Source organism: Corvus cornix, chromosome 1 (assembly GCF_000738735.6).
Source record: "Corvus cornix cornix isolate S_Up_H32 chromosome 1, ASM73873v5, whole genome shotgun sequence".
NCBI lineage: Eukaryota > Metazoa > Chordata > Aves > Passeriformes > Corvidae > Corvus > Corvus cornix.
In genome coordinates this window covers 25,725,567-25,980,186 of record NC_046332.1, presented here as the reverse complement: position 1 = coordinate 25,980,186, position 254,620 = coordinate 25,725,567, and the positions used below count along the sequence as shown (strand labels likewise).

The following is a 254,620-nucleotide window of genomic DNA, read 5'->3' as shown; positions in this document are numbered from 1 at the left end:
AGACAAAGAGTTGGAATATGGAGAGTGCGACGATATCTGGCACCCAGTCTCTGTGGTCATTCTATCTGCTCCAACAGAGCACAGTCAGGCAGTGAAGGTCCTGATAGTCCTGCAGTTCAGCTGGGTGATGAACTATTTCAGTGAGTGTGACAGGTGGGTTTGACACGGCCCTGGCTCAGACACCATTCTGATAGAGTTTGCATATAACCAAAAATGTATTTACTTAACCCATTCTGCACTGTCCTGTCAAGACTTTTACTCTGATGTTCATAAAAGCTGGTCCCCAGGATGAGGCGATGCCCTTTTCTTGGCAGTAGGTCTGCACTGTTGTAATTAGTTCTGATCCATGGTGTACTTCTCTCCCACTCCCTTGTTCTTGCAAGCAGTTACAAAGACCACTATTGCTACAAATTGCCTACTTCTCGATTTCACTTCTCTGTGAGGCTGGCCCAGAGCAGCTCTTGCTCATGGCCACAAGAAGCATAACTGAGAGCCCCTGAAACACAATTTTGCTCTTTGGTCTTTACTTGCTTGAGCAACGAAGTTTCTGGGCCCGCTCTCAACTTTCAGACATATTTGCCTTTGCATCACACAGCTCACTGAGCCTTATGCCAACCCACATGGCAGGCCATGTTTGTATGAGCACTCTTGTATTTTGTTGGTGTGCCAGACACCACACTAGATACCAGCAGTAGCCATGCTCACCGAGAAGCAGGGAAGTGCCCACATAGCTATTACTGTGTTAAGCTTTTCTAATCACATCAAATTTTGACAGTTTGCCAACTATGTCCACAGGATAATGTATCCTTTCCTTTTCTTTGTGCTTCATTCTATGTTATTTTATTGCACTGAGACTTCAACAACTTTATTAGGGCAGCGTGCTCCCTGCGTCTCTTCTCAGCTTCGGTACATTTACAACCACTGCTCATCATGAGAAGAGATTGCATGTCTGTGGAAGAGTAGCCTTGCGAGTTCATAACCTTGGTGTCATTTTTTTGGTTTATATGCAGAAATGAAGAGAAAATACTTGCCAGTAAATGGAAAGATAGACATGGAAAGAACAAAAAAGTATAGCAGAACTCTAAAATATCTCTAGAAGCAAAGTTGTATGTTTGGGTTATTCATCATAAGGTGAGGCATGACAGGCATAAGGGAATAATTAATGTTGTAGTTCATGACTGCCTTCAAGGGAATATGACAAGATTAAGAGAAATTTCTGCTCATTACTTAAATGCCTTTTATTTCCACACAAGGCAATGTAAAATGTCAGCACTCACTGGTTTAGGAGCTCACGATTTAAGCTAACTGGAAATGCCTGTGGATAAGTCTTGCACTATGGGACTGAGCAGCTTCTGTAGCCATACCCAGTGACTCGTTCTGGTGAAGCATGAAAAATGGAAGAGTTTGTTTTCAGCAGACATCAAATACTTGACTCTGGCCAGGACATAAAGGTCAGAAGTTGCTATTCTGCTAAGCATGGGCAGCAACACTACACCATCCTCATGTTGCAATGGGCACACAGCATAGTTCAGGTTGGAAAACACCTCTGAAGGTTTCTGGATCAATCTCTTGTTCAAATCAGAGTTGGCTGAAGATCTGACCAGATTTCTCACAGCTTTATCCAGTCTTGAGTATCTCCAACAATAGAGAATGTACAGCCTGTCATTTTTCCACCTGCAAACAGAAAGCGTAAGTTACACAACCCTAATGTAATATCTTTGTGACCAGAGGAACTTGGTAACAGAATCAAAGCTGCTGTTACTCTGCTACTTGAGCACTCCTTGCTCTGTAGCTCTCTTTATCACTATAACCTTCAAAGCATGATATTGAAAATGGTATATTTTTCACTTTAGGAGGCACGTCCTGTCTCTGTGACATTAGAATGCTTAGCAACATGGATGCAGATGCATGCCACACATGCAGTGAAAACCAGACTGTTTCCCAGCCTATATTAGACACATTTGCCAGCTCTTACCTCGTTATTTTTATGACAAATCCAAAACCTAGCAATTAAAAAGAATGCACCAGTGTTCTTTTACATCAGCAGAAGGTTAGACCAATTGCCTCTGAAATTATCAGTGTCCCTATCCCCGTAGTGCTGCAGCTCTCCAGATGGCAACCTTGCACCCAGTGAAAGAACTGTGCTAATTGCCTGAAACCCTTTTTATATCATCCTTCCAACAATATTATTGTGTATTTAAACCTAAGCTTCAGAATATCAACAGTTCAGCGGGAGTTGCTGGTTTAGTAAATCCTGGAATCCTGGGTTAATAAATCTTGACACACTGGGTTTAGTCATAGCTCGAGATATCTCTGTCACTCTACTGTTCTTAATCCTTAAACAAATTACTTAGTCTCTTCATATTCCTGTTTGGCATTCTGCTCATTTTTGGTATTTCTGGCCTGATGCTGTAAACTCAATTGTTAAGTTACTGTCTCATTATGGGTTTGACAATTGATGTCTTGCAACCCCAAGCAAATACCCATGTTCTCCAGCTATTAACTATTGTTGCTTGCTTCTTGCTCTCTTTCCACAGGTGAACTCACAGTCTTGTGCTATTGTGGAAGAAGATGGGGAAAAATCTAGCAACTATTCAGCAGAAAACAAAAAACGTTTCTTAGCCAGTGGTTATAATAACTGCTATGGACCCGTCTCTCTTGATATGTTATTTCCTGACACTAAATGAATTTGACATTTATATCTGCTTTTATTTCTTCCAAGAGCCTTGTGTCATTTTTTTCCTCATTTAAAGTGCTGTTGTACTCTGAAAATTGTTTTTAATAGTGGTGCTATGGGGGCTCTCTATTTATTCTGTCAAGTTTACTCAGAGCAAAAACATGTGGTTTGACAGCAAGAAACTCTGGCTTTTGTGGTCTTTGGATTGTGGTGGAAAAGGCCTTTGCTAACTCATAACACTGCAAACCTAGATGTCAGAATCTTCCTGAACTGTGCAGAAGTGATGGAGAGTGATGAAGGAGAGCGTGACGCACAGTGCTGAGAATAGACTGTGCAGGAAAAGCAGAGACAGCAGGCTTCTCTCCCGTGTCCCTCTCTTGCTGCTACAGAGGATTTATGACGTTGTAACAGGCTTTGCCGTGAGTTGAATATGAAAAGAATTTTTCCCAGACTCTAGTACCATCAGCATTTTTTGCTGCATTGGCTTCATTGCTTCTCTTCAGTACTCCAGTGAGCTGACTGGCAAAATCCCAAGCTGCATGCTAAGATCCCTGCAGCGCTGCAGGCAAAAGAGTGCCCAAGCTGCAGAAATAATGAAATAATGTACCTCATAAGTGCCCTTCACTTAGACAGAAGAATCCCTGAGGAACAGCAAAATCCTGGAAAGGATGTTGCCAAAATTCCTTCTTTGCTGTCATCCACTGCAGAGATAATAATTTGCATATAGTTACTGCTCAATGAATTCCCTGATACAGTCTCTGCCCTCCACACCAGAGAACTGCTGGCTGCTTTCATACACAACAGACAGATCCAGATGCCTATAAAACACGAGGCCTGGATGATGGGATCACTTATCTTTCCACCAAGATGAAACCCAATTAGAAAAGGCAATTTCATTGCTGTATATACATCTCTTACCAGCTTACTCTATCCTTCACTGTCTTTTTGCTTACAGTCTAAATATGAGGCTCTTGAGTAAGGATTATTAGGTGTTCACAGTGCTGAACACAATGAGATCCAGATCCTCCTTCATCAATCACTATCACAATCACATCAGCATTTATTTGGTTACAGTTTCTGTTCTTTCAGCAGGAAGGTCTGCTGGGACCTCAGTGGTAATAAGAAGAGAGTGCTGCTTTTCTCAGCCATGCCTCTTTCTAAGAATATAAATGGCATAGCTCTTTATGGCACCCAAAATGACATTTTTCCACAGATACCAGTGATTATTTTCTGAGTTGGCTTTTTCCTTTTATGCCTAATTGATACTTTTTTGCACTGTATATTTTATAGCTTTCCAGCACTTTCTGTTTAAAAATCTTGAGGTAGAGAAATGTTGTATCTATTTTACATACATGGAGAACTGAGGAAAAGCATGATAAAGTTTACCTGCCATCAAAGTCATGCACTGAGTTTATAGCTAAACTGGTATTTAAAAACCCCAACAGTTCACCGCCATTTCTTTCCCTGTTTTTAGCCATTCCCATTCTTTGTGCCTTCTGTCCCTCCTGTCTTCCTTTCCTGCTACTATTTTGCCAATGTCTTATCCTCTCTTTCAGCAGGTCTTATCCTTGAAAGTGGGGTTTTTTTTCCATATTTCTGAATCTGGATCTGATACCCAAACACTTCAAATGCTATGCAGACTTATACACTGCCAGTCCTATTTCTTTCACATGCTAACAGCTAGGAAATTCCATAGCAAACTCCCAGCTTCTTTCAGGGACCTTGGGCACTGCCAGTAATTCTCATTTCTCCTGCTTTTTTTTTTTCTGTGTCCCATTACAGTGCTGGCTTTCAACTTTGTTATAAGCCATTAGCATTTTGCTTTATAAACAGGTCATTCTGAAATGTTGTGGAGGCTGCAGTGTGTGTAGACTCCAGAATAGTTTTCCATTGGATTTTCTGGACTCAGAGTCTTTTGTATGGCTATGTGCAGTGGTGCATGGGGATGGATCCCATCTTTTCTCAGTCCGTACTTCAGAAAAGTTTCCTTATACAAATTATCTTTCAGTATTCTCACATTGAAAAAATCCCCAGATTCTTCCTGGATGAAATCTTCATGATTTGCCCTGCAGTGTACCCCAAAAAAGGGACAATCATCTGTGTATACAACAGCTGGTTAAAGGGAAGTGTTTAGGGTTTGAGTGAGTTTTCTGGTTGGTATTTTTTCCTCTTTACCTTTCAAAGAAAGCCCCCATAAATTCTGCACATGGTTATTTTAAAAATTCTGGGCAATGTACTCTGTGAAGTAAGAATAGTCAATTCAAAATTCTGATTTCTATTGATGTGGGCACTCTTTGTATTTTAGTCACCCTGTAAATGTCTTTTCTGCATAGATTTGTTATCTTGTTTTTAATACATTGAAACAAGGGGCAGCTGCTAAGGAGGAGGGGAGGCTCTTTGCCAATGTGAGGACACCAGGGGAGCTGTCTGCCAATTTCAATAAGAGAAGAACAATTTTTTTTGCTTTCCACTCTTCTCCTCTTTCCTAGTGCTCCTACACCCTCACATTCACTCCTGGATAGAGGTAGGAGTTCTGTCTCCAAACTGAATCAATTCTTGCTCCCTTCACTGAGGCTGTCAGCAGAACAGGGTTAAATGTCATGACAGTGTTTTTGTGTTGTGAATAGCTCTTCTCTCTGCTCTTGCTTGATATAAGCAGGCTTGTAGCCCCTTCCCCCTTTATCTTGCTTAATGCAACACATACTCTGCAGATCGCTAAAGCTGGGATTGCTTGGCTTTACAAAGCTTCCCTGAAATGAGTTGTCTCTCCCTCTCTTCTAAAAGCACCACAAGATCTCTGAAACCGTGTCTTTTGTCTGAGTGTGCTCAGAGGAAAAAATATCTTGATTTTTGAAGACCTGTTTTTCTTCTCACTTGTTTTACATCAGCCACCAGTTGTCTGTATGGACAAGGCACGGCAAAACAGCAATACCGATAAGATGGCTACTAGATAATTTGCCTTTACAGCATGTCCCAATTAGCTCTACCCAAGAAAACCATCAGTGACTGGAGTAACAACATGGCTGGGAGAGTCTCAAGGGATTTAGCCAATTCCAAGTGGATCAGCAGCCTCATATAAAATGGTCTAGTACTGGTGGAAATGATAGTTTCCAGGTAGGACAAGAAATGAGCTCCCTGCTGGGCTATTTTCCACAAGAGTAGAGACTGTCACAGTGTCTGTGCCACTTCTTGCTAGATGCTAGTAACATTCTATCTTACTCAGAATTTTCCAAGCACTCTTCATTTGTAGAAGCAATCCTCTCTACTTTCTGCCCTGGACTCCTGCTAGGTAAGTAGTAGTTACTCTACTGGGGGGAAATTTACCCCGTGTGTGGAGCAGAGAGTATACTGGAAATAGCAAGTGTTAGCCATGATGTTTGATGGAATGATGAAACTTGCTCCTGTTACTTAAATGGCATCATTTATATGTATGAAACTATTGCCTAATGGTGGAGTATTAATCTGATGAGAGGAACTTCTCATCAGCTTGGAAATCCATGTGTGGTTGACAAAACAACATCTAAAGCTGGCCTCTTGTTCCCCCTTAAAGTTTTAAGTGCACTTCAGCTTTTGAAGCCAGCCCTTTCTGCTGGAGGACTGCCCAGTCTTGCTTTGGCTTGCCTCTTTCTCTGGATTCCTGCCACATAAGAGATGTTAGCTACTTTGGTTGTGTTTTAGAAACATGGAAAATGTGGCTCATGTAAGCTTATGATAATGGATTGCTGGACTTTTCAGGCTGATGTTGTGTTTTGTATTTTGCATTTCATGCTCAAGAATTTCCCTTGTGTAAACCTCACCCCTGTAGTTTGTTTGCAAAGAGAAGTCTTTTGGAGAGGGGACAGGATTTGCCAAGAGTAGGAAGGGAAAGGGGTTCACCATGGAAGATATGACATACTCTGTACCTCACTGGAACTTTGCAGCAGGTTCATGTTTTGCTGCTCTCTGATACCCTCTTTTGCTGTACTTTTGACTGATGTTTGTTAATGCTTAAACACCAGTCTGCACTGCTTGAACCATCTCCTGGCTTGTTGAGATTCACTGACCATCACCTTGCACCCACAGCAGCCTTGATTCTGTAACGTTGGAGAGAAAAGAAAGCTGTCTGACAGAAACACTTCTTACTGGAGCTTCCAAACAGAGAGCCACCACAACTCTTATCTCATTGTAGGTAAAGATATGCTCATGAGGTAACAGGTGTGGAAAAAGTTGTTTATTTAGTAAAATACCGTATGTATTTATGTATCCCTCTCTCTATTTAGATTTATATTTATGTATCCCTTCAAAATTAGAGACTGTCAGGGATTATGGGCAGTGCAGATATTAAAGTACATGATTTTGATGTGAGGCCCTTGGGCATAAGGCAAGTTTCTCTCCACATCTCAAGCACAGGCTCCCCACCTGCCTAAGGCTTACCGGTGTAAGTGTGGTTGTGCTAAGGTATGTGTGGCTTCACAGTTTCACTTTTCCTTTCTTCAGGTGTGACTTCCCGCCAAATGTATGGCAGTATCTTGCCATCAGACTGGCTGCAGGGAAAGAGGGTTGGCATAAGAGCTGCAGAGCTGACTTGTGAGACAGTTCATTTTTTGTTTGGCCTTTGCTTCATTCAAATGCTACGGCCATTTTTTTGTTAGTTGAGCAATGTAAAACTTCTCAAGTGGATATTAAGACATGAACACAGGGAAGACTGGTGAAGTGCACAGCTCCTATCCCACACTGGGGCCCTAATTGCTCTAAAGAATTACACACTTTGTCAAGTCCTGTTTGTAAGTCCTCTCTTGATTCAGCCTATTTTCCACCAGAGGGAAATGAAGGTGAACTGTTTAATTTGCATGGCACTTGGAGGCAAAAATTTTCAGAAAAATTAGGGCTTTGACATGGTGATTCTTATATGCATGTGGATGTCTTGTCAGCCCATGGTTGTCCTACAGAGATAGCATTTCCTTGAATGGCGAGGTTATGCCCATGTGTACAGAGTGTATGAAGTGGTTTGGGCTCTAATAAGATGACATGTCCTTGAAATAAACCCTGGCCCTGCAGAAATCAAGAGCAAAGCTCCCAGTGACATCTGAGGGGGCAAAGTATTACAAAACTTAACCTTCTAGAAATGACTGAAGTCTGGACAGGCCAGATTTTTCTAAGGTGCTGGTAATCTGCTATACAGAAGAATCTAATTTCTTAGCTTTGTGTGCTGTGAAAATACCTTTTGTTTTAGAAACAGGCTTCCCATGATGATCAAAAATTGAAAATAACGTTTGGTAAGAGAATCTACAGCTCTATGGGATGAGGCCATAATGCTCTTCTTTGGGTAGTGTAGGGTCTCATGGAACAATCCTGAAACATCTGTCTGAAAAGATTAGGGAGAAGCCCAGTTTCAGATCTGGGATTCAGCTACTCTGCTGTTTTCTCGTGGTTCAAATTCCAAGTCTAATCTGAGATTCAAATAGAGGGTTATGGTCATTCTGCCCCTACAGAAGACCTGAAACTGCAGGTCTTCGTTTCCCTGACTTCTGAGTTGTTCTTACTGCTGTGTTTTGTGACATCAGCCCAACTCACCAGCAGCATTAGGTCAAAGGATACCCGGAGGCCTCCTGTCAATGACAAAGGAGCTGAGCTTTACTCCCGGATATATCATTCCTGCACACAGCCAAAGTCTGAAATCAAGCTGGCCTAGGAGAATTGCTCAGACATGCAGGTCACAGGCAGGCCAGAGCATGTGCTTGGAGTGAGTCAGCCTCAGAACTTCTGTGAGACTGACATTTGAAGATGAAGACAGAGGAAGACAGGCCATGAGTGCATCAGTAACACTTGTGCGTGCACACATCTTAGCCAGTTTGTGGGTGAAATTCTTGCTGCTGGGTAAGAATTTTGCTGCCGTGCTTGGTAGACAATGGGGGTAGCTGGACTGGCCCTGAGGGTGGGAGGAAAGAGTAAAGGCACCTTCCCACCTGAAAAGTGCCATCACAGGGACTGGACTAGATTTCATGCCCTTCCATTGATTTCTGTGCCAGGCAGCCATAGTGACTGTAGCCATACTTTACCCAAGGTTTTCCTCTTCCTCCAGGAGAAAAAAGAGGCCAGAAAAGAACCACATACATGAGCTAGCTTTGGAGCTGTGCTATGGCTGCTGCTCAGCTAAGGGCCTCTGAATTGAGTTTCTCACTGCAGTGTGACTGGCAGGTTCTTGATACCTGCTGCACAGGGCTGCATGGGATTTGCTTGTATGAATGAGGGGAAAGGATTCACTGTGCCAGGCAGGATAGAACCAACAGGAATTAGAGGAAAACTTGTGCATAAGAAGGAGACAGGACCAAACAGTTCTGGCCGAAAGATAAGAAAGTGTATTTCTTAGGAAATAGGTTAATAGCAGTTAACAGGATCAAGAGGAGTCATATGGACAAAAGGCAGTAATGGGACTGTTCGTACTACAAATTTCCCTGTAGCTGCTTCACAGTTCAAGAGACCTTCAGGATTCATCCCTGGGAACAATAATGTGGAGTCCTGCTTCTCCTTTTGATTGTAGCAGTGTGAATCAGGAGCAAGTCTTTGGAAGTCAGTGCAGTTTTCCTGACATAGTAAAACAGAGGATGAAGGCATATAAATCCATGAGCTAGGAAAGGGAAGACTTGAACATAAGATGAAATGACTGACACAAGAGGCAGTAAGAGTGCAATTCCTTCCCACACTGCTATTCAGCTGACCTTAAACTTGAGGGTGAATTACCATGTGAGGACTGCTCTGCCCTGTATCCGTTTTGGCTCCTGGCTGCTCTGCACCATCAGCCAGCAGGAGGGCTGCTGTGAAGTGCCTGGAATCAGGGTACCCAGCAAGGCACCCTGCTCTTGTCCCAGCACATACCAAAGGAACAGTCAGCGTCAAGGACTGGTGAAGCCCTTTCCTTGCTAACCCTGAGGACAGGAGAGGGCTTGCAGGGATTTGTACTGTTTAGTCTCAATTGTGAGTTCCCATTTCTCTCAGTTCTGGATAACTGGCTGCTGAAGCAGAGGTTATTTCTACCCTCTTGGGAAAAAATTGACTTCCACTTTCTACCTGGTCATACTGTTTTTTTCTTTTTCCACTGTTGTGCATGACAAGGATGGCTGGACTCTGCAGCCCAGAGCAGAGCTAAGTGTTCACAGAGCACCCAGGAGTGAGCCCAAGACAGCAAACCCAGCTGGTTCTGCTTCCACGTGCAACATATGCCTATTGCAAAGAGAGGGTTCGGGATGCTTGTAAGCTCTTTTTGATACACACAAAAAAGGTGATATCTTCTTTTCCACCAAATAGATGCTGTCCTAGCCTGTAGCTTTGCCTAATTTCCTATCAACAGCTTCAAGGAGACTTGGATGAAAGGTGTCTTTTTTAAATCCTCTGCCTGTAGGAGGAGTTGGTGCTTGGAGGACAGGCAAAAATACAAAACCCCTTGTTCTCCATTTCCAGTCTCCACTTCCTCCTCTTACCAGATCAGATGTTTATATTTCATCTCCACTTCTAATGGAGAATGTCTGCTAGTATTTTCTCATCGACTGCATTCATTTTAGAGTGTGAACTTGTAATTTTGTCATTCATTGTGGCCTTCTGTTCCCTCTAGTGGTGGCTGGGCTCTGTGTAAACCATAACATATAGGGAGTTTGGTTTAGGTTTGAACCTATATTCAAGTTCTGATTTACCCTCAGTCTGTATTGTTCATCACAGATATTCACTAAGAGAACTAGGAGACGTTTAATCCAAGCTCTGGAGTTTGGATATGTTCCTTGTGCAGGCCTGAACTTCTCAGGACCTTGTGTGTCAAGCACCAGTCCACCAGCAGGTGTCCCAGAAGCCCATTGGTTCTCATCACAGTAGGCACGGGATCTCTCATACCTGGTCCTGGATCTTCTGAAGGGCCATACAGATGCTCTGCCACAAGCAGGATACGGCTAAATAAAAAAGCACAACGTACAAATGAAGTGTGTGGATTGCAGGACTGGTGTGCTGGAGCCAGGATCTTCACCTCACCATGTGGGTGCGCTCCTTGCGGGGGCTGAGGAGCCTGCAGTTGCCTTGGTGACTGGAGCCAGCTCTATTAGCACAGCCAGGAGAGTTTAATCCAGTCTAGTCCAGAGGATTAAGAACGAGTTTCTGCAGCACGGCGTGAGAAGGGGTGATTTCAGGGATGACGTCAGGCGGATATCACATTTTGTATCATGTTTAGCCAACACAGGAGTACTGGGTTGAGACGGCTTCTTATCATTCCCCTGTGCTGCAAAGAGAGCATTACCTTTCTCATATTCCAGAAGCCCTTCATCTTTGACAGGGACAAGAACTCCACTGGGGACTACCAGTTCTCTGTTGGCAATACCATCAACAGTGAGTAGTTTCTCCAGCTCTTGCAATGGAAATGAAACCTCTATCTGAAGGAGAAGCAGTAATAATGTTGTACTAGTTCATGACAAAAGCACAGGAGTATGTGCTAGCACCATCTAGCCAACATCCCCATCATTGCAGCACCAGCTACCTTTCTCCTCTTTTTTCCATCTTTGAGCTCGATGCAAATAGTTGTCCTCTGTTTTCAACTACAACTCTTACTTACTGTCTTGTATGCTTTGTCTTCTGGCATTATTGCACATCGTCCCCCACTTCTCATCATCTTTCAGGGAGAGGCTGAAAACTTGCAGGCAAAGCCATTGATTATGCCTCAGTATGTGGGAGAGAAGATGAGATGTTCTGGTGGTATCCCAAACCTAAGACCCTCTGACAAGGGTGAAGCCAGAGTATTCCTGCATTCTGCTTCTAACATGGGCCTGAAATCATGTGAAAATGGCTACAGGGCATGCACTGAAGCAGCTGCTGGGGAAGCTCTACCTCCACCCAAGGCACAGCCCTAAAAGCAGGGAGCTGTGAAGTCACCTTTGCTGCCTGCTGTATCCTGTTGTGGTAGCCCCAGGTACAGGTCAGCTGGACCCAGCTGTCTCATTTCAAGACCATGTGTCCAAAGCAGCAGGGGAGGGGCCAGATGAGCAACAATTAATTACCTGAGGCAAGTAATCCCCGAGGACTAGGCAGTGCTGTGGGGCCAGATATCCTTGCGCACCATGTAGAGCAGTACCCTCTTTCGTGCCATGGAGCCTGTCTTGGCAGCCTTCTCTGTCTTGGAACTCATCTCCTGGTCTGCTTTTCCAGGGTGTGCTCTGCCTGGGTGGTGACGTGGAGGTAATACAGCAGTGTGTGAGCGAGGGCAGGATATCCCTACAAGCCCTCAGTCCTCGTCCCCAGAGTGTGAAGGTCGCTGGCTCCTGGGTAAATTTCCATCGGATGCGGCACTCTCCCCTTGCGACTCAGCATTTCTGACAGCCGACTGCAGCTCCTCGTTCTCATTTGATCATTTTCTTGGTAAGGGGAACTAGCAGCCGTTACTAGAGTGATTTGGCCACCATCCAACAGTGTGTGTATTACTCACACATTTCCCTGCTAGCAAAAGGGAGTTTTTTTTCTACTGTCTGGTTGCAGCCTCTTCCTATCTTCATCATTAGATAGCTCAGAAGGTCAGTGCTAAAAGAGAAATCTCGGAGGCTTTTTTTACAACCCAGAGTAAGGGAGGGCCAGTGCAGGGGGAGAGGGAAGGGGTGAGAAGGAATGGAGGGTATGCCCAACAGAATTAATTCTTCACTAGGATTGTCTCTGGTACAGCTGAAAACACGATCCTGGAAAATGTAATATTTTTAGAAACTGTACTGACCTGGTTGGGTAAATCTCAAGGTCATCTGATGATCACTGCAAAAGGACTGACCAGATACTGCTGCTGCTGCCCTGGCATCATGGGACCTTCAGACCTTCAATTCAGCACTGAAATCTGCATTCAAAATGAGATCCTACTTCCTCTCCCTAACAACCATCTCTCCTGAAACTTCTTTAAGAAGGAAATGCACAGCCCAGCAGCGAGAAGGTTCAAAATGCCTGCATGGCTTTTTTTTTTTTTTTCCTTTTCTTTGAGAACATTAAGCTATTAACTCCAATTCCCCCAGAGGCAGAGGTCTGCAGTTCATTTCACATATAGGGCATTTCAGGAGTTTGCCTGGAGGACCAAGTGTTGGCCTGAAGCCAGTTCTTTAATTTCTGAGACCTTTCCATTCCTTGAGGAAATTCTGCATGGACATGCTGGATGCCAAAGTCCCCAGAGAGAAAAGAGGATCAGAGGATTTGTGTTTTCACTACATCTGCTATATTCCTGCATAAAGACAAGTCCTGACCTCATTGTGAGATGGACACAATCCTCCCACTGCCCCCAAAAGTAGTAACTGTCAAAGAAATTGGTGGTAATTGGGAAAGGTGAGAGCAAGGTCATGACTGCAGCTATTTTGCTCTGGTCTAAACAACTGTTCAGGTCTAAAGAGTGAGGGTCTCCACTGGAGAAAGTGGAGTCAAGGAGGCACTGTCCTGAGGCAGGTACTCACTTCTGAAAGTTTAAAAGATTCTTGCTTTCCAAAACACTGAAAGCAAAGTAAATGTGACCTCTATACAACCTTCCTGAATTGTCTTTCCTGAGCACCGAGCAACATCTTCCCTAGTATTTTGTTTCTGACATATTTTCTCCAGTGGGGGTGCTTGCAAGAGTCTTTAAATTTTGTGTGCGGGATTAATGGAGTAAATTAGGGTAATTATTCATGTCTTCAAGTATTTATTCAGCTGTTAACCGAAATACTTGATTGCCGTAGAAGTGTTTTAACCAACGCAGCAATGCGAAGAAGAAATTAAAATAAAAAGTCAGACTGTGCCACAGTGGTCTGCAATAAGAATAATCGTGTTGCAACTGAAACAAGGGGGCTGCAAAGCATACAGGAAAGGTGAACTCTCAGAAGAGTAAAAGGCATGAGAGGTACATTTTTGCTATTCATGACCTTGGGTCAGATTCAGCTAGGACACACAAATAAATGTGTGCCCAGCTGCACTGGAGTGTGTCCTTCGGTGCTCACTCAGGCAAGGCTGGAGGGCTTCTGTGAGCACCTCCCCAGTCCTCAGCCCTGCAGCACCCCGGGGATCCATTCTCTTCTGGGTAACTGGAACCCGGTCTCCTTATCTGCATAGAAATACTGCAAATGTTGTCTGTCCATCAGACTGCACCAAGGTGGATTTAAGTTGTCTTACTGTGTACTGTCTTGGTGAGGGGTCATTTCTGATGTAGAATTCGTGAGTAGGTAGCTGGCCAAGAATATGCAGCCCAAGGGAAGTTATGGGAAAGCACAGGAAGACTAACAGTTTTGAATACAGTGGCTAACAACCTGAACCTTAGCCAAGTTCAATGGCTCGTTAAACTCAGGTGACAGGATTTTCTGGGTCAAGGGGAAATGGATGAGGAAAAATGCTGTGGAAAAGCTGAACTTAATGATGCAGGTGAAGACTGCATGTGAACAAGCAGTGTTGTACATAAACATGTTCAAATATGAAAGGGAGATATAGGGCAAGACAGTTTAAAGCATTTGACCTCCAAATTCCCAGGTAGAACCTCCCTGCTCTAGGAAGGAAAAATTCTACATAGGTTTAAAGGTGGATGCTATGGGGAAAGCAGTGGTTGCTTGTCTCTGGAGATTAAACGCTGTGAAGGGTATGAATTCCTAGCCTAGGATGGTCTGTCTTGCTAGGACTTGTGGGAAATTGAATCCCCTCCGGAGAATTCATACCAGAAAGGCTGCAGCTAATACACATGACATTCTCAAGGATTAGAAAGATGATTTTTCATGGGCCAGATTACTTTAGAGACACTGGTGCTGTCATATCAAGGTGAATCCTATTATCCATCTGGGGTATGCAGGACAATATGAAAACACCACCGGGGTATGGAATGTAGAGGCAGCTTACTTTCATGGGAAGAGATGGTTGAATGCAGTAGGGGGAGAGAGGCCTGTATGTATACTGTCTTGATGAACCTTAAAATTTAGGGCAGAGAACACAGACTGAGCACAGTCTCCTCCTTGTGTTCACTGTCATCTTAACCATATTTTGGAGAATGTAAGATTGGCTTTTAATTAGTGAGGCCCAGCTCAAAGAGGCAAAGTATTCATGATGCATCTGAAATAAGCCTCCGTTAGCAACTCTACAGTGTTTCTCAACAGATGTTTTAACTTTCCTTTGAATGCTTTCAAAAGGGAAATACATTGCCCTGATCTGCCAGCTACCTTGATGATTAATGCAATGCTGCGGCATCAGGTGTCTTCAGATGGCCTCACAGAGGTGTCTGGTGAAGAAGGAAGACAAAGCTGTAGCTCAAACATTGTGGAAGCCTTTGTCTGCTTTTTTTTCCTCTTATTTTTTTAACACTTCTTGCTGAAGAGCAACTGCAGTGTAATCATTATTATGCTTATGACCCAACACATGTAATGGAGGCATGAGAAAAATTCTCTTCTTAGGTATTGTCCTTTAGCTGGAGCACCAACTCCACAGTCATTTTCTCCTGCTGGATGTAGGAGCAATAATAAGTACATACATTTTTAACTCTGGGATAACCGTGCCCAACAGTGCCAAAGAGGCCCTACAGAGAGTGCGCAGGTTAGGGGCGTGTCAGGTAAGAGGAGCATGATCTATTCATTCACTCCCTCTAACACTGTTTTGTGTCTTTTAAATTATGAAAAAGTCACAAGAATCTCCGCCTCCTTGCACATTTTTGAAAGAACTCCAAGCAGGATGACCTCCTTCTCTGTTCCCTTGGTGAGAGGACACCCTTCTGCCTGCAGTGAAAGGAAGAAAATACTAGCATCTGCTAGTCCAGGGGATGTATTTCAGCAGTGGAAGCTTACAGGTTTTGCCTGGTATTTTTCCTCTTCCTAAAGCACGTGTTAATGATTTTGACCTTTCTAGTAATTTGATTCCAAAAACAGTGTTACAGCAGCTGAGCCCTAAGATGCCATTTGGAGGATTATTATCACTCTGAAATCAAAGCAAACAGTTGCTTGTTCAAGCCTGTGTGGAGATCCCCTCACTCATGGAGATCCTCCTCTCTCATCTCTGTGTCCTCAGCCCTGGGCCTGCTGTCAAGAAGTTCCAGTCTGGCTGGCCAATGTAAGGATAAATATGCTGCCAATTCTTTGCATTTGTGTAGTATAAGAAAGCTCTAGGAGAGCCAGGCTGGTTGAATATGGGGTGATACCAAAGGCATCCGTGTACATGGGTACCGGAGATAGAGGGACAGGGTGTGTAAAATCATGTGTTCATGGTGTGCAGTCAGTTGAAAGGACATTTAGGCTATTTGCAGATAGATCAGAAAGCGCTCTCTGCTTGCCTTAAGCAGAAGCTGGCTCATGCAAAAGTTCTCCTCCAGATCTGTGTTTCCTTGGCTCCTCCCACAGTGTGAATAATCCCCAACATTTCCGTGACTCAGTGGATTCGCTATGGAAATCATGGCAATATTTTCAGAGTCATAGTCTAATACCTGAGCCCCGACAGGATTCGTGCCCCCACATCCCTGGCATTATGCATAGTTATGTAATACCTCTTACTCATGGCACTGAAATCAGGAGTATGTCCAAGTAGTGAGGAACTAGTGAAATCTGGAGTAAAACCCAAATCTCCCTTTTGCTCACTTTTGAAAACCTTATAATTCATGTTTGAGTGTGCAACATTTTTTAAAATGTCATTTTCTCTGGTGGTGAGAACAACAGGGTCCCAGCTTTATTTTCAATTTCTTCCTTTTGCAAGTTAGTCTGTAGAAAGAAAATCTGATTAGCTACTTCACAAAACTAACATTAGCATCTGCCTCCAGCTTTGCTGTTTCATCCCCTCTTCTCCTGGTCCCCTTCCTCCTATTCCCTAAATGCTTAATAAGAACAGTAGCTGGGAGGGCAGGTATGTAAAAAAAGAAAAAGAAGTAATCTCATCCATACCACTCCCTAAGCCCACAGCTGTGTTTCTTGTATCAACTGAATATGAAGCTGCTGTCCTCAGAAAACTGCTAATAAAAATCATTTGGGAGGCTCACTGCTCTGTGCAGAACAGTATCTGTCCTGAATGCAGTTTCTGGTTGCTCCTTTATGCAAAGTCTCCTTTCTGCTCTGTGTGACAGAGGTGGTTCTCCCAGGTTAGATAGAGCATTTGCAGTGCATGCAGAGGCCACAGAACCTCGTCAGGGGGTGGCTACACTGGGGAATGGTCACAAAGGAACTATTCAGATATTTTGTGTGATATTCAGAAAGGGTATTTTACCTGGCTAACTGAAAGGTAGGAGTAAATCACCTTGCAGTGAGTTCACATTCATGAATACAAATAGGATTTCAAAGTGGTAGGCGTGCATGTGTTCCATGTCTGCACCAGCTGCCTTCTCTGGGCCATAATCACATTTTCAGAGAAGCTGTATCAGCCACTACTGCTGTCTGTAATAATAACAGTAGCACTGACTGCTCTGCTCATATATTCATACAGCCACGGTCTCTTACAGCAAAAGCTGCCTCCCTTAAGGCTCCAGAAAGCAGACCCACCTGCAGACTGCAGTGCCAGCAGCTGTAGAGCAGGTGGATAAGCCAGAGCCAGAAAAGCAGTCATGCATTACAAAGCCACTATCAGGTTCTGTTTCACAGGTGAAGAAACTGAGACAGATGGAGGGCAAGTGATTTTCTCAAAGTGATATGAGTAATATCACTGGCAGTGCCGGCTCTTGAAACTAAACCCAGCTTAGGCCAGGTTCTGTGAAATGTACAACAAACTGTGCAGCAACATCCCTGGGCTTCTGCTTGTGCCCCAGAGAGACTCACTGCAGATGTCTGGCACATCTGGCACTCTGGGTGCACCACTGTCTTGACTCTGAGCCAACAGTACTGCTGGGGGACCTTCTGCTTCCTTTCTCCTGAGGGTGTCTGTGGTGAGCAAGTAGTTGATTATTTACACAGTAGGTGCTCTTTCTTAAATTAAAATAATCTCTTCTGCGTTTTGATCCTGTTCAGCTCAGTCTTCCCTTTTTGGGCACATGATGTAGTTGGGTGACAGAATTATTTATAGGTAGCACCTGGTGGGGGCAAAGACACTGACATTTAACGAATCAGTAGGGATGAAACAAAGGATTTGTTTACTGATGCTCCAAGAATAGGCTGCACTGAGAGCAAACACACCTTGTATTTCCCCTCAGCTTCTTGTCCCTTTGGTACCCTTTCCCAGCACACTCCAGACTGTAATTTGCACTTCCTTTTCCCCCTCCTTCACTCCCTACAATTGGCTGCCCCAGGAGAATGTTAAGCTCAGATGCTCCACACGCTGGTTGCACCAAAGTTTCAGTAGACCATGGGCAAAAGTTGAAACTATCACCTTTTTTTGCAGTCAGATGTATTGCAGTGTGAAGGATCACGACTCTCACCAACCTCTCTCACTGTGAGCCTGGGGTGCACCAATTTGCCCCTTTCCTGAATCTCCGAAAAACTCTTTTCTGCCATTCTGCCAAAAGTTCCATCTTTTTATTTGCCATGTTCTAAACATCTGCTAGACCCTTGTCTCTGACTAAAGAGCTTGCTTACCCATGAGCCCTGTTTTGGACTTTGACCTTCCTCCTGGTCCTCCAGCTTGGCCAGACCCTGGGCTTGAGGAGATAGTCAGGTAGGCGGTCCAGTCTGCAGGGAGAGTGAGGGCTGTAAAGGAGAGACTTGATGGAAATCTTCCCAAACAATGCTTTTTGCAGCAGTTTATTTTCCTGTGATGTGATGCGTATCCATCCTGGGCCACATCTAATCTTGTCTTCTTGTCTTTCTTGTGTTGTTATTCTTGTCTTTCAGGAAAAATGGTGGGGTTGGAAAACAGCCAAACAGACCTGCTTGTCTTGGGGCTAGGTGTTCTATGACTTGTATGGCTCTTTTATGGTTCCCATGGATTCCAAGCTAACCCAGGATTCATAGCCTTCTCTAGCTATTCGGACTTTCCCCAGCTGTCCATCATCCTAGGAACCAGCTGGTTTCCCGAAAACTAAACACTGCCATTTCAACCCAGCACCTCTGGCAATCTTAGGACACTTCTCATACTGTTTGGTATGCTTGGATCTGGCCTAGATAAACCAGACAACTTTCCCATTGTGCTTGGAACATTATAACCCTCTTTCCACTGATTAGTTGTTAGGCCAAAGCATCTGAATGCTCTAGGTGATGTGCTTTGCTTTTAAAAAGAGAAAGAGAATAGCACAAATACATGCAAATATACAAAATATGAAGAACAAGTGGTTTCTAAAGTTCTCTTTTCAGATGGATGGTTTGCAATCTGGTGTTAATTGTCTATTGGTCCTGTCTCCTGAAAAGATATTTAGAAGGGAGAAGGAGTAGCACATTTCCAGAGCTAGGTATTGGAAAGGATCAGTAGCTCCATCTCGTAGTAACACTCGTCAGTCAGGCGTGTGCTGTGTGTCACTCAGTGGAGGAGTGCCTGCTCCACTGTGCAGCGTCTCTGCTGTCACTGACAGCTTCAGTCCTGTATTCCTCACTTAGCTTCCCACTGTGACTCTCCTCTGCGCCTTCCATCCTTCAGCATCAGGCTGCTCTTTCTTGACTGCTGTTTCTTGACTTTCTTGACTGGATCATGGCCTTTCTTGACTGTACCATGGGTTTTGTACCTTTATGCCTTTTGCAGTCGCACATGCTGTCCTCTTCTCACACTTTTAATCTCTTTTATTTCTTCTCTTGCCCCTTCCCCTCCTGGTGTTTTCAGCATTATAATAGTATTTGGCACGTCTTTGAAAAACATTTTTAAGCCAGAATCATATTTTCTTTAGGTTTTTATAGTTTTAGCCATCTCACAATGCCAGAGGGGAAAGTGAAACTAAGCACACTTAGTGATCAGCCTAGAAAATATTCAAGTCAGAAGCAGTCTCAGTGTGTGGTTCTGGCTCTCTTGCAGAGCATGAGAGCTGCACTTTGCTCAACACCACTTACAGTGTGGGAGCTCCTGCCATCACAGATCAGCCAGTGGGATGGGCTGTGCCCACCCCTTCAGAATCTACGCTGGTGCAAAGTCAGCCAGAAAGCCAGGCTGCTGAGCTTTGTACAGGTAGGTGAGAGTCACTCGCAGGATCCCATCACCAGCTCAGTTTTGGGCATATCAGCAAGCAGCTGGAATACTGTAGTGTAGGAATATTCTAAATCTTTTCCAGATGCTTGAAATATACCTGAAAGTCATGGATTCAGCAAGGTGGAAGGACGTGATAAAGTAGATAGATCTTTTCTTTGTCCCTTCTGACCTGTAGGATACTATCATTATCTGATGCTGTGCTTTCAGAGCAGGAACAGCCCATGTGCCAGCCTCAACACAGGGCTCAGTGTAACTCCTCTACCTGGAAATACATATATGCTTTAATTTATTGTGGGGAGTGTAACAGAAGGAAATAAACTAAAACATTTCCCCGTTTATGGGGGTAGTCTGTGTGTCTGCTGTGCATTGCTCCTCTTTGGACAGAGCTGCTGGATGGCTGTCAGCACACTGAAGGCTTTTACATGTAAGAGAAGGCCAACGTAAACTTCCCTCATCTGGTCTGGATAATCTGACTGATCTCACCATTTCTACTGAACAATGGAAAATTGCCTGAATATTTGAACATGTATTGTTCTTAGGGAAACAAAATGTTCAGCTAGTTTGGTTGCCTTAGCAACATCCACTTCTAAAAATACAAAAGAGACAATCTACAAAATGAGTGAACGTGTGGAACAGGCAAGGAGAGAAAAATGCTTCTTTCTCCCTGACCCAGAGAAATGGGGTCATGGGCAGAAATGCTTTCATTTAAATCTCGGTGAAGGACTTAGAGTGTATCTTCACACACTTGTTGAACACATTTAATTTTTAATAGTTTAGATCATGACTGATATTAAACCCAGGATAGTCCCTGTGACATCTCTTTTATATTGGTTCCAAACTGATACTGTCAGTGGTTGTTTAGCTCAGAAAGCACAGGTTGCACCAGAAGTAAGCAGCAGGTCACTGCAAGAGTTGCTGTGTGTTGGGGGGCACCAGAAGTAAGCAGCAGGTCAGTGCAAGAGTTGCTGTGTGTTGGGGGGCAAGAGGCCTAGAACAGTAAAAGTTAATTAAGAATGATTAAAGGCCAACCTGAGATACATCTTGCGAAGGCAAGTAAAAGAAACGACAAATTATTCCTTTGTGACGTGATGTGGAAAGGACCTGTGCATGCTTGGGGAAAGTGATGAGGGGATCATAGGTGTGACCCAAGGACAACATGAATTAAATGAGTAACACTCCAATTTTCAGTAATTCTGACAAAGGAGAATATGGGGCAAACACTGTGTATACAGAAAAGGAAATGACTGCATTTGAGATGAAACAGGAACGTAAGCATCTTGATCAGCTCCAGTCACAGGGACCAGAATATCTCAGAATATTGAGATAGCTGGCATATGAAATGGCAAATCTTACAGGGCGGATTTTTAATTAATCTGTCAAGTTGGTGGTGGCACTGTCTGACTGCAGAATAACAGATGCAGTGCTTCTGTTATCTCTAAGAAAAGGAAAAGGGTGTAATCTAGGGAAATGCAGACCCATTCTTCTGACCGCCACAGTGCCTACAGCTTTGGAGCCAATCTGTAGGAGGGAATCATTAAAAAAACCACAGAGGCAAATGAACAGTGAGGAACAATGCAATATTAGTTAGTCAAAGGCAGAGCATGCCAAAACAACTCAGTATTTCTCTTTGATAAAACAACTATTTTGGATTGAGGAAATGATAGAGATCTTATCGGTCCAGACTATAGTAAAGTACTTGACATAGTGCCATAAGTGAAACTAATAGCTAAAATAGAAGTTACGAAGAAGTTAGAAGGTAGATAAAGAGCTGGCTGATGGGGAGACAAAGGCAGGTTGTACAGAAAGGGAAGGTGTCTGTTTGGAAGAGTGGAATTCAGTAGCTGGCTTTCCTAGTGCCTGAGCTTTAATATACAGGAAGATATCAGCTTCACTGATGCAGCTCAACAGCTGGAAATGCCAGAGAATAACAAAAACTTGCACTTAATAATACACTACACTCTCATTGCACAGTGATTGTGAGCCCAAGATGTTGCAAGTGTGTAAAGACAAATAATACCCTACAACGTATCCAGAAAGAGAAGGAACAGTAATTAGTGGTATGCAGGACTCAGGAGAGATCTCATCTGAAAAATGGAGTGCAATTCTTGCTGCTCACTTCCTAGAAATACGAATTTCAATGGGAACAGGTGAAGAAAAGAGTGAGTGCATGATACCAGGGCCAGGGAGACTCCTAGCCTATGTAGAGAGACTAAGAGAGACTGGCTTTAGCAGCCAGGAAAGTGAAGGATTAGAGTGGCTAGATTTCCTCTCTATAAATCTACTGGAGTCTAAAAATCAGAAGATTATTGCAGCTGAAGGACGTCCCAAGAACAACTGGGTCTAAACTGACCATAAAGGAATTTACCCGAGAAATTAAAAGAAAGCTTCCAATCATCAGAGCAATCAGGTTTGGAAACAGTCTCTAATGGGAGAGGCAAGGAAAGAGGCCAGATTCTTTAAAAATATTTCACTCAAATGAAAGACATTTTGTTCTGTGACTTCCTGTGATAGCACTCAGTGACTGAGAGGCTTCCAGGGCTATATTTACCTAATCACAAATCACTTTGGCAGCATCCATATCCAAGAGGTCTTCTCCACTTTACCTAGATTAAAATCTATGCTTTCAGCCACACCAGTAGAACTCGGTGCAAAACAATGATTCACAGAAAACACCTGGTGGGAGGAGAATGACAGCAGGGAAAGGAAAACACTGTTTCAGCAGAAAGCCCGGGTCCTTCCCTGATGCTGAGGGACATGAGATAACACCACGTTTGCCAGCTGGGGATAAGCCCTGCAATGCTGATGCCAACAAAGGAGCTAAAAGAACTTCCTAAAAGTATAGTAACTGCATATATTTTGTACAGATCCATCATGGAGACAAGCAGAAATAGATTCAACTCCCTCACAGTCTGTTTCTGTTTGCTTTCCTCCTTGAACTGTGACTTTGTTGAGACTGTTCAGATAATAGCTTTTCTTTTTTCTGGATGTTGTTCAGCCTGTTTTTTATCACATAGAAGGTGGTTGCCCTTCTGTTCTATACTCCCCCTGGCCCAAGACATTTTGTGACAGTTCCTCTCTCAGAAACTTTTTACAGGAGAGAAACTGATGTTCAGACTGGTGGGATGACTTGGCTGGAGTTGTTTGGGAAGTCTGTAGTATAATGAATTGTCTAACAAATCCCTACTTCCTGCCTCACCGTAAAGCCAGTGTCTCTGCTACCTTTCTTCTGTGTTTCATTTCCTCCTTCCTTTTTAGTCTGCTTCAGTCAAGCTCATTCATGTGCTCTTCACTCCCTTCTTCTCCTTACCAGCTGAAGCACATGGCTCATGTGCCCTGCTCCTATCCTCTACCCTCTGATTTCCCATGGTTTTTCCATGTGCTTCATCCATCACTCTCATGGCTGTCACAGTTGTAGATCACCACAGCAACAGCGCAGTGGTGTTAGGATGAACACAGAAGAAATTAGTTATTATGACTCCAGCTGAGGCAACATACATGTACAAATGGGAAGAGAGTTTTGGGAGAGCCCTGGATGGATTTTTTGGTTTATACAGTGGATAGAAGCTGATATGACAGACTTGCAAGATCTTGCTCATCATGGGCAAAGCTCACAAAATTAATTCCCACCTTGTGGTCCCCTCAGCAGGCAGCTTTTGCTCTGTGTATTTTCTGCAACACTGCATTTGCTGTCTCCTCTTTGCCACCCCTCCCATGCCAGGCACAGCTGGTGAGTGTAATCTGTGATCCACTGAAGACCATCTGGGAGACAGTGGTGCCACAGAGCAAGACACAAACTTCTGCTGCTGTCACGTGAGCCCATGAGCCGCATGCAGCTCCCATCAGCACAGTGCATGGAAGAGAAAAACAGTTGTCAGAGAAGAAAGCAGTCTTCAGAATCAAAATTTATGTGCAGTGTGGAAGGGGTCTGTCAATGCTGCTGCAGCCCTTTGGGTGAGAGGGCTTGTGGAAGCCTGGTGTTTTTTCTCTGAAGTATCAGAGCTTTTATGTGTTTCAGTTGTGATGAGAATGGAGACCTTTCTCATAATACATGTGTCTTTCCAAGTAGGGAGTCTCAAAACCAACAGTGACATGGTGAAAATGATACCTGACTGTACAGCCAGTTACAGATTCTTGCCTTCCACAGTCTTTGTGTTACTGTCCCATTTATATGGATGTAACTTGATGCACTTGCAGCAATTGCATATAAGGAAGATGACTTAGTTACATATAAATGTGGTCAGTGCCCTTAAGTATTTTGATAAATTATTAATCTTAATGAACCAATTCTTCAGACGAATCAAGTATTTGTCTCAGAAAAGTGTGAGGACAAGGTGCCATGAGCTAACATTTTACCCAGCTAACTCTCGACCTGCAAAAAGATTAAAATGGATCCAAGGATAATGTTATCAAAAGGAATTTAGGGTTTGTGCTACCTGTGCCACAGATATATGTCCCTTGGACACTGCTATAGTGGCCAGAGATTTAGATGTGCTCTCCCCTACCTGCTTCTAAATAGCAAGAAACATAGAGCTGGGTGTTTCACGTCAGTGCTTATGAACTTGCTCTCAAAGATGACAGGTGCTTGGTAAGACATTAAAGATTTTCTACAAAATACAGTGAAAATACACACCAGAAGAAAAGACACCTACATTCCTGCTTGCAAGCAACAAGAAAAAGGAGAGGGAGAAAGAAAATGCTATTTATTTATATAAACATGGGGAAAAAATAAAGGCACATACAAATTTTTTGTCTTTTTTAGTTGATTATAGAGGAAAAGCAGTGAGCTGCATCTGGTTTGTTTTTTTTTTTAAAGACTGAATTGCTAAGAAACACTGCTACACTGCCTCAGTGCAATCCTTTTGGACAGCTTTCTGCCTGCTTTGCACCACAGGCTCTGTGACAAAGCTGGGACCAAAGATCTGTCCCACTCTTTCCCTTATCTCTCCATCCTCTCCTCCAGCTAAGAAATTCACGTGCTATAGTGAGGGCTCCTATCTCACTATCTCCACTACCACACTTCAGTCTTACCCTCTGGAGAGTTATCGCTTTCATTATTGGCAGGGTAATTCAAGGGAAGCCCAGCTCGTATATCAGCTGCTCCTTTGCAAGGCTTTTTGCTCTGTTCAGGGAGATTCTTCTTCCGCAGTAGCTCAATGACTGATGTGGGTTCACCCCTTCTTCTCTGAGGCATGACATCGTGGTAACAGTAAGAGATTCTAACCCTGGGGTTCAGTGGTCAAAAGCAATGTTCCTGTCGTGTGATCCTCTCCTCCCTGTAAGTGTATTCCGGCTTGGCCTCTGTCACCAGGCTGCCTAATTGTCACATCCCCTTCTCCATCAATCATTTCCGGTTGCTGGTTTCCTGCTACCCTTTCTTTGGCCTGTGATTAAAGTATCTGTGGGAATTCACTGGCTGTGGGACTGTCATCACAGGCTTTAATGAGTATGTGGTGATGTGGCAATGCATCACCTTGTAGTATGGGGATACAGCATAAGAAACAGCAAGGGAAAGTGGTGAACTGAACTCCAGCAAAGGTTGTGTCAGCTCAAGGCAGCCACAACATCTGTACACATTTGTCCATAGTCATGCTTGGCTCCTCTGCTGTGCTCTCCTGCACTGCTCCCCACCAGGCGGGAGAACCTGCAAGGGTGAAAGAGAATCTCAGTGAGGAGACCCCACAGAGATTTTGCTATGTCGATTACAAAACCTACCCAGCTGTCACCAGCTTTTTGCTTGTAGTTTTGATTGCAATTACTGATTTGTTCCTAAAACTGGGGGCAGATGTGAGTAAGACAGTAATAATATCTTTTCTCCTCTTCCCTCTGTAAGAAGGAAAAATGGTCACGAACTTGGAGCTCCAACTTGACAAGGCCAGAAGCTGTGTGGGACTCCTTGTTGAAGAAAGACTGTCTTGCTCTGTGGCTGCTTCTGCTCTCCCACTGTCAGAAAATGTCCTGAGCTCAGGAACATCTCTGCAGTAGAAGTGTAGATCATGAAACTTGGTCTTGAATGGACCAAGTTTCATGCAGAAAAACAATTTTGTTTCAAGATAATAATAAACCTTTCACAGGACCACACAGAGGGATAGGGAAAGTTTGCATGTTCAGCTTTGCTGCCCAAAGCCAAGAACTCCCCCAAGGTTTCAAAGGTTTTGAAGATAGGTTGTATGATATAACTAGAAGTTTGTACTTTCTGACCAGCAGTTTTCCTCATAAACTGGCCTAGATGGCATTCAAGTACATGGCAGTACCACACATGCACCGTGCCGTGACTATGAGCAAAAACAATGCCATCAGGCTTGCAAGCACAGCAAATCTCCCCAGCCAAATCCGGACTCCCCTGAAGTCTTTTTCTGTCTTGGATTTCAACAGAGCCAGAATTTTTCCCCTGCATCTACTTTCATTAGATAACCTTTTTCAATCCTCCTAACTGTTTCTTAGCCAGCCGGCATCCCAAACCATCTGTCTGACCAGCACCCTCTTCCCATTTAGATCCCTGTCCATCTTCTGCAAGAAATCACTTATTATGAGTTACTGCTTTTGCATTATGTAATTGTTTTCAGTATTTGTAGGGCCTTTCCTAATCTGTCTGGCTATGCTATGTCAGCCTAAACCATGTCTCTGTGTTTGTTGCAATTCCTCTCTCAGATTGTGTCCCAATAACTCCCTTTCCCCTCCATTCCCCCTGCAGTGAGATTTCAGGTTTGTGAGGAGAACCAGCAGGACTGGGCCCACCAGAAAGCTCCAGCTCACATCTGCTTCTCATGGGTGAGTGCCCCCATCCCTTGATGTCTATGGAGATGAGCATGCATGCCCACAGAAGCATCCCATGGAGCTGTTCCACTTAACCCTTTGCCTTCCTTCCAGAAAATCTGTCTGGATCACAACCCTGCAGTGGGCACCAAGAAAAACTGTCCCGAAGGTTGCCTTTAAAGCCGTGAACTGATGATGTTGTCAGCACATAGTGTTCATTCCCAAGTCATGAAGTTTATTCTGGGACCACTTGAGAGCTGCAAAGCTCTTCCCTTGCCAGGAAAATATCTTTGCTGTTGAGCTCTCCTTCAGATTCTCTCCACATGCCACAAAGGAAATGTTCAGAAACCTAATCTGAGGGGGATTGAGCTGCAAGTTCTCCTTGTCTCCATCAGCTTCATGGGGCCTGAAATCTGAGGGTGCTATAGGAATCAGGCAGCCTTTCTAATGCACACCATCTGTGTTACATGCCTCCAGCAGTGAGGCAAGCGCTCATGTGTCTCTATTGCTTCAGTCTCCCCCCTTGCTGGTACCCTGCTTGCTTAGAAGGACCCTATTGCCTGTAGCTAGGACTGCTGCTAGGCAAGCAAATAGGAATGACATGCTCTTCCCTTGGGGTAAGAGTGAGAGGTGAAGGATGGTCTTGTGACTGAGACACTGAGCTGTGACTCAGAGAAATAAAAATTTCTGTTCTAATCTCTATTGCTCAATTCTTGCGTGAGCTTGACAAGTCACAGTTACTGTCTCAATTCCTGGTTTTGATCTGGGGAAGATAATGGCTTCTCGTTCCTTTGTATATCTGTGTCAGTGTTCAACTTTTTTGTGCCACAGACTTCCCTCAGCAGTACGTTTGTGTGCCATGAAGCACAGCTGGCCCTTAACTCTGGGCGAGCCTTTAGGAGTTGTTATGATATCCCTAAGCAGAAACAGGAGTGGAGCCTTTGAAGTGGAGCATGCGTGGGCAATGCACTAATCCTGACAGCTTCTTGCTGGTCCTCTTCTGTTGGTTCTGTTGGTCAAAGACTCATCAAAGGCTGGCACAGTCTCTTGAGTGTGAACCCCCTGGTCTGAGCTGCAAATAACTACCACAGCCTCAAGTGGATGAACACCAGGTGCTAAACATTCACTGTCAGATGCTGCATTGTAAGTGAAGGCAGAGAGTTAACCTGCTTTGTGTACCTCATCCAGAATGTCGAGATGTGCTCTCAGTTCTGCTGACACAGACCTGAGGAGAAAAGCTAAATCAAGCTATATAACCCTCATGACAGAGGGCTTATGTGCCATCATTTGGAAGGCCATAGAAGTGCCAAATGCCTGACAACATTTGGAAAGGAGATGATGGAGCAAAGCAATGTCTGTTTTGGAAATGATATATAAAATTCCTATAATTATATAGGGGGGTGTCTAAAGAAAGGAAGTCACTTCTGCAAGACAGACAGCACACAGAAATCAGGTGGGAGGTGAAGGGAGAATATGTGTCCATGAAAAAGAGATGTTTCCTCAGTAGGACTCACCTGTTGGTAGGGTCTCCTTGGGCCATATGATCCCAAACTAAATCATCTATTGAGAAGGACTTGATGTCACCCAGATAGCAACAGGAGGGTAAAGCCCTGTATAAATGGGTACAAGAAAAAAGTAGTTTAAGGGTGTGACCCTGTAAGATCCTGCTTCAGAATCTAAACCTGGGTCAATTCTTCTATACCCTGAGCAGAACAAGGCCTGTGCAATGGGACAAGGTGAATTGTGAGGGCCAAACTGGAGGGAGGACAGCAGAGATCTTGTAAAAAAAATGAATGGAAAAAAGGAGTAGGGATGAGAAGGTTTGAGAGAATGGGGTGAAGGAATGAAGTTAGTTAGGAAAAGGAAAAGACAAAAAAATTCAGAGGAGGTGAAAAGACAGATTTTTAGTGGCCAGTGGAGATGCAATTGTTGAGCCAGGTGTACCTAGAAGCGTACCTTGAAAGATGTATCTGTGGCCCACCTGGTAGGCCTTGGAGAGGAATATCTTATATATTCCTCTTACCTTTTGATCTGGATTGGGAAAAGAATATTACTAAGGTTCAGCTCTCTTCTTTGGCATCCCTGAATACCAGAGCAAAATAAAACCAAACTGTTTTCCCAAACATGCTTCTAAAGGGTAACATTTTCTCAATGTTTTGAATTCCTTAAACTCCTTTCTCTGATTTGAATAATCCCTACAAAGCCATGTAATTTCAGGTATATCTTGCTGACAGCAAAGGCAGATTTAGGCAATGAGACAGCTTTACAGAGATATCCTAAGCCCTGAAGGACAAGGTCTTTCATCAGGAAATAGTTTCGCAGGCTCTTCCTGTTGTTTTTTTATAGGCCATTTTGAAACTCGCTTAGATCTAGTATGAAGCTTGAGTCTTTGCTTCAGTCTTTCACCCAAGCCAGCCACTCACTGATTCTTCCTACTCAGAATATTTTGTGTGTGTGTGTGTGTGTGTGTGTGAGGTTCCTCAAGAGCTACAGCAATTACCATCAGATTTCCTTATTTTATATATATAAGTTTCTCAGTAGTCAGAGGTTCTATGTTAGAGTTATGGGCTTAACGAAAGTTCAGCTTTCTTTTTACTTAGTGTAACTTTCCCTGATGGTTGCTGAGAAGAGCTTTAAAACATGGAAGTTATAAGTTTAAAAGCCAGAAAAAAATTTAAATAATTTTGAAAAAATGGTTTTACATGAATGCCATCATTACTAGTTGCCTAATTTGTGATTTTTAAACAGATTGTGTTTTTCAGAGATTCTGAAAAAGGAAAATGTGATGGTAGCCAGTGTATTTGTGTAATAAATTTTCTGCAGCATTTTAAGATAGCTTAGGCAAATGTGTGATACAAACTGTCAGGTTACTTTCTTTCTGTGTATTTTCTTCCCAAAAGCTGTTCACTTTGAAATAGAGTGGCCAAGACAAGCAAAAAACCTCACAGCTCACTAATGGAAGTGAAGCGGAGAGCTTTTTAGCATTAGGGAATCTCCATAGAAAAAACTATTCCATTGTCTGAATGGATCACACTGGGATTGCACATGTGCTCTGGCACTTCCGTCAGCACACCTCCCACTTTTAAAAAGCCTTAAAATGTTGTGGTGTGCTATGACAACATGTCAGAAATTGTGCTACCCAGGCTCAGGAGTTGCTTTTGGCTCTGACTCCTGCAGAGTGCCCTGGTAATGCACAATGACATGGCTCCACACATCCAGGTGTTTTACTCGACTTTCCAGACAAGCAACAATGTCCAACCCCAATTAATCTTTGACTGTAGTAGCAAAACCAATCAGACCCTAAAATATTTCCTGACTAAATCAGCAACCTATACTTTTGCTTTTACCATAACATAATTCATTAATAACACTTTATAGCTTTCACTATGAAAGCATCCCACTGGCTGTTACAGGCCACACCACACCTTGTGGAAATACAATTGCAGAACAACCACCATGCATGTGGCTTGGTTCTCAAATGTTCCCCTTCCACTTTCATCTGGTTCCGGATAGAAAAAAACAGCTCTCAACATGAGGTTGATGAAACTCGTTGCTTTCTCCTTCCTTGCAACATGAAGTGTGTGGTAATATAATCAATAGGAGGGACTGTCCAGAATAGCAGGGGTGCAAAAATAGTAAGTCCTCTGTGACTCCCTCCTGTTCCACAGTATAGTTGAGGCAGGGGCTCTCTTGCTTCACTGCTTGTGCAGAAGTCACTGTAGATGGTCAGGCACCATGTCAAATACTCCACATCTACCAGGAACCCAGATCCTAGCTCCTGTGCAGTCTGCAAAACTAGAAATCAAATCCACTGAGCAACAACAATAGATGTAGTTGCTCAGCTAGAAGGCTAGACTCATAATCAAGAAAGAAATGAAAAATGATTGAAATTAAAAGCATTTATCTTAAAAGCCCATTGGACACTATTACCCAGGCTATCTGGCACCACAGTCAGTCTCCATCATGACAGCATCCACACAAGCTGTAATCAGGAGCAAGTGGTCACACTGGTGGCTTCGTTCCACACCTCCCAGGCTACAGCACAGTAATAACAGCATCTCTTGCATTTTTTATTGTCTGCAGCCTTAGAAACACCAGCAGAAAACAAAATGGTATTAAAAAGGCTCTACCAGTGAGACAAAGCTGATTTGTGACCTAAAGGGGATATGAGTACAGATATAGATGGTCATTTTGGTGTGTGCTTGACTCAAGTCCCACAGCCATCCACACTCTTTCCACGTTGGTGCCTATCTGGGCCCATTTTCTGGCATTTCTGGTGTTTTTCTGGCCCACCTTGGTGCACTTGAGAGTTGGCACCACAGAGAGCATAGGGGTGGCCTGAAAAAGAGGGAGGAGTGCAGTTATCCAAGCCTGGAGAGGACACAGAAACAACGCTTGGCAGGAATACAGAAGTCTCAGTAGAGAGAGAGAAGGCGTGATGAAATCAGCAGATGGTGGAGGGCCAAAGCTCTTGGAACCCAGGATTTATGATGTCCCACCACTTACGAGAAGGGCGGACTTTTTTTCCTTTTTTCCTAAATAGATGGTATATTATGACAAGACTCCCTTGGCAGTGGATTTGCATGAATAATGTGGCTGTACTGTACCCAAGTAAATCATTTTTTTGTTCTCAAACATTCCCAAATGGTGTTTGTGCAATTCTGGAGTCTTAAAATGCTACCTGCCTGGCAAAAGCTTGACAGCAGTAATCAAAAGGAAGTGATGCATCCTGTAGGACAGGAAACCCCCTCCAGGGCTGCAAGAATGTGGAGATTCCAGGGCTGCCCAGAAGAAACTTCACCCACTGTGGATCTGAAGCTACTTCTTGGTTGACAGCAGCTGTTGGGTACTGTGTGACACCATGACAGACCAAATTGCTTCAGGAAATAGAAAACTGTCAAGCAGATGCTGCTAGGACATTCGTGGTGGGAGGAAGTACTAGGGATTTTTATTTAGGTACACCATTTTCAATAGTGACACTCTGTAAAAGGCGTTTTTAAAGAGCTGCTCTGTCGTCGCTTTTACAGAGCATCAGAAGGCAGCTTCAGGCATGTAAAGCTGCAAGATACCATGTGAGAGCATTGGATCAACACCTGAGCAGGGTTCCCTTTGAGGCGTCCTGTCCAAATACTGATAAATGGAACTCAAAAAGAATGAACAAGCAGGACCACAGGAAAGTGGAATAAATAAGCAAAGTATTATTTCAAGTCAGTGAGAGAATAACTAAAAGAAACATGCTGAGCTATTTATTTCTAAAATCTCAGTCAGAGAAACCAGTTACCAGGCAGCAAACACCTCATAAGCTGAGTATCTCTAGAAAGCAAAATGCTGTGTAAAACTGGTTTGTAATGAATTAAACTGGAAATTTTTATTTTTTATTTTCAGTTTAAGGTTCTATCATTGTTAACAGGAAAAACAGAGCAGATGCTGTGGTAACTTGAAGCTTCTGGTGTGACTAAGGTACTTAAAGTGGCCCATATGGATTCCAGACCACCCACCTATCCACCCCAGCCCTCAGTCAAGTCAAAACAAAGCATTACATTTTTGAAGAGTTGCAGCTATGGCAAAAAATATAGGCCTCTAAAAAAGCTCGTTATTAGACACTGCCAAGATAGATTTTCGATGATCGTTTCTGTTAATTTGGCAACATAAATAAAATACCAGTATTTTTTATTATGGTGCGTGATGTGAGGTGGAGGCTCTTTGGCAGGTATTTCTCTTCAGTGCTCGTCTCTCAGGCGTAGGAGATGCAGGGGCAGGGCATGGTGGCATCTTCTCCTAGCTGCAAGTTCTCACACATGCATCTCAGTGAGCCAGATTCTCCTCTCTACAATGTGGTAAAATGGGAATAGTCTCCTAGAAATTACTGGTACAGAGCCAGCATGAGGTCATCACTGAAATGTGACGTCATGGGCAGCTGCTCCTTACAGAGTAGCAAGAGACACCCTGCTCCCAGACAGTTGAGCTCCTACAGGAGAACAAAAAAGCCTGTGGTGTGTGACCAGGACTACTGCTCCTGCACGTTCCAGATGGTCCACCGTGAGATTTTCTAACCCAAATCATCTAAGAGCTTAATTGCCATTTACATGTAAAATTAGACTCCTAAGCAATTTTTGCTATGCCTGCAATTAGTTCTACAGCTGTTAGGTTTCTTGTTTTGAAAGCAGTGCCTTTATTATATCCCCAAAGATGATGCTTTTCCCAAATGTGGCTTGTTGGCTGAAGTTAAAGTGCCCGGTGCAGGGTCAGTCAGTGCTGTCCTCAGAGCCTGATACAGTGCCCTGTGAGACATCTTTGTGGAGCATTTCTGGAGGCTGTCGTGGCACTCAATAAACTCTTGTATCAAATTCTCAAGGCTCTATTTTCAACAGGTGTTGTTTCATTATAGAGGGCAGAACCTGTGATTTTCTGACTCTGAAGGCCTTGAGGTCCCAGTGCACCTCTGTGCTCAGGCTTCTATTGGGGCACATCATACTCTTACTTTCTGCTCTTATGGGATTCCTCTTTCTTTAGCCCAAAACTTTTGAATAGGATGAGCTCTACAACACATTCTACATCATGTTAGGCTTGTTTGGATTTTTTCAGGTCCGGGTCTGACAAAACCAGATGAAGAGGTTGAGCATTTCAAGGAGACACTGATAAGAGTGATTAGTTTTACACAGAAAAAAAAAAAAAGAAAAGAAGAGAAACAATAGGAATGTTAGTTTTATACCAGGAATCAAGAAAAGTTTGGGTTTTTTTATCTATAGATCTTTTCTGTAATCACCTGAGGCGATGCACAGAGGTGTTTTCCTGTCTTTGGAGCTGTTCAGCTGACACTATCCTTGTCCTTGCTGTCACCTTGTGGCAATAAAATAGGGAAGATTCATAAGGTAAGTCCCAGCTGAAAAGTGAAGGAATGTGGCACAAACTGTTGCTCCTCTGGCTGCTGTGGGATGAGGTGGCTGTGGGTCACACATCATCCCCATGGCTTCAAAGAGCTGGCAGGAGCAGATGCTTCTGGGCTCATCCCAAGTCATTGACTACCCACCTGCCTTCAGCTTTTGTCCCAGCCAAGCTCCTCCTTGAGGCTGTGGAAAGGATTCCTCAGTAGATGGAGGGAGTAGAAGTGACATTTGTAGGGCCAGGGCTAAAGGATCAGAGCTTGTGGGAGCAATTTTGAGCTATTGGAACTAGACTCACCATCTGTTCCAAAATAATGGATAGCACTGCAGAGTAGTGTATTTCCCTGATGAGAGGATATTTTAGCATCCTCCACAAGCAGTCAGATCTTTGAAACCTGATGCAATGAATTCCAGCTGCTCATGACAGAGAAGACACAAGCCTGTAAGAGGGTCATGGAAGGGCAGAGTTTGGATCTTTTTTGCTAAGAAGAGTTATTAAGAGTGGAGCTTTTTATTTCTGTCATTTTACTTGCACATGAGACACTCAGAGATGTATCTTAAGACATGGATAGTGACTCAGGAACATCAGACAGGCCAGAACAAACTCTTCAGCGAAAGAAGAGAGGGTGAGAATAGCTGGAGCAAGTACAGCTCAAGGTCAGCTATGTGGAAGAGAAGCAAAAGGGCTGTAGGCTTTGAAGGCCAGTGGCTCCTGGGTGTAACTTCTGCCTGCTTTTCTGAAGTGGGACTGTAGGAAAGGATCCTGCATGTTGTGACAATATTTCATGTCAGCGAGTTTTGGGAAGCTCTCCAAAACTCTGACAAGCCAAATAGCAAGAACTCTGATAGAGGAATCTCCAAGTGTTGGAAATTATGTGGTTTGTCTACATAGAGAAATTGCAGTGGCTTTAAATATCCTGGAGTTAAAGCTCTGTGATCTCTACTGTGAATGAAGATTATATTTGTATAAAGGTGTATGATGCCAATACAACCATTTCAGTATGTGGAGGGGGAAAAAAGAGAGAGAACACACTTCCATCTGAAATAGTTATGCCTGTAGAAGAAACAAATGGCTTGGAACTACTTAAGCAGAATATGTTTATCATACCAACTAGCTCCAAAAGGCTGCATTATAGTCATTGGGAGATGAAATTTATATCCTAGACAAAGACTAGATTTGAGATTGTAATAAACTGGGTATGTCCTTTCTACTGGTTTCTGCCATACGTGCTAGCTCTAAGGGGCTGGAGGAAACTGGCCTGAAAGAGGGATCATTTTCTTTTTTTTCTAGTTCCTCAACAGACATGGCTGTGGAATTCTTTATTGGCAACAGTACATATGATAGCTTCAGATTAAATTTATTCAGATACACTTAACATTTTTGCTCAAGTCCGACAGCTTCCCAAGCAGATATGAATGATTCTGGAGTTTCTCAGATCTTCTGAGCTGAAACAACTTTTATGGGGCTAGATGGGCTGACTATATGGAGGTGTATAGTACCTTTCTGTACATTCATGTCTGGAGTTGGGCTTGAGCTCCACTTCAGTGGAGTGTAAAGTGATAGTGGGCTACCAGCATATTCCTAGATTAGCCTGAATTGATTTCATTTGCCTATTTCTGAATAGAATTCAGAAAACATTTTTCTAGGCAGCAGTGAAAGCAAGGGACTTCCTCATCTGCACCTGCACCCTCCTCTAGGACATCTTCTGCAAATAGATGTCACAGAGATGGCTGCCCTGGTAAAAAATAGTGTCCCAATATAGTATCTCCCAAGGACCTAGCAGAGGAGGGGGAAAAAGTCAGGTGAGGGGATGGGGTAGAGGTCTCCAAATAGATAATTCAGCTGATGCAGTGGCTGGTGTTCTGAAAGGGAAACTTTGACTGCCTGACTGCCAGTTTCCCTCTCTGGTTAAGAGCTGAACAAAGAGTTTCGATGTTGCTTCTTCGTGATGTTGATGTTTCTCCACCTTTCATAAACCTACAATTACATGAACTCACTAAATAGTCACTAAATTTTGTCTCCCTTAAAGCTATAATACTTTAGCAAAGTTGTAACCAGTTTAGAGTAATGCTACTGAATTTATCGAAATCTCTCTTCTAGCTCATGTGACTTAAAACAATGTTACAGATTAGTCTGGGTGCAGATAAATGCACATTATTCTGGTTTTATATAGAACAACAAAGACCTGGGTAGCTCAGTAACCTACATGCAGGAAAAGGAATATAGCTTAACTCTCCCACAGCAAATTGCTGTGCTTGACTGTGGCAACCCCACCTCACTTTCTTCCCTGTAATGAGACCAGACCTGCTCCAGTCCAGGGCTTACATATTTCTGAATGACAGACAAAAGCTAAAGGTTGAGAGCAGCTTTCTTGCTTGCACTAGGAAAATTGAAGTCCACAAAGTAAGCAGCTTATCATCTGAAATATTTATGTATTCATCCCTATAAAAGCACCTATCTTCTCTGCAAAACTACAGTGAAGCAAAATGCACTTCCTACTGCCTAGAATGGCTATCAAGGGCATCCTAATTGATTATTGTGAATTTCAAAATATTTTCTTTTTTAGTTCTCTTTACTGCATCTTTTGTCGTTAGAGAGCAGGTCAGCCTTCCTGGAGGGCACACAAAACCTCACTGAATGCAATGCATACAAACAAGGTCCATGGCAGAAAATGAGTTCCAGTGTCAAAGACTTTGCATCGAAATTTTCTACCCAGTGGACCCTTTTTACTCAAGTTTATTTTGATATTTGATAAGTTTAGGACAATGAAAAAAAGCAGAAGTACACAGATCAAAATCCTAATGCATTTCTTGGGCTAGTCTGTGTCACAGTGGACGCTTAACAACTGGAATGACGGATGGAAAGGGAAGGAAGATACAATAATTTAAGCATTAGTCCAGGTTTCAAAGACCTGTATTCTTAGCTGTCAAGTGATCTAAGTTTCTCCATTCCCCACCTATAAAACACTTTTAACAGCTGTAGCCTTTTTCTGTAAGAAGTCTTATGAAAGTGAATACACCAGCAGCAAGAAAATGTCTGGGTATCATACAGCTGGGTAAGCCAGTAATGCAAGCAATGTATTGAACAGTGTATTGAACAAAGCATTTTTCCATTTGCCTTATTGAACTATGGGTCACAGAAATGGTGAAGTAGTGTGATTTTCCTCTTCCAATCAATGTTGAATTGATTACCAGCATTTTTGCATTTTTTGTAGCCTTCTGTAGTCCTTTCTAGTTCCTTTCCAAGCCAGAAGATAACTTAGTTGTGCCTTCTGTACTTTGCACACCAGGTACACAACATCAGGACATGTTGAAGAGGTGGTGAGAAAATGTTGTGCAGAGCCATGAGGGAACAGGAAATTTCCCCTGATGTCTCTGTCTGCTTGGTCTGCTGGAGAAAACCCAGAGCACTGAAGTATCTATAACTCCAATGTTTCTCGCTTGAGCTGTTAGGAACTTGATGAAATTGCAAATACTCTCATCCACTCTTCCCTAAAGCATCTCTCTAGCCTTGGCTAAAATTGCAGCAAACGCTTTCTTCGCTTGGAGGGAAAATAAGAAGTGAAGGCAAAAAGTGGGAAAAGAAAATTGTCTTTAAAATGTAGTTGGAGCTGATGCAGTAAATTCGGCTACTCGGTTGCTGCTTTGCAATTGTTTGTTGTTTCTGCCATCACCCGCTAATGCAGTTGAAAGGCTACTGAAGTCACTGAATGCCTTTTGATTTATTCTTTCCTCTGTTTTATATCCAGTAGATATTTTCATAAGTTGGGCTGTCATTACAGTGAAGGTGAAATTTCTGTCCTTTTTCTAGAGACTAATTGTGTAAGAAAATAAAACCCCAAAATATTTATAGTATCAATTGCAGTGTATCTGAGTATACCCAGAGCCTAAAAATACCGATTTTAATTAGCGACCTCTTCGGGGTGAGGCGAGAGCTCCATTTTTAGCTACAAGATATTGGTGGAGGTGGAACTCCAGGACAGTTTCAGGGCAATAAGTAGCACGGATTTCAGTAACACGTTTCCTGGCCCAGCAGAGGAGTGGGGAGGGCTCGTGACTATGCTGTTCCACCGCGCAGTGTGCTTGCACTGTAACTACAATGTGACTGAGACATTTTTAAAATCACTGTGTTCTATATTAAAGACCCCAGTGATGGCTAAGTGATTAAAACACAGAGGAGTAAGAACTGCTAGACTGCTAGAACTGTAAGACTGCTGGAACTGCAAGACTGCTAGAACTGCCTACTGTTATGGGGAAGCAATTATGTACTAAATACCTAAAGGCAGATATATTTGATGGAAAGTACTGGAACAGAGCTTGTAAAGACTAACTATCAGTTAATTAGTGATATAAATCAAGTTTTTCAAACAGTTGTAATAAAGAATTCTCCTTTCAGTTCTGCTTTTGTGTTCCCATTGGCACATGTATGTGTATTCCTAAAGCGAAAGGCAAAATGACACTACTCTGTCAAATTATTTGCCAAAATTACAGTCTGCCACATTCCGCTGTCTGACTAGCCTTGCTGGGCAGGGTTGATATTGCTCTGAAAACTAAATTTAAGGTTATCTGATTCACGAAATCTCAATCTTAAATATTATATTAGGGAAGTGGGGGAGCTTTTATCTTGATATAAAATAAATTGCTATAAAAATGCTATAAAATAGTAATTGTAATTGAGCAGCAGTTGTGTCTTGTTAGTTCTGTTGTTCTGAAATAGTAATGATAGAAGACTGTTTCCTTGCTTGTATCTAGACACATGCAGATGTTACTGCAGGGTAGCTTGGGAAGGAGCTAACATTTGCTACCAGGAGTATCAGCCTGTGTGCATGCTCTGACCTTACAATTAGTTTCAGTCATCTTGCTCCCTTTTCACTAAACAAAGGCCCCATCAAGCTTTTATTTACTGCTGCATAAGAACATGTAAGTGAGAAAATGGATAATATTAACTCATTCCCATACCTGTGCAATCATAGCACTGCACTGACTTCAGAGGAGCAATATCTGGTTCCGAGAGCAAAGGGGATCAGACAGGGATCCACAGGCTATGGAGTTTTCAACAGGGCCCAAAGGAGTGGGGTCAGTACCCACTAGTCCATGGAGCTCCCTTACAGCCTTGTGAAAGCACCGTGTGCTGTGCTTATCTCTGCATTCCTAGTTACTAGCTCCGAATAGTTTAGGAACAGTCAAGTTATTGCTCCATGCTATGTTCGGTATGATATCCTGTTCATGTGCTATCATCTGGGACATCTGGGTCATTTAGGGACACAAATAGCTATCAGCAGCAGGTTAGGATAGATGAAGGGCTTGAGCAAACTCTGCTGAAGCCAGTGGGAGTTTTTCCCATGACTCTGATTTGAAGTTAGATAGAGACATATTTTGGCATGAAATTAATGCATACTTCTAAGTCAGTCGCCCTGTAGGAAGGCATGGAAATGAAACGTTGAAGGAGGGCTTAAGAGAAACTTGTTCAGCTGTGATCGGTGCTCTCAGACTTACAAGCTGGTCTGTTCCAACTCTACCAACTCCATTTACAGTGTGTTTGCCTGTTACAGTAAGGGACATGGAATGTTTGGTGGTTTGTCCTTTTAGACCCTCTTTGCCCTCCAGCTGTTGTGAAATACAATTAATTGTTACACAACTGCTGCATTTTTGCTGTTGTATGACTGCATTCATAAGGATGAAAAGCCCAGTGGGTCTGAAATGATCCTTGCTTCTCAATGGCAGGAGCAGTGGCAGCAGGTGTTTGCTAAGAATACCTCTGGAAGGGAGAGGAAGAGCAAGTACGCCTGTACATATCATTTTGCACGCTGACACTCTTCCCAAGGCAACTGAGGAAATAAGCCAGTTAAGGTTGAAAATGGCAGCTATTAGACAATCCTTTTGTCTCATTCTGTGAAGGTTTAACCAGTCCTGTGAGCTTGTCACTATATTCACTTTAAGAAACAACTGTTTAAAGAAATCCTCTTATTTTTCTGCTGTCAGCCAGAGTCTCAGTTTGCTCCCCCAGTGGTAAACATTCACCTCCACACTGTGTCTGTGTTTTCAGCCAGTGGGAATTCACACCAAGTAGTCAGCACGTCTTTATTACTGGGAAGTTGCACTATCTGTGTGCAGGAGTTGCTGCTGTTAACTTGAAAATCTGTCTATGTAGTGCCAGAAACATTTACAAATCTGGGATTCTCTTCCTGGGTCTGCTGCTGAAGTCTGATCATTTGACTGTAGTTAGTGGAGACCTCACAAAAGATACACCAGCAAGGCTGGTACAAATAGTACTCTCAAAAGAAGTAGTTACTCAGGTGACCAGGAGGAGCAGCTCAGGTGCATTTATTGTATGTTAGAAAGTAAAATCTTCTAAGTAGTCACAAAATAGGTGCAGCAGTGGTAACAATTTCTAACAATGTTTTCAAGCTCTGACCATAATTAGACTCTGTGTCATGGTGTCTGTCCTTGAATTCATACTTACAGGTTGTAATGATGTGGTTTTATGTGAATAATGCTCCACCAGGAACCAGAGAAGGATGTTCATTTGCTCTGCACAATCATCTAATTAAATTGTTGAAATTAAAATTAGTTGTGGCCACAGTACCTTGGGCTGATTTTTAGTTACATGAGAGCATGGTAGATCCCATTTGTATATATTAGAAGAGCTGGGAAGAGGGATGGGTATGACATGGTAATTTTTGCAGGTAATTAGCTTGTTTAGGCTAGATAAATCCGGAAAGAGTGAGAATCTTCACAGGGATATAGCATATCTGGGGATGGGCAGCAGGCTGTGCAAGTGTCTGTGTGTATTAGTGAGCATTGGGGAGCTAGAGGCATGTGGGATCTATTAATACATCTCATGTGAGTTAAATGCAACCGCAGAGCCAAGGCACTTACTACCACTGACTGTCTAATGGTGCTTCATTAGCACCATGCTTTTAAAATGAGTTCTATCTATTATGGATTACAGGACAAATGTACATATTTTCTCTTATTTTGCCCAGATATTGGCCTCTCATAGAGAAAATATTGTGGACTGGATGACCTTGAGTGAACTCATCTGCCACAAAAGGTTTTAAAAGATAAAAACCTTTATAGTCCATTGCCATTCTTCTGAATCTTTCACATTATTAACTTCATCCCCTTATAATACCTCTTTTCAACAGGAAGCTATCAAGTGGATTCCAAGAATGTGGTCAATCTGACCCAGCTCCTTCAGATTCATTTGTCTCGTGATAAAAAGTATAGACAGAATACACCAGGTGTACAGAAGAAGATAAAGAGTTCAGATGTCTATGTGGAACCACTGTAAGTAGATCTTTTCTCTCCAGTAATGTAATTTTATCTTGCTGTATCTAATTGCAGGTGGTTGCTGAATCATAACAATGTCCCTAAAGCCTGAAGCAATGAGAGAAAAATCAAGATTATTTTCAGTTGTCTGAAGTGATTCATTCCACTGTTGCACAGAAGGATATTTTTCTTAGGAATTCATAGATTTCAGTAGTTTGAAAAGTCTTCTCTTATGAAAAAGTTCTAAAACGTCCTCTAAGGTGAGAAGATTCATGAATTGGTTCAGTAGTCAACCACCAACATCTTGCTTGGTGGTGAGACAGAGACTGAACTAGCCAAGTATTGTCTTAGATGCATTACCCCCAAAAGACATTTCTGACACTTCTAAATTTAAAATGATAATGTGATTCTTCTGAATTGGTGCTACTTTACTGATTTACCTGTGATTTGCATGAGAACTTCTGTTTGCAAAGAAAGGCACAACTGGTTGTTCTGCACTGTTTGAGCACATTGGTGGCCTCATATTCATGGTCAATGTGCCACTTGGAATACAACTTGGGAGTCTCCTTGCCAGCCATAGACCTCTGATACTTGAGCAAGACCTTGCTCACCATTCAGCCACAGGTGTCAGTTCCATTCATAGCTATCCCCATCTTTTAAATTATTCAGTGAGTTTGATCCCTGCACTAGAGGGCAGTCCTAGTCAGCTGCACCAGGCAGTAGGTATGTCACACCAGCCCCAGGAAAGGTGGGACAAGTCTCAGGACCTGCCTTTTAGTCCTTCAGCCTCTTAGTATTAGCCTTTTGCCAGGGCCAGGAATGAGCAGCACAGGCACTGCCACTTCTCTTCATGAGCAAGAAACTGAAGTGCGGTGGCTGAGTGACAAGTACTCAGACAAGGACAGGACTTGGACAGCTGGCACTGCTTTCAGTAAACATTTAAGAGCTTGCGATTGTCCGGAAAATCAAGTGTGAATAGGTTTACGTAGTCCCTTATACCATCATTGCAGCCATCAAAACATTTCTGTTTCCTGCAAAGCTTTGTGTTATTCACAAGTCCAATTGGCCTGCTCCATACCACCTTCATAAATGACTGCATTCACTTGTTTGGAAGGTCCTGAAACATTTAAAATCCTGTTTGAATTGTAAGCAAGATAATAGGAGTATCCATTCCCTCACCTGCTTTCTCCCCAGGGCAGCTGAACGTGCCTGGCTTCTGGCTGTAGGTTGGTATGGGCTGTGCCCTGCGGCACTACAAGGGCAAGGGATTTGGTAGACCCTTTTAGAAAGAGCATGGGTTCCCATGAGACAGAATTCACCCAATATTTGGAAAGGAAAGCCATCATGTGAGTAGGGCAGTGTGTGTGAAGCACAAAGCAGAAGTAAAACTGGAATTTGATAGCAATAGGTCTGGGATGCTGAGTATTTGATTTATTTAGGGAGAAAGGAATTTTTCTCCCTCATAGCCAGCACTGAATCATTCATGGAATTCTGAATTTGCCTCTTGAGAAGTAGGCGTTGCTTGATGCCTCAGACAAGATACTAAACTTGGTGGTTGCCAGTGCGACCTGGCCTACCAGATCCTGTGCTCTGTTGAAGGGAGAACTCTGGCAACCACCTGCTTGGATATTTCTGCCCTTGTGTGCAGCCAGATTTACAGCACCACAAACATGAGGAAATTATATCCAAGAAGGAAAGTCACAGAAATACCACACTGTTAAGTGAATAGCAGCTTTTTGTAAAGAGCAGTTGACTTCACAAACTGGCCCCAAATGGATTTTGGGTAAGAGCTGTTTTTCTTCCATCAAAAAGCTGAAAAGAGGCAGAGAAACAGAAGACTGTCTTATTAGCTCTGGTTGAGGGCCATGCCACCAAGCAATCTTGGTGAATCCTCCTCCTCCTTCAGCCCTCACATGCACTGCTCAAGACTGTCTGCAGCCCACTTGCTGCCAAGCCTGGCTTTCCACCATCTGCACCAGACAACCTTTTCTTTTGGCCTGCTGCTGCTGTTCAGGGCTCCGTCAGTTCAAATGGCAAACATGGATACAAGCATTACCAAAAGCAAAGCCCCATGTGGAGGGGAGAGTGTGCATCTGGACCTGGTCCAAGATGAGTAAGTCTTCTTTCTTCCTTCACGTACTTAAGCAGGAACCAGGAAATATCTTCAAGGGATTTTTTTTTTTTCTAATTCCTGCTCATACTATTTTTAAAGGACTGGCAATTTGTAAACATCCTCAAAGCACAAGGTGTGCTCTGAGCTTTTGCTTTCTCAGGTTTCATGTCTGTTTACATTACAGTAAGTCTAAATAAATAAAGGGCAATAGTAGCATCTCTTTGCTCTGTTTTCTGGCTGATATTTCCAGTCTGGTCTGGAACAGCTGAACCCAGGAAGGGATTCCCGCTGTTGTCAAGGGCTCTAAATGAATATTCCAGTGCCAGTCCTACATTTCTTTTATTTTGCATGCCCTTAACTCCCACCAGTTTCACTGGGTGCTGACACTTTTTGCCAATGGCAGCATCAGATCCCCCAGCAGGGCTCTATCTCCTGTGTTGAGGCTATAGGAGATTTATGTCTCATTTCCCTGTGCTGTGTGTAATCCTTTTCTGCAGCATAAAGACATAGAGAGTACAAGGTCCTACCATTCTGATTTCATAGTTTGTACAACACCTTTGTACTCTTCATTTCTGCAAGGGACTGCATGCAATGCAGGACAGTAAGGAGGAGGAGAGCTAAGGCCTTGGGAAGTGCTTGTCCTGATCACTGAGACTTAGTAGCTCCTGGGCATGACCAAAATAATTTTTAAAAAAACCCGAACACAAATCTTTTTTTAAAACATCACAGTCCTTTCCTTTTTCTCCTTCCCCTTTCCTTTTCATCCTTTTTTTTTTCACTTGTCTCCGTCTCCTTTTTTAGCCTCCTCTCCTATGAGCACCAAAATTTCTTTTAACCTTCTCTCTCAGATTTTCAGACATCTCTGGCCTCAAACAGGAGCTCGTGTACCCAAACCCCACGAGAGAGGCCTATTCTTACCTTATTTCTGGCCTATTTTTGTTATGAGGAGACGTGGGTGCCCTCTGAAGCTCAGAATGGTATCCAGGGTTTCAGATGCTTCCCCTGACCCCTGTGGCACTTGTCCATCACTTGTCCATCACACGTACTCTGTGTAAGGTACCTGTCTACTTACAAGGGACAAAGAAGTCACTACAGTGGTGAACTGCTGTCAGTTTGGAGAGTAGAAGGGTAGGAAATGTCACTCTGCTTTCTCTTTTGTAGGGAAAACAGTGGGAGAGCATATCATAAAATGACCGCTTGAAAGGCAGTAAAGGACAAAAGGACTGAACTCAGTCCCATTTCAGGTCAGCTGGGTGCCAGGTTTGCTCCTGTCCAAGGTATGTTAGCTGTTTCAAGCATTTTTCTTCATGGCAGTGATAGTAGATAAGGTTTATGAATAAGAACCTGGAAGACAGAGACATAAAGAGGACATTTGCTTCACAACACAAAGGTGGGGCTGTTCCCAAGGAGAAAATGCTGGCCCATAGAGCTGGACCTAGGCCACTTTTGGATGAGGCAGCAGGCTACACAGCAGCACAATCCCATCAGCCCAGTGCTAGCTCTGGTGCTGACAAGGAGCCCTTGGGTAGTTGTGCCTTTTTGTGTAGCCTTGTTGGCCAGTTTAAAAGCAGCCTGTTTGTGTCAGTGAAGACTGAGGTAGAAGATGTGATTTGGGTTGTGAAAGAAATGGCAGACCAGAAACTCAGCAACACTCTCAGGCGCTCCATGTCTTCTTTTCCTGTATTATCCAGTACTGCATCCCTTTTGTCTGTCACCTTGCCCCAAAAGTAACATCATATCAGATTGATTCCTGGCTTACCATTTTGGGAGCATGGACATATTGGACTCTGTCAATGAAGTTTATATAAAATGAAAAGTATCCTTAAAAAAATTAGACAATTCTACAGTTCTCTAAAACCCTTTATTGACCTGCATTAAACCTTCCACATAAACCTTCTTAAAGGCTCTGCAAGTCAAATCCTGCCTCCTCAATGCTTTTTCCCATAGGAATTGGCGGGCCTCAGATAGTATGGTTAATTGGGAAGGCAAATACCATAGAGATGATGCCCAAGGACAGAAGTGCATTATATTGCATGGGGCAGAATATATCCAGGCAAGGGCAGAAGGGATGGTGAAGCAACAAGCCCTATTGTGTTTCACTGAACTGAGAAGAACCAATTCCATGGCAGCAGGTCTGTTAATTTAGTAGTAATTTTGCATAACAGTTTACCAGACTAGCACTGCAATTCCAAACAAAGTCGTAAAACCTTTAATAATAACTCCTGGGTTTAAAGGAAGACGTATTTCACCTTTTTTGTCTCTTTAGCTTTCCTTTTCCTTTGGAAAAATGCCTAACAGAAACTGCATGTGTTACTTGTACACAGTAGTACATAAAATGAGGAAGCCTTTCAGAAATCTTTCTCGTCTTGTTTTAGAAGTGGATTCAGGCCTGTAAATAGATGCATTCTTTCCTGCATTAGCAGTTTATTTCATTTTTAATCAACCACTGATGCTATCCCAATATCATTTAACCTGTAATCATCTTTTGTCCAGAAGCCCAAATATTTGTATTGCTAATAAGTACTCACTAAGGTGGCACTCAGGTGGTTTTTCTCCCCCGAATGCTGCCAAGTAGTTAAGTTATAATATATTCAGAGATTTGAAAGCTGCAGTCTAAGTACTCTCCCTAGTTATAAAATGACTATTCTGGGAACTAATCCAATTAGTTAGTTACAGTTAGTACACTTACTTATTTCCAGTAACAGCAGGTTCAGCCTGGTTCAAAGGTAAAATACCTGGTGATGTGTAATGGCACATAGGGAAGTTCCTCTCTGAGAACAACTATGATCACCTTGAGGCAAATACATTAAAAATCCATGAAGACTTGTACTATATGCGGTGTTGCTAGAAATGCTGCTTTTCTCAAATTCTAATCTTTTATTTAAGCAAAAGTTAATAGGCTTTTTTCTTCACTAAGAGATTGTGGCAATGTGTAGGGCAAAGCCAGCTGACACTGAACTCTAAAATGTTTGACTTAGCAGAGCTGAAGGGAAAGCCAGGAAGAATATGTGCTGTGCATGGTAATCTGGAAGTGTGCACATAAGCAAATGTTCTGGTGCCATGGACATTTCAGATCTGAAATATAAATGCAGCCTTTAGATCAAAGGGTTCCTAAGTGTTTTATTATGCCTGTCTATCTAATAATATTGAGCAAACTCCAAAGTACCAGTATCTGGTAAACATGCATTTACCCACCTCTGATATGGAGCAATTGCAGGAATCAATCGTGGTTACTCTCTAACAGCATGCAACAAACTAATTTCAGTTTTGTGGCAGGAGGATTGGAAGCTCTTACTCACACATGAAATGATAAGAGAAAGTCTTGCAGCTGATACCCTTGCCATAGTTTTATGTGCACGTACCTCAGTCTTTCCAAAGGAGCAGAGACCAAATGCGAGGTTGAGGTTAAGGACAAGGTCTTGAGTGCTGCTTGGGTCTGAGGATTGCCCTGGGGGTTCTTGTGAGGTGGAGAGTGGTGGGATGGAGTGGGGAGGCTGCAGAAGCACTGGCCCAGCACAAGGAGAGCAGCAGCAACTGAGATTTCCTTGAAGGTGCACAGATCTTCACTGGTAGGTGGGTGGGTTTGGGAAGGGCTGCCTGTGTTTGCCAGGCCTCTTCACCCGTGTTGTCTGGTGTTGCACAGGCGGCTGCACAGGCAACAGTGGGGACTTCAGCACCTCTGCCGGGTTTCTGTGAGTTCCAGCTACTCTGAAATGTCTGGCACTGAGTGAGCACATAGTGCCAGTTGTTGTTCAGGCTGGGCAGTGGTGTTGGTGGTATCAAGTGGAGCTGGCCCAGAAATGGCACTTCTGAGTTAACCACTATTGGCCATATTAGCACACAAGGTGGTACAGCAACTGGCTGCCGGTAATTGAGGAAGGGCAGAAGCTCACTAAAGGACAGAACAGCTTGATCTTGAGAAGACAGAGAAATGGCATGAAACTAGAGGAGGAAGAGAAGGAAATACTCATCGCATACTCCTTGAAATCTCACTGGCTCCTCATTCATAAGGCTTAATGGTATTGCCACTCTTTTCTGGCATTTGAATTGGGAAGGGTTCAAAAGTTGTTCAAATGTTGAATATTGCAAATGAGCCGCAATCACCTTTTTCCTCTGCCAGGGGGACAGAGAAGCATTACAATTTTTCATACGGGGGGGGAGGGAAAAGGTGGGGGGAAGGGAGTTAAGCTGTTGGAGCTAGGGTATAATAGCACTTTTTCTGGGTATGGCTGGGTTTTGATTGGTTGTTTTTTCCTCCATACCAGGCTTTTCCAGCCCTGAATTATTTTAGTTAGAACATGTTACTATTTTCATCTCTCATCAGTCCAAACCACTGACCTAGTACGTCTTCTGATATAGAAATGCATTATTTGATATGGGAAAATTGGTGTCAGTTTAAAAAAATGAATTGCACGCTCACCAGCCAAAGAGAGCCCTTAAGGACCAGGTCTCAGGCTCTGTATTTGCAAATGAGTGCTGACTCAGGTAATTGAGTTTTTGGCAAGATAGTCAGCACCCCAAAATGTCACATTGAGGCCCAAAATATGTTAAAACATCTCTGCTAAGATCATCTGTGTGTCCCCCAATTTGTTTACAGAACTATCCTAAATAAAAGGTCAAAACTTCACTGGAGTTTAGCTACAAGATTCTGAAAATAAAGAACATCCAGCATGATTTCCTTCTCAAATTCAGTGTATTATGTGTTAATTTAAAACTTTCCACTCCTGTGGAGAGCAAAAATTGAACCTAGCTAGAGGCAAGCGGTGAAGATAAAGTGTTTGAATTGTTCTGACCCTGCAAAGAGAAAATCCCAAGCACACAAATCAACTCTACTAACAGTAAAACAAATCAGGTCCTTAACATTTTCACAGCCATATCTGAGTCATGGCGTTTCGATAACACCACCAAGAATGCTATTGCCAATTATTTAATTATTCAAGGAAGAATATTCCCCAGCCTAGGCTTTCTACCAACTCTCTTCTCACCATTGCTGGAGGATTGCTCTGAAAAAAGATGGCCTTACGCTGGCAGAACCCTGTGGAAGTCTGTGGGAGTTTGCTTTCACTGTGAGTTGCAGGAAACAGTTGGTGAAAAGCTAAGTCTGATGGTAAGTGCTGTCAGGCAAATGGCCAAATCCAAGAAGGAATACAGGCACCTAAACATTCACTGATCTCTGTGACAGGCTGTGGCTTACATTTCTTCAGGTGGCTTGCTCCTGTATCTTCTTTTTCCTTTCAGGATTAACATATCAAAGTTCTAAAGCTTGTTTATTTTCACAGAGAATAAAAGAATGTGTGTTTTCAAGAGCTGTGGGCGAACTGGTCAGCAGTGCAGAAAGGAGAGTTCTGGGGAGGATGGTTAAAAAGCCAGGGGCAAATTTAGGTTACTTGAGGTGCAGATGGGCCATGTTGAATGCACAGTGCCTTGGCTGTGCTGTGTGGCTGGACAGAGGGTGGCAGTGAGCCTGGGCACAGGCAGTGATGCCTCACAGCCTGCTGATGACAGCTGTGCTCTGGTGCAACAGGGACATCCAAGGAATCAGTCCCAGAGGAAATGGAGCCAGTGTTCTGGTGGCCCTGAGTATCCTGTACAAGCATCTTAGCTGCCTCAGGTTTCCTAAAGAAAAGTAGGGCATGGGAGAGTTGTATTCTCCAGTTACTTTACATCTTGCAGAAGTCCTCAGAGGCCACTAAACCTTACAACCCTTGGGGCATGAAAATACAATGTGACTGAAAAAGCTTCTCATACAAAAGAGATCTAGGAATGCATCAGATCTAAGCATGGGCAGTCTACTGAAATGCAGCACATACTGCTCTGATTTAGGAGCTGACAAGCCAAGCTTTCATCAGTATCCACCACATAAGCAGATTTCCCTGAGAATTCTGTGGTTTTCCCAGCCTGTGCCTTTTCAAGGTGGCATCACTGTCCTCTTAGAGTCGCTGCAGTTTATTGCTGGGGACACCCATACTATGCAAGTAAAATCCTCACACAGCTCCTTCTTTCCAGTGCTGTTGCTTCTCTACTCTATGTGGAAGGTCTCCCAGGCTGACACAGATGTACAGAAAAATGTGCACAAGAAATGAATGCTTCCCTGGGCAGGCACACAGCAAAGAGGGTTTGTTCCACCCTGTCAGATATCTAGAAGGTTAATCTTGGTGGTGATGCAGCCTGGGACCTGCTCTTCCCTGACGCCCACCTTTCATGATCCGCAGTGGACTTTGCATTGCTTTGATGCACAGTCTCCAGGGCTGGGTTAGCAGTCAGCCCTCAGAGATCACAGGAGCACAGCCCGCACCAAAGTCAGCAGTTTTGCCTCCTGACTTGACAAAGACCTTCCCTTCACTTGCAGCTGCCCTGAACCAATTTGGCTGTAAATGTAGCTAGATTGAACACAGGTTTTGCTGAACTAAGATTAACAAATTCAAGCCCTTATTAGCATCTAACTTCCAGAAGTGGATGTGGTCTAAGGAGACACATAAATGCTTTTTTACTTTGTGAGAAGGTAAAATGTTGCTTAATTCATTGTGACAGGTCAAGATTTCTATTAGAACAAGAGGCTTGAAGAGGGAGTACATGCTTTTGTGAGGGAGGGAGACAAAAAATAAATACAAAGAACCATCACATACGTATATAGCTACTGAAAAAAAATTAAACCTTTTAAGTGCAGTACTCATCTTTGCAGTAACAAAATCCATCTCTTTTATGTCTCAGGGAAAAGTATTATAAAATTGCAGGCCTTGATCAATGGTAGATGAGTCATTTAGTGACAAACTGTAGTGATGAGTCCAAATCTTTTAATTTGAGTACATTTTAATCTCCTGTCCTGTTTAATTAGCCAATCATGGCAACTTGGATGGAGAGTGATAGACTGTGCATATCAAGTGTCTTAAATTCCTAATTTTATTTGTAAACTATCAGTGAAGAGGATGCTAAATAGGCTAGATCCTGACCTCTTCCTGAGTGCCATTGCACTTATTTAACCTAGATGAAGAGCATGCCTGGAAAGTTAAAAGGAGTTCACTAAAACTTCAGTGAAACTGGGAAGACATCACATTTTGAAAGAGGAATACTTGACAGCTTGCATTATGACCTAGAAACTCAGTCACTGCATTTTTATAACCTTTCTGCTAAAACCAGGAGCATACAACCCTGCCCTGCTCCAGAAACGATAACATCCTGTCAGTTTGTGTGGAAAATGCAAGTGTTCTCTGAACTTACTGTAGGGCTTTGTTTTGCTTTGCTTTTTATCTACCTTGTTTCTCCTAGTCTCCGGCCTTCTGTGTTTGCTAAAGTTATTCAAGAATGCAATGCCAAACAACGCCCTATTACTGCTCTGCAGCTTTCATTTGAGAAGGCAGCCTCTCAGATGTACTCATCCTAGCTATAGCTACCTTCATCCACAGTTAGGGTTGCACAATCATTTCCATTTCAAGAGTGCTTTCTTTTCCGTTGTTGTTGTTTTGTTTTCATCTCTTCCCCCTGAAGTTGCTTATAACTTCTCTAAACTGGATCATTCCGGCTGAAATTTTCCATGCTGGGTGTCTACCTCAGGCCTCTTTTGCTTAATTTAAAACAAAACAGCTTCATTATCATCCATTTCTGAGAACAAGATGATGCAAAATATGCACACTTCCCACATTAGGAATCTTACTGTAAATTGAAGCGCGCTGGTCCATTCACTCCTTTGCCTTGTTTGGAGGTCAATGCAAAGCTGCCCTGCTTCTTAGAAGTGCTTTTGTCATTACTGTGGTATTTCTGGAAATCTGAGAAAGTGCAGGACTGAAACTCTTTGGCTCTGCCTGGTTAGACGGAACCTAGAGTTTGCAAACTAAATTCTGTAAAAATGTGCCAGCCTTTCACATGGAAACCAGCATAGTCTGAAGTGTCACAGCAGTGGCAGTACCTGCCTGGCCTCAGGCAAAGATCACAGGCAGCAGAGAGAAAAGGGTCAGCCACAGGCAGAGGATTTTCCTCTCCAGGTCCATAACTAAAATCTGGTTTTGCTGTTCATGTTCAGCGCATAATTTATTCTATTTTCCTCTTAGAGAAAGGCTATGGACATGAGTTTTCCAGCAGGAGTAGTTTCTCTGTTATCTCAGGTGGGAAAGGGCTGATGAGGAGTTGATGTTCCAGCTATATCAGATAACCCTTGTGAGGACTAAGGTGAAATTTTGATGTTCTACTAAACCATTGTTTAGTTTCCTTTTAGTACTTCGGAAGCGTTTGGAATGTGCTTCACACACCACCATTAACATTGCAGCCATTCAGAAGCCAGATCTGCCATTGCAACTATCTTCAGCTCTCGTTTATGGCATGACAGAGGTGTGGAGAGTATTGAGAAACAATTCAGAAATTATGATGTCAATGTGACCAACTGGAGAGCTACATCAACCTCTGGACTCCGCTCATTAAACTGTCTCCTCTGGGACTTACGATGTTTCCTTAATAAGATTCAAAGTGTTGCTGTTTTCTTTATGTCAGGCTTCTTCCTCTCATCCCCCCTCCTTCTGGCTTATGTTAATGAAAATATTACCACACAGTGAATAAAGAGCATATATGTGGCTAAAAGTAAGTGTTACGGTAAGATATCAAACCTCCCATCAAAATAATTAGGTGTCCAAAAAAAAAGGCAAAAGTGCATTTTTGAGGTGCATATGCTGTTCTAGTTACATTTTTCCTCTTCTGACAGAAGCTGTAGGAGCAGGTCTGTGATTCTGCCACAAGCCTGGAGCAGCTGGAGACAGGTCTGCTGCAAGCACGGGCAACAGAGGGCTGCTTGAGGCAGCAGAGTGGGCTGAAAGGTGGTGATGGCAACAGGGTCTGCTTGGCCAGCACAAAAACTCAGGGTATTGCTGGAGCTCTTGCTGTTGCAGAAGGGGCCAGGGTCCTTCCCCGGCACCTGCTGTGGACCCTGGTGGAGGAGAACAGGGTCTCAGCACATCTGGCTCCCATTCTCCTGTTTCTCCCTCCCATCCTTCTGAACTGACACCTGCCTGTTCTCTCAGAGCAGAAATGGTAACTTTGCCTGTGCAGCTCAGTTAATTTGTTCAGTAAGGCAAGGTGGGATAACTGCTGAAGAAATACTGAAGAAAATAGAATAAGATTCTTGGAAAAGACTTCACTTATTTAAAAGTATTTAAGAATGTTTCCTCTAAAATGCAGAACACAGAGTTCTAGGAATGAACTAAGAATGGCTAAGAATTTGCCACTCATCAGTTATGTGGTCATATCAACCTCAAGCCATCACACACAATCACACATTCTCTTCAATTTGCTCCCTAACACTCTTATGTAAAAAGTTATGACAAGTGCAGAGACAAGTGATGTCAAGAAATAGGAAGCATATAACCTTTTCATAAGTATGTCAACAAAACCAACAAGACGGTATTTCATATTTTATATTTTCTGGTCAAGTTTGCTCTTGGGATAAATATTAAAAATTGATAACCTCAGCAGATTCAAATCTGGCTTCTGTTGTGGGCTCCATCAGGATTGATCATCAACAAAAGATCACAACTTAGATCTTCACTTGTGCACAACTTTGAAAAATTTGCAGCGGGGTCATGAAGCTGGAAATGTTTGTGCTTGAGAAAGTTGCAGTGCTAAAGTGGCTGTAATACAGAATCTCTGGTATCTTTTTGACATTGCTTAACTTTTAGTACTAATGACTTTTAAGGGGTTTAGTTATCTTAAACTGCTCTAGAGGCTTAGACTATTTTAAGCAATTTAACTTATAGCTGTGCCAGTCGTGGTTCATAGGGTTGAGGGATCCCAGTCAAAGCGGTGTATGGCCAGGACATGCCAAGACACACAGTTCAGCACTGAAGAATGTTCAACATGTTGAAGGAGTCATAATTTTCAGGCTTTTTTTTCCCTGATTTTTCTTTTAAATAGAGGACTATCACACATAAACATAGAGGCTTTGCAGCATTGAGGTTCAGGGCAAATATGAATTTCCTCAGAAATTAACTCTGGAACTAAAAGGTGATCTGAAAATCTGAAGTGATATTTCAGTGCTTTTTGGCATGTTACATATTTTTGGGGTTTTCACTGCTGTCCTAGGATTTCTCTCTAGGAGCAGATCATTGAAACAGATCCTAGCTCTCAAGTAGTGCTTCTCATCTGCTCCTTGAAGTGGCTGTTTGCACTGCCCTCTCCAGCTTGAAGAAGCGCAGTTGACAAAAGGTTCAGAGGTTTGCAAGAGCTACTTTATTTTCACTGTGACATAGTAAGAAAGCACAATTTCCTCTCCTTTCCCCTCGGGGAGGGAACTCACTGTTCCTATAAAACAAGGCTGAACCTCAAAGACCCAGCAGGCCAGCAGTCTGCCTGGAAGCATTCATGTAGGATGCAAAGGCAGATGACCATCCATTGCAGCAAGAGACTCAGGGCACAGAGAAGGGATAGGGCAGTAAAGACCTGGACTGGGCAAGGAACACAGAGAGTCCCAAAGTTGGGGACAGCGAGCACAGCTGTGGCTGTGTGTTGGAGCATGTTAGCTTTGCTAATCATTATCTGCATAGCCTAGCTTTTCCCAGCACAAATTGGTTCTTATTATATTACATTAAATTCATATCATATTCAGTTGTGCTGAAAGGCTTTCTGGAGCTCAAGCTACAGAGGAGGGTTGCAGCCCTGTGTTTCTTGTCTAGTGTTGAAGGGGTCCACATCCAGATGATTGGTTTCGTCTTCCTACCACAACTCCTCACTCCTTCCAAGAGTTTATTTATTCATTGGCAGTGATCTCCTCCAAGGAGAGATGGCTCTGCTGTTGATTCAGTTGGAAATGTAAGAATGGACCTTGCTGAGTGAATATTTATGTCTGGAAGATGCTTAAAATGTTTGGCACAGTGCAAGGAATATTTCATTTACAATAACAGTAGTATTGTCTCTCTAGTAAAGATCTTTACAAATAGAGGAGAGAGAGGATGAGAACACTACAGCAGTACATTCACCTGGGGCAGTTACAGAAAAATCCCTTTTGCTACTGCCACAAGCTCTAACTGTGAAAAGGTCTGTTTGCAGGGGTCTGTTTGCAGTTGTGCTGAAGAGGTAATGTTGATGCATTCCTAATTTTTATATAATACCACAGAAACCCTTAAGACAATAAGAAATACAGATGAACAGCAAGAAATAAGAATGTGCCAGCTGTGTTCCTGCAGCTCCTAATTTAGTTTTTAGAGTATATTGGGCACAGACACATTAGTCAAAGTCACAGATGATTTGGGCTTTGGGCTCTGCCTCACCTCTGTCATTTTAGGATGAGACTTGGACCATTCCCCTCTTCCCCTTTCACTGGTCATTCCAAGTCCTTTGGCACTATCATCACTTATCCACTTTATATTACAAATACCTTACCAACTGCCTTGTGAGGAAAGAGACTGTTACTGCACCCATGTGACTCATTAGAAAGTGCATGACAAGAGTATAAAGTAGATTATCCAAGAACACACTGAAAATTTCAGCAAGTCAGAGAGTTCAACCTGCTTTTCCTAAGTTCCAGACTTTCTGTAAGCCACTGGACTTTAGCAGAGGAGGCCTGCACTCTCCTAATAAGCTCGTGAACACACCTACTTAAAATCTCCAGAATAAAAGCATGTGCAGAAATTAGACCCTTTGCATTAGATCAGCATTCAGAAAAAATCCCCAAAACATTAACTCTTTAAGTCTCAAATGTTAATTGTTCTGTATAGCCACACTTTATTGTCAAGAGCTCTGGATTGCATATCCAGGTTTACTGCAATCAGTTCTGGAAAAAAATGCAGGACCAATCTGACAGCATCCAGCAATTTTGAAAGAAATCACAGAACAGCTTACAAAAAGGACAGAGAAGAGATAAACTGTGTATTTGTAGCCTGGCTCAAACTTTCGTAAGGAGCTAATGTGTGGGAGAGATCAGAAATTTAAACTACCCTGTTCTGCTCCTTCCTAATTGTCCCCACAATATCCCTAATTATGGGAAGTCATGTAGGAGCAAAGACACATAAAACTGGAATTGCAGAACAAAAATGAAAAGCACAGTCTCCAGAGAATCCAGAGAAATATACCTGTGCAATTAATGTGAAACATGAAAATGTGAGGCTCAGAAAAGTTTTTTCTGCTGTTATTTGAGACAATAGGGATCTAGTAAATAAAGGGTTTCCATCAAAAAGTGAATGAGTAAGACCACTGTCAAAGAAAAACATACCAGAAGCAGAATCTTCACTTGCTTTATCATGTCAGCCTGCCTTTATAAAGGCAGTGATGAGCTCAGCATAGTGCCTGGGCAACAGATAAGGCTTTTCTTACTTTCATACAAGAGCCTGGAGAAAGTGTCCAACTAAAGGTGCTGGTGCAAGGTTGGTGGTTTCGCAGACTATTTCTCTTGCCACCAAGAGAAAAGATGGGGAAAAAGAACCAATCTATGAGGCTAGAATGAAAAAGGTAAGGGAAGTCAAAACAAGGTCTGGAGGTCAGGGAAGTCCAGCAGGAGATGCTAGGATTTATCCCAATGCTGGAACAAATTCTTGTGGACATGAATATATAGTATTCATCCTTGGGATGAAAGTGTAGATGCTGTAATAATTCTCTAAGGCAAAGAAAGTGATCTCAGCATCAAAAGAGTTTTTTCATTGAAACCTGGACTAAGACAAGACAAAAGGGCAGGCTTGTTCTTAGCTTGTCCTCAGGAGGAGATTGAAAAGTTGACTGAAGATTTTTTTTAAGGGTTATTCCTGTTCTAAAAATGGAAGAGGCTTGAAGTCATTTGCTAAGTATAAATACAGAGGACTCAGAGGTCAGGAGGGTACTTTTTATCCATGTCTGCATCCAAAACTAGATGACCTCTCTGGTTAAAGTTCTGCTTCTCATTTCTAAAGACAGGATGATACCCCTCATCTCTTGAAGCTGAGGAAAAGGTGACCATTTTCCAGTAAACTGAGATATATTATGCCCTTGGAGCTATTGAACTTGCAGTCAATTTAAATCTGATGTGAAAATTGAGAAAGAGAGACCAGCTGTGATTTTAATGAAGCTGATCCCTTTCTAACAAGGATACTTAATAACTTTTAAAATAGCCTTGAATTCCTTTACTTCTCTACCTGCAGACATCAGGCGAGACTTCTCTCTGAGCCTCACAGATTGATTTTGGAGGCAGGTTTATCCTCTGTTATTTGCAGATACATGTCAGCAGGTTAATGGGGAGGTAGGGAGAGGAGAGAGGTAACTGTCTAACAGAGACCTGAGTGCCAGGGACTAGTCCCACAGAGAGCTGTGGAAGATCTACGCAAGAAATCACATCAAAAGAAGCAAAAGCTAATGTTTACCTCCCCCTCAATTTAATGCTCTCAGCTGCAGAGAAACAAAGCAGAAGAGAAATCAGGTATAAAATCCAATCATTCAGCTGCTATCAATTGGTTTTGCCTGCTCTTGGGTGCCCAGGTTGATGCAGCTGTGAGATACTACTGCATTGCCTCAGAGGGACAAGCATTGCTGGCAGAAGTTTTGTGCCAGCTAAATAGATAAGTGAAGCTATAATGGACCATAGGTTTTTTCTTCAGGAATTCCATTTTGTGGAAGATTACAAATTGCATTTATTGAACAATTTTATTGAGTAGGAAGAACTCTGAAAAAAATAATTCCTTTCATATCTTAGACTTGCCAGACAGAGAGAGCTAGAGCTTGTGATTTCTAAGAGCTGGTCCCAGTAAGTTGGCCTAGCCTTCATCATGCCATGGCGGCCTGCAGTGTGATACTGTGCTGAGAGTATTGGGGAGAAATACATACAGGAAAAATACCAGCTGTGTATTCAGTGCAGGATTCACCTTGTGTGCAGGATACAAGCTGCAGATTTTCATATGGAATGAGGACAGTAAGGATCAGCGTGTTTGTTTATTCAATCCATGACTGTATGAGATGCTAAGTCCAATTCTAGGACCAGGGTGAATGCACCATGGCTGCATGATGCTCGGTGCTGAAATGGTACATACTTACTCTGCTGTGTCAAATGCTTTTTAAAGAAGTGAAGGGACACTCTGTTCTGGCAGATTGTAGATCATGCACAGTCTGTCTGTGCTTCAGTGACTTCGTGATGAGTCAACTATGGTCTGTCCTTCCACAGCTGGTGTAAGTCCTCTATATGAATTTAATGGTTCCTAACAACATTAAATCCTGTGAGCTTTGGCTGAATAGATTATTAAAATGTGGCTGTATGCTTGCATCTGATCCAGATGAGATCTGTTCTGCTGTGACCCAGTAGGGTGCAGGCCACGTATCAATGGTTGCAGACTCAGCGTTCATGTTCATCCCTTGCCTGTGCAGAGAATGGTGTGGGCTCCTCAGACAAAAGAGTTTGTGATCCTGCAGTTGGAGATCATATCACAGCACCTTACCACCAGCAGGGCACAAAGGTTTCATAGGCAGTTTTAATCCTGGCATTTCCTATCTGTGAGTGGATGATTTTGTCCCCTTGGTGATGATCTTTTTGTGTGTCATATGATCATAAGTCTACACTTGTGAGCATTTTCCTTGCAATACTTGGATATTTTGTCTATAACTCTTCAACAGTGTGCTTTTGTGTCTTCCTTTGTAGAACTTTTGCTACTGCTCAGTTTATAATCTTTAGTGATCAATTCTGCTATGAAACAAAGCAGTCTAAGACACGATTGCTTAAGCATCTACAATAATGAGACTAAATGTTTTGGCATTGAGGAGCTGCTGTAAACAGAGCTTCTTTTGTGATGGGTTTCTACTGGAAGTTATTGAAATCTCCTATCAGTATTTTTTGTTAAGTTTTAAAACATACTGCTTCCTTTATTACCTGTATCCCCAGCAATTCTCTGTGTCATTCAACAAATTAATAACACAGCTGTGCTAGAAGCCAGGTTTGCATGTGAACTTGAGGGTGACTTTCACCAGAAAGCAATTCAGCTGCTTGCCATGCCAGGTGTTGGGGCCAACCTGGGACAAACACTGAGGTGGTTTGTTACAGAGCTCTTGGAAGTGAGGCTGCTTTTGTGCCTCTGCCAGGAAAGAATGAGCAGCCTTCCTTGCTGTGAGGCTGCTCACCATGTCTCTAATCAGGGGCTGCTGGTGGCTGTCATCCCATTAGGAGCTACACCAGATAACCTGCTTTTTAAATGGAAGCTTGTCCCTGGTAAGATCAAAAGCCTTCACACTGCAAATAGAGCACACTTTAAAATAAATGTAGCACCTCTCCAGAGCAGTGTCAGGTTTTTCAGCAGCATAGCAGGAGTGAATTTAGCTGCCCTAAGAGGAGCAGATACTGAGATAAAGTCATAGAATGGTGTGGTTGTAAGGGACCTTAAGGGTCATCAGGTTCCAACCCCCCTGCCATGGGCAGGGACACCTTCCACTAGACCAGGTTGCTTGAAGCCCCATCCAGCCTGGTCTTGAACACTTGCAGGGATGGGGCAGCCACAGCTTCTCTGGGCAGCTAATCTCAGTGTCTCACCACTCTCAAAATAAAGAATTTCTTCCTAACACGTAATCTCAACCTACTCTTTGTCAGTTTGAAGTCATTCCCTTGTTTCCTATCACTACATGCCTTTGTAAATGTCCTTCTCCAGCTCTCTTGTAGGTTGCCTTCAGCTACTGGCAGGGCTCTAAGGTTTCCCCGGAGCCTTCTCTTCTCCAGGCTGGACAAGACCAGCTCTATCAGTCTGTCTTTATAAGAGAGGTGCTCCAGCCCTCTGATCATCTTTGTAGCCTGCTCTGGACTTGCTCCAGCAGGTCCATGTCCTTCTTATCTTGGGGCTCCAGAGCTGGATGCAGCACTGCAGGTGGGGTCTCACCAAAGCAGAGCAGAGAGGGAGAATCCCCTCCCTTGCCCTGTTGGCTACTCTGCTTTGGATGCAGCCCAGGATATGTTTGGCTTTTTTGGGCTGCCAGTGTGTGTTGCTGGATCACGTCCAACTTCTCATCCACCAACACTCCTCCTTTGATCTATGATCCTGAGATCTGCTCCTGTGACAGAACATGGAAGGAAGGGATGGGGTATAGATGGAAGAGCAGTGGTGGTGACCCTGTGTAGAGATCAGAGGAGTGAGGACAGATCGTGCTGTTAGGCCTGATGTTGGAAATAGCAGATGTTCACATATTCTGTCCCTAGTCAGACAGAGATGGAGGCAGCAGAAGACAGGAGGACTCTCCAGCACCCTGGAATAGGCAGAATGGCCAGCTGGGTTATAGCTCGTGTGCTTTGGCTTCCTGCTCTGGGAAGTTCTCTGCTTCATTAATTCCCAGAGCCAGCCCTGCACCTGTTTACATATGGCCTCAATTATTTCTCTTTATGTTTGCATTGCACTACTTTTTCCCTCTCTCAGCTACATCCCTGCCCATTCTTGTTTGCATTGAGAGGGAAAGATCTAACCAGCACTCCTTTGTAACAAGGATGCTCTTTTAATTCAAATGGCAGCAGTCTGTGTGATTGTACTGAGCATCTTTGTTTCCATCTCCAGCTGCCCTCCTCTGCAGGGTGGGCTATTGCAAACGTGTCAGATCTAGCACTAACATGATGGAGTCTCACAGCAAGCATGGCTCAAGCCATGAAAAGAAAATAAACATCCCCCCAAATTGTCAGTGAGGGTAAATATTAACTTCATTACTGGGGACTTCTCTCTCTTTCATGCCAGCACATAATGTTTGCAACAGCATCTTCAGTTCTTGTCTGCAGACTCCTGAGGCCATGCTGGCTGGGAAACACCCATGTACCTACATCCATCCAGGAGAGAAAGGGGAGTATTTTTTTCTATGTTGCAGCCAAACTCACTTTCTTCCAGCACAACAAAAACCTGCTACACAAGCTTCATGTTAGAGGTGTTGAGGGGGGTGGCAAAGTAGGAAAAGATGGAAGTGTGGTCAGAAGGCTGGTGCCTCAGGTACCCTTGGGATGGAAGCTGTAGCTGTGTTTCAACAGAGACAGAAAAGCACACAAAAAGCGAGCAGCTTCCCTTTTGTCCCTAGAAGCAGACCAGCACCTACTCAAATGCAGAGAATGTGATGCAGTACAGCCACAGTTTTGTCTGGACCCTGGGGACCTGTCAGCTGTACACAGCTGGGAGCCAAGGCGATGCATCTACAGGAGTGAGGGAATGTGGGCATCAGCCAGAAGGAGATGATGAACAGAAAGGAATTGGCAGGTAGAAGTAGAAAGAGTATCCGACGTTGGGGAAGTGGTTGATGTTCAGGAACACTTTTCCGGGGAACAGTGCTAGCCTGTTCAGGGCATTGACTTGGAGATTGCAGTGTCTTCTGTGATCTAAAGGTTAGAATGAATATTAAGCTCAACAAGCACAACAATAAAGTGGGGAAGCCAAGCTAGCTCACAGAATAAAACCCAGGGGATAGTTCAACTGTATCACAGGCTTGCAGAGAATTGCTTAGTAAATTGCTAGGCCCTGCTGTTGAATATGAGTTGCAAAGCTTTAAAATGTAGCCTTCTATTCTCTTTCCATTTTCTGGTACACAAAGTATGTATGGCAGGATTGTTTGAATCCCATAAAAGGCTGGAGGGTGTTTCTGTTCCTCTGGAAGCACAGCAGGGAGAAATTTCCCAGAGTAAGTTGTGGATGGGATTGCTCCCATGCACCCTACTGTCCAAACAGCTCCCACACGGAGGGTGCCCTGTGCTTGCACGCAAGGAGAGGATGTGGAATATCTTGGGGACTGCAAATGATTCCCTCAGTCTTTATACACATAGGCTCTTATCTCAGAAAGCTGAGCATCCATTCAGACATTTTCACCAGTTCCACTGCACCAGTTTAGTGACACATCTGAGATTTCCTCAACTGAAAGAGCCCTCTGAAAATAAGAGGTGATTACCCAGCCCTTTGCACTGTTCTATAACTAATCTTTAGAAATTACTCTAACATTTCCTTTAAAGATCCATTTTAAACCTAACTAGTGTAGTTTTCTTGTGGTAGTAGAGGCAACAATAACAACCCTGTGCTGGGTTTGTTTGTTTGTTTTTCGGTTGGAAGCTACACCATCACGTTTATAAAGTAGCACACGGTTTTGAGGCTCAGCCAGCTGGGAAGTGGCTGTGGCACAAAGGAGAAGTGGGGATGAGGTAGAAGCAGCAGTCGCTGAAGACTTTGCTGCCATAACATTCTTTATACTGACACACTGTGGCCTCCATTTTAGCATTAAACATAAATGAGAGAAGGTGCTGTGAGTCATCGCTAAAGGATGTTTGCAAAGGGTTTTGAGATCCTTACAGCTACCTTGCAAAGAAATGTGCGTGAAGAACAGACATCTCAGTTGTTACCCTACAAGATTTTCCAGGCAGACAGTAATAAACAAGAATCATTGCAGGTCATGGCCAGTCATGTAAGAATCACATGTTTTGAGGAGAAGGAGGGAGGAGGGGTTGTTAGTTGGCAGATACATTTCTGTTGTCTAATTGCAGGAAGGTGGAGGGAAGACTCACAGTTATGGGTAGAGCTTTTGACCCTGTTCAGGATGCAGTTGGCTGAGCAATTTTTGTCTAGAAGGCTGCAACTGCTGAGTGCAGTAAGGCCATGATTTGCAGTAACCAGCTCAAATCTTATAATTCTGCCATTTCACCACAGCTGTTTTTTGTCATTCCCTCCCAACCCAGTTGTCCCATCTGTGGTGCTCGTACAAGCATTTATGCTGTATGTCACACAGACATTTTGAGCAGGAAGTTATTTTTCATCCTGAGCTAATTCAACAGCCAGATGGACAAACATCGGGTTCAGCTCAAGCAAGAGTGAGGTGCAGGAGCATGAGTACAGGTGAAGAAAACCAAGGCTTTTTAAGCCAAGTTAAACAGGTGTGCCACAGCTGACCATGTAGCACACTGTACATTGTACTGGGTAGATGGTTCTCACCAAGAGCTCTATTTCACGGAAACAATGAGATCATTTAATGAGGGTATTGTTGCATTAAATGTTTTGTACATGACACCAAGGTAGAGTGTCCCCATTTAAAAGGCCTCTAAAGCCTCCAAAGACAGCTCTGATGTTGTGGGAAAGGCTGTCACCTGCATAGGACCATTCAGCATCCAGCAGATAAAAATTCCTCCGCAGTGACATTGGTGCTGGGTTTTGGGGCAATTTGATACGGGAGCTCGGTGAGGAGGGAGTTGCTTTGATGACTAGAAGGAGTGAGGGGAAAAATAAGGAGAGAAGAGGGAAGAGAAGTGAGAATGAGTTGTAGAGGGAGGCTGGTCTGAGGGGATCAGAGAGAAGGATATAGGAGCAAACTGCTATTCAAGAAGAAATGCCTGATATAAAATTGCAGAAATGGATGACATTGTGAGTACAGCTTTGAGCTTGCTGATGTGATTCTATGTCTTTTCCTGCCAGCCCTCAATACAACAACCCATGCACTCAGCTCTTTGCAGTATGTGTTTTATCTTTTCATTTCTTCTCTTTTCCACACAAGCCTGTATGACTCTGGGGTAGAAGACTCCCCATGGCTCTCTAAAGGGAGTCAATCTTGTATAGTTACTGGTGGCTGTGAGGAATATTTGTTTTTAGAGGAGCTTTTGGAACTGGGGGGGACAAAAGAAGGGGGCACCCACACAACAGCAGAAGTATCTTTTTTTTTCTTGTGTGCTGCTGCTGTACATTGCTAACCTGTTACCCCAAATACGGCTGTTTCATGAGGAAGAAAAGTCCTCCTAACACCCTGGTGGGATCCCATGGGATGGGATGCAATAGGTCAATGTGAAAATTGTCCTTTAATTGTCTGCTCTGTCCTTGCTCTTGGAGTCAACATGCTCTTCAGACTGGACTCCCCATTTCCATAGAAATGCCAGCCCAGGTCTGCATCATTTTATATCGTGTTTGTTTTGTTTGGCACAGCTTTAAATGCTGCAGCCTGCCTCTCCTTTTCTTCCCCTTTATTGCTTGCTTGCTTTCATTTTGCTCTTTGTTTCTTCCACCGTATTGTTCATTTATTTGCACTCCCTTTGTGCCTTGTCTCAAGGCTGTGAGCAACGTCTCAGTGCAGGGAATTCATTGTGCTACCACGTCATAGTGAAAAGAGCTCCCATTCAGAGCCAAAGGAGCATTTTATTAAAGGGAAAACCATGTTATCCACAGCTTCATGTTTGTACAGCACAAGGTACAATCAGTGTCCTCTTTGGCACCCCTTTATCTCCTACTGTTTATGACAAGGTATGAATCAAGAAAGAGAAATTATGACAAAGGAGCAAGTTAGAGCTTGCTGAAAGGGAGAGCAAGCAAGCAGGGCAAATGTCCAAAGCCACAGGCAATGGAAAGACCTCATAGAATGCAGTTGTGATTTGGGGCAAGACATCTAACAAATGGGTGGGAGTAGAGAGAAGGGTCTACACCTCTGTGTGAGGTGTCACATTTCTGCCCCTGAGCTACTGCAGTTTACAGACAAATGCATTCCATTGGACTTGATGATCTTAAGGGTCCTTTCCAACCTAGATGATTCTGTGATCAGCTTGAGCTCGCCTCCGTTTAAGCTTGCACTCAGATGTTCAGCAGTGAAGGACAGCAGCTGAAAAGCAGGTTCATACACCCACTTCTGAATGGGGTGTGACTTCCAGACAGCCCTGCATGATCTGTCCCTGAAAATAACCTGGTGCCTGGGCTTCCCAGGTGAGGTTCAAGACAGTGAGACCATCAGAGGAGCAAGTTGCCATGATAGCAGTGAGAAGATTAAATCCAACAGATATGATAAAACAAGGGAGAAAGAAAAAGCTCACCACTGCCAGAGTGAAAAATATAAACAGGGATGCTTGGAAGAGAAAAATTAAGGATGCTTTGTCAACTCCACTCTAATACATTATATACATTGTACCTTCTTGAGCCAGGGCTGCCAGGTGGCTAATAAAAGTCCCATTAGTGCTCACTGTAATAGATGAGGCTTGCACTGGGTTTGGCTTAATAGAACTCCTGGAGAAATCGGAGATGTTAGTGAAAAACATAATGGAGAAAACTGCTGCCTGTGGGCAAGAGTGGGGAAGGGAACTGAAGGAAAAGTCCTGAAATTGGGCAGAGCCATAGTGTAAAACTTTATAAGCAAGGACTCAGATCCCACATGGCCTTCTATAGGTACTTCTGCTGATAGCAGTGTGAAGTCTCTGGCTGGGGTAGCACTCAGCAAACAGCACATGCTGCAAGACAGCAAGGGATGGTGGTTTGAGCTGCTGCTCTGTAGTGAAACTAGAAATTGCAGTTTCTTAATACAAGTAGAGTTCCATGAAGACACAGCTTCCTACCTGCGCTCCGCCTATACAAGTGCTTGGCTGGCACTGTGACTTGGTGCTGGCCCTTGGCAAGGCTGGGGCCTGAGAGCTGCTCTTGTATGAATTTCCTTGTTGACATTCAAACCTGAACACTTGGATTTGGCTTCCAGGCACTGGTGCTGAAGTCATAGAATCATGGAATTGTTTAGGTTGAAAGGAACTTTTAGATCATTCAGTGCAAATTTTAATGTGTAACACACTGAAAAAAGTTATGTGCAAATACCTATTCCTTATACCCAAATGAGCTTTTCTTGTTTATTCTTCAAGTGGCAGATATTTTTTTACATATTTTGAGATTCATCACTTCCATTCAGAGATCAGTGTGACTTCTAATAAGAAACTAAGTCCATGGCAAGCCAATTAGCTCCAATCTCTGTTCCCATTAGCTGCAACATCCTTTACCTGCCATTGAGCGCCTATTACCGCAGGCCTAGGCCCTAGGGTATATCACTGTGTCCCACAGCCATAGGGAAGAGGAGGAGAGAAGATCCAGCAGGCAGGAATTGTGCAGCAAAATTGATTTATTTAATTATTTTACAAACTCTTTTGTAGACTTTTTTCTTCATAGTCTAATTGGACAAAGGATCAGCCACCCCTTGGGGTGATTGGCTAGAATTCTAAAGCATCCATTGTCAAAATATTTTCTACTGTACTATAAACAAGACTTTTCAAGGTTGCAGGTGTTGGTTGTTTACATAACTCTGCTACCTCTTTTGCGAGAGGGAAAAGTCTCTCATGGACTTAGAAAATAGCAAGAAAATCCTTGCTAGCAGCATTTTTGTATCCACAAGCACCCAGCAGTAAACGGTGTGAAAATTCTTGTGACCTTGGAAATGCATCCAAAACCCAGAAGCAATATGCTCCAGACACATATCAGGAGCTGTGTGTTATCCTCAGTTGTGGTATTTAGTATAGTTTAGATTTTTTCATTAGCCTTCAGAAACTATGAAAGGTAACTGATGAAAAAGTAAGGATAAACAGTCCCTCTTAAGGCACTTTTGTCTTGATGTGTATCAATTTTGAAATAGGTCTGGCTTTACAGGCAAGACGAGTTTTTTTAAGGCCATATAGTGATGACAAGACACAAGCACTTAATAGGATTTTAGGTTGCTGCTAGGCAGAGCAGGCACAGACAGCCCATCAAAACCATTCAAGAGGTCTCTACAGAGCATGGGTATCTATAATAAACTAATTTTTAACTCTACTACTCAAACAACTGTGTGCCAATAGCAGCATTATCCTAATAAGAGAAAAGCTCTTCCTCTGCAGAGCTCCTTGGCTTGTATGTCCTCCTTCACATCCAGTTTTCTGCCCTGCCAGAACAAAGGGCCATGGAGAAAAGGGGCAGAGGTTATGTGTGCATGGGCAAAGCTTTCAGGTGTGGGGATTCCTACGTAAGAGGGGCGAAGTGAACACCCAGCACTATACCAAAGAGCAGCATACTTGTGAAGGGAAGTAAAAATTTGAAGTCAGAAGACCGATCCCACAAAGACTTTTAGGATAATAACCTGGAGGAAAGTAAAAAAGACATCTTATTCTGCTACATTTTTATTTTTGTATGAGGGTTTTATACAGAATGTTAATGTTTTCCATAAAGTGTAGTTTTTCAAATGTGGAGTTGGCATTCAGGTAGAGCACTCAAAGTGGCTGAGAGAGTGTTTCCTCCTTCTTGTTGCTGACCTTTTGATTTTTAGAAGGTTTGAAAATGCAAAATTCTCTTTTTTCATTCTGCTGGACAGAATGTCATTGCTGTCAGTGTATGCCCTTGCAACGACAGTGCACCTTTCCCTTGTATTTTCCAAAATACAAATGTTTGGGTCTTGGTTGTGAATGGCTCATGCACGCCCTGTAAGAAGGTTTGGTTGCATTATGGACAGCTGGAAGGGTCAGAGGAGCCTGCAATGAGCAGTTTTTTGCACATGGGAGTTTTCATGTGATTTAATATACTGTATTCTTCTAGAGCATTCTCTCCTTTAGTTACTGCCTCCTCCTAGGGGAACTGATGTGTCCACTCTGGACAAGGGGTCTGGGCAGTAGAGGGGGAGCTGACTGACAGGCAGCAGCCAGAGTGGGGTAATAAATAGCTCCTTTTCAGCTGGCAGCCTGTCACAAGTGGGGTCCCCCAGGGATCAGTGCTGGGCCCAGGGCTGTTTAATATCTCCGTAAGTGATCTGGATAATGGGATCAAGCATACCTTGATGAATTTTGCCAGTGACACCAAACTGAGTGGAAAAGTGGACACTTTGGAAAGGAGTACTTCCCTGCAGGAAGACCTGGATAGGCTGGAAGAGTGGGTTAACAAAAACCTTATGCAATTCAACAAAGACAAACGGGAAAATATAATCCTGGAGTGCAGCTCTGGCTGGGATCTACCAAGCTGGGGAGAAGCTCAGTGGAAAAGGACCTGAAGGTCCTGGTGGGGCTAGCTCAGTGCACCACAGCAGCACATGGCTCACTCACAGCAACCCAACAGGATGCTGGGCTGCACCAACAAGGGCATCACCAGCAGACATAAAGAAGTCAGTATCCCACTCTACTCAGTGCTCATCAGGCCACCCCTGGAGTACTGTGTTCAGTTTTGGTCCCTGCTATACAAAAAAGATGTGGACAAGTGGGAGAGGGCCCAGAGAGTGTCACAAAGATGATCAAAGCTCTGGGAAGCCTGTCCTATAAGAAAAGGCTGAGAGAACTGGCTTTTCTCAGTCTTGAGAAAAGAAGGCTTAGGGGACACCTTATCACCATGTTTATCCAGTATTTAAAGGGTGGCTATGAACAAGGTGGAGAGTCCCTTTTTTGCACCAAATCATGTGAGAAAGACAGGGGGTAATAGGTCCATGTTACTTCTGGCAAGACTCCAATTAGACACAAGAGGAAAATTTTTCACAAAATCAAATCAATTTCACATGAAATCAGTTAGCCACTGGAATAGTCTCTTGAGGGAAATACTGGATTCCCCAATACTGGACACTTTCAAGATTTCTCTGGACAGGGTGCTGGCCTGTCTTGTCTAGACTGTGTTTTTGGCGAGAAAGGTTAGACCAGATGATCCTTGTAGTCCCTTCTAACCAGGTATTTTAGAGTTCTATGATTCTGTGATTCTGACACTGGCTTAAAATGACCCCAAAGAAAGCTTGCCATTTATATGCAATGCCTCATCCAGGCATGGAATAAGAAATAGCTGCTACATGCTCAGTGTACCCCTAGATGTGTCACAAATGCTGCTCTCACAGAGAGGTGCTAACTAGGCACTGCAACTGTTACAACTTGGCAGAGTTCCTCAGCAGTTCCCCAAAATTTTGTGCCTGAAGGAACATACCCTATCTTGTTACACCAGACAAACGGTTTTCGGTGTTCTTCCAATTTGCCACTAAAAATTCCAGCAGAGGTATGGGCTCCTGTGGAGAGAGTAGGTTTTCTTTTCTTGGTCTTTATCCATGGGCTCCTTAAAAATAATTCATGGACCCCTGGGATCTCACATAGTGTGGGTTGAAAACCACAGTAAACAGATCCCCTGGTGAAATGAAGACATTTTTTCCTGGCTGCAAGTGGTACAGAAGTAGATGTGAAGTTAGTCCAGTTCCATTTGTTTGTTGTTAGACAATGTGTTCTTGTGGATAAAGCAGTGATCTGGCAATCAGGAAACTGGGTAGCAAGCAGGACCTACAGCTGTGCATCATGCTCTGCAAAGCAGAAAGTGTGGCTGATGTTTGTGGAGAGGTGAGATGAGCATTGAGCCCAATATCTTAGAGCCATAGAAGCAATTTTGGACAGAAAACTGGCTTCTGAAAAGGGCAAGTAATGAAACATTTTCTGGATGGGAGAAGTTCTGAAAAAGATCTCTCCTGACATACTGTGTTACTACAGAGAGACATTTTCCCGGGACGTTAACAGAAGTGGGTTTCCTAGAGTGATGACAGGAGGAGCAGCACTGGAGATTTTCTTTCCATATCCCAGTGTCACCAGAACAAACTTCCTTTTCAGTGTGTAGTAAACCTGTTTCTCCTGTATTACAGGAGGCAGTAGGAGTGTAGTACTTCATTGAGAAGTTCAGTATGTCTCCTGTTAAACTGCATGAGCTGGCTGCATTTCAGCCTACTTGTTAAGGATGCCATCAACCTTTTAACTTTGCCAACAGGCTTCAGAGGAGCATCACATTCACCTAATAAAATACAAGGACTAACTTTTTCATTCTCCTTCCAAACTTCTGTCTGAATGCAGCCTGCTGGTGGGACATCATTACCACATCTTACACCTCCTCAGTAAGCTACTGGGCTGATCAAGATATCTCTTAGAGTCATGAAAATTTTTGCAAGAGTTATGTGGAGAAGTGAATATCCAGGAGGAGGAGAAAGTCTGATCTTCCTACTAAACATGCCTTTAGCCCTGATGGATACAAATATAGGAACAAACTGGATATTGACTTTCTAAGATGGGATAGAGAAATAAGGACTGCTCTCTTGCTCATTGGATATGCATCAAAATGCTGAACAGGTTCCTGAAAACCTGCCACTAATGCTTCATATCTCACATTGCCAGAATGTTTTAAGTGGTTCTTGCTGCTTTCCTGAACAGCCAGATCCTGCAGCTGGGTGTTTGGAAAGCAGATAATTTGTTTTCAGTGATCAGTTTTAACTGTGGACTAAATGAGGATTTCTCTCAGAAGGAGAGACAGTGTATGAGGATTTTAAAACATTTCCATGATTGGAAATGAAAACTTTGGAACCTCTTCAGAAAGGAGTCTCTGAAGGAGAAAATACGAGGGGGAGAGAGGACTTCCTTCTATCATCTTTCAAGGAATCAGTCCTAATTTGTTGGCTGAAGAGAACACCATGCTTGAGATTTACTCCGTGTGAGGTACACAAGTAATGCATGAAGGAGCATCACTTCTTTTGTAGGTACAGAGAGTATTTCAAGCATAATATCTGCATTCTGGGTCTCCTGCACCAGAATGAATCTGGATTATTTCCTCTGCAGACAAAGACAGGACTTCCTGTGATTTACAGCAGAATCTTCATGTTTGGAGGCAATCAGGCACAGTTCCAGACAATCATCCCTGACCCATTGTACTTGTATGCAGTTTGTAGTCTACATCTGACCTCGTGTCACCTCCATATATCTGTTAAGCACTACAGATGTCACATTGAGTCCAAGGACTTGCAAGTGGAGAGTACTTGTCTAATAACCTTGTAACTCCTGGAAGGCTTCTCAGGAGCGGGATGTAGCGTTCAGGTCTGATACTGCCTTCAGTGTGTCCAGCCCCCACCTCTTTTTTATCACACATAATCCTACGGCATTAGAGAGCTGCCTCACAGCCACTGCACTGCTGTCATTTTGGTGTAGGTCCCTGCTCTTTGGTTTGGACTCCAAGTACAGTGACACTTGGCATTTACAAACTGTGTAGCCCATGCAAAGCATTGTCCCAACATGAAGCTGCTGACCCACATGCCAGCTGTACGAATTAGGTCACCCTGGCTCTGTTTTGTCTTCATAGTACAGATAAGGAAAATGTTTTATCCTTCTGGAAAGTGGGCTGGAAGTCAGTACAAGGTTTTTAGTCCCAGCAGACTTGTGTTGTTTTATTTACCAGCCCTAAGAGAGGATAATAAAAATGAAAGGGGGGGAGAAGTCATAAAGAGCAAGGTGCATGCTGTGCCCCAGCCAGAGGATGCCATGTGTATGAGCCAGGGCACTGCCTCTGAACAGAAGTCTGTGTTATCCTGACAATACTGAGATCCCAGCAAGAGACAAGTTTTACTGATCTGCAAGTAAACGCATAGGAATAGACCATTCTTGCCCCACAGCCATTACAGTACATTTGCTAAGAGGGAAGCAGGAAGAGGATTCAGCCCATGGAGAACTGAGAGGAGGTATGACTTTTCCCAAGTTGGAACAAAACCTGTGGCAGAGCCAAGACTTAAACCCCTTCCCCCTTTCAGTGCTTAACCATCCCTTCTCCAAATGTCCCTCTGTGGCTGTGCCTGCAAAGCTGTCATTCTGAGGAGCATTAGGATCTGCCTCCAAAGTGACTTCAGTGCAGTTTCTCTCTTCCTCACCCCCGCACCCTCTCTCATTAGCTTGAAAGCTCCTATTTATAAACCTGCTCAAGATTGCTTGTTCAGAAAGGAGGAGCCGAAACACTCCGCACACAGACGAAGAGACTCAGCAGAGATGCAGGCAAGAGCTACTTCTCACTCAAAGGGTAATAACCAGATGGAACAAGTCAGCAGGAAGAGTGCCTGAAATGTCACAGAAATGAGATCAAGCAACAGCTAGAGCTGTGTGTCTGCAGGCAGAAGGGGGAGAATCACAGGATCACAGAAAACAGTAAGAAAGAAGGGCTGAGTGGAAGCAAAATATTTAAGTGGGTAAGCACATTGGACTAAATGGCCTGATCATCTCCCTAGACCACCACAGTTCCATTATGCATTTTTGACACTCTCTCCCAGCCTCTCTGATAGTGATGAACAGGAGGCCTATAAAGCTGGCTTGCTGTGAAAATGTGCCAGGCTACTAACTGTGGAGTGACTTGTCATCTCTGTTGTTAAACAGCTCACTCGCCTCCCTGAATCTCACTGGGATGCTGTTTGTAAGCACAAAACTTGTTAAACTCAGGCTTGCCTGCAATTTCTGTAGCACCTGGTGATTTTGTGCTGGCAAGCTAGAGAACAGGCTGATGACAACTTGAACCCCTGTGAGGGGAGAAGTGAGTACCTAAATAGCTGTCCTACATTGTATGGCACTATTTACAACAGCCTAACTTCCCTTCTCTTTCCTCCTGACTGTATTTTATGGTAATGATCCAGACACGACCCAGCTATCTCTGCTCTTCTGGAGAAGCACAACACAATTATGAAAGATCAGACAAGATCATCTGCCACGAAGATAGGGGGAAAAAAGGCCAGTCCCTAAGTTTTATATAAAGAACAAACAAAACTGCAGTAACCCATAGGGAGTTACATTCATGGAGAGAAACAGAATCACATTGTTCAATAAATCAGAGGAGAACAAAGACCTTCAATGACAACCCAAGACCAAAGCCATTTCTGCTAAGGAGCCTGCATCCGCGTACTGAACACAACCTCACCTCTTCCCCTTCCGGCTTAACAAGTGATTTCATGGAGCTCTTTGTGCCAGCATGCAGGCAATTCCCTGAGCTGCCTCTCTTCCCTGGGCTTCTCACTAGAGGGCAAAGGATGTGCTGTACCGAGTGCTCTGCTCTGCTCTATTCCAGGCTGAATTCTTCCTGTTACTCTCAAAAATACCAGGTTAACTCTCCTTGACGTATATGCTCTTAGGTGCTTTGTTGTCTGATACATTATTATGTTACTTAAAACCTCCACATTATAATGCCCACAATCTTACCAAGGTGCAGTCTCAATGTATTAAGTGACAGTTTACAGATCCAGCAAAGGACAAGCATTCCCACAAAATTCCCACGAGGTGTCAAAGACAAGACAAAACCACTGAAGAAAACAGGTAGGCAGAGGCAATGAGAGAATCAAGGATTAGGGTAACAAAATTAATGTGATGTGCACAATTGTGGCATTTTCGGTCTTTAATGTTTTTAATGATGGTGTGCTGGACATACCAGAGTGCTGGGACACTTATGATGATACCAAAAAATTTCTGAGAAGAAAGTTACTGAATTTTTACTTGCTCTCTTTGCTGAAGAAAACCCGATACAGTTTGTGGTATCATCTGATGTATCTTATATATTTAAGAAGCTCTCTGCTGACATCAGAGAAAAAACCATCAGTGTATCTAGAGCATGTCTCAGTGTCAGACACAGACAGAGGTGGGTTTAGAAATGAGCACTGAAAACTGTCACAGGTCTAGAAAACCTGGAAAAGAAAAATTATTGAAGGAATTGCATTTACTGGGTTTAGGAAGAAGAAATTTGAGGAGGAACACGGGAAACTGTCTTCTAGCAGAGCTATAAAAATGACAGGGATTAATTGTTCTCTGCTTCTGTGGCAGGAGGGGCGTGCAACAAATAGTGGCCAGCTTTGTTTTCATAAACAAAGATTTTGGTTAAGTATCAGAAGGAGATTTATTCTGAAAATAGGAAGAGAGAAGCAGTGAAGCAGCCTTGAAGGCTGTGAAGTCCCTGTTTATGGAGTCCTTTAAGAACAAAGCTTTGTTAGTCAGTGATGGTGTTGGTATGTTTACTTTTTTGTAAGGAAGGGGCCTCTGAGGTCCTTCCAGGCCCATATTTCATGGTTTGTACCAGGTCTGCAGTTCTAGCCCAGCAAAGCTGCAAGATGTAATCTCATTATATAAATAAACAGAAATCTCCATTGTGTTCCAAACAACCAAACCTGGAAAGGGAAACAGACGGTGTGGTGAAAACAAATGCCCCAAGATTTATAGGTGTAATTTGACCCTGCAGTTCTATTGAGGAGTACCTGTGAGGAGTGTCCTAGGTCGAGTAGGCTAAAGAGGGGGAAAAGACCCTTACTCCTCATAAATTTTGTGGCAGGACAAACTGGCTTATCCTGTGTTTAAACAGGCGGCTTCAGGGCTGGCAGTGGGATACAGCTTTATCTCAGTGACTGTACTCAAAATGTGCAAATAAATAAACTTCTAGCAAAATTTTATTGAGGGAAATGTCCTGAGGTAGCTAAAATGGTTCATAATTTCAAAGCTGGAATGGGAGAGAGATTTGTGAAATTAAGATGTCTATATTCCTTGTCCAAAGTCAGAGGGGAAAGCTGAAGAGCACATGGGTAAAATGTATAAACTTTAAATTACATTATGAGTAACCTAATGTATAAGTACTACATATAAGACTGATGAGTATTTTAAAACAGCTTCCACTGGGTTTGAGTTGAAACATTAGATTTACTCAAGTGTAAATTCTCTCAGTTAATAAAGCTACATATGATTTGGCACTGTATACATGAAAATCTAATGTGTTTGCTTTGAGATAGCTTCATTAGGTTTCTTTCCTCATCCCAAATAATTAACTGATTGTTCATTTTCTGTGATCTCAATGGCTTGGTTTTGCCTTTATTTTTTGTTTTTGTTTAAAAAAGGGGTTTCCATGTCAAACATAAAGGCTCCTAAACAGTGATAGATCATGACCGATGATCCTTCCTCAAGCACTCAAGCACATGTGTAAGAAAAGAAACACAGTGAGCTTAACTCTGGAAGATGATAAGAACTGTGTTCCCAGTCCGGCAAACTGTGTTTGTCCTGGGAATAATCCGATTCAGCTGGGTTATTTGTGTGCTCCAATCTAAGCACCGGGAAGGAGAGCAGTTCAATCAGTACCTGTCGGGATAAAGAGAAGCAGTGCAGATCTGATCATAGCAATGGAGTGCGCTCCCTTATCTTCAATGCAGCTCCTCTCATGTATGCAAAAACTGGATCTGGATCTCTAAGGTCCTTTCTCCCTTTAGACTGCAGCTTTCAACATGATACTTTCACTTGGAATAACATCAGTTAGTTGAGGTAACAGATACATATCTGGTTTATGACAGAAGGAAGTTGCCCAGGTTCTGTAGAAATTATTTCTCTTTGTGTTACATAACCTAATAAATGTATATTCTCCAAGAAGGTTAAGCTTGGAGTATCTGAAAGTCCTGTCCAAAGTCCACAGTGGTGAAAAAAGCAGGCTCTATCATGCTACCTTTGGCATGGAAGGATGGACTGCTTAGCCAGGTTGGTGTGAATTGATGAGTCTCAATTCAACTCACAAACAGGAGCCTTGGCTCAGCCCTGCCACTAGCACCTCTGTCCCATGCTCCACTACACAGGGCAGAGAAGCACAAAACCTGATGGGAAACCCAGAGAACAAACTGTTTCAGAGTTCAGATCCATCCTAGGGTAGATGTTTGTCACCACTTCTCTGTCTATCAGAGCTTTGTTCACTGTGGCCCAGAACTGAATAATGCAAAAGCCTACTTGAATCATGTGGCCTCTGCTTGCTCTCAAGTTTCTTGGATGAACAGCAGTTTACTGCAATACTGCAGCATCTACATCCTATGTCTAGGACTGTTTTTCATCTCCTTCTTGCTTCAGAGTAGCAGGGCTTGGACCACTAGAAAGGATTAATGGAAATCAGAACAACATCAAGTCCAGAGCTCCTGGCTTAGAGAAATGGACATTTTCTGTTTCCTGCCTTTCCCCTGCAAGCTGTATAGCCTGGATCTGAAAGCTGTTAGCTCGTCTCACTGGGGGTCAGCTCTAGTCCAAAAAGACTCAATTTGGTGCAGAGCTATAGATGGTTATATAGGGCCATATACATATGGTTACTCAGTAGTGCTTATTGAATGTTGACAGGAAAAGGAAATGAAAAAAAAAGAGAAAACAGCTAGCACAAGGCTGCTACAAGCTGCAAAATAAGAAGGAAACCCTCTGTTTTCCATACACTTGCAATTCTCTGTTATCTACTTTCCTTGCTGTTCTCTGCTCCTTCCATAATGTCTCAGTGTGTAAAATCATAATGCATTGCATAACTTACAGTGCTGATATCAGTGTGGAATTTGATGCTGTTGGATTTATTTTTATTAGATACGGTGATTAGAATCTAAGCAGGGGTCATAGCTTTAAAACTTCTATGAATATGTACTTGTTTCCAATGGGATTTTCTTTGTACTTCTTAAATATCTGTCTGATTCAGAATACTTATCGAAACTTGGAGAATGAATGTGTATGGAGTAGCATCAGGAGGACAGGTTTGGATCTTAAAAGCCTAGTCAAATGTCTTAAGGGCAGCAAATTTGTACTGTAGGGCAAGGTGCTTTATTGCCCAGATTACTGACAACTGGAAAATACCTTCCAGAAGAAACATATGGTCTCAAAAGTATTGGTAAGGAGGTATGATGTGTCTTTTCATGGCACTGAACCAAATCTAGCCCAAAGCTTATGAAAGCTATTACTGTTGAACTTACTGGGAACTGTGGAAAAGGAGTTCAAATTCCGGTGCCTGGGCTCCCAAACACCAGGTCACTAGTGAAGGATCAGGAATCAGTGTCCACCTTTTCTTTACCTATATGTGATGAAGATGGGTCCCAGGAAGAGGAACAAGGAAACTGCACTCCCAAGTGAATCCATTTCTGTACAACAGATTCATTTGTTTATGGGGGGATGAACTGGAGTGTCCCACTGAGGGTAGTAGGCTGAGTCACGTGAGAAGGGAGCCTATCCTACAGTATGTGTTTCATTTGCTTAGTTTGGGGGGGCTGTATTAAATCCACACACCACAGGAACGACGGTCTTAAAACAGCTGATATGCTCACTAGGCTAAAATTAATGTTCTTCATGTTTCATTTTGGTGGTGCCTTTCCTTGACATATCTGGCTCTACCTGCAGTTGTAGTTATTCCAGAAAAGGAGTGCCTTTTTCTGGTTTAAGATAAGCCACTCCTGTACTAGGTTATAGGTGCTGCTCAGTGTTACCTTGCCTGGTCTCTTCAGTACTGTTTGCTCTCCTTTTTATGGCCATCTTGTCTCTTCAGGTCTTGTCTCTTCACGCTGACAGTTTTTCTGTCTTGAGCTATCTGCCTGTGTAGTCCTTGGAAAGCGTCTTATAACGAGAAAAGTAAAAAAAAAAATTGAACATTTTCCAGCAGGTGTTCATGGGCACAAGGAGCAGGTATGTCCTTGGGAAATATCAGCTCAGAGTCCACATTTCAGAACGTGCTCTGGAACATATTGCTCGTTCAGGAGAAGCCATACATAAGTGCTTCTGAGACATCTACACCTTGTTTATCAGTTCAATGTCATTGAACATTTTCTCTCATCCTTTCACCAGAAGGAAAAAAACCATGAGTGCATACAAAAGGGTCAGTGTTTTTGAAAGGTCAGTAATTCCAGATGAAATGCAAACCTAAGGCTTAAAAAAAAAAAATCTCCATTGAGCAATAAGGCACTTAGAGTTTGACTTTGTTACGCAAGAGAGAAACTTTCCAGCTGGCTGGCAGTGGCTCCAAAGGGTGTCCGTGTGGTTATTGATTAATTAAATCTATTGTTACTCACTTCTTTCATTAATCCAAGTGTTTTCTCTTCACTTGTGTCCCTGCATAACCCTGTTCTAAAGATTTTGAATCTGTCGGAGACAACTGCTTTGAATATCAGGTTGCTTATTTGAAATGCTAACTGTTCCTGTCTCAGAAATTTCTAGGTGTGGCATTTTATACCTCAGAAGAATGAGAAAGCTACTTAAAGTTGAAGGTGTCTCCTCTCTCATGTTCAGGCCTGGAACTCTGTAATGTGTAACAGAGAGGAAGGGCAAGAAAGGCTGGACCAGAGGGGTGGCTCCGCTACTTTCTGTAGCACCGCACTCAGTTCCAGTGCTGAAACAAAAACCTTAGCAGGTTGTGTGAGGAACAGATGCCTCTAGAGGTTTGACACTTGCTACTCAGGGTTCTAAATCTCTGGAGGACTAGTGTGGAGGACATTAGTAATATCAGCAAGACAGCAGCACAATTTTGCTTCTCCATCTACTCACCTTGGCCCCAGTGAAAATCTCTGAATAGCTTAATATTCACATAGCCCTCTACTCATGGTCCCAGCAACCAAAACCACTGAACAGTACTGCTGCCCCAGCAGTAGGAGGCTGTGTCTAAAAACCCAGAGAAAAGCCCAGCTCTCTCTAGGCCACGCAGTCCCCAGTGCCTCTGTTTGCTGTACTGAGGGTACTTTGTGTGCTGGTCCCTGGCCCAGTGCCACTGACTCGTGTCACACAGGAAGCTGAACCCCTGCCAGCTGGGAGCTGCTTCTGGTCACTATCTCCAGCCATCGGTGCTTGATTGGAGCCTGTTAACCAGGCTCCTGACCTGCCAGCCTCGAAGGTCCCAGGCATTTGCTTTCCCTTTCGAGCCCTTGAGATAGCAGAGTCTGTTCTACGGCAATGAAGGTGTTCAGGAAATGCCAAGTCTGAATTAACTACTGCTGGGTACCCGGAATTTTTAGCTTGACTGGAAACATTTGCCAAAAAGTCGGATGGACTCTGTTCATGCCCAAGAGCAGAGCAAACCTCCTTGTTAAAGCTTCCCCACAGAAGCAATTCTTTATCAGAGCAGTGACAAGTCACTCCTAGTTCCTTCCTGCTCTATACCAGCCCTATTTCCATTGAGATACAGGGGTCATTTGAAGGGTAAAGCTGCAGCCATCACTCAAGTTAAGAGAGCACCACCTCCACCTTTCTGAAGCAGGGAAAGAGAGGAGACACTTCCAGTTCAAGACTATTTGGCTGCTTTATAGTTTTGTTTGGTGAACATAAAAGAGACTTGGAAATTTTGGAGGCCTCTTTTAGGAAATCCTTTACAAGTTCCTTTAGGAGATGGGCTTTACCTCAACAATTCAACTAATTACAATTAGTCACTTGATCCTGGAAGAACAAGGAAATTGTATCATGCATGTTTCATACAGGATTTACTTAAGCATTCAGGGGTTTAGTACTTTGGCACCTGCAGTTAGTCCTTTTGCTTGTAATTTTGGTTGGCAATAATACTGATGCCTTTGTACCAGAGAAATGGGCTTCCTCTTCTGAAGAGCAACGATAATGTCAGCTGGCAGGCTCATTTCTTGCAAAAATCACATGCAAACAAACTATGCATAGGTTGGCCTTGCAGTCCAGTGGGATAACAAAGGAGACATTTGTGCCTGGGGATGACCATTTTCCCCCAGTTGCCGAGGGGGAGGGAGGGAGGTACCCGAAGATTTCCTTGTTGGTTAGTGTAGATCACCGTGGTTACAGCAGTGCTGCTAACAAACTGTGGTAAACCTTCATGCAACATAGTATCAGGAAGGACACCTACTTTCCCTAAAGCATTGTCAAATGGGACTTTTTAACCATTTCCTAGCCACAACAATGTGTTGGCCGTTTTGAGAGTCCCTCCAGAGGACCTAAAACCTCAGAGAGGGGCTGGCACAGCAGATGGGGAGGAGCAGCTGTGGGGAGGAGCAGACGTGTTTAGGTTGCATGCTGCTTAGCAGTATAAATGTGTTGAGCACAGAGGAAATTTGCAGTCAATTTGGTGCAAACAAAATATTTCAGCACAATTGCAGTAATTAAACAGGGATGCTGCTTTTAACTAAACATCTGTTACCTTTTCTGATTGAATTAAATAGTTATAAGCCTCTGAGGCTTATTATTACTCTCTCTTCCTTTCTATCTTAAATCTCTTTTCCTGCTGTCTGTTTTATCAATCAGTGATTATGCCTGAGGATTTTTCAGTGTCTCTCTTTGATCAGATTAGAAATGTTTGTGGTTTCTTGCTCTCTGAAGCCTCACACACAGAGGACAATTTTCCACAGCTACCTCAGCAGTGCCTTTGTGCCAGCAGCTGCCTGCCCTTCTCCGCTGAGGCACCACTGCTGCCGTAACCTCTGTGGAAGGGACGGATCCTGGGAATAACTTGATCCTGATCTGAAAAAGGCTGCCAGTAGAAGCAGAAAATGCTTTGCCATCATACAGTGATATCTAACACACAGGAACAAAGGCTCAGCCCTTCCCTGAATTGCAATGGGGCTTCACCTGCTTTTGGAGTTGTGTTAAAGCAGTGTAAGGTGCTATGACCAAAGCAGGTGTAGGCAAAACCATTTAACTCCGTACTATATCAAAGAATTTGATTGTTACCATCTCCCCCCTGAAGAGCCACCACAAACAGTGTTTTGGGTGCTGATGTCTACAACCTGCACTACCTGATCCCACAGCAGTAGCAGGGATGACTCTTCTAGCCTTCTGTCTCTTCAGATCTTTTGTTGCTTTCTCATCATCTTATCCTCATCCACCTTCCATGTTTTCCTTTCTGCACTCTTCAAATATTTCTGTATTGGTGTTTTAGGTCATCTTAGTGAAGCTGGAAGAAAAACTGGTTATGAAAGAGCAACAGTGATAATCAGCTCAGCAGCACAGCTCCTGTGTACTCAACTCCACTAGATTCCCTCGAATGCAAGTGCCTGGCCTCACCTGACCTGTGGCCGCAAGAAATCCTGCCTTTGTCTTGGCTTAAATTTGCTCCAAATAGGTCACCCTATCTAAGAAAGGCCATAAGAAAAGAATCCTAAACATTTTAATTTCTGAACTGGCAATAATCTTGGACAGGGCACCACAGAGCTTATAAATAGCTCTTTGAGTGCCCGTGATGTCACAAACCACAGGAGCCTCTGACTTGTGATTTATTACATCGGATCATGACTTGTTCATAGGCTCATAGTTTGCAGCTTATTTACAGTCAGTACACCCACTATTATTCCTAAGCTGTCCCAGTGTTATGCAGATACATAAATGCTGCCTGGAACTGAAACAGTAAACAACCAATTAAAAGTTTAACCTCTTCCTTTCTGACCTCTTCCTACATGATTAACTGAGGATATTGTTGCATAAATTACAGTTGTGTCAGATAATGAAAAATTGGTGTTCTTTCATTTGCCTGTGTATCACAGTTACACTAAAAAACATTTGTAGATTTTTTAATATTTTGCTCAAAAATAATTTCTCATTAAAACTGCATTTCTTTGAAGACATGTTCTTTCCTTTTCTTCACTGCAAGATTGTTGTTCTACAAGACTTCCTAGAATAAAACAGCAAAAGCTAATTTCTGGAATTTAATGACAGAAGAATTTTAATTCTTTTTATAGTTCTTGACACTGCACACATAAACACACAAATTGGTTTATCTAAACAGCAGCTTGAAAAACCAGAGTTGGGCAATGTAATTAGAAAGGGAAAAGCTTGCTATTCAGATTAATTAAGCTAAGTAACATTGAATTTTTATGTCACATCTTTTTGGCACAGGGGGTAATCTCATCTACTTTGACCATGTTTCGGAAGAGGTCACAGTTAAGATTTAAATACAGGGCAGTATAAACCTCAGGCATTAATGAATCCTGAATATAATGATTTTTAGGTTGGAAAAATTCTTTGTTCCACTCCCTGTCTATATCACTGAGTTACAGGGATTATTTGGTTTTCATAGCCCGATTGCAGAGAAAAGCACCCACCTAAAAATGTACAGAAAGAACTACGCCATTTCAACCAGTGCTTGTTCAACTGCTTGCATTTTAAAATAAAGAAAATCTCACCCTGAGAAAAATGTGTGATTATATTCAGGTATCTGAAACCTGTTATTTCCTCAGATCTAAGAGCAGACAAGGGAGTAACTGTATCATTCAGAAATGGCAAAATGGGAAATAATTTATGTGGCTCCTCTCAGTATCAGTGGACCTGGCTGGTACATCAGTGTATTCTCTCTATCAAAGGTTACTTTAGAGCACTCCTAAACATATTGTTGTGATTTACTCCCTGGCTTTTAAAAAAAATCCCTCAGGTGAATCTGAGGCTGTAGGAGAAGAAAAGCAATTACCAGTACAAATGTCCTGTACAGTATCTCAGTCTATGCATCATAGTTTCATAGTCTGTGATCTTAAAAGTAGTCCTCAGAACAGAAAATCCTTTTATATTCTCACCGGACCAAGTACCCTAACCTAGTTGGTCAAAGAACATCAAACACTACATGTCAATGTGATTTGCAAGAGACAAACAAAGGAAACTTTTCTGAAGCCAACCGGTTCTTCCTAAACATTCATCTGTATTAATTAAAAGATTTACAGTGTTAGCAGCCCTTACTGGAATTGAAATGGAGTGCAGATAAGATGGTTCAAGGTGCATGAGAAATCAGGTTTACTCAAGTCTTCTCTGTACAGATTTTGCATTAAATACCTAATGTTGTTTCTCAGTAGTGAGTTGTTTAGCTAAGGTGTACCAGTGGCCATGAAAGAGAAATCTAATGTACAGCCTGTCAGCACTATTTCTTCTAGCTGAGTTTAGGTAGGTGGCCTCAAAGCCGGGTTTTATTCATTGTGACCTGCTTTTAAATATGAGTGTTTTCAGACTCTTGCTGGGGTAGGCAGAGAGTGGAGATCATGGCAGAACCATGTGTTTGCTGTCTCTGAAAAGAAGAGGGACAAGGTGCCTTAAATTGAAGAAGAATGCTTATCTTTGTTCAAAGAAAAAAATATTTGTGTGTACTGCTACTACTGTCTTAAAACAGCTGATATGCTCACTAGGCTAAAATTAATGTTCTTCATGTTTCATTTTGGTGGTGCCTTTCCTTGAGGCTACTAATCTCAGGTGTTCAGTCATCAAGGCCTTCAAAAGGAAGAGGCCTTCAAAATTTAGAAATCAAATGATCAAATAAGTAAATAGGGAAAAAATCTTTTTTTTAATACCCCTGCATACGGGGGACATTGGTGAGGAGAGTTCTGTTTTCAAGGTTTTTTATGCAGTCCTAACAGCTCAAATCCCATTTCCCTTTGATCAAAATACCTACGCAATCCCTTGATACCAGGAATTGCAGCTCTAAGGAAAATATTGCAAAACTTTCCTGTATGAAAGCACACAGATTTTTTGGTATTGTCCAGTTCCTGGCACACTGCCACTGGCACCGGGCAGTGCTGGAGGCTCACCGGGTGCCTTCCACAAGTATCCACTGTGGATCTCCCTAGGTCTTACCATATCCCTGGACACGTGGCAGCAGCCACCATCAGAACCCGGACAATGGCTATATAAACCTTTGCTGGTGTCTTTCTTATGTCTTATTTTGGATTTGGAAGAGTTAATAAATATACAGATTTGTTTTTCCTCCTCCGTAATTAGATCCCAGATGAAAAATGTCATAAGCCTCAATTACATCCTTGATCTCCCGAACAATAGAAGCTGTATTAAAAAACCCAAAACAACTGTCTGCCTAGGAAGGGTGGATGCTTGTCAGTGATCCTCAGCTGAGTTTCTGGTATGAGCCTTGCCCAGGCTGGCTGGGGGTAGTGAGGGGGGCTGCCCGCCGCTGTGGGGGCACCTCCTGCTTCCCTGAGCTGGGCTGGGCTCCTGCCAGGCAGGTGTTTGTGGCTCAAGAACTGGCAGGGTGCTCTGCAGCAGTATGGAGAGGTGTTGGGAAAGGGGGACCCTGGGCAGGTGGGCGAGCAGCTTGCTCACTGCTGTAAGAAGTGGCTTCTTTCCAGTTGGGAGTGCTTTGGCAGAGGGATGGGGTGGACAGATGCTCTGCACTTGCCCAATTTATCTTATGGAGTGGTGTCTTCCCTCTCCTGTACTAAAAATACTTCCCTGAAACATGCCCTCCTGTGCACTCAGTCGTGCAGAGAGCCTGACCCTCAGCTCAGCTGGCAGAAAGCAGTCTTCTGGCATTTTCTGTGTACTTCAGGAAGGGCACAATCAGCTGCCCAGGACCATTATCAAAAAAATTGGGACATAGAATTGCACACATTAACCCAGCCTCTCCTCTCTTCCTCCTCCCTCTGACTCAACAGGTGGTGTAAGCTCCAAACAGCATCCTTATCCTACAAATGTGTTTAATTTCCTTAACAAATTGAGGTATTAGGAATTTTAAACCCCAGATGTTTCGCAGTTATGTAAACCAAGAGGCACCCAGATGCTCACGTAAGAGCAGAGGGAAAATCCCTTTGGGAACATGTGCCTGGCCCATGGCTGCAATGGGCTGCCAAGCAGTGTTATTCAAGATGTGACGTGCAACAGCCTGAGATAGCAAAAGCCCAGGGCAAGGAGAATGAGGTGAAGGTGTAAAGTGACATACTGTTCCTTTTCTTTTTCCCTAGGTGGGCCTTGGGAAAATTAGAATATACTAGAGTTGTGCCTTCCAAATCTAGAGCCAAATTCTCCTCTGCATGAACTCACAGACACCAGCCAACCAGAAAGAGGCCTGCATGACAACAAGTATCAAAAGAAAAAAGATGTAACAAAACAGGTAAATATTAACATTCAGTGGTTCCCAGTGTACTGTATTTCATTTTCCCCTCCTTGTTTCGCTCCCCTATGGAGACAAAGAATCATTGTCTGGAAAAGAAGAAATTTCCTCTTGTTTTGTTGCATTAGGGCATATAGGAAGTTTTGAAAATGCTTGCATTTTTGAAAATTCTTGTCTATTTTTAGAACTGTCACAGACACTGAGTCTGTTTCCTGGAGGTCTTTCGTGGTGACCTTGAGATGGTGACTATGAAGTCTTTGAACTCTTAGAGAAAGTAGCTGGGTCTTTATTTCCTTCCAACAGCTTCTTTTGTCCTTTCAATTGAAGAGATGTTAATGAACACACACTGTTAAAAACAGCTATTCCTACCTCGTACTAGAGGTCATCTACACCATAACAGCTCTGCTGAAAAGAGGAAAATGATCTCCTGGTGTGGATTCAGTCCTGTGTGAGCTTTTGCTTTCCTTTCTTCTGCAAGGCTCTGTCCCTCACCCAGAATGGGCAGCCTGCCTCTCTCTACTCTGGGATGTCCTGTGTCACAGGGATCAATGACACAACCTAGCCTTATCTTGTACTAGGAAATTATAGAGCTATCAGGAGTGCAGAAAATACCTTTTCTCTCCCTCTCCTCCCACCAGTCAACTTCAATCAGCACAAGCTTTACTGTAAATGCAGTGATAAGAGGAAAAAGCAGCAGCAGGAGGCTTTTTACTGGTGTGGCTTATTATTACTATCTGACAAAATAAACTTCAAATGCAGTACTGAGGCTTGCTAGTTGCATCATTGCCCCTGTAGCTGTATCTTGTTTAGTGGAGGCAAAAAATGAGATTTGAAACTGTGTAACCAGTGAGACGGGACTTTATTAAAAGTTGCAGCACCACGAGGAGTGAAGGAACTAAGCTGCAGGTACGTAATAAAACATTTGATAATGTTTTAAGGACATCTACATGAATATGGGGCCTTTCCAAGGGGACCGTCACAAAACTCTGTGTGTCTCTTCTCATTCCATCTCGCCTCTGTTCAGATACCGAGGAATCCATGGCTGGGATATCATCAGGCCTTTCTGGCTGAAAGCTACCGACTGTAATAGTGCCTGACTCAGTTTCAGCCTAGTGGCCTCCTGAAACTCTCAATATGTGCCAGATATAAGGAGCTCTTCATCATGCAGGTATCTCCAAAGAACCAAATTAAGGCCAGCATATCCTGGCATGTAGAGCACTAATCAGTCCTCTGAGGCTGAGTCACCATTGAATCTCACCAGACCAGGTTTTGAATCAGGTCAGAGGATCAGTTGTTTATCGTCAAAATCCTCAAGCTCTCTATCCCTACTTGCCAGTAAAGCTGTTCAGCTTCCCGCCACTGTTTCGAAGCGTTACTTGTTCAAAGTGGCCTGTGCTTGACTTCTCCTTAATGCAGCTCCCTGGAGAGGAGGAAACACAGTGTCACCCTGGGCCAGAGCTGGGTGCCCTGGGTGAGTGACCTTTGCCAAGCTAACCTGCCCTCACCTTGCCCGGCAGCATTAATTGCCTCTTAGGGCAGCTTTGTCGACAGCTCTGGGACGTTGGGACAGACAGCTCATGCTTCCTCTAGTTAGGAGCCAGTAATAGCCACTTTGGGTCCTGGGATGAGAGAAGGAGAGGCTGGTAATACCCCTGCTTCAGTGCCCCATTAGAGTGGAGGAATCCTCAAAATGTGGGTTAGTTTCAGCTGAGCCCCCTCCCTCTCCAGCCCAGGCTCTTCCTCATCTTGTTTCAGCTCTGCACCACAACCCACGTGAGGAGGGCGTGATGCTATTTATTCTTGTTTCCTCCCTCTCTGACATCCTATCAGAAACACCAGTCTGAGTCAGAGGCAGAGGCTGTGACTGAAATGAGAGAGAAAACTCGGAAATGCACAGATTTCAGCCCAGTGTGGCTACCCCAGCTCTTTGGAAAACTGGGCCTCAAAAATGTGTGAGATACTCAGCAAAACAGCAGCTAAAGAAAGATTATGTGAATTAGAAAGTGCCCAGCAAGCAGCAAGAAAAGGAGTGGCTGGCTTGTTGTAGGTAAGGAACAGGACTCAGAGGAGTGTTGTAGCATGGGTGTTACATGACCTTCTACCCTCTTGCAATATCTGCTATTTTTGGACATTTGCTGAGAAGAATCCCTCCAAGATCACTCCTCTGGTTTATTGGGTGGTGTTAGCTGGGTTTTCCAGCACAAACAGAACTGTGCTACAGCGAGAGGTTTCCAGCAGTGATATTTTTCCACATGCATTTGAATGAAAAGTCATTTAAAAGCCTAGTCTCTGCATTTGGCAAGTAGGAGCAGGGTACCCCAAACCAAACACATGTGTCCAAATATTCTAGTCCCAAACACTTAGATCTAGCTGCTTACAACATGTTTCATTACACATTAAGCAGCACAGATCTGGAAGGATCTGGAAATACTTTCCACATCCAGATCTCCCCAGCAAGAACCATGTCTTGGGCAGATTGCATTTTTATTGCCTTCATTGCCTTGCTGAGATGATATCCCAGTACTTAAGGTGAACTGTGTGAGTAATGGTACCTCAGTAGAATGGAGCCATTTACTTCTGCTCAAGTGAACTGGTGCTTAATGGTCTGTACAGTTATATGACCTCTGGTTGCAATCTGATCAGATAGCACAAACTAAATGCATTGGAGTCTTGCTGATAACAGGAGAGTGGAGGGTCAGGATCTAGGGTATTGCCCAAAGTAGGGACAGCTGGTCAGCAGGTGGCAATCTTATATCTGAAGCAGGAAAGGCCCACCACTGCTAGAAAAATTTGCTACCCGCCGTGTCTCAGTGAGACGTGTAATCTAGAGACCTGGATGCTTTGGGTACTGGTTCTAATCACACGGGTTTAATTTTTCTTTGCAGTCTGTTAACAGCACACCTTTGCCATGTCCCAGATATTATGACTTAGTTTCCCTTCCTTCCATTCTGCTGTGCCCTCTAGTTGCAGATCTGATAGGTTATATTCAGCCTCCTCCTTGGCCAGACAGCAGAACAGGGCCAGACATGCAGCCTCATTATTTGCAGCTAAAAAGCTGCTATGGAATGGGTGCACCTTGCAAATGCAAGCCCTGCATTATCATTAACCAGATCTGCTGCTCAGGTCTGTGAGAGAAGGGTGTCTTGGTCCTTGTGGGCATGAATGGCTCACTAACTTCACTGGCCTGGTTTGCCCATGCAAAGTCAGTCAGCTGCAGCAGTTTGGTCAACACCAACTTTAATACAACACTTCAGCTTAGGCATCTTTGCTCATATAGTGCTACTTCAGAAATTCTTTCCTTTGGGCTTTTTTATAATACAGAGAAAAGAGTGGCACAAACCATTTCCAGAGCATTTGACCTCATTTTCAGCCTGTCAAGTGGGAGAGAGGCCGTGAAGCATAAGGAGAGTGGTTGGGACCAGGCAGGGAGTATGCAGCAATGGCAGCATTTGTGATACATGTTGTCCTAACAACAGCAGCTTTCTCTAACCCAAGATTTCCTGTGCTAACATCTTGAGGAATCCTTGGGTATGGCCTGTTACCTGAAAGGCACTTCATGCTCCTGTGGGGAGGGAGGAGGTGAGAAAAAAACTGATGCTGCTTCTTTTGAAATGAATTTAGCATTGAGGAGAGTAACGTGTTCCCAAACCTGGAGCCTGAAGCTCTGTCTTATCTACAGGGCAGGGAAACAGGCAGAGCTGGAGCAAATGTTCCTATCCTGCACTTTCTAGGTGAACTGGGACCTTGCATCCATGCATGTGACATGCTGCAGGAAAAGCGCAAGTGTTGGTGATAGCCAGTTCTTTCTTGTGCACTTTGCTGGGCATGAACAGTGGCCAAACTTCTTACAGACCTCAGAGTACCAGCCCCCAGCAGTCTGATGTAACAGTGCTTATCCCAGTTTCATGCAAGCAAGGTAAGGGACCTAAGACTAGGTGACCTGGGCACGGTTGCATGACAGGTTTGTTGCAAGACAAGCAGTTATACCAGAGCCTCCCAAATCCTTGCCCTTTCTCTTGGGTTAGAGCAGCTTCGGTTGCCCATTCAGATCTCAGCCCCATAACCAAACAGTTAATTTGGGCCTATTGTAAGTGAGATATGAACCACTGAGGATTAAAAGCCATTTTTCTCATCCTGCCAGCAGTCACCAACTGGAATTTGACAGCTAAGCACTGCTAGTCTGTGCTTCATCTAAGCTGGCAGCCTTCTTGCTGAAGTCAAGGTCATTGGGAATAGCACAGTACAGTGAAGAGGCAATTAAAGCACACGGAAGCCACCCAGGCACTCACAGCGGGTTTGATTTCTCACCCCTTCTGCTGCCCAGTTTTCACAATGCACATCTACAGATTCAGGTTATAACCCCAGAAATGTTGCAACAAGGTAGGGCTTGGAGCACATTTTGTCTGCAATGTTTGCACGGTCTGTCTCACAAGCAGCCAGGGCTGTCCCAGGCATGCCAGCAATGCAGGCAGGAATGGCTGGATGAAGCTCCCAGGTGGAGAGCAGGGCTTTAGCTTCCATCCCACTGTAACCCAAATGGTGTCAAGCATAAGGTCCCTGAAACTGAAACCTCCCTACCTACTGCTTGCTTGGCCGCCTGCAGCCTTTACCCAGAGAGCTGGTGGTGCTGCAGCACTACAGATCAGAGGTGTGCGGGAAAGAAAGGGCAAGCATCGGAGTGGGGCTGGCTCAGACAGCTGCTCACACCCTGCCCACCCAAGCAGTGATCTGCATTCAGAACCTGACCCAATTCCAGCTCCTGTTGGCTTCACAGGAAAAACACTGTGGGGTTTCCAGGAAGCACTTGCACAACAGCCGATACCAGGTGAGCTGCAGGCCGAGACAGATGTGTTGTCAAAGCAGTGTTGCCACGTGTTGTAAGGATGAGTGAAGGATATTGGCATTTTGTGTCATTCATACCTAGGGGACCATGTTTTCTTTTCAAATGCAGTCAAAATGGAGGGGAGAAGAGGATAAGCATGGTTGTGACTTTAAGACACCAGTTATGAGTAGGAATGTGTGTCTGGCATAAAGTTCTTTCAGTAATGCTTATGTTGCTTTTATGCTTTTGTGGAAAACTCATCAGTGTATTAAAAAGGGTAGGGTCCTTTGCTTTAAGAAAAGGGCTATGACCTGGTGGTGTGAAATTACTGTGTTTTGGAAATTTTCCCTTCATATCTGACATTTGCTCTGTATCTACCCAGGCGCTCTGACCCGTCTCTCATTAAGAACAACCTCTAATCACATGTGAGCACAAGTGGAGGATAATATATTTTCTTTCACCAGAATGAAGAGGGAAAGCAGTGACAAACACAGCAACTGATGGGAAAAGTCCTCTCTTTAGTATGAACCAGATGTCTTCCAGCCTGAGGAGCTGGTGTATGGCTCACAGTGGAATGGGAGTGCTGGGTTGGACGAGAGGGCTTGGAGTCATGCACCTGGCCTGACCTGGTCATGCATGCTCCTTGTGACCATTGATGCAACACTGGTTGCTTCTCTCTGAAAGCCATTTGCTTTCCACCCACCTACTGGGTGGAAAGCCTCAGAAAAGCTTGCCTTGGAAAAAAATGCCTGGTCATCAGCCTGGTAAGTCAGGCTTCTTGTCTCCTCTCTCTCTCTCTCGACCTCTTTTCCCAGCCAGAAACACATTTGTCGCAGACCCACAGAGTCCACATCAGAAATCTCTGCTTTAGCTTCCCTGGAACTGGGAATATCTAGAGAGCCAGAAGAGGGAAATGAGAGCAGAAGATGGAGCAGGGAGCTATGAAAAGAAATGCACAGGAAAAATGAGATCCATGTGTGATCCCAGGCTACAGGATGGGTATGTAAAGGAAAGGAAAGAACAGGACTTATAGAAAAGAGTTCTGGACCCAAGGGAACTAGGTGAGAGACATGGCAAATTTTACTAGAAAGGTCTCCATGGCTGAAAGACATCAAAAGGCTGTTTTTCCTGCTAAGAGCAGGGAAACAAAGCAGTATTCATCTTGGAAAATGTGAGGCATAGGGATAGCTGCAGCCCTATGGAGAGGTTCACGTTTTTCTTTAGATGGCCTTTGCTTAGTTATGCTATGTACCAGTACTTACAGCACAGCCCTGCTGATGCCACAACTTAACCCTGCAATGCTAGCAAGTGTCCGTAATGGCTGGTCCCAAACCACGCGGGTCAAGGTGCCACGTGGCTTTCCTTCTTGGCCAGCACCCAAGAAGGAGCTGTAGCAGCTCCACAGATCCCATCCCCACCTCTATCTGCCTGGAGGCCTCCCAGAGTCCTGGCCAGCTCGGCGTGGGGGCTGGGAGGACAGCGGTGCTGGCGTAACTGGTTTGGGCAGCATACCAGACCGGAGCCGGTGCCAGACAGCGCTGCCCCGGCCTCGGGGCTGCTCCTCCGGCGCCTCCGCGGGGCACGGCAGCGGCAGGGACCAGCACCCCGCAATCCTCGGCACCCCCGCGGGGCTGGGCTGGGCTGGGTCGCACGGGCAAGGGAGCAGCTTCCACTGAGGAAGGGCCCCATGCTGGCACAAGGGCCGTGGAAAACCAGTGCGGCATCCGAGAGGGCAGAAGGGGGACGTGCCGGTGCCAGCGCCAGCTGCGGGTCAGCCCGGCTGAGCGAGGAGCGCGGCAGAGCCTCAGGTGCCTCCGCCAGGCCGGGCCAACGCGGGGATGCCGTGCAGCAGCTCCGGCCGGTGTGCACGGGGTCAGGGCGTGGCACCGCCCTGGGCACCGGCGGTGCTACGGGCTGGGCTGCAGGGAAACAGCGTCCTTGCGGAAAAACCATTCTCAAGGTCCCTCTCTTTTGCTGTCCCAAGTTGCCCTTGACGGCAGTGGAAAAAGCCAAGGTGGAAGTCCTGTTCTGCAGCATTTTCTCCTTGAACTCCAGAAGGCAAGCTGATGTTGCTGTAAATGCAGCAACACACTTCGCCACTGAGGCATTTCTGTGTGGCTGACAGGGATTTTGCCTAAATGTCATGCAGAAGGCCAGAAATATGTCATCCTAGCCTTAACAGCTCTTTCTGCTCCTCCTGCTCTGAGGACTGGCACGAAATTATGAAAAGGGCATCAGGCAAGGACAGCTAGCCCCTGTCCTCTACCAGTCAGTCTTAGCTGGAGAGGTCATTAAGCCAAGGAGGTCATTAAGCCAAGGAAGCCTCCTTGGAACAAGCAAAATACTAAATCCTAGACCTTGAGCTGAGACTTGGTCTTCATTGTTATCAGGCTAGAAAAGATGAAGCCAGGCTGGATTACTTCCTTTTCTTCTTTTAATTCCTTTTGTCTTGAGGCCCTGATGGCGCAGACAGAATTAAGAAACTTACCCTTGTGCCTATTTGGGAATTTTCACCTGCAGTTTTTATCCTGGGAGCATGCAAACTTCCCATCCTCTTGCCACATTTTGTGTGGTTTTTTAACCCCTGTTTTCCACAATGCATTCCAGTGAGAAATATGTCCTTTAAGTGTGTTGTCTCAGACCATCCTGCCCTCCACAAGCCGGGACTTGTGGAAAGCAAATCTATTCAGGCTAGGAATGTGTTAACTATTCATTGCTGACTCTCCCATTAGGGGCTGTGAGCTGTGCTGGGGATTTTGTGCCGGGGATTTTCCACCAGCTCTGCCTATTTCAGCTTTTCAGCTGGGTACATTTTCCCAAAAAGATGTAGTCTCAGAAGTGCCATCTTCACTGCTTAGTCACTCAGGTAAAGAAAATAGTTTGAGCATGGTTCTCATGCTGCCTCCTTCCTACCAGGCACTTGGCTTTATCTTGCATTATAAATGAGACTAAATCTTTTTGAAAATCTATGTGTCAGCACTGGAATATTTATAGTCGTGTCAAACATTCCTGAGTACATGGATAAAACCCAGGCTAAAGTATCCTAGTATGCCACTGATGACAAAAAAGTGTTGTGCCAGTGAGAGAGTCAACCTTGATGTGATGCAGACAAAGATGGTTTTTGCCAGTTTGGGGGCAGGTGGGGTGGGGGTGTGTGCTTATTGTAACAAAGTCAGTATGTTGTATTTTATGATTACCTTAATAATCACATCTATAATAATGTAATTTTTCCAGCAGCAATTGCAGCAGGAGATAAAAACCTAGAATTATGTTTGTGAATTTGACTGGAGGAGATTGCAGACTGTTCCCAGGCCATGTTTGCTCTCTTTGCCAAAGCAAAGTATTACTTAAATAGAAAGCTAGGGACACTATGCTGCAGCTGAAATATGACCCATTAGAAATGACTGAGAAACCGCAATTAAAAACTCAAGGAATTATAAATAATTTATCTCAAATAAAACTAGGGGAGGGGAGGTAATTTTATTGCTGCTTAAGTTATGAATCCAGATCTTGCTTTGTTGATGCTTGTTTCCTTTATATGCTATTTGTCCTTTTTAAAAGAATAACACGGGCCTTTTACATCTGTATACAAAGTATGTAATAATACATTGTTATCCTGCTTATTCTTTATTCATTTTCTATTTAAAAATCTTCCAGCACTTGGACCACTCATCCTTATATTAAAAAGCTGCTTGCCATTTTTAGCTGCCCTCTCCTGTTTCCAAAATAATTAAGATCTCCACATCTTTAAATTTTTTATTTCATTTTTGTCTGTGTTCTGACAAATGTATTGACCAGCTCACTCTCACTGCCCTCCACTAAAGGAAACTGTGATTGATAGATCCTGTCTTCAGTTAGAGAAGGTCTCTCAACACAGGCGTTTAGGAATTCTTTCTCACTGCTTTGCTGTCGAGTTCTCGGTGCACTGTTCACACGAATGGGCTGGACCATTGTCAGAGGAGTGGTTAAATCTCAGCCAGACCTGAGAGGGTTCAAGTGGGCAAGGAATGATAGCCTTTCACCTGTTTTGGTCTTCTCAGTCTTACCATAGCAATATATGCTTGCTTGGTCACTCCCTTTCAAAAAACAGTTGGTCTGCTGAAAAAATAGATCCTTTGGTTTGCTCTATATTTAGGCAAAACCAATCTTGATTCCAGAACTATAGAAATGCACACTTTTCTTTCACCCTTCAGCTAAGGAAGAGGGGAAAACAAACATTTGAGCAAATCCATCTCTAATAATGTAATATTTTACATGTCTGTTTAATAGACAACTACAGCAGTGAGGGGAAACTCTGACAAGTCACTGCTGCACTTTATGTTGTTTGTGCTCTGAAGGCTGCTCAGTTTCTTCATTGTCCTGCAGAGCTTGCAGATTGGACTGTGATTTCTTGATGGGTTTAGTTCATGGGTATAAACTTATTTTCTGATAATGCCTAGACAGGGTAGAAACTTCAAAACCATAAAGGAACCATTGACCTCCTCAGGGTCCTGAGGGCTGAGGACAGACCACTGAAGGGAAAAGTTAAATAAAAGGTGGAAAAATCTGAGTTACTGCTGTTGGCTCCTCAGCAAAGCTGTGTGACTTCTCACACTGGAGTGAATACTTGTCCCCAGGTTTGTTTTTCCTTTTCTAAGGGGTAATGGTGGTACTGATAATATGTATATGGATTATTCTGTATTAAAAATTTTTGCTGTCTTGTTGGGATACTAGTTAGGAATATACAGGAGAATACACATCCAACTCATCACAGTTCTGGCCCTAGCATAATTTAAATTATACTTGGGAAAAAAATTACAACATAGTCTATTTAACTAGCTGAGAAAATAACTTCTCTGTGGTATGAATGGCATCTCCATTACTGAAATATTTTTGTCATGGCTCTAGCAATATATACATATGCTGGAAAACTTTCAGTGTAGACACACCCTAGAGGAACCAGGTGTCCAGCTGGCTGAGGAGGTCACCTACATATCTAACTCTCTTAGACACACTCAAAATCACTATCCAAAGTTTCCCTTTTGGAATAACAGTTCAACACATTTCACCAAGTTCCCTCCCGACCCTGTGAGGTCTTGATGAACAATGAGGTATCATCTTCCCTCAATCCCAAACGCAGCCTACCTGCTGCTCACCCTGCCTTCAGTGCTGCCTTTCACACATACCCCAGACAGTAAAGCTGCCAGAGGAAGCCTGGGCTGGGCTGGACAGAAAGTGGAAGGGTAGGAGGAGGTCTGTCAACAACATGTTTTTAACTGGCAAATAAAGGGACATTTGCCTTTAGTGACAAGACCTACCCCTGTGATGTAAATTAAGTGGAATATTTGCAGTGTCATAACACTGAGTGTAGATTCCATTTGTTTTAAGATACACAAATCCTAAACCTATTTTTCTCTTTCTTTTCTGCCTCTGGAGCTAATGCATTTAACTCTCAAAGAGGAGACAGCTGATTGTTCAGGTTCTCTTGATGTTAATTTTCTTTTTAAAAAATCTTGCATATTATTCTAGATTAATTATATCTTTCTGCAAATAAAATCATTGGAAGGGGTCCACCTCCCTCCTCCCGTTCTGCTCAGTTTCTTCCTTGATTTCTTTCACGTGTTCCTTCCCCAGTGAATACATCTGAATGTTACGTGGTGTTAATTAAGACTCTTAGTTGCATATTTGTCTTTGCAAAGCCTGCCAGTGTGTACAGGCAACTGTGATTGATTGACAGCATGCGAAGAACAATGGAGAAGGCTTAACAAGGCTTGGCAAAGCAATGCAATCAGTGGAGAGCATGCTCAGGGGAAGGGCTTCACACAAGGATTTCAGGAAGATCTGTGCTTGGTGACTTTTATTTCCTTAATCAACGGCAGGAAACAATTCAGCCCTGCTGCAGCTGATGATAAAGTAGCTCCACCAAAGCCCACTGCTAGATGAAGTAACCACATGGCTTGAGGTAGAACAAGCTGTGTTGGAACATGCACTTTTGTGGTTATTTGGGGATGCCTTTAGAAACTGTGGTTCTTCCCAGCAATGACCTGGAGCTGGGATGTTTTGATGTTGGGCTCTGCAGTTGTGCCAGCACACGGTGCTTGTGAGGGTGGTGCAAAGACTCCCCTCCCAGCTGAGGTCCTGAGTAATTGACCCAATGCTACACAGGCCAGCTATCTGTTCTGCTGCCATCCCAAGGCAAAGCTCGAGCACAGTGGAAGAGAAAAGGTCTGGATTTACCCCAACTCATGCATAAAGCCTCCCATAGGCAGAGTGAGCTGCAGTTGCAGCCACCTGCCCAGCATGTCAGGGGAAAAGCTCATCCCAGTTCTATGCACCATCCACATGGCTTGCCTGTCTCACATGCCGTGGTGTTCTCTTGTACCACCAAATCTGAGTACCACGCCCCTTCCCTCAAATCTTTGCATTCTCCTCCCATTCCTAGGGAGCTAAGAACTGCTGCAAGCCCTGCTTCACAGGAGACAAGTGGAGGTACAGAGATGTCACCTGTAACCTCTTCAGTTTCCTTAGTAATGATGAGAAATTTTAGGGCAGAACCGGAAACTAAACCTGGGTTTCCCAACAGTGTTTTTTGGGGAGTTACCTCAGGGGCTTCCTGCCCATGGGGCCAAATATCACATAGTAAGAGGTGCAGTGGTTCAGGCAAAGAGAAATCACAGCAGTCTGGGATCTGTTGCATTTGGAAACAGTAGCATAATGTAGCAGAAACTGCTTTCCCTCCATCTGTCATGCCTGGAGTGGCATTTATGCAGGCAGATCTCTATGCCAAGGGGTCACATTACAGCCCATTTCTCTGCTAACCATGTTACTGCATGTTTTTGTCTCACCTGTGTACACAAGTCCAATCCATGTTACAGCTCAGAGGACAAATTCCTTGCTGAATCAGAGTTTGACCTTATGTATAGCAGCAGCAATGACCACTATTGCAGCAGGACTCCCAGGCATGTTCAGTTTTCTGTCATCTGCTCACACCAGTGAAGAAGGCCACCAGAGTGAGGTGTGCACTGTAAACCTCAGGGGCAGGGGGGTGTGATGATATGCCGACCTATAAAAGTTTGCACAGTTGCTATTTTTTGCCTATTTTACCTCCTTCTCCCTGTCCTGCTCTTGTCTCCTGAGTTGAGCAGCACAGCAGATGAGGTGTTTGGGTGCTGGCAAAGCACATGGGAGACCTGGAGTGGGTATCTTTGCCTGCTGCAATCCTTTGCATCTGAGTTGTGTGAACCCCTTAGAGTTTGTCTGCACCAGATGAAGTAAATGCCTGGGAAGTTACACCTTCCTGGGAAGTTACACCTTCCTGTAGGCAACAGTCGGATAAATTAACCCAGGAGAACATGGCATGGCTGTCTCCTGATCGATTTAGAGCTTGTCATTGGAAGAGGTTGCCTGGGCTGCAGGAATGGCTCAGCTCCTGAGGAAAGCAGCTGGTGAACCCCTGAGGTTAACAACCCTCATAATTAAGGTAAATTAGCACCAACTTAGGAAACTTTAAATGAAAAATGGGCGCATTGGATCACTCTATATGTCCGTCTAGTCTACTATCCTCTCTTCATCAGTGGTTTAGAGAAAATGCTATGAGAAAGGCAAGCATGTACTGGTAATTCTTCGGTGTACTTGCCAGGCTGTGGGTTCTTGAAAGCTTCCTAAAATCTTGCTGTTTAATAACACTTAATAGATATGTTTGCAACTTTGTAAAATCATTTTTTGAAGTCTATTTTAGGCATCCATAGCGCTGCTGGCAGCAAGCTCCAGAATTTAATTATCCATTTGATGAAGCGTTTCCTTTTGTTATCTTTGAATCTGTCACCTCATAATTTTATTTTATGTCGTTTCTTCTGTATAATCCTGCCATGTGACCAAATGCATGCAAGTCACCAGGACTCTTCTCAGGCTGCTGTCTTGTCTATAGCTGCATGCCTGGGAAACTGCTGCAGATATGTTGTGGTTATGCTGTGGATTTATGTGGTATATGTGTCAAGGGGAGGTTGTTTTTCACTTAACCAAGCCCACACCAGTATAACTCTCCATTTTAAATTCCACTACAATAGTCTGAATAGGTCTGCCAATGATTTAACTCTTCTCTTTTCTTGGAAGTGAAAGCTTTGCCAGCATAAAGCACTGATATACCACAGAACATGCTGAGTTGGAAGGGACTCATCAGGATCATCGAGTTCAACTCCTAACACTGCACAGGACACCCCAAGTGTCACCGCGTGCCTGAGAGCATTGTCCAAGTGCTTCTTGAACTCTCCCAGGTTTGGTGCTGTGACCACTTCCCTGTGAAGCCTGTTCCAGTGCCCAACCACCCTCTGGGGGAAGAATCTTTTCCTAATACCCAACCTAAACCTCCCCTGACACAATTTCAGGCCATTCCCTCGGGCCCTGTCACTGTCACCACAGAGAAGAGATCAGTGCCTGCCCCTCCTCTTGCCCTCACGAGGAAGTTGAAGAAAGCAGGTGTAGTCAAAAAAGCTTGTCTTTCAGCCACAGCTTTGTTCAAGCACTTCTTCAGCACCAGTGAGTTTTACCAGGGAGGTGTCTCTGCTGTGGAGATGGTGTGTGTCAAGGCTGTGCCTCATACCAGCCTGGAACTCACAGGCAGGAAACAGGGCTTTGCTGCAAGAGTGATGCCAGCAAGGCAGCTCACCCCTCTTTGCCATCCAGACCCACCTGTAGGCCAACAGAAGTCTTTGGTAATCCAGCCTTTGGGACTAAACCAGCCTGATGAGGTGCAAAGCTGTCCCTCAAATCATGTGAAAGAAAAAGTAAAAATACCTTCATGAGGTCTAAGGAGCCTCCCCACTCAGTGCCTGTAAGTTTACTGAAGACCTGTGCCTATGATTTGCTTAAAAAGCCACATCCCCAAGACCATATCTGAGAGTCTGATAAAAGACTTGATTTCTCAGGAACCCTTGAGTTTCTATTAAAAGAACTGAGAGAGATTGTGAGTTCTGCTCATTTGTAATTCAAGTTGTTTACACAGGAATCCAAATATGGAGTTGGACTTTTATCTTATATTGGCCTTTGTCTTGGGCTGTCATAAAGCAAATATGATAAGCTAACAAGTGGCATAAAATTTTCAGTTACTTTCTAAATGTTACAGCAGCAGAGAATCAAGTAGAATTACTGAAGGGTCAAAGGCATAGATTAGAAACATCATTAAGAAATGGAAAGAATTACTGATAAGTTTTAGTGTCTTCATTTTATTACTTTCCTGTCTCAGTCAGGTCTGCAAACACACTGATTCACGTTTAATTGAACAACAGCTTCATTGTGAAACCTGCCATTCTTAGCTCCTGTAAAGAAAATATCTTTAAAAACACCACCCCCGCTTTCTAACATTGTACAGACAAAGAATTTCAGCTCATCTGCCATAGGATATACTCCACAAGTGGCATCATCTTCCTTAAGTCTCGTTTTCTCCGTCATACGTGGTGTGACAAGTAGCAGCCTGGGGACCTGTGTGCTGTGGGTGCCTCTGTGCAGAAGGGCTCCTTCGTGCCCCTTGATGCCTCAGTCACCAGCAGCAGCCTCTGGGCTGGTTTCCCAAAGCTGCAGAGCGGGACAAGGTGGGCCATGCAGGAGGTGTGTAAGGGTGACCTTCACTTCGAGTTCCCAAAGCCCTGCCCACTCTCTGGGTTGTGCACGAGCAAACGCCCCACTTCTCCGAAAGCAGCACTCCATGGAGCATGTTCTGCTTCCACTGGCCGTGGGCTGCATCATTCCCTGCATGAGATCAGCTGTATATATTTGATTGCTCTCATAGAAATAAAAAGGATTAGCTGGCTCTGTAGAGCATTGGCCTACATTTCACCATTTTGCTCATGAAGCTGAGCTGGATAGGAGTGCGAAAGAAGAGCTTCTGAATGCCCTAGTGTTGACACAGTTATGTCAGCCAAAAAAAAAAACCCCAAAACAACTTGTCTCAAGAACTAATTTCCTATTGAGGTGCTCTTCTCTGTGGCTTTCACTGCTGAGCCCCACGTCACACAGATCATGCAGGGCAGAGATGATAAGGGTGCGCAGTCCAGCCTGGCTGTGGCTCCAGCTGTGTGCTGCTGGCACCTGCTCTATCCAGGCAGCAGCCTGGTGTCCTTGGTGCACCTCCTAGGAGAGGCACACATCTATTGCAAAGTTTAGGCTTGAGGAGGACACATGAGAGGCTTCTGACCTGCCTCTGATTCAGGATGCTGCATCCACGTTCTCAAGAGTGTATTCACCTCAGCTTATTTCAATTCCAGCATATGGGCACAGTGCAGTGGAAGGTGCAGTGGCTTGGAGGAGAGTGGATGGTCCTTGAGGTCAGACAGCAGATACAGATGTGTGTGCAGGATGCCCCGTGCTATGTCACATATCCTGTGTTTGCCCCAGACCACAGGAGGTTTCACCACAAACCATAAAGTTAACTCACTGCAGTGATCTGAACTGGTGTAACCGAGCTAAAAGTGACACTTCAGTACAGATAAGCCCTTAATTTTTAACTTGGTTATTTACAGTAGATCAGCCTGTGTGATTCACAGCATCTGACCTGGACAGCCCATTCCACTACCTGGGTAAAGATTTGTCTGGTTCTGTCATTTTTGCCATTTTTAAACTCCTCATGAAGTCAAGAGTGATAGAAGGAGGTTGGAAGCTTCTCTGGACCCTTGAAACCTTCCCTTCTGCTCTGGATTTTGACCTTTAGTCATTTTACTTTCAGCCAAAATTGCTGAAAGTCCTTTCCTCCCCATCTGTGCACTACAGATTACGAAAAGCTAATGAGAAAAGCTAGAACTCATTTGGTCAGAAAGAATAATTCCAACTATTTCCTGTGGCAAATGAGAAAATTAGGCAAACTAATGCATTTATTACAGACTCAGTTGAATACATTCTTTTATTCAGCTTCATGTAAGGGTACTGTAAGAAGGGTCTGGGCATAGGTCCCTGATGGGTTAATAACTCCAACTTTGTTTCTACAGGGCTTTTCAGAGCGCGGTAGTTTTTCAGATGGAGGACTGGCAGCCTAAGAAAAGGTCTAGGCCCAAGGGCTCCTGGCAGTAGAAAGGCAGGATGGGTGGGTGTCTGTGAATGTTGCGAGAGAAGATCATGTCTATAGACCTCTACCTGGTGACTGTGCCCAGCTCTTCTGTGGACCCCTGACTTTGGCCAGATGGGTCCATGAGTCGTGGTCCAAACACATTGCCACTATAATTTGGCTTGCAAGTGTTGCCCTTGTAAACATCTGTCCATTGTGAGCAAGGCCAAGTCACTTTTCCCATCTCTTGCTTTCTGCCTTAGGAAAAGGTAAGAAGTAGTGATTCTCATCCTTAGTATCATGCCAAGATCCAGCACTGGAAAACTGCTCACATGTTCAGAGCATTACTGATGATCCCAGAATGCTGAGACAGCGCAGCACGGTGAGGGTGGTCTGATATTTGAGACTTAAATAAGTCTTGAATTAAGACTGAAATATTTGAGAGTGAATTACCTATCTTAGAGAGGCTATTCTCCATTTTTGTCTTGCTCATTTTTATGCTCCATTCCAATGTGTATCTGCATCTCTCTGCATTGCCCAACCTCATGCTGCCACTTGAGTGGGGGAAGAGAAAAGGCTAAATTTGTGGCTTATATGTGAGGGAACCTTGAAGCTGCCCACCAGATCCTCCTTTTGGCTCCTGCCGCATGCCTGAGGCTGGGACCACCCTGCAAAGCCTGCAGGCTTTGCTGACACATTGAGATAAAAAAAGTACTCAGTCTATGTTCTCAAGAACCTAGGTATAGCAGTGACAATAAGAGAGAGGTATTTGAGGTTCGGGGAAATTTGCATTCATTCTGGTGTAACAATTTCAGGCCCCCTGGAAAAATACGGGCATTCCCCCTTTAGGTTTTTTAAACTGCTGCAGACCAAAGCTGCATCCCCAAGAAGACAATTACTATGATTTTGCACAGAAAGGCATGTCTGTCAGAAGGAAAAATATTATAAAAGAGTCATTTTCTAAAAGCAAAATGGATTTCAATGGAAAACATGTATCCAGCAAAATGCCTGGAAAATTTGACTGCAGCAAATACCTGACTTTATGTTTCAGCCAAAGATAAACTGTCAGGCAGACTGAAGAAGTAATGGAATGAAATTATACTGTCTGTGTTGTGCTGGAAGGGCATAATAAATGATCCCTAGACTGCAGTCTCAAAGGACTGTGACATTTTCATGAATTTTCTGCACAGTGTTGCTTGGAGCCAGACAAGACAACCACTATCTTGCTCTTCCCATCTTGGCTCTCCTGTTCAGGTCTGTTGCAAAGCCTGATGTGGAAAGGGTAGAAAAAGAGTGCTAGATCTGCAGAAAACAATTCCTGCAGTGGTGGAATGACAGTGGAGAGAAAAGCTTCTTCCCTGAATACTTGTGTATGTCTCATCTCCCCCACTTCTTGCTCCTGACACTTCTTTTGGATTATCCCAAGTAAGTCCCTTCTCTCTCGAATGGCTTCTTTATGAAAGAAAATGGAAGTAAAATTCATCTAAGTGAACTAGAGGCATGAATTTTAAATAGGTGAGTCAACTGCAATAAAGTGGACACCTTTAATAAGAATAAGGGCGGGCAAAATCAAATGTCCTTCTTAACCTAAAATGCCCATATGCGTCTTTAATGTGATTTAAATAAGTTTTTAAATTTTCATCACTTGCAAAGTTCATTCAAATTAGGTTTCCAGAGCATCTCCATGTAGGTAAACCCACAGTTTCTCCTGCTTCTCAGCCTTAGAAGGGTGCTGCTGCCAGACCCAGTTCCCCAATACCTAGGAAGCACTTTGCTCTGCTGGAGGCACGGGGCCAGACGTGCGCAGCCCTCTCTCCTAAGTACAGCAGACACAGGCTCTGGGCAGCTGCTCATGGCTCTGTGCAAGGCTCCCAGCTCGTGGCTCTCTGCAGCCTCTCCAGACACCTGCCAGCTGGTGAGGACAGTGCTGTCACCTACACGGAGCCACATCTGAGGTGGTCAAACACTGGCTCTGCTCTTTCTTCTGCCACCAGCTTCCCATGTCCCACACGCACCGACCAGAAACAGGGCCAGAACAACGGGTGTGCATTTACTCTTTAGGGTGCTTTGAAGTCAAGGGGGGAGAAGGGGATTTGCAGGCCTGTTCAGTGCCTGATGTGGGTGGCTTTCCTGTGCCATTTCATTATGGGAACTCAACTGCAGCAGATTCCTGGAAACCTGATCCCTGAGGTAAACGTGGAAGAGCTGCAACAGCAGTATCTGTCCAGTGCTTCAGACTGTCAGTTCAGAGGCGGGTCAGAGCCTCCCTGACCTGAACAGGGCTGTCAGTATTAAGACAGCTGCTCTCACTCATAGGCACCCAGTGGGCCTAAGTGGAGGCAAAAGTTACATTAAACAGCCACACTGCTCTCAGAGTCACATGAGCACCACTGACATGCATTTTCTAAGAGACTGATGACATTTAAAGCTCTTCGAGTAAACTAATTGCTTTACATTTATAACAGGATATTCATCCCACTGCTTTCCATGGGAATGAAGCACACTGATCAGCCTTCCCAATGGCCAAATGTTTGCCATCTCAAAAGCATTCTCCTGGAGAATAAAATACACATCTTTATTGTACAGTTCTGCCTCATCAATAATGCTGGGACAGATTCTCTTACAAAGGTATCAGGTTTAAGAGAGCAGCCATCTTACTAACCACACCAGCCTTTCTCCAGATGGCATTTTGAACACAATTTAGACCAGGCACTTTGCTATCTAATCCATTATGCAATTAATTAACACTTATAAATTAAGTATGTTCCTAACAGAATGTGTCCTTCCACGTGACAAGCCTCATGCAGCAAGGGCAGACTGTGAGTCGGTGAGTCACCACAGGTGACACAAAGGCCACCTCAGCCGATCATTTCGATGGAAAAATGAGTGGCAATTCCCATGTGCTAGGAGGAGGCTGCATCTGAAGAAGGAGAAAGATTCTCTTTGTGCACTCTTGTGCTATAGGCTGCTGTTTGCAGCCTGGTGGTGCTGACACGTGGGTGCTCCAACAGCACCGTGACAGTAAGACAGGTACCTCACTCATCACTGTGTGTCCACCGAAGCTCGAAGCTCGTGGTTCACTTGTAACTGCACACCCCGTGGGAAGGCCGATCTGTGGGCACCCTGAGGCTAATGCTGACTTACCCAGCCAGACCAGGGACAGCTCTGAACCCTCTTGCTGGGCCGCGGTGAAACACACCAGTGACAGGCCAGTGGGGGCTCTTGCTGTGCAGTGTGTGGCTGTGGTGACACCTCCCTCACCCCTGCACCCCTGCTGGCCTCAAAAGCTCCCCCAGGTGAAATTGCAGGGGGTGCAGTCGCGCCACTAAGCTGGAGGGTGAGGTGCAACGTGCTGGATACGCATTGCTTCTCCAAAGTGAGCCACAGATTAGGCGAGGGACTACACCCAGTTTACTTAGCTGCCAGTGCACTCCCTGGCTTGGGAAATCCCTAGGTGGCAGGCTACCGGCACCTGGGAGGTCACATCGGTCACTCTGTATTTGCCCTGTTCTTAGGCTCATTTTCTAAATATTTGGTTCTGACCACAGCTGGACAGGACACACTGGATTAAATGGACCTTTGATGAGTTCGAGGTGTTGCCAGCCTTAGGTGCTTACAGTCACCAAACCTTGTAATAAAACTGGTTAGCTAAGACCATTTTGGTTCATTTGTGAAGTGCTTTGACTATCAGGCAATAGTAGCTAATCTCTGATTACCAATAGTGACTGCTTTTCCAAAAGGAAATATGGGTGGGGAGAAGAAGGAATTTCTATTCAGTTCCTGGTCCCGGTTGCCTGGGGAATTCTTTTAACATGAGAAGAACAGATTTGCATGTTGGTATTTTGGGGATGTTTCCCATGAGAGGAAAAAGTGCAACTCAAAACTAGCTGACTTGGAGGTCTTGTCACGATTATATCCTCCAAGGGTTTGTGTAATTCAGCTGATAAATAGGGCTTAAATACCAGAAAAACAAAGGTATCGCCCTATGTCAATAACAGCAGCATCACGGCACACGAGCTGTCCCGTTGTTGGGGCAGACACGGTGGAGCTGTTTGCTCATGGTGTTCACGCCCCTGGGGCCGTCACTTGTGGAGTCTTATTCAGGACTGAGAGCTTCTGAGAAACGCCTGATCAATCTGTGGGCATCAGTGACACAATCATGATGGTCCATCATGATGTTGCCAAATGGATTCACTTTGACACAGATCTGGGACAAATGTCCATGTCAAATATATCCTGGCTATCTGAGCACAAAGGCAAAGCAGATTTTCCAAGGTATACAAGCATCTAAAAACACCACACACTAAGGCTCATCCAGCTTTTCAAATCATTCACACAGGTCAGGTTCTTAACTCCTACTAATTATAATAAAAAATTATATGAGAATTATAATGAGAAGAGTGCTTTTTAAACACCTATTGGATGTGTCTGCCCCCTTTGGCCTGCATGATAATGCCTCCCAGGCTCTGTGGTGTGCTGCAGTCCACAGGACTGGCTAAAAGAGAAAAGGGAATTTCAGACCCCAGGGTGGTTACCACACCACTGAATTCTCCTGAGGGAAATGAAGGCAGACAGCTTCCATCACAGCTGCATGATGTCTTTGGCCATGATAACTGGATGTTCAGGATTGTAGAGGGATTCTCCAGTGAAAATGTGTTTGTTTTTTACATGTCACGTGTCACTTCAAGTGAGGGTGCAGTGTTGGTCATTGCAGGATGTCACAGTGGAACCAGACAACCCAAACCAAATCAAAGTCCACCAAGAAGACCCCAGTGGGCAGCAGGCTCTCCGGTTTGCAGAGACATCTACCTTCAGCTGGTAAGAAGCTTTAGTGTGCACAGTGCTGGAGTAATCTTTAAAATTACCACATACATCCATGAATAGCTTCAGGGAAAAGACTTCCCATGAGGAGAAGGAGAAAGGCCTCTGGCAGGCATTATAAATCATGTATCATCCCACTGATGTTTAGGAACAAGTTGAACCTTAATTTATCATTCCCATTGCCAGCTCCTGTGTGGTGCTGCTTAGATAAGTCTTGCTCCTAATGGCTAAAGATAGAAATGTTTTTCCACTCTGATTTTGTTTTTCTTTTTAGAAATTTTGTTTTTCTTTTTCTTTTAGAGCAGGCCTCAAAATAGTTTTGGAGTTTGTTCAGTTCTCGTTCTTTGACTTGGTTTCCTGCTGGATGTCCCGGGCTGGCTGGTGCTGGAGACAGCAGAGCTCTAACGGGAGCAGACAAGCAGGCTAGTGCCCAAATACAACCCTCATCAGAAACCCCATACAGGGCTTATGGTTAGGGCCAAGTGGAGAGGAACGTCCTGTGATCTTAACTGCCTGAACAGAAAAGTGCTGGCAGCCTGTTGTGATGGTGCACAGTGCTTCTATATCCAGTAGGAGCCAAATGGGGACAATTTTCCTTGTACCAGCAGGGGTGAAGTTGTATCAGTGCCCCAGACTTGCAGCTGCTGGCTGCATCACGAGCTCATGGAGCTGCCTCAGCTCGGTGGCTGCATACCAGCAAGCTGGCTACTGCTCCAATAAGGTTCCAGGTGCCCATTATCGCAAAACGTGTTCTTGATAGCTTCATAGCTAGTTCCTTGGTAATGCTGCTTCCCTGTGTGATGATCACTTCCAGATGTGCCAAGGAAAACAGGGAAGATTTCATGCAAGACAGTATTTGCATATTATTTTCTGTGAGATCAGAGTAATTTTTTCCATATCAGCCAAAAAGCTAAATTCTGGCAACCTGCTGTGACTTCTGCTGCCTTCACAAGTTGCCTTTGCCTCTGTCAGAACAGTGTTGGTAGCTGGCAGGTTTCACTGTAGCAAGCACCAGAACTCTATACTGTCCACTAGAGGAATTTATCCCCGTTATCAATCACCAGGCACACATCACGTTGTCTCTATTACATCCCCCTTTTCTGTCTCCACCATCCAGTCTACCCCAAAAACCTTCCTTTGTCCTGTACATAGTCACCAGTTCAACACGAAGTGAACCCTTTTTTTCTATCACTGAGCATTTAGACTTTCTCCCACCAGGATTGGTCAAAAGCCTGCATCAGCTGGTCATTGTGGCAGGGAAAAGTGGCTCAGCTCACGTAGGTTAAGCCAAATCAGGACTGAAATGGTTTATTGATTTATTAAGGACATGTAATTAACTGACAATCCATGAACTATATATTCAGGGTCTATGTCAGCAATACAGCAGTTCAACCACTAGGTTAGACACTTAGAAAACACTAATAAATTCCTGCAAGTTCCTAAACACTTTTGTAACTAATGCCCATTCACGTGGGCACCAACCCCTCTCTCACTGGCATGAGGGTCACTTCTGGGAGCAGAGATCCCCCCCACTTATGCCCTGCTCCCACTGGAGTTGTGGCCACTCCAGCTCTAGGGGTGCCCACGCCACTCCCTACAATCAGCCAATGCACCCTCTGGCAGGAAGGGACACCAGCAGGTCACACCCCCTCCCAAAGTGTGAGTCCCACATGCTTCACCCCACGGCGTCAGGCCACGTGCTGGATGCTGGCAGCTGATGGTGCCTTATGGATGGGGAACTGCTGAATCTGACCTCAGCAGAGGCTGTGATGTGTCAGACTGGATTTTGACAGTCTGAGGCCTCTCTCTGCTCTGTTACTGTTTCTTATTTTTCTTTTATATAGTCTTTCCACTCAGCTCATTCTTCGTCTCAAAATTGTGTTTGTCATTCCCTGGTTACCATTTGATCCAGCTGACAGATGCCATCCTCTTTAGCACGATCAGCTGAGGTCTGGTGTTTGTTTCCCTCTTCAGCAAGATAAGTTTTGGGGCAAATGCCTCTCAGACACTTTTGGGTTTTCCATCCATACACGCTCTTTAGAGTCACTTCCCTGTTTTATCGGCTGATGTCTTACACCTCATTTTGTCAAGGGTGAGCTGTGTAAGCACCCCCACATAACTATCAAACTGATATTAAGGAAAGGAATAGTGGCCCTGTGTCTGAATTCAGGGGGAGGTTATTTCTACATATATTTACTTTCTCAGTGCCTACCAGTTCATGAATTTTTGACCTCAGTTACCTCACCTTGCACAGCTATATACAGTTAATCTGTTCACATTGTGCACTCATTGTGCTCAGAGGACCAACTGCATTTGTCTGTAAATCTAATCCCCACACCTGTGAGGGGGACAAGGCGAGGAAGGAGGATGACTTGAAAGACAGTTTTGTCATGCTGTGTCCTGGGAGACAACATACCCTGCTTGAGCCAGCGTTATGTGTAGCAGCCCCTGAGTGGGCTTTTGCTTCTCCTGAACCTCCCAGGCAGAAAATTGGAGGACAATCCCAAGGCAGGACCAAGAAACTGGCATGGGGACCAAACACTGGCACGAGCTTTGCTGGGACCCTGAGGGTGGTTCTTGAGGGTCACTCCCCTCCCCCTCAAGGCCCCCAGAGGACTATAAAATGGCTCTTTGCCACCTGGCATCTTGATGGCAGTCTGAGGGCTGCTGTTTTGTTCCTCGCCCTCTCTCACCTGTTGTGTGTGATGCAGGCTTGGTGCCAAGCTCTTGAGCAGCTGCCCTTTTCCAGCTCCCGGGCATGCCAGTCCAAGGAGGCCCATCCCCATTTGTTTGCAGTGGCAGCCCATGGAATACTAAAGACTTGAGGCCATTTTGCACACTTCTGTCACCTTATAACTCGTACTTGGTCCCACAGCCCAAGTTTCTCCCTGCCCTGGCAAGCCTCTCTCCTGCTGCTGCTCTTCACAGCATCACTCACAGCCACCTTGAGATGTTTCTAGATCACACATTGCCCAAAGTTTCTGTGTGTGACCATCAGCAGCACAGTCCCCTTTCCCCCCAAAAATGGCACTAAGGGACAGAAATGAAGCCAGACAAATCCTTACTTTGCCTTGCTCTCCACTGGCCATTTCTCTTTCACTGCTACATTAGAAATAATTGTCCACCCTCCTGCCCCATAGTGAGACACCTTTCCTTGCTCTAGGTGCTTTCTTCCCGTAGCACAAGGCAGGAGATCCAAAGGAAGCAGGAAATCTCATTGATGGCTGTGCTTGAGGCAGTGAGATAAGCACTTAGCAACTTCCATCTTGTAGGTTGTTCCTTCCTAAGTGTCAGTGCCCAGCTTTCCTTAACCCCATCCTTCGTCCTGCAGCTAATCTCCTGGACATGCATTGCTTTGCACATTTTGTTCTTGGCAATTTCCAACATTGCCTCAGGCCCTTATCGCCTTAAAAAATCAGATCATACAGTGGTGGCCTTAGAGACTGCCTGATTGATATCTGAGCAGCCAAACAAACAATAAATTTGAATAAAATTTGGCACCTCATTGCCTATTAGTTCTTCTGATTCTGAGAGGGTAATTCACAGACATCAAGTAAAGCGCATATCCTGAGCATGCACAGGACGGAGTCTTCAGTTTTGTAAAACAGCTGGCAGGAATGGTTTGCAACCCTCACGAAGGGCATTTTGCCCATTCCACATCCTGCATGCTCCAGCCTGTGCAGTCACAGGGATTTGATGCTGCTGGCCACCACCAACCCAACAGGACTTGTCTGTGTATTTATACAGAAATACGGATGCTTGCAGGAAGAGGAGAGACTTTCCTGGTGATCCTTGAACAAACACTGATGAAGTCAGGAGCTCCTGCAGCTCAGCTTCCACCAGCAGCACTGGAGGTCGTAGCGATGGTGTGTGTGTGCTCAGAGGAAGCTCGTATTTCTGGGTGGCCATTTACTGTGTAATCGTGACACAGTTCTTTAGACACTCTAGTTGCCTTCTCCAAACTCATTCTCTGTGGTCATAGCAAATAAAGCTGTGGGAGAGTGCATCCCCATTCGAATCTCCCCAGATTTTAGTCCCTGAATGTCCCATGCCTGTTTTGTCTTGGATGACCCTAGTGCCCAGGCAGAAGCCAAGAAGGAGAGGGCTGCACTGACTGCTGCCGTTGCACGTGCCCTGAACTAACTCGTGTGCTGTTTCTTCCACAGAGCAGATGAACCAGGTCCTGGCCTGTGGAAAACACAAGACATAGCATTGAGGGGCAGGCTGTCTGGTGAGTAGATTTCATGCTTGGGTGACAACACATGCATTCATACATAATTCCCAACTGCTGTCCTTTATAGGGCAGCATACCTGGACCATGAATTGCACCCAGGGCATTAGAAAGAAAGTTGGCTCAGCTCCCCAGTTGCCACTGCAGACTTGTGGCCCAGCAGCTGAGAGAAGCAGACTAGTTGGCAAGAGCAGCAACTGCATGGTGCTCTGAAGAGTTTAAAAACAGTTTTCCCTTCAGCAGTGCTTGTGTATTTATTGGCTTGATTGTAATCACAGCTGCCTTAACTTGTAACTGATCCTGCCCTCCCTGCAGTGTAGATGATGTTCACTTGGGTGTCAGGTACCACTGTCTGTGTTTGCTTCTGTTATCAACCACCATCACCAGGACTCTTTAAAAGACCAGCTCTGACCAGACACCAAGGAGAAAAGAGAGGTTCCAATTATCCTCTTCTCTGTGGCTGTCCAGCTCTTTCCCATCACATAAACACCACTGATTCTCCTAACACAGGATGAAAATCCGTGTAGCACACCTGGCTCCCTTTGATCATGTATAATGTATCATGGAACATTCATCAAACCAGACACTCCCAATTAAACACACACGGCCTTCTAGGCACAAACCTCTCTGTATCTCTAACCCACAAGCCTTCACAGCTTTGAGAAGTCTGGTTGCATGCCTAAAGCTAGGAAAGAATCCTTGACCACTGCCATGAATGGCAGTGTGAGCTTGAGGGTATCTGGCCTGTCTGGACCTAGAATGGCTCCAGAAGAGTAAGGCTAAGGGCCTAAAAAAGCAGGTCCCTCAGTTGCTTCAGGGGCTGGTTTTGGGTTGTAGCCATGGATCACTTGGAGAAGAGTGCCCCATTACAACTTGTCCCCTAAATGCTAGCTTTAATGACTTAGGGAGGGTATGAGATGATGGTGGCCAGGCCATTTCTTCTTGAGACATGAGAAGAACATGTTGAGGTTGGGTGGTCCTTGATTCCAAGCTAGGGCATTCTTGCAGATAACAGCCAGAATGTGCACCTGCTAGGAAGTACTGTGGAAAGGCTCATCTTATGTGTATTCATTGCGATTCCCAGACCTTAAGGAAAAAAAAAAGAAAGATTGAGCTAAAGTTCAGAGAATGTATCAATACCTTAAGGGCAAGAAAATATGTGAAATACAACATCGCAACCCGACAGGAAGTTCAGAGGTAAACCCAAGTATGCTTGGATGTACAGATGTAATTTAACTGTCCTGTAATAGTACCAGGGGACCAAGGCACACTGGTTACCTGTGATCACAGAGGTGTCCCCGCGGAGAACCCCCGAGCCCCACCCGGCCGGGCCAAGGGTGCGCTGCCGGCGGCTGGGTGTCTCCCGGCCCCGGGGCGGCAGTGGCGTTTGTGCAGCGCCCTGAAGGTCACCCTGCAAGGGCGGCGGCGGCTGTCGCGTGTGTGAGTCGTGTCCTCCCCGCCACAGGGGACGGGCAGGTCCCGCTGCCCCCGGGAAGCCCCTGCCCGCCCCTCCCGGCTGGTGCTCCCGGGGCGCGGGCGGCGGAGCGCGGGGCCGGGCGGGGAGCGCTGCTCGCACTCAGTATTCCGCAGCCGCGTTACACGTGAGCCCGCCGGAGCGTGGCGGGGCCGGCGGAGCGGGGTGCCAGGAGCAGGAGCAGGAGCAGGAGCAGGAGCAGGAGCAGGAGAGGCAGGGGGACGATGCTCAGCAGCGCCCGGCCGATCGCTCTGCTGCGGGGAGCGGGGACCCGCAGGAAGCAGGCGGGGCGGGAATACCGGGAACAAGCGGGCACGTGCGCGGGCCGGCGCGCGCACAGGTGTGCGGGCGCGCGCCCGCAGCTACGGCCGGGCAAGGGACGCGCGCCCCCGCGGGCACACGCAGCACCTGCCCGGCTCCGGCCCGGCCCCGCGGGTCAGAGCTCCGGAGAGCGGCGGGCGGCCCGCACCGACCCTCCCCGCCGGTGCCTGTGCCGCAGCCCCCCGCCTCCTCCCGCCTTGACGCTCCCGCCGCCGGCGCGCCCCCACCGCGCCCCGCCCGCCCCGGGCCCCGCCCGCGGAGCGCTCCGCGGGCCCGCATTGGCGGCGGCGCGGGCAGGGCGGAGCCCGCGGTGTATATGAAGGGGCGCCGCGCGGGGAGCGCGGCTGCTCCGTGCCCCGTGCGCTCCGCCGCGCTCCCCCCGCCGCTCCCGCGTCCCCCCGGCCGCCTCCCCCGCTCTGCCCCGCCGGGCCGGCGCCGCCGGGGCGGGCGCACCCACCCGCACCTTCCGGGGCCGCTCCGCCCGGCCGGGCCCTGCCCGCTCCGCCCGCCGAGGGCTATAGATCTCTGCACGCCGCTCGCCCACCCCGCCGCTCGCCATGGCCCGCGGGAAGGCCAAGGACGGTGACGGCAACTGGAAGAAATTCATCTGGAACTCGGAGAAGAAGGAGCTGCTGGGCCGCACCGGGGGCAGCTGGTGTGAGTGCGGGGCCGGGGGGCGGCGATGCGGCGGGCGCTGCAGCACGGCCCCGGCGCTCCGCCTCCGCCGGCTGCGGCGGGGCTGCGGCCGGGGCGGGGGGGCTGGGGATGGGGCGTCCCCGCGGGGCGAGGGAGGCAGGGACGGGGTCCCGGTGCCCTCTCCCTTTGGTGTCCGCTGGGGCCCCCGGGGGCCGGCGAGCGCTGCCCCCCGAATGGGGCTCCAGGTGGGTCCGGGGGTGAGGCGGGGTCGGGCCGACCTTGTCGAGGGCGCCTTGTCCTTGGGTCTCCTTCCTTTCCCGGTGGCTGGCCCGGCCCGGGAGCATCGCCGTCGGGGGACCCTGACCTCCCAGCCCTCATCTGCCTTAGACCTCACAGAGGCCTTTTTCTTTTTTTCTATTTTCTCTGGATAAATGAAACTAAGCGAGTTTTACTCCTCTGAGAAAGAGCGATTGACTTTTAATATCTCCGCAAGAAGGAAATGGCTCTATGTGCATTCCTCATAAGTGCTCATGATGTATTCATTGGGTGCTGTATAAATAGCAAATAGACAGTCTTCCAGTTCCTGCCAACCACAGCTGGTGTTGCCACCCTTGCGATGTTGAATTCAGCTCCTATTGTAATGGATCGGCCGGAGGTGCCACATCCAGAGCCGGCCGCTCTGGCAGGCGGACTAGAGCAGGCTTCTGCTGTATCTTTACGTGAGCAGAATGGGGTTGTGGGGGTGCGCATGGAGAGGTATTTTCTGCTCCTGAGGCACCAGGCAACTGCGCAGTGCTTCAAACGCGGAGGCTGAACCAGGTCCTTCTCCCAGAGTGCCCGTACCTATCTGCTTAGGACTGATTTCCATTTGCTGAGTCGATCTGCAGGCTGGTGATCAGATTCTTCTGTTATAAGCCTACCTGTTGCAAGAAGCTTTTTCGTTCAACCCTGTGGTGCTTGATTTCTAGACCCACTGCATATTTTCTGAGACCTTGGAGTGGTTTTGACCTTTAAGGTGTCTTTGGCGTTTAGAGCATCCTGGCTGGGAACCTGATTAAATAAGCTACCTCCCAGCGTTTGCCTTTTGATGTTACAAAACTCAAAGGCATTACGCTGCAGACAACAGCATTAGTGTTTGGTTTGTTACAACAGCACCTCCTATGACCGTGCTCTGGAAAAAATTTCCACACGTCCCTGACGTCACGGCCATTTGCTTTACGCTGCCTGGATACCAAAGAGTGCTTTAACTCCTGGAGCACCACGTTACTGCACCCAGCTCTGCCCTCCAGCCCTGGCTGCCTCCGGTGCACATGAGGAAGGACAAGAGGATGGAGTGCCTTTCTGACAGTGTCCCTGAGCCTCTGTTCCTCTGGGTGGCCCTCCTGCTTGCCTGTCTTTCATAGACTTAAAGTGACCAGAACTGCCAGCTTTCATGTGAGGCTTCTCCAATGGTGTAGCGCTTTTTTTATGATGGGGCTGAGGAGTGAGGAGGAATACTTCCACCCACTACTTACTCCCTTTCCCTGGTAGCTCATCACTTCAAGTCCTTCAAATAAACGACCTGTTTTGTTTGCGATTAGGCGAGGACAGTCTGAGATCAAGCAGACTCGCTCTCCAGTTCTCTTTGGCCTCTGCTTGTCCCTGCAGCCTGATGAGCAATACAGTTGCTTGGCATGGGCTGGCCTACCCTTGTAGGTGGCCTGGTGGTGTGTAGTACGGCATGTTACCCTGCAGTTAATCAGTTCAGATAATCCTTGTATACTGCTAACTGATACCCAGAGCTGGGCTGCATCTCCAGGCTCTTCTCTGTTCTTCCCACTCCCCCCACAAGATTATTCTAGGCATTCCCTTTAGACTGAAACTGCATTCAATCTTTCATTGTTATGTAATTCACTCTTTAATTGGAATGAGCAGTGCCAGAGTGCCTTTGTAGGTACACAAGGCTGGTAAATGTGCAGTATTTTGGCACCTTAAGAGTACTTTCCTACATTTGAGATGGAGTACTGGAGCTAGTTGGCCTGAATTCTTTTCCCATTGTCTTTTTTTTTTTTTTTTTTGGAGGTGATGGCCTGAATTACTAGAAGAGATCAGGCTGTACAATTGCTTGTAAACCTGAATGAAACACTTATTGTTACTGCTCCTGGAAATAGCTTTGAGCCCCAGAGCTGTGTGGAATGAGTATCCCTCAAGCACACCCATGCTTGCTGTGGGGCACTTGGATCGCTGACAGTGTCAAGTGTGAGGGCCTGTGGTAGTAGTGCTGGGTCAGCCAAGGGATCCTTGAAAGTCTGGGGGAATGTGATTTATTAGTCTTTATATTTTATAAGCCCAAACCCTGATTCTTGGATTTCTAGGTTTTCAGGGGCCCATGTTTCCCCACCACCAAACAACTGGAGTGCTTCACATTTACTGTCTGCATCAGGGCATAATCTCACTGTTAAATAGATGTCTTTGCAACATCTGACTTCTGTGTGCTGGGCTCTTCCTTGCAAGTGGCAAAGGGTAGAAGTACTGTCCTGAAATGTGACTGCTGTTAGGGCTTGGTTTGATTCCTCTTTGTTTTCTCTTGCAGTTAAGATCCTCCTCTTCTATGTCATCTTCTACGGTTGCCTGGCAGGTATATTCATCGGGACCATCCAAGTGATGTTGCTCACTGTCAGTGAATTTGAGCCTAAATACCAGGATCGAGTGGCACCTCCAGGTAACTAAATAGGAGGCCCGTGTTTGACTTTGTGCAAGCTGTTTTGGGAAGGCGGGGTTGGTTACTCACCTCAAGGAGGAGGATGAAATAAGTGTGTCGTTGCTGCAACACATATTTGTAGGGGGTGGGTATGTTCTCAGCCTTCTGTGTTAACAGTACTGGGGCTTGAAGACAATCCTGCTAGAATTAAACATTGCATCACATGAAAAATGTCTCCTTTCTGAGAGGAGCTTAAACCTGGTTCACTTTTCCCTTCCTCTAAGCTGAAGTGATGGGGTAAGGCTAAAAGGCTTCACTTTTGGGAACAGGCAGTATGAGGAGGATGGGTTCAGTTTTTATTTCTGCAGAGCCACTCTGTTCACATGGGTAAGCGAAGGGATGAAGATAAAATGTTGGCTCTATCTGTGGAAGTGGCGTGCACAAGGAGAAAGGGGACAGTGCAAGTTCTGGGAGCGCTCATGGAATTACATTATCCAACACCAAAGTACCCCATGCTCTAGAGCACTGTGGCACTTGCTAGTGGGAATTGCAACTGACTGGCGTGGGAGGTGAAGGGAGGGGGTGGCTCTGGTCATTGCTGATATGTGACCTGTCCTCACAGACAGAATAAATCTCTGCTCAAAGTGATGCCTGAGCAGTGTCTGTGGCCAGCCAGCCTTGGGTAGGGCAGAAGGAGCAGTGGCCCCTGCCGCAGGTTCGTGCTCCGCCTGCCCGGGCTGTGCTGCGCTATCTGATCCCCGCCGCAGCCAGCGGCGGCTGGAGCACGGGGGGGAGCTGCGCAACTGCTGCTTTCCCACATTACAAATGACCTTGAGGCTGCCTGGCACTGGGCACCCTAACGATCTGTCTCCAGTTGCTCTGTAAAACAGTTCAGAAGCTTTTAATAACAGCGGTATTTAAGTGACAATTGTGAGGCTGATGCCTTGTAGCTACACAAGTTGGCCCTGGTGCTGCACTGTGTCTTGCAGCCCCACTGTCTGCAGTGCTGTGCTGTGATTCCCTGCCCTAAACACAGGGAACGTTGCTGTCACCAAAAGGTGTTAGAGCTCAGCTAAGTCATCTTTTGCAGATAACTGCTTTTCTATCAGCATGCTATAAAGACAGAACAGAGGCTGGAAGTGCTGTGTTAGTGTGTTGCACTTCTTCATGTACCACCACCATGGCTGGGGTAAACGCTGTGTAAAGCACTAAAAGCTGCTCTTTTAGTCTCTGCAGTGGACCCTGACATTTGCAGGAAAGACTGTCACTGATACTGCCCAGAGCCATTGGCTGCATCTGAAAAGCCAACATGGCTAATGCTGGGGTAGTTGTTACTCAGTAATGTGGTTTTCCCCTTCATGAAATAATTAGCGAAGGAGCACACGGATCTGAGGTCTCACCCAGATAGCTGTGCTGTTCAGCCAGATGTCGCATAATTACCCATTCTAGGTAAACTGTTTGCTTTCTGTGAAATAGCCATTTACAATACCAATTTCAAAGCAAATCTGGTAAAACTTCTGTGAAAGATTTCACCCTGCACAAGATTTTTATTCCTATCTTAACTGCATACTGCACCAGTTTTTCTAGGGCTTCTTTTTGTTTCAACAAAGAAAAGGAATTGATTTTCAAGACACTCTTGTATACAGTGTGTGCTGCAGAAATCAAAATGGAGGAACAATGAAAAGGTTGTCAGGAGTCTTTTGTAATGAGCTTTCAGGACATGTACTGAAATCAAGAGGAACGAAATCCCAGTCCTTAAATGTGTGATGGTGGGGAGCCAGTAAACAAGGGTTTTGAACCAAGCTGCAATGGTACATGCATAAAACTTCAAAGAAATAATTAGTAAATAGCACAGAGTCCTTTGCAGAGCATCACTTGACAGCTCTTCCTACAGTTGTGCATAAGCTGGTGTGGGGCATGGCGGAGGCTGGCACTTAATATCCAGTACATTCCTTGTCCTGTAGCAGGGCAGCTGTGAAACTGCAGGTCCAAAATAGCCCTTTAAGGCAGGCTTTCAGAGACACTGACAGGTAGTGAGTGGCTGCACTGCTTTTGGGGGGTCAGCAGCCCCTGTATTCCCCGACTGTGCAGGATTCTCCCCAGTGCTGCAAGCACAGCTGCTGTTCTGTCAACGAACGCATGCATGGTGAGCATCAAACTTGAACTTTCTGTGATGTGAGACACCTGCAGATGATGAACTATATAAAATAGGATGTTGTGCAATTCTAATTCCTGGTTCTTGTGAGAAAATTTGTGAGCCAAATGAGTATATTAGCAGCTTGATAAACTCCTGGATTTTCTAGGGAGACAGAAAAGCTGGTTTTATTCTTGTTCTAGTGCTCTGCCCTTCTTGGGCAAGTCACTGTTGTGTCTGCCCAGAATGTTTTGAGAAAGGGAAAACTAGACTTGCCTTCAGGATTTGCAAGAGAAAATGCTGTAGGGGCTGCTATAATATAATTCTTGTTCTGAAATACAACAGCTTTCATAACAGCAACAGAACCTACAGGGTGTTGTATTGAGTTATTGACACGGGTATAACATTGAAAGCCATAAAGTGCTATTTTTGTAGCCAAGTGTCATTAATATGGTAATTGGTTTCTGCATTGAACACAATAGGAATGTTATACAGGGCTTCAGGGCAAGCTGAGTATTGTACCTTTCCATTATGCTATTTTTTTCTTTCTTTTGTCTTGTGGTGGGGGAAGGAACAGTGCAGTTCACCTGCCTGTCCAGTCCTGCCATTGCGACAGCCCCAGCTCCACGTGTGCTGCAGGCTCGGACTCTGCTTTGAACACAGAGGGCTCACCCTGCTAATAGTGAAGGATGAGCCTATTGCCTCTTAAAAAAATCCCTAAAAAATAATCCTTCATTCTCCCCTCCCCACCCCAACACAAATTGGGCTGTGCATCCTGCCATCTTGTGGTGTGCATCCTGTGGAACAGCATCCCGTCATGGGCTGGTGGAGGGGACAGAGCTCGCTGCTGCCCGAGGCCAAAGCTTTGTAAGTGGTGGCTGGAAGGAAGAATCCCTGCTCAAGCCAGGGGATTTCAGGTGTTCGTGCTTCAAGCACTGCTGGGCAGTGAGTGTGTCATGGAAAATGCTGCTTTGGTGTGTGTTCCTCACTTGGCTTATTTAGCTTGGACAGCAGCAGCAAGGTGGCAGGGAGGCTTCAAAGGGGTTGTGCTGCCTCCTGTGAAGCTGCACTTCTTTGCTTCTGTCTCTCATTTCAGCAGCACCTGTGCTTAGGAAAAATCTCAGTCTCAAGCTCCAGGATGTTACTGCCAAGCAGGTTTTGCTGCATTTGTGGAAGACTTGCACCTGCTTTTTGCACTTTGGGGATGAGGCTGACTGGAAGCTTGGAAGGACATTGTTTGATATGGTGGCTTTTAAAATCTATCCTCACTAAGTGAGCTGGGGGAGGGTGCAGTGATTACTCAATTTGTCATCTGTGTCATCCCAGGAGTGCTCAGACTCATTTGGAACCAAGATTACATTGTACTTGGAAATGAGCATGGTGTGATGGAGCAAGAGTGGTTACTACAGCCCTCTGCAATCGTTCCTAATAACAAGCCTGACTTCCCAATTTTAGTTTCTTCCTCTTTACCCTCAGGACACTTCTGAAGTCTTGTTATTGCAGCTTAGAATGATAAAATGTATGTGGAAAATTTATTTTTTAAATGATCTTGAATAAACAGGATTTTAATCTGCAGCGGCATTTTGAAAGTGGAACTATAGCTGAAAAATCGCCCCAAATGACTTTACATGGGGTTTTTGGTGTTTGATATCCTTGTATAGTCACAGCCAACAGAAGGTGGTGTCCATTACCAACTCAAGGCATTGCTCATCATTTATATGGACAATGCCAGCCAAGTGAAGATGAGAGTCTTATTTCCTAGCAAGGCACTCTTAAGTGCCAGTTGCAGCAATTTTCTAATTTGTCAGTATTTTAGCAATAAGTTACGTGATTCTTTCCTATGGCAAGAACAGCATCACCACGTGACACCCTAGTGCATTTCTGTCATCATAGCATGAGATGCAGAGCTGTGTCATACAGATCATAGTCTGAGGATAGGGAGAGAGTTGTTAGACTCCTGGCTATGAAAGCACTTGTGGGTTTGTTTCTTTCCCCCCCCCAGGACTTGCTTATGAATGGCTTCCTCATGTGCTTGGAGCCCCTAAAGTCTTCCTTCATGCCAGCCACACACTTTCTTGGCTGTCTAGCAATACATGGCAGATAGTACTGGAAGGGCTCAGCTTTTTAATGTTTTTTCTTGTCCCTGCTTGCTTAAGTTCCCTAGTGGGGGTGAGAGAATGTTCCAGAAAGCTTAGTGTTTTGCAGAGGTTACCTTCTGCCATCATACAACGTGCTTGGTTTTTCACACAAGATTGCTTAAGCTTTCAGTGATAGTGGTGCTCTGCTAACAGCACTGCAGCTTTTAGTTTGGCTATGGGATGTACAGAAAGAAATGATACATCAGTGCTTAGGGCTTTGCATCCAGTCAGTTGCAGGCATCTGAGAATGGAGGTTGTGGTAGAAGCCTGTAACACATTTTTAAAATTAGGATAAAGTCATTTTTCATGGCAGGTCTTTTATATTCATGAAGATTTTCTTTTCTGCTTTGTAAGTGGGAAGATTGATCTCCACTTTGCTCCGATCCTAAACAAAGCAAGCACTTGTGTGCCAAAGCCTGGTCTAGTCTGGTTCATCCAACCACTTGGAAATGCTCCCAGTTTGGCAGAAAACAGCACAGGCTACCTGGCAGGAACAGTGGTTCCCTTGTGCTGGCCACTGGAACAGCTGCTTGGTGGTGCTGGCTGGGCTTCATGGCAGTTCTGTGGGGATGTGCAAGACAGAGATGCTTTGGGATGGGAGTCTGTTCACCAGCTACTTGTCTGATGGGCAGAAGGTTGGCTTTGGACTGTAGCTATCAGTGGCCAGGCTCTCCTAAAGAGAGAACAGGGATCTTCTACTGCGTGGCTTTTACAAACCACAGGGTGTCTATTGCTGACCTTCACTTCACCTTTGCCAGGCCTGTGTGGGTGCCCTATGTGTTACCTTGGCCAAAACAAGAAACAGAGATGGGGAGGTCCTGAGCAAAACTAACAGCTTCACTTGCCTGACTGGAACTTAACAAGCCTGGCCATGTTTTCATGATTTTTTTCTTTTTTTTGTACTTATACACTTGAATGACATGCCTGTAACTTGAACTCTGGAAAAGGCAGACCCAGGAGAGGACCCAAGGCCTGGCCTGGCTCTGCTGCAATTCCAGACAGCCACTTCAGGTGACTGAGTCTGTTGCTTCCCAGCTGAGTGGTAACATGAGAAGGGCTTGGCAGGATGGATTGAAGGGATTGAAGTCCCTTACTAAAATTGAAACTGGCGTATTTATTCTATATATAACTGTTTGTGAAGCAAGAAAATGAGTAACTGCTCAAAAAGAGGTTGAAAGCCACTGACTTTGGAGGGTAGGATGTCATTCTGCTAGAGAAATAGTAAATTGCTTCTAAACTTGTAAACTCAACCTGATCCATTTGTACCAGAGGGATTTTTGAGCAGTTAAAGCTGCTTCATGGAATAAAACTTTAAACACCCGAGCTCCTTGCTGAACTTCTTGCAATCTTTGGTGACCAGGAGCTGTGTTTAGGGGAACAAAGCTAATCTTTATCCTAGGTTATAAATTCCAAGTTAGCGGGTAGTGGAAGGGGGGGTGGGGGGAGCGGTGAGTTGGCTTGAGGAGGGACTGAGCAGAAGCACTCAAGTGGCTTTGGAAAAATTGCTGGAGTCACAAGCTCTCGTGGGTTGGGGCCAGCGGGCTAAGCTGCCTGAGTTTTGCACCAGAGGAGCTTCTTGGCAACAGGCCTGTTCTGAAAGCTGTCAGAGCAAATGCTGGTCCCCTGCTCCTTTCCTTGATCCTGCTGAAATGAAAATGACAAACTGAACTGAAGTCAAGACCTCAATAATTACAGTGGCTGCCACAAAAGCAGCATGAACTTGGTTCCCATTACTTAAATTAAAGTGTTAGCCATGCATCAATACTTTCAATTAAAATGTGACCTAAACATTGCATAGGAGCAACTCTTTCCACGTTCCACAATGAAGAGCAAAGGAGTTGGTGCTTTTCATCATCTATGTAGGCATTTCTTGTTTATAGTCCCTTCGCTTCTCCTTGCATTATCATTATGGTCTAAATCTGAACCGGTTAGCACAGCCCAGAATCTGGACAGTCTTTTAAACAACTCTCCTGTGTGGTGGCATTTCCTACTCGCATCCTTGGTGATGAGCTGCTGATAAGAGAGCTCAGAAGATGAGGTTTGCAGTCAGAAATACCCACTTAGGCAGTGAAAAGAGCGGAGGCAGCGCTCAGGCAGCTGAATTTACTGAGGGAGAAAATGTCTCCTGTCCCACATCCCACAAGGGAGACACACTAAGGCCATGTGGATTCCAGCTGGCAGAGTGTGACCAGACTTGGGGAACCTCTCTTGTCTTTTACTGCAGGAGTTCACGAGTGGACAGCTGTGCTGTATCCTAAACACAGTGTTTGCAGACACTGAAGACAGCCTGTTAGGGAGACTCATGTTCTGCGTGGTTGGTCTCACAGCTTCCCTTCTGTCCTTGAGGAAGAAGCAGAAGTGCACAGTGGACCTGTGGTTAGCTGTTTTTCTTGAAGGAAACCTTGACCTGTAGCCTCACTTCTCCATTTTGTGATTTTTGTCTTTTTGCCTGATGCAAACACTGTGATAAATATTTAAGACTGTTGTTGGAAAGAGGAGAACCTCTCCTCCAGTGAGCTTAAGCTGTTTTGTCAAAGTTCTTAAGTCTGAAAAATAGAGATGATTATTATTATTAGGAGTTACGTTCTTGGTATTGCCTGGAGGCTGTGCAGCTCTGAGGCGCACTTAATGTTTTCTTCCTGATTTTGCTTTTCTTAGGACTGACTCAAGTCCCCCAGGTTCAAAAGACAGAAATTTCCTTTACTGCTTCTGAACCCAGAAGTTACGAACCCTATGTGAGGAACCTTGATAATTTCTTAAGGGACTACAGCGCTGAGCAGCAAACTGAAAACATCGTGTTTCAGGACTGTGGAGGTAAGTCTCGATTGCTTCCTACAGCTGAGGGCTCTGAATGATGCCTCTGTCAGGTCTACCAGAAGCTGAGGGTGAGCAGTTGTGGTCTTGGTCTTCAGCAGTTCCAGCAGCATGCTGGTAAACTGGCAGGCTCTGGTTTCAGTCATATGGCTGCTCATTAATTTCTTTTGGGCAGATCACACTGGGCCATACTTAGCTTATTGTAGAGGTTAAATGGTTGGGAACTCCTACATTTCACTTGGAGAACATTGCAGCTGACTCTGAAGCTCGTGGCACTGACCCTTATCCTCTCTGAAAAGACCCATGGGGGTTTTACTGATGACTTTGCTAAAGCCAGTGTTGGTCCTCTTCATGCCATGCAGTCAAACATCTGGGAGGTGTTAACCTTTAACAGGTTATTTGCAGTCATGTCAATGAGACTCTCACCTCAGAATACGTCTGTATTAAACCTGAGGGGTATGTGCTTGTAAAAGTTGCCCAGAAAAAAATTAGTCTCTGAGCCAGATGATTCTGGAAGAAATCTGTTATAAAACAAAATCCCATAAAACTTGCTGGTCTGGGAGCAGCCCTGTGGAGGGTTGGCTGGGCCTAGGTCTGTGGAGTGCCTTAACTGCCCTGGTGAGGGGGGAAATCCCAACTGCCCAGGCAAGTGTAAGTGTTGCTGTTCCTGCCACACATCAGATCCCATTGCACATGGCTGTCTTTTCCTTCCCCCACCATGACAGACACACCTACTGAATACAAAGAGAGAGGACCATATAATGATGCCCAGGGCCAGAAGAAGGTCTGCAAATTCAAACGTGAATGGCTGGAAAACTGTTCTGGATTAAATGATCCCACCTATGGGTACAAGGATGGCAAACCATGCATCCTTGTCAAGCTCAACAGAATTATTGGCTTCAAACCTCAGGCAAGTATCTCTTCCCTTTCTAGCAGAAGCTACTGATCAGGAGGAGGGGTTGGCTGCAGATTTGCTGTGCCTGCTTTTTGGTCTCTGGAAAGAGATCAGTATTAAACCCTTTCTGCAGAGGATAAATTGTGAGACAATTTGAGTAATTTGCTTTAAAAATGCCTTTAATTGAAAAGCAGTGAAAGCTGTGCACTGCAAGTTGGCAACAAGTAGCAGTGACTCTCACAGTGCAACCTCCTGGTTATTTATCTGGTAACTTCTGAGCCTGCTAATGGAGTTGCTATAAAGGGGCATTTTCTTCAAATGATAAATTCAATTTTAAATTCCTGGATGCTTCCATGGGACCATCCCAGACCAACTCTGTCTTTAGTACCATCAGCACATTTTGTTATGCCCTGATCCACTCCATTCTTTTCCTCAGGCAGTGTAGACTTGTCTGCTTTGCTAAAACTGCCTAATTAAATGAAGTGCTAATATTAAATACCACAGTGAAACACAGGCTCTCTAAAGAGTAAACTACATTTGAAAGTCAGGCACAGCTGCCTGAAAGAAGAAGAAAGGTAAGGAGGTCTTTAGTTAATTTACTGTAGTTTCCCAAAGGCTGTAGGATATCTCTGCCAGCTGGTTGCTCTGTGCTTCACCTGAAGGCAAGTTTGCAGTAATGCAGAAGGGTGTTAATCTGGACATTCATGGCTTTTCCTTCTGGTTTTTTCCCCGGCACATTTAAATGCTAAAAATTTCTTTTGAGAATTCAGTGGCAAAACACATGCTGTTGAATAAGGTGGTGTGCAAAACTTGCCACTCCATCTTCTGGATGGAAAACAAATGGTGCAAATGGTGTTCTACACCACCTTCACCTCCATCTGTCAGGGCACTCGAAGATGGGCAATGGTGCTGTCTAATGAGTCCTGAGGAATGTTTTTCTTCAAAGGGAGCCTGTCCTGTGCTAAAAGATATGAGTTGAATTTTGGTTTATTGGAACATTTTAGCAGAATGTACTGTGGTGGCTGTGGGATGACATGAGATGTGCATATTTGATGACTGGGAAAGAGAAGGGTTTTGTGTCACTCTTTTTTCTTTGCCATGGAGCTCTGGAGAGCTCCAGGCTGCATTAGACAACATTGTCTAGCCATGGGATGACTTTCTATGTTTCATTTAGAAACTAGTTATCCATGGCAGTTACTTATTTTCATCATTCCACACTCCAGCAGAGACCCCATAGTTCTTGCACTCAGAAAAGTGTTTGTAAAGCAGATCTGAAACTGCAATGTTGTCAAGCAATACTGCTGCACTTTAAAAGATCAAAGACCAACTAGGTTAATAGTTGGACTATCAGAGTTGGTGCTCACACCTTTCCCTGACACACCCAGAGCTTTTGTCCTTCCTTGTCAGTGGTGCTGAAGTTCAGCAATATCAGGGTGAGACTGCCACACTTTGCTCTTTCCTGTGCATTTCCAGTCCTGACTGCACACACCTGGCAGGCAGGTGGCAAATCCTGCACCACAGTGCATCTCTTCCTGCCACTGCCTGAGCTTGCATAAACAAGCCCCACTAGCTATAGACACTCTGCCATGAAATGCTTTCCCCAGGGACACCATGGGGTTAAACCCAGCCTGGCCTGCTTGTATCCACAGCAGGTGAAGCTGTAAGAACAGCCAGTGGGTCTGCTTGGGCTAAGTTCCCCCGTTTCCAGTTGTGTTTTGCTACTTGTCTGTCCCAAGAACCACTGAGAGCTGTTGCCTCTGGAACTGTGCTTAGAAGGGATTCCAGTTAATGGTGTTTGTTTGGTACTGTTGATCTTTGTTGCTGCAGAGGTCCTCCAGTCTGCAGAGCAGTGTCCAGTGTGTAACATCCCCTTGTTTTGGATTTCTTCTAGGCTCCAGTAAATGAAAGCCTCCCTCCCGAGGTTATGGCAAAATACAACCCAAATCTCATCCCTGTCCACTGTGTTGCCAAGGTAAGTTGAAACACAAGAGAGTGGAGTTGGGAAGTTGCAGGGGCTGACTAAGCCTTTGTCCAAGTGTAGTTACCCCCCTGTCTGCCTTTCCATAGACAAATGGGGTGGTTCTTACTTGGACATCTCCCCCTCAGGAACAGAAGTTTCTCAAAGCCTCACTAACGGAGGAGTTAGTGCTGCCCTCACAATGTGGAGTAAAAGCAGCACAAGACAGTTAAAGGTATCTTCAAAAGTAACCATTTTGTTTCCAAGTGCTGTGCTGGAGCTGAAAAAAGGCCTCCAGGAAGATACTTGGCACGTGTAATGCGGCTGAGAAACAGCAAAGTTTTTGTAGCCAAAGCCAGTGCATTTGTACCACAGGAGGCTCTGGTGGTTTCTAAATGTGTAAAGTGGCTGAGGCTTTAAATTTAGCAAAGCCTTTTTCCGGGCTGTTGTGTGTGTGCTGATCAGGCAGTGCTGACACTGAACCACTGGACACTCATGTGCTGTCATGGTGGGGACCAGCGCTGACGAAAGGAGAGGTCATGGTCTTGCTGCAAATCAGCTGCTGATACAGCCAAGGGCTGCCAAAGGCAGAGTTGGCGTGGTTGTCACTGGTTGTGCTTCCCTTTCCCCTGTGCAGCGAGAGGAAGATGCAGACAAAGTTGGCACGGTGGAGTACTATGGGATGGGCGGCTACCCCGGCTTCGGGCTGCAGTACTACCCCTACTACGGGAAGCTGCTGCAGCCGCGGTACCTGCAGCCGCTGGTGGCCGTGCAGTTCACCAACCTGACCTACGACATGGAGGTGCGCGTGGAGTGCAGGGCCTACGGGCAGAACATCGTCTACAGCGACAAGGACCGCTTCCAGGGACGCTTTGATATTAAATTTGACATAAAAAGCAGCTGATCGTAAGCACAACTCTCTTCCTCCCCCCTCCTCCTCCTCCTCCTCCTAGCCATTTAAAAAGGTTAAAAAAAAAAAAAAAGAACAAAAAAGAAAACCTACTAGTCTTGAACAAACTGTCATACGTATGGGACCTACACGTAATCTATATGCTTTACACTAGCTTTCTGCATTTACTAGGTTAGAATGTAAACAAAGTGTAGCAATAGCGACAAATATTTATTCTACTGTAAATGACAAAAGAAAACAAAATTGAGCCTTGGGACATGCCCATTTTTACTGTAAATTATGATTCCATAACTGACTTGTAGTAAGCAGTGTTTCTGGCCCCTAAGTATTGCTGCCTTGTGTATTTTATTTAGTGTACAGTACTATAGGTGCATACTCTGGTCATTTTTCAAGCCATGTATTGTATCTGTTTTCTACTTCTTGTGAGCAAAGACTTTTGCTGTCCAAGGTGTAAATACTCAATGGGACTAGAACTGGCATGAAACTTCTCATTATTTTGTTCCTTTTCAAAGAAAGGCCCACCTGTGAGACGATATTTAACAGCACTCCATAAGGCTTCTGGCTTTTCTGTGGTGTTAGGGTATTTTATTTGGAGGGGTGGCAGGGAAACTAACTTAAGTGAAGTTAAAGAGAATAGGTGATTGTGTACTGTGCTTTGTAGCGAATGCTGTCTCTCTCTCCACCTCTTCCCTTATCCTCCAGTATGTTGTGTGAGAGACTGGGTCAGACTATCACTCTCCTCAGTGATAGGCATAACTCTTTGCTTTGTATATTTTCTTTTCTTTTTCTTTTTTGTTTTTTTTTTCCTGCTGAAGGCATCGCACACTGTGGTGCTAATGTCTTTATTGAATGTTTTAGCCATTTTCATGGTGGAAGAATTTTATATTTATGCAGTTGTACAATTTTATTTTTTTCTGCAAGAAAGTGTAATGTATGAAATAAACCAAAGTCACATGTTTGAAAATAAATCTTTATTTTAAACTTTATAAAAGCAATGCAGTACCCCATAGAATGGTGTTAAATGTTGTCTAAAGTGCAAAACTCTATGTTCTAACATGTAATAATAGCCAGGAGTACAGTGCTCTTGTTGATCTTGTATTTCAGTCAGGTTGAAACATTGGACAAATAAATGAATGAACACACAGTTCTGTGTGCGTGTCTGTTGCAGTGGGTGAGGATGGAGCTTGTTAGTTGTCCAGAATCTTGAAGAAGTACTGCACCTATTTCAAACAGAAAATGCATCTTTATCATTCCCAGACAGCCTCAGCACAAGGGGATAGTTGAACATGTGAAACACTGAGCTGTTACGCAGCAGCGCTGGTGTCTGTCAGTTACTTGTTTCCCCCTCTCCCTACCCAGGATGAAGAGGCTGCTGTGGCACAATGTGCCCGTGCCTATGCCCCTCAGGATCCCAAAAAGTCTCTTCCCCATTACTGCACACATACTCCACCTCTGGAGGCACAGGCTCTGTGTTCCGGACATAACACAACAGATAGAACTGTTGAACCACGGCGCAGGTTAAAGCTTCCAGCAGCCAGAAGGGAGGCTGCACACTGAAGCCATGGGAGTTTCAGGGCAGCTGCTTGCTCTTTGTTGCTGGTGGGCTGGTGGCCAGGGCTGAGGACAGGCTGTGCCAGCTGGGGCTGCTCAGATGTGACAAAATGCGGCAGCTGGCTTTGTGCAGGAGTCAGGCTCACTTTGTGCTGCATGACGCAGATTACCAGGGAGAATTTCTCCATGTAAAGTGACAAAACAGGACTATCCTAGAGCAAGTGGCTTGATAAAGACTTCCCTACTGGAACACACAATCCTGGAAATGCAAGATGCTTAAACTTTTTGCCATCTGCTAGAAGGAAAAGTATGGTTACGGTACGCTGTGGTGCTTAGTGCACCCACTTAGCTGTTCCATGTTGGTCCCAAGGAGCAGCTGCCAGCAGAAATCGCACCTTCAGCTCTTTCTTTTGCTGCTGTATGTTTACAGCAAGGATTTAACAAGCTCTGATGAAAGCCCTGAAATACTCCCTGACAGAAGCTTCACCTGCAGAAAGAACTACAGGAAAACTGAGCCATTAGACTCCCAGCACTTGATGGGTTTCTACTGCTACCATTTTGGGTAGGGAGTGGGGGATGTTGTTGCATGGCTCAACGTTTGGTACGATCAACTGCCCTTACAATTCAGTTCCTAAGTGAACAGTCTGTGACAGTTTAAAAAAAAAAAAACCAACACAACAACAAAAAAGCCCAAACCAACCAACCAACCAAAAAAAATTCCCAACTTTTACTTGTGTAAGACCCAACTCATGGTTTGGTACTCTACTGCCTTTTAATCTTCTATATGAGTGTAAAGTCCAAGCATGAGCTACTAATAAAGATTCTGGCTTATTCCAGGGCTTGGGACAACCATTGTGGAAAACTTATGGTGCTTGTGTTCGCTTCAGCGAGCAAATGTCAAAAAGGACTCACGTAACAAACTCTTAAGAATTGCATATGAAATTAGGCAAATCTTTTACCCAACATCCCCACCCCAATCACTTTCTGGTCCCACATCAGTGAAAGCAGTATGGCTGCTCAGATCACTAATTAACCAGGCAGGAAGGGCAGTAGCTATCCCAGCCACATGCCCTGCAGCTGCCCACTGAAAAGACCCAGCTGGTCCCAGGCTTCAGGACAACTCTGCTACCAAAGGACCACACCCTCCATGCCCCCAAAAGAAACACTCCACAATGCACCTGGTCAGACACACCCCCCTTCCTCCATTAGAAATGCTGCTGTAATTTGTCACACCTACTAGAGATACAGCACTAGAAGACTGCAGGATGGTTAAAAAAATTCCCAAACATCCAAAGTCCAAAAAGCCTCACCCCACCCCACCCCAATCAGGTGTAGACTCTTGGCTGGGCACCCTGCTCTCCCAGTGGCACCAGTGCTTTGGGTACACAACAGCCTTGACACCAAAATGACCTTTCACAAGTGGCCCTGACACAGCCTCGCTGGGCTGGGGCTGCTCAGCAGCCCCGGGGGCAGAGGGACTACGGGCAGGGCAGCGGCGTCAAGATGTGACATCTCATCAACTCAAATTAAAACGTGCATTGCCTTCAAGATTCTTTCTTTTACTCTGTGCTCTAGCCACCTGGCTCAGGAAGGCAGCGCTTTCCTTACTGCTTAATAGGACATTACATTATAAACTGCCAGTCTGAACATGTTGTTCTTTCTGCCAGATTGACTCAGCATAGTTAAGTATAATTGTAGCCATTAAAGTGAATTTTATCTCCCTCCTTGTTATATGGAACACCTGCATTTCATAAGAGAGACACACAAAAGCACTAGTAAAATAAAAAGCAGAGAGAGAGACATATACATATATTTAACAACACAAGCCTTTAAGGCTGTGTTTGCACAAACACTTGCACTAACACACACCAGCTACTGCTTTTACAGCCCTCAGCATTGGCACTTCTGGACTTCTGCTCCCAGCTTGGCCAAGGGCAGCTGTCCAGCATGGGCCAGCCACAACCCTCGGCATGGGTAGGGAGCTGTGCCAAGAGCAAAGAAAAAGGCCAAGTGCAGTGGAATCTGCTGCTTCCTAGGTAATAACTCGGTGTCCAGCCTCAGCCTGGGGTGCTGATACAACTGCTGCCAACACAGGCCCCGTTTCCAGGTTTAATAGAGCTGAGTCAACTCCCACCCCTGCCTGGGCTGCCTCAGCTGGAGCTTCGTGGCTCCTCTGGGATTTAAGTACTGATCTACCCCTGCAGCACACACATACTGGCCTTGCCCAATGCCTGCTCACTTGCCGCTAGCAACAGAAGAATTAGTGCTATTTTAGTCCCCAAAGGCCCCTTGATTTTGTGCAACCAATTTTCCCAGGCTGGGCTGAACAACCTCCCTTTACTTACAACCTGTGGAAAACCTCTTCCTCCTCAATTAGCTTTTATTGGATTGTTCAAGATCCACACAGGCTGTACTGGCAAGGCTCAGACATCAGAACAAGCAACACTACATTTCACATACTGCACAAAACCAGGTGCTGGTATGTTCTCTTTATGTGTAATTATCTCTATGCGGGTCAGCTGCCACCCAGCTCCCAGTAAAACCAGTTAAGAGCTGGTGTGTCTGTGGTACACAGGAAGGATCCTACTCTCCAAGAACCTCACCCTTGGGAGCACGGCAGTGCTGGACAAGAACCACGAGCACTTAGCCCACTCACATGACCACACGTATGTTGTTATGAGAAGAATCAAGACTTCAGAAGAACCAAGACTTCAGCACTACCAAGAGATCTGGGGTGCCCCCATCTTATGAGGTCCCAGCTGGAGACAGCTTGAAGAACCCTCATTCTACAAGCACCAGGTCATTTTCCAAGGGAATCCAGGAACTGGTGATAACTTGCATCAAGCATCCAGATGGGGGTTAGATACTCCAAAATACCCTGTATTTTAGGAAATAAAGTTCCTCTCTTTCCCAAGGACTGAGCACAGTCCAAACCACAGAAAGGGGAGCTTTGCCAATACAAAACATCTGAACAAGCCTCACATTTGACCAAGGGCAAGGTCAGCCTCTCTGAGCTAAGCACACTTCTGATCTTTACAGGATCCAAGGGTGACAAAGCACAAATCCACACCAGAAGCTGATCTGAAACCAACCAAACATTTCACAGATGCCACCCAAATGCCTTTCCAATGATGCTAACACTCAGGTGTGCTCACTGCTTCACAGGGATGAGACAGGATCAAATTTAACATCAGTACTCCCCTTGCAGATCCCAGGAACTATCTACCTGCTTTGCAGCATGCAGCTATGCCCTCTCTAGCTCCCATTCAGGGACAAATAACAATAATGCTCAGGAAGTAACAATGCGTGAATAACCATGACCTTCTGGCTCTGACCCTATAAACTGCTTCACTGAGGAGGAGCTGAGAGCTGCTTCAGTTCCATGAAGTTTTGTTTCAGTCACACACGCTCCCAGCAAAACCCATGTAAATGAAGTTGGCTGCTCTCTCTGAGCAGTTCCATGCATTACCACAGTTTCAGGAGCTAATACTGCAAGCAATAAAAAAATCCAGTCTAATGCCCTGGCTGACCACAAGCAAGTATCATCTGAACAATGTGTGCCCTAAGTGCATGGAAAGGCCAGGCAAAAGGGAAGCAAATCAAGTGAGACAGCCAATTTTCTAAGGAGAGCAAAGGATCTGGGTCTTAACACAGGACTCTGCACAGGCACAAAGTGTGCTGAAGATTCCAAGTGTAAGAATTACAGGCACTTACAATTCAACTCTCCTGTCCAGAAAATAACACAGTGCTGATGAGAGGTGCCTGCTGAGAAGCTTTGGAGTCAGAGCTTTTGTCTACAGGCCAGACCCAGGCACACCTTGGGCTGTAGCAGCACTCCACACAGGTAGAACTACAGCCTTGTCTCAGTTTTGGAGACCAAACTTCAGGAAGAAACACTGCGGAATGAATGTCTCCTCTGAAGGGAAAAGGGCCTTTTTTTTCCCCCCTCTTCCTCCACCAATAAGACAAGTGGGTCACAGCAAGTGAAAGTGGAAAAAACCAGTTTATTAACACACAAACAAAATAGGGTAGAACAGGATAAAAAAACCCCCTCAAAATACAACCAATTCCCAGAGAGGGAACAGAGACATGGGCTCAGACCAGCCAGGGCCACCCTGTGGGCCCGCTGGACCGGCGAGGAGGGAAGGGAGGCAGTGAGGCAAGGGAGAGGGAAGGGAAAAGGAACAAGAAAAACCAACAGAACCTCTTCCTGCTAGCTGGAACACAAAGGAAACCAAAGAACAGCACAGCGCTCCCGACGCACTCCCTCCAGAGCCCTGCTGAGACCCAGAGCCCCCTCACAGAAACCCTGGATCTGAAAGGGTACCTCAACATCCACAGTCCACCCCCCCAGTTCCCCTGGGCTGGCAGTTTTTAACAGAGACCCTGTTAGTCTCCTTCATGGCAGAAGCCAGGGGGCTGACAGGGTGACACGTGAGCAAGAAAAGGGCTGAGTTCACCACAAATTCACTTCTCATCCATCACGAGAAAGGTGACAGCAATTTCAGTCCTTCCTCTGCAGAACCAAAACTGGCAGCTGGGAGATGGAAGCTTTTTTTCATCCCTGTATTCATTTAGAGCCTGTCAGGAATCTTGGTGCCTTCCACGCAGCTAGACAGACACTCATCAGCACCCCCTCCCCAAAACCACCATAACGCTGTATCTCCTTGGTCAGCGTAGGCATCCAGGCACGTGATCCAGAGTCTTTGCTGACCCTACATTTCAGCATCAGTACACTCTCCCTAAAGATTTAGGTCTGATAAATTTTTACATGTTATCTCAGTTTGAGATCACAAGCAGGAAACAAAAAGCTTTTTCTGCCCATTAACATTGGTTTGTATATCTGCATGAACTTGCCGATGCTGTTAGCAAGCACACTTGCTAACACCTAGCAGCAAAACCACACCTCAGCTACAGTTCACTCAGCTGATTCACATGACTACATCATTAGATTAACACACTGAAACCCCCATGGGTTCATACCATCCTTTCAGCCATAAGCACTCCAGAAAGAAAACTGATGGTCAAAGAAAACAGTCTACTTACTCACTGTTGTATGTATTCTGAAAATAAAAAATTATTTTCCTACACAAACCTGAAGAGGGTTTGTTGAAAAAAAAAGGGCAGGTTCATCACTCCTGCCTCTCTCCCAAATGTCACACAATGTAAGAAATAAAGCTAGCCAGGCTGCCCAAGACAGAACAATTTGTACACATGCACTTCAACTATCAAAGTTAATTTCTTAAGTAGAGCTGGGACAAAAACCCCAATGCACCAAAAAACCCCAACTTTGCAATGGAAGGTTTTATGACATAAATGCTACAGGATAACAAAGAGCACATTGTGTTTTTATGCTGTGTGCTGTTAGCAGTCACCTCAAGAACTGTGTATGGTTATGTTCAACTCTGAAAACACAGTGGAAGAGAAGGGCAAGGGGAGCTATTTGGAAACTGTACCACAAACTAAAAGATTAGAAAAATCTGAATTCCAAACAGGATGGAAATGAGAGGACAAGACAGTAGTTCATTATACCACAATCACAAATAACAAGAAAGTGAGTTTTATGGTATTTACTCTAAGAAAAATAAGTGAACTCCAAAACCACTTTAAAATAACAAGGTGTTATTTTTATATCATACATAACTGACTCAGATCACTGATTTCTGAAGTATAGATACTTGTAGATTCAACAAGAAGGTACAGGTTCATTGAATCTTCGCAGCCCCCATCATAAGCCAACTGCTCTGTAGCTGGAGCTGAACATTTTAGTCCAGGACTCTCCCGCCTGGAGTTCTACTTCTGATTTAGTAACATCTTTGAGCACCATGAGAACACATCACTGGTCTGGTAGAGCCACTGGAATGAAAAAAGTGTAAGATCCCATCTCCTATCAGATGTGACAAACTAAAACATGACAGCAAGTACTGCTTTCCTAAGGATCCCAAACTGCTCACTGAGTGATCAGGATCTCTGCCTCTGCACTTCATGCTTATCTTGAGGGACACTTGCTTGCCTGCCTCACAATCAGGAGTTGCTGTGGATGTCTTGTAGGATGCCCTTGGAGCAGTGAGCTGAGGTGAGACAAGACCCTATAAGTGTACCACACGTGTCAGTGCCAGCTGCAAACACATCCCAAGCACTGGATAAAAACACTGGAAAGGGCCCCTGCTGCTTGTACCTGCAGTACCTAAGTAAAGCCAGGTTTGGATGTGTTCATACAAGCCACAGGCACTGCCAATTCTGAGCAAAGGCTTTCCAGCCTGCTCATGGAGCACTGACAGTCCTGGTGCTCACAAGCTACCAGGTTATGGCCAAGAGAGGAGACAGTGATCACACAGAGACAAGAACAAGTTTTCCAACCACATCACAGATCCAAGTGAGGATGGAAGCAGCAAACAAATAAATAAAGTAGAAGGTAGCCAGCATTTAAAGCCATTCCTGAGCAACCGTGATGCTCAGCCGATCATGATTTGTCCAGGGGGACCCAGTAGGCTACACATGGCAACAGTGTTAAAATCATGAAGATGAGATAGTAACAAAATATCCTGAAAGAAACTACTAATCAAAGGCACCACCAGCAGGGCATTGCATGCACCACCCCAAGCCCCTGCGCTGACTGTGGCTCGCTGTGCTGACAGGGAACATCCCACCAAACCAATGGCATAAATTCCCCAAGCATAGAGCTCCAAGTACCTTCTGAGACATGTCACTGAATCTAGAAAGCTCCATTCACCTGTGCAATGGGTCAGTATGAAAAGCCCAAGAGTTTGAGTCTCATCAGCTTTCAGTGATTTCAACGCTGCTGCTGAATGCCAAACCATGCATGTACTGCCATGGCAAGACTCGACACCTCAGTGATCAAGTTACTATTCAATGGCTGGACTAGGGCAGCTACCTGAGGAAGTCCACAGTTCCTGGTTTGTGGCTGGATAGTCTTGGCACACTGTCTCTCCCTAGCACAACAGCAGTAACTGGCACCAATGTGGAAGGAAACTTGCCCGCTCAGCAACTCTGAATGCTTCAGAGAATTGCCTCTTGCTCAGAGGCTTGCTCACATGTATCAGTGTATCTCAGGAATAGCTGTGGATGCATCATTCCTGCCTATGCGCCAGTGTACTTAGAGGTTAAAGAGGAAGAGGAAGAATGCAGCTCTTACTGAAACCAGAAGATGCTGGGTGACTCCAAGGAGCCCTAGACTACAGCTAACATCCTTTCAGGTGACCACTGCCATCCTGTTCTGGGTTTGCACAGCTGCTAGCACAGGATCAACACTGCCAGGGTCTAAGCCCTCAGCACTGTGACAGCACAAAACCAGTAGTGGCATGATACTACGTTGTGAATCGTTAGCTATTATTAATTACGAAAGAAGAAGTAGTTTCTAGAGCTTGACAAACCCTAAGCTCAATATATCCCATGGTATTAGCGTCTATGACAGACAGGAAACTTTATTCACAGTTTTCCATCCATATTAACACGTTTCACTTTGGGTTTTTCCTCCCATGTTCCACATATATTTCAACACATATATGAAAATAGCTGACTTAAATTCTGCTCTTCATTACTTCTGGTAATTAGTGAAGGAAGCTGCACTGAGAAGGGAAGGGGTAAACCCTACACAGGAAGCACCAGCAGAGCTAATAATTTGTATATTTGATCTCTGAGAGAGGTGGGAGGTGCAACTGGCTGAGGTCAATAATAGGAAACCACATAAAAATTTATGTGCATCTCGCAGCATGTGTGTTACAGAACGCAATAGTGTTTCTCTTATCTCCCCAAATAAGGTGCAGGGCCCCCTGCTCCAGAAATGAAGGATATTCTGAGCTTCTATGTGGCTGTGCAACTACGGCATGCCCTTACTGCTCTTGCTGTATAAGCTGTTCCCCTGAGCTTTTTTGTCTTCTTTGCTGTAGTTTGCCCATGGTGCAGCTGAGTAGCAGCCCAACGTTCTGCTTCAGCTGGAGGAAGAAGAGAAATGCAAAGAGGACCTGGGCTTTTTGGTTCAAAATGAGAACGTGCTGAGGGAAAGAAAGAAGGCAGTGGCCTCAAAGACACAAACTGGGCCTCAGATGAGTTATCACGAAGTGTCATGCCTTCCCTCCAGCTTGACCTCCCCTCCACAAAATTACTTTGCTCAGCACAACACAAACACGTGCCAAAAGCCAAGCCCTGTTTATCACACAGGTTACCTTCAGGATCAGGTGAAACTTAAAGAGCTTTGGCAGCTGCTTGGTTCACACTCATTAACTTCTTCTCTCTGGCACTTATAAACCTCAGACTTGGCAGAACAAGGGGTAACCGGACCTCGGATTTTACCCAGAAGTGGAAGCAAAAGAGGTGAGCTATTTCACAACTCTGTTTAAACAAGTTCCTGGTTTAGTTTGCCTGTCTAGCCCACAAGTATAATAATTATACAACCTATGCTCAAAATGAGGCTGCCAAGTGACTTAATAATACAGTACTTTTTAAAAGAGAAATCACCAACATCTTCACTATCCATCCACCTATTACTGCTATTTTTAATTCTCAGTTTCCTTCAGATAGGCCTAAGCAAAAGGATTATTTAATTCTCTGTACAAGTATATGTACAGCATCAGGAAACATTGCAAGACAGCATTCCAGTGCTGGCTAACATGTTCTGATATGCAATAACACCACCACGTAAGATTAAGTTTTCCTACACTCCAGATTCTTTCCAACCTGTTCCCATAGCTGTTGGATAAAAAGTCTCAGAAAGTTTAAATGGAGAAGCACTTAAATCATAATAACCATTATCTGATAAACCTCTCTAGAAATCATCTTGTACCAGAAGAAACTGAAATTTCCAACTGACAGACAAAAATAGCTACTCCTTGGATGAAAACTTGGGGGAAGAAAAGTGCTAAAGCAAACCTCACCCAAACCATTCAATTTTTATTACTTTTCACTGGAAACGGTGAAAAGCATTTTACCCCAGATTATGCAGCTCAGTATGGGCCTCTAATAAAAGACTTCATTGCCAAATTGCTGTATGACTGAGTGAAACAATGGCCTCTTTATTAAAATATTTTAAAGACTCCTGAGAGAAATGCGGACGGCTCTAATGCCCTCAGTGAAAGGTTCATTGCCATGCTATGCACTTCTGCGGTGTAATGTTTTACAAGCTGGGCTGCCCTGTGAATGGGGAGAGTTAGTTCTCGGCTGGCAGAGGCAGCTTGCATAATAGCAGACAAGTTAATCGGTAACGAGCAATGCAGGAGACCTTTGTTCCGAGTGTGACACGCACAAATTCCACACTAAGCACATTGACGCTTCTGAGAGTTACTCATTGACATGCTTTATTAAATTGCTTGGACTATACCTCAGTGCACCAAAAAGGACTAGTTTAACAGCCCTACATCCTTCTGATGCCTTCTGTCCTAAAGTGTTGCACTTTAACCTCAACCCATGGATCAGCTCATTACTGTACAGAAGCATTTCCAGGGTGGATGACAGCGAGCACCTTGCAGCACACCCACATGTCCAGACAATGGCAGTGGGCAGCCAAGGAGGCAGCACACAGGAAAGGGCAAGCTGGCAGCCAGCAGAGCACTTCTGTAACAGGAAGTGGTTATGGGAAGCATGTGTTGTGTTCCCCCCCTCCAAGGTGAGTGCCCCCTGGTCCACTCTGAACAGCTTGCTAAAATACCACCCTCCCCCCAGCCTCCCTGAATAAATGGAAAGGGAAAGGAGACATAAGACATGCTTCTACTGGCACTATCTGGAATGCCAGACCACAGACAGCTGGCCTCTAGCAGGTGGAATACACACTGCACCAAAAGCTTAGGAGCAGCACAGCACTTAACACTCGGCAGAGCGTTCAGTTTATACCAAGTCTAAGGAAAACAATCATGGTTTTCATTGTCCACAGCACCTGCCTGGACAAAACACATCTGCTGAACTGGACCATCCTGTCACCACTTACTGTACATCACCTCCCATCTCCGGATCCAGGCAGCTGAACTTCCAGTGCCAGAGCTGCGTGAGCAGATGACCATAGCCGATCCGTCCCTAGGTGATATTACTTGTCTGCTCTAATGCCCTACGAGCAGCAAGCCAGCCTCACTGGTGCAAGGCTGAGCAAAGGAACAAAGAGCCTCCAGCAGCTCGTTGCACAGCCTGCCAGTCCCCAGCCCTACACTTGAACACCACTGCACAGCTGAAATTCAAAGAAGTGATGGGGGAAAACCAACCATCATGACAGCTCTCTCAGAAGACAGATGAAACCCACTCTTCTTTGATAACAGCAAAGTCATCCCCCTTTGATAGGTTATTTTCATGTCTGTGAGTGCCACAAATAGCTCTGAGGCAAGGGAGAAGGCCAGCAAACGATACTCGAGGAGGTCCTCACTCCTGCCTGGCTGGAAATCTGCCCATGACACTGAAAACTGACCCGTCTCTCCAGGGTGCGGGTGCCCAAGGAGGAGCCTGACGGCACCCAGCAGCCATGCCATGGCACATGCAGCGCCCTGGGGCTGGATTGGGAAGGCAGCTGGCACATCCCCCACTCCCACGGAAAGTGGCTTGAGAGATCACCCCCCTCTACAGTTCCACTCCTAGCCCGGCAGGCACACAAAGGCACAGGTAAGCACACACCCGCAGCAATTGTCACGATATTGTCCAAGCATTAGTCACCTCATAACAGCATCTCCCCCAGCAACAGGGAGAAGGCTGTTTCACTCAGAACTCAAGTTTTATCCATCTCACAGCAAATCCTTTTTCATGCATATCTTGCTGAGGGCACCATCCTCTCCCTCTGTATCTAGGTACACACACACAAACACACGGATGACTATTAAGGACTTTGTAATGATGCAAGGAAACCCCTTGAGACAGACTGACTGCCCCAACACCGTGGCACAGGAACACAAAGCCAGCGTGGGAGGCTCAGCAGGCTGCACTGCAACGGAGAGACCTTTCAGGTTACCCCAGATGTGTGCATTATATCATCCCCAGAGTGTTTTCCTGCATTGCAAATGCCCCCATGGAACTGCTCACACACACAAAAAAACAAAACCAAAAACTTTGAACTGCACAGTATGAGCAACAAGTTACAGGCAGACTGTGCCAAACCCGAGAAATTCTGGTTTTGTTACAACTGCAGTTCTAGGTTACCAGTTTTTAAATTACATGGTTTCCTGCATAATCTGAAAGGTACTGAGCCACTTGAGACCCAGGGAACTGAGGTGTGTGTACAGCACCACCTCCTGTGGGAAGTTTTACTCACTGTACTTCCAGTGATGTAAGGCCTTTATGACTGATTTTTAATTTGCCTTCACCTCTTTAAAGAGGGACATAAACTGTGAAGTCTGGTAGCCACAATACCTTGTATCACTACTTTGATTAAAAACAATTCCAGGAATGATCAGTTTTAAGGAAACTTGTTTTGTCTAGAGAATGATGATTCGTCAGATCCAATGGTTTGCAAGCTTCTATTTCAACAAGATATTTATCAGAAATGTTCCTCAGGTCAAAGATGGTGAGTTGAGAAACAGAATCATCTTTCACTGCATGTACATGACACATCTCTCGTTTGCTAAACAGAGCAGTTCCTTGGCATATAAAATATACATGTTCCAGTCCTGGCTCTACCTGACTCAGAAGGAACGTGAAAGCAGGTGAGTACTGTAATTGCTTGCTCCAAATAGGACCTGCTTCATATAAAGCAAAAAAAACTTGACCAGAGGTAGAGCTCTACCTGCTTTGGATGTGGAAAACAAATGCAACCCCCTGCTCTGAATGAATGTCCTACACATCATCAGCTGCTGGTTGAACCTTCAATCATGAAACTGCATCATCTCACAAATACTCCATCGCTATCAGTCTCCCTTCTCTACTTCCTCCTTTCTTCCCTCTCCTCATTAAAATGGGAAACCGATAACAAGGCTGAGAAAACTGACTGTTCTGAGCTATTTTTGTCTATCCATTGTCACTTGTAAAAATATATTTTGTACTGATAAGAGGACACACAAGTATATTAAGTGAACGACAGTAAGTGCCTGACCCAGTAAGTCAAACAACTCATCTAAGAGATTTCAGGGCAATATTCACACTCCTCCTGTATCACTAAACTAGGAATAAAAAGAGCACTTACAGCTCTACAACTGAAAACATACAGATTTTTCTATTGTGACCAGTCCCATTTAAGGCTCAACTGCATCTCCCCTCCTCTCTTGAGCCAAAGTTAGTTATTCATTAATTCTGATATACTTTAGTCACAGCCTAAAATGTGAAGCAGAACAAAGACAGGAGTTAAGGGTCATACTGGTGGGAGCAAGTGCTTGTATTTGCTTTTGGGGTTGGTTTGTTTGTTTGAGGGGGATTTAAGATTAAAAGTGAACTTTCCTTTTTTCAGGTCCCTGGAAAAGAGGTCTAAGAGAAAAACACTGAAAAACTGCTGTACTACATTATTTAAATATAGTGTTCTAAACTAGGTGCACAAGCTGACCCTTATTTAGTTAATTAGTCCTTGCTGCTCCCAAGACACTGTTGTCCTGTCTCCTTTCACCAAGTACTCCTTGGTCACGATTTTTGGGAGAAAGGTCATAACCTTGCACTTCCTAGAGACAGTCAATGAAGTGCAAAACACCAGTGTCACCTAGAGTTTGGCTATTCAGGAAGCATTTTATCTAATCTTCAATTACCTATCTCATCTCCTCTAAGAAGTCTCCATTTGTGGACAATGAGACAGCAGCTGCAATTGCAAATTCTTCAAATTTCAGCTAGATCTGAAACTGGGTGATGAAAACTGCAGAGAAGGGTGGAGAAATCTTAAGATAAGCAGTGTCTGGCACTAAAGATACCCGAGTTCTAGGACAGCACCAGTGTGTTCCCTTCTACACAGAAACACACTTCTGTTGTGCTTCCATAAACACTATGCATTCAAGGCCTGTCATAGAATACTTGGTCAACCAGGGATCTCCCCTCTCCATTTCCATTTGGTTCTGGAAGTTCAAAAGCTACAAAACCAATTAACACACAAACAAACCTATTCGGCTTCCTATCCACAAAGTGTCAGCAGCTGCAGTCCCTCCATGTTTCCTCCAGGATGCCTTGGGCACTGCAGGCCCTGCACACACCCTGTGTGCACACAGGATACACGGCCACAGCAGCAGTCAGGACTGTGGCAAGAACACCTAATAAGCTGCTCTAGCACTAACAGTGTAAATACTCCACACACCAACCAACAGATACAACCAAGGCTTTCTTTGTACAGACCCACTGCGCTCAATTCAAAGGATCCACTGCTTTATTTACTCACTAAAGAACATTGAGCGATGTCTTTTGCGACTGCTGGCTTAACCTGGGCTGTTACAGAAGAAACTACAGACTGATGAAGAGCCATATTCTACATACAATTATGCCTACGGTAAAAAAAGATCTTAGCTCCCTCTCCCAAAAAAGTACAATCAATAAACAACTGTTAAAATTATCAGACTGCAACAGGAACTGCAAGGCATGTAGTCAGAGTAATACTAGATCAAGAACTTCACTTATGATTGAGCTGCAGGATTAAAAGGACAAACACACGTAATGGGGACCTCAAGAAAGAATGCCAGCCTCAGTTTTTGTTTTGGACCAGCAGTTCTTGCCTCACTTACAGTAGCTCTGAACTCAATTTAAACAACTGGCAAAATCCGCTTTGCATCAATGTAATGTGACAGACTGTGGACACGAGAGAGAGAGACAGAAAATTCTGATGGAGTACTAAACTGTTCTTTGAGTGTTTGCCTGTTTAACTTTTCCCTTACAGCCTATGCCTTTTGCTCTGCTGCCACTGGAAAGCCATGGCTGAGGAACTTCAGGCATGTGGTGAAAAATGTGTTTGCTTGTTTAAACCCTGAGGGAACAAACTAAAAGTTGTCAACTTGCAATGACATCTTGAAAACGCTCAAAAAAGCTGCAACTTTGTTTATACTGGTTGCCATTCTCCGTGTTGAATTTCACTAGTCCGCGCCACAAACCAGATGTGATGTCCTAGCAAAAGCACTTTAACCCACAGGTTATTTTGTGGAGGGAGATGGTGATGCAGTTAGCTCTTCCTCACTCCCCTATGACACCACCATTTTGGCAATGTATAATTACCTAAGTAGGACAACTCTTGCTGCTCCATGGTTCTGCTATAGCCTGACAGCAAAACACTCACAAATATGTATAGACAGTAAAATGCAAGCTGTGCATGCACTGGAAAACCATCTCCATTGACACAGAGATCCATCCAACATTACACATCACTTCAATCCCCTGCTATGGACCTTAGTTTTGTGGCACAGAATTAAGTAAATGAGCTTGTTCTGGTTTTCATAGTGAGTACTTCTGTCTCTACAAATTCCCTTAATTTAACATTTTCTCATTTTATTGGACTTTAATGAGAGCATACAAAGCCAAAATCAGATAATAATTAGTAAGTTAATATAAAACACAGGAAATATCAACTGATGTACATAAGTATGACTGTCTACAAACATACCTGGGCCCCGTCTGGAGAATTTGAATCCCTAGTGCCTGTAATTATTCCAAGCTCATTGTAGAGACAATCTAGATCAGGAATCATAGTGGTCATCCAAGAAAGGGCTAAGAAAATGTCCCTGCAGAAGCACTGTTAGGTGCTGATATTCAGTCCCAAGGACACATTCAGAAAAAGAGAAGACTCTTGAGTTTCATTACATCGAATACTTCATTATACTATATTAATTCAAGAAAACTGCATGGATGAATTTTTTTACAGAGAATTAACTGAGTTAAATGCCCTTAATAAACTCTCTCCTTTTGTGTCTAGTCTGGTCTACAGCACAGCTACTCCACACAGAAAATACTTACTGGCTTAAAACAGCATCAAGAAAAGCATTTCATTTGACAGCTTCCTGTGATATATGAGAACATGTTTGTCTAGCAAGCCTTACCTCTAAAAGTCCATCCTCAGGCAGGTCTGTGCAGTGAACAGCATTCTGAATCTTGTCCTTGCCAAAGACAGCACGCAGAGTTCCAGGTCGGAGGTGACGGGCTAGTGCCTATTGAACACAAGCAAACCAGAAGACCTTTGTGAACTATACTGTTCGTTTGTATCATGGATGCAAGAGAATCTCATAAAGCAAAGTAAGATTATGCTATTAAAATATGTGTAGTACACTATAAAAGAAAGCACAGATTGAAAGCAGCCCTCAAGAGAAGGACTTGGGGGTGTTGGTGGATGAGAAGGTTGACATGACTCAGCAACGTGCCAAAAGCAGCGTGGCCAGCAGGACAAGGAAGGTGATTCTCCCCGCCTGCTCCACTCTGGTGAGGCCCCCACCTAGAGTGTTGCACCCAGCTCTGAGGCCCCCAACATAAGAAGAGTGCGGACCTGTTGGAGCAAGTCCAGAGGAGGGCCATGAATGGAGCACCTCTCCCATGAAGGCAGGCTGAGAGAGTTGGGGTTGTTCAGCCTGGACAAGAGAAGGCTCCAGGGAGACCTTAGAGCAACCTTCTGGTACCTAAAGAGAGCTACAAGACAGCTAGAGAGTGACCTTACTAGAACATGTGGTGATAGGACAACGGTGAATGGCTTTAAACTGAGCAAGAGCAGGTTTAGAAAAATATTAGGAAGAAATTCTTTACTCTGAGAGTGGTTAGACACTGGGATGGGTTGCCCAGAGCAGCTGTGGGTGCCCAGTCCTTGGAGGTGTTCAAGACTAGCTTAGATAGGGCTCTCAGTAAGCTGGTGTAGTGGAAGTTGTCCCTGGCTGTGGCAGGAGGGGTTGGATTCTGAAGATTGTAGTTGATTCTGAAGATCCCTTCCAACCCAAACTGTTCTATGATTCCATAGAGAAATTCCAACTTGTAATACCCACATAGACAACTGCTTACAAAAACATAACCAAGACTATGAACACCTGCTCGAAATTGGGCTAATCAAGCCACGTTGGGTAGCATACAGGACCCTTAATATTGCAGATGCACCTTCCTGGCACTTGTACTAACACAGATAGTTCTCATGTTAAGATCTTTGCAGCTCTCAAGCACAGGATGTGCTGTCCTTAGCAGACACAAACCTGTTGCCTTGCAGATTGCTTCCCTTAACACTGAGCTACTTGCTTCAGAACCTGACATTTGTGAAGTCCAGCTGCTGAACAACCTCTCAGTCTTCTCCTTTGACTCTGTGACTGGTGCCAACATCTGATCCCCTCTAAGGATCAATCCAGACTCTACATCTTCCTTTGTTCTTTGAAATTAACATTTCAATACTCTTCTGGTCTGCAATGCCAAATACCACCTCAGCCTCTCAGAGGTGTTTTTACTACAGCAGACACTCAGGTCCTCAGATAACATTCCTCCCCTACATCTTTACTGTGGTATTTCTCTCATACAGCAGAGAAGTGCCTTCATCAGCTCTCCCCTCCACCATACTCTTTCTTTCAAGCCACAATGCAGTCCTGTTGTACTTCTCTGCACTATCATCTTCCATTGTTGTCTTTTAACCCCTTTCCTATGCCACTCATGCACTTGGCCTCTCTTCCCAACACCCTGGAGGCTCTTCAAGCCTATCTCAAGCACAGTGAAATTAACCCAGTTTTCCCTCCCTAAAACCCTTTGGATGTTCTCCCATGAGTGCCTGTGAGGGGACAGGTGGATGACAAGCTTACACTACAGCTACTAGACAAAGAAAAGAATTCTTTCCTTGCCAACAGACCTCTCATCAGCCCCTTTCTGAACGGGCACTGGGTACATTAGGGTGTAATCACTTTGGAGGTGGCCAGTGGAGTTTCACTGCACCACTCCCTGGTGTTTGTTACAGTGTCACAGCTGGAGGTTACTGTTCCCAAAACTGAGTCATCAAACTGGATTGTCCATGCATTTCTTAACTTTCAGTGTCAAATGGGTTTGAAGTGACTTCATCAGTAGCTCTTGGCTGACCCGGAAAACCTTGCACAGGTACAAATGAGAACCAGTCCGTGATGCACAGTCTCTTCTGGGAATGGCAGTGAATGTTTTAAGCTAGTCCCAAAAGACCTCACAAGAGCATTATCTGACAACACCACCCTTTGCCCACTTTCCAGCTTCACCCATTTGTCATGTCTCACTGGACATTTGGACTTTAAGGGCAAGAACTTCTTATAACTCAGCAAGTCCTAGATATTTTCCTGTCATAACAATTAACCATTATTATGATCTGTTACCCACCTGGAAGACAATTAAACTGCTTTAATGCTTGAAGTGTGTATAACCCAAAACATGGTATGAGAAGTTTCAGTTCCTCATTGTTACTGTGTACATCACAGGTTATACAACATCTTTTGATATGAACGTCAAGGACATTTGACTGACACACTCAACATCAAACGAATTCTGCTTCAGAGGAAAGTTCAAGAGCTCACTTAAAAAAAAACAAGCCCCAAGGAGAAAAAACCCCTCCTCTACATGGTCCTCAATAAAGGCTTGAGATAAGGAAGTCTGCTGGAGAAACAAAAGTCACATGCCAGTTAACTACAGCTATGTGACACTTTAATCAAGCTTTCCTTCAAGCAACTGTTGATTGCAGTAACAACTAGTTGTCAGGAAGCCGACAACAGCACTGGAGCTTTCAAGCATTTTAATGAAAGTTTGGGAATACTAGAAAAAACTATCACGGCTATGAAACCTGTGGAAACAATTTAGAAACAGCTCAAGCCTAAAAAGCTAAACCTTGGCATTTTATATTCTGTTTATTTCCTCTCCATCAAAAACTCTTTTGCTCAAACTGTTCTGTCCTCCAACAGGTCCCAGAAAGGCTGCTTCTTATCAAAATTCCGCAAGATTTTCCTCGACTCATCTTCCTCATCAAACCCACTTTTCTTTTTTTTTTTTTTTTCCTTCTCTTCTCTCCTCTTTTGTTTTTTAAAAGCAACTATGGTCTCCCGACTTACCATTTGTCCTAATCTCTCATTTCTACTTCACAACTTCATAACAAAAGACCTCCTGTTTCTTCCTGTGGACTCACACTCCATCATTAACATGGGCAAAAGCTTCTGCTGTTGCACTGTGCAATCTCCTGTTCTTCCTCAGAATTTCAGTGCGGGTTGCTACACATTCTAGCACCCTCCTGAAACCCTTGCACAAAAAGGGACACATTCTGTTCTGCCTGGGGTTTCACTGGGTCAGAAATGCTCAAAAGTAGATCCTTCAACTTACACTGTTAGCACCTGATTAATAGGAATCCAAACAAGCCTTTCTTGCCATTAGTTAACAAACAGGATTAAACAGTCTCTGCTTATGTTTACATTGCCAGAAGAAGTACAATAATTGTAAATTCCAAAGTTTTACTATTCTACTGCTTTCTTACTACACCACTGGGGAAGCATGAAGGAACAAGGCCTCTGTAAAGGATGGCGATACGAAGAGCTGTACAGCTCATATGTAAGTGTCCTTGTGTATGTATGGCTGGAAATCTAGGGAATGTTTCAGGGAAGAAGAGAGTTCACTACAGAACTTCTTCCTCATAGCAAGTATTAATATACACTCTTCTGGTCCATGACAGGAAGCTTACCAATCATTTTATTTATAGAGCCTCATCTGCAACAAGAAGATACAAATAGTGGGCTTTGGGTTGGTTTTCCCACGCCCCACTTAAACCTTTTTCCTAAGCTTTCAGCTGAGTCTAGTTGCTGGAGTATGCATTTTGTGCAATGATTTTCCGAATTTTTTGGAAGGGGTTGAGAGTGGGATGATGGAGGAGTTAAGAGCAGCTACAGCTCTACCATATGCATGAGAGGAGAGTGGTGTGTGCATGCTGGAGCTTCATGTGCATGTGTAAATGGGCATGACACAAAACTGGCACCTCACACAAGATGACACTGTCTATGGCAAAACAAACCAGGGCTGCTGTACCAAAAGGCTTCATCCTCTTTGGTCTTATTCAGCAGGTTATTTGATTGTCCCTTAAAGCTGGGCTTTGATCCACAGATAGCCCTTTGAAGAGCCTTATCCTGTGCAAGATACAGAAGCATATATTTCATGTTTCTCTTTATCATGTAACCGTGCCCAATGCAACACTGTCTGTATGAAGTACTTAGCACATTTCTAAAATTTTTCTATTTCTACACAAGTGAAAGGAAACAAAAAAGTCACCAATGCCAGTAATATGTCAAAATCAAACTGAAAAAACCATAAACATATTCATAAGCAAAGCTCATTAACTGCTTTTCCTCCAAAAGGCTGGGGTTTTGTCACAGGCTGGATAGAAGTTATACAGAATAGTAACATGTATTCCAGCCAAAACTGCAGATTTCAAGAAAATTTAGCCAAAACTGCAAATTTCAAGGAAATCTGGCCAGCCTTTTTTTTAAGCACTGTCCTGAATACTTAATTGGGTATCTGGAAAGGCTGAAAGGCCAATGAATGGATCAAAATGACACAAAGGAACTTTTACAGCCTAGAACTTTGTTCTTCTTAAACATGAACTAGAACAAAGGAACCTTGAAGATTTACTGGTCCTCTTGAATGAAGCAGAATAAAAACAAGAGTTTGATCACAAACCTCTCTAGTCACAGTGTGCTCACAGGGCAGGTTCTTTCTTTTAGTTTTGCTTTCAGATCAGCAGCATTCAGAGGATCTCTTGGGCTGCAACAGACCGCACAGATCCCTCTACACCCTCAGTAACACAGTTTTCCTATTCTAGCTGAGCCCTGGCTGTGCGCCTGCTCCTCGCTCTTCTTGGCATTCCTCATTCATCACTCTTTCTGAAGGTTTTGTGTTGACTTGGTCTCACCACCTCTGCTTTCCCCACCCTGCCCTCATGAAGCTTTTTCCTTCTGCAGTTCTCCATGCTCTGCTGCCCTCAGGAAAGAGATGGTCCCTCTCTCTCCTTGAGGGTGCCAACTAACCCAGAAGGCAGAGCCAGCCTCAGGCAAACAAGCAAATGCCTTTCTCCTTCTAAGGACCAGCTATGTTCTTGTCAAGAGAACAGAATACCCACTAACTGTGAACAAACAAAATAATGTAAATTCCACCATGTACCTTGGAATTTGTCTGGCTGACCTTTAGGCACTGGAAAGCCTACTGCATCATCTGAGCAAGGCACCTGAGCTTCCTCTGTAGGGCATAAAACCCATCTAAAATAACATCTACAGCACAGCAGTTATGGAAGCTAAGGAAGGATAAGTGCCTCTCTCTTATCATCATGATAGCTCTTCAGGTGGCTCTTATTTTCAGGGCATTTTAGCACCAGTCATATCAAACACTGACGGTTGCAGTAGGGAGCTGGACAAAATACTCATTCCTACAAGCCATCACCAAGAGGTAATACAATAAAAGCAGTACAGTCTTCGTCAAGCAGAACAGGATACTAGACAAGCACCTCCTGTAACCCTGACTGAAGCTACAAACACCTTGACACTACTGTTACTGTGAAAACAACCTCAGCTGATCAGTCCAATAGATCCTTCACAAAAGTTTTCATCCAAAGACAAATGCTGAAGTGTCAAAATGAAATCTGTGGCCACTGGTGACCTTGTGCATGAAGCTTGCTTTAGCTTGCTTCACATGTTTTCTTTGCAGCTCACACTCCCTCCAAACTCTAGCCAACCACAGGTGTGCTTCCCCATTAGTTACCTCAGCTGTGCCCTGGTTTATGTCTCTCAGTTTCATGCAATAGGCCACTTGGTAATCAACATCAGCTGCTGTAGAACACAACAATTTTCTACTTCTGCAGCAATTCAAGGTCCAGTTCATCACCCCTAAATGCAGTACTAACCCTTCTGTCCATATTACAGAGAAAAATTACGTAAGATGGTGGTGCTGTTGCCACTGTAAAAACTTGAACTGGGGAAGAGTCTTGCCTTGAAACCTGCGGTCTGCCTGTAGAAAGGTACTTCATAAAGTTTCTAAATACAAAACCAGGTCAGTGTTAAAGAGCATGCAAGAGGCTTCCTTCAGCTTACATTTCACAAACCAATCCAGAACAGAAGTCACTTGTTGACAGTGACATGTTTTCTCTTTGTGTTCCACATGAGCTGCAGCAACGTTATGTACAAATACAGAGTCAGTATCAAAGGCTGTATGCAGACTTCAAGGGAGTCAGTGTTACCTGAAAGTGCTTTTGTACTTTCCACATATCACCAAAAAAAAAAAAAAAAAAAAAAAAAATCAAGCCAAAACAACCTCTGTTAAACACACACACTAAACTCTCCTCGTCTTTATCACAAAACAAACTCAAGAACAGTTGCATTTAAAGTCTTTATAATATTAAGCCTAACCTTGTCTCCCCTTAGCACTGTGCACTTCACCTAGACTTCCAGGCTGGCTTCTCCTGGCTGATGGTAGAATAGATCACTTACTGTCCATTGTGACAAGGTTCTCATACCTTTAACTGAGCCAAGTCTGTGTGCACGTAATTCTGTACTGCAAAGAGCATGGCTGTAAAGGTTTGTTCAGCAAATGAATTGATCTGATCCAGGCAACAGCAGTCAAATTTTCAATTGCAAGGCCTATAAAAAGTCCATCTGAGGCGCAACTCCTTCCAAAACCAAACAGTTTTGCAACAGTAGCAATTACTCAAACCATAGTTTATTTTATTATGTAAGCCTACTCTGGTCTGAGTAAAAAAAAAAAAAATCCATCTACTTTTCTGTTTATTTTAAAGTCAGCCAACCTCTGAACTACCAGTCTGAAGCCCTGTATCGTTGGAAGTTTTGTTAACAGACCTAAAATTATCTTCCATACTCCAGTGCTGGCAGTTTTCTGGAAGCTCACAAGCCTGTACAAGTTGTTACACTGTCTCCTTCTCACCCTCCATCCCCTCAGGCACTTTGATTCTCTCTGTTTCACTCCCACGCGTTCCCTACCACTCCTCCTCCCTGGCAGCCCAAAGGTTCTGCACCAGCTCTCTGCAGGTTCTCTGCTGTGGGCAGCAAGCGTGGCACATTTGCCAGCCTGAGATGGTATTTTCACTGGTCTTGGTGCTTCTGGTTGGTGTTTAAGTGATTCTAATGATAAGTGCCCTGCTCAGAAAGTTTGTGTGCCTATCTGCTATTGCCAATGTGCTGAAATTGGGCAGCCGCATGCCTGAGTTAAGTGCAAATTGGACTGGATGGTGAAGCCTTGAAGATAATTGAAATACAAAATAGGAATAAAGATAAAATATCCAGCTATCTTGTCCCATTATCTGGGTGCCATAAGCAATATTTATGTTACCGGACAAGCTGCAACAGGAAGCATTTAACAACTGAAAAGCAACTAACCCCGCAAGACAGCAGAACACACAGTGTGACTGTAAATTTCATTATTAGATGCTGTAAGTTTTACAGGTGAGATGGTCCTACTGGTGCTTTTCTAGTGCCTTCCAAAGCACCCACAATATCATCCATTTATTAATTCACCTGTAAAACAAGGACAAAAACATACCAGGCTGCAAAAGATATTTTGAGATTTTACTAATTCACATTAGCAAAGTATGTGAAGAGCCTCCAGTAAAAGTCACTATGAAGTTGAAAGACATTATTTTTAGTCTGCAAATATTTTGGCCAATTTTTCCCAAGTAAGAACAAGAATAATTATAAATTACATTTTCTTCTGAATTTTTTTGAGATTAGATTCTACATCTGCAAAGCAGTCCAGGTATTGGAGCTTTACACTTTGAAAAGTAGAAAAAAACACTTCGAAATTCTATTTTGAATTTGAGACCTGCCAAGCTGAACCAATTTTGGACCATCCACTTTAGCAGGAGATGGAGATGGATTGACAGATAAAACTCACATGACTGCTGCAAACCCTGGAGATCCTTTTCATTTGATTCTTAGCATGGGAGAGACCTTTCTCTTCCATTCTGTGCCCTAAAGCCTCTCCAGTGCAACCTTGGAGGCAGCAGTGTTGCCATCTTCCCACACAGGTGTGAGCAGCCCTGTTCTGACAGAAGGAATCACACATTATTGGTGTTACAACTTGTCCTGGGTTGCAGTGTATTCTATTACCATCCTCAGGAGCTGTTGAAACCAGGTGGGGCAGTGTTTCCTTGCCTCCTCCCCCCAGACTATCTTTCTGTTAATTGCCCATCATTGTCCTGCTGCCTGACTCAGAGAGAACTCCCTCCGGACTATCTTCTGTTAATGAGCCTAATCAACACTTGGCCTCATGACTCATCACCCCATTGTGAGATGCTCCACCCAGAGGGAGGAACCAAGCATTCCATCCTGGATATAATCTGAGATTCTGAAGACCAGAGACAACCTTTCTACTGGATTTCCAGAGGACAAGAGTTACACAGCCACCACTGGACCCTCTGAGGAAGAGCAGACCCTTTTTTCTACAGGATCACCGCTTCAGGAGGACTGCAGCCACTATTTTACCAGACTGCTACCACCACCCTGCCTAACAGGGACTCAGGTTGTATCTTGACTCTGTCAGTTTGAATCAGTGTTTTCTTTTAGCTTTTTTTTTTTTTCCTTTTCTTTAATTTCCCCATTAAATTGTTATTCTGACTTGGTGCCTCCCACTGGTTTGTTTTCAAACTAGTACACAACTGTTTTTTAAAAGCCCCTGCCCTGTTCAGGACTAGCTGTATTAGCCAGTGTGCCTATACACACTAACAGATGGTTCTTGGCCTGGAAAGCTTATAGGAAGAGACCCAAAGAACAGAAGATAGCAGAAAGGACCCCATTTTAGGGAGTAGGAAATCAAGACAGTGAGACAGTAATTTTCTAGGGGCACAAAAGAAATACATATTTCACAAGAATCACAAGTTCAGTGTGTAACTTTTAGCTCAGATCTTTAAAATCCTCAATCAGTTCCTCAACTGTTCTTTCTCCTTGATGTAATGCTGCTTTAATTCTTGGGTAGCACTCTGATGATAAGCCACGGTCTGCAGAACTCGGACCATACCATGTCACCTATGGGAACTTGAGAGCTGCCATGGGAACATGAAGAACTGCTGCTCATCCATCTTCCACCCTGATCATGTTCTAGTCCCTTCATGTGGGAAGTCAATAAAAGCAGAGAAAGGAAAAACTTCTTATTAGGAATGTTCAAGGGAAGTCCCATGTACACATCAGATGCAGTCTATCATACTGTAAGTGAAAGAAGCTGATAAAAATGCGGCTCAGGTGGCCCTGCAGCAGAGCAGAGAATGTCAGCCTGAATCAAACACACCAGCAAGCAGCACACCAAATTATTCAGCAAGTTCACAGAAATTGAATTAATCATTTTATATCCAGCTTCTAAAATGCTTTTGTTTAGTTAACAATATTCCCCAGGCAATGAGACCAGTGATACATACTGAAAACTATTGCTGCAGTTTTTCTCACAACTACACTATGGCTGTCAGCAGCTGATGAGAGGAGGAAGAATAATAACAACAACAATACCCATCATCATCATAAATGCAAAACCAGACTACCCCTTTTTGTTACAGAAGGGAAGGCTTAGGCCACAGTATTCGTTTTCAGCCACTTTGAAGCCTTCATTAATGTAGTTCAAGCAGAAAATAACTGCAAATACAGAATCACAGAATAAGCTGTCTTGGAAAGGAACCACAAGGATTGTCAGTCCAACTCCTGACCCAGCACAGAACACTCCAGGAGTCACACCATGTGTCCAAGACCATTGTCCAAATGCCTCGAGCTCTGTCAAGCTTGGTGCTTCCCTGGGGAGCCTGTTCCAGTGCCCAACCACTCTCTGGGGGAAGAACCTTTTTCTAATATCCAACCTAAACTTCCCCTGACACAACTTCAGGCTGTTCCCTCAGGCCCTGTCACTGGTCACCACAGAGAAGAGATCAGTGTCTGCCCTTCCTTTTCCCCTCATGAGGATGTTATAACTGCAGTGAGGTCTCCCCTCAGTCTCCTCCAGGCTGAACACACCAAGTGACCTCAGCTCCTCATATGGCTTCCCCTCAAGGCCCTTCTCCATCTTGTATTGTGGCTCCCAAAGCTGTCCTCACTCGAGGTGAGGCTGCCCCAGTGCAGAGCAGAGCAGGACAATCCCCTCCCTTGCCCGGCTGGCGATGCTGTGCCTGATGCCCCCCAGGACAGGGTTGGCCCTCCTGGCTGCCAGGGCACTGCTGACTCAGATTCAGCTTTCCATTGACCAGGACCCCCACGTCCTTTTCCATGGCACTGCTCTCCAGCATCTCATTCCCCAGTCTGTCCATAAATCCAGGGTTGCCCCATCCCAGGTACAGCATTTGGCACTTTCTCTTGTTCAACTTCATATGGTTGGTGACTGCCCAGCCTTTGAATTTATCGAGGTCTCTTTTTGGGGTCTCTGCCTTTGGGAGAGTCAACAGCTCCTCCCAGTTTAGTATTATCTGCAGATTTGCTTAGTGTCCCTTCCAGCCCTGCATCCAAGTCATTTATGAAGATGCTGAAGAGCACAGGGCCAAGGATGGAGTCCTGCAGAACCCCACCAGTGACAGGTCACCAGTCTGATGTCACTCCATTCACTGTAACCCTTTGTGCCCGACCTGTGAGCCAGTTGCTCACCCATCACATGATGTGTTTATCCAGCTGTGAACTTGGCACTTTCTCCAAAAAGGATCCTGTGAGAGACAGTGTCGAAAACTTTACTGAAATCCAAAATACTACATCAACTGGCTTCCCCATATCAATTGGATGGGTCACCTTGTCATAAAAGGAAATCAGGTTTGATAAGCAGGACCCTCCTCTCACAAAGTCGTGCTGGCTATGACCGATGACTGCATTGTCTTTCAGATGTTTTTCAATACCTCCCAGAATAATCTCCGTAACTCCAATTTCTCTCATATAACAATTTACCATCAAGACTACTTAAGATACACTGTGATCTGCAGCTCCTTTCCTGTTTGGCTATTACTAGGCTTTACCATCAATGTATTGACCAAGCAGAGCCTGAATAAGAAGTCCTCTGGGATAAGAAAAAAAGAAAAGTAAGCCATGCACTTCCGGGAATTGACTATTTACTCATAATATGCTGACTGAAAAACATGAGACCTTCTGGGACATTTACAGTCAACTTCAGGATACTCACAATAACAACATCATCATGGTTATGTGGAAAAGTTAAGTGTTCTACCTTTTGCTACATGGTTATAACTTTCTCTATTGCACAACTTCATCAAGCAGCTTTGTGTGTTGATTCTTGCTAACTGCCCTCTACAGAGCTCTAGAAAAAGCCCTTGCAGCCTGTTCTACCACATTCTACCTTGCTTTTCTTAAAAATTCTACCTTTGTTATTTTCCTAGCATTTTTTTAAAATGAAATATCATTCATATTACTTCATAACTTGCAGTATTTGCAACAGCACTACATAATCAATATGTTCCAACCAGAGGCTGGGACGAATTCAAGTGAAGGACAAGGCTATCTACAGTCGACAAAAACCTGAGTCAGGCATGTAAGCAAATGCTCTTAATCTATTCAAATCAAGGATTCTACAAACACACAAGGTCACCATGACCAGAATGCTAAGAAACTAAAGAAGGAGAAAATAGTTGTTTAGTGCAGTAACAGTGTAATTTTCTTTCCCAGACAGAGTGACCTCGAAACTTGCCCTGTCTTTTGGAAACACTGCTCCTGTTTTGCGACGAACAACTGAAGCTGTAAGGTTTTTTTGGTTCTTTTTCTAATGTTTCTTTTCTGGTATTTTTATTTTATATATTCAAAAACATTGCCGTCCAAGGTAAAAGAGTGATTTGCTGTCTGCTGTAACCAAACAGAACACACGGGAAGCAAAGAAAACAGCCATGTAGACTGAAGTAACCCAGAACCATAATATTCTCAAAAAGGCTCTTACCTAGTGCCTTTATGGACTGAGTATATTAATTAATCTAGTCTCAGAAACCTCAGAAGCTACAGCAGAACCTTAAATAGAACAGTCCAAAGGAAAAAGGAGAGAGGAGAAAAATACTCAAAAAATGAAAAGAAAGGGAATCACCAAGGAATGCAGACATCCTCTGACTGCAGCAGAACACCACAACCTAAAAATTCTGATGATCAGCTATTTGTATTGCTGACAAAGACTGTTTTCATGAGGGGGATATACTCTTATTTTTAAACAGTACTAAAACCCTCCCACAGGCCAGGTAAATCACATTGTAATCCAGTGCAGCTGTGAGAAAGAAGCCCTGGAGAGAACCCTGCAGGCTACCATTGATCAACCTAGCAGTGTAAAATTACACTGTATATTTGTCTATACTAGGCTGGTATCACACGATCAGCTGCTATGTTAGAAGCCTACCTCTTTCCCTGTAGTGGGAAACAAAACTTTTCCCTTTAATCTGTCTGAGATACGTAAGCAGAGATACAACAAAGACATGGTATTTTGAAATGTATTGATTTAGTGTTATTTAAACACAAAACAAGCAAATGCCAAAAGAATCTAGGCCAGCACTTCTAAAACTTTGTGTGGTCACTTTTAAAATAAAATAGGAGCCATCAGTACGAGATACTAAATCTGTAACACCTGAAGCATGGCATTTATTCAAAGTTTGGAGAGAACATTACCAGGAAGATGCAATGCAAACAGGATGTGGAAGCATTAATTTTTGCAGAACAAGACCTGCAGATGGACAGCTGTTACCAAAACTCTGTGCAATCAGAAAAACCCCACCTCCTCAAGGCTGAATAGACAATTTATGTAACTCACAGCAGTTATAAGAATCTTGTGTTCATCACAGTTGCTTAAAATAACCACTTCTTTAATAACACACACCTACTACTTTGGGATGTGCTCTGTCTGAGTGCAAAGGGAGCCCGTATGATTTCTAAGCCAGTCTTTCATTCTTCTTTCCCACCTACCTAGGGATGCAATTAGTCTTTGTGATTTCAGATCAGATTAAATGTCTTCATGTGTCTGCAGAGCTGAACAGTACCAAGGCCTTGACCAAAAAATTTGAGTTTTCTTAAAAAGAAAATATTCTAGGTGCGGCTTAAACCCTTACCAAAACGGCTAGTCCTGTGACACTTTGCAGGAAAAGGCCCAAAAACCTAGCTCCAGGATACCCTGGCACACTAGCCATTCTGGAGAGTAACTAGGTCAGCAAGTCAAGGAAGATCAGCAACCCATGCTGTAAATACTTTGTGGCACAGCGCTGCTCTTGTTCAGTCTCTGGGCTCATGTTAAGCTTCACTCCTATTGCTAAAATAGGGCAAGTTATTCCAGCTTGGAACCAGGCAAGAGGTATCCTGAAAGAAACATGTCAAAGCCAGAGACAGACTGACAAAAGGGAAAGACAGGAATGTAGATGGGAACCCTGAAGCTTCTGAAGTTGATGCTACTTTCCAGGAGGACATATAGAATCTTTGACAAAATGTTAACTTCCTGCAAATGTCCAGAAATCACAGTTGAAAAGGTATCTTGTCATCAGGGGATACTAAAATATCGTAGTGTCAGGTAGCAGAGGAAACTGCAGAAAAACCCCTACTATATAGGCTAGAAGGGCTTTGGTAATCAACTAATTAAAAAAAAAGGCATTGCAGCAACTGGAAATGAGATGCAAATATACTCTCAGTCCTCTCCCAGAGGGCACCAGCACCTTCTCTCCAGAGGATGAAAGCAGCAGACTCTCCAGTATCATGCCACTCTGGTGGCAGTGGGCCTGGTAACAGACAATGCAGTATCTTTTATTAACTATTTTACCTAATTATTCTAATTTGGGATCACTGAACTCAGGTCCAGTGAACTCACATCCAGTATGTATTTAGGCAGCAACAGTTGCATTGATAACACATTCAAGTTCAGTTGCTCTGGAGCCGCAGACAAGGAGTGGCAGATAAAGCGGCTTTTTTCCAACTGTAACCTTGCCAACATGCCTTAATCACACTGGATTTAAAGCAGAGTTAGGTCTTGAGGGCTCTGTCAATATTTAGTCTCCTGATGGAGACTGTCAGTCACCACTAATAACAGCAATTTTCAACACATAAGCACCTAGCCATCAAGAACCAAAGTGAGCCTACAAGCTCCAGCTCCACATGACACTGAACAGCCATCATACGACAGCAACCTTGTAGCAATAACAAGCACATCTAAAGGAAGCCACTCGCAAGGAAAAGGCTCCTCCACTACTACTGCTCTGATTTTTGTTCAAATCTCTGCACAAAGACATATTGCCCTGAGCGGGAAATCCCTCTTCCCATCAAAGGACTGCCCATCACCTGAAAAGAGTGGCTTGGAGAAGAGAGTCTGCAAGAAACAGAGCTCTAAGATGGTCACCTCAAAATTGTAAGCAGATCATGTATCCATGCCACTACAAAGCACACACACACACACACACACACACACGTGGTCAAAGTAAACAGGGCAGCAGGGGTAGGGTGGGTGTCAGGGCCTGCCAGACCTCAGCAGTACATACTCAGAAGCAAAAGAAACATCAGGAGAACTTACTATGAACACTGAATTCATGCCTGTAAAAATTAATTCTTGGATTCTTGACTCTCAGCTGTTCCCAGGGCTACACATAGCTTTGAGAAGAAGAATAAATAATTATCAGTTTTGTTCCTGGTGCAGCCAGTGCAGACTCTGTGCATTTTAAAACTAGGAAAGCAACTCACTGCCACAGGTGCGGTGTTTGGCATCCACACAGACACAGGCTTGCTTCTGTCAAGAAGATGTAATACTTTTGGGGGCAAATTTCAAGTCATACACCAACATACTGACAGTCTAAAACAGTAGTGACAGCTCACAGTTGCAGTCACATTGCAGCTCTGGGTCATTAGAGCACAGCTATCTTAGCACTTCCTTTCTTCTAGATCCCCTGCCTGTGCACAGACAGGTGACATGGAACAAGGCAGGAGAAGGCCTGAACCTACAGAGCCCTTGGGCTTGAGGAATCAGCAGTGTCAGCTCAGAAAAAGGGGGCTGCACTAGAAGGAAGAATCCAGCTCCACAGAAAAAAACTACCCTGTCTCCCAGCTAAGAGGCCTTAGCTCTGCCTAGAACACTTTTTCATAGACCTGCAGAGGCTAATACAGAAATTAAAAACTGAAAGGACAGAGTCAGATGATTGACCCTAAATAACATCTAAGCAATTCAATCATGTCTTTCCCACTGCTGGCTTAGACAGCAGGATATTGTAACTGGTATTGATTGGTCCGTTTGCTACTCTAGCTGATAACAGTCTGTATCTGAATGAAAGTTTTTATTTTTATTACATGACTCAGACTATCGAGCAGATAATCAATTATATTAAAATCTTCTTTGTTAAGGAATTAGATTTTAAAAATCTTATTTCTCTTGAAAGACATTATGTACTTCACTGTCAACACTCTCACCAGGGCTCACTAGGCTATAGGGAGAATCCACACTGAAAGAGCTATAAAGGTATTACCAGAAAATGAGTACCCGGAAGCTCAAAAATAGCCTTTATATTCCTTTACATCTTCCACTGAATTATTCTTTATGTGGTGCAATATGAAAATGTCGTGCTGCTAATGCAGCTCTAGGAACGAACATGAACATTTTAGGCCTCACACTTACATATTTTTCAGTGATAGAGATTCACAGGAGCTCTATAGAAACAAAAATCTTACAGCAACAGCGCTCTTTGGCTCATACTGTTATCTCTATTTAACTGATGTGATTAACTGAGGCAGAAAGATATTGAACTTTTTGTCCAAGGTCACACAGTGAGGTCAGGAATGGAGCTAAAGCAGACTCCAGCTTTTTCAGTTCACTGGTTTGTTTTAAACCATCTAATCTCCCTTTCAGCTCTCTCATGCAAAAGTACAAAAGACTTGACACACTGTTACGCTTAAAAGTGCAAATCCCCAGTGCAGAAAGAATGCAGGTTAGGATTTAAAGCAAGTATATGAAAATCCCTTTTCAGCCCACTGGACGCAGAAATATTGCAGCACATCCCATCACTTTAATAATATCTCAACAACAGAAGGCACTTGACTCACGTTTAGTGTACTGCCAATTCCAAGTAAAAGCTCTTAGGAATACCAAAAGCTATGCATTCAGCCAGGAGCATGTACCTGATGTAGACTCCTGGAATCATGTATTATAACCAACTTTTAAATTTGCATATGAACAAAGTTAAAAAAAAAAAGTAATATACCTAATTTCTACAGTATTTTTCAAATGTTTTATGCATACTAAGTAATCATCTTGACAACTCCATGCCAAATGTTACCAAGCAGCTATTTCAACACAGAAGCTGCACAAAGATGTGAAAACTAAAGCTATAGCTTCAGACCTAAGTAATAACAGAAAGCCTCTAACTGCTCCAGAGGCCAAAATATACAAATATTAGTGAAATGAAGTATCAATGCCAGCAAACTCAAGCAGTGACAGGATTCCCCCTGGCCACCATCCCCTTGTTCCAAGGTTTTCCATTACAGGTTTTGCATCCTGGTCCATGTTAAAGAAGGCCAAATCAATGCACAACAGGTTGCTTTTTTTCTTCCTTACTGAACTTAAACAAAATAGCTTTCTTGATAATTCACACTGTGCTGCATTTATCCCTCCCCCTCCAAGTATTTTCACTTCTTTACGATGAAGAAGAAACACAACTTCATTTCTGTTGGACTTTGGTTGCAGTTAGTAACTTTTATTTCTAAGTGATAGTGCATACTGAAAGTTCAAAAGACTCGTGTTCTGTAAGAGTCAGATTTAATTAACTTTTTAAGTACTCTTCCTAGCTTTCTACAGCACCTACTGCTTTGCCATAGGTGTAATTTTTTTCTTTCAATGTCAGAACTGCATCAGTAGAAACAGAGTGAAATAGCACCCAGCAAAAAATGCGTAATTTAACAACCTGGATAGCAAGATTTGACAGTGTATTTTTAAAAAGAGCTTAAATGGTTCAGACACACCATGAGAGTAAGTGGGACTTGAAGTAATTTTAGAAACCCCATTCCTATTTGTAATTCAAATAACTAAATAAAAGTCCTCAGCTGCTCATAGGATGTTAGCATCTCAAACATCATAGCTATGTGTGCATAGCAGAGCCTGTGGGTGCTTCTCCTCCTTGAAAAGCTGCAGTCTTGTGTGACATTCAGAGACCTTGTTTCAACAGCCCTTATTAACATTGCAAAGAAACATCTTCAGGATGGGCATCAGTATGACTGCTGGCCTTTTACAGGGGTGCTGCAAAAATAAGTAAAGAGTAAATAGCTGTTTATTACAGTAGATGTGGAGGGAACCTTCCACTTCTAAGGCCCACATATTAGCCCCAGAGGCAGACCAGGACAGAGAGAAAGGCACAGAGGGACACCAAGAGCAAGGTACACAAGTAGTCTGGGACCTGGCTAGAGACTGCAACTGGAGGACAAGAAGCATCTCGACTGGACTACAGAAAGGCCTGAGGTGAGACCACCAATGGCACAAAAGAATGAGCTGCATTCCAGGAGCTGAAGCCAAGTGTGATTAAAGAGGCTGACAGCTCACCAAGAGTACAGTGAGCCAGCCAGCTACTCAGTAGGAAAGTGCCAGTGTACAAGAAGGATGCAAGGAGCAGCAAGATCTGCAGAAAGGCACATACCCTACTGCATGTACTGTCTACTGGGGACAAGTGTTCCACAAGGCAGCAATCTGCCACACTGAGCCCTTCAATCAAACCACAGCAATTTTGGGAGTGAGCACGTTCAGCACAGCTCCTTACAGAGAAGACTTTATCCCACCACCTGCTTTCCAGATCCAGTAAGGCTCTTCATACATGACTACAAAGAGGCTCAAACCAGGTTTTTGTTTAGTTGCCTTCCCTACTACCACAGAGGAGGTTTTAATAAAGTATTTATAAGCTGGTTTATAATGAAGGATATTTTTGGCAGAGAGCTTTACTGACCCGCAGTGCTAACAAAATATTACCTGCTTAGTGACAATAGCCCAAAGTTCCATTTCATTTTTAGCATTATACACTTGGTATAAATTGATACCTTATTAAAGTATAACCCTCAAAAGAGAAGAATTCTAATTCTTTCTTCAGCCCTAAACATCCTGCAAAACCAAGAACAGACTGAAAGGGCTGTTAACATTCACACCCAGTTTAGTTATCTGACTTGCCACAAAGTAATTATTACATTTGTTACATATTTAATATATAATTAACAGTACAGGTGATTGGGAAAGATTCATTATATAAGTCAGTCCAACACCTTTACTCACTTCAAACAGCACTTTGCCTTGAAAGCAATGACAGTGATTTCAATGGCAAATAGGCTACTCTTTGACAGGAGCCGAAGTGACCCAAACAGGTCCATTTTTGTAGTGAACTTGGTTTTCTCCTGTGTTTATAAACAGACTGCACATATATCATGACCTAGCATATACAAACAGACAAGTTATAAAGAGACCCGGACCTCTCAATGATAATGCACTATTGCATGACACTTAGATGTACCTTAACCACTAGAATATCAAGTCCAAATTATCTTCATGGTCTGTATATAACCTCTTTCAGTAATGAAACTGCTGTTATGGTTTCTGCTACTCCTATTTGAGACAAATATTGGAGCCACAAAGTGCAGCTGTGAGCTTCTCCAACAATTCCAGTTGGGAATGACAAAAGCTGAGACACCTTAGCCCCTTTATCCTCAAGGACAAGCTACAAACACTGTCTGAAGAGACAGATTAATTTCAGGCAATGATTAGTCTTGAGAGCAGCTGTAGTTACTGTACATAGGCTTTATGTGCTTGGAGAATCACTTAATTTGCAATTGTTACAGAAAACAGTGCACAGAAATATAACACAGTTGCCTGTCTTCCAAACATACCATTAGTGGAACTGCTCTGAAGTCAGAGTCCAAAATTTACAGCCTCTGCTTCCACTAGAAGCAGGTGGGTACTCATTTTCACTTCACAAGTCAGGCAGTTAAACCATTCCAGGGAAGCACAAACAGCATCAGTAGGTCATTGAGGAGCAAGAGATCTGGGAGACAGGAAATCAGTCACCTCCTTTGTGGTTTTCTTCTGTTACCCAGAAAAGCCATCAGTTTATACATCTCTCAGTACCTCAGCTGATCAACAGCTGCATACACACATTGTATGGTTATGACAGTTTTTCGTGTGAGTAAGGAAAACCAGTGAATTTCCCCTTGTATAGGAACACTTGTCTTTCATAGCCAAAGGTGCTGGGATGTTTGCAAGCATAGCTTGATTTTAATGTATCAGGCATTAAACAAGCAGAGACACAAAAAGGATGTAATAGGCCCGAATAAAATGACTGCATCTTTGAAAGTTTTAAAGACCAGAAACCTTAAACATGAGATTTGAAACAAAACTGAAACCACTATATTGTGTACATTACTACTGATATACCATCCTGCAGTTAAAACTAAGATAAATGGCTTATACTCTGTTTACAAGATGCTAATCCAGAAGAGAAATATTTGAATGCTACCAAACAGAAGAGGTAATAAAGGTTTGGATAATGCCTTTAACCTGTGCTTTCTATAATGGAAACTCTGTATCTGAAGAAAAATATACCCTGAATAACTTGTTCTCCCCTTCAAACATTCGTCTGTGTGATTCTTTTCCATGAACACTGGTAAATTCCCTCAAGTCTGCAACTAAAACATCAAATCATAACCACAAAAATATACAAACCCTGACTTCATTGCCTGCATCTTGATATTTCACCTCATTGTTCTTGTGTATACAGCAGCCTTTAACAAAAACCTGCAAATTTTTTGAGACAGCACTTAGGCCTGTCTTCAGATTGCACACAGCATTCACACATATGTAACTATCCACCTCAAGAAATGAAAAAAAAAGCTAGAAGCAAACAGTTATGAGAACTTTGACACCCTTTTTTGTTTGCATATTTCTGAAAATCTAAGGAACCTATTCTCCTTTCAGTTTCATCCTAGGAGAATGCCACAGACTGCAGTGAATTAGCACTTGATTCCACCGGCATCCACAAGCAATAACTGCTCATTCCAGGGCTCTGAAGCCTTGTATTAGAATATTTGTGAATCTTTAACAGAGATTTTTGCCTAGATAGCTTTCCTTTCACATAAATGTCATCATAGTATTTTATCATCTGGTTTAGGTAAGATCAGAAGGGTTGCTAAAGGATTTGCAGATTGGTCCACCAAGGCTAGCATTTGACCTCTGTAATAAGGTAATGCTGACATGTTTCTAATGAATGCAGCAGGCATGCGGCAGCCATACCACACTTTGACATTTTAACTCACTTAGCACATCAATTTTTAAGCTTTATTTATCAGTCAAGAAAGTACTTACAGGGTCAGAGGGACCACAGAAGTCTCTGAACACTTTTGAAGGATCGAATTGTCTAATCTCCATTGCTATGCAAGGGCCTGAACACAACTCTGAAACCATCTCCTGAAAGAGAAAAAAGACAGAAAAAAGTTGAATTTCTTTGGGCTTTAGCAAGGGTTGCATTCCTCCCCAATACAAGGCCCAAACTTACAGGACAGAAACAACTAAGAAATATTGGTGCATTTAGGCAAGCAAGGACACAAAACAAAGACACCATTAGTATTCACCACAAAAGAAATGTTTTCCATTTTGCTACTTGGTTTAGAAGGTGGAAATTGAAAAAAACTGGATATTCAGCTTCATCAGGATACTGAATAGCATATAACAGCATCCACAATAGTTTAAATTCTTTTGTAAGTACATCCTTATTGATCTGGACCTAGATTTCATGGCAGTTATCTCATAACTTGTCAAACTAGACTGAATCACTGGAATGCACTTTGCTGGGTTTTAAGCCTAAAAAATCACGCTATGTTCAGCCAGTTCCACAGGCAGCAATGTACTTTGCAGTGTTCCCTACCAGAAGCACAGTACACAGCCTATATCTGTTTCCAAATATACACTCTCAATGGCTTTAAGTCATTAAAATGTCTCCTGGGTTTTTGGTTCTCACTGCCTTTTCCTCGAAGATTACTACAGAAGCTGAAACACACAAGCCAGCAGAATCTGTGCCTGTGGCACAACCTGTTAGGGAAAGGGTCCTGGTCTGGCAACATTCTTGTGATGTACTAATACTGGAATCTCAGTTACACTGAAATCATCTGTTTCCCTGGAGTCTCCGGGAGAGTAAAGAGACATCGTGAGCTCCGCGTGGGTGATGAAGATGGGTCTTAGTTTTCATAAGCTTAAATTAACTCTGGGCATTAGTGCCAATTTGGAGTTCGTTAATTAGAGGTATAGGTTTCACAAGCAGAAAGAATCTATTTTGATGTTCTAGTCTGACTTCCTTTTTAAAATCATGCCCTTATAATTGCATACTTGTCTAGAAATCTGGGCAGACAAGTTTTAAACAAATCAGGACAATTAAAGGGATCAAAAGCAATGAGGAAAGAGGAAAGGACAAAACATGCACAGAAAGTAAGGGAGGACAGGTAAGGACTAACAAGGTGCTGCAGTCATGCCCACCAGCCATGGGCAGGTTAAAGATGAGCCATGGCAAAGGAAAACAGCATCCAGAGTGGATGAAAGAGCAGAAGGAAAAGAAGAACTAAGTCCTTCCCTCCTTCTGTGAATTGTGACAGAAAATAAGTACACAATGACTCCGAGTCAAGCAGCACTGTTCCAAAAAGTTGCTATCCTCATAATGGATTCCATGCTGAGAATATGTGCCTAAGCTCCCCACTCTGAATTTTATCCAGTGCCTATCATCAACCAGATCCCAGGAAATCCCACTATTCCTCAAGGACATGAGAAGAGTGCAGACTCTCATGCTCCACAGCATCAAGAAATATTATAATTCCAAAAACTGTGTTATTCACCAACAGATACTCTGTTCAAAACAGGTCAAAGAGCCACGTATTTCATTCTGTTAAGAAACAGTAAATTGCCACAATGTCACTACTCTGCAGAATTTCATTACATTCTGTCGTCTAAACAACTGTTAACTGGAAAGCAGAGAAAAAAGAGGTTTTTAACTTTAGTTGAATCAACTCTTTGCAATTCCTGCAAACTGTGGTTATTCTTGTTCCTCCCTCTTTTATTGTTTCTGTCTCAGCATGGACATCCCACCAACAACGGCGAACAACATGAGCAAAGTTACTCCTGACTCCTTCATTACAGCACAAAGCTGAGACCTGAACACCAGCTGCCATCAGGTACAGCACACAGGCAGGTGGTTCTGTGTCAGACAAGCCTGGTCTACTTACACAGCCTCATCAGGTCCAGAGTTGAGTTTAAATAGCAAACACTCTTCGTCTGGTGAGGCTCCCAGTTCCAGCTACATCAAATTTTCTCTAGTAAATAGTTCATTCGTCAAATAGCATGGTTTGTGGTCAACCAAAACCATTCCTGGAGGGGGATCAAGCTCAAGGATTTTTGATTAACAAAGTGGATTCTGAGCTGATAAAAAATAATCTCACTTCTTTTTCCCCATTTTCTATTCTGGCTAGAGTAGGAAATACAAAGCAAAACAGCACAAAAACTAATCAACAGTATGTAAAATCCCATGTAGGAGATACTAACAAAGTTAAAATTTTGGGATTTTGGGCAATTGTACAGCTTTCTCTTTTCACAAAGTATTTCATATACAATGTCAGACCTTTATCTGACTGACAAAGAATAACCAGAAGAAATGGAAGTACAGTTTTTTAAAAGGATTTCTGGGTGCCAGTATCTTTTGTGATTAGTTATTTTGGAATGATAAATAAAATTCAGATCAAAGCAGATGGTTTGATCACATATGGTTTAGTCACATATATAAGAGGTCATATTCTTTCTCCAATATCCTATTTTGTAACATACTTTTTCCTGTTTGGACTGCACTGATGATATCCATGGCTGTTCCCATGTGTGCCTTCTCCAGAACCCTTTACCATCGTGATTAGCTCTTCCACGTTTTCCTGTTTCTCAGATATCCTGAGTGCATGAAGATATTGATTTGATTTCTTTTCAGCTGAGCCAATCCAGCACACATAGCTTGAAGAACAGAGCCCTAGATTCTCACTTTTCTTGATATCACCTAAAATGTATTTTATTTATTGACTGACCTTGTTTAAATGTCATCTTCCCTTCTGAGTAACTGTCCAGTTAAATTATATAACTAAAATTTGCAGCTTGTTAGAGGGTTAGAGATTGTACAAAAGAGCTGCAGAAAATGGTAGAGAAGTTCCAATTTTGTTCAAAACAGACTTTTGCAGTACTACAGGACTCTCCAGACCCTGAAATACTGGTCAGAAACTTCCATTTTTAAATTCTACCACATACCTACAAGTACACCTGTCCAATCTCCCTTTGGTACTTGTCAAAAATGATGTTCAGAGGTGGCCCTATGAGTATTCCTCAATCTGAGAGTGAACTAACAGAACTCCTAACCCATTTAAAGACAAGTCTACAAATCCTGTTGAAGTAAGTTAGACTGAACAATCATAAAGGAGGAAAAAATAATAAAAATTTCATTTTCAGAGTAATATTAGTAAATATGTAGAAAATGTATAATAATGTAAGCATTTTTAAATTAAGGATAATTTGCATCATAATAGCATGGCAGTAAAGCTAAGCTCATTACTATGAGTAAATTACATAGTAAAGTAAAAATTGCTATGAGTAACATGAACCAGAATACTCTGAGAGAAGGTGATACAGAAATACAAGCTCATCTCCTCACATTCCCATTGTTCTATCTGCAGTCAGGAAGTTTTATGTGACAGTACAACAAAGAATAATACTGTAGAGAGTCTCAGATGTCCACTGGGATTACAGCATATATTAAACATCTTCCTTTTTCTGAATATTTACAGAAGTCAGATCAATAAACCAAATAATAGTTCAAGATGTCGTTAGGAAAGCATCCAGTACAGCAGCCTCATTTCATTGTAAATAAAGTAATAAATACATATTCTGGTCCAAGCCACTATTGCAATATCCAATCAAACAACGAAGCAGGTGTGATACATTCTCATAGCTCACCATCAATAAGTAACTTTTCTGGGGGAAGCTGGGGATGTGATTCTGTTGTATTTTACAAATTCCTTGGCTGAACAATTTTCGTGAAAGACTCTCCTCTATTATGACACACATAACACAGTTTTCACACTGAATTAGTTTATTTGAGAACAAACTAGAACTGTTCAAGATCAGGTTCATAAAAGAACCCATATCACAATTCCAAACAATAAAAAATGTGGTAATTTCCTCACTTCAGCATATTTTATTTTTAAACAGATTCTTGTTAAACTTATGCTTACCAGGTATTCAGGGACAACACCCTTGTAAATCTCATAAAATTCTTCCACATTTGGACGCTCCAAGTTGAACTAAGAAAACCAAAATGTTAGCCAGTATGTATTAAACGACAGCACAAATACACAGACACCCCTCCTTAACTGGCAAATATTCAGAATCCTCTAAGTTTTACTAGGAAAAAGGAATGGTTTTACTACTGCAATATGAAGCTTGTCAGCAATTTAGTTAATGATGCCACAGGCAACACAGCACACAGTACCTTTTTCCACAGCAAATACAAGTGGACCATGTAGTGTTGGGTGATCCCACTAAGAAAGGGGCTGTTCTACATTTGTGATGGGGATTTGAGTGATAGGGGAATTTCAGATCTTGAGACTTTCACCAAAATTGAAGGACAGGACTCTTGGGAACAATCTCTGAGCCAAATTCCTTTATCTGCTGAGGGTGTCAAAATCCCTTAAGTATCTTTAAAAGTATTCCCCATAATTCATACTAAATACGTATTTTTAAAAATTAAGGAAGGATATTAACAATAGTTTCATTAATCTTAGCTAGTACATTTTGTAAAGATATCTCACATTGCTCCAGAAGAGACAGATATCATTAGCTCCCCTCCCAACTATAGGGAAACTCAGATACAGAAGTGAAGTGTCTTGGCTCAAGGTCACTGAGCAAACAGAAACAGATTAGCTGATCAATCAGATACTAAAATACAAACATTGCAAGGACAATGCTGATCCCAAAACACTGCTACAGTCTGCACAAGGGTTTTATATCACTGGAAGACACCTGTGCACTGCTGTGACGTGCATACAGCACTACTCCAGATTCTGTTTATCATAAAACACACAAAAGGAAACCTACCATCTGCAAAGCTGAGATCTCAAATCCTTCCTTGAGGATGGCTTTTACAATCTTTCCAGCAAGCCCTGAAGGAACATGGAAAATACAGTATTCAATTTTAAAAAGCAGAATTTACAACTGGAAGGTATTATGCCAATATACTGCTTATTCTCAAACTGAAGAAACAATGTTTGTGTAATGCTGTGAGAGGAAACAGAGAGTGGAGCTGAGTTCACATTCTGTACGTTCTATATGAGGTTATGCTAATGGTTTCAAACAACTAAATTCCCTGCAGCTGCTGAAAAGCATTTCTACCAAAAAAAAAAGGTAATTAGTGAAGCATTTGCTTTTCTCAGATCAACTGCAAAACATCCAGTAGCTGCAAGACCAAGATTTATTTATTTTAACGAAGACCCATTGGCAATACTGATGCTTAGGCAGTCATCAATTCAGAGCACCAGCTGTCTTTTCTTTTACAGTGTTCACCAGAGTGCAGGTCCTACTTTAAGTCAGAAACAATGCAGGATGATAACAAATGTTGCCAATAAAGTAGCACTGGAGTTCATGTCTTCTGTGGGAAAAACACTTTAGTGCAATATAACCTACTCCTTCTAAGTTTATAGCTCACAAATATGCTATTGCAGATGATACTGCTTGCTTTATTCTCTCCAGAACACATCCTGAAACACTGAATGATATTGTAAAACAAAACACTAAACTTCAGAAAACAAGAACCACTGATTTCCCACTAAATGTGCATTTTAGATTTGCCCGTGCTTGTAAGATCAGGCCATTTTGAAGATTATGTCAGCCAAGCACAGTACTCTGTGTGAGTGAATTTCACAGAATCATTGTTTTTTATAGAATGCAAATGCCTGTCCTCTTGTACAATTTGTGAGAAACTATGAATTTCTGGACATTTATTTAGAAAATAATTAATCACAGAAGAATACCCTGTAATGAATGATAACAGCAGGATGTGACTCCTGGTCATTAAATCCTTTTACGAAGTAGCCTTCAAATTGGAGGATACTTAGCACTATATAAATTTAGAGATGAGAATAAAACAAAGCTACTTACGGAGGTAATAGCACACTCAAGACACAACCTACTGATACCTGTGGCATAGGATTGGGGAGCTTCCTACCACATTAAAAGGTCAATGGAAGCTCTGAGTAAACGAGACTGATAGTTGAAGGGCTTTCAAAAACTGTATTTACAAATGAAAATGAAAGAAACATGTCCCTGAAGTATTTCCTACCATATTTTCACATTAAGGTTTATGGAGAAAAGCCTTCCCTCTACAAAACACTGCATATTTCTCCCAAAAATCTTCCAACTACTAAAGGGAAAACATGAGATTTTGGTGCATACTCAGTCCATGCAGCTCTTTGTGTTTACAGAACATAGAAACAAGCAGAGGCAAATACAGTTCCTGTCCCACTATACTGTTCCACCATGTTCTGGTGAAAGTTTCCTTTTAATGCTCCTCTGAACCCAGGGGAAAAAAAAAAAATCCCCTTTTTTTTCAAGGTTTAAAAAAAAGAAAAATTGCCACAGCAAAATGAAGGGAATTGAACAGGTTTGGCCAGGAAATGCAAGACCACATCAGAGAGAGAAACCAGAGCTCTCGTTTCTTTTTGTCCACCCTGCTGGAAACACTGAGCAGCTCAGATGCTTCCCCACAGGTTCCACTGAGGCAGTGAGCCTTCAGTCTTGTTTTCAGGGATGAATGGCCAGTTTATAAAGAGATTAAGTGACTGGCTGGGAATCACTCAGGAAATTAATAAATAAATAAAATTAATTAATTAATTGAATCTGTGACACAGCATAAACATTTCCTCATTCTCAATCTTCAAAGACAATACTCCAGTCAACTGCCTCACCAGAAACCAACAAAGACAAAGAAAGGGCACTGGCAGATACACTGGCAGGTCACTGTCACTTGCAGAGAAAAAGCTATGAGAAAGATAAGGGACAGCTGCTTGCCCTGACAGATGATCATTTTATACCTAATCAGCCAAGAATGGGCTACTTGCATAGGCACTCACAGCCAGTGAGGATCTAATCAAAATACATCAAGTTATGGGGTATTACGGAGATCTGCTTTTTACAGAACTTTTGTCTTCAGCAGTTTTACAACTTACAAGCAAAATCCATGTTTTAGAGAAACAAAGGGGGACTCTGTTAAGCTTTCTGGGCTGTTTCTCTACTGAAGTCACTAAGACCTATCTTTGCTGTAGAGAGGAGATAGTCTCCTTTAACGATAGAAATTAAAGTAAGAAGGTATTTTGCATAAAGATCTTTAATGCAAGGTTCCTTTAATAATTGTGATAAACCTATCAAGATTTTCCTCTACATTGTATTTCTGAGTTCACTCTCACTCATGAGAGCAACAGAGCACTTTGCTGCTCCAGACAGATTGCCCATGCCTGCAACACCCAAAAGGCTTAATCAAAGGACTTATTGTCACCATTCAGACAGATGGATACCTCATACAAAAAATTCAAAATGCCTTGAGGAAGAAGGGGCATGAGATTCCATTTATGTTTGCAAAGCAGGGTGTTAGCTCCACTTCCCAAATGTGGGAATTGAGGCAGAGGAGCATAAGCAAGTTGCCAGTGGCAGCACAGATCTACAGATCCAGTGACTTGGCCTCCCTTGTTCCAGTTTAGGAAATCCATGTATCATTTCTCCTAGAGACACTTTCCTCTCAAATCCTACCTGAACCAAAATAGAAACAAGATGCACGAAGGCAATCCCCAAGCAACAGAAGAGCGGAAGCTCAAGGCTCGGCTTGAGATCTGTTTGAGGCTTTCAGCCAGTTGTGTGACTGAACTGGGACATATCCTCTTCTTTGGGGGCAGACAAGGCTCAGGAAAAGATGAACTAATTAAGAGTGCCATTTCAGCAGCTTTCAATAATTCTTTTCAACTTTAAAATCCAAATCTGTGGTGAAAAAACAGCTTTCTAAGGACCCTTCAAAAAGGGTCAGTGGATGTTTAAAATGTGATTACATTAAGAACCCAAATCGAAGCTGCAGATTAGGTACCGGTTATGACGAATTTTCAGTCACAAAGCACAAAAGAATCACAAGCATTAGTAAATAAAACTGAGGGAATTTAACACTAATCCAAGCAAATAGAGTGAAAGAAAGGGAGCACAGGCACACATTTTATGTCTGCTAGGCAGCATTATGTTACTACATACCTAGTACAAGACAGGTAATTTTCCAACATATTTCAATCAGGTAAAATGATAAAGTACCAAGACTTCCTCACTTACATTAATATTCTAAAATTTGCTGCTTTACAACATACAGTATTTGAAAATTTTCCTTCATTAAGAAACAGAAAGTAGCAGGGAAGACATCAGACTGAAAAATGTTACAACTGTTTGCAGAATTAGGCATTGGGATAAAATAAATCAGTTTCATGAAAGTCACTTTTAACCTAATAGCGCTTTAATCAATGAGCCATAGCATCTGTGCTACTGGGACCTTTCAGTCCCAGTGCACTGTGAACCACCAGCCCTAGGAGTAGGAATGTTACATTCTCTTCCCTTGGCCTGTTTCCTACTTTAACCATTCCTCTGTTAAAAGCTCATTAGGCAAGACAGCAGACTGCTTTCAAAGCAAGGCAAGACTAGCTTCCTCATCTCAGCCTCCATATGTCATTTTTTAAACCCTTCCAATAATTAAAAATAATTCCTCTTTAACAACAGGGTTTTTTGAGAGGAATACAAAAACTGCCATGACTGATCAGATTAATGATCCACCTCATCCAGTAACATATTTCTAAAAGCAACCTGTACTGGGTACTTAACATATCACTAACTATAAGTAGCAATTTCATTTCATGTCTATTTTTGACATTTTGAAATGCAATTTTGCTTCACAGTATAATGAAATAATCTGATTCTTTGCTGCCAAGCGGTAAGGTCCTATTTCAAAACTTCAGAGAATCATGATCGGGCGTGACTCCAAGCAAAGTCCTTTTTGAGCTCTGGAAGACGGAAAAGTGGGATTCAGAATTGGGTCCTCCTGCAATGTATTTTATTTGAAGTTCTCACTAATCTTTGTTTCAGACAACATTGAAAAATACTGGGCAGTAAGTAAATGAGAGATATCCTTCTGAAAAGGGAACTTCTTCCTATCAGTTGGTCAACCTATCCCCTGAAGAACAAGGTTTCTCTCTCTGTTCTTCTTTTTCTGCTTAGGAATAACACAACTCTTGGCATTTTTACAATGCAGAATAAATATACCATTTCTAGATTCCCCAAAAGTTTGGTCATAGTGATAATCTATAATTATTGGTCTCCCAGCCCCACTGTGCACTGTATGAAAAAGGATAGGCAGTCATTTTTGCATCTGTGCTCTGGCACACCAAGTGAATGACAGAGGGTCTCCTGAGTGACACACACTGGGCCTGCAAAGGAGAAAGGGACCTCAAAAGCTACCCAGGCTAGCAATGAGACCAGCAGATACAGACAGAAGAGAGAGAAGCATGGGAGGAAATGATGAGAGAATATTGTTCATAGCAATAGAATCCAAGATTTTTCATTATTCCTCATTTCTGTCTAGGTATTGTATTAAAGGAGAACCTCAAGAAGTTTGAAGGGCAGCTTTACAGACATTTATGGAGAACTCTATCAACATTGCAGCAGTGGTGAAAACCTTAACAGAAAATATTCATTTGAAAATACTCAAAGTTAAAGGAGTGACGACAAAAGATATCACCACAGCCTTACTGGAAAATAGAAGTCAGGATACTGCTAGCACAAGAAAAATTATGCATGCAGACAGTAAATCTCAGGGGGCCTTGACACCAAAATGACCGAGTGTGTGACGTGGCTGAGAACGGGAACTGACAGATTCAGAGGGGGTGAAAGGTTCAAAGGCTTAATCCCAGCTGCAACTTTCTGAACCAATATGAACAAGGCAAGACCACACTTGTGTATGCCAGACAGGGCATTGTAAGACACTGAATGATGAAAATCCGTCGGGGAAAAAAGGGTATTCTGGGAATTCTTGCATGGGAACAGATGGGGAGAGTCACACTTAGCATTCGGATACAAAAGGCCCATAGGGAAATTAAAGGCAAAGATCACAGCCAAACTACACTAAGTATCCAGCAATTTGGCTGTGCAGTGTGTGCCACTGGAGAAGAGAATTTGAAGAAGAAAGAAATATTATGAAGAAAGGTCAGTATCTCTGCAACAGTTATGCTGAACTCAATCTGATAGTTGTAGATCTACAAAAAAACCCAAACCCCAGAAAAGCTTAGGTTTCTGTCTTTCTTTGTTCTTGTGTTGAAAGAAAGTTTAAAAAGAAATATCCAGTTTGCTTTGCTCTTTCTTTCAATATGTTCATTACTTTGTAGTCCTTTAGCACATCCACTCAGATTTTTTTTTTTTTTTAACTAAGGAAGATTATGGTCAATCATTCTGGCTAGTAGAATGCTTCTATGGCAATACTAAGTTTCATTTATTTTTGCTTATCTCTTAAGTGTGAGCAAAACTAAACATGATGTTTTAACTGAGGCTGTACCACTGGATTATACAGTGGCATTCAGTAATATAATTCAAACCATTCACAAGCTCACTGGCATTTCTTTCCTTTTTTCTGGTTATCCCTGCTGAACACTGTGCATGAGACTTCTCATGAATGGTTACAGTTACAGAGAGGAAGTGGTTAAAACTATTCCTTGGAATGTGCATTAGCCCATAATTATAAACAGTAACTTTAATCTACTATTTCACCGTCAACTAAATTAACTCTGGAGGTTAAAACCCTCATGAGATCCACTATAATCTGCTCCAGTTTTTACTAATTTTATATTCTACTTCCCATGGAAGGTTCACCAACTCACCGTCCGAGATCAATAGTAAATATACTGGAAACTCTATAATTTTTCAACTTGGATAAAGACTATCACATTTTCCTACATTCTGTGTCTTGGCTGTTTTCAGAGCCAGTATCTTGCCTCTCTCCTTACACTCTGATTTGAAAAGGGCAGTAAAAGAAGAGACTTCAATATATTTACCTTCTGCTCCAAGGTACAGTGAGTTAGATTAGGCATGGCCACATCTTTTTCATTTTTCTAAAATGTTCTCAAAAATTTCTGGTAACTTCAGGCTCCATTACATGCTCAAATATTGGGCCAGGGATACACTATATAGTTTTCCTTAATGATTACATTAAATCTTCTCTCATCTAAATTAGTAAATATGCTCATATTTTGTAAATGTACTTATAGAAAGCTGTATATCCCTGTCCTACCCATCTCAGGTTAAATAAATAAAACCCATCAAGTTTTCACTTGCTAAATCTCTTATGTTTTTTGCTCACTTTTTCTGTTATTTTTGAAACACAGTGCCCAGAAACTGGACATGATACACAAGTTGGATTCTCATGAGCATTGAGCAGAACTAGTGGGACATTGTGAACACGGATTGCTCCAGTTTCATCACTATACCAACCATTTCTCTACAAACTTTTCACTGATACCCTGCCAGCTCTTCTCTATTTTATATCTGTGCATTTATTTTCCCTTCTCCACGGTAGTGCTATGCAGTTTATATTCAGTTTAATCATCTTCGCATCGCTTCATTTCTGCAGTTCATCAGGAATGTTCTGAATCGTAATCACATCCTTCAAAATTTCAGTAGGCACTTGGTATCATGTGTGACCATTGCAAGCATGCTCTGTCCTTCCCCATCCAAGCCATTAATGACAATATTGACAAGAACTGGCCCCAGGATGCCTGACAAGACTTTATTTGTAAAGCCCTTTTAATTTGACATGCTCACGTCCAGTCCAACATTCAGGGAAACATTTAAAGCTATGTAGATGCCTATGCTGCAAAGATCTAAACACACCAATTACTCCACTAAAGGAAAATTCTGGTTTCCTAACAGCAAAGAACTTTCACAAAACCACTGATATTCAAGTGAATTAGGCTATCTGACACTGTTTTACCTTCCTTTAGAGAAAGCATACTTGGAGAATTCAGAGATCAACAAAGCACATTTTCCTTCACAAAAGACATGCTGGTAAATGTCCATCATACGTCCACCAACCACTGAGTGATTTAAGTGAAATTATATACACCTGATTCATCAGTTTCCTTGGTATGGAAGAAGTTTCATTATCCTGAAGCTCCCTGGTCCACTCTTAGAATTGACTTTTCTCTAAGCCTTTACAAGTGAAAATCCCAAAAGGCAGTAGTAAACATTTCTAATCCCTCTTTTTTTTAATGTTAATACCATCATCCCTGCACAGAGATGATTTTCAGTAACATGAACACCACCAATACAAGTCTACCGAACACAAGCAGGAAATACGTTCTTTCCAGTCAAAGGATACTTAGGAGCTTCAGCAAGGATTGGCTGTGGCATTTGATCTGTTTGTTTCTCTGAAGTGTATCTCCTCCTATTCCTTCCTGTCTCAAACTGTCAGAAAGGATTTTCAAATTCAGTTCACCTCCTCCTCTACCTTAATCAATTCAAATGTAAAATATATTTTTCATACTTCAAAAAAATAAATGTCACTTCCCCACTAGCCATTGAAATCCAAAATCAGTCTAAGCCAGGAAACCAATGCCAAGGTGCTAAAACTTTATGCAGGAAATAAACGAGAAATGCTATGGGCTTGGTTTCAAAACCAAATATCCCAGGCAAGGAATATCCATCACTACAACTACAGCAAAGAATTCAAAACACAGATGGAAGCGTATGGATGACTGATCTCATGAAAGCTAAATTTTTTTATTCTAAAAAATGGTGATGAAGTGGCAAAGGAGGTTGTTTCCATTTCAATCACTTTTTTCTAGCTTCTCTAAAGAGAAAGAAACCCAACCAAAAAAAACCCAGCACCACTAGACACCACCAAATGCTTCAACACCCTATATATAATATATATTCAGGGAAAACATAAGAAACAAACTGCATCTCATTTGACATAAGTACGTCTCTTCCCTGGGCAAAGCTGTCTGCAAAAGAATGCCTGCAGCTGAAAGCACAGGGTTTTACTAGTTAGTCCTCACATGAGTGCAGCACTGAGATTGCCATATCACATGTGGGAATACCCTGAGGTCACAGCTCAAACCATCCACTGCACTTTGAAGTATCTGCAAAGATTTGTGTTCATTCCGCATTTTTTTTTTCGTTTCCAGATTCTATCTTCAAATAATTCCTTCCAGACTTCTAATTGTTAAGTGCATCAAGGCTATCACTGATGCCCCCTGGCACTCAACCTTGTAGACAAGATCCAAAGAAAAGTTCTGCCTACAATGAGGTGAACTCCGTGGCATCTGCACTTCACCTTTCTATTATGCACACTTATCACAGACAGAAGATGTATTTTCAGATTACTTATGAGAGAATTGCACTCCTCACTTTTTCTCAAGCCAGTTTCTGACAACCTTGTTCTAATTCTAGGTCTCCTGAAAATAAAAATAATTAATTACTCAAACTTATGCCTAAAAGGGTAAAAAAAGGAAACAATTTCCAGAGTTTTCTTATGTAATGAGTACAAATTGTCTTGAGATAAAACTATGAAATAGATATGTAGTGCTAAGAGTGATAATAGATTTGTACCTCTACTATGCCATCCTCTTCTTCTTTTTTAAAGCTTATTCAATTTCCTAGCTACACACATGTAAGTATACTTAGCATGATACAGATGTGAATTGGACGTTTTCCTAGTGATGCCTTCTTTCAAAGAGCAACAAGTGTATTGTGTGTCAGGACAGTTCTTCAGTTGTCTGCAGTCAGATAATCCACTACAATTCTGCATTCCCATGCTCTACAATCCTCTCTTCACTCTCCTATACAGTAACTTGACTTGAGATTCTATATAAGTAAGCCTTGTTTCTGTAGCTGCCTGAGACTGAACTACCATCCTTGGTATTCTTTTTGTCACATTCAGGTTTGTCTTTGGAGCTACAAACTACTCTCTCAACTGGAATTTTTCCGCCTTTGCACAAAGAAGAAAATATGATTCTTATGATTTCCTGTCATGCAATGTTTTGTTAATCAATGTAAAGTTCTACAACTTTCTAAAGCTGTCCACTAGCTACTAAGTTAATGTAGAAGAGCTCTGTAAGTTTTATCATCCACCCAGAACAGGTCTAAAACCACATTTCCAGAGAATATCGTTTCCACTTGGAAATAACTTATTTCTGCTCCTTTTGTTTTCTCTGAGATTTAAATTTTCATTAGTTGGAGAATACTGTGGAAGACAGGACTGTATTTTTTTTTTAATTACATAGAGGAAAAAGGATTTAACTTACCAGAAATGTTAGAACAAAATCTCAAGCTTAACACATACTAGGAGAACAAACCTGTCTGGGTAGTTAGCCTCATGCCTAGGAGCTCTCAAAACCATAGAGCTTTCCTTGCCTCCAGGCAGACCTTTCAATTTGCTTATTACACAGTTCTGACCTCAGCCTTTATAGCCTGATCATCACTATTTTCAAATTTTTCCCCTGCTAATTCTTCAAAGGAAGTAGCTAAAGGCCACATCAGAGAAACTTTAAAGCAGTCATGAAATACCAAAGTCTACTTCCTACAGCAAACATGGCTAAACTGTTACACATAAAAATATTAAAGTTAATCCCACCCAGTGATCTACAGGGTGCTATTTCTGCTCACAAAACAGTCGAGTCGTAACTGTGCTCAGGGCATTAAACTGATATTTATCCATCTTGGTGAATTTACAATTTTGGCTTCTGAGCACTAGTGCTAATACCTCTAGATCTACTAGCACAAGAGGAATTACAAAAAGAGAATGTCTAAGTGATTGCAACTATGATCTTGTATCTCAAGTATCAGAAGCACAAGAAGCAGGAGGATTACAGAACACAGACCCACACAAAAAATTCCAAATTATTAAACAACTTAGCCATACAATCCTAGAGATGTGCTTACTAGTTACCATCCTCCTTGACTGAAAACTGGTCTCAGGAGAAGAGGAGAAAACTAAAAGACACTGAGAAGTTAACAGATTCTTGAGGATTTGATAAATCACATCATGTCTTCCTGATGCAATCCTGGTCAGAATAAATTTGCATGGAGTAGCATCAGGTTGCTTTTGCATTCTTCTAGCTCTCAGTGAAGAGGAATTGGACTGCTCTTGCAAAGCCTATTCAGAGTTAAAATACAGCCACCTCACTGCTTCCAGCCAGGGAAACTCTCCATCTCTACTGGGAGCAACAACCAGTGAGCTAAAGCTGTCTAGTCCAGAGCTCTGGGCTACATTGGCCTACCCACCCCTGACCCTCCCCAGGAGAATTATGCTGACACCAGACTGACAGAATAGCTATGGCCTTACTTTTTTAGGAGATGTGTACGGCACACATTCCTAGAGGGCCAGCGATGCCATCGCTCCAGGATTACCAGCACCCTTGACAGCTGAAGGTAAACTTCACCTTAGCACCCCAATACTCTCTATCAGGCCCCAGGGTTCCACTGCAGCCTGGCAGACATGCTGACACTCCTGCTTACAGGAATTCTCAGGTGCTGGGGCAATGCACCAGGTCCTGCTGTGGCTGGCCAGGCTGTGCTGCTGCGGCTGCCTAGGAGCAGATGCTTCTGTATGTCTGTCAGGAGAGAAGCAGCAAGGCCAGAAATAAAACCAACACTGATTTTCCACTAACTTTGTCACTGGATAGCAACCCCTGTGGCAATCAAAGTCACTCCCTAAGAGAGTATTCTGCCCAAGAATTAACCAGTATAAACTAGAGATTACATCCAGCCTTTTGACAGCAAGTTAAACACACTGAAAAGCACCCTAGTTTACAGCTGCTGTTAAAGGAAATCATCTTCCAGGATAGAAAACCAGGAAGATTTTCTTTCTAAGAATCAGTTATGCAACAGACTCTGGAGGAAAAACAAACACTGGGGAAAAGGGCCAGAAAGCAAAATTCAAATCATTAATTCAGTCAAATGTCTCTGCAGAAATAATGACTAAATCTCCATATAAACTCAAGTACGTAAATGTAACTTTATGTAATTGTAGATATGTAATGAGAAGCTTATATTCACAGTAATTAGATAGCCAAGTTCAAAGCCTCAGCAGTGCATAGGAAATTGCAAAAAGGTTTATTTTTAGATACTCAATACTGAAAATTTGTAGAGCACAAATCAAAACTCCAACACAAAAGATGCTCTGCTGCTTTGACCCACATAAATTTCTCTCCATGCCTCTGGCTTTGCCAAACCACCTTTTCACGCTGACGGCCTTTCCTCTCCAGATGCCGTGTTTCCACTTAGCTGCTCCCCCCATAAACAGCAGGGTGGACAGCCACAGGAAGAAGCACTGGCGCTGGGGGTAAGCAAGTTGCTCAATTTTAAGACCACCCAGTTTCCTGCATGCAATTTTGCCAAAAGGGCAGCCCACAAGTCATTACAGCACCTGCTTCAGCTGAGATACAGGAGATGTTGCTGGTACAACCAGAATGTCTCAAGTACCACTGAACACAGTTGCTCACAGACATTAAAAGGGAGATGACTGAGCACCTGCTTGCCCATGAAAAGTGGTGATAAATAATTCCGTGGTTTGCTTTGATTGTGTATGCAGCTTTTGCTTTACCTATTAAAGTGTCCTTATCTTAACCCATGAGTTTTCTCACTTTTACTCCTCTGATTCTCTCCCCAGTCCCAAAGAAGTGAGCGAGTGGTTGTGTGGGGTTTGACTGCCAGCTGCAGTACAACAACAACAAAATGTTAGAACAGTTTGCTGACTCAGAAAAGTCAGTTCTGACTTCTTCATTTTGTTGAGGGTAGTAGTCACAGCTGCATGGAGGGAGAATGCCGACAAAAGGTACACTTTTTGTCTTTCAAATTTTAGTTGCTTTTTGGCAGTTGTCCTCTGACTTTCCAGCCCTCTGTGGTGTGAGAAAAAGAACTATGTAGGGGACATTAAGAGCTCAGGCTCTCTAAGACCTCAGGACTATATAGGAGACATTAAGACCAGTGCTCACACTGCAAAGATGGATGTGCACATACATTTTTTGTTTATCTATATCCATACCTCCTCTTCTCTCTCTCACCACCCTCACCACCTACAGGCACTCACACTCCCAGAGAGAAGTGCAAGTAGGGTCAGAATTTGTCTTCTGGCGACTCAGAAAAATTCAGAGAAGTTCAAGAAGAAAAAAGTAACAGACAGGGCACTATGAAATCTACAGAGACGAGTAAGATTAAAAATAAGAAGAGAAAACCTGAGCTCACTAGGATAAGAATCTGAGCCCCTATATGTAGTTGAAATTATATCTTAAGTCTAAAAAAAACAGTCCCAGCCATCCACTTTGCTATTTTTACACTCAGATGAAGGACCCTAACAATCCTTCCACAAGAAAGTGAGTCCTCTGCAAACATGTACCTAGGTAAAATCATAGTCCCAGCTGCTGCCCATATTTCTGTAAAAGGAACATCACCGTGTCTTTCCTGCATGGCAGACTTATCAGTAGCAGATACCATGCAAGGTCTGGAAGAGATAACAGGCATATAATGAGTAGCAACTACGAGACTCTTTCTTGTGAAAGCCTTTTTTTAATTTCAGCAAGCTCTCCAGGCATCCCACTTGAGGTGTGAAAGGCCTGGAAACTGCTCCAGCCACTTCTATTTCCATTTAAGCTATCCACAAAGGAGTGATTAAAATGTTGCAGTGTGCTCTGCATCTTACTAAGAAAAAATTCTATGCTCTCACATGGTGATATTTATTCTGCATTCAAAAATTCTGTTTCGGTGCCTGAGTCAAAATATTTTACTGCACTCACTGCTCCTACACATGCTCCTGGATCTAAGTACAGGACACACAAGCGAGGTTATTTTTGTATGGTAACAGTAGAGCATTAAACATTTCCAATATTCATATGGCAAACTCCCAGGGCATTCTCCAGCACAGAAAGCACCACAGAAGCCACCAAATGCTTTCGGTCTTTGTTTCACTTTCATAAACAAGCCTTTCCTACTTTCCATCCCTACTGCACTCAGCAGAAAAAGATTTGTAACAGCACAAATCTCCCTTTGTGAGTAGTTTTAATATAATGTGCTACAGCCTGAGTGGAAGGCCCTGGATCATGGCCAGGTGTCCTGCTTTCACTCTGTTGGGAGGATGCTAACCTCCAGCAGGTGACTGTGCTGGGTAGACAGGAGCAAGGACACGGGAAGTTGTCACAATGTTACATCAAACCTCAGGTATGTTTTAATCCTTATTTTTTTTCACCTCTCCCTTCTTATTCTGAAGTGAACAAGTATCTGCATGGAAAGCACATGACCCACTCAGTCTTCATGGAAATGAACTGCAGAAATACTAAATGTGTATGAAAGACAATGTATCTGCATGCTTTGCACGTACTGTGAAATACACCCTGTGCTCATGCAGTCTCGTTCTCCCAAAAAGAGGGCACAGGAATGACCATGGGTACAACGAACACACACTGCTTTCTCCTCTGCTATCTGCATTGCTTACCTTCATTAACAGCATGAGGCTTAATAATGCAACAAGTACAGTTTGTGAATTTTGCACTGCTGACAGGTCCACGACCTCCGCTGGAAGGGAAGAACAACTCCAGTTCCTGAAAACAATTGTAATTAAACACATTTCAGATTGATCCAGCTGCACACATCAGCTTTTATCATAAGTAACAACACCTGAAGTATCACAGAAGATAAACCTTAAGTGCAGATTATTTTTTCTACAAATACTTCTTCCCTAAAATACTATCTCAAATGTATCTTTTCCTCTTTGGCACCATTGCTACGATCATAAAAACAGGATTGGAGTATTTCTTGCAATGTCTTCCTTTTCAGTTCTGCAATGCAATCTGTTCACACTCGGAGCATTCAAAATGCTGCTGCCACAATCATTTGGTAGAGGTGTTCCCCTTTTTCCTAATGCTCTCTCTCTTTCCTCAATATCTTTCCAAATCCACTCCCTTATACACATATTTTATTTTTCCTTTTTTAAAAAATATCTTTTCTGCTATATAGGCAAAAATACAACTATTATCCATTTCTCAGTATGTTTTCTTTCCATATACAAAACTGACCTCCCTCCAAATTGTTTACATGTTTTGCCTTTTGTCTTAAACAATTAAACTTTGTCTAAAATTGCTGACTCACTTCTAAGGCTTTATTTTCCCCATAATTTTTTTAAAATCTTACTGAATTGAAGCTGATGAACTCAACTGCTTTGATTTCTCAGATAAATCTAAGGAACCTTTTTGCCTCCAATCTGTTTCTTTCTTCCCACCATCACTATTTAGGTATCAGATACCTTGGGTCTTAGACCACACTGGGGTGAATTTGGCAGTCATGTTTCTTTCCTCAGTGATATTTTTTCACTGTTCACTGCCAGCTTCACACTTTTTCCATACCATTTATTCAAATATGTTACACAGTCTGCCAATTAACAAATGTGCAAAGTGCAGGTTCCATTTCATACCTGTTGGTCAAATTCAGTAAGAGAACTGAAACATTTCTATTTAAGAGAAAAAATCACATCCAAGAAAAACTACTACCAAATGTATCTGATTTTTCCTGTATAACAGTAGCAGTGCCAAAGGCCATTTCCTGAAATTGTCTTATTTAATTTACTAGCTCAACTTAAATGGCATAGACTTACCTTTACCTCATGGCAAATCAACAATTTCTGTAATCCTTTCTTGAACAATTACACAATTCAAACTAACGTATCTTTCAACAGAAGGAAAAAGGACCTTTGTTTTTCTGATAGCAAATAATCCACAGTTTAAGTGGGCACACCTGAGACAATAGGGTTAATTTCCCACATCCTTCTACTGATAAAATGCTGCATGATTCAAAGAACTTGTCCCACTCTGTTAACTGCTATTTACTCTAAAAGAAGCAGCCAGGAAAAGGCAGCAAAATATGTATAGTATTTAACACTTAGTTTTATCCATTAAAATTCATGAAAGGAAATTAACTCAATAATGCTGGACTGACATAAAGAAAAGCCAAACTATAATCTTGTGGAGCCTTAAAAAAAAAAAAATATTTTCCTTAACCTTTTTTCCTGATCTAAAGAAATTACAAAATTTGGCTTGCAGAGAGACAGCAGCTTAGAGTGTATCAGAGACATGCTTTCACTTGTCATTTAGCCATCAAAAGAACAATGCAGCTTTCCACTCTAAGTGTTCAGCTTACAGTACGTTCATTAAATGTGGCTGACACTTCAGTTTGCTGTCAGAAGAGTTCATTTAGGTCCCTTTATCTTATATTTCTTTGTTTTCAGCAAAGCTTCTGCAGGCACAGCCAACTGGTTTCCATAGCAACTGCTACACAGCCATATAATACTGGGCATGCTAAATTAATAGAGGCACAGGGGCACTAAATTCGCAATTTTGGTTGATTTATTAAAGATTGGTATCAGCAACACCACAAAGAGGCACACACCTACAGATGTTCAGCAAAATAATCCCAGTGTCATAAAAATGCTGCAGATGAATGGGGCATTCAGACAGCATTTCAAAAATAATGAAATGCAACAAGAACAACAAACTAAAACCTAAGCACACACTTATGCTTCTAATCAAGAATTTATGCTAATAGATACTCTTTCCTACACTCTCAGTTCAGAAGCTAGCACAGTTGTCATGGTAGTACACAGGAAAAAAGAGAAACTTTCACCCTTATAATTGAAGGCATCTAACTATTTAACCAGAACTTCAAAGACTTTGCTGAGTGTAACTCTCCTACATCAGAAAAGATCACTTTTGTCCAAACTCTTTCTGACTCTGTAACACGTCCATCAAGTCAGCCAGCAGAAAAAGTACTTCACATCCAGCATCTGATTTATTGCCAAAACCTGAGGCACAGGGAGAGGATCCAGCAGCTCAGGCACAGTGCAGAGCAGCGAGTTCTTGGCCAGCAGAAAACTGCCCATGCTTTGCAGTCAGCCTGCTGTACCTCACAGCCTCCAGCAGCAAGAAGGGGAGGCTGCCCAACTCTGCCCTCATCACCACGGTATGACCTCTGTGCACATTTTCTAGTGTACACTACTTGGCATCTTATCAGGTATTCTGAGGCAGGTCTCTCTCCAGCTGTGCTACTGTAGCTGTTCAAATTTAAACAGAGGGAAGACCAGAATCAAGGAAACAACAGCTGGTATCTTTCCCCAGTTAAAGTGGTCTACAGCTAAGATACCACAGTGACTCATCAATCAACCACGAGATAAACTTAGTTCTTGCCATCATTTATTAGCATATCTATCCCACAATGTTGCACACAAAAGTCACCCTGATTCTACAGAAATGCTGGTAATATCTATCACTCAGTCCCAGGGCTTTTTCTGAGTACTGAGAAAAGAAACACCACAAACAAAGCAAAACAGAACCAAACTCCTCAAAACCATGTCCACTGTATTACTTCTCAAAGCACAAAGCACTGCAAAGTGGCCTGATTTTTAATTTTTCCTTCTGAATAATAACAGCAAAGTCGGCTGCAGGCAGAGCACTAGTGAGAACTGTGGAGGAGAACAGATATGTGAGACACAAGAGGGCACAAATGGTTTTAATTGTTTAATCCCTTTCTTTTTATGACCCACATTGGTAGACTATAGGTAGATGACGCAGACTATGCAATTAACTCAATGTTTGTGATGTACGGGAGACATTAAAAATGACCAGGCATGCTCTCCTGATCAAAGCATCCAAGATTCATCTTTGTGATAAACAAGATTTCTGTTTTCAGTTTCTTTTTCCATGCTAAAAAGGAGCCATGAAGAATATGTAAACTAGTTCTGAACACAAGTGTGGAAACAAAATGAGAAATTCCGAATCCAGTTGTTAGCAGATAAAAGCAAAAATAAACCGCAGTCAAGAAAGAGTCCAAAACTTACTTTAGCAGCTGAAGCAACTGAATCTGGGCCATGAGCTGCATCTCTTAGGCCACAATGTCCAAAGCTCTCTGAGATGCTGTCCAGTGTATCACTCTCGGTCGCTGTAGGGTTTGCTGGCCCCACTATTGCTCTCCATTTACTCACTGCATCATCTCCTAAGAGCTCCATAGCAAGAATGGGGCCACTCATTATAAACTGGAGAAGATCACTGCAAAATGGAAACAGCACATGGTGATCCATGCTACAAATTAAAACCAACAAAAACATGATCCAGTGGAGATGCTCAGAACTCAACTTGGCAAGATCTCGAGCAACCTGATCTAACTTTGAAGTTGACTCTGCTTTGAGGAGGAGGTTAGATTAGGTCATGTGCAGACATTCCCTTATTATGGTTGTAGAAAAAAAACAACCTGTAGACAACCCAAACTCACTCAAGCTACTTTGTAGAATGTTAGATTTCAAAGGAATTTTTAAAGGATCAGTACTAGTGTCCTGGTAACAGTGAAAGAAAGACCCTGGTAACCATTTGTCTGACAGGAATGATTCCCAAGCTTGCCTCTTCTGCACAACAGCATTCCAAGACTCTCACACATGACCTGCTTGTGTACCCCACCGACAGAACTTCAGCACTGCTTTCAAGCCAAATTGCTCCACTGCCCCACAGATCTCTCCCATGGATTTTGCCCAGCCAAAGTCCAAAGTGGGAGAGAAGGTTTGGGAGTTGAAAAGTTTGCGTGGAGGAAGGACTTACTCACAAAGTAAGTTTTTACCTCCTGGCATGGGCAGAACTGAAGTGATTTTAATGGGATGAATCCAAGTAAGAAGAAGAGGTTGCCAGGAGCAGGCTGCCTCCTGTCCTGACCACCTCACATAGAAAACAACCACCCAAAATTGGTAACCCAAACATTCTATTTAAAAACTAAACAAAACACCATAACTACAATTCTGTATCTTTACAAAACATACATACCAACAAGCCTGTCTTTCCACTGTTTAGTCTGGACAGAACCAACAAAGGAGCACATTGACTCAATGCTTTTTGTACTACTTTGATTAAAAAAAGAGCTTTACACAATTATAATTGTGGATGTGCGTGCTTCTCCAACTACCTTCTTCCTAATGATCACCGGTCAAGAAGAGAAGAGAAATCCTTCCAGTTCTTTGCTAAAGAAACAATTAAAACTATGAAAAGTTACTTAAAAGAACTATACAACATAAAGCTATTGGAAGTCAGGTTCTGCTGGTCAGAGTCTTGTTTAGGACAGTTAAATAGTACACATATACATACCCAAGAAAAATGCAATTTCTACAACACTATTTACTGTGCAGACTAATCCTTGAATATTCATTTTTTTAAAATTCTTTCATATGAAAACCATTATTTTCCAAACAATAGAATTATTATTTTTCCTTACTACTCACTGGACTTACACTAACTAGTGAACTTGCAAACTAAATCTGAAGACAAGTAATACAACATTAAATATAAATGAGTCATAGATTTCACACTTTACTGCCTTGAAGTTTCTTGTTTCTATTTGATTTGGAATGCTCTAGAGCTACTTGTTTCTAATATAGAGAAAAATCCTATACAGAAGATGCAGCCAATAGGACTGCAGGATGGGAGACAGGCACATCACAGTGGACAGAGGCTACAGTTCCTCAGACAATTACCATTAGTGTAGATAGCCATCTGTGAAATAACACTGCAGGCAAAATTCTTGATTATTTATCAACATATTCAAGCAGGCTTATTCAGCAAAGAAAAGGCAATTCCAAATCATCCATCCTCTGACCTCCAACATGGTCAGACATAGCCTGGGGCCCATGTCTCTCTGAAGGGCTTGAGTTTGGACCCACAGTAAATCAGCTGCTGTTGCAGGAGAGCAGCTGGCAATGCTAATTCTCAAGCACTTCATGACAGTACTGAAACCAGGTCTTTCAACCAAATCAGTGCAAACCCAGGCACCAGCATGGCTAAAAATACAAGGCACCTTCTTCCTAAAAGAGGAAGAATGCCCAGTGGACAGGGAGGAAAAGAAAGTTGCTGTCACTTTCAGGGAAAGTAGAAAAGACACAATTTCTGGGTCATAAGCATCCATCTGGTCAGTTATGGAAAGACTAAGGTTTCTCATGTTAGGTGGAGCAGTCTACCATCACAGAAGTCTGACATTTGTCCTAGGGTAGCAACACAGTGAAAACTGCCCCATGCACTATCCTTTCAGTTACTTATGATTTGGGGTTTTTGTTACCAAATAAATTCTTACAACTAAGTGTTCCCCCTAATTCTCATTATCTGCAAGCTCCACCCTGATCCTGAAGATATCCCTTCCCCTGGCTTTGAAGTTTTGCCCTGCTAGGAGCGTTTTCACTTCTGAGGGACAAAAGACATTCCCCTGATACCACTGGGTTGTAAAGAGTGAGGGTTAAAACCCTGAATAACTGGAATAAGGATCTCTCCCTGGAGGAAGATGAAAAGGTGCATGCTTTGCAAAGGGCTCCACTCAGTTAAGACATGCTCTGATTTTCCCATGCTCCTGTGGCAACAAATATGGTAAATGAATTTTGTGCATTCAATAAATAAGCATAATACGGGGGAAGCTGAAATTGATATACCTACTGATAAAAAGGTTTTGCTCGATGATCGGCATAGAAATCAGCTGCTTCTTTTCTGGAAAAGTAAAAAGACATAGATATAGATCTATATACACAGACACTCATTTATATATATATATATATATGTAAAACACCCCCTGAAAACTACAATCATCATTCATTCAAATCTCATTCGTAAACATGTTTCTACAGGCAATGTCTTCCTAAGCTGGACAGCTTGCTGAGTGTTCATGTCCAATAACAGAAACTACATTTAAATTTCTGTCATATTTTGTGTGGCTACAAGTATAGCTGACAACTCCTTATGCTCCTGCTCTGAGAAGGAATTACTGAAGCCCATTTCAGGGTCACTGATGGTCCTCACATTCTCAGGTTGAGAAATAAATGCGGCAGAGTTCTTGCCAAGCCATTTGCTGTTACATTGTTTTCATCTTTCATCAGTTTGAATTTCATTGGTTAATGAAGTTTGGTTTTAAAGCATAAACAAACAGTTTATCTGCTCCACAGGAACACCTCCTTATCAAGGCTAGTGTTCAATTAAATTGGTGCACAAGATATTGCATAACCTGGTTTCCATTCAGTAGCATCAAATCTTACAAGTTGCATAGGCAGACCAATACCCTCCATGTTGAAACTGGATTTCTCCCCCACTTTCACACTTTAAAACTCAATTTGGTCTTGCACGTCTCCTCAGGGAACACAGCAGTGACTACACACTGCGTTCTTCCAAAGCAATGGGGTTTCTGCAGTGAGGGGTCTCCTTACACTGCCAGGCAAATAAAGGCTACCAGGCATACCCAGTGTCTCTGTAGCACAGCTGTTCCTTAGCCTTTCCTCAGGTGCTGGAAGCAAAAAGACACCCTTTTCAGACAGGGTGGTGGCCCTTCCCAAGCTCTGCACTGCCACAGCCATGCTGCTACCAGCACTGGGCTCAGCTACCCAACTACACAGGGTTTGGGGGCCACCACCGTGCAGAGCTACCATCCATCCACTGATGGGCATACTGTTCTGTGGCTTTTCACCCCACCACCCCTGCCACCAGCCAACCTACTCTCTTCCTTATCTTTTTCCCTAGCTGCTTCTCATGTTTTACTCTTGCTTGCTGAACTGCTTTTTCTGCGCGGCAACAGCTAGAAAAATCCATGGAGTTTTTCAGCTCTAAACCTGCTATTTTGTAGCTTCAGAATTCCTGTTGAGAACAGACGTGGTATTCGCTTGCTCCAAATCCTGGTGTGTGCCACTTTTTGAAGCTGGAATTCATAGAGAAGGACAAGCTCTTCAGGAGACTGACAGGTGAAAGAAAGCAATATTGCTGACCTCTACCCAGGGTACAAAGTTCACAATCAAAGCAGTGCTGTAGGGTGACTGAGAGATTCCAAATTGGAAAATTGTTTTTATCTGCAGCACAGTCTTCTGATTTTTTCTGGTCTTCATGAATTTGCTCATTTTGAGCAGCTCTCTTAAACTGAAAGAAATTGCCTGCATATTTTTCAATTGACAGATTTCAAGCATGAACAAAGGCATGGTTCTGTCATCTGAAATGGAACTTTTGATGCCTCTCTCCCATTTGCAGGCCAGACTTAAACCAAATATTGCCAGAGGAAAGAAATAACATCAAGAAGAACATAAGAAGAGTTTAATTTTCTTAACATTTATCAATGTTTGAACAGTCTCATCTTTCTCCAGCTTTTTTATCAAAATGACCTGAATAATTCCTGGTTTGTTGCTTTCAGTTCAGTGTAAGTATGAGCCATTCAAAATCCAAAATATTTTTATTAACCATACAGTCAATATGCTTCCTTTCCATTTCAAAACTAAGGCAGAAACACGATGCAAAAATTATGCTAGACACAGGAACTCTTGCAATCTCACACTTCAAGCCTACACTCTGCAAAAGGTTTGCCTACAATTCACTATTTTACCAGAAGATCCTCTTCTGAAATTAATTCACCAAATAATTTTGGAAAGCAAATATGTTAAAGGTATGTGAAGAGATTAAGTATTACCATTTCTGATTGTAAAGAAGTATTTGAGAGGTATATTTCTGAAACAAATTGAGGCCTACTACTCAGTTAACAATTCCTATTGAAATAAATATAAAAGTGCAATTGTGTTGTGTAACTTAGTTCCTTTTTAATTTCATTATTAGCTCTCTGTTTTCAAATAATGGAAAACAGTGTTCACCTATGTATAACAGACTGAACTGACATAGGGTTAAAGGAAGAGACTGGAGAAGCAAGTGCCTGCCCACACTTTCGTATCTTGGCTACAACTCTTACAGAAGGCATGAATCTACTTAACAGTGATTGACAGACAAATGTTGTTAATAATCCCTTTAAAGAAAGCAGTAGATGATGATGATGACTTGAACAAGCAAGACTGCAGAAATCTAAGGGTAGAAGACGTTGGCAAAGCCATAGTTCTTTTGTTTTAAAATGGCACAGTCCCAAGAAACAGAGTAGATTGTATGCAGAGAAACCACAAAACACTCAAGACACTATTTAAATACATTCAGTATCACAGCCCAGTCTTGTGCTTATTAATAATTACTTTCAATTATACAAGACAACCAGAATTTTTTATATTGCAATAGGCAGTAAAAGTTCAAGTCTCCATTCTTCCCTTCAGTGTGAGTCAACTCTAAAACATGTGACTTGGCTCAATAGTTTTGACTTCTCAGAAAGACACTCAAACAAAGCACCACCCAAAACAACACTTCAGGATCAAATATCTCAGATTGCAGCAGAGGAAGCAAAAAAAAGCTGGTTTGAAAGACATTATGAATTGTAAAGACACATTAGAAACCTGTTTGAACTCATGAATTGGAGTTGTTGGATGGAGGATCTGGGACCAGTATAATCAAACATTGCAGCAGGTGCATGCAGACAAGAGAAGGAAGGCTTATAGCTGTTTTATCAGTATTTCAGAAAGCCAAAAAGGTTTTGAAGTGAAGGAAAATTGTTCCTGACCTCACACATTAACCATAAGAACACATGAAAATGGTATTAAGTAAGACAGACAGCTTTTTTTTTCAAAAACATGCTGCAAAAGCAGCAGTGGAGAAATAGTGCAGTAACTTTGGGAAAATCTTCTAAGGTAAATTAATTATGTTCTCTTTCCTCTGCAGCATGCCTTCTTTTAAATCTTGGGGCTCAATAAGAAGTGGAGAACACTGAAGGCTGGGGGATTAGGAAGATGCATGAGTAAAACCTGTCCAACCCTGCACCATCAGAAGATCATTTGTTTTGCCTGGGACTTCCAGTGATTAAAAAGCACAAATCTGAGAGCACAAATTAAGACAACAAGTTTACTGAGAGCAAGCTAACCAAGCACTTTAAAGACAACATTATTATAACCAGCAACACTGACTGAATGACGAAATCTTGAGGGGAGGACATACAGACATGTCAGTAGTAAACACTGCTGGATTGCTAAAGCTATGGTAGCCACCTTCGGTTCATACAGACATGACATATTTCATCACCCATACTCATTTGCACAGCACTTTTTAATACTTGGCTTAAATCTCCAAATACTTTCAGAAACCTACAGGATTATGAAACTGATGAGTCTTACCTCTCTTATTCACTGGAATGAATCTGACATGTGGAACAACACAGAATAGCTTTAGAGAATATTCTCAACTGCAAAAATATTTAGATACAGTAGAGCTAACCTTAAAAATTCCTTACCTTGAAAGCAGCATCATTTTGGCCTTAGTGATTGTCAATCCTGAATTAATAATGATATCAAGTAATTCTCCGATCTTACGCATTCCATCAGGTTTAATCAAAGCCAGTGTTCTGGGGAGGAAAAAAAGTACAGAGATACAGCCAACAGAACTTTCCTTAGAGCACTTGGTGTGCATGTTAGGTTCATATTCAGACAAAAAACAGCACATCAAAGAGAGAAATTTTGTTGCAGTCACATATTCACTGTCCCAGTGTCTCATCAATTTCCATGCTGTTCTTGAATGCCTGTGCAACACATTATTCTGATAAGAACAAGCTTTGCACATTATAATTTCCTTGGCTTTCTAACCCAAGTCAGATCACAGTGTTCTACCAGCAGTTATTATTTACCAACTTCTGCATTTGCTCTCAGAGCACACAATTTGACTTCTCCCTTAGCTAGTCTGCAGCTCCTCACTCCCACCTCTGGGTTAGAACACAACTGAATTGTTAATCTCTCCCTGTGCTTGCTCAGCTCCCTTTTTTCCTGTTAATCATATACATAAAATTGAAGCTGTTAAAACTCCATTTAAAAATATTACTTGAACATGTGCCTCTTCCATAAAACTCAAAGTAAAGTGATTGGGTTTTTATTACTTTTAAAATACTTGAAGTCCTCAGTGAGAAGATCCTCTTGTTCTTGGTACAGTATAAAAGCTTCACAGTACACAATGTGGATGCCAAGTAGCTGACACTGTTAATAGACACAATAAAAGGATGGCAGAGGAGGTATTGCATCTCTTATACTGACTGACAGCTATATTCTAAGGGACATCAATCCAAAAATCTCTACACTCTCCCCCACATCTCTGTTTCCAAGTACATCCTGTCTTCTAGGTAATTATCTTTTTATACTGTACATCCCCAGGGCCAGGACTGTTTTATTAGTGAGCTTTGCATAGCACCAAGAACACCATCAGCGCTAAACGTATTATTAATCAAAAATAATAAGCACAAAAAGAAGGTCTGTAAAATTACATTTTCTATTTGCATTCATCTTGTGGTGAGTCAGCTTCAAATGTGCTCGGCTTACAAACTAACAGATTTATTCAACCCTGTATCTCAGAAACTCCACTCTCTGACAGTCCTAAAGAGCAGTTTCCATCTTTTACACTGCTTCCAATAAAGAAGGTTCTCCAATATGGAATTTTTTATTGCAGTACTTCCTTGAATGAAAGACAAATAATTGCAAATTTCCTATTTTATATACCAGCATAGCATGGAAAGCAGCCCTTAGGTTAGCAGCAATATATTCCAGCCAGAGCAAATATGCTGAGATTATAGGAGATGGATGAACTTCCACTACATTTACTCTGAACCTTAAGTGACCCCAGATTGACAGATGCTTTGGCAAGAGACAGACTATTTCACAGCACATGTAAAGCAAGGGAGGTGTTAGGACCAGGAAATGTAACCAGGAAGATTTGAACATATGCAACATTTTATCTGCAACTAAGGGAGAGGTGTTGACGACCTTCAGAGCTCAGAAACAAACAGAATTCCTCAGTCACTGTGAAGTTCATAAACACGGAGCACCTCAGGCCCAAACCCATTGGGAAGTATGATAAAAAAAGACTGATGGACTAAGGCTGCAGCCAGAAACTGCATGAAAATAATCAACCAAGACTGTGCTTCAGTCCACTGCAGTGCAACCTAAGTTGGTTTAGCCCCATCTTCAGATCAGGAAAGGCTGACCTCTCACCAACATTGAACACAGTTTGCCAGCACACTCCATGCAGCCTTACAGCCTGTCCCTCTCTTCCTGAAGGATTTCACACTCCACCTCATTTTCTGACATTATTTATCATATCACAGGGTATACCACGTGAATCAAGGCCCATGAGGAGGAGCAGCTGCATGTTTGACCAATGATAGCCACACAATGCATGACCTGCATCCTGCCACAAGAGGTTCTCAACACTGTCATTTCCCATGAACAATAAGGATCAAACCCCTGGAATGGGATCTCCAGCACCATTTGCACATCCTTGACAAATGCTTTTTTGAATTTATGTCATTACACAGGTTGTTTGAGACAGACCGGTAATGCTAGAAATAAATTGTCCCTTACTTTTCTAATTTCAAGGCTGTTAGTAATAGTGTAATTCCTACAAATTTTCAAAGAAATATTGCATTACAAAGTATTTTACCTAGAAGACATTAATACAAACTGCAATGAGCAACCCTTGTAATATCTTTTCTCTAACAGTGATATTTAAACTTTAACATTTCAATGTGAGCTTTTCAGAGGTAAGCAGGGTATGAAAAGTATACTTCAGGATGCTGAAGACTGTTTCTGAGATCGGATTTTGATTCATGTGCCCTATTTTTTGTTTTAATTAGGAATATGTTTCATGGGGTTTGACATGATGCAGTCTGCAGTGTAGATTTGAAAACAGTCTTGTGTCTAGGAACAAAGGAGAAAGAAGGAAAATTACGCTCACTTGCTTACCTTTTCAGAGGGACTGTGTGACAGTACTGCAGTGAATACTGAAACAGCAGAAAATGAGAACCCATCAAAGGAACAATGCACAAAGCATGCTGTGACTATGCTTCGGAGATCTACTTCCTTCTAATAATAGGACTGCTGCACACACAGTAGCTTATGTCTTGTAGGGGAAGAAATGCTGATTATGTCAATGACTAGAAGCATAAGAATAACATATCCCACTCAAAACAGAATACAAGTATTTCTGGGTGACACACAAGTTTTCTAACATCATTTTCAATACCAGTGATACAGACTCTAAGTAAAGCCTACTTAGACAGGACACACTGGTCAGACAAACGTTTACTTCAGGTTACAACCACCCAGGATCACAAGTGAAAGGCTATAGAAAAGAAATCCCTGTTCAAGGGATTTTTTTTTTATACACTCCTCAGTCTCCCTCAAAGGCCTCTGCTAAGCCTGTCTGAGCACACACTGAGTGACCAAAGAAGTTATTTCCAAAGTTGAACTGATCTACCAATAGTCCTGTACAGCACAAAGGCAAAAAAAGACAGAGAAACATTCTGCTTCATACAGCAACCGTCAAATTATTAACAGAATTCCAGCTGCAGATTATTTGGGGAATTATCATGCACTGCAGAAATCTTATTACATCTAATAACTGCTGTAAAACCTGCTAGGAACAGGCCAAAAAACCCAAATAACTCACATGTAACTGTTTTGCCCAAGGAAACTCTTTAAATATGACCCTGTTTACTCAGTGAAAGCTTCTGTGAAGAAACTGGATTTTGAGGATCCCTTGCCTGTGTAAGGCACCTTTCACTGTGCTCCTTTGGGCTATTCTGAATATGTAACACCACTTGAATATCTATGTTATCTTTCAGCCGACATTCCTAAAATGTTTTCCAAACAGCTGACATGTCATAAATGCCTTTTCTTCCTTTTGTAGAGCAGTACAAAAATTCACCTCCTCCCAAGACCAAGCACTTCATTGACACAATTATGGTGTTGCCGTGTAGACTGCAACGTCTCCTACAAGAAGAAAATGTCATTTTATCATAAGCTGCCTTTTCCTGGTATAACTGCATGAGCACTGCAAGAGCACCAGGGACTATGTTAGTTTAGGCAGAGCAGGAAATGTACAACTTCACATTGATAAAAAGACATAATCTACCCAAAGCTGCACCGAGGAACAAAAAGAGTAGCCGCATATACAGAATCCATCCCTTTGTGTTCTCCACCTCCTTTGCTGCTCTTTCACCATGCCCAGCCCCAGCATGGAGACATACCAGAACTCCTCTGGAAAGACATTATGGCAGGCATTTTCACAGCAATTTTTTTGTGCAGTTAAGATAAATATGTGTGTTAAAACATGCAAGTCTTCCTCTATGTCTGGTTATGTACAACTCTCCAAAAAGAGTTCAAAAGAAGCCCATTTACAGGGAGGGAGCAAGAAGGCAGGTGATTAAGGTTCACTGGAATACCATACCTAAGAAAATGTTCTGTTTTCTTTTCAAAAAGGCTGGAGCAAATTATAAAAATGTATTCATTTGCAAATTCAGATATTACCCACACTGCCATTAAACCAGCTCTAAATTTCTTGTAAATTAATCTTAGTGTCCATTTATTCTTAGTCCTGATATTTGTTCTCGGATGGCTTCTTAAAGTCTTTTCCAAATCAAGTCTTTAAACCAAAAATATATTATGAGTCTTATCTTCATCCACGAGAAACAAACTTTGTCTTAACAAACAAGCCTGTAATTTTTATTGACATTCTCATGCTGTACTTTCTGTCCTCATGCACACAGATCTTAAGAGAAGCTGAAAAGAATTCTGAGAAAAAATCTCTATAGTGGGGAAAAACAACAGCAAACAGGAGTGGTCCTCTAGTACTTTCATTTATGACTACTAACAGAGAGTAGATCAGACTGATGGGACACTAGGCTTCTGCACAGATCCCAGAGAGACAGGTGCTACTTTCACAAGGTCCAGGTCTTTCAAGCCCAGCACACATCAGTTATCATATCAACTGTGCCCCAAGAGAATTCACAAATCACAAGAATTCCACTGCTGCCTGCCCTTTCTGAGTAACAAAGCAAAACAGGACCCATTTTCCTCCTCTCCCTCTTCTCTCCCAAGATAGCTAGAGGAGCCAGCAGCTGACACCATGGAGAAGCTGGCCTTGAAGGTACCAATCAGGTAACTATGGGCTTGTCCACAAGCAGGTACCGCTTTGCTTCTTTGCAGCCATCAGTAAATCAGATCCCTTCAAACTGCATGCAAACCTGCAGCCATCTCCTCCTTCTGCCCACAGTAATACAGAAACCTCTAGCAAACATCTACTTTGAAACCCCAACCACAAGATTCCAAAATCATCCCTTCTCACCTCTCCTTGCGGCTCCCGAGCTTGCGAGATGTGTACAGATTCCCATAGTCCACTATGGTGAGGTGCCGGGAGAAAACAGTGACTTTGCTGCCCACGTACAGATCCTCGATGTGCAAGCTCTCGTACTTGGTGCGCCTCAGAAACGTGCGGCGGTTCTTCACATCGTACTGCAGCAAAAACAGGATTAACATCTACCCTAGCAAGAGATTTAGCTGTGGGCAAACTCAACTCAATCTTTACTCTACCATCAGAAATTTCCATAGTACTGTGGGACTGAATCTGATCACTTAATTGATTTAATTCCAAGCCCTTTGAATTTACAGGTGTACCAAGAAAGCTTAGGTGACTAAAGCACAATTACAAATTTATTCCATTTAAACAGTCTCAGGCTGACAGCTATCTTTGATTTTTTTTTTTGTTTGTTTTTAATTTGCTTGTCCTAATTCAAGCTGTGATAACAGGTTCAGGTGCCTGGTAGATGCCTCTGCCCAGTCTCACTGAGTTCCCCCCAGCAGATCCATGCTGTTTCACAGCCCAGTGGCTCGCACCAGAACGATCAGGATACACACTGGCAGGTCTCCTCTTCAGGGCATCATTCCAGTGATATTATGCTCTATTTGACTGCATAAGACTCAGCATTAGGGACAGAGAGATGATTGCAACACTTGGCTGAGATGTTCTCACTGCCTAGAGCTGCAAGCTCAAAAGCCCGTCAGGACAATTCAGCTTTCTGTATCACCACTCCAAGCAGAAAGCCAGACATTAATGTGTAGTTTTCTGGGTGTGCTGGCAAAGCACAGAAGTCAACCTGCTGAACAGCTTCTTCACCACAAGCAGATATTACAGATGCCTCCCATTCCCTGGGGAAGTGGAAGCCTATGAAAGGAAGAGCTTTGTCCTCCTCAGGCCAAACTTCCCCTTCTGTCTCGACCCACATGTGCTGACCTCCACTGCAATGGTGTATCCACTAGAATAGCATTAAAAGAAAGAACATCATTCCCACAAACTTTGGAGGGGAAAAAGAATTTAAGAGCAAAATGCCATGTTCTGAAATGTGTGAATACAGTTCTCTTTTGTTAGAAGGCTAGAAGAATTGTAATTGCTTTCAGGATAGCCAAAACGTTGCAGATTAGAGAATGCAAATTATTTTGATACTTCCTTCTGCTGAGGCACGATTGTAAGGAAGAATCCTTCCCTGCTGAAATGTCCTTAGCTCTTCATACATGCTCCTACTATTCAAGTGAGGAAGGGAATGAAATGACAACATGGTAAAAAAACCCAACAAAGCAAAGAAACCAATTTGAATTCAGCTACTTGTTTTCTCCTGGACTTTGCCAGGGAGCCTATTAACTGTCCCAATCATAAGCAAATTCTTCAATATCTTGACCAAAAATATGAGCATTTCCTTGGTTATTTCACTAATGGTTGCTAGAAAGGCACCCCAAGGTGCTTCTCTTCTCAAGAAGAAGAGGGGAATCTACGTATGTTAAAGGATTCTTCTTTAAAGTGGGATTTTGGATCTGTTTAAAAGACTTTTTTATAAAGTGAATGATAAGCCACAGCAGAAGAAATGTAAAACTGTTTGGACTGTTCCACTCCCGCCCATATATGTGTAGAAGTAGATTACCCAAAACAAAACAGTTCTCTGCTAAGAACCTGTCCTTTGTAAAGGTATCTTCTCTATTTTTAGGAAATCTTTTGTAGAAAGAAAAGTTACTCAGGCTTTAAGAATTCCCCATGAGAGTTATTAACTACAGAAAACTCAGAGAATGGGGCCTCTCTGTCAAGAGATCCAGTTTGACTGAAAGAGCTGCTTTCTGTCCTTGGACAAAAAAAATCTATGCTGTCTTCTTCCAGCTGCAAAGCAAGCTGGAAACTTCTCTCATTATTTCCACTGTCGTTTTCCTTCACCAACCAAGACACGAAGGACAGAAAGAAAAGGTAAGCTCAGGACTTCATATAAAACAAGCCTTCAAGAGCTCTGCTCCACCCTCAGCTGAGGTGTGTGATGAGGGAGAGCTTTTGTTCAGGGATAAAACATCCTCCTCACACATGGGGAAAAGCTGGCTCATACCCATCACCTCCCTTCTCTCAGATACGTTAGCGGTAAGAGCAGATTGTCATCTCCTCAGGAAAGTACTAAAAGCTGCATAAGAATTAGGCAGTAATAAAGGAAAAAAATCACCAGATTCTGCAGAAACAAGAAAAAAACAACCCAGAAGAGAATTCTAAATGTAGTATCTGTCTACAGACTCACCTCCAAAAGTGATTTTGACATATTCTTTCTCTAAGGGTATTCACATACTGTCCTGCCCACATGCAGTCTATGGCTGTGTACACACCCCACTACTTTATCCTAACAGCACACCAGCAAAAGTCTACCAAGACACAGATACTGCATTAAGAAGCTCAAGAACACCTTGGAAGCTCTTGGTTTTGAGACGTGTAGGTGAAATGAACAACAATTTTGCCAGCCTACACGTGGTTGTGTAGGAAGATTATTACAGTTCCTGACTGATCAGCTAAACTGTCTCTGGGAAATAAAAGTTGGAAACCTCCCATTTTGAAAACTGTGCACATACAGACATCATACAAAGAACTAACTTAAAAGGGACGACATTATGATAGAGTTTGCTTGAAGAAACTATCAATAATCAGTGCAAAGTGTATCTTCTCACACAACTGGGTATTATTGCTTCAGTGAGGAGTAGTTTGGGTAAGAAAAGGCAAATTCCACTAGCTTTCTTATTTCTGCAGTTGATTTTTATAGCAGGAAGGTTAAAATTTGATAATGAAATTACTAAGTGTGATTATCCAAATCTAGGCTATTCTTACACTCTTCACTAAGAATCGGAACAGATTAGTCCATAGCACTTACTCATTCCTAAAAGGAAGCACAAAGCATTGGTTGGCATGAGGATTATCTTTACAGTACACATTATATTTTTATATACAGGCCTGCTATTGCAAAATGCTTGTTTTCACCTGCTGTCAATAAGTAATGGGGATTAGTTGTATGAACCACAAGACAGAAAGGTCTGTGCAAGCACCACTGATGAAAAAATTTAGATCCCACTGTCTGAAACGTCCTACCTCTCATTAAACCAAATTCACCATTTCCTCTACTTTGATAAGACTCTTTTACATTTTACTCTTCAGAGACTTCTGGAAATCCTGCTGAAGCTTATTCCCCTGTTTGGAATTAGCTTCAGCTCACTCTTCTCAAGCAGTAGGCCAGTGTTGCTGAGTTTCAATTATGAAACCCAAGTAGAGACTGAATGAAAACAGATTTGTGAAAACTAATCTCTCCACACCAAAGCAAGCTTTAAGAAAGAAAAAAATCATAAATGTGAAACCTATTCCATATGCTTCACTGTGAGCTCATATTTTTGTGCTTCTTTTAGTTTTAGAAACAGAGCAAGATACATTTTAAATTAAAATTTCTTACCTGGAAAATCAACAGACATAGGCAATAGCTTGCCATTTTATGAACTGTTTAACTGGATATTACATTTATGACAACAGATTTTCTTTCTTACATCCTTACCATTTCAATTGATGAATCTTTCGGGTAATACAGAAGTTCATAACGCCGAAAGAGCGAAGCACTTGGGTCATACCACTCAGCAATGAAAGCAAATCTCTCATCTTGACTCTGGAAAAAGAAAAGGGGCAAAACTGGCTATTACAGAAAGCATAAATATTCTCTATGTAAAAATACACAAATAAAAAACTTCCTTCATTTTTTATCATAAAAGTAAAAAAAAACCCATCCCTTGTAAATGGACTGGCACACTCTGCATATTATCTACTGCCTACCAAAGCTGGTGACATCTTTTCACTTGTTAGCTATCCTCTTTTAAGTAGGATAGAACTTGGATCATGGCAGTTTTCCAGACAATCTCATAACTTACCCTGATTTCATCAATCATGAAGCATGGGCTACTATAGAAGTTGTTGTTAGACTTCTTAACTTAGTCAAAGTATTTAATTTACTTTCTTTTGTTAAAAAAAAAGTGTTCACCTACAATTAAATTACTCTTAACACATTTTCTACACATCCTACAAGAAAACACTTTCTTCTTCCTTAACAGTCACATCTAAACTCCTCTTAATGATGAGATATTCAAGTTAAGGACAACATTCGTTTGATTCACTACTTAACTTCCTGAAATTTACATAAAGCAGAAATAGCCCAACCTCATTTACAACTCATTTTCTGCCCCTAAGGAGTGCAGATGAGAGAGATGGATTGCAGTAATTCCAGAAGTGTAACTACATGTGTAGCTTCTCCCCACACCTCATCCTCAGAGGACAACAGCCCCCAGCAAAGCAAGCACGAAGGTGAGGTACAGCACGTAGATGTGCAGTTCTCATTCCTCTTACTGGTACATGTCTGTTAGTTATTGATGCAGTATCAGTTATTTGATAGCTGGAATAGTTAGATGGAGCTTTCAATTTTTAATTCCCACACCTCCTCTAAATCTGACTGCTGCTCCTGAGGGCAAGCATGGTCTTGTCACACATTTCCACACTTCACATATATCTGTACTCTTCTTATACACTTTAAACATCGAGGAACCACTGGGAGTTTAACCTAAAGACATGTGGGCCTTTTTAGTATTCAGATTTTAGAAAACAGCAGCATTTCAATTGTTACAAAGACAACTTAATAAGCAACAAGACAGAGAGCTGCTGTGAGCTTCCATGACTAATCTAAAACACCAGCAGGAAAAGAATCATACTTTTCCAGCATCTTCAGCTTACCACTGAATTAGGACTAAGTGCTTCTGCAGGTTGAAGTCCTAACAGAAGCAGCAGCAGGAAAGAATGAGATAATGAAGAACAAACTCAGAATTTTACAGTGTGATGAACACTAGTACCTCTTCAGTCAAAAGCACCGTGGCAAATGCCCCACCCGCCCGTCAACTCTTATGGTACCCCCTACACTGCAAGCAAAGATACGATTGCACTGCAGAAACACTTATGCCATGGAGGCAGCACAGAGCCCGTGAAGGATGCAGAGTTTCCATTTCTCTCTGTAGAAGTCTGTGCAGCACCGGAAACCTTATTAGCATCAGCTATTCCAACTTCTGTATTATCTGTACAGTACACACTGCAGCCTTTGACAAGAGTTAAGCTCATCTTTTACGTGCAGCATCCAGCATGAAAACTCCCTAGGGACTTAGCCTGGTTTCCGGCCCTTGCTTGAGCTGGATGTGTTTGCGTCACTACTGCTACTGCCATCATTCTGGCAATATGCAGGTCAGAACAAACTGTCTTTTGGCAAAACTCACTCCTGAATTTTGCTATACAGGCAGTAAGCAGTAATAAGGGTTGTCAGACTGAATTCAACTTTGATCTTACACTCACACTACTGGACAACAAGATATTTGTTCAATTAATTTGACTAATCACCATCTTGTCAAGAATGGATTTTATAGAGAAGCAGTTTGCTACCAAAGACATTGTCTAAAAAGAAAAACAGTTCTGTTTCATAGAACCATAGAATGCTTTGAGTTGGAAGGGACCTTAAAGATCACCCAGTTCCAACCACCCTGCCATGGAAGGGACACCTTTCTCCAGACCAGGTTGCTCAAAGCCCCATCCAGCCTTGAACACTTCCAGAGATGGGGCATTTCTCAAGTACTACCTCCAGAAAACGACTAGTGATGGATGAAATAAAAAAGATGCACCACCTTTAACCAATGCCTCTTCATAACACTGAAGACATGTAATTGCATTACTATGAATCAGATTCAATTACATGTTACTTATTTCATGTTCTAGCACCTCTTGAAACTGTATTTTCCAGCTAGCAGTTGCCAGAGAAGCTACCAATTTTCATTTAAGCAAAACTTCCAAAATTTGTAAATGCTCTCTTGTCTCAGGGAAGAAATGTATTTATGTGAACAACCAAAGAAAACACCACTAGATTTTTTACTTAGTCACTAGTATCAATCATCAGCACCTTCATGTTTACAGAAAGAAACTGCACTGTGTGTCGTGTGGTGAGGAATTAGTCTGCTTTTTTTCTCCTTTTAACATAACCTTGGTTTTAAGATCAATTTGAAATTAATTTTAAAGGATTTTACCCAATGTCTGAGCTATTAATACTTGTTATTCAGCAAGCTCTGCTGGCCACTGAAAGCAGAAATCACCATTCTGTATTATCTTCTTTTGGCATTGTAAGCAAAAACAAGGTAATAAATGCTACTTAGACTTGAGAAAAACTGCAGAGCTAATCCCCAAACACCCAGAAAAAGCTATCAGTAAGCACAACAGCTTGAATCCATCACTGTTATGTATTCAGAAAATACTTTTCTAAAATGACCAAAACAAAGTCTCAAGCTTCTCCTGAGCCATAACTAGAATTTTCTCTGCTGTGCAGACATAAAATTATTGCAATAAATATTTCTACATGTAGAGAACAGTATCAGAAAAAAAGTTCGAAGCTTATGGGAAACACTGTAAAAATAACTGGAAACATTATAATTGTGAACATTTCAGAGGCACACACTGCAAAGTGAAGAAATTCAACACTAAAAGCAAACTGAAGACCCTGCCAAACAAGTACCTAAAACACTGTAGAACTCCAAGCTTACTATTTCAGAATCATACAGGTAGTCTTAAAACAGAAAAGAGACAATACGGAATACAATCATGATATGGTGAACTTATCCTGGGAAGCCCTTGCCAGGCTTTGCTGTGAAACTGCCACTCCAAGTCATCAAAAATGCCAACCAATTTTATAATGTAAGTTTTTAAAAGTGAGTACATATTAAGCTCATAGTATGTTTTCAAACAAGAACAGAAACTTTCATGTACCTATTTAATGGAGTAGGATTTTGAAGGCAAAAACCAAACACAAAAATCTGACCACTTCCCATCACAAATTGTAAGGATTGCAATACATTTTTAAGCCTTCACAGCTCTGAAATTCTAATTTCTGACCATTTATTTTCAATCAGTTTACCACTCAGTCAACAGAACTGGTGTAGCAAACAACCTTCTCACACACCCCTTCACTAATGTGTCCTGACTGCAAAGTGGGAAGGAGTCTCAAAGATGAGGAAGTACTATGGAGGCAAGCTAAGTTTTATCCTTGGCTTCTGTCCGTCCTCCTAACAAAGGAAACACAAAGAAAATAACTCTCCAAAAGAAAGCAATTAGAGAACAGTGATGACCTGTCAGGTGGTAACATGTTCAATGCACCACACTGCTCCAGACCAAGAGTCAGTCCTGAAAGGGGAATATTTCACAGTTCTTGACCAGAGAGCATCTCATTCCTCTAGGAAATGGCACAGGCATGTTAGTCACCACTGAAATCACACTCCTTTGAACAGCTCGAGTAATATCAAATCAAGTGAATCTATAAGTACATTATAACTCAGAAAATTCTTGCTTGAAAGAATTAATTTCCACTCATTTCTGTACCATTCCCTCATTAAAATCACACATAGCCCCTGCTCTCATGACTATGCAATTTACCAAGCAATACCTACTCAGGGAGAAATATTTTTTCATAAATGTTCACATTAGTGGAAAAATTACTACCACTAAAAAGTCCAGCAGTGACTATGCACTTTACATTTGCATACTGATACTTTTAGAATAGCTGTCTTGAGCTCAGGTTTTACATCTCCTTTCCATGGTAAAATCTAGAACCACTGAGATCAGCAATGTCAAGAGTTCACCTACTGTGAAGATGGAAAGAACAGGCTTTTTTTCTTCTTCCTTCTGTAAGTTGCACAGAAAAACATTGAAATGCATGTGGGGTTTTGCTGCCTTACGCTTCATGTTGATATTGACGTGTGTGAATATGCAGTAGGATGGCTCTGTGCACACGAGAAACGCTTATTGAAGTACAGCTGAATTCAAAATGCTCAATCTTGCATTTACTTTCGAAAGTGATGGGGGAAGCAGTCATTCTTAGCTAGCATGGGACTAAGTTCTAGAAGCTAAATCTAAGCATCCATCAAAGAACTGTGCTCCCAGAAAATTGTGCTGAGGGAGATGGTGCGTTTGGAACCAAACTGCCGAGGGCAACCAAAAAGCAGAATGCTTAACAAGCTGGACAGGACACAGTATCTTGTCCTGTAAACCTTTTAGACTTCCAAAACGCTTCTGTCCGCAGTAAAACCAAAGGAGATCTTCCAAAGGTTTTCATGAGAAGCAACAGTGGTAGAAGAGCAGCTCAAGGACTAAGGAACTCGCATGCAAAGGTGGAGAAACAACTTTATCCTTCTGGTCTGACCTATGCAGAAGACAGATTTGGTTTTCCAAATGCTTCATGATGCCACTGGGCAGCCACACTACTGTACTATTCTGGGGTAAGTACTTCTGTCCTCCTCCTCCTCCTCCTCCTCCTCCTCTGGTTTTGACTAGAAATTTCATACTAGAGTTTATCTTACAATGGAGAATACAGGGAGCTGCTGAGGTTTTTTTTCAGCTCAAGAGAACGTCACATGAAAGAGTAACAAAGTATTTCTCAAAATTAATAAGACCTGAGGTATCTATAAAGTGTGCACCTGTACATGCTATTAGCAATCTTGTATCTCTGAGATTATACACACTGTCAGGAACTTCAACATGCAAGGCATTATCTGACACAGGCTCAGGGCCCATTGCCCACATATTACAGCTTCAGGAGTCATGCAGAGCATCGCTACATTTTAAGGGTGCAGCTTTGTTGTCTGCTGCTCCTTCGATTTTTCTCAGTGACTCAGTGACTCTGAAAACAGACCAGAGAGAAAAAGAATCAAAGGATTTGAATCATCTCCTAATGAAGTAATAAAAAGACTGCACAAACCTCAGTAAAAGCTGAACCTGATCCATCCTGATATCTGTGTTCTGTATTTTGTAAAACCCAGTGCTGTCACGGGGAAAACCTCCAGCTAACCACAGACCAAGCTGTTTCTATGAAAATCACTGGGAACAGGATGGACCAGCAGACAGGAACTATTCTCACACCAAACGGGTATTTCTCCTAATACACTGAAAAAGCTTTCTGGAAAAGTTGCTCTGAAGCTTCCTAAAATTCTGGCAACAATTTTAAGGGAACATTTTTTCCAACCTGCTCCCACCTCAAACCAAGTTGGTGGCACTCTCAAAAATACTTTGGAAGAGCAAGAGTATTTTTATAAAAAATGAGATGGCTTCAAAGTATAAGAATACTAATTATTGTATAACATTTCAGGTGAAGATACCATGAGGCTGATTGACTCCAACATCAGGTAGTCTGCTTATGCATTAACATGTACTTACCTTACGTTTTCAGGAAGAAAAAAGATTTTAAAAAATCAAAATATATAAGAGCTTGGCAACCAAAATAAAAAGGTGAAATGGCCAGTGAAGAGGTATCTTTATCTTTTCTCTTTATAGTTTCTACAAAAAAACCCCACCAACTGTTGCCATTTGTGCTGGTGCATTCCTCAGACGGATGTTGTGCTTGCGCTCTTCAAACAGGGTGAAGTGGGGGACCTGAGCAGCTGCTTTCACCAAGAACATTATTTTCAGAATTAGGTCCAGAAACTGTTGTTATAAACGTATAATCAACCTCCAAAGTCCAGAAGCTACTGCTATAAATGTACTATCAACCTCTAACAGCAGGTATCTAAGTCCTGTCATGAATTATTTGAAACAGTTCCTCAAAGCTCATAAATCTCCAATAATTCGTCTTCCAGATCAATCCCCACTTCAGATTTAATGCTACTTCCTAGTCCTGAAGAGGACTTCAGCACAAATGAAAAGCAGTAAGTGATAAACTCCTGGTCTGAGGAGCAAGAGCCAGGAATCACAGCTACAGAAGCAGCTACTCACAGTAGTTATACTCCCCCCACAGACCAGTAGCAGAAGCACCTTCCCATTATCACCTCCTTTCCTAAGAGCCCCAGAAATAAATAGTTTGATTGCTTTAAATGGTTGACTTGTTAGCCTTCCTGTTTTCCCATTTTAACATCTGACAAGCCCTGCTTTATTTTCAGCTGAACACTTTTAGGTGCAGGCCCTGCACTATGCCAAACTTCCCACAGAGCACCAAGCACTCCCAAATTCAGACCACCAGACAAAAAACCTGTAATTTCAATTAGCTTAAAAGACAGTCTCAGCCAGTGGGTTAAGAGTGCTACTCTTTCATGGAAGGACATCTTAAATGTGACAATCCTCTGTAGACATAAAGCTGAAGAAGAAAATTCAAAAACATTTAAAACAATTGAAATCTCTAAAAAATCTCTTTTAGAAGTCAAGTACTTATGCAAGCATGAGAAAAAATGATGCCTGGTTCTCTATATTCATGTTTCTCATCCGTGACTGTTGTGACCACAGCCTCTCTTCAGCTCAGGTGTTCAATAAAGGCTCATACCCACCTGGATTCTCTGATGTCAACTATAGTTGAGCTCACAGTGAAGTCTTTCTTAAAAGAAGAACTAGAGAGTTTCTTCCCCCTCCTCACTCTGGTGAAACCTGGAGGAACATCAGTACCCCTCTGCCAAGTCTGACTGAAATCTGCCAGTAAACTTTAAACTTCCCAGAGGGAAAACTCAGTGGCCAGATATGAACAGACTGTGACCACACAAACTTAGGTTTTCTGAGACAAACAAACAGAGAGCAGTATGTAAAATCCTATTTGCCTACTACAAGTAATTTTCCATCATCAATAATTCTTCAAAGGAAACATCTCCATTTGTGAAAGAAAAGGGAAAGGCAAAAAAGCACAGAAGTAGCTAAGCCATTAAATGTTAGCAATAATTTTGCAAGACTGAAATGAGAGACTTCAGACAGGCTGGTGGTATTTAACAAATAACATTCTGTGTGGCAGAAAGTGCTCTAATTTCCAGCATTGTTGTGCACCTTAAATCCCAAAATGAATTCTCATCAGTGCATGCTTATTAAACTGTGTTATTCAAGCCATCTTCTACCTTCACAGTTTATGTAATACAGGATATTTTCCAGGCAAAACTTAAATCCACAACACTGTGTAGATAGAGCACTCAATTAGCTGTGTCTCTTAAAACTCATTTTCCTCCTCCTCTTCTATTCATGTTTCTGACACACGAGCTGGAATCATTTTTAGAACTCCAATTTTGCAGCCCCCTCACTGCTGTTGCACCTCCCACTACTTTCTCAACAGGCTTTTCTTTAGTGAAAAAGTAAAATCAAAAGATCACTTTTCAAAAGGAAAAACATCTGGCAACTGCAATTTCCATGACAATGTCTTGACTACAGACAATTCTCAACCCAAGACTTGTATTCAGAAGCTCACTGATGAGTTTTGTAAGCATATCTCTTTTTATCCTCTCCTTGTAGAAAGCAAAGCCTACCTATTGAAGATTTCACACAAATTCTAGACTATTTCAAATTAAGCAAAGATGGGATAAATTATTAACATCCTTAATAATTTGAATCTATTGAGTCAAACACTCTAGTGCATCTGTGTTTACCCTCCTCCAACTGGTGCTACATCCTTTGGATCCACAGACTTCCAGTATTACTGGTTCCTAGGCTTCTCAGGTGCCTTTTGGACTGTGTATGTTCATATGGCTATTGCTACTTGGTCCATCTGTTGCCACGTAGCATGGGGATACTTCTGATCCTGTAGCACTAACCCAGGGAATCTTCCTCTTCAGCTGTGATCTCAGTTCAGTAAATCATCCCCTTATGCTTCGGGGTTGTGATAAACACAGCTCTAGAAGGTTGAAGGCCTCAAATTTTCTTCTCAGATTTAGGAATCTGCAATTTCATGTCACATCAGCAAAATTATCTTGCTATTCTGTTGATTTACTAAGCAAGAAATCTTCTTCTACTACTAGATTATGTAAATGATGTAAGTTTCCTATGAAGCATGTAGGCATGATTAGTGTAACCTAATGGTTTTTTCCCTCTGTCTCTCATATAAAAGAATCAAGAATTGAAATTCTCAACCAGTAACTTCAATCCTCTGCAATTACATGTCATAGTTAAGTACTTAGTTACAGGATGCATATTATTTTTCCAATTATGGAAAACAATTTCTCTAAAACACATGAAGGATGCCATACTGCTCCTCACTGCTCTGTTCAGCCGGGTTTAGCTTTAGAAGACCAGCTACATCTTGTCTTTAGGAGAACATGTGGCCATGTAATGCACATTTATAAAGCTGCAGATGATAGGATCATGTATTGTTGTACTCCTAATTACATGATCACAGGTAATTCCTCTAAGAGCAGTCAGTAGCGCTCAGCACATGCCTGTCTGTCTCCACTAACTCCAGCAGAGCCTGACAGTGATGTAAGCGAAAGCAGAGCTGTTCCCTGACTCAGAGCACGATTTGCAAAGCGGGTCATCCCACATAATCACATCAGAGCACAAAGTTTAGGTGCTTTGCACTTAATCAGCCAGTAGTGGCAGAACTAATGCTGCCGTGGTCGACTGCTGAACGCTGTGTCTCCACCTGCCAGCCACGAAATTAATGCCTCCATGTGATCCCAGGAGGGAAACACTGAGCTACCTGTGCACATCCCGTTACAAGATCCAACGAATATTGTACTTACAGGAAAAACATTTCTGAAAGCCTCAGAACGTGGCCTAACATTAAAGCTGATGTCAATATTCAAAGGTAGTTTTCTTCTATAGAAAACCATTCCTCTGGCAAGCTTCCAGCTTTCAATTTCCAGTATTTTGAGAACTAAAGCTTTTCAGAGGATTTTTTCTTTTTTTAATTAGGATTCTGAAGCATTTTCAAATTTTCTCCCCACACATTCTTATTCAGGTATTCTATGAAATTTTCAACCTCCTGTAGAATCAATCTGGAAATTTTCACACAGAATGGTTAAAATTTGAGAAAGTTACAAGCAGCTGGAAGTAGAGCTTTGAAAGGAAACACCTACAAATCCTAAACTAAAGCTGTCAACAGCACTTCAAAGTAGTATAATGCCTACAGCATCTCCAGATTATCTCAGCTCATAATAATCTTCTGAAAAGCTTTTTAAACAAGAACAAGTTGGTTGCCTTGGAATCACAGCTAGGGGAGAGCAGGTCCTTCAGCCAGCCAATACCACGAGCAATTAGCACCCAGGAGTTTGTGTGAATGCTCTGAAGACCTCACATGCTGCATCCCCCTGGAACAGTCAGAGCCTGCCATGTTCCAGTAACTGTTTATGGTCCTATGAAGCAGACAAACAACTCTGCTGACACGTTTCTCATTCACTACTGTGGGCACTTAAAGCAAGCATTTTGTCTACACTACTGCTTAACCAAATGCTGACTATTTTCTCTCAGATTGTGTCAAATTCTAAGGTAATTGGACTAAATCCAGATTTCAGCAAGTACAGATGTCATGGTCATAATTTATTCTGAAGTCAGACTAATGACAAGTTACATGCAAACAGAAGTTTTCATGATAAAAGCTGTTCAGTAATTTCCCATTAGTAAAGTAAGAAATCAAAAACTTCTGTGGGGAACAGAAAGCAAAGTGGCTAAGTATAATCATATTCCCAAACTCTGCCAATCCTAAAAGACTTTTACAGGTTCACTTCATGAAAATTTGTTCTAAAATCATGGATTATTTCTCTCCCAAAGCATAGGACTTTTGTCATCAGATTTGCACAACTGAACTATGTTATCCCCCAGAAGTGCAAACGTCTCTGCTGGATGAAGACAGTGACTGAGAGATTCCAATCCCGCACACAGTTTGGATAAAATTGCTTAGTTCCACCTTCACAGCTGCCCCCTGCATTAGTGCATTCGATGTTCAGCACCTTTTAAAAAAGGAGGCTATATTTCCCACTTTTGTAAAATGGGAATAATCATCACCATCACTCCTTTCACGGAAGGATAGCAAGATTTAATAGCTAAAATATTTGTACTATTTAGGCATCATAAATACCCCTTCATTTTGACAAAAACACAGCAGAGGCAGGTCAGTCAGTTCATCCTGATTTCCTGCTTCCACAGCCCCTTCACTGCAGCACAGGAATCAGGCACCTGTGGAAGAAGTCAGAAAGGGAAAATTCTGCCCAGACCACAGCCCCTGCAGCAGCCTCCAGGAAACACTGCTAGTCCAGAATGTCAGTAGCTGCAAGGATTGGATCCAGATCACAGTTCCTCTACTCCATCCCAGTGATTTGGGAGTGTTCAGACTCAAAAGACCACGGTTCAGTTATCAAAGAGTGTATTGTACCAGAGACCATGGGACAGGGCAAGGACAGCATTGCTCTTATGTAACTAGAAAACATACAGCATAATGCAGTCCCTACAGTAGGAGAAAGAATACAAGGAAAGGCTAAAAATAGGAGGAGTACTAAATTTAGCGAGGGATCACACTTAAATGTGCAGTGTTAATGTGGAAGAACAGGTTCAAGCATGCTTACCCACCTCTCCCCACTTCCCGTGTGTGGGGAGCCCATCTCTTATATGTGGCTCTCTTTCCAAGTGTGTTAGAGTATTCTTCAGAAAAAGTGTGATTCTTTGAAAAGATAATTAAGGTAGTTACAATTATTGAAAGATCCCATGCAAACAAAGATCATGCAACAGGCTCTCAGGAACAGTGGCTCTCTCGGGAGAGGGCCACTTCTTTGCAAAGACATGAGCACCCTCTGGTGCCCAAGGACAGGTTGAGCACCTTATTTAAACCCCAAGAATTCACTTCTGAAATGATCAGTAAGAAGCCACCTCTGTTTGCCGTCTCTTCCTAGCGCACCATACCTCAGAATTAGTAACCTCATAAGAGGGGGCCGAAATGCCTAAATGAGAAAGCACAGACCACAACAGCCAGGGTGATGAAGTCCTTTCACACAGGAAAACTGAAACACATGAGCAGGTGGCTTTCCTCAATGCCCAGCCTCCAAAAATCCAAATGCCACATTTTTTAAGCCAGTATCAGAGCTGCCCACTCAAGGACAACTTGTAAGGGCTACCTCACAGAGTTCATCTCATGCGGGGAACATAACTCTAATAGGCATACAGTGTGAGGAAAAAAAAAAAGAATTTCTACCTCTTGTGTGTGCTCATCTGATCTGAGATACGCTCATTAGAGATGCAAATACTTGCTAAGCTGTCATTCTTAGTATTAAACTGTGACAGCACATTCCAAAGCCCTGCTACACAAAATTTACTCCCTTTTTTGAACCCAATGCTGCTTTTTCTTTCCATTTTGCTGACTGGGAAAGAACTATGGGGTTCCACTCACAAAACACTACTGAGTAACCCCAGCATGTTGCTTAGGCACCAGGGCCTCTGATTTCCATCTGTATAAGGACACAGGGGAACACAAAACAGTTTGGGAGGATCAGGCCAAGCCCTGTGCTTACGTTCAAGAATTAGTACTTTTGGTGATTATTCCTTGCAGCTACAATTATAGTTAAAAGTCAGTGTTCATGGAAAAGCCCTCTTCAGACTTAGAGCAACAGCTCCTCCCTACTACCACTGTTCCTTACCAGCCAGTTCATGATTAAAAGAGTATCCCACGTAGATATACCAGATCACCATAGGATTCTAGAAACTGACATTAAAATAGGCAACTGAAAAGCCAAACCCACTTTTTGGAGGGTCACTACTCCCTTGGCTTAAAGGAAACAGACACTATCAAACAGAAAAACCTAAAAGGTTCAGTTTTTAGTGCTTAGCCACTGGCCACCAAGGCAGTCCAGGTCTGGAAAACAGGACACATGAGAGGATGCTGGGAGAACTGAGCCTACCCAGATTAGAGAAGGCTGAGAGTGACCTTACTGCTGTCTACAACTGCCTAAGTGAAATATACCATAAAGATGGGTCTAGACTTTTCTGTGAAGGTGCACAGTGATAGCAAAACATGCAAAGGACACATGTGGAAACATAGAACAATTCAGTCACATACTAGAAAAAAAGAATTACCAAGAGGGTGGTCAAGCACTGGCACAGGATGCCCAGAGGAAGTGTGCAACCTCCATCTTGGGAGATGCTCAGGACTTGCCAGGACACAGCCTGGAACAGCCTGGTATGGTTAGACCTGTTCTGAGCAGGTTGGAGGTCCCTTCCAACCTAAATGACAATTCTATGATTCTAATTATAGCTTGTGTCTCTTTGCCCAAAGGTAAGGCTCATTCTTCCAAGCTGCTCCAGATCCTACACAGACCAGTTGGGTTCATGTATTAACAACAACCTAGGTGTACTTTCAAAAAATGCAGAGCTCTCACAGTTAAGTGTAAATTTTATCTATATCAAATCTGCCTGGAACACCTCTCTAAATAACCACTGTCTCTGTCATCAAATTCTATTATTTTTTACTGCTAACTAAAAGTTTGTAACTTTTCTTTATTCCTGGCACTGGTTCACTGAGTAATTCCTGAAGTTCTTGAGTTTCTGACAACATATATATTTAAAAAAACCCAACATATCATTAGGACAGACATGTCAGTTATTAAGATCTGTACCCACAACCCAAAGGATCTGGACAGACAACTCTGGGTGACAAAGGGAGATTAGTATCAAACTTACCATTAGACAAAGTTAGGTAGCTTTGACTATCACAATGTCACATATTTGAGCCATCAGAAGAGCCATCAATGCATCTAAAATTACATTTGGAGAGATGTTAATTTCTCCAAGCCAAAGCCAAGACTTTGCATCTAAAATTACATTTGGAGAGATGTTAATTTCTCCAAGCCAAAGCCAAGACTTGGCTACACAGTAGGAGGTAATTTATCCCATGGATTCTAAACCTGTCAACTTTGTAGGGTGGTATTTTATAAAGCACATAACGTCATAAAGATGTCAGCACCAAACCCAAAATGAGCTCCTGGAACAAAGGAAACTTATGGGGGTTTTCAAACAGTTTTCACTTGCCTGACAAAGTGCCAAAGAATCTGTTGTTTTATCAGCTACACCTTCTGCAATGCACACAGCCTATCTGCTGAAGAAGTAAACTTCCACTGTTTGGAATCAGCAGTTCAAGAAGAAACCATGACATGCTCCTGATGCTCACAGGAAGACTCACTATGCAATAGCAGTTAGAGGCTACCTGATAGCATTCGGCTTCTTTTCTCCTCACATTGCATACAAATGGTTTTTTTCCCTGGGATGAAATGCTGCAAATAACAGCTGGCCATTGAGTACCGAGACTTGTCTTTGTGGTTGGTTCTGTCTTGCAAGCTGACAACTGCCAGGATCAGGCCCCTGTGCAGCTAAGAAAAATTCAACGTAATCACCAGCTGGAACTCTAGTGAAACTGAGTCTTGTTTTAAGACCAAAGAAGCAAAACTTCTCACGCATCAGGAAAGTGTCTTTTGTAGAGATATTGCATCTTTTCCTGGAAGAGTTTAAAATGCCTTTTTTTTTTTTTTTTTGGAATGGCAACTGTTTTGCAACAGGAAGTATGCAATTTAAAAATTACGAGAAGTTGTTTTATAAACATGCACTTTTTCAGGAAAGTCTATTAGCAGGAAAGAGTTTACTCTGTTCTCAATGACAGATCTTCCCCCAGATTATTCCATTTTACCAGCTCATCCAGTATGGTTGAGATTACTGGGTCCCAAATGAAACTCCTGTAAACCAATACAGCCCCATGAACTGTTCTGCCTTTATGAAGTCTTCAGCTGAAAATTTGAACGCGCCATGAAAACCCAAGACTCACTATTGTCAAGTTCTAGAAATTCCTGATTCGTTTCCTAAGATCCATTTCCAAAAAAGGAAATAAGTAGTTCCCACTGATGAATCAAAGCATTTTTAAAAATTTCTCATTTTTCTTCCTTGTCTCATCTAAACTGATGATTTCCATCTTGATATTCTCCAAGCTGTGGGTTTTACTAATAAAACTGATGATAATAATGATAATAATTACTGATGATAATTACAGCAAACGTAACACACAAGTTGTCAAATTTTCTGTTAAAGTAAGCTGAACTGCTCATCCCTTGATATATACAAGATTTTTGTCAAAATTCCAAGACTGCAAGCTCTGGCAACCAGGAGAGCCAATTTCACATATATATTTTCCCCTAACTTTGCAAAAAGAACTAAGGTAGTTGGACACTTAAATTCCACTAACCACTTCTACATCTGCAAGATCAAAGCCAGATGGCATCAATTAGACAAGTCACCTGGCTTTTATGCTTGATTTCTTTATGGACAAGAAGGAAATAATTTTTCTGTCCTGTTGTTCAAAGAGTCCTTTTAATGGAGAATGCAGCTGCCAGATTGCAGAGGTAACAATAATTGTTTCAAAGGGTGGAGGAAAAGGAAATCCTCTAACTGCACCAATGTGCAGTGTTTCCAATACAATCAGGCTCTGGATCTGTGGTGTACAGAGCCCATTGCTCTCTGGAAAAGGCTGCACTTCCATATCTGGAACACTTGCAAGTGTCGGAGTGCACTAAACTGATGAACCAAAAGAAACTAATGTTGTTAAGATCATGGACAAATACATCTCTGCATGTGATTACATGAAAGGTACCATTACAGAGTAATAAAGCATTCCAGCAGCCAAGAGGGAGAGCATATCTTGGGTGGAGAAAAGCAGGTTTCCCTTTGGGAATTTACTGCTCACCGTCCACAGTAGCCATGTCTCACACAATTACAAAGCAGACACCAGAATGCACCAGAACTGATCTGAAATACTGCCATTTGATGACAAGGAAAGCTGTTCTCCACTGATTAGCAGGCTGTAAAGCCAAAGTGCTGTTAGCCAAATAACTGCAGGATACTTCAGAACACTTGTCCCTTTACCTCAGCTTCCACCACGACAGCGACGTGCCTGCCCAGTTTACAATGCACACAGCACTGCTTGCACATGAGTGGGATACAGGGTCTGACACAAATACACTCCAAACTGATCCCACTAAAAGTTACTACCTTTTTTTTTCAGTGGCCCTGATAAGACTTGTAACAGTTTTTTTCTGACTAGGTATATGTGCTAAAACTTAGGCAAGCTATATGATTAAGTGGAAGCAACCTAGTACTAAGGGCTGGTCAAGCTTTCTAACTCAAAACTCATTACTTTCAGAATCTGATTAAAATCCTGAGGCTAAAATCCAGCTTGCAGATCAGTATTTGAATCCACTAGAAGGCATATTTTATATTTTGATTCTGCTCCTGAGAAAAGATGTTCTGAAAAGGTTTAAGATGGGTCAGGTGCATAAAGTCATGGCATCCAACAGTCACATAACTGAGCCCTTTCCCAGGATCCTGTGTCCACCTAACTGAGCAGCACTCAGTCCCAAATATCTGTTTTCCCATCATCTTCCAGCTGCCAAATTATTCTTAATGCATTTCAGGAAACTGTCAGGATGAAGGGTACACAAGTGGAAAAAATAGTGGAGTTTAAGTATAAAATAAACAAGCAGGACTCTGTAACACTTGAAAGGCCAGAGAAGAAAGATCCCAGGGCACAGGAGAGGGCAAGAGAGGCCATGTTTGGGAAGATTATGGAACAAGTTATTAAGCAGATCACTGAACATCTAAGACAACAATACAGTAATAAAAAGCAGGTAACGTGAATTTGTCAAGAACAAATCTTTTTCTGACCCAGTGAGCAAGGGACAAGCCACGGTTGTGACAAACAGGGAACTGAAGAGGCTTTTTAATCTGTCACCTGAGAACCTGGCAAGCTGAGTGAGGCATTATGGTCTAAACTAAAGAGCAGCTATGTCTATCATATGAAGATGCAATTAGGAATACTTCCCTTGCCAACTGGGAGTCAGATGGTGTTCCACAATGATCTGCCATGACCTGCTTTGTTTCATATTTCATTTTTCTTACTACACTGAAAATGAAACTGAAAAAGCACACTTCCAGAATCTGGGCTGACAACTAAGGTGGGAAAGATTGCAAGCAGCTTAGAAGCAGAACTCAGAATGATAATCTGAAAATTCTACAGAAACAAATTCAAAGTACTGCAATAAAAATTCAAATACAAGGGGAGCAATTAGCCAGACAACAAAACCACAGGAAATCTGACAGTTAGAGTAGGTTCCAGTGAGAGTGAGAGTGCAAAACAGTTCAGGAAAAAAATATGGTGAATTTGGCAATATGAAGATCTAAACCACAAGAAACAAATATTTTGCTCTGTTTGGCAGCAGTGAAACACAATGAAGCTGGGAAGAAACCTAGAGGTTAAACACTACATTTAGGGAAAACTGCAAGTAGAGTAGAAAATCGCTACATTTTAAACCCACAGTTATCAGTAGAAAAATATTAAGAGAAAAAAATTTGTTTACTGAAGAAAAATGTGAAATAAGGAAAGGGCAAAGTTATAATCTTCAAGTACTTCTACACATAAAAGACAAAATGGAATATCTTTAACCCACCAAGGACAGAAAAAATAATCACTGGTATCATTTCCAGCACAGAATATAATAGGAAAAAACCTTAGTGACCTATAAAAATCATCATGCAATGGAATTATGTCAACAGATTATGTAGTTCCTATCACTGAAGGCTTTTGAAAAGAAATTAAACAAATATGCCATGAAACATTTTGTTAGAGGTTGCTGTAAGATTCCACACTGCTTCAATGAAGTTAACTTGGCGTCACCTCAGAAATAAAGGGAGGTTAGAGACATGTCAAACTCAGTGACAGCCAACTACAACAAAGCAAACGCTTTACCTAAGGTACAACTCACAAAGCAGGACTTCTGCCGACGTGAATAAATTCAACATGGGAATTGAAAATTACAGTTTTACCTTGATTAAACAAAACACTTGTAACCCCTGTATCTGAAAACAAACAGTGGCATTTCTATTTAAGTGGCAATTGCTGATCTTAAGTTTATGTTCCAAAAGCAAGGTGCAAAATAAGCTGCTGGAGGGGCTGGGGCAAATCTGAGGCGCTGGAGATGGGTATTAAGGGTGGACCCACCAGCAGGTGCATCTGCCAGGCCACTGCATGCGTTTTGCATATGAGTTAAGAGTACAAAATGCAACTCGAAGTTGTTGATTTTTTAATCAGCTCTACAACACTGGGGTTTGCACACCATCTTGAACAAAGGGGACTCAGTTGAGCTCCATTATAATCACAGAATGTGCTGCAATAGAAGGGACCCACAAAGACTGTCAAGTTCAACTCCTGGCCGTGCACATGGCAGCCTCAAGAGTCACACCCTGTGCCTCAGAGCGTTGTCCAAACATTTCTCGAACTCTGTGAGGCTTGGTGCTTCCAAGTGACCACTTCCCTGGGGATCCTGTTCCAGTGCCCAACCACCCTCTGGATGAAGAACCTTTCCCCGATATTAAAATGCAAACTGGTTTTCTTTTATTATTGTCCCTGCAATGACATCCTGTCGTCTGTCCTGCGTTACTACACAGTAGATCCAGTCAGGAATAAAGACTGTGGCACCTGAAACCTATTCCCTCCTCAAAATGCACCACTGCCTTCCCGCTCGGTCTCCCGAGTTCCTGGGCCAGCCTATGCCCAGCTCAGGGCGGCTCCGGGGTGGCACCAGCAGCTTCCCACCAGCTGGGCACCAGCGAGCCCGAACGGCCCCTTAAAACATGCCCCGGGTGCGCCCCACGAGCCCCATAGGCAAGGGCCGGGCGCGTCCCGGCGGCGGCACCTCCCGCCTGCGGCCCTGAGGACATCTGCCCCGCGGAGCCGCCGCTGCTGCCCCCGGCCCCATGTCCCCGCTCACCATGGCGATGATGGTGATGAGGATGATGACGGCGACGATGGCGATGCCCAGCCCGCCCCTGCCCCGGCAACCGAAGCGCCGCCCCCGCGCCCGGCCCCGCGATTGGGCGGGAGCGGACACGACACGCGGGGCGCCCCGCCCGCCGCCGGACGCGGAAGCCGCGGAGGTGACAACTGTGGGCGCTGTGGCGACATCGCTGCTGCGGGCCGGTCTGTCGGGGCCGGGGCAGGGGGCTCGGGGGGCCGGGGCTGGGCGGGCCGTGGCTGGGCGAGGCCCTGGGTCCGGCAGGGCTCGGCGTCCGCGGGGAGGTGCGGTGGGTAATGATGCAACCAGTGAGGGAGTCTTGCCTGCGGAGATGTAGGAGCAGGGGGACGTGTTGGGAGGCTTACACTGCCCCCGCACGTAACTGGCCAGTATTATAGCGGGAACTCTGAAGGAGCAGGGTCACCGGCAGGTCGTGTCTGATGGAGCGGATAAGCCCAAATGCTCCTACTCAGTCTTTCGTTGAGTATTCTTGCCTCTTTCTGAGCAGCTAGGCTCTCATCCGCCTCTGTCTCATCAAGTAAATAGACATCCTCAATCAAAAGGAACGAACAGCAGTGGTGATTAACACCTAATGGCTATTAAATAAGCAAACACACAACTCCAATTATGGAAGCAACAGATGGTGAGACATTTCTGTATCTGTAGTTTGAGAAAGCTCAAGGAGGGAAAGGTGTTTTTCTTGTCTTCTGTTCTTCACAAAAGATAAACCTGCCTGACACAAAACAAGTCTTTAATCTAGAAACCCGAAAGTAGTAGTGTGCTCACTGCTGCCATTTTCTCTTTAGGGCAGCACTGTTGCAATGGAAGTCAAAAAGCTGTAGTTAAACCTTTTCAGTTAGTGGTACAGTGAAACGAAGCGAGGGCCCTGGGGATCTCCCTTGAATAGTGGGGGAAAAAAGCCAGCCAAACAAAATAGGGGTATACTGATCTCAAACTAATGTAGTTAAGAGACAGAAAAGATCCCTAGAAAAGAAGGATCAGTGACTTGTATAATTGATAGTGGATAAAGGTGGCAACGGTCAATACCTTTGGTGGATGAGGGAGAAAATGGTCAGGATGGTGGTTTGGGCCAAACTGGGGGTCAGCTTTTGCTGTTAGCTTAAACTAACCATGTGCACCCACTCGGGGCACTGACTCCTTCTTTGACTGAGAATTGGCCCTATCAAAAAGGTTGTTTCAGCAAGCAGGACTAAAGGAATTGTGTAGCTGTGCAGTTGCCATTGTTTTCTCTTTACCTCATGATCTGCTTGAAGCACTGTGTGGAATTTCCTTTTCTTGTAGCTCTGTCATTATTTTAGGTTATCTCGGCACAGTCATGCAATTGTACTCTGGGAATGTTGCAGGCTTTTAAAGGGTACGATGAGGGCTGGCTGGAAAAAGGAGGGAGACCAGAAAGAGAATTTTGAGGAATGGAAACTAGAACAAGATGAGGAGCAATGCAAAGGAGTTGAAGTGCAGCTCTTGGTGAAAACAGACACAAGTGCCAGAAGTCTCACAGTCTTCTCCTTTTAACTCTATGGGTTTTGGTGTAGTTTTTATCGTTTTGGGTTTTCCCCCTTTGTTTTGCTGTGGGTTTTTTCACTGTGCTACTGAGCCAGAGTTTAAAGGCTGTACTAGGAAATAGGATAATCCAAGATTAACTGCTACTATTACCTTGCTGAAGATTTTTTTCCCCCCCTCCTCATTTCTTCCTCAGACTTACCTAGTTAGGAAGAGCTGACTGCTAAAGAGAAAATGACATCTCTAGAAAAAGGTAGGTTGTTCATATGACATCTAAGCAGACTGGATTAAAAAGTAACTGGAATTTTAAACAGCAGAGTTACACTGTATACTAGGCTCCATTCATTTAAATGAATGGCTTTTATGTAGCTATGAGGAAGTAGTTCTGTGACTTCTTCATTGCAGTGAAAACCAGAGCTGCCTGGATGGAGCAGCAACGGAATGTAATTTTTCTAATCCAGCTCTATATTGAAAAATAAGTTTGTCACTGGTACTGTGATCTGTCTGTACACTTGTCTGACAGCCTCCTCTAGTATTTAGAACGTGTTGGTACTGAATCAGCAAACCTGAAAGTAAGGCAATATAATGGTGTTACTACAGCATTTTTGAAATCCATTAATATTTGGATAGAGGACACAAGCTCACATTACTGCCTGCAGTATGAGAAAAAAAGCAGTATGTGTAGCCATGTCCTCAGGAACTTTGTATCTCTCACCCATTGTGAGGAAACTGTACTACGATAATAATTTGTTGAGCTGAAAACTTAAATAAAATTAATTTCAGTAAATGTCGTGTGTATTGGGGACTATAGAGCAGAATGCAGCATTACTGGGAATGCTGGAGTCTGTAGTTCAGAAATGGAGCAGAACTGGCTTGTTGGCTTTTCTTAAACCTTCACTTGGGCAACTAAAACACGTTACGACTTGACAGTCTACTAAACTTCTTAAGGTGTCAGTAGCTGTCTGGCTAATAGCTGTTTTTCATTTGCTTCTTGCTGTTAAAATGAAACTGCTCTGATTCTGTCAGCTCCCAAAACCTGATTTTGTTTTCAGCCTATGAGTAATGTTGTCAAGAATTTTTTTCCAGGAAAGCTCTCTTTTGTGTCTGCATTTAATCTTGTATGGCAGTAGGAAATTAAAATTAATGCAATTCAGATCAATGTTTGTGTCTCGTACTGCTATTGCTAATGAGCAATGCACATTTGAGTAAGGACTTACTTGACTAAGGGCTTACTGTGAGGGTGGTGAGACACTGGAACAGGTTCCCAGGGAAGTTGTGAATGTCTCATCCCTGGAAGTGTTCAAGAACAGGTTGGATGGGGCCCTGAGCAACCTGGTCTGGTGTGGTGGTGTCCACAGGAAGGTATCCCTGCCCACAGCAGGGGGTCAGAACGAGATGATCCTGAAGGTCCCTTCCAATCCAAACCATTCTATGATTTTCTGACTTGTGGTTGATAATCACTGCTGCAATGGACTATTTGACACATGCAGTGTACAATTAAAATCTGTAACTTTGAAGTACAGAAATTAAGGAAAGACTTACAATAACACTATAACCAAGTGAAAGCTGGTAAACTTTCCCTCCACAATTTCTAAATTTCAGTTGATGATGCCTCAGCACCCATTCGAGGACCTGGAGATGGCATGGAAACAGAGCAAACAGCTGGATCAGTGGAAGTAATCACTGGAGCCAACACTACAAACCATCACATCCACCACAGCCCCCATAAAAAGGCAGCCTCTTCCCTGAGTCCCGGAGTTCTGCAGCTGGGGAAAGTACATGCTGATAAATCAGTGGAGATTGAAGCTATTCGAATATTAGTCCCCAAAGCAGCTATCACCCATGTTGTTCCAACTAAAAATGCTAAGGTAGCTAAATCTGTGGGACATAAAGGAGACACATTCCATCAGTCAGATGGAGCCACAGATCCCCAGAAAGAACAGATAGAGCTGAAAAATGCAATTGAAAAGCTAAAGAATTCAGAAAAGCGGTTGTTACAGGATAAAGAAGGTCTCTCTAATCAGCTGCGTATACAGACAGAGGTAAGAAATTAAAGGTGTTTTCTCTCACACAGCTGAACTGTTTTGGTTTGTATAAGCAGTTTGTGAATGTGACCAAAGAGAACTGCTATGACACTCTAGCCTTGAAACAAATAGGTTCCCTTTTGAACTTATCAGCTAAGATACAGAGTAGAAGTACATCAAAGTATTCTGGTGCTGCTTCTCTGACAACAGATGAAAGAGCCAAAGACTTCGCTGGGAGAAACACACTAGATAGCTGCAGGGAAATTAATCTTTTATGAGGGAAGATTTTGCTCCTTAAATCACTAAGTGAAAAATGTTATGCCATAGAAGGGTTGACTATAATTTTCTGTCTCCTATACCTGTGGATGTCTTGTCTAATCCTTTGTTATCTTACTGATTCAGGAGTGGAATACTACTGAAACTGTTTCCTGCAGCAAGCTTTCATTCGTCCTCTTTGACTGTTAGAATTTAAACAAGAATATGTTGGACATGCATTAGGCTCAAATGTTTATGCTTGCCTGGATACGTCCCATTCTGGAAAGAGAAAGGCAATTTACTGTTAGCAATTTCCAATAACTTGCACTGCATTCTGGAAGTAGGAGTGTTTATTCTCTATTGATAGTTACAAGAGAGTCTGGTCTAATTCTAGGTTAATCGGGAGCTGAAGAAATTACTTGTTGCTTCTGTTGGGGATGACCTGCAGTATCACTTTGAACGGATGGCTCGTGAGAAGAATCAGCTCATCCTAGAAAACGAAGTCCTGGGCCGGAATATGGCTCAGCTGTCTGAACAATTGGAGCGCATGTCTATACAATGTGATGTGTGGAGAAGCAAATTCCTAGCAAGCAGGTATTCCCTCTCATGGAGCTGTCCTAACAGCATTTCCCTTCAGTCTTTCATCACATACACTCATTGCAGTGTGCTTTCATATGCAGAGGACAGCCACAACAGCCATACTGACACCTATTATGAAATCTGAGAATACAGAAAAGGTATAAAGAAAGGAAGCTCCTTGTAAATCTGAATAGTCCTGCTTTTCAGAGGTAATACAGTGAGTCCTAAACCTCCTAAAATCTCAACTACAGTACTTGTCAACATAGCAAGAGAACCTCCTAATTTTGATAAAACTGCATGCAGTTTTGGGTTTAAAAACGTCTTCTAGGGCAGCTGACTTTTCCTAACAGTAATTAGCTTGCAACCCCCCTGGAATGATACAATCATTAATTTGAGAAGAGGCCGATGTGGTTAAGAGCTCTGCTTATAGCAAGTCAGGGATCTACTATGGAAGAAAGAGTAGGTGGACCTCTTTATCCAACACTGGTTCTGTTACTGCTCAGAACCCTACTGTTACTTCTCTAACCATAAAAGCTGGTCTGAAAGTCAAAATCTCATTTGACAATGGATTGGACTTTAAACTTGCTAAGTTTAGTTGTCTTACCACATCTGTAAATAGTGTTCTAGGATTTTTAATTTTCTACTATACTTGGATATAACTGACTGAATTATGATGCTTAATGCGTATCACAAAAGACCTTAGTGCTTGAAGGAAATGGCAGCATACAGTCTCCTCCCTTTAATTTGCTAGTCTTAAGAAATTTCAGCATATGGGGTGTAATGGTAACTTGTGTAACATATGGGGTGTAATGGTACTTGTAAGTCCTAGCTGAGCAAGAGTTACTACGCAAACTTGGGTTTTTTTAACATTATGAGGAGTTCTGAGATCAGGGCTGTGAATCTCAGCAATGTGCTTAAAGGAACAGTCTTCAATATTGTAACATCCTGATTCATTTTTATCTCGTATTTCTAACTGGTTGTTAAATGTCAGTCTGGGTTTTGCATTTGGAATATCACAGGCATTAGAAATGCCTGCTGGAGGCGTCAGTGCCAAGCCTCATGGCACAGCAAAACATGACAATAGCTGTCCTGTGTGTAGCTCTTAAATACTCATATCTGACATCTGGTGATTGCCCCTGGGAAAGGCAAAGAGTTAAATAAATGCAGTCTATAGCCATAGCTGTCATTTTTAGAGATGAGTGAACAGATGTGATTACAGCATACTTGTGAGAATTGTTAGTAAAAGAAAAATGTATTTAGCTTTTTCTTTCACAGGATCCTTGTCAACCATGTACACTTACCCAAGGTATTTTGAAATGTCTGTTACTAGATTTGTATTAAGTGACCTAAGATTGTTTAAACTCAGTCAAAACATAATCTTGCACTGGTGTTGGCTGTAGTTGAACAGAAATTATTCTTAATTAGGTTGATAAAGGCTCTGCATGGGGGAGAGGACAGAGAACAGCAGCTTAATCCTCAGATTGAGCAGACAAATGATGGTCTGTAGTAGAAAAAAGGTGACTTTCAAACTGTTCACTTGCACTACTGACTGGAGATTTCTTCTGCAGGGTGATGGCTGATGAGCTGACCAATACCAGAGCAATTCTTCAGCGCCAAACTAGGGATGCACAAAGTGCAATCCAGGACTTGCTGAATGAACGCGATCAGTTCCGTCAAGAGATGATTGATACGCACAAGTATGATTTTTCTAATCCAGACTACCTCTGTGCAAACCTCATTTTTGTCAGTTTATTTTAGGCTAGAGGAGAATCAAATAGCTTTCCCCTCTTCCAGTGATACTCAACAAAAATCAATGATGCTGATGTATAGTACAGTCACTTTCCAGTCCTTGAGCTGAAAGAGCAAAAGTAATAGAATTCTTTCTTCATTTCCTAGAGGTCTGGGGTCTTAGGGGTAATAAACTGAGGAACTGACATCCCTCATATCCTTAGGCTTTCTCTCTTTAATCACTTACTGTCTTGATTTCAAGTCTTCTCTGTTTCCTTCCAAAATATCAGAATAGCAAAGAAGAGATTCTTCTACGTACATGCACTTTACAGTGCTAATTCTGCCAGATGTCAAATAAGTGTTCCCAGTATTAAGGTCCTGTGTTGGTTACCTTGGAGAACAGTCCATTTGTCTCCTTGTTCTTAAACACTTTTTCTATCCATTTATTTAGCTGAAGATTTAGCTAGTGCAGTAAGGCTTGGGAAGAGACAATTCCTCTGAAGTGTGCTGGGTGCTGATTATACAGTATAGAATACAAACCCCAATAACAGTGCTTCTTTCCTTTCTGCACAGGCTTCTGGAGGAGCTCATGGTTTCTCTTCAGTGGGGGAGACAACAGACATACTATCCTAGTGCCCAGCCTTACACTACAACAGAGCTAGCAGCTGTGAATTGTAAGCTAGCCAAAGCTGTAAGCTCGCATCTTCTAGGAAATGTTGGCACTAACAGTCCAAAAAAGACTTCAACAACTGTGGAGTTTTGCAATACCCCTGCTGAGAAAATGGCTGAAATGGTAAGAACTCTTGATACATGTTTATATTAAGGTTCTGGATAAATGGATATTTCATTTTCAGCTTGGAAAAAAAATGGAAAATGGCTTTCGAGCAGAAATCCTTCCTAGTTCTTAAGAGAAGGAAAAAGCCCATTAAACTGTATAAAAATATCTTCAGTCTCAATTTTTCCATCCTTAGATGCTACATGTACTGGATCCAGCTGCACGTCCAGAAACATCAACAGAAGTTTCTTTTTCTGAGACTTCTCCATCTTCTTTCCTTTCCACAAAGAAAAGTATTGGAAGGTTTCACCCATATACAAGATACGAAGATGTAACCTTCAATTGTTGCAATCACTGTCAAGGAGAGCTGATAGCCCTTTAAAAGCCTAGCCAAGGCAGCTGCACATGCACTCTTTCTGAAGAACTACACTAGCTGATGTTCAGCAGGCTTCCCTTTGTCTTTTTTCCATAATGGATGGGTTTAGCATTGGAAGTTACATGGTTTCTGCTTCTCTACCTCTTGAAGTTAGGGACTGACAGGATTTCTGTAGTCTCTGGGATACTTCTACTACTTCTCAATCTGGAAAGCTACTTATTTTCTGATACAAAGGCAAAACAAAAAATGGTATGCTGGTCCAATTTGTAGAGCACAGAGATGCTCTTGACTATTTAACGTTTATAGTCTTACTAGCAAATCTTAATGAATTTCCCTCAGAGAGGGAGAGACAGAAGTGTAACCATACCAAAGCAAATGAAGTGCTGATCAGTTATGTCTAAATTTAAAAATAAAGTAATGGTCAGTTACGTGCTTTTTTTTTTTAATCTTAGCCAAGGTGATGAACTGTCCCCAAGTCTGTGTTCAACCTTTTACATTTAGTTATAAAAAGGAGTATGTGCAATGATTCTTCATAGCTGTAAGTTCTGAAAGCAAGAGTATATGCAGTGTCAGCCCTCCTGTCAAGAAGGAGATGAAGCCTGAATGAACTTTAGCTATAATAGATAAGTAGTAGGTGGTTGCAAGTGGGGTCTAGAAGATTCAGTGGGGTGAGTTTATTTTTGTGTTTCCATAGAGCTGAAATAATGGCTTTCCATTGTGTCAGCTTCTAGAGTGAAGCTGCTGCATAGCTGATCCTCAGCAAAGGCAGACTGACGTACTTCCTTCAGTACACAGCATTGAAGCCTGGCCTGGCATTAGGACTCAGTCCTTGCCCAAGGTCTTCCTGGTTATTATGGGAAGATGAAGATAAGCACTAAGTTTGCACAAAAAAAAAAGTATTTTTTTACTTGTATGGTTTTATAATCTTGATGTGGATTTGAAGTTCTTGACATAGGTTTGAAGAGAACTTTTAGAGACAATCTGCTAAATCCAAAGAAGCCTATTTAAGTTTCTTAGTTTCACCCCCAAATTTACCATATGAAGCTGTCTAGTTTAGGGAAAAGGTTTCTGAAATGGTTGTTTTTACCCAATTTTCCTTTGAATCTCATACCATGATCAGAGTATGTAAGCTGTAAGTTCTTGCTGTTGCTGGCTCTGCTTTGGTTTGCATGAAGAAAGCTACAATAAACTTCCTTTGCTTGCTTTCAAGTCACAGTTTTGGATTTAATGAAGTCATATTTCTGACCCTGTTTTCTCTGTAGCATAAAAGGAACTATATGACACTGAACTGTAAAACCCTTCACTCTGCTGTGTGAGGCAATGAACAGAGAACCACTTCTTTTGTAGTTTTGTGCAATTAGGGAGATGGTGTGTGTGAACCTTTGCAAACATTCCCCCTGGATTTGCTTGCTAGACACAGGAAGCTCTTCTTGCCTTTGGTGTCAGGGGAAGGTACTGGAAGGAGGAAGGCACCTGTTACTTATGTGTCTTATAGCATGTGAAATTTTCATTTTGTATCCATGTTCACTCTCTATGCTGGCAAAAGCTGCAACACAGCAGCCTCCAGTCCAACACCAGTACTCTCAATATGCCTGTAAGTAGCTCCAAAAATAACCAAGAAAAATACTACTAGAAAATCTGCTTTGCATCTACTACAATTCTGTCTGTTTGCAGTACTCCCAGAATACACTGTGAATGTGGAAAAATTTAGGAGCAATGCCAGGACCATGTAATCTGTTGGGGAATATAGTTGGACAGAATGCTCCTCTTCTTTCACTAACTTTATGATTTCATGAGTGACTTTGGCATGTTCTCTATCAAGAGTTCACAATTTAGCTGGGTAAGATGATGTTATTTGCTAAATTTATTATAATAAACATTGACATTTATATAAGGAACCTAGCTTCCTTACTATTGGAAAAGGTCATAATTTGCACAAGCTTTTAATTCCATGGAATAGAAAACTACTGAATATGACTCACAGAAATAAGTTTCAAAACCTGTTGCACGTTCACCTACACATTAGTCTTCAATTACCACTTTTCCAGGAACCTAAAAGAACACAATCCTCTGGTCTAGAGCTGGTCAACAGATCAATAGGAAGTAGTACAAGAAACATCATTTTCCAACAACATAACACCTTGCACAGTCTTAATCACTAGCAGCATCAAACAGCAATATTAATCCACCAAAAATTCAACATTTTACACAGTAGCCTGCATCCAGGAATCCATGATGGAGCTGAGTATAAAGTGCCTTTTAAAGAAGGGAATGTATTTACCACCCTCATTACATAGATCTTGCACTCATTTAGATTTGGTTAAACCAAGAAGATCCCTGAGTTATGCATTAAAGCAGGCTTTTCAACTAAATTACAAATAAATAGATAGGAAAATCATTGTCACTGAAGGTAATTGTTAAACTTGCCTGAAAGCTTTAAAAACACCACAAAAAGTCAGCTGTAAAGACCAAAAACTCAAGCCATAAAATTTAAGAAGATTGTCACCAAGAACTCTGTGGCTACATCAAATTTTCAACTGTAATGGTCTGTGAAGCAAAAGGATTTTGGCTCTGAACTAAATATAGTGCATGTTCCGCATCCGTCTTGCTCTTCTGGCTTCTAATCTAAGCTGCCTGGCTCTCTCTTTAGCAGCTAGTTCTGCTGCTCGTTTCTCTTCTCTCTTCCTTCTCAGCCAGCTGTGGAGAGAGAAAGGACCAGAAATACTGGCAGTCGCAGTTTCAAGTTTTACATCATCCATTCCAAGGAGACTTGCCCCCCCACTTAACTGGAGCCCACCCTGTCTTGTAGGGTGAAGTTGGGTGTCATGGCTGAGACAGTCTAAAAGCCTGCCACACCCAAACACAGGAAGCATACTTTCCCACCCCAATTCCTCTGCTTTTGCACCCACCCATCCACCTCGAAAAGCAAGTCCTTTGGAGGCATGGTACCCCCAAGAGAATTAAATCTGACAGTGGGACTCATTTCAAGAACAGCCTTATAAACACCTGGGCTAGAGAACATGGCACTGAGTGGGGGTACCACATCCCTTACCATGCACCAGCTGCAGGCAAAGTGGAACGGTGCAATGGATTGTTAAAAACTACCTTGAGGGCACTGGGTGGGGGAACTTTCAAAAATTGGGAGCAGCATCTAGCAAAGACCACCTGGTTAGTTAACACCCAAGGCCCCACCAATTGAGCTGGCCCTGCTCCCATTTTGTTAAACTGGATTAACTTTATGTTCATTTAATGGACTGAAACAACCCAAGCTTGGTCCAGAACAGGCAACGAGTGTCTGGGGAGAAGATCCCTTTTTTAGTAAAAGCAAGTCACTCTTTTCAGCTCGGGTTCTGACAAGTAATTTCACAGCAGTGAACAAACAACATCAAGGATTGATGATGTATTTTTGCTAGGGTGTAAGTTTAAAAGGACATATTCATGCAAAAAAACAACCCTCCAAAACAATGAGGACTTCAGCAGCAAAGATGTTTTGACCTGACAGACTACAAAGGTTTCAAATATGGTTCCTTAGGAATGACCCTACTCACTCTCTAAAAGCTCTGTCGCATTCCTCTGCCCTTGGAAAATAGGGCACTTCCTCAGCTTGGCGTCTCAAAAATTCTATCCGTTTTTCTCTCACATACTGTTGGTGCTTTTTTTTAAGCCATAACCTGTAGGCTTCTTCTGGATCCCTGTTCCTCTCCTAGTTAATAAAAAAGACACATATACACAAGGCTTATCAGTAAATGACCTTTAGAATAATCACATTATAATAATTTGTTTTGTATTCTTCTGGCATGTCCCCTCTATGAAACAGACTTTATAAACACATGATAGCATATGCTAATCTGGCATAGCATATCTACATGAGCAAGCATTCAAAGCACTGTGTTGAAAAAAATACTGAATATAGCTTTTCAAGCCCATCCCTTAAAGCAGGAAGAGCTTTAGAACAGTATCTGAATCTCCAGGTTTTGATCAGGTCATGTGCATTAACTGCTTGCTAACAAGTTCTGATGGTAAGGAACACACTCCAGAGAGTCTTCTGGCTGCTTGTTCACTGCAGGGTTCAGCCAAGTAATTCTCCCGGTATATAGGAGCACCACTGTATCCCGTGTGATTTTATAGCTAAGTTCATGCTTCTACAATGCAAGCCACCCTGCCAAGCAGAAAAGCTCTAAACATGCAAGTCTAGCTCTTCACTGAAAACAATGTAACAAGAACATTTCCCATCGGTGTAAATTTTCATACACTTAGCTAAGAACACAGGCTTAGAATTTGGTTTTCCTATTTAACAAGAGCACTATAGATCCCAGTTCCACATTAGGGAGACCTTACTTTGATGCTCAGCTCTTCCAGCTGCTTTGCAAGACGAATTCGCTTTTCTTCTTGTAGTTGTTCTTTCTTCTTCTGTAACCACGCTCTAAAAACTATGTCATTCTCTCTTCTCCTCTCTTCTTCTAGCTCCCTTTTCCTTTCTTCTTCCTTAAGTGGAAGGAAAAGTGAATAAACTTTTTTAAGAGAATGATCTTAATCTTCAGAGACTGTTGCAGCAATAAATAAGCCATTTGAATTGCATGAGAGACACACTAAAATACAGATGAAACAGGAATACTCGAAGACTGCATCACAGCTGATAATACCTTCAGGAAGAAATTGCTTGGAGCACTTCTGTGGTTTGTGATATATTCACATACTTTCAGTCTAATCCCTTTTGTGGGTTAGATTCCATTTCCATGACACATCTCAACTCACAGACATTAAAGAGCATCAGGTGAAAACTCTTAAAATTAAGGTCTGCCCAATTGCTCTGATTAGCTTAGAATCACTTTAAATTGATGCATTTTTAAAATTAATGCAGCCCTCAGGCTTGATGGACCACTCAACCATAAAGGATATTTAACAACCTATGGATTGCAGGCACTACCTTATAAATAAGGAGGTTTTTTTGGAATGAAGTTGTAATGTATTTACTTTAGGAGTATTAATAGCTTCAGGCTTTTTTCAAGTGTACAAAATGAACTGATATGTACAAAATTGAGGAAAGTTTCTTTTAACTTATTAATTACATTTTAGCTAATGATAAGTATCTACAAGGAGGAGAAAAGTTTTCAATTAACGTTTCAGAAAGCTGATTAGAACACTTTCTACCAGGATTTACTCTCTTTGAGACAAAAGCTACAATCCCTACTCATTTCAATACTTTGAGAAATCTAATCTTCTTGCAAATAGATGATGTTCCTCCCACCTACACACAACTTTCACATATCCTCCAAACTTACCATTTCTGATTTATTGGAATGAAATGAAGCAGCACCAAAATGAAGCAGATGGATTCCAGTAATGTCAAGAAATGTTTCATGCCCATGAAATCCATCACAGAATGGAAGAATTCCATTCCAGAATGAAGAAATAAGGTAACACGTCCTTACCTTTCCGTAAGTCAGCCAACAGAGGAAGAAATTTATCACACACAGTTAGGAAAAATAACCTTCCTTCCCCTCACCACACTACCTTTTACTTTAAATACACAGAGCATGGTGTCAAGAGATCTAGTCTTGTGTGCAAAAAGAAAGCACTTCAATTGCTTGTCACATTTCATACCCCTCATCACTGAGCTGAGCCTCAGCAACCTTTTCAAATAAAGCAGGCTAGAGCTATTTCCACAGATAGAAAGCAACCTTGGAAGCTACTTAGCCAGCTTAATTAGTACATCATGGCACAGAAAAACGGCAGATGCTTTGTGCTCTTTTTTATAGAGCACCACACATCGCAAGTTACCTGTTTGTAACTGTATCATCATAATGCAAAGAGAAGAAAACCATCTACGTTTTTTAACTCTCTGGTAAAGATTTCTGAAATCCCTATTACAGCTGTCAGAGGCTGACTCTCTATTAAATGTAATTTTTTTTCTGTGTAAGGAGCTGAGAAAGAATTAAAAGGGTTCTCACAGTCACTCTGCTGGGTAAATGTTATATTATGACTGAACACTCTCCCATATGATAATTTCCTAATTCATACCTCTTGAGTACCCAAATGTGCCCCTGCCTTACTGTGGTTAATGCAAACTTCCTGCACTGCAGTACAATATGTGCAGATGTGACACCACGTGCTACGTTCCATAAACTCTGGGACTGTAACAGAACCGAGGTAGAGAGAGAGTCAAGAAGCAAAAGCAGTAAGAAAAATAGAACAGAAGAAGGCCTATTTATGAAGGATATATTAAATAAATACTTCATTTCTCCTCTGAGCAAGGTATGATCCTATGCCACTCTGAGAAAGGAGCTTTGAGAGATTCTATACAAACACCAGAGAATTATTGTTATTGTTATTATTATTACTACAACTACTACTGCTGCCTCTTTTATCAAGGAAGAATGGAGTAAATACCCTGAGCATGTGGTCTTTGTGGAGCACAGGAATATGATGGTCACTGTGATTTCCTTTTCTCTATGTATTTACCTCTCTCCTCAGTCTTTCATTCCTTTGTTCTATCTGCTTCCTTAATTCTTTTTGTCTGGGAGTAAGACTGTAAGTGGAGCTTTTCACGGGCATGTGTGCAGACTCAGTCTTCTGTGGACTCTTCTGTTTTCCCAGATCTCTTGCAGCACTCAAAGCAGAATCTGGAGGATGCTTAGAGTTAGATGGAGGCATTTCTTTCATTTTAGAGGCAGTGTGAGAAGAACTGGAGAGTGAAGATTTTGGAGATGTTTGTTGAGTTTCAATATCTGTAAAAGAAACACTTATTGGGGGCAAAATGCCCTGGCTTTCAATATCACGTATACTTAAGAGTTCAAACTTTCTATCTTTTTCCACTAGGATTTTAGCATCTGTCATTTCATCATCTGAGCCAGCACGTGCTGAAAGCGATGGGCGTTTCTGTCCCATGTCATTAGAAATACGCAGCTGAGACAGCCTCCTTGAAACATCATCTCCTCTTGCAAGGTCAGTTTTACCAACTTCAGCATTTTCTGGAGGAGGAGCTTGAAGATCCACCAACTCATCCTTAAATTTTAATTTCCGTTCTCTGTTTTGATCCACAGGAGCCTGATTTTCCAGCTCTTTGTTGGCTTCTTCAATCCTTCCCAAGACGTAACGCTTTATTTCTTCATCCTCTTCCTCATTCAGATACTGCTCATTTTCCAGCTTGGATTCCTGGATAAAGCTTTCTCTCTCACTATCAGATTCGTGGTCCTCCTGTTCCGTATCTGCCCCGGATTCCAAATATTTTTTACTAGAGTATATCACTTTCACTTTTACATCTGCCTCTAAAAGCTGATCTAGATTTTCTTCCATTTCCTTACTGTCTTCCTCAAAGCTGTCTGCAGCTTTAGGAATTTGTGCTTCAATATCCTCTTCATTTTCTTCAGGATTCTAAAAAAATTAAAATAAACTAGTCTCTTCTCTCAACAAAAGAATGGTTATCAAAGAAAGAGAAAAGAAACAGCAAGAGAGAAGAGCAGTACAAACTATCTGCATTCTAAGCCAGGCTGTCAAATAGTGCATGTCATAACTAACAGCTTTTTTGGCACTAACAAGTTTCTTAAGTTTCTTCATGTTCACATTTGCACAAAGTTTAACTAAACAGTAAAGTGATTAGTGACAGCATAAAACCACAACGAGCGTTGCACAAACACTTAGAGGAACCCAGAAGTACTTTTGAAAAAAACATATCATTTTCAATGAACACTGAATTGTCTGCTTTAAGGATATTATAACCAAACTAACCAGTTCACTGAAATGTTTTTCACTATAATTCCAAATAACCTTCCTTGTCAAAATTCAGTGAATGCACCTATGCATTTCAAGCAATACTGAATTTGTGCCTACGATTCCAAATATTACTCAATTTTGTCTTCTAAATAACACAACTAGCATTTAATGCAACAAATACCTCTTTTTCACCAAGGTTTTGGGTTTTTTCTTCATCAGTTAGGCATTGAGGGTCATTTTCAAAATCATCCTCATATTCTGCATTTTCTGTTAAATCACCGACATCTGCTGGATCTCCTTGATCTTCCTTTTCACTCATTTTGGTGATGTGTTAGTTTAATACTACAAAAAGGAGAGGGAATAAAATGTTTTCAAACTCTAGTGACACACAAATACTGATGTCTCGTGGCACCCACATCAACTTGTGAGCAGTATTAATACAACCATGTCAGACAGTGCCACAGCACCTCAGGACTAAGGATCACTGATGGCTTAAAACATGAATGGTTTTGGTCTTTCCAGCTCCGGCTACTGGGAGAAGGTTTGAATTAAAGCAAATCAAGGTGATTTAGTCAGAGCTTAAACTAGAACTCATGATCTTTTAACAGTTAGCCTTGTGCTTGGACAAAGAGATCACTATTTTATGTTAGCTAGAAGTACTCCAAACTTCTTGCTTGTATCTTATCTTGTTTGTATCTTACCTTGTTTAAATGCAATGTAACTTTAAACACTCATTAACCTGTTAATCAGGCTGGATATAGTCATGCTCATGACAAAACTGAAGATGAGCCACTATAAGGACTGAAGCTTTTAAACAATCTTTGGACTGCATAGCACACAGGTGCCAGCAGCTCCTGAAGGACTGCTTAAACGTCAGTGCTTGGTGCTCCAGGCTGACTGCCTGCTGCCCCTTGGCTCAGCTCACTCAGCACAAGGCATCAAAGACACAAAAGGTTAAAGATGTGGACACAGTCATGAGCCTAGAGAGCTGATTCTGCTCTTTTTACAGCTTTAGCCCCTCATCATTCCTTCAATAATCTATTACTTTTTACAACAGCAATACAGAAGAAAACATTGATTATTCAAAAGTTCCTGTTCTTTTTGTACTGTCTGCTGTAGGCTGGAAGGTGCCACTTCTAGATGTCTCTAATAGGACAAATCTGTGTCATTTTCAACGTACTAAAGATCATGATTGTTGTGACAGGACAAGGAGTAATGGGTACCAATTAAAAGAGGGGAAATTTAGGTTAGAGATTAGAATGAAATTCTTTGCTGTTATGGTGGTGAGGCACTGGAACAGATTTCCCAGGGAGACTGTGGCTGCACCATCCCTGGAAGTGTTCAAGGCCAGGTTGGATAGTACTTTGAGCAACCTGGTCTAGTGGAAGGTGTCCCTGCCCATGGCAGGGAGGTCACAATTTGATGATCTTTAAGGTCCATTCCAATCCTTTAACATTCTATGATATGATATGGCAAGACAATATGGGGTGTAAGAGTTAGCTCTGACTCTGGATGGCCCTAGAACAGCAAGACAGCTCTTGCTGTGTAACCATCCTGCCCTTCCAGACAAGGATCACAGAATAAGAGAATCAAGAAGGGTTGCACCTGGACTTTCAAATCCATCTATGCATTTTGTAAAAACCCTTTCATCCAGCAGATGTTGCTTAAATTCTTCCAAGCTTTTAAGTTCTGATGAGCATTTCTGAGTTCTCAGTTATTTACTCTCAGCAACACCAGCTCTGCTTCTTAGAACTCTGTATTTCATGCCGGACAAGACTGATGCTCTTTTAAACCTCTAAACTTAGTCAAGATTTGTTTTAGAGGAAAAAGTGGTAATCAAGCTGGGCATTTCTTGCTGCAAACTTGTTTGTACAGAAACTTTTGAAAGCTCTTCTTTTTCTTTAATTCACATGTTGTTCAAGAAAATCTGGCAGTTTTTTCACTTCTTTTTAGCTACCACTTGCCAGTGGAATCACTCATTCACACTAGATTTCTCAGAATTTAAAGTTTTAGAGCTCGTTCAGACTGTTGCCTTGGCTTTCCACACTGTATCTATTTCCCTCATGTTTTTCCTGCACCACCTCATATGACATGTAATGATTTTTGCTGGGAAATGCCCCTTTCTTCACAAATATCTTTGGTTTGGGTGATGACATACTTGGGATTTTAATGGAGGTTACTTTGCTCTAGTGCATATTCAGCACAAAAGAACTATTTCCCTGTGACTCCATTATTATGATAAGTGGATACAAAGGCTGCACAGAGAAGTTGTGCCTTTAACAAAACACGTTCACACCAGTCTGTGGCACTCAATATGAACACATTGAACACACTGTTCAATTAATTTAGGTTAAGTGTAATGATGGGGATCAGCATAAAAATCAGCCTTTCCTGTTGTAAGATAAAGTAGCCATGGCTGAAGAGAGAATTTCCAATTCAATGTCCTTGTTTCATAGAATCATAAAACGTTAAGGGGTTGGAATGGAGTTAAGGTCATCAAGTCCCAACTTCCCCTGCCATGGGCAGGAACCCCTCCCACTAGACTGGGTTGCTCAAAGCCCCATCCAGCCTGGCCTTGAACACTTTCCAGGAATAGGGCATCCACCATCTCCCTGGGCAACCTGTTCCAGTGTCTCACCACCCTCACAGTAAAGAATTTCTTCCTTATATCTCACCTAAACTTCCCCTCTTTCAGTCTGTACCCATTTCCCCTTGTCCTGTCACTGCAGTTCCTGACAAGGAGTCCCTCTCTGGCTTCCCTGCAGGCCCCTTCAGATCCTGGGAGGTTGTAATGAGGTTCCACACAACCTCCTCTTCTGCAGACTGAACAGCCCCAACCTTCTCAGCCTGTCTCCATAGGGGAGGGGCTCCAGTCCTCTTACCAACCTCATGGCCTCCTCTGGACTCGCTCCAACAGTTCCGTGTCCTTCTTATATTGTGGGCACCAAAAAATCGTGAATCAACTCCTATTCTATTTAGGATATTATGGTGTAAAATGATTCAACCTTAAGAGGGACCAAAAGTATTCAGAAAATCTCAACTCTTCATCCTCACCTGCTTCTGTTCTACTTGGGGTGTGTCCGTGGGGGGGTGTGAGCTGCGAGCACTTGTTCGGCACAGCTTAGTGACACCTCTACGTGGTTACACTCAGGCACAGCCACAACAAAAGGCGGGACAGTGCGATGGATTTCTGTCGCTTTGTCCCTCTGCACTAAAACATACACACATACACAGACCCACGAAACCGAACCCCACGCGGGTGCGGTGGGGAACGTCCTCACCAGCATTCCCTGCTCCCCTGGGACACGCCGGGCCCCGCCGCTCCCGGCCGGGGACGAGGAGCTGCCGCCGCCGGGCGTTGCGGTTGCCGTGGCAACGGCGGGGCCGCTCCGCGCACCGACCTGCAGCGCCGGTCCGCGCCACGGCGGCTCCCGAGGGACAAACACCTCCTCCCGAGGGACGAACGCCTCCTCCCGAGGGACAAACGCCTCCTCCCGAGGGACGAACACCGCCTCCCGCAGCGCCGGTGCCGCCCGCGGGCGCGGGCAGGCCAGGCCGCACCGCCCCGTTGCCATGGAGACGGGCCTCCGCGCCAGGGCCCCCCATTCCCCGCCGCCTTTTCCGGGTGGCACAATTCCACTTAAGGCCTGGGAATTGTCGGGAAGCAGAACGCTGAGGGGAGCGGCAGCACACGCGCCCCAGCAGGAGAGGGGCAGGAGTGCGGCGGGAGGCTCTCGCTGTCCAGCCGAAAGCTCTTCTTCGATGCTGTTAAATTATGCACTCCTCAGGGAACAGCCTCAGTTTGCGTGCTGTATTATTCATCATGCTTCGGCTGGCAATGAGCAATCGGATCAGCCCAAGAGCCTGCAGTGTCAGGATTTGGGCTTTTGTTAATCACAGAATTGTTTGGGTTGGAAAGGGATCGTGAAGTTCTAATCCCTTTGCCATGGGCAAGGACTCCTTCCACTACACCAGGTTGTTCAGAGCCCCATCCAACCTGGTCTTGAACACCTCCAGGGATGGGACATCCACAACTTCTCTGGGCAACCTGTTCCAGTGTCTCACCACTAATGAAGACAGCACTGAATCTCCAGAGACACACCTCTCTGTGTTAACCACACGCTGCTCCTTGAACTTGGAAATGGAAAAAAAAAAAAAAAAAAAAGAAGAAGAAAGAAAGCAGGAGAACACCCTGAATTAATTCCCATCTGGAAGGGAAAAAAAAAAAAAAGGCCAAAATTCCCCACCCTGATTTACCTGCGGGGCCAAGGGGGCTGGCAGAGGAAGAAGGATCAGACTCTGCACTAGAGCTGGAGGGAGGTGGCAGGTCACAGCCTCCTCTAGGGAGGATGAAACACCCCACAGGTAGTGGATGCTGTGCCCCTGAGGCCAGCAGGTTCCCAAAGAGCTGTGTGACCACCAGACTCCCCATGGAGCACACACAGAGCTCCCTGCAAGGGTAGGCAGCTGTCAGCAGCCATGCAGGGTGACCAAAGTTCACTCAGCATTACAAGATGCTTCCCCAGCACTGCATTTTGGGGGAGGACCCTCCTCAGCCCTCCTACCAGCCTGGGCTGCTGTAGCATGGGCCCCCCTGGGTGGAAAGGGGGAGAGAGGGAGGGAGTTCTCCTCACTGGCAGCACTGACATGGTGCCCATCACCCTGTCCCTCACACAGTCATCGCCCCAAGTTCTGAATACACTGGCCTGGCAATGCAAAGGACAGTCCAGTCTACAAGGCCACACACCTCAGAAGGCAGCACCTCCCCTGTATTAAAGGGTTAATGCTAATGAAAGAAAATCCAGGCAGAAAACAGCCATGAAGCCAGAGCTTTGGTGACTCTCAGAGTAACTCAAGTAGGGTCACCCTTTCACTCAAAGTCACGTGGGATAGAAAAGCTAAACCCCTTCAAGGTGGGATTCAGGAGTTCTCTGAAGACATCTGTCATCATAGGCCACATGCCACAGGAGGAGGCTGAACTCCATGACCTCAGGGTTTCTGCTCATCCTACACCATGCAGTGAAAAAGAAAACCAGGTTTTGACATTGGTTCCAGTGGGCTGGAAGGGCTCCCTTATACTTACCAGAGATAACACTCGGGTACCTGCTTGGCGATGGTTCCTGCTGTACCTGGAAAAACTTCAACCAGTGGCCTCACCCAGGGCATGCAGTTATCCCACCCTTGAAGACAATATGCTGAATTTCTGATATTCCACATTTCGTAGATAGGTGTTTTGACAAGTTCATGGCAGACTAAAATACAGAGAACTGGGCACAATACCAAGGCTTTCTGCTCTGCTTTTGTTTAAGACTATCCTTCATCTTAAAAGCCCGTGCTATCCCTTTCATTCACAAGAGATGCTTTATGTGACTAATTACAAATCAGCGTGATTAAGACAAGGATTAGACCCCATTGTTGGAATGTCAAGCTGTGATGGTTTGATAATAATAACTTAATGATTTAAAGTCAATCAAAATTCATGCATGCATTCATTAATCCACATATCATTAAATGTAGGTTTACAGATGTTCCCATCTGTGAGGAAGCTGCAGAGCACGGTTATGAAAAAGGGAATAAAACAACAGTAAAGCAGTGCAGGGCTCCATGCACAGACCCCGACATGTTGGCTGCTCTTTTCCATGTCACAAATGCATCAGACACTGCGTTCAGGGAGCAGATTCATGTAGAGTGAGTGTGTTTGACAGAGAAAGGCCGGGTGACACCTCCAGAACAACATTAAACAAGCACCTTAACACCTTTTCTATGTAGTGTAGGAAACAGTTGACACTGTCAAAAGCCACAGGCAACAGGGTTCAGAGCATCCAGTCTCCTGCCCCTTCCATAGCCGAAGTCCCTCTTTCCTTCCCAGTACTTGGCTACGATCACACCCATAGAGAAGAAAACGCAGCCGCTTCCCGACAGAGCCCTTCCCTTTCCCTGAGAGCACCTCCAGAGCAGCCGGCTGTGTTACACATGCACACTGCCACAGCAGGGTTTGAGTGTAACCCTGCTTTGCCCAGGGGGACGGACAGCAGTGGGTGCTGCTCCTGAAACAGCAGCCTCTGGCAGCTCTTACTCTTTCTCGCTTTTTGGACAGAACAAGCCCAGCACCCAGTCTCTTGCTGGAGCAGTGATCCCAGCAACTACACCTCATCCTACCAGAATCACAGCAAGCCCAGTGCAGGACAGAGATTCAGTGGTAACACTCACCTCCAGCAGCCCCCAGCATCAACTGGAACAAAGAAACAGTCACAGCATCCCAGGCAGACAGCCGCGTGCACTGTTTATCTCATCTCCGCCAAACCGCACTGCATGCTCTATCTCCAGCACAGAAATTCCACTCCTTCACAGCAGCTGCGTGCCCCTTGCAGCTCTCTCGGCTGTACACGATGTGGCAGGATGCAATGGGAGGAGCAAGGATTGCCACAGTTCACGTGGACTTGCTTCACTTGCAGGCAAGAGCAGCCTTTCACCAGCACCAGATGAGAAACACTTGAATCCATCTTAAGGATAATGCTGTATGACCTATTAGTTATCTTCCTGACATATGCAAGCAGAGATTTTAATCCCCCACACTCAAGAAACTCATTCCTCCACAGCTTACTCGTGTATTCACCCAGGGAAGGCAGATGAATGAAATTCAGAACAGACCTGACATGCCAACAGTCCTAACCTTCAGCAAGAAAACTCAGCAATAAAGCTCTGAAGGAAACATTTATAAGAAAACCTCCCCTCCCCCTTTCCTCCCCAGAACACTCCTTTTCTCTTGTTTTTGGTGTTGTGCAGAGGGTTTGTTGGGCTACTACCCACACAGACCACTATGCCCTCCAGCCCAGCCTGTACTATGAGGTACAGGCCATATCTTCTAGAAACACAGCACAAGGAAAGCCTTCCAAGGACGTCAAGTGTGGGTGTGCCAGGATGGGGACCTTACAGCATTTCTCCTTTAAGGCTTCAATTTTGTAATTAGGTGAATGTAAGTAGAAAGGTCCTCCTGCATGGCAAACCTACACCTGCTTTGATTACTGTCACCCCCAGTTACTGGAGCATCCTGACCAGGGCTACCCTGCATCAGTGACGGTAAGCGCTCAGCAGTTAAGAATCCTCAATACAAGACACTTGCACAGAGTTATGCAAACCTATACAAACCAGCAAGCAACTATCAGCTTCTTGAAGCCTTGCTTCTTTTTGCATGTTTTGTTCTATATTGTTATTCTCTTTCTTACAAAGATGCTGAGAACAACCTGCAGCAGCAGTGCTGTGGATTAGCAGGGTATCAAAATAGAAAAAAAACCACTGTCCACACAGGATATCTCAGAGTATTTTTATTTAACAAAAATAGCTGTTTAATTAGAAACCAACAGTGTCCACATGGTTACAGAATTTCATAGGCATCATTATTAACTCTGCATGCAGCTCCAATCAGGCTCTATAGTCACCTCATCACCACAGCAACAGCACAGCTCAGAACCTTAACATCCAGGTATGGCATCCATACATTGTGCGCCTGAAAACATACACAGTGTAGCGAGCCTCTCTATTACAGTTGCCACAGTTTCATTACTTTGGTACAAAACCCATTGATAATGCTGTAAGTCATTAGTTAATTTGTGACTTGCTTTTAAAATAACTGGGCTGTTCCCCATCAAAGATTTGATTTCTGTATGAAGAGTATGATTAAAATTGAGCTGCTCCTTTTGGTCACTTGACAGGAGTGCTGTACAGTCACTCCCCCCGCCTTGCTTCAACTGCCATCAGACCAAGGAACTCAAAGGACAGACTATCCCTGTCCCAGGACAGCTCATCAGCTAGTACTTCATGGCTCCAGATTTTATTTTTTTAAAAACAAAAAACAGTAGAGAAAGGAACATATACATGGGTGGCTTCAAGTTTCCATTTCAGGATAAGGCAGATAAGTTTACATGTGTAAATGCCAGTGCAGCTGAGCCCCCCCTTAGGGGGCTGTTTCAGCAGGCAGCCTGCAGAAAGAAAAGCTTTGAGGAGCAGGCTCCCCTGAGCAGCCAGCCTGGAAGGGCTCCCTGGATCCCAGGCAGCACATGCCAAACACATTAATCATGCACCTTGTGTGGTAAAGATTGAGGCTCACAGAAAGTGATGAGGAATGTCCCAGCTAGAGGGAAAACACCTTCCCAACCCCACTGCTGTGAAGTCTCCATGGCACTAAAAGCAAGTGATGAACCAAAGCTGCTTCTTCAGCTGGAAGAAGAAAGGAGGTCTAAGGAACACACAGAGAGAAGGCATGGAGGGAAAGGCTGCATTGCACCTTCCTCCTTGCCAGCTCTCCTGTATGCTTAAACTCACCACAACCTGCACAGCAACAGGCCCACTCCATAGGCATTTGTTGCTGTGCTGGTCATGCTGCCCGAGTATCCAAGGTGGCCAAGCCCAGGCCAATTCTGTGCAACTCCTCCTCAGTGTTGAAGCAATTTGGAAAAAATAAATTATTTTAAGAAACAGATGAGAGGCAAATCCCAAATTGCTTAAACTGGACAAAACAAAAGAATTGCCCACTCTAAACATTCATTGTTCTGCTCATGAGGAAAGAAGAGGTAGAACTAGTGGACAGAGACCCACCAGAAGCATAAAGGCATTTAAAAATAATGGTGGAAAAATGACAGACCATAAATCATCATTTTTCAATGCCTCAGGCAGTCATTCTGTTAACTACCATAATTGAAGGTGTCAATTTAATCACACCATAGTCAAAATTCTCTAAGGGCACAAAGAATAGCTTAAAAGCCTGTGAGTTACCTTCCTTCTCAGTGCTACACTAACACCCACCATCTCCCTGAAACAGTCCAGCCCCAGGTTGTGAGGCAATGACTCCTGTAATCACAGGAACCTGCAGCCCTGAGGGACAAAGGCAAAGTTATCCAAGGGTCCCTTGGATTAGCATTTTGCCTATTTCAACTCCAAGTTCCCCTCCAGCTTTACAGTCCCTTGGGCACAGGCCTTCGTGGCACAGGTAGTCCTGCTGATAGCCCACCCACCAGTGTCACAGATTGCCCCAGGACACAGTTATGTTTTTGGGGAAGCACCATGATCAGCTAAGGTAAACCTCGGGCAGCAGGGATGACAGACAGGAACAGGAGAAGCAGTCCAAGCTCCTCAAGGAAGCATGTGCAGAAACGTGTACCAGTCCTCAAAACAGAGCATCCAGCATCACAGGGCAGCCTCAGAGAGAGCCACACTGCAGAGCACAGCCCTCAGGCCACCTCCTGTTCCAGGCCCGGGGCTCTCCACAGAGAGGTCTGCTAGTGTGCCCTCATTTCTGCCCTGCAGCAGCACCTCATGACAGAGAGCAGCAGTTCACCAGACAATCACAAAACTGCCTGCAGATGGACAGTGTTAGACTAAAACCTCCCAAGGTTTTCTCATTCTTTGAGAAAATTTACTGTTCTTTGCTGCACATCCCATATATGCAACAGAAGAACAAAAGGCATTTTAGAAAGAAGATATTTGTTCTTACTTACGTAAGAGCTAATACATTTACCTTCTAAAATGTGCTACTAATATAGTATAAATATGGATCGTATACCGTTAAGGTGGCTGCCTTGGGAAGAAAAGGCAGAGATTAAAAATAGACCTATATCTTCATATGTAGCCACCAAGAGTCTTTTCTTGGTGCACTACTGGCTTTCAGGTGATCCGCTTTGCATCTGCTCTCGCCTCCTGTAAGCTCTCACAATACTGCAGATGCCGCTGACCAAGAACACCAGCGAGATGGCCGCAAAGTAAGAGGCATAAATCATGAACTGCAGAGAAGGGGAAAAGAAAATAAAAAGAAGTGGTTAAACCAAGCAGTTAGCAGATTTGTAAGAATGTTAAAAAAATAAATGAGTTCCCTTCCTCTTCTAAAATATCAGGAATCAGTGGTTATTTCTCTGTCAAATCCTTGACCCATAAACAGGTAGCTGAGAAGTTTTACAGCTTAGTTTATCTTCCTCCCTTCCCTATCTCCCATCAATAAAGGTAAGAGCATCTATCATACCTGGGTGAAGATGCCCAAGCCAAGCCCACTGGCATCCACGACAATCAAAGTGAGCAGAGTCTGAAGTGCTAACGCAATGAAAGTATTGACCCCAAACACCAGCGCATACCGCTCCACACTGAGATTTGTAGCAATCTGGAACCTGGAAAGAAAGGTCAACCAGAAACATAAGGGAAAAAGCAGGGGAATGCATGAATGGCAGGAACATTTCTGGGCAGAACGACTATGCACCCTGAGGAGTTACACTGACTGGTTTAGTATTTTCCACAGCTAAACTACATTGCACAGATAGTGTCCTTTCCTAAATAGGATCATGATGGATTAACTTAGAAGCTAGAAGAGACCCATAAGACACATGCAACCCCTCTTTTTAAAAACAAACAACCCCACCCTCCACTGAGGGAGCCCTGTGGGTTTTGGTGTTACTGAAGCAGCCCTGCTGTCCAGTGTAAAGGGTCTTGCCACGTGGAGAAGATGAAATGCACTCTGGCACCAGAGAACTGCTGGCAGTCTCAAAGCTTCAGTCTGTTGCTGTGTGGTCCATAACCTCTTGCAACCTTCTAACCAGAACTCCCTTCGCAGTTGCCAGTTTCAGCATCACCCCTCTTACTGTGCTTGAGCTGTCTTGGAGTGATTATGTGGTTCAAAAGCAGCTATCCTTTCCCCCCCAAAGTGACAAATAACATTGAAGTAGTTTTCTTACAGGTTAGGGAAAGTTGATGCTTCAACCCAGGCAAAGCATTGTCCTTTCCTCATCTGTTAACACTTCACTACAGGCACACTTACGAAAAACATCCCCCTAGCAATCAGCACTACCTAATATTTAGAAGCAGTCACTTCAGTGTCACAAGACTTTTAAGCTTGGGCACACTGCCAGCCAAATATATCTCCATGCCACAGCTTCCAATCTGAATCACAAGACAAACCCTTGCAACAGACTCTTGTTACACAGAAAATGTGCTGCTTTCACACCAGCTGTAACCTTGAGAGCAGTTTACATTACAAATACTCACGTTGCTATTGTGATTAGCATCATGTAGATAATTCTGAAGACGACATAGGATGCATAGCACACCCAGATGTTACGAACAGTGTCCATGACATACACAGCAGCAGCAATAAGAAAGGAGAACAGGGCAAGTGCCACCTCACCCCACATTGCCCAGGATGTTTTTATGTGACCCACAACAACAACTGCAACAGCTCCTGTGAGGGGAAGGAAAGCATAACTCTTAGTAATTACAGTTGGAGCAATTTGGAGATGGTGTATTGGGAGCTCTACAGCCCCTAACAGCCAAACATGAATGAAATGGAGGACACAAATGAGAACACCTTAGCAGCTCTCCTTCCTGACCCCTCCCTCACCTGGAATCCTGCTGCAAAGTCCCATTTACTTTTACAGAAACAGGAAAAAAATACATAGGTCAATGCTGACTGCCTCCAAAATCTTGTATCTGGCTCTGGAAGCATGACAGCCCCAGGCCTCAGAGCACTGCCAGCCAGTCCTCTACACTTGACTGTGGCAGTGTGGTCAATAATTGGGCAGTCTCTATTGAGAAATGCAAACCCTGGTTCTCAAAAGCACTCACCTAATTATTTAGTGGTGCTTTAGCAGAGGCTAGGAGGGAGGAAGACACTACTCACTTTAAAGCACAGTTGTTAGAGCTCTCTCCCAGGAGGCAGAAACACCTACATTTACTGCCATCTCCACATTGGGCTGTAACAGTAAGTAAGAAGAGGAGTCCAAATCCACATCTCCTGGGATACAGCCTAATCACAGCGTATAATCACGCACTATTGATTGTGCAAGAACAATCCTTTACAACCCGAACAGGTTTGTAACTCTGGCTGGATTTTATGAAGGGTGGATGGGGAGAAAAGACAAATCATAGGATGGGAAAGCATGTGGTATTTCATGCAATTCAACAAGCAGACAAGGTGTGTTTCATGCACTATCACACTTGCAACTACTGAGAAGCCTAAATACACATTACATCGATAGAAAATTCCCGTTTCAAGTAGGCCTTGTTCTGCAAACAAGCCAAATAGCAACCAACAGCATAATGGCTGTACACAGCAAACCAGACAAACAGCATACTGATAAAGGGAGGTTTACAGGACATCTCTGAAAAACAGGATTGTGTTCAGCAGTAGACCACTGCACAGAAGTGCTACAGTGCACCATCTAAGCCCTTTGTAGCCCTTAGCTGGCCTGCTGTCTTAGAAAACCTTAAAGCACACCAAGACTCCTTATGTACCATCAGTTTGCACAAGCCTGCGATCCTGTCAGACCTCACATCAATCTCGCAGACTGGTGAAGAAGGGAGCTATGCCAAGGCAAAGGATTTATTTTCCCCCACTAAAGTCTTCTCAGTGCCTGCTGTGACATGACCTGACTAACATCTTGTTCTTTGAAAGTCTGGCTTCCCCAGTAGCAAAACTCTGATATGCAAAAAGAAGCTAAATCCTAGAGCATTCTTCCTACTGTCTCAGCAATTCTGAAATTTGGGAACAGACATGAAGATCTCATGGCAATTCATGAAGTTGTGCTCTCCCTATGTGCCCAGGCTGTATCAACCTGACACCTAATTAAGATATTCAGTCTCTGGCCTTCAATGAAACACATTCAGCTGATCCAGTGGTTTCACAACCCAAACTGATAAAGGATTGCCACACTCCAAAGAAGGTGCAGGGATGCAACATAACATTCAGCTGATCTCCCTAGAAGGAATACTACTTCTCTTTCCCAGGACAGGGAGCCGACAGCTACATGAGTCACCATGCCAACTTAAACCCTTCTGCAGGGCAGGGATGGCAACAGCACCTTATGCAAAGGTTGCCAAACATTGCTCCTAACTGAGCACAGAATGACTAAGAACAATGCAAATGGCAAATCAGATCTGGGATGCAGCAGGAGAGGTATTTCTAGTACAAAGAGAAGAGTAAACAGCATGTGCTTCTCTAAGTCTGAGGCCTCACTGAATAAAGCCGAGTGCAATTCTGGTTATCGACCTTCAAAAAGAATGCAACTCAAACCAGGTTTGGTGCAAAGAGGGGCTAATTAGGAAGAGAACAAAGAGCTTAAATTTACCAAAGAACAACTAGAAAAACCTGGCTTCTTTGGCCCAGAACAAAGATTTTGTGTTAAAATACAAACTTGGCATGACATTAGAGACAAATAAACTGCTCATTAATAAATTCAAACTGGAAATCAGGAGTCAGAGCATTTGCACCAGTGCCTAGGAAGGCAGGTCACTGCATGCTCATTCTCAACAGGTGTTAGGATTTCCAGTCCTGTTACACATTTCAAGCTTTTAGTTGTGAGTATTAATTCATTAAACTTTTCTTCTTTCAAGCAATTAATCTCTATCAACTTGAAGGACTTTTGGTTGTGTCTTTTGAGCAGTTCAGGCTAATTTGCTTTTATGAAACATGACCCAAAATGATTAGACTATTTAGAAAAATGACACTTGAGGAAAAAAATCAAAATGGGAAACTAAAAAACTTCAGTTTTACAAGAGTTTAGGTCCATTGTTCACAGGCTTTTAAAAAAAGGACCTTGTTATCAAAAATGGTCATGATAAGGTTTGAAGAATACCCCTCCATATATATATATTTAATCTTGCTGATATTAGGCCACATTATGGGTCTTCTTTCCCTTGATACCAATTCTTCTCCTTCCCGGGACAAAGGCAGGATGGTAGAGGAAGCTAATTCAAACAAGAAGTAAGAGCCACAGGTTCATGCTAGAGTGGAGAAACAGTGTATGAGACCAAGCTATTCAAGTGCAGGTTTAGCACACCAGGGACTGAACAGACAAAGTCATCAAGTTGCCAACAGCTTCAAACCCAGCTAACAACGGGTTGTACACTAGCTTTTAGAACTATAAACCAGCCACAGCTTCCTACTGAACTTCAAGAAGGGGCTGAGCATGCCCAAGAAAGCACTAATAATTTATTTGTGTACTTTGGTTTCTTTTGCCCCCAAGGAGGTGATGTCCACAGCAGATGATGGAACAATGACTCCATCAAAGAAAAGAGACACGCTGCAGCAACATCTAGAAAACCTCTGTAAGGGTATGTTAGCTACTTTAAAAAGGTATTGCCCTAGTTCTGGTAATGAAACAGTACTGAACAACTTCATAAACAAATGCTTGTGTTGACTGACCTACCTGTCCCTTTCAAGTCAACCAGCTTCTTTCATCTTAATAGCTTCTGCTCCTAACAGTGCTGAAATGACTAACCATGGCTCACTGCATGCTGTGCGTGTGCAGGAAACCTTGGTACCCTCCCGGTGGAAAACCAAACACACAGGACCCCATGTCTGACTGAGTGCTTAAAACAAGCATAACCCCACCGTCATAGTGACAGCCAAGAACACACAGTCAGCCACATGCCTGGAGCCTTCTGCCAAGTATTTCAGAATGAAGATTGGCTTGGGAGGCTCCTCTAAACACCTACGTACAGAATTACGAGAATCAGGGCTGCTTCAGCGACTAACTCACACTGAGCACCTACCTGTGCATGTCAGGGAAGATTCACCTCAGATGCCAGGGTTTACCTCTCCTGCATGCTTGGGGGAATGCGAGGCACTTCCAAATCATGCTCTAATGACCTTGAGGGAAACAAGACATTTCTCACAGCAGAACAGGAGCTATGCCAGAAGCTTACCTAGGAGCGTCGAAGCTGCCTCCACAGCACCATTGTAGATGTCCGCGCTGTGAGAAGGAAGCACCATCTCCCACAGGCCCTGAGCGTAGTTGATGACCTGAAAGTAGCCACAGGTGGACAGTGCCCACCACACAGACCAGCAGAGCATGGTCCTGGAGGAGTAGCACTGCAGCAAGTCCCGCCAGAGATCCTTGAGCACCTTTACGATATCTACTTTCTGTTTCTGCATAAATAGGAGAAGGAAGGGGAGAGAAATGTTAAGCCTTTGTTTATGAGTACTCCACACTGCTCCACAAAATTGCCCCTTTCAGTTGGTCTGATCACTGGTGAGTGACAATACCACTCCTGGACACAAACCTCTACAGAGTAATGAATAAAAAGCTTTCCCATCTCTGCCAACCAGGGCTGTATCCTTACATGCAGAGGAAGGGTTCAGCCCCAATCACCTCTCCATCTCTGGCTCTCCCCAGAAGAGAGCAGGGACAGACACATGTTATGTGAGCAACTGAAGGGCACCAGAGAAGAAACACCAGAGAACAGGATACAATATCCACTTTGACAAGACAGGATCAGAAGCCAGCCATTTACATCACAAAGGCAAAAAAACCCCACTGACACTTTTAAGTCCTGATTCAAATTCAACCAAATTTTGTAGCACAGAGAACATGAAAGACATCAAATGACTATATCTCTCTCCATATAAGCTGATTTTTTCAGTACAGGCATTTGGGGTTTATAAATACTCAGAGAAGCAATCTCATTACCACATGCTCTACCCCTGTTCAAGCTCACCAAGGCTTCAAGAAGGTGAGAGATGTCACTTGGGGATCTAAAGCAAAACAGAAGCTACTTCCACCAGACACTGGCAGCTCCTGCACATACAAGTGCCCTGACAAATGACATGAGATAAGAAATGAAGCTTTCCACTCCAAATCTTTCTAGAAAAAGCATGAAAGGGGGCAAACCCTTAAAAAATAATTGAAAACAGATCTATTCTAGCAACAGCGGATGACAACAATCAAAATTGCTTTTTACCTACAGACTGTTACAGTCCTGTTCTTTACCACTTTATGTCAAGAGCAGCAGAGGAAAAGAGCATGTCTTTACTTTGTAGACCAAAGTTCCTGGTTGCATTTGCTGCATGCACACATGTACAGAATCTGTGTAGACCCTGTAGGGCAAAACCCTGCTAGTCTGAGTAGCAGGAGCAGTTACTTCATGCAAGACTGGGCAAAGCCCCAAGGCCCACCCAGCACCTCAGGCCCCTGTGAATTTGGATTCCCTGCAGGGAAACACACAGCATTGTCACAGGACTGAGCTATTGCACATTGTGCTGTCACATGTCCAGTTTCAGAGTGGTTTCCAGACAGCAGCAGCAACTTTGGGCTCTTGGCATTACGCCCTTTCCCTGGGGGAATTGTGCAGTGTGTGCCTGGGAAAGATTGTTTCCATGAGCAATAAAACTCATTTTAAAATGTTTCTACTAAAACCCCAAAAAACCACAGCCTGGTTTGTCCTGAACTCTCTCTCTTCCACCCCTTCAAGTGCCACTGATTTCTAAGCATCTTCATTGAACACCACACAGTCCCACCAGTGCTATGCCAATGGCCTAACTCTTGCTCTGTGGATACCATTCCTCCAAAACACAACAGAACAACTCGGGAAGAGGTGAGCTTATGGCAATGTGACTTTAGCACATAACTCCCACACAGAAGATTTCACACGAAGCTCAAGTTTAGGTGCAGAAAAACAAGTGAAGGGAACCGTCACACACACTGCAAAAACTGATCTGGCTGTTCAGCCCTAAGCACATGTCTGATAAGCCAGAAAGGCCCACCTGCCCTACTATGGCCTGGCTGTGTCTCTTCAGTACAATTATTCCTACAGGCATCCATGCTCATGAAATATGGTTGCTGTTACCTCAGTAAGAAGGACAATCATCACACTCCAGTGCTCCTCAGCCTTCAGCACCTGGTGTAAGTGACCTCTGGGGAGTTAGGCAGGTGTACTTGCTCCTTTTCTAAACTTTTCTCCACTACTTTGGCACTACATGTACCCTCACAGAAGGGGAGTAAAGTAAACAAAAGGGATGGATAAGTTATACATTAGTCATTATTGGCACAGAATTTGTCTTAACAAATACCCTTCAGCATGCAAGCATAACTCGGGTAAAAATATCCTTGCTCACACAAGATCGTGCTGGATGGGGCAGGATTAAGTCCCTGGAATGTTAATACCTTTAATTCCTAGCTGTAGCTGGAGAAGCAGAAAGCAGCCCTGGATGCTGCCTCCCCCAAACCGGCTAACTGGGGCTTACTTGCTAAGAAATACCCACTGCTGACTAATCCAGCAGTCGCGCTTACCTTCTGGCTCGTTCTCAGAACCAGCATGGCCTCCTTCTGTCCAAGAAGCAAGGCTGGCCTCTCCCCAGAGCCAAGAATCCCCCTGCCTGCATTCCCTGGAGCAGCGTGACCAGCAGGGACCTGCCAAGCAGGCAACTACACACTCACACTGGGCCTCAAAACTGGAGGCTGCTCACCCAGGTAGGACCCAGCAGGTCCCTCCACCAAGCAAGGGTCCCCACACTTGTTTCCATACAAATGGCTTTGCCAGAGGTTATGCAGCCCACAAAAGCCACAAGTCAGGGCACTACCTTGGTGTTCTCAGGGGCTTGCATTAAGCTGATACTATGCAAATGTGCTTCCTGCAATTTATCCATATTCTACCCTTCTATAGCTAATCAATGTCTGCTTCCAAGTGCTCTCAAGAACTACTACAGTTTCTTTCCTAGACCAGTTTCCTTCCAGGGTCATACGATAAACCCCAAATATTATACAGCACAACTTGCACAACAGTTGGAGTAACAATGTCAGAATGTGAGTGCAAGAAGAATTGCCTCTTTTCTGCAAGTCACTGGGTGCATCCAGAAGCACACACAGAGTTTGGAAATATGCTCAATTTTTAGTATCCCAGAGATGTCCCTTGCTTTTGTACCAATGGATGGCAATCTGATGCCCAGAGCATTCAAACTGCAGCCTTGTAAGACAGGGAGAGCAATTTCAGAAAAACTAAGGAACAGCCTACCATGCTCAAACAGCAAAAGGATGCCAGTAATAATTCTCCTCGTGGCATAAATAAGGAAGTGAGATAAGTAAAGGGATTCTCTTTTGCTGTTAGATATTACATCTCTATGCTATGTACATACAGGCACATCTCACAACCATGTCAGTACAGCATCTCCTTCTCATGTAAACTCAGGGCACAACTCACCTGTTTCTCTGCTGAATGACCCTCCCCATTTAAGGGAACTTTTGCCTCATCCTCCCAGCCAGGTGCCCTCTGCACATCGGGATGATCTTGGACAACTGCTCCATTTTTACAGTCCATGACCTTCATTTCACAGCTAAGCCGCTGACTTGAAAGGTGGTGAAAGAAAAGGCTTTTTTGTGGCATGGGCAGGAACCACGCCGTGCCAAAGGCAATGGATATGCTGGTTAAGGAGATAACATTCAAGCTGAAAAGGGACCATCCCGCTACTGACACAAGGATCTGCCCAGACACCGAGCCCACTGTGTAGCCCACCAGGGTGGCACTTCGGCAGTAGCTGGTAACCTTTTGGTACAGATTGATATCGACGACACTGTAGATGTAGGAATAATAGGCGATGTCGGTGGCAGTCCCCATCCCGTAGAAGAACTCAAGGAACTGGATGGCCCACAGCTCCTGGGCATACAGCAGCATGAACCAGGTGACGATGAGGCTCAGGCCCTGCAGCAGGACCACAGGCTTGTACCGCAGGTAGTCCGTGGCCAGGAACACGGGGAACAGCAGCGCCAGGTAGGAGTAAGTCCACACCGGGTAAATCTCGTTGAACACCTGCGGAAGGGAAAAGACGGCGGTGACCCCCAGCACTCACGTACTGCGAACAAAACACGGACAGACAGACACGCACCACGCGGGGGGGGGGGCTGGCGGGAAGGAGGGTACTCGGGGCCGCGGTACCTGGGTCTCGGAGAGGTTCTTGTGCGGCCCCAGCAGGTACCGCGTGAGGAAGGGCTCCGACGGCCGCACGCTGCAGAAGAAGCCGTAGGCGCAGAGCAGCGCCGTGGGCAGCGCCCAGCAGCACGCGCCGCCGCCGGCAGCCCGGGCGGAGCGCTGCGCCGGCCGCCCCCCGTGCGAGTCCGCCATGCCGGGCCGGGCCGGGCCGGGCCGGGCCGGGCCAAAGGCGCTCCCGGGGCCGGAGGCTCCGGTGCCGGGCGCGGGCGCGTCCCGGTCACCTCCCGAGAGGAGGCTCGGGCCCCGGCCCGCGGCGCTGCGCCCACGCTGATTGGCCGGCGCGAGGGGGCGGGGCCACGCTCCGCTCTACGATTGGGCAGTGCCGCCCCTGTGGGCGGGGCCAGAAGCCGTGCACGCGGGAGGGGAGGGGCGGGGCAGGGCAGGGCTGGGCCGGGATCGCCGCGGGTCACTCGCCCCCGAAGTTCTTCCGCTCCCCGTTCCTCCAGGGGCAGGTGCGCGCCTTTCCTGGAACCCCCTCAGCAAAGAGATCCCTGTCTGCTATGCTGTGCTTGTTCGTGCTTTCCTGGCCCAGACGCGTTCGGCCGCTGACCTCTGCCGCTTTCTTCCCTTTCGCGAGATAAGAGCTTGAATCACTTCTGTTTAATAAGGCAGAGCCTTGTTGTCCATCCAGAAGAAATATTAGACAAATGGGGAAAATAAAACGATTACATTCAAAGTCATTATCTCAAGTTTTGCCCACTACTACTGTTCCTAAAGCTTTGCCAGTCCTGTAAACTATTTGCTGTTTTTCTTCTCAATCTATCCCACATTTTCCTTCTATCTACTTGATTTGCCTTTCCCTTTGCTCCACTCCCTTGATCTCCACGACATTGCTACCACTGCTAGGGCTTCCTACTTTGTACCTGAAGTTTGTTCTCCAAACTGGCTGATGCCAGAGAGAAATCTCACCAGGGGGCAAGCTTCCCACCTGTGCAGTCACATATCCTGCCTCCTAGGCATCTGGATAATCAGAGTTGGGTGGGAAAGAACAAGCTCTTCTCAGCCCCAGAACAGATTCCTTGTAGTGCAGAATTTGACTACTATCTATTACTATTACATATTTATTACTATTTTATTACTATTCTTACCATTATATATGTATTATCATTTTATTACTGTTATTACCATCACCATACCTACAAAGAGGATCTGGGCCACAAGATTACTCAGCTGTCTATAAAAAACAGCTAAATATTTTGGTCTTGATCATCTGGCATCAGTGGTTTGCTGCTTTCTGGCTATCATCTTGGTCTAGCAAAATTTTCTTTCTATTGTTCTCTATGTTGTCTTCTATAGAAAACATGTAAAGTTTATTAGCAAAAAAAAAAAAATTATATTGCCATTTCCCTACCCTTTAGCTTGAAGCAAAACTCTACATACAGAGAATCAGTTCCTGTTAATACTGGCATCCATTTCAGCCATAGGCAAGGAACGGCTGAGATTTTCAAATAACATGGTTAGAGTGAAATGAGCCAAAACGACTGATAAACACGTTGCCAGGGTTCCCTCTCACTTAGCTCCCGCAGCGCCTGTGTCCCGCTGGTATGTGGCCCAGGAGCGGGTAATAAAGGGATATGGGCTGTTAAAGAGGTGTTGTGCACCTTCTGACCGATCGGGGCCATCGCTTCGTGCCGAGCAGGTGCGGGAGGAAAGAACAAAACCTTGGAATCTCCGTGGTGTGCCCTGCCTAGAGGCAGCAGTTCCCACAGCTTCTAGCCTGCTCACAGGATCTGATGGGCAGCCGTGGTCTTTTCCAAATCAACAAACCTTAGAGCTGTGCCACTGGGGCCCTACTGCTGTTTCCAGTGGACTAGTAGAACGAGTTACATCAGTTTAGCCCTTTTCCTTGAAAAAATACACAGTCAGTCAGGCAACCTAGATTTCTCCACCAAAAACCAGAACAGAAAAAGAAACTGCAAAATTTTGATTTAAGTACTCCAGGTTTTCTCAGGGTTTCAGTTTTGTTCTCAAAAGAACTCACCTTGTTTTCATGGAATATTTTCAGCCTTTGGGAACAAGAAAAAATTTTATTCCCTGATTTTTTACTTCTATCTTTTCTTTCCTAGCCTTCCTCCACATTTCTCTTTCCATCTCCCCACTCTACTAGAAAAAGTAAGGAAAGGTTAAACATGTTTGATGGTAAAAACCTCAATGCTTCCAATATTTTTTTTTAAGATGGAAGACATAAGCTGTGAAAAGTAGGGTTTCTCACACTTTCTTTCCTTCATTTTACCTATTTCCTTCTTCTCTCAACTTCCAGCCTACAGTGTGTTGTGTAGAAATTAATAAAATATATGTGCATGAAAAGTTCTCCTAAAGTCTTGCCAAGTTGTTTAGAGAAAAGCTTCTGTAAATTAAAAACTTTGCAAACTGCAATCTAGTAAAGCTGTTGTTCAGAATGCTTCCTCAGTATGTGAGAGCACTAAGATGATCTGATATTTCAAAAACTATCCAGAAGGAGAGGACAAAACAGATTCATCTTTTGCTGAGCATGGAAGGAACAAAGGCACAGAAATGTGACAAACAGCAGCAGCCACTTTTATTTTTTTGGCCATTGTAACTAATCTGGGGAAGTAGACTCCATTAACTAGTATCTATGTTGGAATGAAACAGAATTAGCAAGAACAAAAAAAATCCAAATTATTTCTGAAATGTAGGATGATTAGTTTAGATCAAAGCCTATAGATTATAGCTATCTGTTTGAACAGTAGACTGGGTATAACCTTGAAGGCCTGCGTCTTCCACTTCCAAACCCCAGTTGATCCTTTGATAATCTAGGGGCTTTCAACAGGAAACTCTTAAATATTATGAAGCCATAAAGGGTCAATTTAAAACCCTTGTGCATGGGGGGAAAACGCAGCATCGCAGTTCACTGGAACACACCTCATAGAGAAGCCAGTGTAAAATCCAAGCCTCCAAGCCCTGCAGAAGCATGAGGAAAAACAGCCATCTCTCCAAAATACAGGAGTCATTAGGAGACAGATTGCTATCAAAAGCCTCTGGCGCACAACTTCCCTTCTGCCCCGCACACCACAGCAGGTTCTGCATTGTGTCCAATGCAGACTGAAGCAGAGAGCTGCTAGAAATGAGGCATTCAGGGCTGAATTTGAGGAATCACTTGCCACAGGATATCAGAATAACTCCTGGGCTAAGATGGGTCATGTTGTACAACAGTATACATTTCCATTACGGACGTAACCATTTAAAATATTTTGCAATCAGCTACACGAGGAAAAAAATGGAAAAGCCGCTTACTTTATCTGCTACAAACGGTGGACAAATTTTCATGGGAAGTGCTAAAAGAGAGTACAATAGTGGTGTTACAAAGAAAAAAAAGCACTTAGAAGAAACATACCCTGCACTTTTATTAAATGTAGAAGAACATAGGTCAGTCTGAATTACTTGGTGCTTGGTGCATCTAGGTCACAGTGGGCTTAACACGGTATTGCTCCCATTAGAAACGGTGTTACAGATGTGCCCAGGAACCCTGAGAATGATCCCATGGCCTGTTTTGTAGAGTGTTGTACAAACCTTCAAGAAGATGCAGTCCCTACCTGGAGGAGATTGTAATTAAAGTATGATTCAAGCACTGGGTGTAACAAACAAATGGAGAATGGGGCACAGTAATGATAGGAAAGTGTAGGTGGATAAACTGGTTATGATGCAGAGCTAGCGTGAATAAACACAGCAAGAAGAGGAATATTTTACATGCATTAAGTGGAATAACTGACTCATACAAAACAGCAATTGATCACCATAGGACAGTGCTGCATCTCATTTCTGCGGTGTTCCATGGAACCTTATTGATAAACAGTCCTCCCTAGCACATACATGGGCATGGACAGAGCCTTTACCTTCCTCTCTCAGCTATGTGCCAAAAAAATCTGTCACAAAAGACACCTCATGAGTATGAGTGCTTGTGAAGTTGCAAGTCCTCTTTTTGTCCCTTAGCACCATCCTAAAATTCCGATCAACCCAGCAGTGTTCATGGTCATTTCAGGGGGTGCTGGAGTGCGCTCAGAAGATTGGATTTTTGTCTGAAGTTCTGACCACATTCCTATTTGATGCTTTTTCTGTAGAGTTCTCCTGGCACTTCACTCAGAATACTCTTGCCATGTGCCCTCACTGATGTCTCTAATATGAGAAGAGCCCCAAAGCCCAGATTCACCTTTGCATCTGTGCTGATGCACAGTTCAGGTTTCTGAGGGAGTGGATGCAGAAATAGGATCTGCATTGGCTTTAAGCCATGGGTAATAGGCAGCTTTATGTCTCCACCATGCTTTGCTATGGTTTGGAGGGAACCATCCAGTTTTCAGACTCCTGGGAACCTTGGCGAGCTGGCTCAGCTTCAGTGCTGGTATCCCTGCAGTGCAGGAGTTACATTCAGAACTACCAGCAGAAAAACTGGCAGAAATGGAGGTTACATCTCCTCTAAAAGGCAGAGGTGTGTGCATCCATCCACATGAGACTGCCTGCATCAACTTTAGAGACTTTACAGGGCACTCTGTACAAACCTGTCTGGATACTGGGCTACTGCACCAGGCTCTGAAGAAACTACTGTGGTGCTGTCAGTATCTACTTCAGAGCTGCTCAACTGTCTTTACACATACTTCCAACTCCTTTCCAATCCAAGTGCAGACACAACCAGTTTCAGTGTCTGTGTGAAAAGAGTACAGCCACCACCTCTGGAAAGAAAATAGAAACCTTGGTTACACCTAGTAAAGGTGGTTGTGAGTAAAGCACAGCCACCCATGTGTTATTCTCACCTGCAGATGGTCAGCTTTGGACACCCTGCAGCCTCTTGGAAGCTGGAATGAACATTAGAGGGCAGCAACTCCATTGAGACGCTGTTTGAGGCTAAAAGCAGTTAACTTTGGACCTTTGGATCAAAAGGCATCCATTCAGATTTGTGAAGAAATTATTTGCTCGATTACTCTGAACTTTGGCACCACATTTCTCCCTCAGTCCAAAAGAGATTATGTTTGCTAACTTTCATGCTGTCACATGCATCTTCAGTCTTTGAGAAAACTGCAGGAATTCTTGCTCTCCTTGTGTATTTTGCAAATAATCTCAACATACACAGGATTTCATTCCACAGTGTGTAAAAGGCTGTGCAAGACTGTTTTAACTACAGATTTCCAAAAGCCTTGGCAAATTCAATCTAAGCTGGCTGCTTAATAAAATTAAAATACTCTGTGTATGTGGTCCAGCTAAGATAGAGTTAATTTTCTTCACAGCAGCCTGTATAGTGCTCTGCTTTGTTTTTTTGACTAAACTAGCACTGATAACACGTTGTTTTATCTGGTAGTGGCAGTGTTTGCTTAGCACCAAGGCCTTTTCTTTTCCCCACCCTGCCCCACTGGTGAGGAGGCAGGGGCTGCACAAGAGGCTGGGAGAGGACACAGCTGAGCCAGGGGATGTAATATCCCAGACAGTGTGACATTGTGCTCAGCCAGGGGAAAGGAGAAGGATGAGAGGGAACTTTCAGAATTATGGTGTTTGTCTTTCCAAGCAACTGTCAGGAAGTGCAAGCAGGTGTGTCAAGGCCCTGCTTGCCTGGAAGCAGCTGAACACGTGCCTGTTGATGGGAAGTGGCAAATGAATTCCTTATTGTGCTTTGCTTGCATGTGCAGCTTTGATTTGCTCATTAAACTGGCTTTATATCAACCCACAAGTTTCCCTTCTTTTGCCCTTCCAATCCTCTCCCCCAGCCTGCCAGGGGAAAGCCATCAAGCGACAGAGTGAGGACTCAGCTGCCAGCTGGGGCCAACCTACTGCAGCCCTTTTTGGTGTCCAGTGCGGGGCAATAGGATTCTGAGGTAACACCCCTGATTGGGCTGTGCTAGGTAGAATTTATAGCTGTTATTGGCAGGGCTTTGTACTTTCTGCCTTACTGTATATTAGAGTCTGGCGTGTTAGTGACTGTTTTGGACTTTTGCTGTTATTGTAGCCCTTATCATCTTACTCTGCTGTGCAAGGGAACATTTTGTTATCAGCAATGGCTACATGTGTGGGTTGGCACAGGGCCCAGACATTGCTGCTCTACTGGACAGGCTGGAACACCAGTGGAATAGGGTTAATTCCCATCATAGCAGCCCATAGGGTGTTGTGGCTTAGATTTGTGACTAGGACAGTGATAACCACACAGGAGTGTTTTAGGTGGCACTGAACAGTGTTTGTACAGTATCAAGGCCTTTGCTTTTTGCCTCTCTGCCCTGCCAGTGAGTAGGGTGGGCATGGACAAGGGGCTGGGGAGGAGATGCAAGCAGGACAGCTGACCCCAGC

General features: G+C 43.3%; 5 protein-coding genes and 1 long non-coding RNA gene across 9 annotated transcripts; 3 read left to right on the top strand and 3 right to left on the bottom strand.

Moving 5' to 3' along the window:
* Positions 1–26,368: 26,368 nt before the first annotated feature.
* Positions 26,369–107,679, top strand: LOC120410267. The gene is made up of 5 exons (XR_005602303.1): positions 26,369–26,446; positions 40,464–40,605; positions 82,529–82,677; positions 103,225–103,328; positions 107,498–107,679. It is a non-coding gene; the product is annotated as an uncharacterized LOC120410267 (long non-coding RNA).
* Positions 107,680–109,699: 2,020 nt separating this feature from the next.
* ATP1B1 (ATPase Na+/K+ transporting subunit beta 1) lies at positions 109,700–124,665 on the top strand. Its single transcript, XM_039559330.1, has 6 exons — positions 109,700–110,014; positions 112,566–112,694; positions 119,604–119,759; positions 120,485–120,669; positions 122,546–122,626; positions 123,249–124,665. The coding sequence occupies exons 1-6, from the start codon at positions 109,915–109,917 to the stop codon at positions 123,513–123,515; spliced, it is 918 nt and encodes a 305-aa protein (XP_039415264.1). The 5' UTR covers positions 109,700–109,914; the 3' UTR covers positions 123,516–124,665.
* NME7 (NME/NM23 family member 7) lies at positions 124,317–214,685 on the bottom strand. Its single transcript, XM_039559322.1, has 12 exons — positions 214,603–214,685; positions 196,572–196,679; positions 193,025–193,191; positions 188,151–188,261; positions 184,463–184,513; positions 181,843–182,050; positions 178,453–178,558; positions 164,997–165,061; positions 164,135–164,203; positions 160,194–160,295; positions 139,991–140,098; positions 124,317–124,741 (listed from the first exon to the last, which is right to left on the bottom strand). Exons 1-12 carry the CDS (start codon positions 214,603–214,605, stop codon positions 124,709–124,711), a joined length of 1,131 nt encoding a protein of 376 aa, XP_039415256.1. The 5' UTR covers positions 214,606–214,685; the 3' UTR covers positions 124,317–124,708.
* A 42-nt stretch (positions 214,686–214,727) lies between these two features.
* Positions 214,728–228,791, top strand: BLZF1 (basic leucine zipper nuclear factor 1). 4 transcript variants are annotated; one of them, XM_039559319.1, is made up of 7 exons: positions 214,728–214,811; positions 216,344–216,400; positions 217,750–218,189; positions 218,821–219,020; positions 220,574–220,702; positions 221,307–221,526; positions 228,704–228,791. In XM_039559319.1, exons 2-7 carry the CDS (start codon positions 216,382–216,384, stop codon positions 228,731–228,733), a joined length of 1,038 nt encoding a protein of 345 aa, XP_039415253.1. In that variant the 5' UTR covers positions 214,728–214,811; positions 216,344–216,381; the 3' UTR covers positions 228,734–228,791. The 4 variants fall into 4 exon arrangements, with proteins under 4 accessions (XP_039415253.1, XP_039415238.1, XP_039415245.1 ...); XM_039559304.1 differs by lacking the exon at positions 228,704–228,791 and adding an exon at positions 221,705–223,099; XM_039559311.1 differs by lacking the exon at positions 228,704–228,791 and adding an exon at positions 221,705–223,099 and having other exon boundaries at positions 214,747–214,768.
* CCDC181 (coiled-coil domain containing 181) lies at positions 223,726–236,003 on the bottom strand. Its single transcript, XM_010396032.4, has 6 exons — positions 235,808–236,003; positions 229,779–229,939; positions 228,347–229,258; positions 226,223–226,369; positions 225,433–225,587; positions 223,726–224,581 (listed from the first exon to the last, which is right to left on the bottom strand). The coding sequence occupies exons 2-6, from the start codon at positions 229,914–229,916 to the stop codon at positions 224,461–224,463; spliced, it is 1,473 nt and encodes a 490-aa protein (XP_010394334.2). The 5' UTR covers positions 229,917–229,939; positions 235,808–236,003; the 3' UTR covers positions 223,726–224,460.
* A 904-nt stretch (positions 236,004–236,907) lies between these two features.
* Positions 236,908–248,467, bottom strand: SLC19A2 (solute carrier family 19 member 2). Its single transcript, XM_039552460.1, has 6 exons — positions 248,282–248,467; positions 247,550–248,155; positions 244,280–244,502; positions 240,623–240,815; positions 239,610–239,751; positions 236,908–239,373 (listed from the first exon to the last, which is right to left on the bottom strand). Exons 1-6 carry the CDS (start codon positions 248,465–248,467, stop codon positions 239,248–239,250), a joined length of 1,476 nt encoding a protein of 491 aa, XP_039408394.1. The 3' UTR covers positions 236,908–239,247.
* Positions 248,468–254,620: the final 6,153 nt, after the last annotated feature.

Excerpts from the sequence above, each read along its gene's own strand:
- SLC19A2 (XM_039552460.1), bottom strand. The coding sequence starts at position 248,467 with ATGGCGGACTCGCACGGGGGGCGGCCGGCGCAGCGCTCCGCCCGGGCT. Across the intron at positions 248,156-248,281 it reads AGAACCTCTCCGAGACCCAG|GTGTTCAACGAGATTTACCC; the intron begins GTACCGCGGCCC and ends TCCCTTCCGCAG. Across the intron at positions 240,816-244,279 it reads GGCAGCTTCGACGCTCCTAG|GAGCTGTTGCAGTTGTTGTT; the intron begins GTAAGCTTCTGG and ends TTCCCCTCACAG.
- BLZF1 (XM_039559304.1), top strand. Across the intron at positions 219,021-220,573 it reads AGCAAATTCCTAGCAAGCAG|GGTGATGGCTGATGAGCTGA; the intron begins GTATTCCCTCTC and ends TTTCTTCTGCAG. Across the intron at positions 220,703-221,306 it reads GAGATGATTGATACGCACAA|GCTTCTGGAGGAGCTCATGG; the intron begins GTATGATTTTTC and ends CTTTCTGCACAG.
- NME7 (XM_039559322.1), bottom strand. Across the intron at positions 193,192-196,571 it reads AAGATTCATCAATTGAAATG|TACGATGTGAAGAACCGCCG; the intron begins GTAAGGATGTAA and ends TTTTTGCTGCAG. Across the intron at positions 165,062-178,452 it reads GCCTCATGCTGTTAATGAAG|GGCTTGCTGGAAAGATTGTA; the intron begins GTAAGCAATGCA and ends ATGTTCCTTCAG.
- ATP1B1 (XM_039559330.1), top strand. The coding sequence starts at position 109,915 with ATGGCCCGCGGGAAGGCCAAGGACGGTGACGGCAACTGGAAGAAATTC. Across the intron at positions 112,695-119,603 it reads GGATCGAGTGGCACCTCCAG|GACTGACTCAAGTCCCCCAG; the intron begins GTAACTAAATAG and ends TGCTTTTCTTAG. Across the intron at positions 120,670-122,545 it reads TTATTGGCTTCAAACCTCAG|GCTCCAGTAAATGAAAGCCT; the intron begins GCAAGTATCTCT and ends GATTTCTTCTAG.
- CCDC181 (XM_010396032.4), bottom strand. The coding sequence starts at position 229,916 with ATGAGTGAAAAGGAAGATCAAGGAGATCCAGCAGATGTCGGTGATTTA. Across the intron at positions 225,588-226,222 it reads TGGAAGAGCTGAGCATCAAA|GAGAGGAACAGGGATCCAGA; the intron begins GTAAGGTCTCCC and ends TTTATTAACTAG. Across the intron at positions 224,582-225,432 it reads TGCGACAGAGCTTTTAGAGA|CTGGCTGAGAAGGAAGAGAG; the intron begins GTGAGTAGGGTC and ends CTCTCTCCACAG.